The sequence below is a fragment of the Elgaria multicarinata genome, chromosome 1 (assembly GCF_023053635.1).
Source record: "Elgaria multicarinata webbii isolate HBS135686 ecotype San Diego chromosome 1, rElgMul1.1.pri, whole genome shotgun sequence".
Taxonomy (NCBI): Eukaryota; Metazoa; Chordata; class Lepidosauria; order Squamata; family Anguidae; genus Elgaria; species Elgaria multicarinata.
This window is the reverse complement of record NC_086171.1, coordinates 61,750,676-62,039,033: the sequence shown is the minus strand read 5'-3', so window position 1 is coordinate 62,039,033 and position 288,358 is coordinate 61,750,676. Positions and strand designations below refer to the sequence as shown.

General features: G+C 42.3%; 4 protein-coding genes and 3 non-coding genes across 10 annotated transcripts; 3 read left to right on the top strand and 4 right to left on the bottom strand.

Moving 5' to 3' along the window:
• The first annotated feature begins 19,812 nt into the window (after window positions 1-19,812).
• LOC134400660 (transmembrane channel-like protein 2) lies at window positions 19,813-61,846 on the top strand. The gene is made up of 16 exons (XM_063129126.1): window positions 19,813-19,874; window positions 22,373-22,463; window positions 24,338-24,419; window positions 27,885-27,991; window positions 30,596-30,694; window positions 33,920-34,065; window positions 37,842-37,989; window positions 39,762-39,950; window positions 43,375-43,554; window positions 45,459-45,611; window positions 51,967-52,095; window positions 53,315-53,382; window positions 56,074-56,313; window positions 59,243-59,368; window positions 59,972-60,050; window positions 61,391-61,846. The coding sequence occupies exons 1-16, from the start codon at window positions 19,828-19,830 to the stop codon at window positions 61,748-61,750; spliced, it is 2,244 nt and encodes a 747-aa protein (XP_062985196.1). The 5' UTR covers window positions 19,813-19,827; the 3' UTR covers window positions 61,751-61,846.
• Window positions 61,847-64,357: 2,511 nt separating this feature from the next.
• RPSA (ribosomal protein SA) lies at window positions 64,358-70,919 on the bottom strand. Of its 2 annotated transcripts, none has more exons than XM_063129162.1 (7): window positions 70,830-70,919; window positions 69,246-69,411; window positions 67,136-67,254; window positions 66,613-66,858; window positions 65,921-66,049; window positions 65,204-65,375; window positions 64,358-64,506 (listed from the first exon to the last, which is right to left on the bottom strand). In XM_063129162.1, exons 2-7 carry the CDS (start codon window positions 69,376-69,378, stop codon window positions 64,412-64,414), a joined length of 894 nt encoding a protein of 297 aa, XP_062985232.1. In that variant the 5' UTR covers window positions 69,379-69,411; window positions 70,830-70,919; the 3' UTR covers window positions 64,358-64,411. The 2 variants fall into 2 exon arrangements, with proteins under 2 accessions (XP_062985232.1, XP_062985241.1); XM_063129171.1 differs by having other exon boundaries at window positions 64,358-64,503.
• Window positions 66,302-66,461, bottom strand: LOC134413482 (small nucleolar RNA SNORA62/SNORA6 family). The gene has a single exon (XR_010026490.1). It is a non-coding gene; the product is annotated as a small nucleolar RNA SNORA62/SNORA6 family (small nucleolar RNA).
• On the bottom strand, window positions 67,747-67,902 carry LOC134413481 (small nucleolar RNA SNORA62/SNORA6 family). Its single transcript, XR_010026489.1, has one exon. It is a non-coding gene; the product is annotated as a small nucleolar RNA SNORA62/SNORA6 family (small nucleolar RNA).
• Window positions 70,920-75,195: 4,276 nt separating the features above from the next.
• Window positions 75,196-75,314, top strand: LOC134413527 (5S ribosomal RNA). The gene has a single exon (XR_010026532.1). It is a non-coding gene; the product is annotated as a 5S ribosomal RNA (ribosomal RNA).
• A 74,184-nt stretch (window positions 75,315-149,498) lies between these two features.
• Window positions 149,499-210,444, top strand: EZH2 (enhancer of zeste 2 polycomb repressive complex 2 subunit). Of its 3 annotated transcripts, none has more exons than XM_063129105.1 (20): window positions 149,499-149,723; window positions 177,095-177,219; window positions 180,451-180,552; window positions 181,596-181,712; window positions 183,683-183,803; window positions 185,775-185,933; window positions 188,432-188,528; window positions 189,818-189,981; window positions 194,107-194,198; window positions 196,512-196,752; window positions 197,718-197,887; window positions 199,059-199,153; window positions 201,962-202,002; window positions 204,324-204,449; window positions 205,844-206,022; window positions 208,325-208,420; window positions 208,586-208,667; window positions 209,588-209,668; window positions 209,776-209,860; window positions 210,131-210,444. In XM_063129105.1, exons 2-20 carry the CDS (start codon window positions 177,103-177,105, stop codon window positions 210,189-210,191), a joined length of 2,226 nt encoding a protein of 741 aa, XP_062985175.1. In that variant the 5' UTR covers window positions 149,499-149,723; window positions 177,095-177,102; the 3' UTR covers window positions 210,192-210,444. The 3 variants fall into 3 exon arrangements, with proteins under 3 accessions (XP_062985175.1, XP_062985166.1, XP_062985183.1); XM_063129096.1 differs by having other exon boundaries at window positions 180,451-180,579; XM_063129113.1 differs by lacking the exons at window positions 149,499-149,723; window positions 177,095-177,219 and adding an exon at window positions 179,598-179,929 and having other exon boundaries at window positions 180,451-180,579.
• A 728-nt stretch (window positions 210,445-211,172) lies between these two features.
• Window positions 211,173-268,289, bottom strand: CUL1 (cullin 1). The gene is made up of 22 exons (XM_063129056.1): window positions 268,191-268,289; window positions 250,926-251,219; window positions 244,929-245,103; window positions 242,650-242,817; window positions 240,424-240,474; window positions 237,206-237,296; window positions 235,542-235,705; window positions 233,492-233,654; window positions 231,096-231,226; window positions 228,833-228,940; window positions 228,638-228,744; window positions 226,814-226,862; window positions 226,500-226,635; window positions 224,898-225,011; window positions 224,308-224,384; window positions 218,967-219,098; window positions 218,243-218,335; window positions 217,754-217,801; window positions 217,587-217,669; window positions 215,595-215,700; window positions 212,486-212,599; window positions 211,173-211,699 (listed from the first exon to the last, which is right to left on the bottom strand). Exons 2-22 carry the CDS (start codon window positions 251,063-251,065, stop codon window positions 211,619-211,621), a joined length of 2,331 nt encoding a protein of 776 aa, XP_062985126.1. The 5' UTR covers window positions 251,066-251,219; window positions 268,191-268,289; the 3' UTR covers window positions 211,173-211,618.
• Window positions 268,290-288,358: the final 20,069 nt, after the last annotated feature.

The following is a 288,358-nucleotide window of genomic DNA, read 5'->3' as shown; positions in this document are numbered from 1 at the left end:
AACTGCTGGTAGATCCAGGCCCGTTTACTTAATCCCATTCCTGGCCACCCTAATGATTGAATCTTCATTGAAATTGGAATTGGTAATGTATTCATACAATACAGACAATGTAAGGCTCTGCCCAATATATTCTTGCAAGTATGTATTTTTGTCATGAAGGAACAACCGCCACACTTGTTGCAATGCCGTCAATGTAATTTTATTTTATTTTGAAATAAAGATTTTAAAAAGCATTCAGAATAGTGTAGTAATTGCTTTACCCATTCAGATTATGTAGCCTATTCTTCCCATTCACAATAGTGCAGTACCTTTTAATCTTTCAAAATATCCCAATGGTGGATGAGAGGGGAGAAGTGTGGGGTAAATTACTGGGGCTTAATTCAGTACTTTCAATAAACTTCCCTGAGCAGAGGAGTGTGGGCAAGGGTGAGGAACAAGCCTCTCTCATTCGCTAAGCAGCATCTATGGGGTTGATGACTTCAGTTCTCCTCCTCCCACCCAACCCTGAATTATGTGTGACCCATGAAAGTGGGTTTTTAGGTAGTATATACTCCACTTTTCTTGCTTCATGTGCTCCTGACAGACCAAAGCAATTTCATGAAAATCCAGATATAACCAGAAAGCACTTCTCATTCTATTTCCATGTAAATTAGACCTTAGTTGGAACTCAGGGATAAAAAGACTTTGATAGTGTCATCACAACATTTCATAATGTCAGAGTTATTTCGTTTACTGAGATCCAACATCATTCAGGGTTTAAATTCTATTTAATTCCTGATTCATATAGCCAAGAATTAACTTATGTCAGCCAAGAGGGAATGTTTCTTCTAGGGAAGGGATGACTCAATGGTAGAGCACATGCTATGATGACAGAAAGTCCTCCATTCAATCCCAAGTGCAGGGGTAGGCAACTTGGTACCCTCCAGATGTTTTGGATGACAACTCCCATCACCCTTAACCACTGCCCAGACTGGGGCTGGTGGGAATTGTAGTCCAAAATACCTGGAGGCCACCAGGTTGACCTTCACTGCCCTAGCATCTAGTTAGAAGGATCAGGTAACAGGTGATGCGAGAGCCCCCTGGCTGAGACACTGGGCTGAGAGCCATGGCCAGTTCAGAGCAGCCAAGACCAGGCAGGACTAACAAACAATTTGAACTGTAAGGCAGCAGACTATTAACTTCTCTATATATCTGCATGTTTCACTATAAACAGTGGCTAGAGAAAATTCTCTTAAGCAGCCTTCCCCAGTTTGGTGTCCTCTCGATATTTCAGACTACAACTCCAAAACATTCAGAGGGCACTGTTTCAAGGATGGGTTTGTAGTCAATGAAGAGTGCAGCGTTGTATAAAAAACTAAAATATGTATTGCTCCAACAAGCAGAAATTCTCCTGCCCTGACTGCTTTCTGAGAGTGCTGAGTCACTTCCTGAGAGTAAAAAGACCTTGATTGAGAGTATTCCCTCAGTCAAGGTCTTTTATGAGTCTCACTGACGTCCTCTTCCTATCTGATTTCCTGACTCACTCACTTAGTTCTACCTATTGATACAGGCACCAGGTTGGGGAAGACTGTACTTGAGAGATAAGCATCCTCTAAGGACAAACCACAACTTACCTCTTGTTCATGCATTCAGGTGGCGAACTATCTGGGAAAACTGTATGATCTTGGACGTCAGTCTGAATATGAATATATAGAATTATAGAATTCAGGATCTAGCTCAGCCTTTCCCAACCTGGTGCTCTCCATATGTATTGGACTAAAATAACTGGGGGTGATGTTAGTCGTAGTCCAACACATCTTTGTGGAGGGAGGGGGGCATCAGATTGGAGAAGGCTGATCTAGCTAGTCACTATGGGCCTGTTCAGAAGACATCTTAAACCCTGCTGGTTAAGTAAGAGGGATTAAGGTGTTTTGTGTGGTGCATTTTGCTAAACCTTGCTCACTCACTAAACACAGACGGACTGTCTGCAGCAGGGTTAGCGGCTCTAACCATAGCTTAAAGTGTTGTGTACGAAGCATGGCTTGTGGTTAGTGCTAACCACAGAGAACCACAGTTTCACTAACCACAGAGCCTGAAGTCTGAACAGGCCCATTATTATGGTCAGGAGTAACATATTTTGCACCCTCCTGCTATTTGCAGCAGTAACTGCAGCAAATAACATTTGTGAGACCCTGAGCATTAATTTATCACACTGCGGGAAATCCCGTTTGCTTACCATCATTTCTCTGTCCACGTGTTTGTTCCTCATTACTTCCTCTTTTGAAAGAGTAAGTAAACAATGTGCATGTGGCCCATTCAGCGGGCCGTTTTGATCACATTGCTTCTCCTGCACACAACAGGAGATCACGGCAACTTCTGTCTTTAAAAATAAGTTGGACTTACTGGGGTGTTTTTTGTGGCGCAAACAAGGCTAGAAGGGGCGGGAGGCATGTGGGAGGCAGATGACATCGTGAGAGGGAAACATGAAAATCCGTGAGTGCCCAGCAATGAGCGTGCAATAAAACACTCATCTGATGGAGCTCTCTGATTCATGAGGTGGTTGTTGTTGTTGTTGTTGTTTGATTAGAGTGGACATTATTATAGATCCCTCCACCTGCTCCAGGTGTTGGAGAAATGGAAGAACTCCAGAACCTCCATTTCCATTTAAGATGTTTTCTCTACTCCAGATAGAGAAAGAATGCTTGAAGATACATACTGAATATATGCACTGGGCTGTCAATGAAGTGACATCTGTCTGAGTCTGCGATAGCTCCAAGATTTCTTTCTCTGTGAAATCAAAGATTCCTTACTCTTGGATTTTCTATTTATATTGGGAGACAAGTAAGACAGCTGGGCGAACTCTGCCCCTCAAGCACATAATCTAGGATAGACGTGGGCAGAAGTTTGATCAGGATCTACTGGTAGATCTCTGGGTGATTTGAAGTGAACCAGGGTATTCAATTCCCAACTGGTTAACAATAGCAACAACAAAAGGGCTTTTTGGAGGACTGGAGGGTGTATACTAAATTAGGCTGCTTAAATATGTGTTTAAAACAAGCATTGCACTGCCAGCAATTAGCTGAATCAGACAATCCCTTATTAAGGGGACATTGAGGCATCCAACAGACACAAAACAAACGTTTTTTTCTGAATAAAATGCAGCCTAAGATCCATAGACATGACAGGTAGATGGCGAAGAGGTGACCCACTGATCAAGAACAGTTTTTCACACTGTCAAATGTGCCCACAAGCCCAAAAAGGTCGGGGGCCCTGTGCTATACTTTTAATGTAGCATGTAGTTTAGCCCTGAGAGTCTTCTGTACACAGGAAGCTCCATTAATCCTACACTTTATGACTCAAGATCTAGCAGGAGAGAAAAAAACTGCTCCACCTGCTGATTTTTCTATGGCAGCCAGACTTCCCAACTTCCCACCGCAGATTATCTTCATCAGCCTTCCCCAACCAGATGCTCTCAATGTGTACAACTCTTAGCATCCCCAGCCAATGCAGTCAATAGCTATACTGGCTGGGAATTATGGGAGTTGTAACCCAGCACATCTGGAGGGCACCAGGTTGGAGAAGGCTGCTCTACAAAGATAAAGCCATGGTTATATCATTATACCCTCTAGAGCAGGGTTGGAGAACCTCAGGCCAAAACCCAGTCCTCTTGGGGTTACAGTCTGGCCCACTGGGATTCCTCTGGCCTCGCCCCCTTTCCACCAAACATTTAGCTTAACATTTAGTGGTTTCCTGGGTTTTTTGCAGTTTTTCCCTAAGTGTTAAAGGTTGAAATGCCTGTCCTTAGGCTTCATGGGAGCCCATGTGGTGTTGGACTGGGAGTCAGGAGTTCCAGGTTCTAGTCTTGGCCATGGAAGGTCACAGGGGCCTAATCTACACCAAGCAAGATACACCAAGCATGGCTAGATGAGGGGGGTGGAGGGGGATGATCTTGCAATATGATGATCGCAAGATCCTCCTCCTCAGTCTACATGTGGTGTGTGACATCCCGGGAGGAAGAGGACATCGCGCCCGCCATTTTGTGGTTTTTTTTTAATTGAAAAAGAGCGCAGGAGTGCTCCATCGCAAAGGGAGGTGTTTTTTAAAAAACCAAAAACCTCCCGCTCCCCCCACCCCCACCCCCCGATGGACACGGAGCTCCTGAGGAGCTCTGTGCCCTGTGCCTGGCTCCTCGTGTTTACTCATGAGGAGTCAGGATGAAACCGGGACAGCGGGCCACACGTTCTGCAGTCTCGGGATCATCCCGAGACCACAGGAAAAGTCAGGATTAAAGGCTAGGGTGATATCCCAGGGGAAGGGAGGGATCATCTCTCCCTGCTTCCGGGATCTCCTGTGTGCCATGTGGATGCACAGGGATGATCCCTGGGATATCACCCCATCTAGACATGCCCTATGAAAGCAGTATGAAAGTAGTATATAAAAGGCAGGAGTGACACTACTGCTTTACAGCAGTATTGAACTGCACTGACAATTGACACATACCATGTACCGCTTTCATGCTGCTTCTGTAGTGCGATATCCTGGTTGGTGTGGCTCCTGCCTTTTATACTCTGCTTTCATCCTGCTTTCACAGTGCGATATTCTGCTTGGGGTAGATTAGGGGTGACTTTGGGCCAGTCACAGACTCTCAGCCCAGCCGACCTCACAGGGTTGTTGTTGCAAGGATAAAATGGAGAGGAGGAAGAATATTTATGCTACCTTGGATTCCTTGAGGAGGAAAGAAAGGATGGGACATAAATGTAATAAATAAAGAAAATCCTAAGAGTAAGAGCTTTAAGCTAACATATATGATGCTCCATTCACAGAAGCTGTCTTTGCCGGACTTTGCGGGGTGCCCCTTCCCCCTCCACCACCACTCATGCCACTCAGCAGCATCCCCTGATGCTCCATGTATTTGTGTTTTTAACCTATTGGTTGTTTTATTATGGTTTTAATTTTTGGGAACCGCCCAGAGAGCTTCAGCTATTGGGCGGTATAAAAATGTAATAAATAAATTAATAAATAATAAAATGTGGCCTCTTCATGTGGCTGGAGGGGGTGCCATGGAGAGGAGGGGAGGGCCAGTTGCACGCGTCTAAATCTGGAATCGACCCACATGGGAAAGAAACTCTTTGTTCTTCAGCAAGGAAGGACACGTTCTGAAGCAGTAGGCTCTATGCAAGCAGGACGCTGCATTTGCTATGTAAATTTGCTATCACAAGAGGGAGCTCTTAATTGCTTTATGACTGGGTTGATTCTACTTACTGCCCTTATCATTATATAATTCTTGCTATACGCCACACGGAGTTGCTGATTTAGATCATATAGAAATTCCCTTTTCTAAATTTCTGGATGAGGACATCAATTGCTGAGGGTGCTTCCAGATAGAAAGGGCCTAGCACTAACAATCAAAACGCATTGTGAAGCCATTCCAGCTTTTCTTTCTTATTGGACTTTTTTCTGGAGAAAGTGGAGGGAAACCAGAAGATGATAACATCTGGACCCATGAAAAATTTTGTGAAAGAGGCATTGCGATTGCACAACAAAAGCTGTCTCTGGAAGTACCCTGAGTCAGGAGATCGATTAATTTATTCCAGTACCTACTGGAAATGCCAGACTTTTAACTGGAAAGCAGAAACATTTTGATTGGAAATGCCAGCAGCTACATGATGCTCTCCTAGTGAACTATGACCTCTCAAGTAGGGATAGAAAGACCGAGGGGACAGGAGCAGGCCGAGGAAACATCGGGGCCTGCTCCTGTTGGACTCTTCCCCTACCCCCACAGGGCAAACTGCCATCTTGGCCCTGTGGGGAAGAAGAAAGACCGAGGGGACAGGAGCAGGCTGAGGAAACATCGGGGCCTGCTCCAGTTGGACTCCCCTCCTTCGGGAGCAGGACAATCCCATCAGCCCTTTTCCCAGTCCACTTAATTTCTCTCTCTCTTTACCTCTTCCCTCCTGAACTCCTTTTCCTTGTGTGTCAAGTCTTTATTAGACTGTAAGCCTGAGGGCAGGGACTGTCTTTTTTGCTAAGTGTAAGCCGCTCCGAGAGCCTTTTTTGGCTGAGGAGCGGGGTATAAATATATATAAATAAATAAATAAATAAATAAATAAAAGATGAATCAGTCTATTTTCAGTCCATTCCATCCAATTTCAACATAAGGTTAACTTAGGAATTATTTTCTGTGGTTGAGGCTTCTTGAAAGTGGCCGAAACAAGAGATGTAATAAAGAAGCTCTTTAAATACATGCAAACTGCCATTGCCACAACTAGACCTCCCCATGCACACACACCTGGGATCTAGGATCAAGGCTTGTGGAACAGAGAATTTGTCCATCAGGCAGGCTTTAACCATGGAACATGTTTGTTTTTGTTTGTTTGTTTAAATTACACAGAGAGAGACTTGTCTTGAAAACTCTGCAACAGACAGGTAGAGGTGCTCCTGAAAAGTCTCCACAGCTGAAAGTAGGGCTGGTTCCAAGCGGGTGTTCAATTGCATCTCTATACAGACCAGACAACATGCTAAGCCATCGTGGTTAAGCATTTTGAGGTAAACCTTATGGCTTATTTATTTATTTATTTATTTAATTAATTAATTACATTTATATACCGCCCCACAGCCGAAGCTCTCTGGGCGGTTTACAACAATTAAAAATAGTAAAAATTAAAAGTATACAAAAATTAAAAAAAACATAAAAACAGTATAAAAACAACAGTATCCATTTAAAAACAACAATTCTGGGGTCCATTAAAAACAAACTTAACGTTGTTAAATGCCGTTAAAATGCCTGAGAGAAGAGAAAAGTCTTGATCTGGCGCCGAAAAGATAACAACATTGGCGCCAGGCGAGCCTCATCGGGAAGATCATTCCACAGTCGGGGGGCAACCACTGAGAAGGCCCTCTCCCTTGTTAGTGTGTCATGTGAACCATTCCTAACCATGGTGGCTACATAACCATGGTTTAAACATGCTCACTAACCATTTTCTGCAAAAGGGTTAGTGGCCTAACCATGGCTTGGCATGTTGCCTGAAGAGGCCCACAGTAAAGTTCTTGCAGGACTGGGATCAAGGGTAGGCATGGTTGGGCACCTGCTGAGGTCCCATGCCCATAGCAGGGGCCCACTGACAAGAGCCCCCTGGTGTTGCTCTTCCTCCTTACCATTTCAACTTGCTGGTTCACCTGCATCTCACTCTGGCCCAGACAATGGAAGTGGTGAGAAGGAGGAGCAATAGACGCCGCTGCCCACTTACTCTCTGGCTGTCAAACAAATGATAGCAATGCTGACAGGGCTCCTGTATCTTTGACAGTTGTATGGAGAAGGAATTTCAGCAGGTGTCTTTTGTATGCATGCAGCACTTGGTGGAATTTCCTCTTCATCACAACAGTTGAAGCTGCAGTAGCCCTGCTCTCTTTTGTATCTGGTCACTCTAGTATAGCTCCTGCAGCTGTAACTGTTGTGATGAAGAGGGAATTTCACCAGGTGCTTCATGCATAAAAATGACACCTGCTGAAATCCCCTTTTCTATGCAATTGTTGAAGATAGTCCATTTCATATGGTCACTCTAGGTATGAGAAGAGGTGCTCTTTCAAGTCTTTGGGCCCCAAGCCATTCAGAGCTGTGCAAGCAAGTACCTACACCTTAAAATGGGCCCATATGTGAATATGCAATCAGTGCAGCTTTTTAAAGACTGGAGTGAAGTGGACCAACCTTGCAGTGCCAGTCAAAATTCTGGCAACCACATTCTGTTCTAATTGGAGTTTCCAAGGCGTCTGTAAGGGCAGCCCCACATATAAGGCATTATAGTAATCCAACCAGGAAGTTTCCTGCATTGAGCAGTGGGTTGGACTCGATGGCCTTACAGGCCCTTTTCAACACTCCTGTTCTATGATTCTATGACAAAGAGGATGAGGAGCAACAGCAGCTGGTGGCAAGAAGCTAGATTCACTGGCAGAGGTGTCCCATTGAGGGTATCTTGCTCAAGGAGCCTCAAAAACTGGAGCTGCCACTGAGTACTTCAACTATATAGCTCCCGTCAATAGCTGAAAGACTAATATGCTTAGAAAAAGGAATCAATAAGAATATGAATATGCAGGCATCAGGTATTGACATTAGGAAACCTTCTCAGCCAAAGGTTTACTTAGAGATGAGATGAATGTTGAATAAATGTAACCCAAGGATTAATTAGCTAACACCCTATGTTAACCAAAAACGAAGAAAGAAAGGCAACACTGTCTGGTTAAATATTAAGGAGTCTGCTGCGTGTGCTAGGAGGATTTGGTTACTATTTCTTTGATAACACAACTAGAAAAAGAAGAAGAAAATACAACATTTGTTAGGAAACCCTTAGGTCCCTAAAGCTGATTAAAAGTCACAAGATAAAATAGAAAGTGGTGACCACTAAAATCTCTCCTACCTGTCCACCGCCTGAACCAGCCCAGGCATACCAAATGCATCACTACAGCTCTATGAATTGTTCATGCTCTGTGCACTAGACTGACATTTACATAAGTAATTGTTTAGGTTCACAGTTGCACATTACTAATTTATATCTTGCGTGGAGCAAGCTCTGGAGGCAAAAAAAAAAAGCAATCTGTTAAGTTCTCAGCCCATAAGTCTGTAGAAGAAATAAAGTAGACAAGACATTTTATCCTCCTAGGAAAACTAACCCCATATGCTGAGTAGAAAAGAAAAGAAAAATAGATACATTAAATGCTTGCTACTTAACAAATGGGAGAGCCAATGGTTAGCCACATCAAGTACATAAATCTGTATTAAACATCTATAGAAGGTTTAGGGGCTGGGGCTCATTTGACCAGGGGAATAACCCTGGAATCAGTCTTCAAAACCAGGGCTCAGCTTTGGAATGGGTGAAATAATAACCAAGGTGAAAGCCCTGAGCATGTGCAGAGCGCTTTTGCTTTTTCATTAACTAATCACAGCCCATTAATGCATCCCTGTGGTTTAGGAGACAGATCTTCTAATTCAGACAGTCCCATTTCAAGACAAACCTGAGTTCAGGAGTTTGCTTCATGAAAAATGAACAACTATCACCCTTAAACTGCTGCATTTTATGTCTCTGCGCTGTACATGAAGGGGGATAATGAGAAAATACGTGAAAGAAATTTGCTTCCTTTCACCTGCTCAATGACTCTCATTGAGCAAACCCTGACCTGCATGTTCAATCTTGTTGAGGTGCTATTGTGTTTGCTGTTTGGTTCAGTGGTCCATGGTAGATCATGCCTAGAGGCATTCAAGAGGCAGTTGGACAACCATCTGTCAGGGATGCTTTAAGGCGGATTCCTGCACTGAGCAAGGGGTTGGACTCGATGGCCTTATAGGCCCCTTCCAATTCTGCTATTCTATGATTCTATTATTCTTCCTTCCCTTGTTTATGCTTCCTGCTTCCCATCTTTCCTACTGCCTGCTTGGACAGATTCTATGGAATATATAGCCTTTGCATCTATCTGCGTTTGAGGAAGGATTACCCTACAAAAGATGCATCCTTTAAGCCAGGCTTCCCCAGTCTGGATCCCTCCAGGTGTTTTGAAATACAACTCCTGTCATCCCTGACCATTAGCCATGCTGGCTGGGGCTGATGGAAGTTGTAGTCAAAGCATCTTAAAGGACTGGGAGAGGTTGGGAGAGGCTGATGTAAGCATAAAAGATGAAACCGGCCTGCTTAATCAGCTCAAATATCCATCTAGCCCAGCCTTCCTCAACCTGGGGCGCTCCAGATGTGTTGGACTACAACTCCCAGAATGCCCCGCTGGGGCATTCTGGGAGATGCAGTCCAACACATCTGGAGCGCCCCAGGTTGAGGAAGGCTGGGCTAGCCCAACAACTTGTTTCCAACAGTGGCCTACCAGATGCTTCTAGGAAGCCAATAAGCAGGGTGTGAAAGCAGTAGCATCCCCCTACCCCCACAATTTGTATTCAGACACAGATATCCGGTATCCGTGAGTAGAGAGAATGTTTGAAGGGGCTAGTGAGAAGACATGGAGAGTCTCCACCCCCTAGAAGCCTATGTGCCCCTTCCCTAACACATGTTGGCATCAGAGTAATGGCAGCCATATATTTGTATGTAGGGGTCCCTCCATGGTGAAGAGAATCCAAGTCAATCAGGTTTGCCATCCCCTAGGAAAGGGTCCTTCTGTGCATACGTACAGCCCATTTAAAGCGTCATCACACCTAGTCAAATGTGCGGCTCCCGTCGCTTCTTCTGTCGCCGCTCCCATGTCGCTTCCTGAAAACAGGAAGTAATTAACCCCACTCAGTCCAATAGGAGAGAGCTTCAACCAGACTTAATGAGGTGTTTTTTGTATCGCAATAACGGCCAGAAGGGACAGAAGATGGGTGAGAGGCAGACAACGTCATGTGAGTAGTTTGCGAGTGCCCAGTAACGAGCATGCAGTAAAACACGCGTTGGATGTAGCTTTCAGACTGATGACAAAAACTTGGTGGCTGGGGGGACGACGACATGGTTGACACAGTATTGAGGGTGTGTGGCTCACACTAGAGGCATTCAAGAGGCATCTGGACAACCATCTGTCAAGTATGCTGTAGGGTGGATTCCTGCATTGAGCAGGGGGTTGGACTCGATGGCCTTTTAGGCCCCTTCCAACTCTACTATTCTATGATTCTATGATCTAGGGACTAGGGCTAGGTCATGCATTTTCATTGACTGGCCCCTTCACACTTTTGGTACCCACCAGTACCGAATGCCTGAATAGGGCTACATGATAGCCCTATTATTATAAATCTGAGTAGGCTGAACAAGTGAGGACAAAGGCTGTACTAGTCCCACTACAAATCCCTCCTCAAGCATTTCTGTAACCCTCTGTTGCCTGCATTCATGGAGGGTGATGTTCTGAAACAGAGAACCTCCTAGATCTATCGCAGCTCTCCATGCTGATTTTCTAGTGTTCAAAATCAAGTCGAGAGCTTTATGGATGTAGGAGATTCTCCTCCTTACAATGTCACCCTCCACAAGTACGGGGTGACAGAAGTGCATGTGGAAAAGGTGGTGTACTCTCTCTCTCCTCATGTGTTTAGCCTACTCAGATTTATAACACCTGAATAGGGCTTGGCTCTGGACATGGAACTTCCATTTAGCTATTATAGACAATAGCCATTGGGATACCTATCCTACATGGACCGAGATTCCAAGGGAAGCAAGATCGCTGAACCTTTAAGAGTTGTACAGAAGAGTGAGAGCTTCCTTACATGAGCAATTTATTGCACACTAATGATTGGCCACTCACAGAAGTTCGTGGATCATTTACATGATGCCATCAACATCCAGGACATCTTCCACGCCTTCCCTCTCTAATCTTGCTTTAAAAAAACACAGAGATAATGGAGTATTTAAAATAATCATGGGATTAATTCCACCACTAGATGACACTCTTTCATTGAACTTTATGGAACATTTCACAGAGGTGGAAGTTTTCAATTACAAATCATGTGGTCACTGTTGCGTGTCATCTAAAGAAGACCGTAATGAACATGGAAAGACCCAAGGGGAAAAAACTTGGTAATGATGCGGGGGCGTTTTGCTAATATAAAAAGGCCCTATATTTCAGGAATGATCTCTATTCTCTCTTCTACATGGCAAACTGGCTATCAGTGGCTACTAATCAGATGGTTATACACTACTTTCAGTTTTGGAGGTGGTATGTTTCTGTGTGCGAGTTGCTGTGGGAAATAAATGCAGGCAGGGGGTGGAGGGGGTGCTGTGACAATCATGTTTTACTTGTAGACTCCACCTTCAGTGCAATCAGGAGCAGGTGACTAAAGGAGAAAGTGGGCTTAGCTAATTCCTTTCTGTAAGGCATCCCTAGGAGAAGGTTGATAATGTGACCCTACTCAATTTTAAAAGTTAATCTCTTGAAGATTTGAAATAGTACGAGAGTTTGTTCTGGGTATTTTCTCTGTGTGTGAGAGAGAGGGTTTTGGTGTGTTTTTTAAATTTCCCTTTCTGTGTAAGAAAGACTGGCAGCCAGTTTCTCAAGAACATTATTATTATTATTATTATTATTATTATTATTATTATTATTATTATTTCCTGCCTTTTGTCCAATGCTGGCCCTCAAGGCAGCATTACAAAATTTAAAACATATACATTTAAAACCTACAAATACAAATATGCAAGTCAAAAATATATGAAATATATTCCAATATTAACACATTTAAAATGACAGTTTTAAAAGCCCATGGCACAGACAGAGGTCCTGATTATCCGCCAAAGGCCTGCCGGAACAAAAAAAGTCTTTGCCTGCCTCTTAAAGCACATCAAGGAGGGAGCTTTGTTCTGGAAAAGCAGTGAGTGAAGCAAAAATCCAACCTGCTTTCATGAAACATCTGAGAAAGTTGCAAGGGAAACAGAGAGGTGCAAAGGAAAGCCTGACTTAGGTGGACAGTATTTAAAATTTGGTTTTGGCCTTTTTTGGACTTATCAACTACTATTTGTGATGGTACTTAAATTGGAGTGTGTGTGTGTGTGTGTGTGTGATTAAACAGGATTTTGTATTATGTAAGAAACTGGCAGAAATTATTTGCCTTTGCATAGATGCCTTTACTTGAGTCGCTCAAGAGATCCTGTTCTGAAGATCCTTTGTTCTGAATACATAATAAGCAGATTATGAAGAGATCATTTGTTACACAACTTCCCTAAAACACCCCCACATCAGAATGTTACGCGGAGGGTTTGGACAAATGTTTCCATCATGAATGAGAGAGCCAAGCAGCCACAGTGCCGTCCGCAAGAGAACATGCATCCGTCCTCCTCCTCCTCAGCACTTCAGCAAAGGGCTTTCCTTCATGTTTAAATAATGTGTTGCCATGTAATGCCAACAGGTGCTTTCTGTGTTGAAAAAAGATCAGAGCTGAAAGTGGCTGGATTGGATTGGTACCGTGAATCTCCCTGCAGCCCCACCGTCTGTAAGCTGAAGCGACTGTGTAACACAAGAACAATGTTGGGGAGAGCTAGTCCTTGCCACTTCATTGATGGCTTACTTTGGACATACCAGTCTGTAGTCAAAGTAAGAAGCGTGGGAAGAGGCATAACCATCTGCCTGTGACTGGTGCAAACAAAATCCTTGTTCAACCATTGTAAAAGAAAAGAAAAGAAAATTTTAAGGGCATATCCATCATGGCGAAGAAGAAATGTAAATTAGAGATCATGATGGAAGATGGTTCGTATAATTCACCAGTATTTAGCCACTATGCTTTGTATGTGATATTTGGGGGGAAATAAATCGGCATTGATTCATGTACAATGTTCAAAGAATGTGTGTTCGATATGACTTTGTATAGAAAAAAGACATCATTAATTTCCACACGCTGTTAGGAATGTCAAACAGGTAACTACAGAGCTGTATACATTTTTAAATCCACATTTCTTTAGCCAGAATTCATGAGAAGAGGAAGCTGTATTGCCACCCACCCCCTCCTTAAGAGTAATTTCCTCTATGTTCGAGTGTCAACAACAAATGTGATCTTTCTGTTTGGTTTGGTTTTGCAGTTGGAATGGAGATTGATGGACAAGTGGAGAGCGACTCAGACAGTGAAGGTAAATGAGAGATGAATGGCTGCTGTCTTCGGAAAGAGGGTGTTAAAGGATTTCTTTTCCAGAGAATTACATGCAGTGCATACAAATTGATACACACTGGCAGCAATCTAAGCACTTGCTCATTGACTGCCAGCTTTGGGGACTTGACTTAAAACAAAGGCTGACTTTCATACAGAGGTCGACTTTTTGCCTAGTCGATCAGCGGAAGACTCTGCTATGGGAGGAGGCAAAAGTTCTTAGTCTAACTTAACAGCACCATGTACATTGATGGTGCTATATAAATAAATAAATAAATAAATAATAATAATAATAATAATAATAATAATAATAATAATAATAGATGGCAGAGCTAGACCAACCGATGTCCCGGGGATTGCCGGGGATCCTGGGAGCAGGGAGGGATGATCTCTCCCTTGCCCTGGGATATCAGCCTATCCTTTTTCAGCAGTTTTTCCGCGGCCTTGGGTTGATCCCAAGGCCATGGAACGTGTGGGCAGGCATCATGGGTTGTCCCAGCCCCTCGCAAGTAATCATGAGGAGCTGGGCATGGGGGTGGGGGGAGCGAGGATTTTTTTAAAAAAAAGACGTACTGTTTTTCGCTCGAGCGTTTGTTCACTCTGTCTCCTTTTTTAAAAAAATGGCAGGTGTGACGTCCTCTTCCTCCTAGGACGTCATGCGCCGCGTGTAGACAAGGGGGAGATCTCGCGATATCGCAAGATCCTCCGTCACACTAGACCCGGTAGGTCTAGCCATGGCCAGAGTCACAGGTTTGGAGGGGCTGCAGTGGATCATCCAGTCCGGAGTTGGCAATTTTTGTAGGCACATTTGGAAACTGGAGAAACCCTCTTGGGCACCACCACAGAATGGCTGTCATGGGAGGTGTACTAGTCACCGTGTTGTCCAGAGGCATCAATAGGAAATGAAGATGGCAGCTCATGGTGGTCCTCGCTTTGCTTTGAAGGATCCCAGCTGCTGTTAATTTTATTTTTAAAAAAGATCTGAAGTGGAAGGGATAGGACAACTTGGCAGGTCCCAAGGTGTAGCCCTGTTTTCATGGCACCGCATTCCCCCTAAACCCAGCAGTTTTGCTTACTCAGGGTGGTAATCACCACACCAAGGAGGGAGTCCAGTGTTTCCAGTGGTCATCAGGTACTGGAGCCACCCCCTACATTATTCTTGGCTTCCGGTTACCAATCGCCAGTCACCTTCTACTAGAACCACCACACACCCCCAGATCAACCACAGTCCACAGAGCAAGGTCAGATGGCAGAAATGCTGGGATGAACTTGTTTCCACTGAAGAAGTCAGGATAAATCTCTGACAGTTTTACTGCACAGCTTAGCAGAAAAGCCCCGCGGTAGCTGCAAATCTGTGGATGCATCATATAACTAATGCATCGCAGATCTGCAGCCACTATGGGGCTTTGAGCACATATAAATTGCCCCTTAGACCTACTTCAAACAGACTTAAGTCCCATTGATTTCAATAGGTCTGCTCAAAGGAGTCTCGATCTACTGGCGTGCATTGCAATGACAGGCCTGATCCAGAGACTGTGTCTATTCTAGAATATTGATGTCATCCCTACTGGGCCACATGACGCACAGCTGATCCTGCTGTGATCTCGAGTCCAGCACTCAGTTATTCAGGAATATCACTGACTGCTTTTGTGACTTTTTTCCGGCTATCTCACTACTAGGGTGACCAACTGTCAGGATTTCCCCGGATTTGTCCTGGTTTTTGTTCTTTCCATGGTGTCAGGGGGGATTTTCTATAATTTTCAATAATGTCCTGGAATGACACACCTTCCCCTTTAAGGCTGCCATTAGCATGGCAGGAGGGAATGACATGCTTTCTTGAGGCACATCATTCCCCCACCCCGAGCTCCAATTGAGGTCTTAAAGGGGAAAGTGGGTCATTCGTGGACATTATAGAAAAGGCCCCAATTGGAGTGGATGGTGGTGGTGCAGAATGAAATCCTTTCCCCTCCTCCACTCCAATCGGGTTCTTTAAGGTGGCGGGGGAATAACGTACTTTCTGCAGGACTCAGAAAGCTGCTTCCCCACACACACACTAGGTGTCCTCTTTTTTGGTTTCCCAAATATGGTCACCCTACTCACTACAATCCCGAAGTCTGAAGCTGGTGTGACACCCCTCCCCCTTGGTGAAGCTGTTCCTGTTTGGCGCAAGCTCCTGGCTCAGGAAACAGCCAATCCGCTGTCAGGGGCGTGTGCATGGACATTGGCGTGTTTCATGACAGAGTGTTTTTTTAAAAAGCAAAACAAAAATATCTCTACGCAGCAGTGTATTTTTGACACTGTACTTATCCCCCCTTCTGTTGCTGCATATCTGCGTTGGTGCACATCTCTCAGGAGTTATTAAAAAAAAAATCATGCTCCATACCCATCTGCCTAGTCCCACCCACTTTTGCCGATACACATTCAGAACTGCCGTCACGGGGCACACGTCCTCCTGCAATGGCTTTCCTTTACTTGCAGGAAACATCATGGAAGCAGGGAACCATTGCAATCATCCCTCCTCAGTTGTGAAAGGGCTGTAGGTATAGATTAGGCCCACTGCAGTCATTGCAGGTATTCTCATACATTGTCAGGAACTGGGTTGGATTTCTTGTTTGTACTTTTCTATCAACTGAGTGGAGCTTCATTTAAAACAAACACTGTTTCCCTCGAATGCAGAGGAGGAAAAGGAAGAGGAGGAGAAGGAGGAGGAGAAGAAGGTAGCCAGAAGGCGGAATACAAAGGAAACTGCCAAGGCAAAGAAAAAACAAAATAATGAAAGGGATGCCGATGATGAAAGTGAAGAAGAGGAAGAGGACAATCTCAGGCGGAAGAAACCATATAAAAAGAAAAATCAGGAAGCAGATGATAGCAATCAAGAAAGTGACGCAGAGGAAACAGCGAAGGGGAAGAAAAGGGGAGGTAAAAAGGTGTCCAGCAAAGAGCAAAAGGATGCTGAAAACAAAGACAAGCAAGCAAACAAGAAAGCCAAAGGAAAGGATAAGAAAAAGAAGAAAAACGCAGGAGGGAGGTATGGTATTTTCAGCTTCCCCAAGATCAAAGTATGCTCTAAGGACTTTGATATTATGCACTCAGGTATAAAGAGCGATTTACAAAACACAAACGCTTTCTCTCTATTCTAACTGACACAAAGGCTTTTAAATCACTGCTCTGCTTAGCAAAATAAACACACTGGTGGTGGAGTCCAATCCTTTCCTGGTCACCACAACTGTGTATTTTGCTGAGAGAAATGGGGATTCAATGCATGTGTGCCATTCAGGGATGATGCAAAGTGTGCATTGTGTACTCAAGTATTAGTGACTCAATTCCATCCTCATTTCCAACCTTTATTAGTAAAGGATGATATTTACCAAGGCAGCCAGTTCCTGACATGCTCTGTAACATACCCATGCATTCAAGGCAGGCACTCAAAAACAAAATTGTTTTTATAATTTAGGGCAAACCCCTCTAATTTTTGGAGCTTTGGCTATGGGGCGGTATATAAACGTAAAATAATAATAATAATAATAATAATAATAATAATAATAATAATAATAATAGAAGATCTAGGGCTCAGGTCAAATAAATGATCTTATGTGAAGGGGTGAGGGAAACTACAGAATCTAAATCAGAAAACAGATGAATAATGAAAGGGGGAAACACCATAAAAATGGCAATACAATTTCACACCAAATTCCTTGTCCATCTCATTCAGAGCCTTTCTACACGGGGCTTTTATTGTGTGCCCATGATTGCTCACTCATGGTAGTTCGTGGGTCCTTTACACATTCCCCCTTCTTCTCCAAGGCCTGTCCTGCTCTTTGCAACCATTTCCTCAGCTTTTTATAGATCGAGAAAAGTGTGGTATCATTCAGAAATGGCAGTATTAGACTCTCATGTAATTCCGTATTTTGCCTAGTGGTTGTGTAAGAAAACACACAGAAAGGCAGAGAAAGAAAAATTCCAGGAAACAGCATGTGTAAAAAATCTGGAAGAAGTAGTCTTGGTAAAGGGGCTGGTTAAGAGCCTCATATAGAAAAACCTCAAATCCTTCTTTGCATGTTACCTGAGTAGGTAAACTAGCAGAGGTTTTCCTACTCTGATTTTCTCCCAAGCTTAGCCATCTCTGTCCCTGAATGGTCCAAATAGGGCCCTCCCAATACATTTTGCTGGCTGATTGCCTAAGGAACATCTTCGCTATATACAGAAGCTAACCAGACTGGCAATTTGTTTCTTTATTTGTTTTGTTATTTATAATGTCCACCCCCATATCCCTCCTTTCATTGTAAAATGATCCCAGGGCAGTCACAATATACTACATATCACTATAACATAGACAATAGAGAAAGAAATGCATTAATATAAAGTTTGGCATAACAAAGGTGACAGGACAGCAACCTCCATCACACCTGAGGGCAGCAGTTCAGCTCAGGGGGCAGAAAGAAGACTATGTGAACAAACAGCTCTGTCCTCCAACACTTTGTTGGCACTTTCTGCCTCCCATCACTCTATCTAATGGTAGGGCCGGCCCTGGGTCCAAACCGTCCCATCCCATTGTCACCTTCCTAATTTGGTGCTTTCGCCTCTGCAGGATCACTGAGGCACGATGTGGGCAACTTACCTCTTCACAAGTCATATTTATATGTGAAGGGATGCCGGTAAGCAATTACAGAATTGTTGCATTTTTTATTATTATTTTAGAAAAGATGGCATTTTAACCACTGCCTATGGTGACATTACTCACTGGATTTTTCCTGCATGTGTATATAGTGCTTTTCTACATGAGGCTGTTAATCCATTGTATCTACTTTAGTTTTTGTCACAGAATTGAGATCTGAGCACTATAAGAAGAGGGTTTTTTTTTCTGCTTTTCTGCTACATAACGTCTAGGTGGCACTGTGGTACAGCAAAATAGCCACATAAGTGAAAAGGGCATTTTCTTTCGCTTTCACAAAAATGCTGCATTTTTTCCTGTTCTAAAAAAATCTCCCTGAAATTGCTCTTTAGACACAGAAGGGAAACTGCAGGGTGATGACAACATCTAAAGAACCCATACAAAATGTGAGTAGGGAATGACGAGCGCATGATAAATGCCTTATGCAGACAATCCCATATTCTCTGTGGTTGCATATTTACCCAAAAAATGGATGTATATGCGAGAGGGGGGAAATGCACCAAATAGTGTAGATGCAAAAGAGACAAGCTCAGGTCTCAGGAAATTGGATAAAAATTTAAAAAAAACTTATACAATTTCCTGAGCACCTGAGCTGGTCTCTTTTGTGTCTGCGTATTTACCCAGACATGAGTGAAAATTAGGGCAGAACTGGCTAGCACAAAAAAAAAAAAAATATGCTGGATGGCACACACACACAAAATAACCTTGTGGGGTTTCCCATTCTCCACTTTGTAAAATTTAGCCCATCTTTCCTTATGTCATTACGCAGACATTTCCCAGTCTGTGTCCTACAACATTAGCTGCTCCTGGTACAGGCAGCAAAATAATTAGTTCAACATCACATTGCAGATCATGGGGGGGGGGGGGGAGTTTGTAACATAAAAAGACTGTTTTTTTGTGGCAACCCTGATTGTGTGTGTGGTCCAGTTAAACCCCCGGCCCGAACTCCCACATTCCTGTACATAGGAATGCAGCTTAAAGGTGCAATCCTATGTATGGTTTAACAGAAAAAAGTCTAAAACTTTAGTCTGGCCAGCTCTGTTTGGATAGATACTCATCATCTGAAGAGTTGGAAGCAGATTACGAAGAACTAGCTAACTAGCTGGCTGGGTCATGTTGGGAGTTGTAGGGCTTTTCTCTGACTAAACACAAATAGGCTTGTGTCCTTAATCTTGTTTATAGCCAAATCAGATGACTACTGGATGCATGAAAGCCATAGCTATGTACGTAATACTTTGGGCGTGTCGAGCTATCTATCCTTGGCCAACTGATGCATCTATATCTGCCACCAAATAAAGGGTTTTTTTAAAAAAAGGACATCAGTAAACACTTCTTTAAAAACTGTTTTTGCCTCTGTGTGGTGATGGCTACATATGATAAAATGAGCACTTATGGTAAGCTGATACATGCAGGCTTTTCAAGCATCGTCCCCCTCAATAATGGTGTGAACTGGCCTTTGGTCTGATCGTGTGTTTTTCTTTCTAGTTCTTCCTCATCTGTTTCCAAGTCTTCTGATGATGAGTCTCTGTCTGAAGAAGAGCTGGCCAAGCTAAAGGAGCAGGTAGAAGAAAAGAAAAAACTCATATCTGTTATGAGAAACAAACCCTGGCGCATGGCCAAGAAATTAGCTGTGCTGAGGTAATTGAAAACGCTTCCTTGGTTATTTAGTTTTCACAGCCGGTGTGTTTGTGTGTGTAGATCAACCTTTCCCAACCTGGTGCCCACCAGTTGATGTACAACTCCCACTATTTCTGACCATTGGCTATGCTAGCTGGGGCTGATGGAAGTTGAAGTTCAAAACATCTGAGGGCACTGGGAAAGGCTGGTTTAGAAGGCTGTTCTATTCCACAAGGATTAGGCTCTAGAGCTATGTCACCCTTTGAGTCTTGGGAAAGCAAAAAAATGTATTTTCCACATGGATTGGCTTAAAGTTTAAGAGCTGGATCCAAATTTATGCACTTTCAATGAGGCTGATGGAAGTGGACTTCCCTGCCCTCTCCTCCCCACAGTAGCCCTGCCAGCCCCCTCAAGATGCTACATGAGGGCCAAGGGACACTGCTCAATGGGGTGACAACATATTTTTTAAACCAAAGTTGCTGCGCTCTCCTTCTGTGTGTGGGAGAAGCAGCATGTTCACAACAAGGGATTGAATGGCCCTCGTACACCTTGTTTACTTTGTTTTCAAACAGGAAGTAAACAAGGAAGTAAGTGTTCACAGAGAAGCGATGGTAGCCAGCGTTTCTTCCAAGGTGTGATGGAGCTTTCAAACACTCTTTGGGGCCCTTCAGAGGGGGAAGGGAAGAAACTGCTATGAGTGCCCACACCGCCCATGGGCCTCGGGATCGTCCCAGGACCACGGGTAAAACAGAGATAACCAAAGAGGGAATGTCACTGCCTGCTCCTGGAATCCCGTGTGTGTCATTTGGATGCACAGGGGCGATCCAGGGACAATCCTGGGGGGAAAGGCAGGTGTAGAAAGGGCCTATCTATCAGAGCTTTCCTACTGAATGCAAGGAATTGTGGTTTTATGGAGATCCATAGCTCAACAAAACTATGCTTCCTGTGATAAAAAATATTCCACTGAGTACAGAAGCTCATTGAACATTCTAAATGTGAAGAAGCTGGAGCTAGTGGGAGTTTGCTAGTTAAAGTCACCAGGAAGAGAAAGAGAGGGTCATCTGGATATAGTGCAATTCATAACCAAAGTTATTCATGGACAATGATGCAACAGCTCCTAATGAACTAGGGACGGGAAGGAGAACCAATGACAATGAAACCAGTTTGTATTTAGTGAGTAGTATCCAATGGTAGTCCTACTTAGAGTATGCCCATTGAAATGAATAGGACTTAGGTTACTAGGAGTAATTCTGGATACTGCCCCTAGTGTTGACATCCTATTGATGGAGAAAGCCCAGATAATTGTACTACACTGTATAACTGTATTTTACAACAAGTGACTTCAGGTTTCCTCATGATGACACTGACCTTGTTCAGACAACATACTAAGCCACGGTGGTTAAGCATTTTGAGCTAAACATTATGGCTTAGTGGCCTGGTTCAGACAACACACTGAACCATGCTGCTTAACCACAACCATTCCTTACCATGGTGGCTACATAATCACACTTTAAACATGCTCACTAACCATTTGCTGCAAAAGGGTTAGCAGCTGAACCATGGATTAGCGTGTTGCCCAAACAGGCCCACTGAGTTAGTATTGCTCATAAGTTTGCAGCAGAACTCATAGGAGCTAGGGCTGTGCACACACACACACCCTCACAACTCACCTTGGAGGCCAATTCAGGAACTACGACTTGCCCCCGAATTGGTTCAGGGCACTTCAGGACTAGGACAATCCACTTCGGATTCAGTTCTGAAGCAAGGTTTTTTTGGGGGGTGGGTGGCAGGAGGGAACCAAGTGGATCAGCCATTGCAGGGAAAGCCGGGCGCGAGGCCAACTGGAAGTCCATTGGACTCTCCCTCCCTGCTCACCCCTAGAACTGCTGCCCCCACTGCCCACAGGAGTTACCTTAGCCATGCATCCTCAATTAGAGCTACCATTTGGCCCGGCGCTACCATTGGGCCAACTAGGCAGCCACCTAGGGCGCAGAGTTCAGAGGGGTGCAGTACTGCCCTTTAAGGATAACAGTTTTATACAGATTAGCTGTTTTAAGAAAAAACATAATAAAAGGAAAATATAATAGTTCAGAAACTCTTCTTGAACAGCTGAATTGAAGTTGGCAATTGGGGGTGGGTGCAAGTAGCTCACCTTGCCTAGGGCGCAAAATAGTCTGGCCCTGGCCCTGGGAACACAGGAAGTTGCCTTATACCGACTCAGACCATTGATTCATCTAGCCCAGTATTGTTGACACTGACTGCCGGCAGCTCTCCAGGGTTTTAGATAAGAGACTTTCCCAGGCCTAACCAGAGATCCTGGGACCAAAGCTGTGACCTTTGGTATGCAGAGCTCATGTTCCACCATTGAGCTGCCGCCATTCCCATAGCTTCATTTTTTCCACTTCATCTGTTATCCACAAAACGTAAAGGGCTAAAGCTTCTACCACCTCTCCCAGATGTTTGGTTTTTTCTAAAAGAAGTATTATAAATATAATCACCTTTTAATTTTTTTAAATTAGGGAGGCTCAAGCTTTTGTAGAAAAATTTGAAGGTGCCTTGGGAAAGGGCAAAGGAAAAAAGTTATATGCGTATAAAATGATGATGGCAAAGGTAAGCAATACAAGCATTTCTGATTTAAGTGAGGATTTTCCATACTTCTTGTACTTTTTGTAATGTATTTTTACCCCTGGAAGTTTCAAGTCTGCATGTCTGACATTAAAAACACAAATAGGAGGATTCAAAATGTCGACCTATGCGTCAAAAATCACGTTTGAACACAAGTTCAAAGGTGCAGTAACTGTTGAAATCTGAAAACAAACAAACACGGAGAGAGGCATCTCTCCACAAAATGGTAAAATTAATTCTGAAAATCTAAAAATCTTGAAAGCAAAATCAAGATGTGTGTAGCATACAAAGAATGCACAGTCTCTGAAAAACCAGAAATGGGCATTTTGCAGGAGTAGAGTTGGTCTCCTCCACCACCACCACCAGCTCTTCCTCCTCGTCCTTCTTTGAAGAAGTGTGTACTGTGAGATAACACTCAACCCCTAAACAATTTTTTAATATAACTTTTAAATATTTTTGAAAATCAAACTCAGGGGTGGAGCTGTATTGCTTATGTTAGTGATGTGACAGATGTTTTTTAAGAAACACCTGGGATACTCACATACTTCCATTGCAATGGATGGAGAGAAGAAGAACCTCATTTTCCTAGGCCTGGGAATAAAATCCCACAATTGAAGCACTGGGAAAATGCAATATTTAAACAAGAGAAGAGAAACCTTTAAAAAAAAACTGGATTCTTGCTGTTACAACTGTGTAATTGGTGTGTGTGTTTAAATAATGCAGAAAGGCTGCAAGACTTGCTTTATAAGCACAACTCCAGCATTTGAAAACTTTGCTATTAGCCCACTGATTGGATTGTGGATATAGTAGAATAGTTGCGAACGATGCATGTTTAAACAAACAAACAAACAAATATCCTACAACTCCTAGCATGCCCTAGCCAGCATTCTGAAAGTTGTGGGACATTTTTCTATCCAAACATAGGGTGACCATATGGAAAGGAGGACAGGGATCCTGTATCTTAACAGTTGTATTGAAAAAGGAATTTCAGCAGGTGTCATTTGTATGCATGCAGCACCTGATGAAATTTCCTCTTCATCTCAACAGTTAAAGCTGCAGGAGCTAGACTAGAGTGACCAGATACAAAAGAGGGCAGGGCTCAGATAGCGATAGCACTATTGTGCAATTGGTTGTGCAAGCAGTGCACAACAGGTTGCACAAGAGTTCTGCTCAACAGGTTGGAGGTTGCACAAAGGGTTCCACAAGTGTAATGCACAAGTGCTTGCACACCCATACTTGTGCAAATGCAACCTTAGTTGGATTTTTCTCTTGTGCAATAGTTCAGAACCTAGTTTCTTCTAGGGCAACATCATTTATGCTAACAGAATTACGTCGTTTGATATTGTCCAGTGTATCTAAGGCTGTTCAGGTTATTTTGCCACAAGAAGCAGAAGATCCCACAAGCACTTCTCCCCCCGGCAGTAAAAATACAATAACTATAAATTTAATAATTAACAATTTGTTGTTCATTTATGATTCCTAAAATCAGCTGCTTGAGGTCACCACCTCACTCTGCTTAATAATAGGAGAGCCCCAAGGATTGCATCCAATGTTAATCTAAATTAAGTCCCATTCATTTCAATGGGTCTATTCTAAGTAGGGCTAACATTTGATATAACACTAAGATCCCTACTTATCTTTTAAAGGGAAATGTTTGGAAGAACAGGCAGAGAAAATCCCATACCCTCCCTCTCATTAATCAAGAGTTCATTATGTCAATGTTGAAATCCAGCAGCTTTAGGAGAAGGGCTCATCTTTCGTTTTCAAGAGCCTAGTAAATCATTTTAAGAAGTCCATAAGTCTTTCTTTGCCTCCTGCAGCCCTAGAACAAAATCACCTCCTACTGTGTTTATTTCCAGAAATGGGTCAAGTTTAAGAGAGATTTTGACAATTTTAAGACACAATGTATACCTTGGGAAATGAAGATAAAAGAAGTGGAAAGTAAGTTAACCTTTCTTTCTACCTAATCTACTGTTCTAGATATGAATTTTACTAAAAGGACTATGCTAAAAGGAATTGTTAAATATGGTTATGTTGAACATCACAACGCAAACATAATGGCCATTCCCTCCATCAGACGAACATCCCACACTTGCTGTTCCATTGAACATCTTTTATTTACTAAATGAATTCACTCTGTTTTCAACTACAGTTCCCAAATGAATATGCAAATAAAACCATTTTATTGAAGTTAAAGTGCCAACGTTCAATCAAAAAACACCCAAGCATCACTGTATTCCTTATTTTGGATTTTTTTATCTGTCATCTTCAATCCCTTCATACTCACAGTGTGGAAGGGAATTACTGGGATTCACCACTTTAAAAACTTCTTAACTAGTTGGGTGTATCAGATTCAGCCGAATGCTGAACCACATCAGGCTGATTTGGACAGATTCAGGAGATGTCCGAATCGAAGCGGGACCTCCTGCAAAGTGGACCAAAACTGAATCTGAAGATTCGGGATTCCAAAGAATTGTTACGTTTCTCCGCAGGTTCTCCATATAAAGAAAACAGCAGGTTGGGGAAAGTGGAGGGGAAGAGGAGGGGCTGGAGTTTTGTGATTGGCAGCTTTGGCTTCTAATCACAGTGGATGGTTTTACTAGGGCTTGCCAGCTCAAGTGTTTTGTGTGTGGGGTGGTGGGGGATGTTGAACTAAAACATCACAGGTCTGGCCCATTGTTTAGTGCTCTTTGATAGTCCTCCCTCCCAGGAACAGGAATGTTAAAAAGAGCTTTGGTGGAGCCTGTGGGACATGCGAGGATGTAGCATTGGGTGCTTACATGGAAAATGCTGGATGTTCAAGTCCTTCTGCTTCTGAATGCCCCGCATCTATACACCACCCATGTTCGTTTTATTGCACTTTCTGTGACTTTGGTGCTAACTGAGCAGAACACAAACTGGTCTTAAACCATTTTTCATTCATCATAACTCCCTAACCCCTGCACCTATCCTTCTGAAATTTTGCGATTTCTTGTTTAGGGATATCGCTATAATATATGCCATTTTCATATGAATCCCCACACACACACACACACAAAATCCATGTAAGGAGATAAAGGGAAGTGAATCACTTACCCACACACCCCAAATTCGAACACTTCCCTTACACACACAAAATGTTGTACCTATCCTTCTGAACTTTTTGCAGGTTTCTTAACTAGGCCACCACTATGCTGTATGCATTTTTATAACAATTGTCCACAAAAAACATAGGATAAGTGCATCCATTTTTGGAAAGCCCCCAAATTGCAGATGCTATTCTTGCACATTGCTCTCTGCATCTATTCATCTGAAACTTGTTGGGCTTGGTCCCCTTAAATATCCCTGCAGATTTTAGCCAGCTCTGCCAAGAAATTTTAAATTTTTTATAAATAGTTCCCTTTTTAAAAAACAACAACTAAGTTTAAAGGGACATTCGCCTATTTAATGGGCATAGCCCATTCGTAAGGGACTGGGAGTCGGGAGATCTGAGTTCTAGTCTTTTCTCAGCAATGGAAACTCACTAGGTGAGTTGGGACCAGTCACAGGCCTTAGCTAGACCTTAGGTTTATCCTGGGATCATCCCGGGGTCATCCCTGTTCATGTAAATGACACACAGGGGATCCCGGGAGCAGGCAGGGATGACCCCGGGACGATCCCGGGATAAAAGTTATGTCTAGCTAAGGCCATAGACTCTCAGCCCAACCTACCTCATAGGGTTGTTGTGAGGATAAAATGGAGAGGAGAGGGAGTGGAGCCTAGCAGCCAAAAGATGCAGTAAAGTTCTTCTGAGCTCCGGATGTTGAAGCCTAGAAACGCATTTATCTCCGTATGATCAGCATGACAAAGTGAGTAAATTTTATCAGCAGTATTAAAAAATGGAGAGGAGGAGGAGGATTATGTGTGCCACCTTCGGTTCCTTAAGAAGGAAAAAAGGCAGGATATAAATGTAATAATAAATAAAGATATAAATAAACATATGCTGATCACCCTGTCCATATCATCAGGGCAGGACCCCTGGTAGGTGCATAGGAAGTAACATTTTCATTTTAATCTTACATAGTTTGATTTTTTTTAAAAAAAAAAAAAAGTTCTAGTTTAGCATTGTTCTGTGGGAAAACTACAACCCTTCTCAACTTGGCTCTCCAATACTTTCTCATTCCCCAAATGGTGGCTGCTAAGTCACTCTTCAGTGGTTTCCATTCATTGCATAGCAGCCAGCAGGAGTTAGAGGGCAGTTATCCCTTGTCAGAAAAAGTATTGGTGGACAGTGATGCCTGCCTGCCTGCCTGCCTGCCTGCCTGCCTGCCTGCCTGGCTGTCCATAGAGTGATGAAACTTGTGCTTGAGAAGATGAAGGCGTTAAAGGCAGAGGGGAACCCATCTGGTCTGCGGTGCAAAATGCACCTCTTTCGTGGAAGTTGTTGGCAACATGTAGGGTATGGAAACTATGGGCATGGCTAGACGAGGGGGGTTGAGGGGGATGATCTCACGATTTTATGATTGTGAGATTGTCCCCCTCATCTACACACAGCGTGCAATGTCGTGGCCACCATTTTGGATTTTATTTTAAAGGAAAAGGAGCGCTTGAAGGGAACCATGAGGTGTTTTTTTTTTTAAAAAAAACAACAACAGCTCACACTCCCCCCATCCACCCCCGAGCTCCAGTTCCCAGCTCCTCACTGTTACTCACGAGGAGCTGGGGGGAACCGTGGCGGCGGGCCACATGTCCCGCAGTCTCGGGATCATCCCGAGACAACGGGAAAAAGTGGGGTGGAAGGGTAGGACAATATCCTGGGGAAAGGGAGGAATCATCCCTCCCTGCTCCCGGGATGCCCTGTGCATCATGTGGACATACAGGGACGATCCCCGGGCGATCCCAAGGATATCGCCCCATCTAGCCATGCTCCATGTCTCTCCTTCAGGTAGACAGCACCTGGGAGGACATGTTGACTGGTTTCTCTCTCTTTCAAGGTGATAGCATCAGTGCAAGGTCACATTAGCCAGTCTCTCTTTTTCAGGCAGTCAGCATCAGCGGGGGGGGGGGGGGGCATTTTTAAAAAGTCAATTTGAAAATGCTTCTCTTTTCGAATTGTTGCTGCTAACAGCAGAGACAAAGTAGATGTGTGGGCTGGAGAGGAGAAGGCCAATATGGAAAGTGGCTTTGGGCACTGCTTTGGGCAGTGAGGTTGCTAAGGCAGGCCCTGAGGAAGTTGTGTACCTGGGCTGGAGTCAACTTGTGTTCACCATATTAATCTCAAATATTTAAGTATAAATGAACAGCAGGAGACAAAAATGAGGGGTTCAACTTAGAAATGGAGTTATATTGGTGCAGATATGTAACAAACTGAATCAGTGTTAGACTATAGGGAAATCAGTTTGAAGTTGTACTAAGCACCTTTCTAATAGCACCTCTTCCTTATTTAAGGTCATTTTGGTTCTTCAGTGGCCTCCTATTTCATATTTTTGCGATGGATGTATGGGGTAAACCTAGTCCTGTTTGGCTTAATATTTGGACTAGTTATAATTCCAGAGGTAAGTATGGAAATAATACTCAGTAAATATTGGTCTGAACACAGGAGACATTAAGTTGCATGTGGTCACATTGTATGGGCTATAACGCATCACATATAGAAGGCTATCCTGGTCCCCCTTTCTATCTGCATGGAGTTGTGCACCTAGCATGCGGCATAGGTGACCTTTAACCACCACCACCCTGCAGTCCTCATCCAGATTGGCAGGTAGCGTGTCTGCAATTTAGATTACCAAATACTGCTCCATTAGAGGAAACAGAACAATGTTTGGTGACAAATTGTATGAGTGAGGAAAAAAAGTCAAAAGGCAACTGGTGGCACCAGGAGTTGTGTGTCCGAGAGGATTTATTATTGCCGACAAGTTCCGGACTAAATCGAGTCCTTCATCAAGGCAATCTAAAGGAAATTTTTAAAAAGATATAGTTTTACAAAAGAACAAACTCCACCTTGTGCCTTCTTCTTACTGCTACCATATGTCTGCCCCATCCTCCTGAATCCTTATATTCACACACATACACAGAGAGAGGAGGAGGGCTTTCTCCGCTGTGGCACCCCGGTTGTGGAATGAGCTCCCCAGAGAGGTCCGCCTGGCGCCTACACTGTACTCCTTTCGTCGCCAGCTGAAGACCTTTTTATTCACTCAGTATTTTAACACTTAATTTTAACTTAAATTTAAATTATACTGTTTTAACTCTGTATTTTAACCTTATATCAATTTTGCTGCGTGGTTTTATCCTGGTTGTGCTTTTTATATTGTATTTTGTATTTGTATTTTTAACTTGTTGGTTGTTTTATGATGATTTTAATTTTTGTGAACCGCCCAGAGAGCTTCGGCTATTGGGCGGTATAAAAATGGAATAAATAAATAAATAAATAAATAAAAAATAGAGAGAGAGAGAGACAGAGAAAGAGAGAGAGAGAGAGAGAGAGAGAGAGAGAGCGCTAAGATTATTTCACAAACTTTGGGATGATATACCACAAAGCCTCTCTCCAGGCATGAACAAATGCCCCCAACTTGATCCTGATTTTTGTCGAGGGATGAGTGCTGCATAGAGAGATAAACATAATCCTTTTACTGTGTTCAAGGGGAAAATAACCCATGACGTTCATGGCAACAAGAGCTCTGCCATCTGCCCAAAATGAGTGGAATTCAAATTGCTGCTGTATGAAAGACGCTTTTTAAACATTGCTTGTGAAGAGGAGACTGCTTAAGTGTATGGGTGATTGGGGTTTTATAGAGATTTTTTTTTAGTACCAGTATTCTAGTTGATTTTCAGAAAGGAAAAACAGTACAGGCACTACAACAGATCAGTAGAACAGTATAAAATAAGAGCCCACTCTAAAGGGAGGAAAATGTAATACAAAATTTCTCCAACTCACTAAAACTCTATATTTTCTATTCTAATATGTAGCAAAGGATCCCATTCCCTTTAAAATTTAACATCTCATTGCTGATAGTGTTGCTAATTTTGGCATGCCAACTATATACCACAGCTAGAATAAGTATTCTTTTATAGACAGAATAACAGATTTCTTTCCAATGTTAGCACAAAAGTTTTTGCCAGTGTCAAGTTTAAAACCCATTCCACCTTAGAATGAAATGTATTAATGTATTTAAGTAAAATGCCATATTCATATGGCTTACTGTCTAAGGCCAGATCTACGCCAAGCAGGATAAGACACTTTGAAAATGGTTTGAAAACTGTAGATGGAGTGTGTCCTGGGCCCCAACAGTTGTCGCTACTGTTATACACCATTTTAAAGCAGTAGTGTAGATCCTGCTCCAATGTCATATTGAAGCTGTGAACAAAGGAAGCTGTACCATTTAATTTAGAAACTGAAATCTTCAAAAACTCTCAGAAGAGCTGTAAAAGTGACCAGCTTCTTCTCAACTGGTGTAAAGTCTAGTAACTAGGATCCCAAGAGATGCTTAGGCTTACTCAAGGGGTCTTTCATTTTGAACATTGGTCAGCAAAGTGTATATATGTTTGTCTATCCATAATTCACAACCAAGTTCAATACCCAGTGCTAGTTCCATTGGTTTAATTGAATGTCTATAAGAATATAAGAAGAGCCATGCTGGATCAGACCAAAGGCCTATGGAGGGAGATTCAGGAAAGGTGAAAGTCCTCTTCACACAGAGCATACTTAAAACTATGGAATTCACTACCACATGATTTAATGATGGCCACCACGCTACATCTTGTAGTAACTTTAAAGGAGGATTAGACAAATTCAGTTGTTTTGGAACATGAGGGAAAAGCTATTATTGCACTTATGTCCTGCTTGTGGATTTTTCATCGGTGTCTGGTTGGCCACTGTGCAAATAGAATGCTCGACTAGACGTGCTATAAGAGCCTTATAGCTGGATCTTAAGAAGCAGCCAAATAAGTCAATGGAACTAGTAGAACCAACTTAAATCCAAATACACAGTCTTAACTTTAGGTTAAAAATGGAGAAACTTTTGATATTTTGGTTTCACATAGATCAATGCACCTTACCAGCATGAAATGAAATTTGCTGTGTTCTGTTACTGATCAGTCAAGAAATTAAAGAAATGTTTGCAATGTTTCCGATACCATAAAAATTGATTAATTTGTTCCAGGTATTAATGGGAGCATCATATGGAAGTATTCCTAGAAAAATTGTACCCAGAGCTGAGCAACCAAAAGCTATGGATTTCTCTGTTCTTTGGGATTTTGAGGTAGGAGCTTTCACATTTATGTACAGTTTTGACATGTGGATAAATCCAAAACCCTCCAAATCCACATCTTTGGCCCTCAGATTTTTGTGATATGAAGTTGGAGGTGAACAGACCCAGCAAAATTCCAGAATGCATTTTGGAGTTAATTTCTAGTGACAATCATAACATTGAAATAAGTATATTTCAGAATAGTTCATGATAGAAGGCCCAAAAAATGCAATAGTATAAAATTAGGGAATCAAAGCTCCATAGAATTGTTTGGCGGCATACCAACTGACTCCTTTTTCACCCGTATTATTATGAGAAATGTTCTTGAGTGTTGTCACACATTATGCTCATTCTTCAGTTGATGTATGATATAGGTGTTGCTTCAGTGAAGTTAGCCTGTCCTGTGAAGGGAGCAGATGATTGGAGAGTAGATGACATAGATCCTTCCTTCATCATTGTCATTCCTGGGGGGCAGCCAACAAAGCTAGAACAAGAAATAGCCCCGTCGTTGGTCTGTCCCATATGATCTATACATTTCAAACAGAATCAACACAGCATAGAAAAATAAAGTGGCAACCATGACATTCAGGGTCAAACTTCATGTTACATTAATTGCATAGTGTGCCAGTAATGATACACACACACAATACACACATACCATATGTGTGTGAGAGCGAGCCTAGATTCAATGTGCATGGATTAAACCTGCCCCTTCAGCCATTTCCCCCTAAATCCTGCCCCCACAGGGGATTTTAAATAGAAAAAAAGAAAAAGCCTCCAATGAAGACTCCCCCACTTTTTAAAGCCCCATGTAGTAGTGAAGAATTTCAGGGGGAAATGGTGTACAGGGAGCTTTAATCCTTCCCTCCCAGTGCACAGTAGTCCTCATCTGAATTGGGGTTGTGCAGATTTACTCCAGAGTAAAAAAGTTATTACCCTCAGCTACACACTACAAAATTAATGTAGGGTGACCCTCCATGAATGTGCTTCTTTTGACTCAATAATCATGAATGCTTAAATCCATTTAAAAGCACTGTTTTTGTGGAAAACTAAAAATGCAGCTGGGCCTGCAATGGCTGTTAAGTTACTTTGGGTGTTTCCAGATGGATGGCTTGTAGTGCTATTGGTCGAAGGACATTGTGCAGCTTTCGCTCTTTACTGATTTTCTGTGGTTAAAAAAAAAGACAGAAGTAGAGATGGGGAAGCATTGGTGAGTTACAAATGGAAAACGACACCTGGACCATTGTCTGAAAGCAGCCTTTGGCACCAGAGGCAGAAAATCCCACGACCACCTCTCCCCTCCCTGACATTAAAAATTCAACAATAATAATGAATTAATAACACAATTTTCTGCTTCACTCTGCCTAATAGGAGGGATGGCCCAGTGTCATCCAGTTATGAAGCAGCATGACTTGGTTTGCCCTGAGACATCATGCTCTCAGTGTTATCAGCTCACACCTATCCCACTGTGAGTCACTCAGCACTGTGATGTACATCAAGTGCTGAGTCATGTATGTGAAGTACATGTCAGGTAACGTGTGAATCAGTCCTGAGAACCATCCCTATACAGGTACATCAGGGATGAGGAACCTCTGGCCTACAGAGCTAATCTGGCCCACAGGGCACAACATGTCCCCTTTTGATTTATAGTACACACCATGAGAATGGGTAGACTAAACATCAGCCTTTCACTTGGTCATGATCCATCTGCCATGCTGATGCCTTGGAAGTCTGCGGAGCCAGTCTGCCTGCGAATTCACCGAAGCTCAGCGTGACATGCCCCATAAGTATAATATTGAGAAAATGCTGAGGTTAGATTTAAGGATGGAAATAAATGAACAGTCAGCAACGCTGATCCCAGCAGACCCTGCTTTAGAAAGTGCATATGAGAGAGACTTTAAGACAAACACTACTTTTCCATCAAATGGGTTACGTAACAGAGGACAGGCAGAAGGAAAGAATGGGCTTCATTTGAGCTCAAGACAACCCTTCTGACAGAGCGTTCTGGAGGCTATAATTTTGTTTTTATGCTTGCAATAGGAAAAAAATCTGGGAAATGAAATGTAAGTGCATAGCAAGACCCCCAAGCCGAAAATAATCTTTCTAATGAATGCCAAAAGAAAACTCCTTTGTGCTTGACTTTCTATCATGCTTTTTGCCTTTAGCTCCTACAGCGACACACACAATAGATTTTGACCCTGTATAGTTATACAGGGCACCATCGCTGCCCTTATTTGCCACTGTTCTCACTGCTTCAGTCTCAGCAGCAATTCAGTCGTGGCAGAGAAGAGTGAAGAGCCTTTTGTAGTTGTGGCGTGACAGAGCGAGAGCAGTAGTACTGCCTGGTAGAAAGCTTGTTGCAATGGCTGCCTATTCTGATCAATGGCCTACTCAGGAAAAAAAGAAGCTTTCAATGAAAGTTGAGCAGTAAAAATTAGAGTCTCATCCTATATTATTTTAGAAGACAGAAATGGCACATTCGTAACACAGATATGAAGAAATAACTTTGGAAATGTAGTCTATATATCTGTCGGAGGGAAGATGGAGCAGATCTGGAGACCATACAAGAATTCTGTCCAACATAGCAGTGCTTATGAAATCGCAACCTGTGACTCCTCTCAGATTCAATTTTTGCCCATTTTCACACACATGTGCATAAAGATGTGCACAGAGAGAGGAGCGGAAGCAACACACTGATCATTTGTTAAGTGTAGAACAAAAATGGCTCTTAGCAGCCTTTACTTTATGCATCCAGCTTTGTTGAGGTTGTACATAGCAATAAAAAATATCTCTCTGTAACAGGGAGATGCAATGCAATGTACTCCCTGTGTTTATGATGAACAGATGCTCATCAGTCTATGGTTGTGGTCCCAAACACGCTTATTGGGAAGTAAGACTCATTGAACTCAGTGGGACCTTTGAATAAGGGTGCTTAGGGTTGTGCTGAAAAATGGCTTAGCTGGGCACACAAGGAACTCCTGTTTATACGATCTCTTGTGCCCAACAAGAAGTATCAGGCTGAATGGATACACTATTGATGTCATGATCAGGCATCTTAGCTATAGCATGTACTACCCAAGCTGCAGCAATGTGGAGTAAACTGTATCCAGGTGGTCCCCTTATTAGCTTTCTACTAGCCAATGTTTTTAGAATATGATTTTGATCTTACATGCGTAAGAGTGAACATCTAAAACACGTGAGCACAAATTGATTTAGGCTATTTCCCTTCCTTTTCAGGGCTATATTAAGTATTCTGCTGTTTTCTATGGCTACTACAACAACCAAAGGACAATTGGCTGGTTGAAGTATAGGCTACCAATGGCATATTTCATGGTTGGTGTCATTGGTGTATATGGATACAGCCTGATGGTTGTAATAAGATCGTAAGTTAATCCCTTTCTTTAACATAACTTTGCATTATGGATTCTTTCCTTATGTCTACTAAAGCAGACTTCCCCAACCTGTGTTCTTCCTGATGTTGTTGACTACAACTCCCATCATTTACAGTCAACATGGCCAATGATCAGGGATGCTGATAGCTGTAGGTAGGAGTGGGGAAGAAATAAGGTCGGTTTACGTTTTAATACAAACAGACCTAATAATTTCACATTTTCTAACCAATACGCGAAATGTAACTCAATTATCCTTCAAAATTCTCACTTCTTTCTGAATTTTGCAATGGAGTTCTCCAATCAAAAGCCAAACATGAAATGCATATATTAGGGGAAAGTGTACCCCAAAATGCATAAATTCGTGAAAATACCATTACAAATGCAATATATTAGGAAAATGGCTTGCAAAGAAATGTGTATATTAGGCAGGAAATTATGCAGAACTGCATGTATTAGAATCTAGATGGTTTGTTCCAGCATGGCTCTTGTTATGTTCTTATTCTCAATGTGCACAAGAAATGTGCATGAATTTTCATATGAACTATGAAAAAAATATCAATGTTTAGAACAAACTGAATTTAAGGTTGGGAAAATTCTCAAAGTTTGGAATGAACTGAACTTCAGGTATGAAAAATGAGAAACTAAGAGAATCAGCAGTGGACAGAAGTCCATCTTTAGTTGGACTTGTACTATAGCTAAAACGAACTGCAGACCTACAAATTATTATCAGTTACCCACCTCTCCATCATAGAATGGTTCTGTGCCCCTGGGTTAAGCACTCCTAGCCCCCTCACGCTCACTGATTCTACCCTGCAAATGTCCTCCAATTCATTACAACTCAAGTCTGTAAGAACCTGTATTTTCCAAGTTAATGTATAGCTCCACCCTGATGCTTTGAAACAGGATGCATGAGATGCAAATAATTGCTTCATTGGGCAATTTTTTGTTGGGACTACAGCAGCAGGGGGGAGGTTTAACCTCCCCACCCACCATGGTCCTGATACTGAAGAGTTGTCATTTGCAGTCTTAAAAAGCTTCATGTGACATTAAACCTGCCACATGTTTAACATCATATGTAGTTAGCCTTGTGCAATTTGCACCCCCGTGGTGGATTCTTTCCCCTCTCAGCCCAAAGAAGGAACTTGGGCACCACAAAATGCATTTCCAAATGCAAGTGGAATTCACGCCTCACATTGCACTAAAGATGCACACCTTTTGCCTTTGGCCTTCACACTGAAACTATCAACAGACAATACAGAGGATAACTTACCCTGAAGTACCAAAAAAGATGTGTAATTTTTAGTGCAATGTGAGGCGTGAATTCCACTTGCATTTGGAAATGCATTTTGTGGTGCCCAAGTTCTGAGAGGGGAAAGAATCCACCTAGATTTGAAGCTGCCCTCCATGCTGAACCAGCATGCTAGATTTTGTTCTGGCTTACAAGCACACTGTGCCTTGAATTATTTTATGAGAAGGCTAAAAAGGAACATCAAGTAGGGGTGTGCTCCACTCCGTTTCGGATCCCTGAATCCGAAGCGGAGCGGGCCGATCCGGACCTCCTAAACCCAGTTCCAGAGCTAATCGGGGGAGGTCCGGATCGACTCAAAACGCTTTGGAACGGTCCAAAATGATCTGAAGCTTCGGAGCCAGGTAAGTGCGGAGGGGGACTTACCTGTCTCTGTCGTCCACCGCCACCGCGGTCCGTGCGGCGGGCAGATGGTAGAGCCAGGTAAGGGGGAAAGGGGGCTTACCTGGCTCCGCCACCACGGTCTGTGCAGCAATGGCAGCAGAGCCAGGTAAGGGGGGAGGTGGGCTTATTCGGATGCCATTTTGTCCCCCCTTCCCCACTTACTTGCCTCTGCTGTCCGCCACGGAGGCAGGTAAGTGAGGAAGGGGGCAAAATGGTGTCCGAATATGGATCTGGTTCTGGAGCAGGTCGGAGGGGGGCGGATTGATCCGAAGCAGTTTGGGTGTGTGTGCACAGCCCTAACATCAAGTATTAGTGATCTTCCTGTGCTCATACATGACAGATGTACAAAACAAGGAATGGATCCTTTATCTTACAACTCTCATTTTCCCCCTTAATCACACAAAGCTATTATGTGTTCTTTTAGGAATGCCAAATGAACTTTTATGTTTGCTGGCAAAGGCTGCTGCACCGCACCCCTATTCAGTGTTCATAATAGCTCTTTCAGATTGGACAAAAGGAGATGGACAAACACAGAGATCTCCAGTACTTGGACATTGCTCTGAAACCTCAGCATCAGTAACCGTATCTCTCTCTTCCAGTGTACGCTATTAACGAGGAATTGCCCACATATTGTATTTCAGTATATCAAATCAAACAAAGCAATTGGAGACTGCCTGCTTAATTGAAAAGTTCAAGATATGTCCATGAGGCACTTATTCCAAACACTGCCAGTGCAACCATTGCTATGTATTTTTTATGTGACATGTAATTAACTTGTGGGTTAGCTAAGTTTGTGGAGCTTTTGTAGCAGCTAAAACAGCACTCTTCATATTCAGAGGCAAGAAACACACAACAGAGAGGGTGGGTTCACACAACACGCTAACCCACCCAGTGTATATTGTTGTGGAACTGTAGGTTATCATGGGTTGTCTGAATGCAGCACATTTTCCACGGGGTGGGTTATATTATCTAAATGCAGTGCTTTTTCCACAGGGTGAGTTATTGTGTTGTCTGAACGCAGAGTGCTTTCCACAGGGTTGCTTGTTAACCATGTAGCATAGCTTGTTAACCACCCTGAACAACTTAACAAGGTGGCTTGTTCAAGAAAAATAAACCAGCCTGCATGGTTAACAAACCACCCTGCAGAAAATGCACTGTGCTCAGAAAACACAATAACCCACCCTGCAGAAAATGCAATGTGTTCAGGCAATACGTTAACCTACACTGTGGAAAATGCACGGTGATGCACTGGGTTCAGACAACACAATAACCCTTGATGGGTTAGCGTGTTGTGCGAACCCAGCCAGAGTCTTGGTAGCATAACTCCTAAGAAATATATTACAGGTAAGTTTCATATTACAGGATAAGTTTGCCCGTTTCGGTAGATGTGCAAAGTGGTAACCATACCCTGAGTATAAAGTTTGTCCACAGCATTTGACAAGGTGGGCTCTGCTCCACAAAAGCTTATGTAACAGTATATTTTTTATTAAGAATGTTTTTTGGGGGGCAGTCTTTAAGAGTAGAACCCAATGATGATGATTAACATTGATATAGCTGATTTATCCTGGATTTTATCCAGGTTTTATTGCATTGATATTTACTTGTAAGTCACCATATATTACTTTGTTTAAAAGATGGGGAATAATAATAATAATAACAACAACAACAACAACAACAACAACAACAGGAGATAACTACAGGTATAATCCACTGGACTGTGACAAGTGTAAAAAATACACACCTGAGATGAAATCTTTGATTCCCTTTGGGCAACACTATAATTATGACCCCTGCAGGGAACACCAGGGTTATGCCGTTGCACTACTAAGAATCTCTAATCAGCTTTCCCACATGTCTGTACACAGGTATTTCAAGATGTGTGTACATATATATTTGATGCCGAAAATACCTATCTAACACCAGCGTTTCTTTTAGCTGTCTTAATGTGCAGCACTGCCCTATTTTAGAGAGAACATAGGATGGATCTCCAATCAGGACTCCATGCATACAGAACAGAGACATCTAGTGGCTAAATAATATATTGGAAGCAACCATATCTGAATTTGTTGATCTGCAGGATGGCCCGGAATGCCCATGAAGACACAGGAGATGGAGATGATGAGAACTTCATTTTTAGCTATAAAATGTTCACTAGTTGGGACTACCTCATAGGCAACCCTGAGACAGCAGACAACAAGTTTGCATCCATCACAACTAGCTTCAAGGTAACCTCCACACCGTCACACCCTAGTTTCCACCACATTAACTTTCCTCTCTGCAGCAAGATCCTTGCCTCTGGAGACACTGCTGCATTGCACCTTTGGCAGAATTTCAAGGGCGGGGGGCGATGTATGCACATTTTAGATCTCTAGGATATGCTGTTTAGACACTCTTGTGATTTTATCAGAAGGCTTGCAGCTTTTTCTTAACAATATCCCAGCTACATCAGTCTCTTCTTTCCGGCTTTCCAGTTATCCGAATTAAAGGGAAAACTTGACAATATTGTTGCACTGTACAGTGAAGGCTAAAAATCCATATGATGCATTAAACACATCTCAGATTCAGTGTGTGTGTGTGTGTGTGTGTGTGTGTGTACATATTAGACTTTAGGTTATGATTCTTGAACTGAACAACCCATATTAAAAAAAAAAGGATGGATCATGTTGATTTTCATTCACTCATACAAACAGGTGCCAATGCCAATATTAAGGGCTTAGAAAATGGCAAATCAACCCATGCACCTGGCCCCCAAATCTTCATTTTGTAGATCTATGTGTAGAGTTTTAATAGTATATCCTGTTCAATAAGGCTTGAGGTATCGCTCACCCACCCACTGCTCTCTGGGTTAGTTACACAAACCAAAGAGCAACCTGAAGGCTTATACATTTTGTTAAGGGGTAATGGTTGCATGTTTTATAGTTCCTGCAGAGCTCCCATTACATTACAGTGCTCAACGTGTTTGTAAGCCGAAAGATAAATGTACACATAATATGCTAGATTAGCACTGAAGGTGTATGTAGGTGTGTGTGTGAGAGAGAGACAGACAGACAGACAGACAGAGAAAGAGAGAACAGTAAAAGGACACCAAGAAACTATCAGGAATAAATCCAACCAAAAAGAAAACATGAAGAACTACAACAGAGGGACCTTTTTGCAGGGATATACTCTGACCATTTCAGTTTTAATACTTTGTCAGACTAATAACATATATAACCTGGAGACTATCAAATTTTTCAGTACAACTACAGCTGCAGTTAGATCCCTCTTTACATAAGATATAAGATATACATACATGTAGGTTCGGGTAACAGCTCCAAAAATACATGGGCTGGATCCAGTGTTAGGCATGTGCAGCTGAATTGGTAGAAGCTGACTTCCCCGCCCCTCCTTTCTGCAGCAGCCCCTCTCCAGACTCCTGAAAATGCGACATAGAGGGTTGAGGAATCCTACTGAATAAGGTGAGTTCTGGTACAGGGGAAAAGGGAGATCCCCAAAGAGACCAGGCCCTTCCATCGATGGAAGGCAGACTGGGGCCCTTTCTACACCTAGGAAAATGGGGGAATCGTCCCTGCCTGCTCCCGAGATACCCTGTGTGTCATTTGCATGCACAGGGATGATCCCTGGAAAAAAGGCAGGTGTAGAAATGGCCCCTGGATCAAAACACACATCTTTACGTGCCCAAGATTACTCAACTGCAACTCCTTCTAAGCAATCTTCAGTCTCTTTGATTTACGCATATGCCAATTACAATTAAATTGCATTTTTTTCCAATCCATACAGTATGACAATACTGGTCTGCATTGTAAATATGAAACAAGGGAGCAAAAACCACAGTTTAATTGAGTTTACAAGGGTTTGATATATCATTACAATCCTAAACACACTTACTACATAGTAGTAAGCCCCATTGAACATAATGGGACTTATTTCCAAATAAACATGCATAGGATTAAAATGTGAATAATCTATTCCCATTGTTTCTCTTCCATCTATTAAGGAATCAATTGTGGATGAGCAAGAAAGCAACAAGGATGAAAACATCCATCTAAGAAGATTTCTGAGGGTTCTAGCCAATGTACTCATTACATGTTGCTTATGTGGAAGTGGCTACCTCATTTATTTTGTTGTTAAACGGTCCCAGGCCTTTTCCAAAATGCAAAACATTGGCTGGTATGAAAGAAATGAGGTAAGAAGAACTTGGGTCTAATCTACACCAAGCAGGATATTGCACTATGAAAGCAGTGAAAGTGGTATATAAAAGGCAGGAGCCACACCAAGCAGGATATAGTGGTATGGAAGCGGTATATGGTATGTGTCAATGGGCCCCAATAGTGGTCAGTGCACTTCAATACCGCTATAAAGCAGTAGTGTGGCTCCTGCCTTTTATATACCACTTTCATAGTGCAATATCCTGCTTGGTGTAGATTAGGCCTTGGTGTTTTTTGTTTTTTTCTCTTTTGTAACCCTGCAATTTGAAAAAAACATTGCTTCAATTGCCTGGCTGGATCAAATCAACATCCATCTGCATTTAGTTTCTAGTATTTCTAAGCAGTCTTAAAACTGATGACCTTTCCCTCTTGTTTATTGCAATTTCTAATATTGAGACATAAACTGTTTCAGAACCAGGGAGTTTGGTTTAGCTGTCATGGCTCCCAGTAGTTGGTAATACCTGTCCTCTATGAATGTGTCAAGTCCATCTTTAAAGTCATCTATGAGAACAGGTGCAGAGAAAGATTAAAAAATGCCTTTTGTGAAGAAATTGTCACTGAGAGGAACACATGGACCAATTGCTCACTGTCTGGAATCTGTACATGTATCATCTTTCTCCTATGGTGAACCCCATGAAATTGTTCTTGGATCTTGTAAATCAGTAAGGGTGTTTCCAGGTGAGGGTTTTATCCTGCAATTGCCCTCTTGAGACATGGAATTTTATGGAGGATCAAAACTAGGGATGGAGGAGAAAGAAATTCCATTGGTTCACGTTTTAATGTGAGCTTACCTGATTTTGCCCTTCCAAACTGATATGTGAACTGAAACACAGTTATCCTTCAAAATCCACACTTCTCCAAACTTTGCAATGGGGTTTATCATGGAAAAAATGTGTACCAAAACTTGTATATTAGCAGAAAGTGCACATAAAAATGTGCACATGAGTGAAAATAACATTACAATTCATTATAATAGGAAGACTGCTTGCAAAAAATGTGTATACTAGACAAAATTATGTTCAAAATGCATGCATTAAGAAATGCACATAAAAATGCACAGGTATTTTCATGAACATTTTTATTTTTTAAAAAAAATCTCAATATTTGGGATGAACTGAGTTTAAGATTGGGAAAAAATCTCAAAGATTGGGATAAATTGAATTTAAGACTGTGGGAGGGGCTGTGGCTCAATGGTAGAGCATCTGCTTTGCATGCAAAAGGTCCCAGGTTCAATCCCTGCAATCTTTAGGTAGGGCTGGAAAATCTCCTGCCTGAAATCCTGGAGAAACAGTGCCAATCAGTATTGACAATACTGGACCAATGGTCTGATTCGATATAAAGCACCTTCCTATGCTCCTAAAAACAAAGGATGGAGAAACCACAATTGACAGATGCATCCATCCCGATTTCTCTTCCATTTGTAAGCCTGCCATGTCTTCCCACCACTTCTTCCATCTTTTTTTCTTATCAGAATGTATCAAGTTAATGAGGAAAAGGTGAGAAAGCAGCACGATGTCTTTTGACTTGGCACTAGGAGTCCTCCATCTGGAAACACCTTTAGTAAAACCTCTGCACAGACCACTTGCAATGATGAAAAGTAATTACGAAGGGTGAAGGGAAAGACTGTTAAAAAGTGGTAGATCCAAGAGGTTTCATTGTTTTATAAAATACCTTCCTGTACTAAAACTAAGAGCATCACTGTAAAGAAGGCAAAATTGACAAAACTTTTGGGCGTCCCAACACCAGAGTTGGCTTCACTTTTCGTATTGGTGTTTCCCACGCACCCCCTCTTTTTTTCTATTAGATAGAATCCTGCCGTTTTATATATGTCACAAACATGCTGGCTAAATCGAACTGCATAATGAATCCTTGACATCTTTCTAAAAGAGGCAGGGCCTGCCCCATATTTTCAGAAACTGGCATCTAGCAACAATTCTCCATTGCCATAGAGCGCAGCCTTTACCCACCTGATTCCCTCCATATGTCTGGACTGCAACTTCCATTATCCCCACCAGCTGACACATGTTGTCCACTACACTCCAGAGTTCCTGAGATTGCTCCATCTTGCTAATAAGCTGCTCTAGGCTCAGTTCAGACATTACACCAAATCAGAATTAAGGAATCCTGAGCTCATGACGGAGTAAGATTTATTTGTTTGTTTATTTATTACATTTATATACTACCCCATAGCCAAAGCTCTCTTTTAACAAAAGTTAAAAACAGTGAGCATTAAAAACAAATATATAAAAATTTTAAACCATCAAAAGCATAAAAACAGCAAGATGATGCCCATTTAAAGAGTAAGGACTCATGTTCATCATGCAGAGCTGACTGTTGAATGTTTTTTGCTGAAAATGGTCTCGTCTTATTAAAAATAAACACCAAAGCACCAAAAGCCAGCCCTAAGGTTTTAGAAGCCAAGTTTTCCTTTCCCCAGATGGATTTTGAACTCTGTTCTGTGGATAATTATCAACCTTCTTCTATAGCTTGACCTGGAAGAATCTAAACATCTTGCGGTTTGGGGTTGCTAGGCAACAACAAGAAGCATCTCCAACCACTTCCTACCTCATCAAACAATCTGAAGCGATTGTGAATTGTACCCTGTGTGCTCTGGCAAAACCCATAGGACTTACGCCTTTCTCCCTTTCCCACTGCCCCCCACCAAACTGACCAGGCCACATATCAGCAGTTGGGAGCAAAGTATCTGGGGTCAGGTAACAGACTTGTTAAACCACTCTCCATAGGAAAGGCCAAGTGTAATGCCCCATAGGTCTTCTCAGACTTTAGACTTTATTCAGACTTCATTTTCTGGGTTATTGGTTTCCTTTGAAAGATATGGATATTGGTATGGGAATGAGGCAACTCTCTCTCTCTCTCTCTCTCTCTCACACACACACACACACACTAAATCCTGTTGTTTTCATTCTTTGCCAAGTGAACATAATAAAGGGTGTAATCTATGCATATTTTGACAGAAAAAAGTCCTATAACTCTCAGCATTCCAGCTGGCTGGGGAATGCTGAAAGTCATAGGACTTTTTTCTGTCTAAACATGCATAGAATTGTGCCCTAAGCTGCTTATCCACCATACTCCAGAAGTGATTTATTTTTTATCCTACAGGAAGTGCCCAAGGACACCGATTTTAGGAAGCACAGCGCTGCTGTTTGGTAAAGAGAAGCCCAGAACTCCCATCATGTGAATGAAATGTGTGTTTCTATTAAAGTCATACTACTGTAACTGGTCTTATTAGGAAACAGCAGTGAACCTCAAACTGGCAAGATGCTATTTCGACAGCAGCATTGTTGCGATATGTCTGTCCCACGCTGTATTTGGAGAAAACTTCAAGCAAGTGCAGGGATATATGTGTTGTTGTGACAAATATTCCCTTTTCCTTTTTGGCAGGTTGAAATTGTTATGTCCTTGCTTGGAATGTTTTGCCCACCACTGTTTGAAACCATTGCGGCCTTGGAGAATTACCATCCTCGCATCGGATTGAAATGGCAGCTGGGACGCATATTTGCACTCTTCCTTGGGAACCTCTATACTTTCTTATTGGCCTTAATGGATGATGTCAAGGAGAAGGTGGGAAGTTAAAAACAATGCACGCTAGCATGTATGTCATTAGCAGACGTGCCACTTATATCATGATGTCCCATACTACAACAAGTCAGCCTGTCCGCTTTTTCCTCTTGAACTGCTTTGCCGACTTTGGTGGAATAGGTACCATGAGAGAAAGAGAGATGAGGGAGGGGAAGTACTACAGTGTGTTTGTAGAACCTGCTCTCTTTCTTCACCCCATGCCCCTTCCCCCGTAGGAACTGCACTGGGGCTTTCCCCTGCTTTAGGGAGCCAACAATGCCTTTATGGCATGAGCCATCATTGGCTCAAACCCTACTCTTCACCTTATTTCCATGCCTAGCAAAGACAGGAGTGCATAACAGTCCTGGAAGCAATAGATCCAATATGAATGTGAGCACCTAGAGATGAGCACTAACTAGCATAGCTATTTCACACGTACGTTCTCACCATTTTCTGGGCCATCTTCCTGCTGTGATATATAACTATTTGGATCCGGATTTAGACACGTACAACTGGGCAGGCAGAAGTGGTCTTCCCAGTCTCTTCTTCTCCACAGCAGCCCCTACACAGAGGGTCATGAGACCCCACTGAATGGGTGGGCTGTGGTGCAGAGGGAGGGGGATCCCTGAAAATTGGGCAGAGAGATGAGGAAATGAGCTTCTGCTAGCCCAGTTACATGCGCCTAAATCTTGATCCAACTCACTGACTAGGATTCTACAGTAAGTTAAAGGGCGTCTTTACATTAAGGGGAAATTGTGTTGCTTACCCAAGGGATTTGTGCTTCCTGCTTTTTGGCACAATTGCTATGGGCTGCATTACATGGATGGAAAGAGACAACCACATGGTTTGAACTGAATACTTCCCCTCTGATCACTTCCATTGAGACAGCGCCATCTAATGACAGAAGATCCCACCTTTTCCCAGCTATTACCACTGTAAAAGTGGTCCTTTTCATGGCAGAATTTCTAAAGGATGATGCAAAAGATGTTCTGGTCACTCACAATGTCATGTAAGTGATCCGCAAACTTCCATGAGTGGCCAATCATGAGAGTGCAATAAATCGTTCATGTAAAGAAGTTAACAGAAGGACAGTTCCCCATTCTATCTTCTCCCCAGCAGGCCCCGCTTCCCAAACTCACCTCTCTTTGGGGAGCATGGGGGCTTGCAGCGGTTAGGAGGAGATGGGAAATTTGACTTCTGTGGACTTTAGGATCTGAGCCAATATTCACATTTCTTTCTAAATGCTGTACTCCATATCTTCTCTTTAACAATCCCTGGAGCAGTTTTGCACTTCGTGCAGCTCCGTGCCCATTTTAAGAGCCCTGCTACTTACGGGGAGGAAGAGAGAAGCTGGGATGGGTGCCACACCTCCTGCAGTCCTCGGGATGGTCCCAGGACTGCACGGAAAATTGGGATAACTGGGCAACCAGTTATCCCACGAAAATGGAGGGGTTGTCCCTGGTTGCCCCCGGGATCCCCTGTGTGTCATTTTGAAGCCCAGGGACAATCTAGGGATGACCCCAAGGGAAAAGGCTGGTGTAGAGATGCCCAGTGTTACATGACATCCACCCTCGTTATCAGTTCTACCACTAACACCCAAATTTCCATTGTAGGAGAGCAGCTTTCTTTTCATTCTCATCTGTGGTTGGTCAATGCCTTTGGAATCCCTTGTCCACTGTAGCATATCTTCAGAACATAATACACAGCATATGCTTTCCTGGGAACTTATTCTGGATAATAAGGGATTATGAACTTTATATTTCTTAAAGCTTTTTTATTTATTTTAATTGAAATTTTAGATCATTTATGCTTGTGTCACCGTTATATGGATGTGCATTTAAGCTGTAGCAAGTATTTTAGAAAACTGAAATCATGTTATTAACATACAAATGTCTCTTCCATTGCAGCTGGCTGAAGAAGGCGTGATCAGGAATGCCACGCAGTGGACCATCCAAATATATCATAATTCATCTGCAGGGAACAACAGTGCTGTTGCTCCACCTCCTATGGATCCAGCAGATATGCCTCGAGGACCTTGCTGGGAAACCACTGTGGGGATAGTAAGTGCTTAGGCAGTGGTGGCCGGTGGCTCCCATGTCAGTGGGGTGGTGAATCTGTTCCGGGTTTCGGCCAGAACGCTAAAGGAGCTATCCAAAGTGTGAAGGCCACCAGCTTCCATTGCTTAGAGGGGGTTCCTTTTTACAATGCCTCAGATAGTGCTCTGACGGTGTGCCTCATTTAATCAAGTCAAAATGAACTAATATGAGCAGGACCCACACTCCTGTATCATTCTGTAGCCTAATCTCATGGAGAACTGAGTGCTATCTTCAGCTTCCTGGAAAAAGTGCAGAAAAGGGCAACTAAAATGATCAAGGGGCTGGAGCATCTCCCCTGTGAGGGAAGGTTTCAACACCCGGGATTGTATAGCTTGGGGGAAAAAGGAGGCTAAAGGAAGACATGGTAGAGGTGTACAAAATTATGCATGGTGTGGAGAATGTGGATAGGGAGACATTTTTCTCCCTCTCACATACTACTAGAATCCGGGGTCAACCCATGAAGCTGATGGATAAAAGGAAGTACTTCTTCACACAGCACATAAACTATGGAATTCATTGCAACAAGACGTGGTGATGGCCACCAATTCCTGGAGAAGAAGGGTATCAGTGACTATTAATCCTGCTGGTTATGTGCTACCTTCAGTATCGGAGGCAGTAAGCCTGCATGCACCAGTTGTTGGGGAACATGGGTGGGAGGGTGCTGTTGCACCATGTCCTGCTTGTTCATCCCTGGATGATGGCTGGTCGGCCACTGTGTGAACAGAGTGCTGGACTAGATGGACCCTTGGTCTTATTCAGCATGGCTCTCCTTATGCTCTTAAGATGAAGGACTACAAATATGTAATCAAATACTACTGGTAGTCATTTACACACACACAGAGTTACAGGGTTCGTAGCTGGACTCTGATCCAAGCTGAAAGTGTTCCTTTCCTGTGCAGGGCTATCACTGTAAAGGACCTGAGAGTCTCAGCAATTGCATGAAGGTTCTTTATTTACCAGGTCAAGTGTCTAGTGCACAAAGGTTACCGCAAGGTAAGCCTGTCACAGTAAATAATTCAAACAGTGTCAGAATCAAAATCAAACTCCTTGACTCACTTGGTACAATAGGTGAAATATAGATCAGCATCTCCTGCAGGCAGTGGTACAGCAATGTAATTTTAGACTCTAGACATCATAATGGTCGGGTGGGGGGGAGGGAGGGACAGTTTAGATGGCCATGTGCATTCCTTCATGCCACTAACATTTCTCTTCCGCCTTGCCATTGCAAAACAAACAAAAAACAAAGCACCCGTTTGCCAACCCCGATTAAAAAAGTGTTCTGAGAATGTAGAGTTTTGCATTTTAAACCCACTGAAATTGCACCACCATCCAGCATTTCTTTAACAGCAGTATTTGGAGCCTAGAATGATCTAGATCAGCCTTCCTCAACCTGGGGCGCTCCAGATGTGTTGGACTGCATCTCTCAGAATGCCCCAGCCAGCTGCTGGGGCATCCTGGGAGTTGTAGTCCAACACATCTGGAGCACCCCAGGTTGAGGAAGGCTGATCTAGATAGTAAAACTGCTGTAAAAGCAAGTACTGCTTCCCCACATAACTTCTAGCATAGCTTCTACAGAGCCAAAGCAATTGTCATTTGCCCTTACCACAGCTTTTATCATGTGCAGCTGAGCTCTCAGCACTAGGCAGTATGAAAATCTGGAGATTCTCTTCTTGACCAAATTGACCACTGAAGAGTTTTCTCTCAACAGCACATAAGCCTATCAAGAGTTCTATCAATAGAGGGTTCTAGATCACTTAAGGGTTCTAAATCACACTCCGGATGGTTGGGAATCGATGTTGCAGTACCTGTTCTCGTAAGCCATATCTACACCAAGCAGAATATGACACTTTGAGAATGGTTTGAAAACAGTATATGGCGTGTGTCCTAGGTGCCAACAGTTGTCACTATTATTATAAACCGTTTTAAAGCAGTAGTGTAGATCCTGCCTTACTGTGGCCCTCCTGATCACAACTCTGACAGGGTTATATTACTACCTGCCCCAATCTGGTATGGAGCTTTTTCTGACAAAGTGCCATGGAAGGGGAAATTCCCCAATCTCTCGCATATACACTCACAAATAATGACCCTGCCTGGACAGAAATAGCCTTGCTACAGTTATCCATGCACCTGGATTATTGCAATGCAGCCTGGAAATTTCAGTTGGTGCAGAATAGGGCAGCAAGTGTGCTTACTGGGTCTACCATTTTGAACATATTACTCCAGTGTTGCATCAACTGCATTAGTTGCCAGTCAGTTTCCAGCCCGATTCAAAGTGTTGGTGCTTATCTGTGAAGGCCTAAATGGAGCGCCTTCTCCCATATGTTCCTGCCCAATTGATGATCATTTTCAGAGGCTCTTCTCTGGGTGTCTACCAGCAAAAGAGACATTTAGATGCCATGTGAAGACCTTCCTCTTCCAGCAGGCATTTAATCTTTAATCTGTTGCGCTGGTTATTAATTTACTGCTGGCCCTTTAATGCTTTTAATATTTGGGGGGCACAATCCTATGGGTTGTGACCTCAATGATCATAAGCCCCCAAACCTAGGGGCTTACAGTAATCCAATGCAGGGTGGAAAAAGCAGCAGAGGCACTCTTCACTTCCCCATCCTCCTGCTCTGCATTTATGCTAAATGGGCTTTTTTGCCCATCTATCTGGGGCACTTCGGAGGGGGAGGGAAGGAGGCTGGAGAAGCCCCAGGATAGCTTGTATTCTGGCCTCTCCATTTTCCTCCCCTCCCTGCCCACTGAAATGCCCCCATTTCCCACTCTCAGTGGTTATGTTCCCAACCTCGGAGAGCAGCCACTGTGGTTCTTTCCATGCCAGATGTAAGAGGTAGGTAGGTCATAGAATCACAGAATGGTAGAGTTGGGAGGGGCCTATAAGGCCATCGAGTCCAACCCCCTGCTCAGTGCAGGACTCCACCTTAGATCTCCAATTCCCAGCTCCAAGGTCAGAGCACTGTCTCCAATCTCAGAGCTGGGAATCCAAACTATCCCATGGCCCCTCAGATGCTCCCTTAAAGTTTTAATATTTAATATTCCAAGGTGTAATCCTATGCATGTTTAAACAAAAATAAGTCCTACAACTCCCAGCATCTATTTTCCTGCCAGTTATACTGTTGTAGTTGTGGACACCGTTTCTACCACTACTGATTGTTGCCAGCCTTCTCCCCACTTCCTTCCTCAGGAATCCTGATTCAGATCATGGAGAAAGCATGATCTGCATCAGGACTGCTGGTGTGTGCATACATGTGCACCCCCCAACCCCTGATTACATGAGGCTCTCAGGGCTGAAAAGGTTGTGCACCCTTACTTTACATTTAAAGCTTGCTGTTCTAGGTTCAACCCATTTTATTGCTTCCTTGGTCAATGTGGCTTAGGGATTAATTCCCCTTATTGGGACAGTTTTTATCCCCTTTTTGGGAAGATGGAGGGTGATTATAAAAATTATTTTGTATTATTTAGATATTTCTGGCAATAAGAATGAAGGAATAGCAAAGGTTACAAAGGCCATGAAACTGAACCACTGGAGACATCTAGTGGTCATAGCACAACCTGCCAATGGAATCTTCTGACTAACAGGATAAGAAAGTGTGCTTGAAGCAGAAGAAGTTAAGAACTGTGTGGAATTTAAAAAGAGAAAAGTAGATGGAAGAACAGTTGGAGAGAGAAGAAAGAGCAGACACCGAGGGAAGAGAGGAACTACACATTGTGAAACACTCCCAATCTCCTGTTTGCTCAATTACACTAATATATCAGTGATGTGTGGACATTTTTAGGGAGGTGCAAAAGCCACTATCGCACCAGACATGTGTTTGGGGAACACATATTCCCTGGCATAACATATTCTACCATAAGGGTGAGGCCTGAAAGACAGGGAAAGAGAGAAGCAGCAGACTCAGGCCTAGTTATGAAGTAGTATGTCTATGTCTGGGCTGTACCAGTTCAGACTGTAAGATGGTTGCTCACATGACCACTCCTGTATAAACCCTCCCTTGACCCAGAGATTTATACTAACTATCGTCCGGTCGCAAATAGCCCAATCTTGAGCAAGGTGCTCGAGAGAGAGTGGTGGTGTCCCAATTGCAGGCGCTCTTGGATGAAACGGATTACTTGGATCCATTCCAATCTGGGTTCAGGCCTGGGTTCAGGACACAATTGGCCTTGGTCGCACTAATGGATGACTTTCCTCAGCAGAGAGACAGGGGGAGTGTGACCATGTTACTTCTTCTTGATCTCTTAGTGGCTTTTGATATTGTTGACCACGGTAACCTCCTGGACTGCCTTCGTGAGTTGGGCACTGTTTTACAGTGGTTCAACTTCTACTTGTGGGGTTGGTTCCAGAAAACAGCATTGGGTGACTGCACTTCAGCCTCATGGCAGCTGAACTGTGGCATGCCACAGGGCACCATCTTGTCCCCAATGTTATTCAATATCTATATGAAGCCATTGGGAGTGGTCATCAGGAGATTTGGGGCAAAGTGACACCAGTATGCTGATGACACCCAGCTATGTTTCTTTGTAACATCTGAATCGGGAGAGGCTGTGCACGTTCTGAACCAGTGCCTGGATACAGTTATGGCTTGGATGAGGGACAATAAACTGAAGCTGAATTCCAGTAAGACAGAGGCCTTGTGGGTTTGGTGGTTCCCAGGTCTGGGAATTGGGGTGTTTCCCTGTTCTGGATGGGGTTGCTGTCCCTCTGAAGGAGCAGGTCCATAGTTTGGGAGTGCTCCTGGATCCATCTCTGTCACTGGAGTCCCAGATGGCCTCGGTGGCTCAGAGTGCCCATTACCAACTTCAGCTGGTACACCAGCTACACCCATTCCTGGATAGGGATAGCCTTGCAATGGTCATTCATGCACTGGTAACCTCACAATTAGACTACTGTAACACATTCTAAGTGGGGCTACCCGTGTGTGTGGTTCAGAAGCTGCAGCTTGTGCAGAATGCAGCAGCTAGGGTGCTCACTAGGACACCTAGCTCTGCCCACATAAAACCTGTGCTAAAAGAAATGCACTGGCTGCCTGTTAACTACCGAGCCATCTACAAGGTTATGTCACTATGCTATAAAGCCCTAAACAATGTAGGACCAGGATACCTAGCAGAACGCCTTCCCTTATACATGCCCAGACAACATTTACGATCGTCAGATGAACTCCTGCTCACCATTCCAAGATGAACAGAATGTTGTCACGAAAACTTCGACGGTTGTCCTTCTCTGTAGCGGCACCCACCCTCTGGAAAACCCTGCCTTGTGCAGTTTGGGAGATGGAAAATATAACGTCTCTCAAATGCCTCCTGAAAACACATCTTTTTAGACAAGTTCTCTCTGGATTATAATCTTTCCTGGTTTTATATGATTTGTTTTAATATATATATATGTAAAGTTTTGAATTCTGACCTTTATATATTGTGGTTTTAATTGTGAATTGCCCAGAAAGCCTTGGTTGTTGGGCAGTATAAATATGTAATAAATAAATAAATAAATGCTCTGCATACAAAAAATCCCTGCTCATGAAGAAGAGGCATATTGCAAAGAAGACTACCCTGACATCTAATTTTTTACATACAGGAAATGTCTGTACCTGCACGACTCAGTTATATGAATCCCCACCACTTATGGGCAACTTGTGGCCCTCCAGATGTTTTGGCCTACAACTCCCATCAGCCCTAGCCAGCATAGCCAAAGGTGAGGGATGATGGGAGTTGTAAGCCAAAAGAAATCTGAGGGCCACAAGTTGTTCTCCCTTGACCGATAGAATGAAGTGCTGCAACATACAAAAATTTACTTCCTCGAACGGAGCAAGATTCAGTCAGGAAGAACCCATCAGTGGACCTGCACTTTTAACTAGGAAAACAGCAGCAACAGAAACACAACACAGCAATAGAATGGCCTGAGAAAAGAATGCTTCCAGGTACAGGTGTTGCTTCTACTCTGGAGCGCTTTAATGCTGCAGTCTTTTCAAATCTGCTCTAAAACTAGTTTTGCTAGGAAATTGAGGAGCCGTTTGGCTGTGCTGTGACTTGCACAAATGCAACGGTGCACAAAGGCTTCTGAGGCAAAAACTGAGTTTCATTTCAGTGACAAGGTACTAGACTTGTAGGACACCCAGCCTGGTCTCCAAAGCCCAGGGAAGATTTGAAGGAAATTTTACGGCCACTGCATTAGTGGTACAGCTAGATTTCCCATACATTCTTTCTCATTTCTAGATGTTTATTTCATCATAAAATAAGCAATACATAGGAGAGAGTATCAGAATACAGGCTGCAAATGATACCAACTAAAATGTCTCTCTTTTTTGTTGTTCTGTTGCAGGAATTTGTGAGGCTCACTGTATCTGATATACTTGTGACATTCGTAACGATACTAGTGGGAGATTTCCTCCGTGCTTGCTTTGTCAGATTTGTAAACTATTGCTGGTGCTGGGATCTAGAGGCTGGATTTGTAAGTAAACAATGTGCAGATGAATCATTGTGCAGCTTATATTAGTTTTTAACGAAGGCTTTGAGCCACATTTTAATACTATGTATATTTCCTTTAGGAAAGGGCTCACCTAACTGCTCACGGGAGGCAAATTATGGCTTATAAATGTGTTACACTCTTGAATATATCTACAGCAACCACTTACTACCACTTGTACAAACTCCATCAACTAAGGGCGTACTCCTGTGCATATTTAAACAGGGGGGAAAGTCCTACAGTTCCCCAATGGTGGCTGGGGAATGCTGGGAGTTATAGGACTTTGTCTGCCTTAACTTGCATACGATTGTACCCAAAAATTCTAATTGTAAATAAATGATGCGAACAAGGAAATGGGACAGAGGGAATTATCCTTAGAACTATCCCAAATTATCATAGTGACAGTAATTGCATGGATTGTAATTGTGTGGTGCGCACCATCTAATTGTGTCCATGTGGTAGATGAAAGGTACAAACCAGAGGCACTAACTTCAATGAGTTATTAAATTGGCCACAACTTTATTAATTTTAAATAGGATTGGCAAAAGCAGAAGACATGGATCTCACCATCGGGCAGCCTGACTGCTATCTGATTTTCCTTCCTGGCCTACCTGCCAGGAAGTGTTGATGGTGGGTGGGAAGATCAGAGACCCACCATGGTTCAATCTGCACGCGTGTCTGCGCCAGCAAAAATAAGCAACCTGGTGGCCGGCAGGCGAGTAGATCGGAGGAGGCAGCTTGATTTTTTTAGCCCACTTTTGAAGTGTATGCAGTGCTATTAAAAAGAGAGGCCTGCACAATGCCTTGGCATACACCTGATCATCTCAGTGAATGCTAATCGTGGTGAAATTAGATTAACATGGATGGATGAACAGCTGCAGCTTCCACAAACCCAGAATGTCATGAGATGATTAGTTTCAAAGCAGAAAGTATGTTACAGATTCAATTGCGCAAGTCCTAATGATAGTTGTATAACATTAATTCAGCCATTGTTGGGAATCTGCTTTTTTTGAGATGAGTGATCACCTATCAGTATACCTCCTTCATAGTCATTCAAATAACCAAAAAGTTAAAAGGAGGGAATAGAACAAACCCAATATTTGTTTGTTTGATGTTAATTATGGGTGAAGATTATTTATTTTTACCTTGAATGTGCTGTACTAGCAAAATTTAGCATTCAGTCATATTCCCTCTCTTCTTACAGCCTTCGTATGCAGAGTTTGACATTAGTGGTAATGTGCTGGGGTTGGTCTTCAACCAAGGAATGATCTGGTAAGAAATTTTTGTCTATATTAATTCCCTTAACTTGATAAAATGCCAAATGAAATTTAAGATCTGCATTGAGCTGCAGAGGGCTGTTGTGTGTTTTGTCATGGTGGCTCTTTTGATCACTATGGCAGATAGTGTTTGATAATTTTTAAGTAGAGCAATAGTTTCAAAGTGTTTCGTCTTCCACACGCACCAAATGTTTCAACCCCATAATATCCTAAAATCAACTAAATATCAACATGGTGGGCAGCTCTGTTCCTTCACAGCCAAAATTGATTTTTTTCCCCCAATGGAGAGCCTCTGCTAATGTTTCAAGGAATCTCAACACTCCCCAGAATTAGAGAGCTCAACATAAGAAAAAATAACTTCTCTACAGAAAAAGAAATAATTTCTCTAGCCTGGCCTTCATGAATTGAAGCAATGGATTAATCCTGCAAGCCTATGCATGTTTACTTAGAAGTTCATCCTACTGTGTTCAGGGGGACATACTTCCAGGCAAGGGTGCATAGAATTATGCTATAATTCTTTAAGGGTTAAATAAATAAATAAATAAATAAAATAAAATAAATCAAGATATTTAGACATGCTGGCTGGGGGATGCTGGGAGTTGCAGGACCTTTTTCTGTCTAAACATGCATAGGATTGTGCCTTTTAAAAAAGTAGAAAGAAATCCCTTGGGGTGTTTCCCTAAAGGTATGATCTTAAAAAGACCTGCTAGCGGGAATGTTACCTGTTTGGTAAAGAGGGCAGGAAGGGAAGGGGGCACAGCATGGGTGGGGAATGTGTGGCCCTCCAGATATTGTTGGTCTGCCAGGGCCATCAGCCCTAGCCAGCATGGCCAGTGGTGAGGGATGACAGGAGTTTCAGTCTAACAATCATAAGTTCAGGGGCATGCAGACAAATGAGTAAGGCTCAGCCTTCCTTCTTTGGCCAATCATCTCAAGAAAGGATGGCAGGGAACTTTGTAGAACTCAAAGCAGTAAGAGTGCAAATTAGGAGGGTTGTGGGAATTGTGTGTATTTGGGGCGGGGGGGGCGGAGACGAATGAGTACAGATTTCTCTTTGGCTGAAACTTTCTTTCAGTCTGGAAAATAAGGGTCTTGAGGGCCAGAAGAGGCTGGGAATATGGTGCAACCTTCCTATGGCATGCTACTTCAGGCATACAGTCATAGGGCTTAATTACACAAGGCTTTTATTGCACAGTTGTGATTGGTCACTCACGGAAGTTTGCAGGCCCTTAATATGACATCAACCTTCAAAGCATCTCCCGCACCTTTTGACCTTTATCCCGCTTTCAAAAACATGGGGGGAAAGCCGATAAGAAGATTTTAGAGCACAATACTTTCAGGTGAAATTCTGGAGATGCTATAACCGCAGCACCATCTAGTGGCTGTGAAATGAAACATATAGAAAGGTATTCAAAGCACATGACTGCCTGTGTGTAGGAGCTTATCTTATTCCCACAAAGAATCTGGAAGCAGAAGCCCCAGTAAGGATGCAGGATTTTGGCCTCGTGTAGTGAAGCCCATATTCTAAACAGTTTCCTGCATCACTTTCCAGGTTTATGAATTCTGGCTTTGACCTGGGTCATTTCCCTTAATGGAAGGAGAATCTCCTGCAATCTGTTGTGAATCCTAGCCAGTAAAGGGCCAAACTAGATGTAACCCTAAATGCATCATTTGCTGCTGGATATTTCCTTTTTAAAAACCCAACAACGATCAATAGCAGACATAGTGGAATAATAATCAGCAGGGCTGCAGCAGGGGATGCAAGGGTTAACCCCTCCTGCTTGGTGTAATCCTGGCAGAAACCTTCTGCGTCTCCATGCCTGGTATAGTCAGTTTCAGGTTCCTGGTAGTTGGGTGGGAGGGGGGCACTGCAGTTAGAGATACCACAGTTTTTAACATCATGTCTAGTTTGCTCCTGACTGAAATATGGTACCCAGTATTGTAGGATTCAGTTTCCCTATGAATGATGAGCAAATACTCTGCAATTCCATTGCTAATCTCAAAACACTTCTACCCCCAACACTGTCTACTTCAAAAAACACTGGCCTAAGCACCTCAAATTGAGCAAGCAATTGTTTTATTTATGTATTTATTTCAAGCATTTGTGTTGTTCTCTCCAACCAGAAAATCTCACAGAGCTACTTACAAGACAGTCCCTGGCCACAGGCTTTCCATCTGCAAAGACAAGGCACAAAACGAAAAAGGAACAGGGAGGGAAAAGGGAAACAAGACCACACAGGCACCAATTCTGAATGTTATACACTTCTTATAACAAACAGCTGTGATGCAGCCTGACGTTCTTGGGCTTCTTATAACAACCAGTTTAAAGAAAGGAGTCAGTGTGGTATAGTGGTTAGAGTACTGGACTGGGAGTTGGGAGATCGATTCTCGTCCCCACTCGGCCATGAAGCTCATGGGCAGGGGTGTCTTTACGGTGGCATTTGGCCACATGTGCCATAAAACCTCCATGGTATTGAGCTGGGGGGTGGGGGTCAGTGAATCCCCACGGTAGGAGGGAACGTGGGGATTTCCAGCAGTCATCTGTATACTCCAGCCCTTATTGAATCCATCCCTAATAGTTGGCTCCTGTGCTCCTCTATAGTTTGCCTTTCCAAAAGCATACAACTTAGGCCTTCATAAAAAGCAGTTTCTATATTTCTCCCTCTCTTTCTCTCTTTCCTTACAGGATGGGCTCCTTCTATGCACCAGGACTTGTAGGTATAAACGTGCTACGTTTATTAACCTCCATGTATTACCAGAGCTGGGCTGTTATGAGCAGCAACGTTCCCCATGAACGAGTGTTCAAGGCCTCCAAATCCAACAATTTTTACATGGGACTCCTGCTGTTGATCCTGTTCCTAAGTGTGTTGCCAGTCGCCTACACCATCATGTCCCTGCCTCCCTCCTTCGACTGTGGACCATTCAGGTACTGGAGGGTTCTGACAACAAATGCAAACCTACCTAGTTTGTGGCCAGACTCCTGTTCATTTGTACTGTCATGAGCACTACGATCTGCCTCTCTAAAAACCCAATCCTATGCATGCTTACTCTGAAGTAAGCTGTACTAAGCGCAATTGAGCCTTATTCCCAGGTACTTGTATGTACAATGTGATTTCTCCTAACTCTCAAATTTTACTGTCTCTCATAATTACATCCCCAATAGATAAAAGAACCAGAGTCATGCTGTTAGTTTTCTAGGAAAGTTTAACCAGTAACAGCAGAGAGATTGAAAACACCTTCCATTTGGTTGATACAACTTTGACATCTTCAATCCGCTCCACCAGCTACTGCCGACTGGTCTAGAGCAAGTTTCCCCAACCTGGTACCCTCAAGATGTTTTAGACTACAACTGCCATCCTATTTGGCCATGGGACATGGTGGCTCGATACAAGAGGGGACAGGGCTTCTGCACCTTTAATAGTAATATAGAAGAGGCAATGTCAGCAGGAGGCGCTTGTCATGCAAGCCCTGTGCTACAGAACGATGTTAAAGGTGTAGGAGTCCTGTTCTCTTTTGCACGCAGGCAACATGGACTAATATAGATAGATAACTGCCTAAGCTTTGTAGAGAAACGTAGGTGGGTTTTCAGTCTCTCTCTTTCTCCCCTGCCTTTCTGGATAGATCTGCTATCACCTATCAAACCCTGTAAGGCCATTGTGAGAAGGCCGCAATCTTTTAAGCAGGAGGAAGACAGAGTCTCTGTTCCTCCAACTTCTCTTATTGAGCTGGACTCCCCCAAACTCTCTCCTGCCTTTCTTGATCAATCTGCTGCCCCGTTGTAGGCCGCACAGAACACAGCAGGTCTATTATTATTATTATTTATTTATTTATTTAGCGCCATCAATGTACATGGTGCTGTACAGAGTAAAACAGTAAATAGCAAGACCCTGCCGCATAGGCTTACATTCTAATAAAATCATAATAAAACAATAAGAAGGGGAAGAGAATGCACCAAAAAGGCACAGGGTAGAGTAAAACTAACAGTATAAAAGTCAGAACAAAATCAAGTTTTAAAAGCTTTAGGAAAAAGAAAAGTTTTTAGCTGAGCTTTAAAAGCTGCGATTGAACTTGTAGTTCTCAAATGTTCTGGAAGAGCGTTGCAGGCGTAAGGGGCAGCCGAAGAAAATGGATGAAGCCGAGCAAGGGAAGTGGAGACCCTTGGGCAGGTGAGAAACATGGCATCAGAGGAGCGAAGAGCACGAGCGGGGCAATAGTGTGAGATGAGAGAGGAAAGATAGGAAGGAGCTAGACAGTGAAAAGCTTTGTAGGTCAACAGGAGAAGTTTATATTGGATTCTGAAGTGAATTGGAAGCCAATGAAGAGATTTCAGAAGTGGAGTAACAATCTTTTCATCTTTTGAAGACGAGAAGCCTGTAGACCTTCTTTGGGAGGTGGGACACTGAGGAACTTATCTCTATCTGTTGTGGGCTGGACTGGTGGAGACCAGAAGGCAGGGAACAGCATCCTAGTGGAGGGTCTTGTTGGATCTGAGTGAAGAGAGCGGCCATGGACAACCTTTAGTCTGATGTGGGTGTTTGGAGTCTCGATAGTGCAGAGGGATGGAGGGTGGGTGGCAAAGAAGATGGGAGGAAGGATGTCTATGAACTGTGGAGAGAAGTGGGGGTGATAGATGGACTCCTTTGATTTGCTGGCTTAATCATAGTGGGCTGGAGGAAGCAATACACACCTCAAGGCACTTAATGGTTTCGACCCAAAAGAGGCATGGGGCAGGGCTTGAATTCAGTTTCTTTTTCTCGCTCTGTCTCCACACAGGCACACACGCTCAAGGAAATCCTTAGAATCCTTGCTTCTTTAACCTCAGTTGTGATGGGAATGGCTACAGTTGTTAGTGATGAAAGAAAGGCACTCTGCAGATGCTTAGGCACTATTCTTAACACATGGAGGAGCACATGGCTGGCTGCTCCCTGAGTAGGAGCACTCCACAATGGCAACATTTCGTTACAAGTCCCACTTGTCGCGCTTAATGTGGAAGATGAAAATATCATGTATCAATGTACAGGCCCAAACTGAAGCAACCGGAGAATGTCAGACAAGATAGAGAAATAAAAACCCTGCTTTCCAAAGTCTCCTCCCTGTCCAGTAGCTACAACATACGATCACGACTATAGGTGGTAGAAGAACAGCAGCTCACTTGTTCAGAATTGTGTTCCACTATCACTGTATTAATAAGCATTTCTTACTGTCATTCTCAATCAACTCTACACAAATTGTTCTGTAGACTGGATTAACATGTCAATGATTTACTAATTTGATTTAGTAACTGTTCCTTACTGCACTGCTGACTCTGACTCAGCCTGGAGCCGGCTCAGAACAAATTGTTCCTGTTGCTCCATTATCTTGTCCCCTTCTTTTGTTAATAAGCAGTGTCAGTAGCAATCTCTCTGCAGAGTTTTGAGGAAAGGAGGAATATATCAGGTTTCATTGTTTTGGATGAGCCTGTTTGCATGTCGTTGCATCATAGCACATAGATTGAGTGACGGTGATCCATCACACTCTTAATAGCTATTAAATGTTTTGTGCTGATACACACATTCTTAATCCAGCTCCTACTAATGTACAAAAGTTCCAAAAACTAGGGATCACTTTCCACATCACCGTGAGGGAAAGAAAATGGTGTGCTGCTGTTTTCCCACAACCATGTCTATGTAGTTCTTTTACATTTTTTAAAGTCTCTTAAAACAAATGTCCATGTTTAAAAAGAGAAAATGGGTGCACCTGTTACTTTAAGAACTCAAGAATTACCCACAAAGGTGCATGAAGAGCTCTGAAATAGGCTCTAATTATTCAATGATGTTCCCAGTCACTTATAAGGACCTGTTCATTTGTCATTCCAGTGGAAAGAAGAAAATGTATGACGTCATCCAAGAGACCATCACCTCTGATTTCCCTCCCCTCGTAGCCAGGATCTTGGGTTATCTGGCAAATCCAGGACTGATTATGACTGCAATGCTACTTATGGTGTAAGATATGATGATAAAAGCTTGGGGTCCTGAGAGCCAAGGAGATCTTAGCAGGGGGTATTGCTAGGCTAAGGAGATCTTAGCATGAGGTTATCAATTAATATTTGCTGGAACATAAAAGTTACTGCTGTATGTAACTTTAAGTAAAGTGGATTCTTAATTAATGGATTATGTCACAGCCTTCCAAAGCACTTCCTCTTCTGAGTTGTCTTCTTCTTGTGTCCATAACAATTGGATTGGATCCAGGTATAGTTATGCTTGGTGTAGACCCATTGTAATCAATCTGACTTAAGTTAGTCATGCCTACCTCATCCTGTTGATTTTAATGGGTCTATTCTGCTCTACAAAGTCTGGGTCCAACCCATTGTTTTGTCAGTGTGGTTAATAAATTGATCACAGAATGAAAATACAGATTTTAACCAAAATCCAAACCAAATAAGTTTGTTTAGCACAGATTGCTTTTCTAGGTTTAAAAGAATGAATGATTCTTGAATTAGGAAATGTCTTTAAGATAGTCTCTCAAAAACTAAATTATTCCTGCAACTCACTGTCTACTTTAAATCATCATAAAGATTAAGAAATATTTATCATTTGACTTTGTAGTCTTGCCATATATTACCTGAATGCTGTGGCTGAAGCATATCAACATGCCAATGCAGAGCTGAAGAAGAAAATGCAAATGGTATGATGTCTTGTGTTTTATCATTAATGTACTAATAAAATTACCACATATTTGTATTTTGGGGCCACAGATTACTACTTATGATTGCTTTTCACTTGTTGAAGCATGATTGAAAGGTTAATGTGCTGATTTATACTCTGATTGCATATAAATTTCTTAAATTCATATGAAGTTCTTGCAGAAATCCATGTCATGTTTGTATAAGCACATATAATAAATTCACACATGCCTAACCTTTTAATCTGTCTTTAACACCAATATCAAGAATATTAAAATAACAAGTTTTATTTTCAGTATGCCATTGATTTCATGTATGAAAGCTAGCTGACCTTTTGCCAATATTGGTGTAGGTCTTACCTAGAGCTGAAGCATTTGAAATGAACATCATGTTTGACAGATTTGACCAGCCTGGATTCCACAATTTAGAGACGGGGAGAGCCCCCTGGAGGGCTTCGGGGGACATCGCGTTGTTCAGTTTCCTGTCTCCAATCTCAGAACCAGGAAACCCGCACTCTTCTCCGCTACCAGCTCAGGGTCATGCCAGTAGGCAGGGATGGGAAATGGGGGATGTGGGAATACGAGCAAACCCCTACCTCCCCCAGCTTCCTCCCCTCCCCTCTCTGAAGCCTCTGCTGGTATAGCATGACTCTGGCTCTGCATTGGATCCTCATAAGTACCCCGGGCAGATCCAATATACATACTCACCTGGGAGTCCCATTGCACTCAATGGGAATTATGCTCGAGTAGATGTCCATAGGATTGCTCTGTAAGAATCAAAGCTGTAGAACTCTAAAGACTTGTGAGCATATTGGGCCCAATGAGTGGATGAAAAAAATCTGGGTTTTCCTAAATTCTCTTGTCTGTCAAACTTTCACATTTCCAAAAACAAATAAAAAATGAGCACAGAGACCCAAATAAAACAAAGCTGTTTGAATTACAGCAAATCTTCTAGCATACGTTTTCTGTGATCACATTTTCTGGGAAGTGTCTGGAACTGAAAACTGACAAATGTTCAGAAGTCAAACGTGGCAAATCGCCAGGGCATTGCAAGATGCTTCTCTTAATATTCCTGTCTAATGTCTCCAAAATGACAGATGCATATCTGGCTGCTTTCCTCTGCATCTTTTCCAAGCTACAGTAGGGGAAACAGGCGGATACAAGGTGGAAATGAAGCTCTCAAATGGTCAAATATATATTCTATTTTTGCCACATTTCAGATAATTTTCCTATTATTTAAAATGAAACCCAGGTTATAGAGTACATTAAAGTCATTCTCAATCTTACGTTACAAATTCTTTCAAAAATTAGTATTTTTATACCTAATATTTTAACCTGCATAGCAACGTGAAGATGAGAAGAACAAGAAGAATAACAAAGCTTCCACCAATCCTGCAATGCAAGATCTGGAAGACTTGCTTGTTCCACGTGCAAAGACCATAGAGGAGTCCAAGCCAATAGAAGGTAAGAATAGTCCGTTTCAGTTGCTGCAGGTCAATATATTGCTTTTAATGAACCATGGCAAGGTAATTTGGAAGCTATGCTGCATTAATAGAAGTATCATTAGTATTCCAAATCACGCACAGTACTCTATTCAGCACTGGTTAGGCCTCATCTCGAATATTGCATCCAGTTCTGGGCTCCACACTTCAAGAAGGATGCAGACAAGCTGGAGCGTGTTCAGAGGAGGGCAACCAGGATGATCAGAGGTCTGGAAACAAAGCCCTATGAGGAGAAACTGAAAGAACTGAGCATGTTTAGTCTGGAGAAGAGAAGATTGAGGGGCAACATGATAGCACTCTTCAAATACTTGGAGGGTTGTCACACAGATGAGGGCCAGGATCTTCTCAATCATCCCAGAGTGCAGGACACGGAATAATGGGCTCAAGTTACAGGAAGCCAGATTCCGGCTGGACATCAGGAAAAACTTCCTGTTAAAGCAGTACAACAATGGAACCAATTATCTAGGGAGGTTGTGGACTCTTCTACACTAGAGGTGTTCCAAGAGGCAGCTGGACAGCCATCTGTCAGGTATACTTTAATGTAGATTCCTGCACTGAGCAGGGGGTTGGACTCGATGGCCTTGTAGGCCCCTTCCAACTCTACTATTCTTTGATTCTATAACTACTTTAATCTCTCACTGTTGGGTAAATTAAATTATTTTTCCCTTCCTCCAGCACTAAACACTCATACTGCCACTCCCAGCAGTAAAAGGGAGGTCCTGTTGTCCAACCCCTATGTCACAGAAACACCATCCAGGGCTGGGCTGGATTTGCTATGTGAGGCAAAGAATAAGATAGCACCTCTGCCCTCCCATCCCATGTTCAAAAGTCAACTGGGAGTGGCAGCCAAAACTTTCTTCAACACCAATGCTGGGCACCCTTCACTGTACCTGAGGGCTAGTTTAGGGCAGGCACACAGTTCTCATCTCCAGCACCTTGCTGTCACTTACCATTATCTGCCGCCTATGCCTCGCGGTATGGCTGGCCCTGCTACCATCTAGAGCAATCGCCCACAGAATGTTTGTTCTAAAATCTCTCAAATTGTTAATACTGTCACTCTTGATCAAGCTATGGCATCAACATTGTGACATGGTTTGCACGTAACAGCAGCTAATTGTGGGTTCATTAACCCATGATTTCCTGTGGTACATGCCACCATTTTGAATATGTGACCTCTGATCGGTCCAGAGGTTATTCTGCAACATGCAAACCCAGACTCTGTGGATTAATCTTAAGAACCCCATCAATCCTGGATTAACTGCCACTATATGCAAATCGGGTCAGTGTGGTGTTCCCTCTCCATGTATTGAAGGTCCTTACCAAACAAAGCTTTTGTTAGATTTCATCCTGGCGCAAAGCCTGTTAATGCTGCCATTTCTATTCTGGGTCTGCCAGTCTGGGAGTCGGGCTATAATACTGTCTAATCACCATCACTCAGGTTATATATGCCTATACCATGTTTAAGCCATATAGCATTATTTATCCCTATTTTTAGTATGTCCTAAAAGGAGCTATGCCCTCTTCCTCAAGTGTTGGACCAGGTCAACACTAGAAGTGTATTGCTTAAGCCACCCTAGCAAATAATCTTGCAAGTTGGATTGCCAAGATCTTATTGATCCACTACTGGATCTCATAATTGGGTCTCTTGGAAAAGGCACCTTCTAAAGTCTATTATTATTATTATTAATCTAATTCACTTTATACATTAAACATTCAAACTCATTCAGATGAAGACACAGGCTCGTTTTCTACTAAAGTGAGCTTGAAATATATCCGTAACAGTTTAGTAGAAAACTCTGGGGTGGGGGAGTCTGACGGAATTTAGCTTTGTTACCCATTGGGGAAACAACTTGCTGCCTCTCTAAGGAATTCCCTCCTTCAGATACAATGATGCTTGAGAGTCCAGGGCATTGGATTGGTTATTAAATGAAAAACTGTTGTTTCCTTTTAGAAGACAGCAAGGCCGAATCTCCTGGCGATAAAAAGAGTCCCGCAGTGAAGGAGGCAAGCCCAACTGGGAACAGCAATCCTGACAGCACTGCAGGAGGAGCCCTGACAGCAACCCCACCTCATGTGATAGTGACTCAGCCACCAACTCAAAAAACAGGGGTGCCTTACTCTAACCAATCAAAATCTGGGCCTTACTCAAGGGGAGCTCACCCTCACTCTGGAATGGGAAGGGGAAAACCTCAGTAGCAATAGATGCTAGTAGCAGCATCTTACCTACTAGAGCAGGGGTGCACAACGCACTACCCCTTGGTGTGGTCCTAAAATCATCATGCAGAACTGGCAAGGAGGCCTAAAGCAGCCAAATCTCGCTTGTTTTCAAATGAGGTTTTGCATTTTTAGACTTCCTTGCAGCAAACCAGTGTTTTTTGCCGGCACCTTGAGGAATGCAGCTCATGAAGGAAGCAAGAATGGCACTGAAAGAACCTCAAAAGTTGCCCAGGCCTCTATTAAGACTGTGAGCCTGCAGGCAGGGGCTGTTCTACCTTACAAAATCTGTACATTGCTTAGAAAATTAGGCCTTTGATAAGTGTTAAATAATTAAAATAGGCTTCATTTTCACATATTGGAAATATGAGTGTGCTAATTACATTGCTACCTACAAGTGGCAGCTTCGCAGATCCGTATTAGATGTGCAAGGTTAAACCTCTTCACATGATTAAAAATGGCCTTGTGAAAAGTCATGTCTCTAACGCACCTCCCCCCTTTTCTTGTTTTACTTCTCACTTGCATATATGCTCTGCTTACTTAAATAATCACACCAGTACCGTGCTGCATAGAGAAAAAGTGAACCAAGCCCAGTCATTAAGAAAGCTCTTTTATTTTTCACTGTGCTCCTGAATTCCTGTTGCTGTCTTAGGACCACTCTGTAGCAGTCCCTACCCACTCAGTGGCCTGAGCAGTGGGAGCCGCGGACCAGTCTTCAGTGGCAGGCTGAGCACTCCAATCTTCTGGGATAAAAAACATAAAACCACCATCAGGTTTATCAAGCAAGCCTGTGCACTAAACTAGATGGAAACACCAATTAAAAACAAACAGCCTAAATCGGGTACAGAACCTCCAGCCTATGGGGTTCCCACATCTGGTACGCAGCACCCTTACTCATCCAGGTGGCACCTCTTGTCAGTGCCTCTGGAGCCTTTTAAAAAACCTAACTGTGACATGGAGAGGCTGACAGGCTACTCCCTGGGCTGTGCAACCCTCACCTGAGCAGCAATTAGTTTCTTAAAGGCTTCCATTGGTGCCAGTGGAGATTTTTTTTAGCCTAATTGCCATGCTGTGATGTACTCGGAACCCCACTCTGGCAAAAAACACCTTTACAAAGCTTTCATTGGAGAAAATGGGAGATTGGCTTTTAAACAAAGCGATATTTGGGGGGGGGGAGCAGTGGCGGCAGGGCCGGGAGGGGAGGGAAGGCAGGCAGAGGGAGAACACTGAATGGATGAGAAATACGAATGGTTGTTTAAGTGGATGAAAGAGAGGGGGGGGGGGGGAGGATGAGGATGGCCCCAGCCCTGCCTACTTTTGGTACTGACTTTACCCACTTTGGGTTGTGGCCTGGCAGATTCCCATAAGAAAAGGCTTCCTACCTCTGGCCTAAATTACTTTATACAGTTTATTGTCAATTCCATTTCTCAAAATACTTACCAGCTGGGAACGGCTGTATTGGCACAGAGGGTACTTGGACCCCTTCAGACCAATCGGCCACTTCAGGCTGTGGAGCAGGAGCAGTGAATTCAGGCGCGGGCGCAGTCCATTCACCTTGGAATTCTTCCTTTGTCACGGCCTTCTCAGCCGCAGCCTGCTCCTCCTTTTCGATCTGTAGAAGAGACAATACTAGTTAAAATTACGAGTATGGGTAACTTCTGGGTGGTGACTACATTTCACTTAATTTACATCTTGGATATCAGTGGTGTGTTACTTTAAGTGTATCACCAAACAAGCCACTGTATGCGCTAGAAGGTAGAAACATAACTTTAAAACACTGATTTCAAGAATACAGGTACAAAGCAGCTCTTAAGATTCCAAGAGTATTGCTCGTGCTATTTTGTTAAGACACGTGTAATTCATAGAATCACAAAATAGCAGAGTTGGAAGGGGCCTATAAGGCCATCGAGTCCAACCCCCTGCTCAATGCAGGAATCCACCCTAAAGCATCCCTGACAGATGGGTGTCCAGCTGCCTCTTGAATGCCTCTAGTGTGGGAGAGCCCACAACCTCCCTAGGTAACTGATTCCATTGTCGTACTGCTCTAACACTCAGGAAGTTTTTCCTGATGTCCAGCTTTTCCTGATGTTCATTCTTTTTCTTCCTCATCTCAAAATCCCATCACACAATAAAGCTGTACCAGTCTTGGGTTTTTACCTCTTCAGGATCCCGGTAGAAGTAGAGATCAGGCATGACCTCCCATGGGTGCTCACGGGAAATAGTGCCACGCATACGCAGGACCTCACGAGCCAACATCCACCACATCAGACCAACGGAGTGGGCCCCCTGAAACACACATTAGATACGTCATCCATCAGGACCAAGGTTTTCAAAAGACTCGAAGGGGTAAGGAGGCCGAGTTTGTGAATAAGCCAAATATACCTTTCATTAAAAAGACACAAGCAATAAAATTTAACAAAGGACTGGTACCGTTCAGTAATTCTAAGAACAGGAAAACTATGAAGTACAATACAGTAAAATGAAGTAGCTCCCCACTTAACTTCCATTAAATAGCACTTTCTCTGCCATTTCTTATAAATATGTGACAAGAATCACTATCAAACCCCACTCATTGGACCATGAAGTTCCTTATGGCGTTAGCGAAAAATCTTGCCAAAATTGATGTAGCACACATCCTACACTCAGGAGTTCATCGGCCAGGAACTGACCTCAGCTCTGAGCTCTAACAGCGTGCGTATGACCTATTTCCCCCTCCAAACTAAGCTTTATCTGCTACTTAAACAAGGAAATTACCAGGCTTTCACTGCAGAATGACTCAAAAATAACTAACACCTACAAAATGCCTTTAAAAGAGAACCATGGGATCAATGGAGACGAGCGTACGTTACCTTGTTGTTGCAAGGAATAGCAATATCCACATAACGCAGAGGAGAATCTGTGTTGCACAAGGCAATGGTGGGGATGTTAACGTAAGATGCCTCAGTCAGTGGCTGATGATCAGCTCTTGGATCAGTGACCACCAAAAGGCGGGGCTCACGGAAGGCAGCCTGGATCTGATTGGTGAAGGTGCCAGGAGTGAAACGGCCAGCAATTGGTGTAGCACCAGTAGCAGCAGCAAATTTCAAAACGGCACGCTAAAGTGGGGAGATTAAAAAACAACAACTATGGCTTAACAGTTTCTAATGAGCTTTGAAAGAAAATTCTTCAAATGTATAGATGACATTTTTTATTGGGATCTGATCTGGAAATGCCATTTTGAAGCACCAGGCACTTAAACAGTTGGTGCCTCTTTTGTCTGCAAGTTTGAAGAAGCATTAAGAGCTAAACTTATCACAATGCTCAATAGCTAGTATTTCCTAGCAAGCCGTGCAATCAGGATATCATTTCACCTCTCTACAAGTATATCCATACCTGTCCAGTATTCCTGGAAGAGATGACGCTCACATCAGCTGGGTTCTCAATGGCAACAATGGCACGAGCTGCCAACAGCAGCTTTTCCCAGGTCCTCTTCAGATTTATGATGTAAATACCTTAATAAAATGCAGAAACATCCTAAATTACAGATGGGCAATGGGGTGTGCCGACAAGCTGCCTCACAGCTGCTGTTTCCCTGCCCCTTTCCCCTGGGCTTATTAAAACTGCATAGAGGAAGGTAAAGAACAGGGGGGCATGCAGAACATGAACAACTCTAAAAGAGAATTGGGAGAAGGGAATCTCCAAACTTTATCCTCTTGTGCTCCCCTCTTATTACTGCTTTCATTTGGAAAATGGGAAGCCAAAGGATTGTGCAAGCGGCATGAACGTCCCTGAACCCCTCTTGCTTATTCATCTGTTTGCTTCTGTAGTCATCCCATTAAGTGGTGATAACAGGGGCCGAGAGCATGGTGGCCATTACACTTCAAGATCACTTTCTGGGGGGTGGGGATTGCCCCTCTTCCAATTCAAAGTACTCATCTGTAAATACTGAGCTCCACATTCATCAAGAGTTGAATCATTTCTCACAACCATTTTATCAAAACTTGGCATATGGCAGTGACTACTATCAAACGCCAGTCACAGAGTAGAACTCTACTGGTGTTAGCGAAAATCCTGCCAGCATTTATTCTAGCACACTTCCGACACTCAAGAGTTCATCGGCCAGAAACTGGTCTCAGCTCTGAGCTTTAATAGTGTGCAGTTAAATAAGAATGTGTAGCGCACCAACCGGCCTCCCATATGTCAACTCTCATTCAAGCCATCAACGTGATTCCAGATTGTCTTATCTGCATAATGAACATTACAATAACGTTACAGAAAACTGACACTATAGAATAGGGGAGAGGAACTGATTTCAGGAAAACATCTGGATGACCCTCATCCAGCCCTCCACAGACCGAATGGCATCAGGGGTAGGATCATGCCCCTGACATTTTTTGGTACCCTGCCGATGCACCAGGTGGGTAAGCCACTGAGCATGACAGCCAGGACCAGGCTTTGCTGTGCATGAGCTTCCCTGTTGGGAAAATACTAACAAGTACAAAAAGCTATACTACAAATTGTAAAAGACAAACCCCTAAATCTCAGTCCAGTCCTGTAGATCTGCAAAATGGGTGTAAACATATAGAACAATCCAGCCAAAATAAAGTAGAATAAAGTGCCATTAATTTGAACACGAGAGTTAAGCACTCTTTTTTGCATTGTTAGGAAGGAATAGGACTAAAGAAAATGGAAAGCACTACACAGATCAAAATAGAGTTCATAGATTGAAACTGCAAGATTCACTATTACTGTGTGCTTATGGGCCACTGTTAACTCTAGCATCACTAATGAATGAAAGCAAAAAAGTTAAGGAAACAGGTTAAAAAATGCAATTTTATAAACTAAAATATGTTAAAAGTAACGTACACAGAGCATATCACATGTATAATAATACAACAAAATAATCAGACTGCTAGACAGAAAATGCTCAGTAGACTTAATCGATTTGGCCTTACGCATTTCGACTCTTGGTCCTCAATGGCCAGTGTGCCGGGCTGATTAATACCGTGGGCTAATTTTTCTAGGGACTGACTTAAAAGTTCCAAACAATATAGGTAATCAGATGTCACTTCCCAATACCTTCTATGGGCTTCCTTTGAATATTTGGAATTATACCACATATTGTAGGAAGTGACATCTGATTACCTATATTGTTTGGAACTTTTAAGTCAGTCCCGAGAAAAATTAGCCCACGGTACTAATCAGCCCAGCACACACTGGCCATTGAGGAAGACCAAGAGTCGAAATGCGTAAGGCCAAATTCTGTCTAGCAGTTTTGTTGTATTATTGTACATGTGAAATGCTCTGTGTATGTTACTTTTAACATTATATTTTAGTTCATAAAATTGCATTTTTAACCTGTTTCCTTAACTTTTTTGCTTTCATTTATGTTGTGTTAGATTAAGATTAGCACCTTTTTGTTGCATTTGTACAACTCTGGCATCACTACAGCGGATGACAATTAAGATTCCCCGCTAAGTGTCACATTCTACCAGATTCTTACCATCAGTTTTTCTTTTATAAATGTACTGTTCCATCTGAAAGTCCAGATTGGTGCCGCCCAAGTGGGTTGCTGCAGCAAGGAATTTGAGGACATCTTCCTCTTTCATCTGCAGGACATCAAGGCCTCCGGACATTGTGAGTTTCCTTTTAAAGCAACGACAGGAAACCTGGAACAGAATTAGCTAGGTTAGCAGCATTTTAACACTACCCATCATGGGGCTGTTGGCAGATCACTACTGTCAGACTCCATTGCCCATCTATAAAATGTGAATAATAATGATCCACCACTGTCACTGCAAAGGCAAATACAAGATTGCAAGGCAAGAATTACTAAACTGCAAATGCCATTTCAATGGTTTCCAAATTGATAATCATACCGATAAGCTTTGGCATTTGGGCATACCACACAGTTTTGCCGTATAGGACATGTCTCACTCTATACAGTGGCGATCAAAAGGGCAAATTATTTTTAAATATATATGGCCTCACGCTCCCTATCCCACTTTCATTGCTAAAACTATGCACGTTGTTTTTATTCTTTTTAATCTGAGCAAGTTCCAGTAAAGGGTTTGGTCCCTCTTTCCTCCCCATCCCTTTTTCTTTGTGTGTTGTGTCTTTTTACATTGTAAGGCTGCAGGCAGGGAGTTTTGTTTTGCTGATTTCACGTACGACGCTCTGGGAACTTTTCTGGCTGAGAAATAAAAACTAAAAAAGGAATAAAATGTATAAAACTGTTGGAGCAGAAAGAAGCCTTTAAAGAATTAATGAAGGCTATTTAAATTAGGCTAATGTTTTTAATATGCACTTCATTTGGATTTTTAACAATATTTGCCCATTAGATGCAAGATTACTTGGGTTAGGAACCTACGGGTTGTATCCTACATTAGCCCTATTTAGGGTAGACTGACTGAAATGGATGGCGCTTAAGTTAGATTAACACTGGATACAAGCCCATGGCCCCGTTCAGACAACACGGTAAACCATGCTGCTTAACCACAAAATGGTTAAGGGAATGCATTCCCTTAACCATTTTCATAGAATCATAGAATAGCAGAGTTGGAAGGGGCCTACAAGGCCATCGAGTCCAACCCCCTGCTCAATGCAGGAATCCACCATGGATTAATCCACCATGGTTAAGCAGCATAGTTTACGGTGATGTCTGAACCAGGCCTATGTGAACTGAAAACCTCGCAACCCCCAGCATGTGTTTTATTAACATAGGTATGGGCCCCAAGTGAAGCATGCTCCGAGGTCTCAGGTGCCCAGGCGGGTTTTAACTGGGCGGGTTCCACGAAATAACTGCGAAGCAAGACAAGAGGAAGATAAGCCCCTTCTGCAGCTTTTACATTCGGGCGTAGCTCAGGCGCATTCAGCTTCTCAGCCAGGTGGGGGAGGCGGGAGGCCCGGCCGGGCCCCGGTCTTGCCTCTGCAGCTCCAGCAGATCAGGGCTCGGAAGCAGCGGCGCTTACTTCCCTCGCGAAGCCCCCTTGCCCTACCCTTCCTCCCTCCATCCCACCCGGCCGCTCTGCGCGGCCTGCGCGCCACCAGCCTCCCTCCCTCCACCCCTACACATTAGACGACTCACGCGGTAACAAAGCCGTATGGAGGCCTCTCTGGGGTCGGAGAGAAAGAAGGCCGCGGCGCCCGATGACGTCTATATATACCTTCCCCGCCGACCAATAGAATGCAGCTTCCCCGGAAAGGCAGTGACGTCACGGCCGCTCTATAGAAGCTCTATCTGCATGAGCGTTACAGAAAGGGTCTCTCACTTCCGACTTCCTTTCGAACGCCGCCATATGCGAGGACAAGCCTCGTGAAAAAGTATGGAAGGACGGAGCCGCCCTATGACTTGGTAACCATGAAAAAGTCTGGCGGCACCTTGAAGAGGCGCAACAAAACTCTGTTGTTTTTCCTGCAATAGACTTCATCTTTTGGAATTCTACCACACTCCTGGTATTTCTTTGCACCGATTCCCCGCGTTCGATTGCGAACCGCAGGTGCCACTTTCATTTCTTGGAGTCCTCAACCGCCTTACCCCCGCCGAAGTAGAAAGAGGAGCATAAAGGGAATTAAAGTTCGAGAACTCGTTTATATAGGGGATTTGGTGTTATCCGCGCTGCCTGGCGTTTAATTTCCTATAAGTATTTGTTACTCGAATTAAGGCTTGACTTTAAAAGAGCATGAACTCTTCTTCGAACGCCGGTGGGAGGAGAGACACGCGGAAATTCTATTGTATTTTTCCATTAAAAAGCTACCACTTGCATTCAGCACGCAAATAAAAAAATACTGTCAAAAAGTATCCAAAACTTCGCTCCTATTTCTAATTATGGATTTGTCCAAAGATTATTTTTAGTCTACGTTGACAAATCAAAGAAAAAACGGTTAGAATTTAGCGTTTCCCAACGTGGCTTCCCCCAGATGTTTTGATCTACAACCTGACCATTGTCCATACCGGCTGAGGTTGGTGGGAGTTGAAATCCAGAACATCTGGAGGGCACCAGGTTAGGGAAGTTGTGTTAGATCCTCATAGGCTGCAGTTTTCTAAGGATGTCACATGGTGGTGCTCTGTCCTTTGGCACATCTGTTGTAAAACCCCTGCGTGCTTTGCTTTGGATGTTAAAAGTAGATCTGTCTTTTCTACATTGCTTCCACCCAAGGAGCACCTTCTTAACTGGTCTGTCCACTGGGAATCCCCTGAGCATCTTCTGGGGACTCTTGGTCTCTTTGCACTGGGCACCAGAGAAGGCAGCAACACTCTGAGAATGTGTGCCAAAACATGCCCAGCAGTCTCCTGTAATGTCACTTTACAGGTTGGTAAGTGTAGGCAAACGACCATTCAGAAAGCTTGTCCAGCCTGATTGACCTTTTCATTGGGGAACTACCAATAAACTGTCCTAGAGTCCCCAGCCGCCTAGATTAAAACAATCAGGGAGCTCCATCACACCTACGTTTTTTTATCCAGTTTTCATCTTTGGTTTCCCCCTCTGTTTCCTTGGCAAGTCAAGAGCTGGGCATTTTCACATCTGTGCATTGTTGCGCTCTTTCAGCTCATGTATCTTTTCACCTGAAGTGCTACTATGCTGGCAAAATCTCCCGCCCTGCCCCACCCCTACTTCTCCTTTCCCCTGCAGTTAATTGTTTATTTTTTAAAACAACAACAACACATTTCTTTATTTCTGCCAAATACAATAGTGCAGCAGCCTGAAACTGTGCAATTACAGTCCTATTCTCCAAGGTAACCAAAATGTTTACATTTGCATAATTTTTAAAGTTAAAGAGATCAAACTTGGCATGGTGATCGCTCTTAAGGAGGGCTTTAGCCATGCCAAGTTTGAACCACATCTGTTCATACCTTGATTTTTAATGGGTTTTTTAGTAAACAAAAGCCCTCAGATGTAAAAGCAGTTGAAATCAATGGGATTTACTCTTGAGTAAGGGAACAGCAGATCTCTATTTTATGAACTTGGAGATGCACAGCTTCACATGATCAAAGTAAAGGAAAATCAATCCTTCACAAATACAAACAGGTGGACTTTCGCACTGCTGGACTATCAGGAAAAGGGTTTAGGGGGGTATTAAAATATTCCTAAAAAATTAAGGGATGAGCCTTTCCCGTTTGGCTCTACTAAGGAAGGCTGCCTGAGCTGCCCTCAGGCACGCTGGTCCTCATGAGGCACATCCAGCATCCCCAAGGCAGAGTGAGGCCTGCCCGTTGAGTTGGATCCATCCTTGGAGTAGGCCTGTTGAAATCAATGGGACTCAGCCAGCTGGAGCCATGTTGACTTCACTGGGCTGCTCAAGTATGACAAAGCCTAGATCCATCATTATTATTATTATTATTATTATTATTATTATTATTATTATTATTATTATTATTATTTATATAGCACCATCAATGTACATGGTGCTGTACAGATTACACAGTAAATAGCAAGACCCTGCCGCATAGGCTTACAATCTAATAAAGTTGTAGTAAACAATAAGGAGGGAAAGAGAATGCAAACAGGCACAGGGAAGTGTAAACGGGCACTGGGTAGGGTGAAGCTAAACAGTATAGAGTCAGAACAAACTCAATATTTAAAAGCTATAGGGAACAGAAAAGTTTTTAGCTGAGTTTTAAAAGCTGTGATTGAGTTTGTAGTTCTCAAGTATTCTGGAAGAGCGTTCCAGGCGTAAGGGGCAGCAGAAGAAAAAGGACGAAGCCGAGTAAGGGAAGTAGAGGTCCTCGGGCAGGCGAGAAGCATGGCATCAGAGGAGCGGAGAGCACGAGCGGGGCAATAGTGTGAGATGAGAGAGGAGAGATAGGCAGGAGCTAGGCCGTGGAAAACTTTGAAGGTCAACATGAGAAGTTTATATTGGATTCTGGAGTGAATTGGAAGCCAATGAAGAGATTTTAAAAGTGGAGTGACATGGTCAGAGCGGCGGGCCAAAAAGATGATCTTAGCGGCAGAGTGGTGAACATGATGCTTGAGTATGACGAACCCTGATCTCCCCACACATGCTCATTTGTATAATGTTTGGAAGGGCTTTGCTTCTGTTACTGCATATATTGAACTAGCACTGTTCAGCTCTGCAAAGGACAGGTCTCCTGCAGCTTTAACTGTTGTGATGAAGAGAGAATTTCATCAGGTGCTGCATGCATACAAAGGACACCTGCTGAAACTCCCTTTTTTATGCAACTATTTAAGGTACAGGAGCCCTGTCCTCATTTTCGTATGGTCACCCTATTATATAATGCCTCTTATTTATTTAATAACCTGCACCAGGTTATTAATGGTCCCCCTAGTAGCAGCATAGTAGCTGGCAATTCTTACTTTTTTTGTTTTGCTTGTAAAAAATATTGCTAGCAATGGTATGGTTTGCTTGCTTAAAAACACACACCATAGATTTCAGGAATATTCTTTTTAGCCTTTTTTTAAAAAAAAAATCTGCTCCAGTCAATCTGCTCCATTGTGCTGGCAATGCTAAGGAGTTCCCTTTTCCAGTTGTAAAAATTCTGCTGGTGTTTGGATTCTATACCCTGGCTAGAGCAACAAGGGGCTTAGTAGTGACCTGTGTGTGGTTCTGGGTTTGTTTTCTCTGTTTATGTGTGTGTCACCACTGAGGTTAGCATTGGGGAAGTGGATTTCTGCCTGGAGTAGATCTGAGCTGTGTGGAGTGATGCTGTGTGGATTATTATCGTCATCATCACCACAACTGGGTGAATTTTGGATGCACTCAAAACTGGTGACTGGATTCCAAAGATTTCTTTTCTATCTGGGCAAATTAAACATTCTTGTAATCACACATAGCTGAGCTATGTATGATAGACTATTTCCTCCAGAGATTCCAGTGGAGGTTTTCTTATTTTTAACCCACACATCCCAAAGGGTGTGGGTGATGGAATTTCAGGACACCCTCCAAAAGTGTTGCAGTCCCAGTCTGAATTGGGGCTGTGTGCACTTACACTGGAGTAAATAAGCCTATCACGCATAGCTATGCATAACTAAAAGAACATTTAGTCGGGTCCTACACGAAACATCTGTAAGGGGCAGACATTTAAAGCTTTTTCAAAGTTTCATGAGTGGCTTCTTTATTCCCTCTACCAATTGCAGCTTTGCTCAGAGAAATGATATCATTCTAAAACAACCTTTAAACAAAATTAGCACACAAGGTAAATGAAACCTAACTTTTGAGGCAGTCCGCTGCCAAAATGCTTCCATTTTGCTGTGTAAAGAACTGAGATATTTAGTAACTCTTGTGTAGTGGCACTCTGGCTGCTTTCCTTCTCCAGCGTATAGCCGGCATTACTTCCCTTCTCTTTGCTTGTCTGTAGCTTTCCAGTAGGGAGCGTTTGAGGATGCTTTGCTGGCACTGGGGAGCTGGAAGGCAGGCATCAAGCAGACCAGGCTTATGTAGGGGGCTCCACGGGCTGCTTCGGCTTGAAGTGAGGCAAAACGGACAATGCTGCTGCCTACGGCCATACTACCTTGAACACGCCCGATCTCGTCTGATCTCGGAAGCTAAGCAGGGTCAGGCCTGGTTAGTACCTGGATGGGAGGCCGCCTGGGAATACCGGGTGCTGTAGGCTTTTTTTTTTTTTTGCCCTTGGCACCTGGGTCTGACCACCGACTTTTCACGGCCCAGCTTTAGCCCGACCCCTGTGGCTGCAGTGGGCCATTGTCCTTCTGAGACGTTGGAGTAAGCATTTGTGTTTGGAAGCGCATAGCCGGCGCCCCATGGGCAAGAGCCCTTGAAAAGCCTGGGAGCTGGACCGACCTTTATTCACCAAGCATCCCTGAAAAGTGTGTTAATTGTTATGAAGAGTAAATGGCGCTGTGGGTATGGAGAGGAAGGACAAGTCCCTCTTTGTGTCTGCTCCTTTGCTCTTGCCCCGTCCTGGGGCTGCCGGCTGCCCTCTCCCTTAACAGACTGTCGCGGCTGGCTGCGAATGTTCTCCTCCATGAGATGCACTGTAAGAGGCCGGCGCTTGGGACATCACGGGCAGCGTCTGTTGCGGGGGGGGGGGGGCAATTTTGCCAGGAGGTGCCCGTGCAGTTGTGTGTTTGCACCAGCACGCTCCATGACACAGGAGCAGGAAGGAGTGCTGAAAAGAAGGCAAACATCAGGCAGAGCTGGCTTGCATAGGGGCACTGGGGGCTGCATTGGCTTGAAGAGAGGCAATGTTGTTACCCATGGCAAAATTATCTTAAACACGCCCGATCTTGTCTGATCTCAGAAACTAAGCAGCGACAGGCCTGGTTAGTACCTGGATGGGAGACTGTCCGGTGCTGTAGGCTTTTTTTTGTTGGGGGGGGGGGCTTGGGGCCTGGATCTGGCCACCTACTTTTCACAGCCCAGCTTTATCCCGGCCAGGCAGTCATCCAAGTGGCTGCAGTGGGCCACAGTGCTTTTGCCCATGTGCCGAAGGCCTGTCCCCAGAGCTCCGAGAAGTTGGGGTAAGCGTTTGTGTTCGGAAGCACATAGCCAGTGTGTGATAAATCGCTGGTGTGATGGAGCTCATAATCAAGGTTACCAAAGCATGAATAAATGTTCAGGAGAATTCAGTCTTCACAGAAATTGCAACACGTGTGCCTCAAAAACGAAAGGCATTGTTATAAGGTCTCACAAGGCAGAAGAACAATGCAGAGCTAATAACGTGTCTCGGGAAGGCACCTCTCTTGGCCCAATGACATTCCTCCATTACCTCCAATCTTTAAAAACGAGGATTTCCCAGAAAAGCATGGCTCCTGTCCTCCCTTCCACTCTCTCAGTGCAGGGCGATGGCTCTGGAGGTGCATCCATTTCTCTGGCGTGGAGCCGGGATTGCTTCCACCTTGCCTACTTCATAGCCATTCGGTGGGCGGGTGGCGAAGCCTGAGGGTGTTTTGCCGACGCTCGGGAAATACTGGGCAGCGGCTATTGGTTAGGAGCTGTAGGAGTTGAGTTTCCCAGGGAGGGGCTGCTGTAGGACTGTGTTTGTGGGTGCTCCATGGACTGGGTTAGAGGAGGAGGAGGAGGAGGAGGAGGAGGAGGCGGTGGCAATAAACAACGAGCCCTGAGAAGATGGGAACAGTGCAGCTGTGTGTTTGTGCCTGTGTGCTCCATTGACTGCCGCGTAGGAGCAGGAAGAAGTCCTGAGAGGAAGGCAGTCATCTGGAAAAAGCAGGTAGAGTTGCTTTGTGTAGGGGTACTAGAGGCTGCTTCGGCTTGAAGTAAGGGAAAGGAGGCAGTGTTGCTGCCTACGGCCATACTACCTTGAACACGCCCGATCTCGTCTGATCTCAGAAGCTAAGCAGGGTTAGTACCTGGATGGGTTTCTGCCTGGGAATACTGGGTGCTGTGGGCTTTTTGCCCTTTTCTGTTAGCTCCAATAACCTTCTTTTCACTACCCAGCCAGGAAACCTTCTGAGCCACAACACAGAACAAGAGTATCTCTGCATATGTATTTTTCAAATGATTTACAAATACAGCAAAAACAAAAAAGGGGAAAGTGGGCGGAATACAAAAAACGAAGGAATATTTCTGTGATGATCACCATACTGAACGAACCACTTCCAGGAAGAAACCCATGTATTTTATATAATTTATAAGTTTCTTAACTATATATCTTATTCCTTCCTACAACAAAACAGGTATGACTTTTTTCAGTACTACTACTATGCACCTTGACTGGGAGAGCACCATTTGCTGGGACGGTGTAAAAGCCGGAACGGAACGGAACAGGCCGGAACAGCCCCTTTATATTAAAAAACCATACCAAAAACAGTGGCATGTGTTAGCAACACTTGAGAACAATATTTTAGGACTAAAACCATACCAATATTATATCACTATTAACCCCGAAACTCCCAAAACGACGTCCGGAACAGAATGGGATGGCCGGAACGGCCACTAGGGAACGAGCGATATCAACCAAACTCACCAGTCATGCATAACTAAATGGCAGGGATGCAATAAGCCCCAAAAGTTGCCCCGAAACCACGTTCAGATACCCGTTCCGGGCAAAAACGCGTATTGCGCAAAATGGGCCGTAACGGCAGCTTCCCAATGAGATAAGTGAACCAAACTCACCAGATGCACATGACAAGGTGGGACAAATATAGAAAGCTCCAAAAGTTGCCCCCAAACCACGTTCAGATACCCGTTCCGGACAAAAACGCGTATTGCGCAAAATGGGCCGTAACGGCACCTTCCCAATGAGGTAAGTCAACCAAACTCACCAGATGCACATGACAAGGTGGAACAAATATAGAAAGCTCCAAAAGTTGCCCCGAAACCACGTTCAGATACGCGTTCCGGGGGGAAACGCGTATTGCGCAAAATGGGCCGTAACGGCAGCTTCCCAATGAGGAAAGTCAACCAAACTTACCAGATGCACATGACAAGGTGGGACAAATATAGAAAGCTCCAAAAGTTGCCCCGAAACCACGTTCAGATACCCGTTCCGGGCAAAAACGTGTATTGCGCAAAATGGGCCGTAACGGCAGCTTCCCAATGAGGTAAGTGAACCAAACTCACCAGATGCACATGACAAGGTGGGACAAAAATAGAAAGCTCCAAAAGTTGCCCCAAAAACACGTTCAGATACCCGTTCCAGGCAAAAACGCGTATTGCGCAAAACCGGCCGTAAAAGCAGCTTCCCAATGAGGAAAGTCAACCAAACTCACGGGATGCACATAACTAGGGGGGGACAAATATAGAAAGCTCCAAAAGTTGCCCCGAAACCATGTTCAGATACCCGTTCCGGGGAAAAACATGTACTGCGCAAAACCGGCCGTAACGGCAGCTTCCCAATGAGATAAGTGAACCAAACTCACCAGATGCACATGACAAGGTGGGACAAATATAGAAAGCTCCAAAAGTTGCCCCGAAACCACGTTCAGATACCCGTTCCGGGCAAAAATGCGTATTGCGCAAAATGGGCCGTAACGGCAGCTTCCCAATGAGGAAAGTCAACCAAACTCACCAGATGCACATAACTAGGTGGGACAAATATAGAAAGCTCCAAAAGTTGCCCCGAAACCACGTTCAGATACCCGTTCCGGGCAAAAACGTGTATTGCGCAAAATGGGCCGTAACGGCAGCTTCCCAATGAGGTAAGTGAACCAAACTCACCAGATGCACATGACAAGGTGGGACAAAAATAGAAAGCTCCAAAAGTTGCCCCAAAACCACATTCAGATACCTGTTCCGGGCAAAAACGCGTATTGCGCAAAACGGGCCGTAACGGCAGCTTCCCAATGAGGAAAGTCAACCAAACTCACCAGATGCACATAACTAGGTGGGACAAATATAGAAAGCTCCAAAAGTTGCCCCGAAACCACGTTCAGATACCCGTTCCGGGCAAAAACGCGTATTGCGCAAAATGGGCCGTAACGGCAGCTTCCCAATGAGGAAAGTCAACCAAACTCACCAGATGCACATAACTAGGTGGGACAAATATAGAAAGCTCCAAAAGTTGCCCCGAAACCACGTTCAGATACCCGTTCCGGGGGGAAACGCGTATTGCGCAAAATGGGCCGTAACGGCAGCTTCCCAATGAGGAAAGTCAACCAAACTCACCAGATGCACATAACTAGGTGGGACAAATATAGAAAGCTCCAAAAGTTGCCCCGAAACCACGTTCAGATACCCGTTCCGGGCAAAAACGTGTATTGCGCAAAATGGGCCGTAACGGCAGCTTCCCAATGAGGTAAGTGAACCAAACTCACCAGATGCACATGACAAGGTGGGACAAAAATAGAAAGCTCCAAAAGTTGCCCCGAAACCATGTTCAGATACCCGTTCCGGGAAAAAACACGTACTGCGCAAAACCGGCCATAACGGCAGCTTCCCAATGGGATAAGTCAACCAAACTCACCAGATGCACATGACAAGGTGGGACAAATATAGAAAGCTCCAAATGTTGCCCCAAAACCATGTTCCGATACCCGTTCTGGGCAAAAGTTCATATTGCTCAAAACGGACCGTAACAACAGCTTCCCAATAAGTCAACCAAACTCACCAGACGCACATTACTAGATGGGACACATATAAAAAGCTCCAAATGTTGCCCCAAAGCCAGATTCCAATACCCATTACAGGCAAAAACCCATATTGCTCAAAACAGGCCGTAACGGCAGCTTTCCAATGAGGTAAGTCAACCAAACTCACCAGATGCGCATTACTAGATGGGACAGATATAATAACCTCTGAAATTTCCATGAAATCAGGTTCTGTTACCCATTCCGGGCCATAGTTCATATTCCCAAAATTAGCTGGCAAAGAAAATTATGGGTGAGGAAAATGAGGCACTATCTATTGTCGGGAAATTGCCTCGAAAGGCAACTTCTATGTGTGTGAATGCAATCAAATAAACTACTTTCATTGTACTAACAGGAACATTTAATAAACTTTCTCAGAATCCAGAGTGAAGTTCTGCAAAGATGGTTTCCTACAGAAGCCCATAGTTGTCATGTGGTTTGGTAGTGTGCTTAAAATATCAGTCTATGATGGCATTGTTGGGGTTGGGCTGTCTCATTCCATCATGAAGCTTACAATGAATAGCTGTGGCTATTCACATCTTTCAACCTAACTTATCCCACAGGGTTATTACAAAATTGGGAAAGGCCATTGTAGTTCACCATGCGTTTCTGGGTGGCGGGTGGGATATAAATGTTCTGTCAAAAAAGCCCAGGTCTTTTGAGGATTGCCATGGGAGTACTGGAGGCTGCATTCCAGGAAGTCCAAAAACGCGGCCCCCAACCCCTTCCAGGGCTGATGGAGGCCTTCCCCTTCAGCCCTTTCCCCCAGGAAATTGGGTGCCAGTCCCGGTTGCCCTGGAGATCTCCGTTTTTCCAGAGGTCTCCCAGGTTTTCCGGGTCATCTGGTCACCCTTATCACACCAGGAGACAAAGCGTTAATGCCCACATTCCACAATCTTGACAGGTACCCCTCCCCTCCCCAAACATGGAATTTATTTTTAAAAGCCAATCACACAATTTTTAATTGTATGTTAGGTGTCTTGAATAGGTTAGCCCCATGTGAATAAGAGGGAGCTAGGTTGACCATTTGTTTGATTCAGTATAACCTATTGTCATTGGCTGTGATGTTCTGAAGCTTTATTAACATATACGCTTCTTTAGTCATATTCTTTATGAAAACATGAATACAAGAAAAATAACCACAAACAGTAAGAACAAAAACAATGTACATAATATCTATATACTCTCTCTCTCTCTCTCTCTGTGTGTGTGTGTGTGTGTAAATGTAAATGCTAACATATAGCACCTGTTAACATAAATTTTTGCCTACAGTGTAGATTATTCATTTCTCACAACACTTTGGACATTTGAATATACCACGAGAAGCTTGATTTATCTCAAGGCAAGAGAGATGGTGCCAGTCCCGACAGGCTCCCTCGCACAGAACCATGGTGTCCTCCTTGGGTTTCTTGCACTGATCACCCATTAAGCACAAAGACCAAGATGAAGTGTTATACTGTTGTATTGCTGAAGACAAGAACTGGATTGTAGAAAATGTTCCTTTCGGTGGTTTTCTAGAAACAGGACTATTGAATTGCTTAATTTCTCTCTGATTTATTTGCTTCTTTATTCTCTGCTGCTGTCTCTGCATTAAACTTGGCCGTGGAAGAAGTGATTTGTGCATGAGAAGTTCATTTGCAATCCACTGCCGTACAGGCACCATGTCTGCTGGGAAAGGGACAGGTGAGCCACTGCATAGCACATGTGCAAAGAGACATACAAAAAGTTTGGTTGACTTACCTCATTGGGAAGCTGCCGTTACGGCCCGTTTTGCACAATACGCGTTTTCCCCCGGAACGGGTATCTGAACGTGGTTTTGGGGCAACTTTTGGAGCTTTCTATATTTGTCCCACCTTGTCATGTGCATCTGGTGAGTTTGGTTCACTTACCTCATTGGGAAGCTGCCGTTACGGCCCATTTTGCGCAATACGCATTTTTGCCCGGAACGGGTATCTGAACGTGGTTTTGGGGCAACTTTTGGAGCTTTCTATATTTGCCCCACCTAGTTATGTGCATCTGGTGAGTTTGGTTGACTATCCTCAATGGGAAGCTGCCGTTACGGCCCGTTTTGCGCAATACGCGTTTTTGCCCGGAACGGGTATCTGAACATGGTTTCGGGGCAACTTTTGGAGCTTTCTATATTTGTCCCACCTTGTCATGTGCATCTGGTGAGTTTGGTTCACTTATATCATTGGGAAGCTGTCGTTATGGCCAATTTCGCAAAATACGTGTTTTTGCCCGGAACGGGTATCTGAACGTGGTTTTGGGGCAACTTTTGGAGCTTTCTATATTTGCCCCACCTTGTCATGTGCATCTGGTGAGTTTGGTTGACTTTCCTCATTGGGAAGCTACCGTTACGGCCCGTTTTGCGCAATACGCGTTTTCCCCCGGAACGGGTATCTGAACGTGGTTTCGGGGCAACTTTTGGAGCTTTCTATATTTGTCCCACCTTGTCATGTGCATCTGGTAAGTTTGGTTCACTTATCTCATTGGGAAGCTGCCGTTACGGCCGGTTTTGCGCAGTACGCGTTTTTGCCCGGAACGGGTATCTGAACGTGGTTTCGGGGCAACTTTTGGAGCTTTCTATATTTGTCCCACCTAGTTATGTGCATCTGGTGAGTTTGGTTGACTTTCCTCAATGGGAAGCTGCCGTTACGGCCGGTTTTGCGCAATACGCGTTTTTGCCCGGAACGGGTATCTGAACATGGTTTCGGGGCAACTTTTGGAGCTTTCTATTTTTGTCCCACCTTGTCATGTGCATCTGGTGAGTTTGGTTCACTTATCTCATTGGGAAGCTGTCGTTATGGCCAATTTCGCAAAATACGTGTTTTTGCCCGGAACGGGTATCTGAACGTGGTTTTGGGGCAACTTTTGGAGCTTTCTATATTTGCCCCACCTTGTCATGTGCATCTGGTGAGTTTGGTTGACTTTCCTCATTGGGAAGCTACCGTTACGGCCCGTTTTGCGCAGTACGCGTTTTTGCCCGGAACGGGTATCTGAACGTGGTTTTGGGGAAACTTTTGGAGCTTTCTATTTTTGTCCCACCTTGTCATGTGCATCTGGTGAGTTTGGTTGACTTTCCTCTTTGGGAAGCTGCCGTTACGGCCCATTTTGCGCAATACGCGTTTTTGCCCGGAACGGGTATCTGAAAATGGTTTTGGGGCAACTTTTGGAGCTTTCTATATTTGTCCCACCTAGTTATGTGCATCTGGTGAGTTTGGTTTACTTTCCTCATTGGGAAGCTGCCGTTACGGCCGGTTTTGCGCAATAGGCGTTTTTGCCCGGAACGGGTATCTGAACGTGGTTTCGGGAAAACTTTTGGAGCTTTCTATATTTGCCCCACCTAGTTATGTGCATCTGGTGAGTTTCGTTGACTTTCCTCATTGGGAAGCTGCCGTTACGGCCCGTTTTGCGCAATACGCGCTTTTGCCCGGAACGGGTATCTGAACGTGGTTTTGGGGCAACTTTTGGAGCTTTCTATATTTGTCCCACCTTGTCATGTGCATCTGGTGAGTTTGGTTCACTTATCTCATTGGGAAGCTGCCATTACGGCCCATTTTGCGCAATACGCGTTTTCCCCCGGAACGGGTATCTGAACGTGGTTTCGGGGCAACTTTTGGAGCTTTCTATATTTGTCCCACCTAGTTATGTGCATCTGGTGAGTTTCGTTGACTTTCCTCATTGGGAAGCTGCCGTTACGGCCCGTTTTGCGCAATACGCGTTTTTGCCCGGAACGGGTATCTGAACATGGTTTCGGGGCAACTTTTGGAGCTTTCTATATTTGTCCCACCTTGTCATGTGCATCTGGTGAGTTCCTTTCGGTGGTTTTCTAGAAACAGGACTATTGAATTGCTTAATTTCTCTCTGATTTATTTGCTTCTTTATTCTCTGCTGCTGTCTCTGCATTAAACTTGGCCGTGGAAGAAGTGATTTGTGCATGAGAAGTTCATTTGCAATCCACTGCCGTACAGGCACCATGTCTGCTGGGAAAGGGACAGGTGAGCCACTGCATAGCACATGTGCAAAGAGACATACAAAAAGTTTGGTTGACTTACCTCATTGGGAAGCTGCCGTTACGGCCCGTTTTGCACAATACGCGTTTTCCCCCGGAACGGGTATCTGAACGTGGTTTTGGGGCAACTTTTGGAGCTTTCTATATTTGTCCCACCTTGTCATGTGCATCTGGTGAGTTTGGTTCACTTACCTCATTGGGAAGCTGCCGTTACGGCCCATTTTGCGCAATACGCATTTTTGCCCGGAACGGGTATCTGAACGTGGTTTTGGGGCAACTTTTGGAGCTTTCTATATTTGCCCCACCTAGTTATGTGCATCTGGTGAGTTTGGTTGACTATCCTCAATGGGAAGCTGCCGTTACGGCCCGTTTTGCGCAATACGCGTTTTTGCCCGGAACGGGTATCTGAACATGGTTTCGGGGCAACTTTTGGAGCTTTCTATATTTGTCCCACCTTGTCATGTGCATCTGGTGAGTTTGGTTCACTTACCTCATTGGGAAGCTGCCATTACGGCCCATTTCGCGCAATACGCGTTTTCCCCCGGAACAGGTATCTGAACGTGGTTTCGGGGCAACTTTTGGAGCTTTCTATTTTTGTCCCACCTTGTCATGTGCATCTGGTGAGTTTGGTTCACTTACCTCATTGGGAAGCTGCTTTTACGGCCCGTTTTGCGCAATACGCATTTTTGCCCGGAACGGGTATCTGAACGTGGTTTCGGGGCAACTTTTGGAGCTTTCTATTTTTGTCCCACCTTGTCATGTGCATCTGGTGAGTTTGGTTCACTTATATCATTGGGAAGCTGTCGTTATGGCCAATTTCGCAAAATACGTGTTTTTGCCCGGAACGGGTATCTGAACGTGGTTTTGGGGCAACTTTTGGAGCTTTCTATATTTGCCCCACCTTGTCATGTGCATCTGGTGAGTTTGGTTGACTTTCCTCATTGGGAAGCTACCGTTACGGCCCGTTTTGCGCAATACGCGTTTTCCCCCGGAACGGGTATCTGAACGTGGTTTCGGGGCAACTTTTGGAGCTTTCTATATTTGTCCCACCTTGTCATGTGCATCTGGTAAGTTTGGTTCACTTATCTCATTGGGAAGCTGCCGTTACGGCCGGTTTTGCGCAGTACGCGTTTTTGCCCGGAACGGGTATCTGAACGTGGTTTCGGGGCAACTTTTGGAGCTTTCTATATTTGTCCCACCTAGTTATGTGCATCTGGTGAGTTTGGTTGACTTTCCTCAATGGGAAGCTGCCGTTACGGCCGGTTTTGCGCAATACGCGTTTTTGCCCGGAACGGGTATCTGAACATGGTTTCGGGGCAACTTTTGGAGCTTTCTATTTTTGTCCCACCTTGTCATGTGCATCTGGTGAGTTTGGTTCACTTATCTCATTGGGAAGCTGTCGTTATGGCCAATTTCGCAAAATACGTGTTTTTGCCCGGAACGGGTATCTGAACGTGGTTTTGGGGCAACTTTTGGAGCTTTCTATATTTGCCCCACCTTGTCATGTGCATCTGGTGAGTTTGGTTGACTTTCCTCATTGGGAAGCTACCGTTACGGCCCGTTTTGCGCAGTACGCGTTTTTGCCCGGAACGGGTATCTGAACGTGGTTTTGGGGAAACTTTTGGAGCTTTCTATTTTTGTCCCACCTTGTCATGTGCATCTGGTGAGTTTGGTTGACTTTCCTCTTTGGGAAGCTGCCGTTACGGCCCATTTTGCGCAATACGCGTTTTTGCCCGGAACGGGTATCTGAAAATGGTTTTGGGGCAACTTTTGGAGCTTTCTATATTTGTCCCACCTAGTTATGTGCATCTGGTGAGTTTGGTTTACTTTCCTCATTGGGAAGCTGCCGTTACGGCCGGTTTTGCGCAATAGGCGTTTTTGCCCGGAACGGGTATCTGAACGTGGTTTCGGGAAAACTTTTGGAGCTTTCTATATTTGCCCCACCTAGTTATGTGCATCTGGTGAGTTTCGTTGACTTTCCTCATTGGGAAGCTGCCGTTACGGCCCGTTTTGCGCAATACGCGCTTTTGCCCGGAACGGGTATCTGAACGTGGTTTTGGGGCAACTTTTGGAGCTTTCTATATTTGTCCCACCTTGTCATGTGCATCTGGTGAGTTTGGTTCACTTATCTCATTGGGAAGCTGCCATTACGGCCCATTTTGCGCAATACGCGTTTTCCCCCGGAACGGGTATCTGAACGTGGTTTCGGGGCAACTTTTGGAGCTTTCTATATTTGTCCCACCTAGTTATGTGCATCTGGTGAGTTTCGTTGACTTTCCTCATTGGGAAGCTGCTTTTACGGCCGGTTTTGCGCAATACGCGTTTTTGCCCGGAACGGGTATCTGAACGTGGTTTCGGGGCAACTTTTGGGGCTTATTGCATCCCTGCCATTTAGTTATGCATGACTGGTGAGTTTGGTTGATATCGCTCGTTCCCTAGTGGCCGTTCCGGCCATCCCATTCTGTTCCGGGCGTCGTTTTGGGAGTTTTGGGGTTAATAGTGATATAATATTGGTATGGTTTTAGTCCTAAAATATTGTTCTCAAGTGTTGCTAACACATGCCACTGTTTTTGGTATGGTTTTTTAATATAAAGGGGCTGTTCCGGCCTGTTCCGTTCCGTTCCGGCTTTTACACCGTCCCCATCTGCTGCTCTGTGCCACTGCTGCCTGCTTGTCCTTCTGCAGGGGACGGTGTAAAAGCCGGAACGGAATGGAACAGGCCGGAACAGCCCCATTATATTAAAAAACCATACCAAAAACAGTGGCATGTGTTAGCAACACTTGAGAACAATATTTTAGGACTAAAACCATACCAATATTATATCACTATTAACCCCAAAACTCCCAAAACGACGCCCGGAACAGAATGGGATGGCCGGAACGGCCACTAGGGAACGAGCGATACCAACCAAACTCAACAGTCATGCATAACTAAATGGCAGGGATGCAATAAGCCACAAAAGTTGCCCCGAAACCACGTTCAGATACCCGTTCCGGGCAAAAACACGTATTGCGCAAAACGGGCCGTAACGGCAGCTTCCCAATGAGGAAAGTCAACCAAACTCACCAGATGCACATAACTAGGTGGGACAAAAATAGAAAGCTCCAAAAGTTGCCCCGAAACCACGTTCAGATACCCGTTCCGGGCAAAAACGTGTATTGCGCAAAATGGGCCGTAACGGCAGCTTCCCAATGAGGTAAGTGAACCAAACTCACCAGAGGCACATGACAAGGTGGGGCAAATAAAGAAAGCTCCAAAAGTTGCCCCAAAACCACGTTCAGATACCCGTTCCGGGCAAAAACGCGTATTGTGCAAAAACGGCCGTAACGGCAGCTTCCCAATGAGGTAAGTCAACCAAACTCACCAGATGCACATGACAAGGTGGGACAAACATAGAAAGCTCCAAAAGTTGCCCCAAAACCACGTTCAGATACCCGTTCCGGGCAAAAACGCGTATTGCGCAAAATGGGCCGTAACGGCAGTTTCCCAATGAGATAAGTGAACCAAACTCACCAGATACACATAACTAGGTGGGACAAATATAGAAAGCTCCAAAAGTTGCCCCGAAACCACGTTCAGATACCCGTTCCGGGCAAAAACGCATATTGCGCAAAACGAGCCGTAACGGCAGCTTCCCAATGAGGTAAGTCAACCAAACTCACCAGATGCACATGACAAGGTGAGACAAATATAGAAAGCTCCAAAAGTTGCCCCCAAACCACGTTCAGATACCCGTTCCGGGCAAAAACGCGTATTGCGCAAAATGGGCCGTAACGGCAGCTTCCCAATGAAGTAAGTGAACCAAACTCACCAGATTCACATAACTAGGTGGGGCAAATATAGAAAGCTCCAAAAGTTGCCCCCAAACCACGTTCAGATACCCGTTCCAGGCAAAAACCCATATTGCTCAAAACGGGCCGTAACGGCAGCTTTCCAATGAGGTAAGTCAACCAAACTCACCAGATGCGCATTACTAGGTGGGACAGATATAATAACCTCTGAAATTTCCATGAAAGTCAGGTTCTGTTACCCATTCCGGGCCATAGTTCATATTCCCAAAATTAGCTGGAAAAGAAAATTATGGGTGAGGAAAATGAGGCACTATCTATTGTCGGGAAATTGCCTCGAAAGGCAACTTCTATGTGTGTGAATGCAATCAAATAAACTACTTTCATTGTACTAACTGGAACATTTAATAAACTTTCTCAGAATCCGGAGTGAAGTTCTGCAAAGATGGTTTCCTACAGAAGCCCATAGTTGTCATGTGGTTTGATAGTGTGCTTAAAATATCAGTCTATGATGGCATTGTTGGAGTTGGCCTGTCTCATTCCATCATGAAGCTTACAATGACCTGTGGCTATTCACATCTTTCAACCTAACTTATCCCACAGGGTTATTACAAAATTGGGAAAGGCCATTGTAGTTCACCATGCGTTTCTGGGTGGCGGGTGGGATATAAATGTTCTGTCAAAAAAGCCCAGGTCTTTTGAGGATTGCCATGGGAGTACTGGAGGCTGCATTCCAGGAAGTCCAAAAACGTGGCCCCCAACCCCTTCCAGGGCTGATGGAGGCCTTCCCCCTCAGCCCTTTCCCCCAGGAAATTGGGTGCCAGTCCCGGTTGCCCTGGAGATCTCCATTTTTCCAGAGGTCCCCCGGGTTTTCCGAGTCATCTGGTCACCCTTATCACACCAGGAGACAAAGCGTTAATGCCCACATTCCACAATCTTGACAGGTACCCCTCCCCTCCCCAAACATGGAATTTATTTTTAAAAGCCAATCACACAATTTTTAATTGTATGTTAGGTGTTTTGAATAGGTTAGCCCCATGTGAATAAGAGGGAGCTAGGTTGACCATTTGTTTGATTCAGTATAACCCATTGTCATTGGCTGTGATGTTCTGAAGCTTTATTAACATATACGCTTCTTTAGTCATATTCTTTATGACAACATGAATACAAGAAAAATAACCACAAACAGTAAGAACAAAAACAATGTACATAATATCTATCTATATATACTCTTTCTCTCTCTCTCTCTCTCTCTCTCTCTCTCTCTCTCTCTCTCTCTCTCTCTCTCTCTGTTTGTGTGTGTGTGTATGTGTGTGTAAATGTAAATGCTAACATATAGCACCTGTTAACATAAATTTTTGCCTACAGTGTAGATTATTCATTTCTCACAACACTTTGGACATTTGAATATACCACGAGAAGCTTGATTTATCTCAAGGCAAGAGAGATGGTGCCAGTCCTGACAGGCTCCCTCGCACAGAACCATGGTGTCCCTCTTGGGTTTCTTGCACTGATCACCCATTAAGCACAAAGACCAAGATGAAGTGCAATACTGTTGTATTGCTGAAGACAAGAACTGGATTGTAGAGAATGCTCCTTTCGGTGATTTTCTAGAAACAGGACTATTGAATTGCTGTCCCACCTATTAATGTGCGTATGGTGAGTTTGGTTGACTTACCTCATTGGGAATCTGCCGTTACGGCCGTTTTTGCGCAATACGCGTTTTTGCCCGGAACGGGTATCTGAACGTGGTTTTGAGGCAACTTTTGGAGCTTTCTATATTTGTCCCACCTTGTCATGTGCATCTGGTGAGTTTGGTTGACTTACCTCATTGGGAAGCTGCCGTTACGGCCATTTTTGCGCAATATGCGTTTTTGCCCGGAACGGGTATCTGAATGTGGTTTCGGGGCAACTTTTGGAGCTTTCTATATTTGCCCCACCTTGTCATGTGCATCTGGTGAGTTTGGTTCACTTACCTCATTGGGAAGCTGCCGTTACGGCCCATTTTGCGCAATACGCGTTTTTGCCCGGAACGGGTATCTGAACGTGGTTTTGGGGCACCTTTTGGAGCTTTCTATATTTGTCTCACCTTGTCATGTGCATCTGTTGAGTTTGGTTCACTTACCTCATTGGGAAGCTGCCGTTACGGCCCGTTTTGCGCAATATGCGTTTTTGCCCGGAACGGGTATCTGAACGTGGTTTCAGGGCAACTTTTGGAGCTTTCTATATTTGCCCCACCTAGTTATGTGAATCTGGTGAGTTTGGTTCACTTACTTCAGTGGGAAGCTGCCGTTACGGCCCATTTTGCGCAATACGCGTTTTTGCCCGGAACGGGTATCTGAACGTGGTTTCGGGGCAACTTTTGGAGCTTTCTATATTTGCCCCACCTTGTCAAGTGCATCTGGTGAGTTTGGTTGACTTACCTCATTGGGAAGCTGCCGTTACGGCCCATTTTGCGCAATACACTTTTTTGCCCGGAACGGGTATCTGAACATGGTTTGGGGGCAACTTTTGGAGCTTTCTATATTTGTCCCACCTAGTTATGTGCATCTGGTGAGTTTGGTTGACTTTCCTCATTGGGAAGCTGCCGTTACGGCCCGTTTTGCGCAATATGCGTTTTTGCCCGGAACGGGTATCTGAACGTGGTTTCGGGGCAACTTTTGTGTCTTATTGCGTCCCTGCCATGGAGGTATGCATGACTGGTGAGTTTGGTTGATATCGCTTGTTCAGTAGTGGCCGTTCCGGCCATCCCATTCTGTTCCGGACGTCGTTTTGGGAGTTTTGGGGTTAATAGTGATATAATATTGGTATGGTTTTAGTCCTAAAATATTGTTCTCAAGTGTTGCTAACACATGCCACTGTTTTTGGTATGGTTTTTTAATATAATGGGGCTGTTCCGGCCTGTTCCGTTCCGTTCCGGCTTTTACACCGTCCCACAATTATCCCCTGACCCTAAAACACAACAGATCATTTCTGCATACATAAATCCATGTAATTCAAATGCAGCAAAACACTTCACAGTTAGAATGCATCTGCCAATAAATTCTTGAAAAATTACACACTTTATATACAGACAATTCTGGGTTGTCTTCAATAGCAATTTAGTAAGAAAATAAACGTGTTTGTTTGTTTTAAAAAAGAAAAGACTAGTCAAGTGCAGTAGTTGGGAGGGGGAGGGTAAAGAGAGAACAAGGATATCAATCTGTAACTGACTGTGAACAATCAATTGAAATTGAAATAACCCACTACCATCGGACCAGCCCGGAAGCTAGAAAGGCTGGCTTGCTATTTATATGATTCCTATTTTACATTTTTCCAAGATACAGTGAAAATAGTTATAACTGTTCGAGAAAAAGTACATGGAGAACTTTTCAATGCATATTATTAATCAACGAAAAAGGTAAATGTTCTTTGTGACAAAGATAAGCTTGCAAGGAGAAACCCGTGTGTGCCCTGCTGCATGATGGGAAGCCAATATGCAAAACGAAGCAGAGAAAGTAGGTGTGGTTTGGAGCAAGGATTGCGAGGCTGCGGTCCTGTGTCAGCCCGCCAGCGATGTATGGTAGTTGGTATAAATAAAGGAGTTGCCAGCCCATCAAGTAGGGTGACCATATGAAAAGGAGGACAGGGCTCCTGTTGCATAGAAAAGGGAATTTCACCAGGTGTCATTTGTATATATGGAGAACCTGGTGAAATTCCCTCTTCATCACAACAGTTAAAGCTGCAGGAGCTATACTAGAGCGACCAGATTTAAAAGAGGGCAGGGCACCTGCAGCTTTAACTGTGGTGATGAAGAGGGAATTTCACCAGGTTCCCCTTATATACAAATGACACCTGCTGAAATTCCCTTTTCTATGCAACTGTTAAAGATATAGGAGCCCTGTCCTCCTTTTCGTATGGTCACCCTACATCAAGGCAACAGGCATGTCCCTTTGTGTACACCAGCCTTTTCCTTATCTATGCATGACTGCAATTTCTATCGTCTACAGATTCCAGTTGTTCATCGGTGCTTTAAAATGCTAAATTTGTACCTCCTGTTGGTGGCTCACTAAGATTCCCAGCAAAAGACGCCTCACCTCCCCACCCACAAAAAACACCTCAATTTGGAACGAAGAGGAAATATTTCCATCTCCGTTGCTTTTTCTCGCCCCTTGTTGCTCCGGATTTGCTCCACTCACTTTCACTCAGGCATGCTGTGCTTGTGTGCTTCTCTAACAATGAAATCCCATGTCAATCCAACTTTGTAGGGCTTATTCACAGGGCAGTGGGCATGGAAGTCCCCCCCCCCCTGTCTAAACATGCATAGGATTACGCCTTTAAGGATCTAACTATCTGGGGCCCTTTCTACACCTAAGGATTATCCCAGGGAAATGGAGGGGATCGTCCCTGCTTGCTCCCGGGATCCCCTATGTGTCATTTGGATGCACAGGGATGATCCCGAGACGATCCCTGGAAAAAGGCAGGTGTAGAAAGAAACAGCCTATGATGTACTCGTAATCTCATCCCGTTCTCGTCGCCTTTCCCTTTATCTCCTGCTGTTGTCACTCTTCTCCCGGTTACATCCTTAGGGCAGTAAATGGATGCCGTTACATGCGATTAAGCTTTGCTTCGGTTAAGTCGGAAGACTGAGTCCTCCTTTCCTCTGTCCTTCCACCCTAATTTTTTTAGTATTGTTAGATTATAAACCTTTAAGTGGGTTGCACTACATCAGTGGTTCCCAAACTTTTTCAGGTAACCGCCCCTTTGGTTCCACAAACTCATGCCCAGTGCCCCCTACCCTACACTATAAAAATCATTATTCAGAATAGCGGTTTTCGACGACCCACTAAGGAAGATAATAACAATAAAATTCAAAACAGTAACAATTAATTGAATATTTACTCAAAATCCAATTACATTTTTTAGTTTATTCAATTAAACATACTTGTTGAACTTGATCCAATGGTATTATCTTTGATATCATCAAGTCTGATAGTCATTTAGCAAGTATATTAGATATCACATTTAGTAACTAGGGTATATTTGATTTGATTTATTGCATTTATATACTCTCTGGGCGGTAGAGTACCTCACTACTCCATAAATTCTTAATGTGATGGATGGGCTTGATGAAGTGATACCAGTTTCCCAATGTCTGGTTTAAAGTCACTTAACATGAGTCTTAAATCACCACATTTTGTTTTGCAGCCGGCGTGGCGGGGCACACCAAGCAGGATATGCCTCTTCATTAGCGTTTTGGTGCTTTTGAAGCATTTCAATTTACTGTTAAAAGGACTCTTCTTAAACAGTATTACTACATCTGTGGAAAAGACCACCTCGAGCGCCCCCCTGCCGCCCCTTTGCCTCTTAGGGCCCCCCTTCTGCCCCCTTTGCCTCTTAACACCCCCCTATGCAATCCCACCGCCCAGAAGGGGGCGATACCGCCCACTTTGGAAACCACTGCACTACATCATCACCCTGAATGTATGTAATTCCTGAATGCTTGTAAAATAATATTAGTATTATGTAGCCCTTTAAGACTTTTATTTCCATGGGAGACCTTTAAACACATGATTTAAACACATTGAAATCAATGGGACTTTAGGAGTGCTCATCTTTGGTTGTATTGTATGCTGTATATGATAAGGTGACCATATGAAAAGGAAGGCAGGGCTCCTGTATCTTTAACAGTTGCATAGAAAAGGGAATTTCAGCAGATGTCATTTGTATGTATGGAGAACCTGGTGAAATTCCCTCTTCATCACCACAGTTAAAGCTGCAGGAGCTATACTAGAGTGATCAGATTTAAAAGAGGGCAGGGCACCTGCAGCTTTAACTGTGGTGATGAAGAGGAAATTTCACCAGGTTCTCCATATATACAAATGACACCTGCTGAAATTCCCTTAACTGTTAAAGATACAGGAGCCCTGCCTTCATTTTCATGTGGTCACCCTAGTATATGATCTTTCATGCCTGCTTGGATTTTTTTGTTCTAGAACCTGAGGGAGGGGGTTTATCTTAGTGTGTGTGTAGCACTATTAATAAAATATCTTCAGGTTTAAAACAATCTGTGTGCGTGGATATGTTGTAAAGACATGAATACAGACGTGGATTTAAAATGATCAGGAACTGACATCTAACCTCGAAAGCAAAAGACTAGTCAAGTGAAGCAGTGGGAGTGGAGAAAGAACAAAGAAACCTGTAACTGACTGTGATCAATTAATTATAAGTACCACTGCAATCGGACCAGCCAATGTATTCCAGTGTCTCAGAATATATATATAGCCGATTTTATTTCGGACACCTAAGTCATGGTAAATATCTCTCAAGCCAAGTCGGAATGTTACCATACTTCCAATTATTTATTTCTGGTATTACGGCATTGTTTCTAGCCTTTAAATAAACCAAAATCTCTTGTTCTCCTGTTAACTATTTTGGCAGGGACAATGAGAATGCAGTGCTGCATTATGGGTACGCTCTATGCAAATGAAGGACGTCTCTCCGCAAATAAAAAAAAATGTAGGCAGACTCACGCTGCCTACTTGACCTATTAAAGGTACGTGGCTTCGGCTGTGCTCAGAAGAATTGCAAACGTTTGGGAAAGGATGCAGCCGAGCGCTCAAGGGGGAAAACGCGCACAGCCGAACGCAGGCAGTCCCTTGCAGCACACACAGCCAGAAGAGAAACATCTCCTAACGTTTATATTGGGAATGGGAAGAAGAAATCCACCGAGGAAACGTTGATTACTCTCTTATGAACCCAAACTTGCCCCAATACGTTTTTGTGTAAGATCTTATTTATTTGTTTATTTATTTATTACATCTTTATACCGCCCAATAGCTGAAGCTCTCTGGGCGGTTCACAAAAATTAAAACCATCATAAAACAACCAACAGGTTAAAAGCACAAATACAAAATACAGTATAAAAAGCACAACCAGGATAAAAACCACCAGCAAAATTGATATAAAATTAAAATACAGAGTTAAAACAGTAAAATTTAAATTTAAGTTAAAATTAAGTGTTAAAATACTGAGAATAAAAAGGTCTTCAGCTGACGATGAAAAGAGTACAATGTAGGCGCCAGGCGGACCTCTTATATCTGAATTGTATCCAGTTAGTCTAACTTAAATTCTGTTCATTTCAAGGGGTCTACTCTAAGTAGAATTTGTATTGGATTTTATCTAGTGTGTCTACTCTGCAATCGCTAACATTGGATTCAGCCCTATGTTAGCGATTGCAGCTGGCCTCTATTCTGAACTGAGAATGCAATTTATGTCTTGTCCAAAATATACTCACAGATTAAAAATATCTTCACAGAACTAATGGAGAGACTGACTTGAGTGATTCCCCCCCCCCATCGATTATGTTGAATTTTTTAAAAAATCCTATTTTAGGTTGCCATCAATGTTTCTTCTGACAAGGCTCCTGTGCCTTTAACAGCTGTGTGACAAGCTGAAATTCCTCAGGTGAAGCTTTCCACATAATATAGGCATGGTGTTTGGGGAAAGCAGCTGAATGTCTCCTCTAACTCCTGTTAAAAGTAGAGGAGCCCTATCTGGGATGGTAAAAAAGGTTGTGACCTGTCTGTGCTGATTAGCTTTTTGATACTTGAGTTGTAGGCCAGGTTATATGAAGGACTGTCTTCTCCCACATGTTAGGATTGTGAAGAAAGAAAGCAGAGACCTGCTTCCTCCCTGCAAGGTAGACCTGGTCTATCCCAAAGTACCAAGACTATTATTATAGATATCCAAATTTTCAATTATATCTGTATGGGTGTTGTTCTTTTTCTTTTCTTTTATATTAAATAATGGCTTTGGAATCTATTTGTTTTAGCTCCTGAGGAAGGATTCTTCTGAATCTGAAACGTCGAGCTTTTACACATTGTTACAAAAATAAAATGTTCATTGTTTATTTACACACAGCACCGGAGCTCGTCTCTCTTTCTTCCACGTCCTTATTGGTGTCAATTCCCTTTACCCATCATTGGTTGGGATAGGGCCTTTTTAGTAGCATTGCACAGGTTGTGGAATGAGGACCCTCAGGAATTTTAGTTGGTTCCGTCTCTTTTAGCCGTATGCTGCCAAATTTTTGGATTGTTTTACTTTGCAGGTTTTTAACTCAGTTTTTCCTGTATTTTATTGTGACATTATTGCAATTTAATTGTCTCTACTTGTATTTGATTCCTTGCTCCCACTTGTAACTGAAAGGTGGGATATATATAAATAAGGCAGCTGATGACTAATGTGGCTTGCTGGTTGTGAATGGAATAGAGCAGGATGTACTTCACTCATGAATATCAGGAAGTCTGGAAACTATAGGATGGACCTTTAACAAAGTTGATAAGGTGTTTGTCTTCTAGTACATGCAATGAGTTACTTAGCCTTGCATCATCACAAAAGCAAGTATTATGACGTCAGCTCTGAGGTCAGCACAATCTCTGTCAGATGAATTGTCCAGTAGATCAGTGCAGTAGGGGTTCCCTTCAGGCTAGCACATAGTTCGTGGCCAGAGAGGAACCATGGCCAGCACAAGGAGGAAATGACAAAGAGGGATAGTGGATATTGAGAAGAGCTTCAAGAGAGCAAAATAACATAGGTAGGAGATCAATGTCTATTTGGTAATTGTGACTAAGGGCCTGTTCAGATGTTATAGCTTCCACATAAGAGCTGCCACAAAATTATCCTGCCTTGAAGGTCACTGAAATGATTAACATTACTGGTCCACCACATGTTATGTTATTTGTAAACATTATGGCTTCCCAATGAAGTGCTTTGAGGCTTCCATGCGAGTGCTGCCCAAACTTGTGAAACAACAAGACAAGACATTTTGCTGCCCGAGGCAAGGGTCAAGATGGTGCCCCCTTCCCATTCCATGTGTAGAATCCAACTGCACCTGCACACCTGAGGGCAGGATCTGGCTCAGGGAGCACAAGATTGCCTCACCTTACCAAGCAGTTTTTCTTGCATACACATCTTGACTGGATGTGTGTGCCAGAAAAGCTGCTGGGTCAGTGTGGCTGAAAAGCTGAGGAGCATTTCTTATGTTCCAAGACACTGTTTTGGTTATTTCTCCTTTCTCGGTGGAAGGCAAGTTTATCTCTTCGCATAGAACTGTGATGTCGGAATTGCCCGTGGTGTGGTGGTATTGTTCCTTTCATCAGTAAAACGTAAGATCCCTTTAAAGATCAATACAAGAAGATAACACAGATTTCATCAATATATTTATTCTGGTACCATTGGCTTCCATTCTGTGTGGTGTTTGTTGTAGAAACCTATTTGAATTTTTAGAACCTCCCAACATTCCATGCATTGGTTTCAGTGCATTCTGTCAAATGGCAGTTTAGAAATATCGTTTTGAGTACTGGTTTATTTTGAAAGTCAAGGTAAGAAAGCAACTTTCATTTGATTGGGAAGGGTGATATGCAGACAATATTAAAAAGGAAATATTGGGGTTTTGGTTGGCAGGAATATTATTAAGGTGAGTTAACATATAATAGTATACATGTAAGAATTGCTACGTTATATTATCCAGTTTACACAACAAAGAGAAGTAGCTGGAAAATGTTGGTTATTACTTATTCCACAAGGGCTGTTTCAGACAATCATGAAAATAAGGAAACCACATGTGGTGGGACAGTAGACATATTGCATAACTTATGATGCAGGTGTATGTTTGTACTTCTGCAGGTACGGTACACTTAACTCCCACTGTCCTTCCAACCCTTTTTTGTGAGGCAGAAGGATCATGGGAATTAGTTGTATTCATGCAGGCATATATGCCTACAGCACACATTGTCACTTAGTTGGTCTGGGCATAATTTTTCCCCTATGCATATCTCAAAGACCTGAGTAGAGAACTAAGAAAAACTACCATAAACAAGTCTTCATTGTTTACATGGGTCTAGACACATGTACCCCGTCAACACCCTGTGTATTGTCAGCAAGATATCTGTATTGAGGAGGTCCTCTTCATTTAAATGGGTATTGTACTTTTCTTCAAATACATTACTTTTGTAAGAACTATTTATGAATTGGCTGTGGTCTAACTCTCAGACTGCCATATACAACCAGTGTCCTCTCATTATTGGCAACGCAAGGGACAGGACTCTATATGCTTACTATCTGCCATGGCTCACAATGGAATGTCTTCCTGCTTGGCTCACTTCTGGTATCAACGCTGAGCTGGGTAAAAGCTGCTTAAAAGCAGAAGAGTGTAGTGAGGCACTCCTTTTATTAATTTACTCAATTTAATTCATTTTCATTCAAATTAACTCAAATTCATTCATTCAATTAATTTATATCCCACTGTGATTGTAAGCCTTTGTGGCAGAGTCTTGCTATTTACTGTTTTACTCTGTACAGCACCATGTACATTGATGGTGCTATATAAATAAATAAATAAATAATAATAATAATAATAATTAATAATATAAAAGATGTTCTGTGGGTGGCTTACAAGATAAAGAAGAAAAATGAAAATCACAATAAGAATACAGAAAAGGGAGCAAATAAAAACACAACTATAAACTCAGGAGTAGATCGCTTCAAAACACAAGAACAAAAACTCTTCAGCACTAATTAAAGCAGAGAGCAGAGGATAAAAAATACCCAATACAGCTAAAATCACTATATAGTTTTAAAAGCCTAGGAAAATAAAAAGGTCCTCACCCACCCGTGCCAGAAAAATATTATAGTAGGTGCATTCCATAGCAGGGGGCCACAACTGAAAAAAGCACTTCAGGGGACAATCCTAGGTATGTTTAAACAGGAAAAAGTCCTACAACTCTCAGCTTCCTTTGAGCCATCCATGTTGGCTGGAGCATGTTGGAATTTGTAGGACTTTTTCCTGCACCCGTAATTCATTGCCAGCTGCTGTATCTCACTTGGTGGGGCAGTCAGAGCAGGGCCTCAGATGATGATCTCATTGTCTTGTGTAAACCGCCCATGGGGTGGTGTAGAAATGTAAATTACAATAATAATTTCAATAATAATTACATGTGAGGAGAGATGATCCTTCCGATACTGAGGTCCCAAGTCTTTGAAGGACTTTAAGAGCAAAACCAACACTTTGAATTTGGCCCAGGAATGGACTGGGACCAGAATTGGCATAATACGATCATAATGCCCAGTCCAAGTTAGCACCATGGCAGCCGTAGTCTATACCAATGGAAATTTACAAATGGTTTCAAATGCTATCCCACATTACAGTAAACTAAACAGGTGGTTACCAGCAAAGGTAGGGGTCATCGCTGGCATACCAGCCTAAGCTAATAGGAGGAACTTCAGACCACAGAGGCCATGTGTGCCTCTAGTGACACTGGTGGATAAGTAAACACCCACAAACTATGAGCCTCTTTCTTTACAGGGAGTGTAACCCCTTCCAGAACAGGTTGAATGCCAAACATCTGGGCAGACAAACCACTTACTAACACAGTGGTGGCGAATCTTCAGCCCACAGAGGCTCCTGATCTGGTTCATGGAAATGTGAGCTCCATCTGTGGGACCCTCCTCCTCACCAAACTTTGCCTCTGGCCTAGAAGCTTCCAGCGGCTTGGGGAAGAAGCAGAGAGAGAAATCCAATTGTTATCTCTGATCACAGATCAGGGAGAACAAGGGGAGTCCCCTTTCTTAATGTCTTTCTCCCCCTCTCATTTGAGAGGAAGTATGGTATACACAGGGGAATCCAGCTGTTACCTCCAATCATAGATTGGAGAAAACAAGGGGGTCCCCCTTACTTAGCCTGCTGCTCTGGAGCTAAGTGTTTCCCAGTGCTAAATGCTTCCCCAGTGGGGGAAGGTGGTTCCTGCCGAAGTGGCAGCTGGAGAAACTGATGAAATTCATGTTCAGTATAGCCTGTCCCAGTTGCCTACCTTTGAGAGCTGTTAGGTGGGCAAATGCACAAGAGAGGGACCCTTTCCTTAGTGGCCCCACATCTCTGGAATTACTTGCCATCTGAGGTTTGTCAGGGCCCATCATTACAGCCATTTAGAAAGGCCATGAAAACCTATGTGGTTACTCTGGCCTTCCCCTGACTATGTTTTACTGGACTGTTCTGCTCTGTAGCTGCAATTATGTAGATTTTAGTGGTGTTTTATTGCTGGTGTTTTCTGTTTTAGGAATGCTTGCTTCTTTATTATTGTATTATGTTGTAAGCAAACTTGGGAATGCTTCTGAAAGGCAGCCTAGGAATATTTTAAATAAAATGAATAATAAATGTCGGCCAAGTTCCTTTCTCCATGCTGACAGAGGCACAGAACTCAACACAGAATAAAGGCAAAATGGGTGGGGTGATGACATCAATGGGCATGGGCGTAGCCACTGTCATCAGTGGGGTGGGGCCATCCTGCATCCTGCAATTTGGGCCATCACCTGCAATTTGTTTCCCACCCTTGCACCAACCGTTCCTCTGTCTTCTCTGGTTTGATCTTTAGTTTATTGGCCCTCCATTACCACAGCCAGGGCCAGATCTACACCAAGCAGGATATAACACTTTGAAAACTGTTTGAAGGATGTATCTGGAGTGTGTCCTGGGCCTAAACAGTTGTCACTACTGTTATAAACCATTATAAAGCAATAGCGTAGATCCTGCCTAGGTACCGTACTCTTTTTGTTTAAAGAGTAGACTCTCTTTCATTTTATATGTGAATGGGTTAACATTTGTTATCTAGATTTCCCCCCACAGGTGATAGTTCAAACTAGAACTGCAGGATATGAATATGGGGAAAGTAGGGTTAAAAAAAAAAGACCAGTCAAGGTTAGCAGTGGGGTGTGACTTAGGTTAGTTAAACTAACTGTAATAATTTCTGATAACCCACTACTTTCGGACCAGCCAGAATATGAATTTGCTCAGTTCCTATATATAGTTCTTCAGATGTCGTTTTCTTCAGTTAGGATGATTAATTTTTAACAGGCAAGTCAGAAGAAGAATTGGTAAGTGTGTTTCATACTGTACATCAGAAACTAGGCTGAATGACTGGTTTAGCTTGCAATTTGTAGCAAAAATCAAAGACATAAAATATATATGTTTGTATTTCAGAAACTTGCATGATGGGAAATGTAAGCAAGTTACTGAACAGCAGTTTCTCTTCTCTTTCTGATGTTGAAATATTGCTGCAGCTGAAACAACACCCATTGCTGCTTGCCAAATTAAATAAGCAGAACGTTATGGCAATGTAAAAATGTGTTCTTGAGGAGGCTTTTTTATTTTCTAGCTATATATATGATGGAGGGGTTTGTATGTTCTCTGTTGCTACTGATCATAATAATGTCAAAAGGTTTGTATTGTCCAAATTCAGCAGATGGCAGTAATGTACAAAGAAAATTCAATCTGCAGCTATTCTGGCTTGTTATTCACACTGGGCTGCACAGCGATGTCCAGACGTTTTTGTTATGTTATCTGACCAGTTGATTTTGCCACAATATGTAGTATTCATCAAGTGTGAAAACAGATTTTAAAAGTACCACATGACTTCCACGCCATTTGGAATGTTATTTTAGATTCCTTACACATATTATCCTCTCCCTAAATACTGGTAGATAAGCTTCTTTGAAAAAAAACTTGGCTACCACTATTAATCCTCCTTTGCAATAAGTAGCCATAGGGGAGTTTTGGATGGGTTCTAAGATGTGCTCTTTGTTCACACGAGGCAAAAGTGAAGCCCACCAGGCCTGGCTAGCATCCTGAATTAATTCAGTGTACTGCAGAAAATGTCCACAAATACATGCAGGAATTCCACAGACAAGTCAACCTGGAATGCATTTCTTAAAGATAAAATGCTTGAAAACCAGTAGTTTAAATAATACAACAGTTTCAAAGGTCCTTGCACTGCCACAAAGAGCTTTATCCCACCAGCGTTATACTGTGCAATCACTGCGAATTGCATGCAAAGGACTCAGAAGTTTTCCACTTTATAATCTGCTTTGATTGTGAAGTACTCCCATGCATCCTGCCTTAATTGTGCAATAAAGCAAAAAGATTTGCCGTATTTAGCCCTTACTTTTTGAGCGTATTTTCCGAGCCGCCGCTGGGGCGCAGGAGCAGGATTTTAACGAAATGCTTACATCTGCGTAAGCTTTAAAGATAAAGACACCAAAATTGGCACAGTAATAGATATTAGGGAGAGCTTTAAGCATACCAAATTTGAATTGAATTGGGTCATCCGTTGATTTTTATGATTTTTTTTACATTTCCCCCCTTAAACTCACTTCCTGGTATGCAAATGATCTCTGTCGCCCGGTACAACAACAACCACGAAAGCTTAGTGCTACGGGGATAATCCAAGGAAATCAGGTATGTGGGATGAAGCTTAAAGTCTTCATATAGTGCAGGAATGGGCAACTTTGGTGGGATCCTGGGCCACTTCCCACCCCCAGACCCGCTGTCTCATCAATGAAATTTGGTGGCAGCAAAAAACAAAATTACCAGCAAACTGTGATGGAGGCTAAAAAGGGACAAATTTAGCCTGCTTTCAAACTAAACAAGGGGGGGGGGGAATTGTCAGCAGCAGGGCCCGCACTAAAGACTGGCGGCCAGAGGGAGGGGCATGTTACCCACCCCCTGTTGTAGTGGTTAAATGGCAATAACTTCTCATTCTCATCAAAATTCGATTGTAAGAAGAACTTCCGGGCAATTGCTCAAAGTTAAGTTTGCTGTAGGTTAGAGTGACCATATTTGGGAAACCAAAAAAGAGGACACCTAGTGTGTGTGTGTGAGGAAGCAGTTTTCTGAGTCCTACAGAAAGTACATTATTCCCCCGCCACCTTAAAGAACCCGATTGGAGTGGAGGAGGGGAAAGGATTTCATTCTGCACCACCACCATCCACTCCAATTGGGGCCTTTTCTATAATGTCCACGAATGACCCACTTCCCCCTTTAAAACCTCAATTGGAGCTCAGGGTGGGGGAATGATGTGCCTCAAGAAAGCATGTCATTCCCTCCTGCCATGCTAATGGCAGCCTTAAAGGGGAAGGTGTGTCATTCCAGGACATTATTGAAAATCCCCCCTGACACCATGGAAAGAACAAAAAACAGGACAAATCTGGGGAAATCCTGACAGTTGGTCACCCTACTGTAGGTCAAGCTTTGCAAAATTCTTGTGGTTTCTTTGAGTACATGCTAGATTTCTTGTGTTAATACAGGACAAAGGTAAAATATCTTTTCTGTTAACATAGAAAAATATAACTTACCTAGGTACTAATGTGACTTCCTTGTTTGCATAGAATTATGGCTCTCATTCTATCACCCATACCACCAAGGCGGTTCTGCATAGTTCCTTGCCCAGTATTGTTATTGTTCATTTTAAATTAACACTTTAGTTTGCTAGAAACAGGAACACAAATCTAATGAATATAACTTAGGTCTAGTTCTTGCTTAAGTGACAAAACTTTGCCTGCACTGTACAGATGGCAAGTGACTGACGCCCTCGTCCCCAAAATGAAATAAAACAATATATTCCTTCACATAGAAAACTAGATTTCAGGAGAGGTGTGCTAGGTTAGCTTTCTCCTTGACATGCTAGTTTTCTATGCTTGTACTTATTTTTTCTGGAGTATTTCAGCATGTGAGCCTCCACCTGTAGTCTGAAGTGATACAAGCTCAGACACAGATTTATCAGTTCAGGAAAAACTAGGCAATAGTGTAACCTAAATCATATTTGTTGCATTTAGAGTGGCAAAAAATAGGACAAACGAAATGACACTGATTTGCATATGCTAATTTATATTGTATAGATGCAAATTTAGAAATTATTACAATTTTTTTAAAAAATCCAGTACATCTCACCATAGTGTGGAAGTCTGTGACCAGGTGACCTGTGTGTCTGCTTGCTCAGTCTGCTGATGGGCAATGTCAAGGCCCAAATCTTCCTTCCAGTAGTTCTTTATCTTTAAACCAGACTTGGACTAGACAGCTGTTCAAATAGAGCACACCTTCAAAAAGGAGAAAAGTCTTCTGACAGCCCTTCAAATAGAGGACTGTCCCCTGTAAAAGAGGACACATGGCCACCAGCATTTAGTTTAATTTCTATTATTTTGCAGTGTACTTCACAAAAAGGTTTCTGCTGGGTTCTATGGTAGTCTGACAAGAAAAGTACCTAGACTCATAGAGTTGCAAAAGCCTTCAAAATTCATTTAGTCTACTCCAGCTGCTGACGCTGGAAATCCACTATTTCAGTGTAGTCTGAATCCTTATTTTTGTAATTTGAAGCCATTGGATCAGGCCCTACCCTTTGGAGCAACAGAAAACAAATTTGCGCCATCATCTATGTGTGGTGTAGTGGCTAAAGTGTTGGACTGGGAATCGGGAGATCTGGGTTCTACTCTCCACTTGGCCATGGAAACCCATGGGTGACTTTGGGCCAGTCATGGACTCTCATCCCAACCTACCTCACAAGGTGGTGGTTGTGAGGATAAAATGGAGAGGAGGATTATGTACACACTGCCTTGGGTTCCTTGGAGGAAAAAAGGTGGGATATAAATGCAACAACAACAACAACAACAACAATAATAATAATAATAATAATAATTCAATGAACAAAAAACCTACGGTTTATAAAACAATGTTAAGGCCCTACACTTTTCCACCAAGCACCAAAAAGCGGGGAAATTGGGAGTTAAGGCTCGCCAGCCTTAACGCCACATCCTCCCTAAGGAGGCAGAAAGTACCAGTGAAATTCTCATTCTGCCAAAGCAGATAAACCATGAGGACAGGATGGAGAATAGGATATGCAGAGGTGACTGTGGGGTTGTGGAAAACTGATGACGAACAACTTAGAGCCACCTACTTCTTTTTTTGTTTAGAGCAGCCCTTCCCCAACCTGGTGCCCTCCAAAGGTGTTGGACTGCAACGATTGATCATTGCAAGTCAGTATGTCCCATGGTCAGGAATGCTGGGACAGCAGGATGGGGAACGTAGGGCGGCGCCTCCAGGCAAGCCCCCCCCCCCCACCTCACCCTGCTTACCTGCTCTGTCGTCGTTGGGCCCGGCCTTGAACAGAGTGCCCTGGTGCACCCAGAAGCAAGGCCACACTTGCAGCCTTGCTTCTGGGTGGACCCAGGGGCTCAATTCAAGCCTGGGCCAGGTGACGACGGAGCAGGTAAGAACCCCACACACACACCTGGCCCCTTACCTGGACCTGCTGCCACCGCTGCACTAAGTGCAGCAGCTCCAGCCAACCCCCCTTCTGCCTGGCCCCTTACCTGGAGCTGCCACTGCACAAACTGTCGCACCCCACAACTTGCCTTCTCCGTCATGGCCTGACCCATGCTTGAATTGAGCCCCTGAGTCCACCCAGAAGCAAGGCTGCAGGTGCAGACTTGCTTCCGGGTGGACCAGGGCACTCGATTCAAGCCGGCGCCCAGCGACAACGGAGCAGGTAAGTGGGGTGGGCTGGGGTGGGGGCTTGCCTGGAGCCGTTGCTGCAGTTTGCACAGCAGTGGCAGTGGGTCTAGGTAAGGGGCAAGGCAGGAGGGGGTTGCTTACCTGCTCCATCGTCCCCAGGCCCAGGCTTGAATTGAGGTTCTGGATGGACCAGGGTGCTCAGTTCAAGTCCAGGCCCAGTGACGATGGAACACGTAAGTGGGTTGGGGCTTACCTGGCAGCAGAGCCAGGCAGGAGGGGGTGGGGTTTCTTACCTGCTCCGTCGTCGCAGTCCAACATCTTTGGAGGGCACCAGGTTGGGGAAGGGCTGCTCTAAACAAAAAAAGAAGTAGGTGGCTCTAAGTTGTTCGTCATCAGTTTTCCACAACCCCACAGTCACCTCTGCATATCCTATTCTCCATCCTGTCCTCATGGTTTATCTGCTTTGGCAGAATGAGAATTTCACTGGTACTTTCTGCCTCCTTAGGGAGGATGTGGCGTTAAGGCTGGCGAGCCTTAACTCCCAATTTCCCCGCTTTTTGGTGCTTGGTGGAAAAGTGTAGGGCCTTAACATTGTTTTATAAACCGTAGGTTTTTTGTTCATTGAATTTCATGGCTTTTTGTAAAGGATAATGAGCCCTTCCCTCTTTTAAATGCGGTTACTTTAGTATAGCTCCTGCAGCTTTCACTGTTGTGATGAAAAGGAGATTTCACCAGGTTCTCCATATATACAAATGACACCTGGTGAAATTCCCTTTTCATCAGAACAGTGCACGCTGCAAGAGCTATACTAGAGTAATCAGATACAAAAGAGGTCACGGCTTCTGCAGCTTGCACTGTTGTGATGAAGAGGGGATTTCACCAGGTTCTCCATATATACAAATGACAACTGCTGAAATTCTCTTTTCTATGCAACTGTTAAAGATACAGGAGCCCTGTGCTCCTTTTCATATGGTCACGGGCAGGGGGCTGGTGACTCCGATGTCAGTGAATCCATGGGTACATAAATCCTACAATCCTATGCAAGGTTAGACATAAAATCCTACAATTCTATGCATATACCTACGGATTCATAGAGCCACTGACATCGGAGTCACCAGCCCCACCTTGTGACCATATGCAAAGGAGTACAGGGCTCCTGTATCTTTTACAGTTGCATAGAAAAGGGAATTTCAGCAGGTGTCACTTGTATTCATGCAGCACCTGGTGAAATTCCCTCTTCATCACAGCAGTGAAATCTGCAGGAGCTGTACTAGAGTGACTCCATTTAAAAGAGGGCAAGGCTCCTGCAGCTTTCACTGTTGTGATGAAGAGGAAATTTCACCAGGTTCTCCATATATACAAATGATATCTGCTGAAATTTATATTTATAAATATAACTGTAAAAAATTTATATTTTTTACTTAATTAACATTAAAGAATGCACAACCATTGTGCATTCTTTAATGTTAATTAAGTAAAAAATATATTTTTCTCCTGCACCTTTAACTGGTGTGATGAAGAGGGAACTTCACCAGGTTCCCCTCTGCTGAAATTCCCTTTTCTATGCAACTGTTAAAGATACAGGAGCCCTGTGCTCCTTTTCATATGGTCACAGGGGCAGGGGGCTGGTGACTCCAATGTCGGTGGGGCTATGAATCTGTGGGTACATAAATCCTACAATCCTATGCAAGGTTAGACATAAAATCCTACAATCCTATGCATATACCACGGATTCATAGACCCACTGACATCGGAGTCACCAGCCCCACCTTGTGACCATATGCAAAGGAGTACAAGGCTCCTGCCTCTTTTACAGTTGCATAGAAAAGGGAATTTCAGCAGGTGTCATTTGTATGCATGCACCTCCTGGTGAAATTCTCTCTTCATCACAACATTTAAAGCTGCAGGAGCCCTGCCCTCTTGACCAGACACAAAAGAGGCAAGGCTCCTGTGACTTTAAATGTTGTGATGAATCCCAGGTGGATTCCTGCATTAAGAAGTGGGATGGACTAGATGCCCTCATAGGCCCCCTTTTCAACTCTGCTATTCTACGATTCTATGAACATGGGCAGAGTGCATTGCCTGTGGCTGATGTGAGCCAAACATGCAACGATAACTGGAGGGAGGAAGTTCTCCCTAACTGCCAGCTAAATTCCTGCATTAAGAAGGGGGTTGGACTAGATGCCCTCATAGGCCCCCTTTCCAACTCTGCTATTCTACGATTCTATGAACATGAGCAGAGTGCATTGCCTGTGGCTGATGTGAGCCAAACATGCAACGATAACTGGAGGGAGGAAGTTCTCCCTAACTGCCAGCTAAATTCCTGCATTAAGAAGTGGGATGGACTAGATGCCCTCATAGGCCCCCTTTTCAACTCTGCTATTCTACGATTCTATGAACATGGGCAGAGTGCATTGCCTGTGGCTGATGTGAGCCAAACATGCAACGATAACTGGAGGGAGGAAGTTCTCCCTAACTGCCAGCTAAATTCCTGCATTAAGAAGTGGGATGGACTAGATGCCCTCATAGGCCCCCTTTTCAACTCTGCTATTCTACGATTCTATGAACATGGGCAGAGTGCATTGCCTGTGGCTGATGTGAGCCAAACATGCAACGATAACTGGAGGGAGGAAGTTCTCCCTAACTGCCAGCTAAATTCCTGCATTAAGAAGTGGGATGGACTAGATGCCCTCATAGGCCCCCTTTTCAACTCTGCTATTCTACGATTCTATGAACATGGGCAGAGTGCATTGCCTGTGGCTGATGTGAGCCAAACATGCAACGATAACTGGAGGGAGGAAGTTCTACCAAACTGCCAGCTAAATTCCTGCATTAAGAAGTGGGATGGACTAGATGCCCTCATAGGCCCCCTTTTCAACTCTGCTATTCTACGATTCTATGAACATGGGCAGAGTGCATTGCCTGTGGCTGATGTGAGCCAAACATGCAACGATAACTGGAGGGAGGAAGTTCTCCCTAACTGCCAGCTAAATTCCTGCATTAAGAAGTGGGATGGACTAGATGCCCTCATAGGCCCCCTTTTCAACTCTGCTATTCTACGATTCTATGAACATGGGCAGAGTGCATTGCCTGTGGCTGATGTGAGCCAAACATGCAACGATAACTGGAGGGAGGAAGTTCTCCCTAACTGCCAGCTAAATTCCTGCATTAAGAAGGGGGTTGGACTAGATGCCCTCATAGGCCCCCTTTTCAACTCTGCTATTCTACGATTCTATGAACATGAGCAGAGTGCATTGCCTGTGGCTGATGTGAGCCAAACATGCAACGATAACTGGAGGGAGGAAGTTCTCCCTAACTGCCAGCTAAATTCCTGCATTAAGAAGTGGGATGGACTAGATGCCCTCATAGGCCCCCTTTTCAACTCTGCTATTCTACGATTCTATGAACATGGGCAGAGTGCATTGCCTGTGGCTGATGTGAGCCAAACATGCAACGATAACTGGAGGGAGGAAGTTCTCCCTAACTGCCAGCTAAATTCCTGCATTAAGAAGGGGGTTGGACTAGATGCCCTCATAGGCCCCCTTTTCAACTCTGCTATTCTACGATTCTATGAACATGAGCAGAGTGCATTGCCTGTGGCTGATGTGAGCCAAACATGCAACGATAACTGGAGGGAGGAAGTTCTCCCTAACTGCCAGCTAAATTCCTGCATTAAGAAGTGGGATGGACTAGATGCCCTCATAGGCCCCCTTTTCAACTCTGCTATTCTACGATTCTATGAACATGGGCAGAGTGCATTGCCTGTGGCTGATGTGAGCCAAACATGCAACGATAACTGGAGGGAGGAAGTTCTCCCTAACTGCCAGCTAAATTCCTGCATTAAGAAGTGGGATGGACTAGATGCCCTCATAGGCCCCCTTTTCAACTCTGCTATTCTACGATTCTATGAACATGGGCAGAGTGCATTGCCTGTGGCTGATGTGAGCCAAACATGCAACGATAACTGGAGGGAGGAAGTTCTCCCTAACTGCCAGCTAAATTCCTGCATTAAGAAGTGGGATGGACTAGATGCCCTCATAGGCCCCCTTTTCAACTCTGCTATTCTACGATTCTATGAACATGGGCAGAGTGCATTGCCTGTGGCTGATGTGAGCCAAACATGCAACGATAACTGGAGGGAGGAAGTTCTCCCTAACTGCCAGCTAAATTCCTGCATTAAGAAGTGGGATGGACTAGATGCCCTCATAGGCCCCCTTTTCAACTCTGCTATTCTACGATTCTATGAACATGGGCAGAGTGCATTGCCTGTGGCTGATGTGAGCCAAACATGCAACGATAACTGGAGGGAGGAAGTTCTCCCTAACTGCCAGCTAAATTCCTGCATTAAGAAGTGGGATGGACTAGATGCCCTCATAGGCCCCCTTTTCAACTCTGCTATTCTACGATTCTATGAACATGGGCAGAGTGCATTGCCTGTGGCTGATGTGAGCCAAACATGCAACGATAACTGGAGGGAGGAAGTTCTCCCTAACTGCCAGCTAAATTCCTGCATTAAGAAGTGGGATGGACTAGATGCCCTCATAGGCCCCCTTTTCAACTCTGCTATTCTACGATTCTATGAACATGGGCAGAGTGCATTGCCTGTGGCTGATGTGAGCCAAACATGCAACGATAACTGGAGGGAGGAAGTTCTCCCTAACTGCCAGCTAAATTCCTGCATTAAGAAGTGGGATGGACTAGATGCCCTCATAGGCCCCCTTTTCAACTCTGCTATTCTACGATTCTATGAACATGGGCAGAGTGCATTGCCTGTGGCTGATGTGAGCCAAACATGCAACGATAACTGGAGGGAGGAAGTTCTCCCTAACTGCCAGCTAAATTCCTGCATTAAGAAGTGGGATGGACTAGATGCCCTCATAGGCCCCCTTTTCAACTCTGCTATTCTACGATTCTATGAACATGGGCAGAGTGCATTGCCTGTGGCTGATGTGAGCCAAACATGCAACGATAACTGGAGGGAGGAAGTTCTCCCTAACTGCCAGCTAAATTCCTGCATTAAGAAGTGGGATGGACTAGATGCCCTCATAGGCCCCCTTTTCAACTCTGCTATTCTACGATTCTATGAACATGGGCAGAGTGCATTGCCTAGAAAAGGGAATTTCAGCAGGTGTCATTTGTATGCATGTAGCACCTGGTGAAATTCTCTCTTCATCACAATGTTTAAAGTCACAGGAGCCTTGCCTCTTTTGTATCTGGTCAAGATGGCAGGGTTCCTGCAGCTTTAACTGTTGTGACGAAGAGGGAATTTCACCAGGTTCTCCATATATACAAATGACACCTGCTGAAATCCCCTTTTCTAGGCAACTGTTAAAAATGCAGGAGCCCTTTCTTCCTTTTCATGTGGCTAGGGAGGCCATATGCAAAAGAGTACAGGGCTCCTGTTTGCTTAATAGTTGCATAGAAAAGGGAATTTCAGCAGGTGTCATTTGTATGCATGTAGCACCTGGTGAAATTCTCTCTTCAACACAACATTTAAAGTCGCAGGAGCCTTGCCTCTTTTGTATCTGGTCAAGATGGCAGGGTTCCTGCAGCTTTAACTGTTGTGACGAAGAGGGGATTTCACCAGGTTCTCCACACCCCCCACCCACACACACACTCCACACACACCCACACCCCACACACCCACACACACACCTCCACCCACACACACCACACACACACCCCCCACATCCCCCACCCACACCCACACATCCACCCCCCCACACCCCACCCCACCCCACACACACCCCCCACACACACACACACCCACATCCCACACACCCACACACACCCACACCCCACACACCCACACACCCCACACACCCCACACCCACACCCCACCCCCACCCCCACCCACACACACACACCCCACCCACACACACACCCCACACACACCACCCACCCACACCCCCCACCCACACACACACTCCACACACACACACACCTCACCCACCCACCCACACACCTCCACCCACACACACCACACACCCCACCCCCCCACATCCCCCACCCACACCCACACATCCACCCCCCCACACCCCACCCCACCCCACACACCCACCCACACCCCACACACCCACACCCACCCCACCCACCCCACCCACACACCCCACCCCCACACCCCCACACCACACCCACACACACCACCCCCACACACCCCACACCCACACACACACTCCACACACACACGCACCACCCACCCACACACACACCTCCACCCACACACACCACACACACCACCCCCCCCACATCCCCCACACACACCCACACATCCACCCCCCCACACCCCACCCCACCCCACACACACCTCCACCCACACACACACCCCCACACACCTCCCCACCCCCCCACACACCCCACACACACCCCACACACACACTCCACCCCCCACACACACCCCACACACCCACCCACACACACACAACACCCCCAACACTCCCCCACACACCCCCCCCCACACACACGCGCACGCGCGCGCGCGCGCCGTGGGAGAGGAAGGACTTCCCTTACCTTCCTCTTGCTGCTCTGGTGGGGAAATGGGCTTCCCTGCCGGAAACAGAAGTGCCGTCACTTCCGTTTCCGTCGGGGAAGCCCATTTCCCCACCAGAGCAGCAAGAGGAAGGTAAGGGAAGTCCTTCCTCTTCTTCCCCCTCTCCCCCGCCCAAGTCGGCTGCGTGTGTGTGTGAGTGAGTGATTGACTCCCTAGCCTCCGGCCGCTGCCGCGGTTGGCAGCAGCGGAGACCAGGGAATCAATCTCTCTCTCTCTCTCTCTCTCACACACACACACACACACACACCAGCGGCGCGGCTCTTCCCTGCCCTCGCCGCCGCAGTTCGAGCTGCGGCGAGGCTAGGGAAGGTCCCCCCGCACCCCCACCCCAGCGACGCGGGGGCCCCTCTCCTCCCCCCCCCCTCCGCCCAAGTCGACTGCAGCCCGGGGTTTCAAGTGAGCGCCCGGCTTGCTTTCGGGTGCAGCCGGGCGCTCAATTGAAACCCCGGGCTGCAGCCGACGGACAAGGTGAAACCGGGGGGTGGGGGGCGACTTCTCCCCCCCCGATTCCCCCCCCCCCCGCTACGCCTGGGCCCGCCGCTGCACGAATGCAGCAGCGGCTCCAGGCAAGCTCCCCTAACCCCACTTACCTGGCCCGTCGCGCTCTCCCTGCTCTCCGTTTCCCTCTGGGGATTCTGATGCTCACGCGCATGCGTGAGCTTATCAGATTCCCCATTGAGAAACATGGGGATTTTAAAAATTAATTAAAAATTGATGGAACGGTCTTTTGAAAAAAGAAAGGCCATTCCATCAATCGGATGGATAGGGGAATTTAATCCTGTTTTTGGATTCCACCGGGAGGCTTCCCCTTTTGCGCTACGAGTGCGCAAAAAAAAAGTCGCCACCCCCCGAGAAAAACAAAGCAGATTGTGACGGACAGAGTTTCTCTCCCTTTTTCTCCTTTAAACTCCCACCCAGACCTCAATATTTCAGGAATCTCCCTGAAACGCGCAGGGAATGTAAAGCCAGCATTTCTTTCTGGCAGTACCGCGTTTCAGAAAGATTCCTGAAATATTTTTCATTTTAGGGTCCTAGGTTCCCCTCCCCCCCCCCGCTAAATAAATATAATGGTGGAATGCTCAACTTACTCATCGGCCTTAACAACAGGAATCACTACAGTGATTCCTGTAATAATAATAATAATAATGTGGCAGCCCTTCAAATATTGGAAGACACCTCATCTCCATTCAAAACATACCCAATTCTTCAACCTTTCCTCATAGGACTTGGTCTCTAGACTCTTCACCATCTTTAAACAGAGGGACACATGCCAATTAGCCAATATCCTTATTAAACTCTGATGCTCACAACTGGACACAGTACTCCAGGTGAGGTACATGTCTGAGAGCTCCATCACACTAGTGTTTTATCACACTTTTGTCCTGCCTTGTTCTACTGTTTTGCCCCACAATCCTCACACAACTTTGTCCCTGTCCTGTCATCTTGCCTCTTCCCCTCCATTTTCCATGTTTTTCTGGGGTGGGGAAAGTGTGGTATTTTTTCTCCACCCAGCATATAAACGCCCTTCCATCCCCATGTATTGCTGTTCTCACGCTATGTTGCAGAACGTCCCTTTTGGGGTTTGTGTGTGTTGAAGGGCATTCTTGCTGACAAAAGAGGGTGGGTTCTTGTGGTTGATGGACATTGTGATGGACCCCATGCAGAAGGGAGCATCATCTTACCTCTAAAGGCAAAAACGGCACCCAGCCAATGAAATGCTAAATCACTAGACAACAAAACCAGAGGGGGGAAAGCGCCCACGCCCATCACAATGTCCATCAACCACCAAAACCAATGAACTGGAGGGGGAAGGAGAAGGGGACGAGGTGGGGCGGGTGAAATAGCGGAAGAACAAACAAGTGAAAAGAGATTTTGTTGATATTAACATATGTTAATTATTGCAACTCACAGTGCAATCTTGTACTCTCAGAAGTAAGCCCTGTTGAATTCCGTGTGACTTACTTCCAGTATAGAATTGCAGCCTCAGTTTCATGCCTTTTCATCTGAGTTTATATTCAAATAACTTTTTAAAAAACATTTTCTCCTTTTATTTTTAACTATAAAACAAAAGCTAATACAAATTGAATAACTGTGGAATCCTGTACATATCTGCTCAGAAATAAGCTCTATAATTAATGTGTTTTACTCCTGGGTAAGTGTGTATAGGATTGCAGCCTAAACCACTGTATAGTCAACAGATTTTGTAGATTGAGTTTATATTCAGGGTTGCTTCACCACTTTTTATTTGGGTTTATTTCAAACTAGATTGAATTTTCTTCCCATCCCCCGAACGATTTCAGTCAACATACAATAACCAGCCATGTGCATATGCTCACAGCATGCCCATGTGCCAGAAAGCCTGCGAATGTCGACATGAAATGAAGTGACAGAATCGCTCACTACTTTCCTGGATTATGGTGCATGAGGAGCATATGGGCCTGACTGTTGAATTGTGATTCAGACTGGTTGACAAAGTCACCCTGGTTTGAAATAAAGTAAAGAGAAGTAAAGGCAAGAAGTGAACTGTCCTGAGCTCAGCTCAGAAAGAAATGCAATGATCTTGATTAATTTTCTGCAGCAGGCAAGTCCCACTGCGCTTAGCTTTTGATCGCAGTGCCAGCTCCAGGTTCTTGAGGACTCTTGGGCAAGCCACCCTCACCGCCATTGTCACAGCTGCTATTGTTCCGTACCCTCTTTCTCAGCATGGCTTCCACTTGCTTGCTTGACAGGCACAGAGTAAGTGGGCAAGTCAGCAGCAGCACCTACTGCTCCTTCTCACTGCCACTGTTGTTTGGGTCAGAATGAAAGGTAGGTGAACAAGCAGGTTGCTGTGATGAAGAGGAGAAGCAAGTCCAAGGGGCTCTTGTCAGTGGGCCCCTGCCGGTGCCCAACCATGCCTACCCTTGACACTGGCCTTGTCTGATCAACGCAACGGCAAGATAGACCTGAGAGGCGTTGATCATGAGTTCGAATGCAGATATGCTGAAATCCAAAAGAAAGAAGGAAGCTGGGTCCATTTTAACAGAACAGAAGCAAGCAGGTAAGAATCCATAGTATGAAGACTGCGGTGAGATAAAAGTTCTGCATTCCTCACCCATGTGCATGTTTTTGACAATGAAAATGGAACCCTCACCCTCTACCTTCTATGACTGGGGCAGATCCATGTTTAACTTTATATGTGCATTTGCTGCTGTCACAGTTTGACCCTCAGCATTGCTCAATTTCCTCTGCTATCGCAACTCAACCATTAAGCAAGCTATATAAATATCTTTCAAAGTCTATTTGGCATTTCCCATTCCAATAATGCTTTATTCATCGTTTCCTTTGCTTGCTTACTCTGATTTCAGAACTGTCGATACTTTCCTGCGGTCTTTGTATGCAGTAAATGTGCTGAAGAAGCAAAAAAACAAAACTGAAACTAAACCAACATTTAAAAGCTTCCCATGGCTTTGCTCCACCCTCTCTTTCTGCTGTATTTCCTGTTATATCCGTGCCTGTGACTTCTCCTCCCATAATTGTATCAACCTCAGAGACTCAAAAATCTCCTGTTCCTTTAAACAGTTCTCCCTATTCTCCCATGCTGTCCATTATGCCTTGAATCTCCTCCCAGAACGACAACATGTATGCATTTGTGGGATTTATAGACCGCTGAATATAATAAAATCCAACAGTGGTTCACAATAAACATAGTTTGTTTGAAATTCCTCAGCGGTTCACATAGTATCACTTCTTTCCCCTCCTCATAAATACTCACTTGAGCCCTGTCTTCACGGTGCTGAGTTGGTGCCACCTTCCCCCACAAAGCACCATGCTTTTCCTTATCCAGGTTGGCATCGCCAAGGAGGGAGCATGGCATTTCTGATGGTCCTTCAGGTACCGGAGCCGCCCTCCTGCCCTCTTCCTGGTGGAAGGTAACCAATCGCAGGTCACCTTCCACCAGGACTTCCACCCTGGATCAGCTCCCAAAGGAGCTCAGATGGGGAAGAGCCATACTGACCTTGCTCCCACTGAAAAAGTCAGGGTAAGTCCCCAACGTTTTCAATGCGCAGCTTCGTAGGAAAGCCCTGCCGTGGCTGCAAATCTGCGTCTGTGTCATATAACTGACACAGCATAGATTCACAGACGGCACCAATCTGCATAAAGTTTACCCATGCTAATTTATATGTTTAGTTGCAAATACAGAAATCATGCTTTTCATTTAAATAGGAATACAGTGCATCTCTCCATAGCGTGGAAGACAGCGACCACGTGACCTGTGTGCTTTGCTCACTCTATTGGCCAGGTGGTGCTGACGGGCAACTTTGAGGCCCAGCTCTTCCTTCTGATGATTCTCTATTTTTAAGCCAGACTTGGATTGGACAGCCCTTCAAATAAAGAATGCCTTTAAAATAGAGGACGTTCTTTTGCAAAAGAGGACATATTCCCACCCTACAAATTCCCTCCAGACCTGTTCCCTGAACTGACAGGACAACATGGGAGTCTGGGTCACTGGAGTGAAGGACATTGAATTTCTCAGGGGGTGCAGACACTGAGGATACAGACTCTAGGAGCTTCATCACACGTACCTGTTTCCCTTGAATTATCCCCAGGGCCGGTGCCAGACTATTTTGCACCCAAGGCAAGGTGAGCTACTTTCACCCCACCCCCCACCCCCAAAAATGCCAACTTTGATTTTTAAGAACATATGTTTCCTGGAAAAAATAAGAAGTACAAAATTTGAAACTGCTAAATTTATTTTAAAGTGCAAGAAATACGTCATGCCAATTATAGCAAACAAATTGGAAAGGAATGTCTATGGGTCTAAAATGCATTATTTATTAGGAATATCACCTCCAAATCATCCCCCCAACTCACATGCGCGCACACACACTCAGCATCACTCACTCTGAACAAACACATGCATGAACACATGCATTCACTCAAAGACCCCATGCACCCCATTCACCCATACATTCTCTCTCTTTCTCTCTCTCTTTCTTCCAGGCCCGTTCCGGAAATCCGAACGTGGAGCTGCCCCACCCCAGCGTCCCTGGCTTTGCTTCAGCTGGGCGGGTGCGGGGAGCTATCTCGCCCACCCAGGCCCAGCTGAATCCTCGGGCCGGGCCAGCTCACAGCCAACGCACGTGAGTGCTGCGCTGCGCCCGGTGCCCCTCTTAGCTTGGCGCTCTAGGCGGCCGCCTGAGTGGCCTCTGTGGTAGCACTGGCCCTGATTATCCCCTACAGCGCTAAGCTATCGGCGTTGTTGTTGTTGCTACCCAGCGGCAGTGCTCCTAAGATCCTTTGCATACCAGGAAATGTGTTTAAGGGGGGAAATGTAAAAAAATCATAAAAAATCAACGGATGACCCAATCCAATTCAAATTTGGTATGCTTAAATCTCTCCTTAATACCTATTACTGTGCCAATTTTGATGTCTTTATCTTTAAAGCTTACGCAGATGTAAGCATTTGTTTAATTTTTCTTCAAATCCTGATCCTGCGCCCCAGTGGCCGCTCGGAAAACAACAAATGATATGCTCGAAAACTAGTAGCAAAATAGGGCAAGTCTTTTGCCTTTGTAGCACAATTAAAGCAGGATGCATGGGAGTACTTCACAGTCAAAGCAGATTATAAACTGGAAAACTTCAGAGTCCCTTGCACGCAATTCACAGTGATTGCACAGTATAACGCTGGTGTGATAACGCTCTAGATGTCACAATTCATGCATCCCTGGCTCATGATCTGATCGATTTGACCTCTGGCTCAGGCCCAGTCTTGATGCTGAGACCCCCCAGGCTGCTGCTCAGGAAGGGAGTCCTGACACAGCTGGGATTAAACCTCTTCTGCTCAAACAAAACAAAAGATGTCAAGAGATCGGATCATGGACCACCCACACCATATATTATCCCTTAGTCATAATTCATATGTGGTTTGAGCTATGACTCAGTAAATTTAGTTTTTTTTAAAAAAATCAACCTAAGGGTCTTGAAAATAAATATTGAGTGAAATTCACAAGCCATTTTGTCTAAAGTGGTTCTTGTGATGTCCCACTGACATCTCCTGGATTGTTTCCAACCATAAAATAGTTTATGGATTACTTGTTTTCTAGATTTTATGTGCCTTTTGGTTTGAACTTTATAATGAAGGATATTCCTTTTTTTAAAATTCAGTTACTAAAGTCTTAAGACAAAGAGAAAATTGTGGGCTATTACCACCTTCAGCTGCTGGTGACAAAATGGTTGCTGCTTTTAGATGTGCTGACTCATCTGTGAGTCATGAACTGATAATCACTTAGCAGTCAGGGTTTCATGTTACAGGGGGGAAAAATCCCTGTTCCACAGTAACATTACAGTGTTACTGGGAGACACAATAGTACTGATACCAAATAATAAATGGACACGAGAGATAGCATCTCTACACTGGAAATAGAAAGAACCTTGTTGATATACATGCTCTGCCGCTGTTGTTTTGGCATCAGGAATACTTGATGGTGAAATCTCCATCTTAAGGCAGGCTATTTTAAAAACTATTTAGGTCTATTTCATAAAAGAATGCCCCACGTGGCCTGTTCAAGGTGACTCATGACCCATTTCTTTTTCATTTTCAACATTTCTGCCAAGAACCCTTGGCATATCAGATCCCTGATCTATCTAGGACAGCATCCTGATTCCAATGATGTTCAGCCTGATTTGTTTGCAAACCTCTCAACGAAAGGATGAAGGCATCAGGCCTCCCCTGATATTTAGCACCATCATCTGGTCTTCAATGTTATAGAGGATGGAAGATCTGTTTAGCTGATAGGGCTACTCTCTGTTGATAGACTGTCCTCCATGAATTGTCTAATCTAGGGGTGTGGAACCTCAAGCCCAGAACCCACATCCAACCCACTTGGGTTCCCAATCTGGCCCTCTAGCCCATGCCCCTTCCCCGGTCCCTACACCCTTTCCCCCAACTACCAAACTTTGGGTGGCTTCCTGCTTTCTTGCAGTTTTTTCCCCATTCTAAAAGGTTGAAATGCCTCTCCTAAGGCTTAGACCCTGGCAGTAGGATTGTAATTTTGGTATTTTGGCCCCACCCCTTTTACCTTTGGCCCCACCCACCACTGAAATTTAGTCCCCCCCCCCCCCCCCGAGAGCTTCCCTGAAATAGAACTCGGCCCTCAAGCTGAAAGAGGTTCAACACCCCGGGTCTAATCTAAGGGCCAAACTGCTGTATTGATATAAGTTGCAGCTTGGCTATACTTTCATGTGGACAAGAGATGGGCAGACAGCAGTGAGAAAAGCTGTTTTTCTCCTGGAAAAGCTCCAAGACAATAAATAAACTCAGCAGCTCACGCAAGGCAGCTTTAGGAGAAGTTGATGCGGGGGCAAAGATTCAGTGCTGCCTTCCCATATGTCCCTTCTCTGCTTTAAATGACTCACTCCCCTGTTTTTAAATATGTTTGGTATGACCTACATTCTAAGATACAGCTTGTGCAACCATCCTATCTAGCTAGTGTCTTAAAGCTGTAACCCTATAGCTGCTTACTGATAGTAAATTCCATTGAACTCAGTAGAACGTACTTCTGAGCAGACGTGTACAGGATTGTGCTAGAAGCCACTGACCATCTCCCCATTGTGAGGCAGTAAATTGCATATGCTAATTATGTGTTGTGCTGTACTACACTTTGCACAAGTTTCTGTGGCTATATTCTGCCATTTTGTGTATGTCTATGTGTAATTGACAGTTTTACCTCTTCTTTGCCAATTACCATGTAATCATAAAAGAGTCAGTAGGTGGCCTGCTTTCTTAGTTATATAACACATGAGAGACATGTGATTAGAAATCATGGCGTGAAATGTGGTTGGTTGCATACAGATATTTATCACAGGGGTGGGCCACTTGTTGGCCTACAGATGTTGTTGGACTGCATCTCCTCTCAACCCTGGCCAGCATAGTAAAAGTTGCATTCCATCAACATCTGCTTTACCAAGTGGTTATTTACCATAGTATGTGTATGTGAGATAGGCACAAGGTAGCTCTCTGGATATTTTGATTTCAGCTCCCAGAAGCCCCTATCATAGTCGGGCTTCAGGCCTGGTTTTGGAATGGAAACTGCCTTGGTCGCCCTGTGGGATGACCTTTGCCGGGAGAGAGATGGGGGAGTGCAACCCTGTTGATTCTCTTGGACCTCTCAGCAGCTTTCGATATCATCGACCATGGTATCCTTCTGGATAGGTTGTCTGGGCTGGGAGTTGGAGGCACTGTGTTGCAGTGCTCCTGCTCCTACTTAGATGGCCGATTCCAGAAAGTGGTGCTGGGGGATTATTGCTCTGTGCCATGGCATTTAGGCCATGAGGTTCCACAGGGCTCTATTTTATCCCCCATGCTGTTTAACATTTACATGAAATGGCTGGGAGAGGTTATCCTGAGATGTAGGTTGAGGTGTAATCAATATGCAGAGGATACCCAGCTCTACCTCTCCTTTTCATCAAACCCAGCTGAGACAGTAGCGATACTGAACCAGTGCCTGAGCATGGTAATGGCCTGGATGAGGGCCAATGAACTGAGACTCATTCCAGACAAGACGGAGGTACTGTTAGCGGGTGGTTCGCCAGTTCGGCTAGGTGATGTTCACCCTGTTCTGGACGGGGTTGCACTGCCCCTAAAGAATTGGGTTTGTAGTTTGGGGTGTTCTTGGATCCAGAACTGTCACTTGAGGCACAGGTGACCTAAGTGGCAAAGAGCACCTTTTATCAGCTTAGGCTGATATACCAACTGCGCCCTTATCTGGACAGAGATAGCCTGCTACAGTTATCCATGCTCTCATAACCTTTCATTTGGATTACTGCAATGTGTTATACATAGGGCAGCCTTTGAAAACAGTCTGGAAACTTCAACTGGTACAAAACAGGGCAGCACATTTACTAATAGGGACTGGCCAATGAGATCACATCACACCAGTCCTCTTCCAGCTTCATTGGCTGCCAGTCCAGGCCCGGGCCGATTCAAAGTGCTGGCATTAACATTTAAAGCCCTAAATGGCTTGGGGCCAGGTTATTTGAAGGAACACCTCCTCCCATATATACCTGCCCAGATTCTAAGGTCATCCTCAGGGGTCCTTCTCCGCGAGCCCCTGCCAAAGGAAGTGAGGCAGGTGGCTACCAAGAGGAGGGCCTTCACTGCTCCCTAAAGAGGTTCGCCTGGCACCTACACTATATTCTTTCAGACACCATGTGAAGACCATTTTATTCTCTCAGTATTTTAACAGTTTATAAATTAACTTTGCTGTTTTAAATTTGTATTTCTGCACTGCTGCTGATTTTATCCTGGTTGTGTTTTTATATTGTATTTTATATCATGTTTTTATCCTGTTTTATATTTTGAATGGTTTTTAATTTGTGTGAACCACCCAGAGAGCTTCGGCTACTGGGTGGTATAAAAATGAAATAAATAAATGCTGGGAGTTGAAGTCCTAAACACCTGGAGATCTACTTTCTGCCCAATCGTCTCCTAGGTAAAGCAATCATCACTGACATCCTGCCAACTTGGGAGGTTGGGGAACTTCACAAGATCACATTTGTGCCTGATAAGTTATCTGTGCCTGATAAGTGGTTCTGCTCCTACTTGGCGGGTCAGCTCCAGAAGGTGGTGCTTGGAGGACATTGCTTGGCCCCGTGGATTCTCCAGTATGGGGTTCCGCAGGGGTCAGTCTTGTCCCCGATGCTGTTCAACATCTACATGAAACCATTGGGTGTGGTCGTTTGGAGTCCGTTGTCATCAGTACGCTGATGACAACCAGCTCCATTTCTCCTCATCTTCATCAGGTGAGGCTGTGGATGTGCTGCACCGGTGCCTGGTTGCAACAATGGACTGGATGAGGGCTAATAACCTGAAACTCAATCCAGACAAGACTTAGATGCTATTAGTGGGTGGTTCTGCTGACCGGATGGAGGTTGTTCAACCTGTTCTGGATGGGGTTACACTCCTGCTGAAGGAGCAAGTTTGTAGCTTGGGGGTTCTCCTAGAACCATCACTGTCACTTGAGGCTCAGGTGGCCTTGGTGGCACAGATTGCCTTCTACCAACTTTGGTTGGTGGCTCAGCTACGCCCTTATCTGGACAGAGATAACCTGGCTTCAGTTGTCTATGCTCTAGTGGGGCTCTCCTTTGAAGATGGTTCAGAAGCTACAGTTTGTGCAAAATGCGGCAGCCAGATTGATAACAGGGACTAGAAGGTTTGAACATATAAGACCAACTCTGGCCTGCATTGGCTGCCTGTATGGTTCCAAGCCCAATTCTAAGTGCTGGTTGTAACCTATAAAGCCTTACATGGCTCGGGATCACAATAACTGACGGAATGCCTTCCCCCAACATGAACCTACCCATGTGGTGTAGTGGTTAAAGTGTTGGACTGAGAGTCAGGAGATCTGGGTTCTAGTCCCCACTCAGCCATGGAAACCCACTAGGTGACATTGGGCCAGTCACACACTCTCAACCCAACCCACCACACAGGGTTGTTGTTGTGAGGACAAAATGGAGAGGAGGATGAGGATTATGTATGCCGCCTTGGGTTCCTTGGAGGAAAAAAGGTGGGATATAAATGCAAAAAAATAAATAAAAACATTAAAAACATTTAAGGCCCTACTCTTGGTGCCTACTCCGAGGGAAGCTCAGAGGATGGCAACAAGGGAGAGGGCCTTCTCAGTGGTGGCACCCCAATTATGGAATGATCTCCCTAGCGAGGCTCGCCTTGCACCAATGTTGCATAAATTATGCCAAATCCGAGTGTGCCAAAATCCAATAATGAAACACGAAAGATCTCCATCAAGGCATTGGGCTCCAAACATTGATTCTCGAGAATAGGTGATGACCTGGTGCTCTCGCGCTACAAAGGCAGGATCACACTGCGCCATATTCAAATCACAGTATATATAGTCCAGATGTTACACATCATTTGCCGCATCTAATTGGTCCACCTCATCTGTTACATCACTTGGGCATGCTCAGTTGCGCTCGAGCAGTGGCCACAGGAAGGAACTGCAAGGGGGAGATGCTTGGCCGCTGCCATCACCGTGTGCTTTCCCAGTAGTGCTTTGCGCCTGTAGCTTTTCTCTTATTGGTGATGTGGCTAGGGGGCAGTCCTGAGGAGTTGGCTGAGTTTGACTGGTCGGTGTTATTTCAAACCAACCTATGGTGTTATTCTGGCAGTTAACCAGCAACGTGGATTTAGCAGGATTAACTTGTCTGGCAAGAAAGGGGCTTGGAAGTCACCTACTGGCTACTTACATGGGGGTAAATGGAATTTTTACTGAGGGGCATCTGGCTACTTCTTTTCTCTTCTTTGTTGTGCTCATTTGCTTTTTCTACGTGCTCCCGGGTGGGCTTTTGGTCAGGTGTCCTAAAGGGGGTGCATGTGCGTCTGTGCTTGCGTGTGCGAATGCATGTCTGGACATGTGTTCGTGTGTCAGGGGAAATGGACACTCTAGTTTATACATCACCAACATTGCTATTTTTTCAGTGCCAGATTAAAACTTTTCTCTTTTCCCTGACGTTTAGCAATATGTGACGAGCTTCATTGATCCTGGATCTGTTTTTATAGTACTTTTATATTTTTAATTGTTTCTAGATATATGTTTGTATGTTGTATGTTTTTGTGGTTTAAAATTTTGTATATTATTTCTAATTGTTTTAATCTAATGGAAACCACCCAGAGAGCTCCTGCTATGGGGCGGTGTAAAAATGTAATCCCTTCTCTCTGCATATAACTACTTAGCATACGTTCAGTAGTTATATGCAGAGAGAAGGGATTGCATTTTAATATTGTTGTGTCAAATTAACATAAGGCCAACACTACACTTTTGTTCATCTGAAAGCTAAACAGTGATATTTGTATAATAATTATGATCAGTTGACATTTGTATACTTATCAATGTAGGGCATGTCTACCTGCAAGGCAAGGGGCCTGAGAATAGTGTGTGGCTAGAGAAACAGTTCTGAAACAGAATGGAACCTGCAAAGGGGACAAATGTTTGAATGTTTGCAGCTGGTTAGGATGTGGGGGTATGAAGGGTGTGTTGTTTGCTTTGGGGGACCTGATGCTGCTTTATAAACTAGCAATGTCTGTCTGAGTTGTCTCCTTGCATCTCCAAGCTCAGTATGTATATTTGTAAATAGATCTTACAAAAACACCACAAGGGTTCATTACTCTTCTCCACACAAGGAAAAGGACACTGCAAACTGCTGTCCTTAAAACTTCCTACCACTTGTGTGAGTGAGCCAGCCAGCCAGCCACACACACATCCTGCTATCTTGCTAGGTGAGAAGGAAGGCCCTTACAAACAGAATGAGGAGTTTGTTCAGGCATTGTTAGTGCAAGGATTATGCTTCACTTTATGTAAATATACTGAACAAGAGCATCTGAATTTTTAACCCTGCTCAAGAATCTATCTCTCACGTTTTAGTTCTGATTGTTTTAAAGGAGAGCAATTTTTGTTTTAATGTGTTATGGACAAAGAATCAAAAAGTCAGCATAAGCCAAGAGAGAAATACTCCATTTTTAGAGGAGTGAACATAACAGCATATCGTGTGAAAACAGCTGCTTCTTGTAAGTTTGTCCTTGAGTCCAACATGCAGCATAAATATTTTCCAGGCACAGCCTCTAGACTACAGGTGCTGCTAAACCTGAATTTAAACAGATCCAGGCAGTAGAAGGTTCACAGAGAAGAACCACAGAGGATTTCTTATAGGTAGAAGTGAAAATATAATGTTAAGTCAGTAGGATGTTTGCAATGTTGCATTTTCATGGGCTCCCATTAGAAATTGTTCATAGCATAGTAGTGGGTTTTCAGTAAGCATTCATATGGTCCATTTTTGTGGTCAAAAGGCTTCATCTACATTAACTTTGCAATCCTTACAATAGCCTTGGAATATGGGGGCATTTTTATGATCCCCTTATCGCAGATAGGAAATTGAGATAACAGTGGCTATTCTAAGGCCATCATATGAGTTAATCCAAATCAGGCACTTCTTGGCTCACAGCATTCACTTGGGCAGCCTGATCTAAAATATATTTATTCAGAAGTAAGTCTCACTGAGTTCAATGGTAGTTATTGGTATGACAGAGAAAAGGCCCTCTCCCAAAAAACGTATAAAACGGATTGGGGAGAAGCAGCTGCAAAGCATTGTCATATAGATACTCCCCTGGTCTCACACCACTTAGGGCTTTATATAGGGCAAACCATCTTCAAAGGCAAGCCCCACATAGAGTGCACTGCAATAATCCAAATGACATGTAACAAATGTGTCACCATGGTCAGGTCATTTGATACCTCTAGGAACAGGCTTTCATTTTGTTCACCCTTATTCAGTCTATCGATTCACAATATCAATAGCTTCCTTGGATTGTGATGTGATGGAAAGGAGAGGCAGAGTTGGGTGTCATCTGCATACTGATGACATTGAATTCAAGAGCCTTAACCAATCTCCCTCAGTGGTTTCATGTAGATATTAAATAGCATTTCATAACGATCTGGTACCATGCACCCAATTTTCAGCTTGGTGAAAATAAAAGATTATTTTCTTATTATAAAGGTAGCATTGGATTTGCCTCCATTTATCAGAGACAAAGACGATTGGGCCTTTCTTTCTTTTAATGTAGTAGCGTTGCTGCTGTACTTGAATCGATTGAATGTGCTAAATGGCAAGATGTTTCTGTAATTTTTTACTGTTTATTGCTATTTATCTAGGATGGAAGTGCGGTTTGGACTTTGGATGGTAAATCGTTAATTCTGTTGGGAGGTGGAGTGAGTGCATGGAATGTTGGAGTAGATGCTGATTGGTTGTGAGATTCAAGTGTGTGACAGCAGTTAGAGGCAGTTGAGTTGAGTGTTGTGTGTGTAAAGGGTTGACAGTGAGAAAGAGTCGGGTTGTCTGTTGAAGGGGTTTAGAACAGAGTAGGATCAACGTTTTATTGTTTTGGGAAAAGAGGGAATAGGAGAAGATAGATTGGTCTACTGCATAGAGTAGGCAAGGATACATGATATATACTGTATTGTAACAAGTATTGCAACAAGTGAAACCACAAGATTGAGAACATGCATGAACTTTTTGTTGTTGTTTATTCGTTCAGTCGCTTCCGACTCTTCGTGACTTCATGGACCAGCCCACGCCAGAGCTTTCTGTCGGCTGTCGCCACAGAATATCATCCATCCATCTTGCCCTTGGTCGGCCCCTCTTCCTTTTGCCTTCCACTTTCCCTAGCATCAGCCTCTTCTCCAGAGTATCCTGTCTTCTCATTATGTGGCCAAAGTACTTCAGTTTTGCCTTTAGTATCATTCCCTCAAGTAAGCAGTCTGGCTTTATTTCCTGGAGTATGGACTGGTTTGATCTTCTTGCAGTCCAAGGCACTCTCAGCATTTTCCTCCAACACCACAGTTTAAAAGCATCTATCTTCCTTCGCTCAGCTTTCCTTATGGTCCAGTTCTCGCAGCCATAGGTTACTACGGGGAATACCATTGCTTTAACTATGACTTTTGTTGTCAGTGTGGTGTCTCTGCTCTTAACTATTTTATCAAGATTTGTCATTGCTCTCCTCCCAAGAAGTAAACGTCTTCTGATTTCCTGGCTGCAGTCAGTGTCTGCAGTAATCTTTACGCCCAGAAATACAAAGTCTGTCACTGCCTCCACGTTTTCTCCCTCTATTTGGCAGTTATCAATCAAGCTGGTTGCCATAACCTTGGTTTTTTGAGGTTTAACTGCAACCCAGCTTTTGCACTTTCTTCTTTCACCTTCGTCATAAGGCTCCTCAGCTCCTCCTCGCTTTCAGCCATCAAAGTGGTGTCATCTGCATATCTGAGATTGTTAATGTTTCTTCCTGCGATTTTAACTCCAGCCTTGGATTCGTCAAGCCCAGCATGTCGCATGATGTGTTCTGCATACAAGTTGAATAGGTAAGGTGAGAGTATACAACCCTGCCGTACTCCTTTCCCAATCTTAAACCAGTCCGTTGTTCCATGGTCTGTTCTTACTGTTGCTACTTGTTCGTTATACAGATTCTTCAGGAGGCAGACAAGATGACTTGGTATCCCCATACCACCAAGAACTTGCCACAGTTTGTTATGATCCACACAGTCAAAGGCTTTAGAATAGTCAATAAAACAGAAATAGATGTTTTTCTGGAACTCCCTGGCTTTCTCCATTATCCAGCGGATATTGGCAATTTGGTCTCTAGTTCCTCTGCCTTTTCTAAACCCAGCTTGTACATCTGGCAATTCTCGCTCCATGAATTGCTGGAGTCTACCTTGCAGGATCTTGAGCATTACCTTGTTGGCATGTGAAATAAGTGCCACTGTCCAATAGTTTGAACATTCTTTAGTGTTTCCCTTTTTTGGTATGGGGATATAAGTTGATTTTTTCCAGTCTGATGGCCATTCTTGGGTTTTCCAAATTTGCTGGCATATGGCATGCATCACCTTGACAGCATCATCTTGCAATATTTTAAACAGTTCAGCTGGGATACCGTCGTCTCCTGCTGCCTTGTTATTAGCAATGCTTCTTAAGGCCCATTCAACCTCACTCTTCAGGATGTCTGGCTCTAACTCACTGACCACACCATCTGAGCTATCCCCGATATTATTATCCTTCCTATACAGATATTCCGTATATTCTTGCCACCTTTTCTTGATCTCTTCTGTTTCTGTTAGGTCCTTGCCATCTTTGTTTTTGATCATACCCATTTTTGCCTGGAATTTGCCTCCGATGTTTCTAATTTTCTGGAAGAGGTCTCTTGTCCTTCCTATTCTATTGTCTTCTTCCACTTCCGCGCATTGCTTGTTTAAAAATAATTCCTTCTCTCTTCTGGCTAACCTCTTGAATTTTGCATGTAATTGGGCATATCTCCCCCTATCACTGTTGCCTTTTGCTTTCCTTCTTTCTTGGGCTACTTCCAGTGTCTCAGCAGACAGCCATCTTGCCTTCTTGGTTTTCTTTTTCTTTGGGACATTTTTTGTTGCCACCTCTTGGACAATGTTGCGAACTTCTGTCCATAGTTCTTCCGGGACCCTATCTACTAACTCTAGTCCCTTAAATCTATTCTTCACTTCCACTGCATATTCATTAGGAATATTAGTGAGCTCATATCTAACTGGTCTGTGGGTCTTCCCTATTCTCTTTAGTTTGATTCTAAATTGTGCAATAAGAAGTTCGTGATCTGAACTACAGTCAGCTCCAGGTCTTGTTTTTACTGTCTGTATAGATGTCCGCCACCTTTGGCTGCAAAGGATGTAGTCAATCTGATTTCGGTGTCGGCCATCTGGCGAAGTCCATGTATAAAGCCGTCTTTTCGGTTGTTGGAAGAGAGTGTTTGTTATGCACAGTGAGTTGTCCTGGCAAAATTTTATCAGCCTATGTCCTGCTTCATTTTGTTCTCCTAGACATGCTTACCTGTAATTCCAGATGTCATTTGACTGCCCACCTTAGCGTTCCAGTCTCCTGTAACGAAAATAACATCTCTTTTTGGTGTATTATCCAGTAGGTGCTGCAGATCCTCATAGAACTTGCTTATTGTTAAATAAGCAATAAGCTTATTGCTTATTGTTAATTGTTGTTAATTGTTAAATAAGCAATAAGCAATAAATAAGCAAATAGAACTTACTTATTGTTAAATAAAAGTTATTTTCTTTCATAAACTGGATTGAATTCTTAAAGTACCTGAGGTGTTGTACTGGGATATATGGTGGCAGGGGTGAAGTAAAAGGGTGAATAGAATGGAGCACAGAGTGTTGGGCTGGTTGCTGTGCGGCCCAAGAAGTGTCAGTGAAACACAAAACCAGTGAGCAGCAGTATGCCTACTGGGTCCGTGGTTGGGATCGTTTTACAGAAAGAGGTAAAAAGGAGACCCAAGGGACCCAAAGGGAGCGGCCATGACAGTTTCAGAGTCAGCCTTTTTTATGGTCAGTTTCTTTATGAGTAGGGAGTAGGTGACAATAATTTTGTAATGTGTAGTTATTTACAATCAGACATGTTGAGCAGAGGTGAACAGGCAGACACCTGGACAGCAACTATAGTGCTAGTCTTGAAATCAGTATCAGTTCCCCTAAAGCAAACAGCATATTCTTGTAGCTGTCCAAGGCTCCTTTTTGTCAGCTAGCTGCAAAGCATATTTCTCTTATTGTTCAGTTTCAAACTGCACTTTCCTCTCAATGGCCATATTCAAGCTGCTGTACTATTTCCTTCAACTGAGGTTAGGTGTGTCATAAATTCCAGCAGCTTGCAGCCACCAGCCATCCACAGGCACTAAGAAAGCACTGTCAGTGAAATAATTAAAAATGCAGGAGAAGGTCATTTTGCATATTAAAAAGTATGTTTGCAACAATATGTTTGAAGGAAACAAGATAAAAAATTACAAAAAGTAGCAACAGATGTAGTTAACCTTTTTCTAGTGAGAATTTGACAACATGAAAAGTTAATTTTTTCCTATCATTAGGATTACATGATATATAAACATACTTATGAATAGAAGCATATTCTTAGCATTAATAAATTAAGAAAGTGATGGACATGTAAGTAATAAGTAAATTGTAAGTGCTTCCTTTGGTATCAGTTTTACAATTTTACAATTCACAATTTTCACCATAGGTAAGCTGAGCTAGTCTGTTCCATTTTTCTTGAAAAGAAGATGCAGTCCAAGTAGATGATACACTCCTACGAGGATGACTGTAACGTGAAAATGGTCAAGGTAAAGTGATTCATGTGCTTTTGTTAGATGACAAATACTTTATGAAACTGAAGTATTTGCCTTCTTCTCCTCCTCCCCCTCCTCAGCTGTGAGCAATGGAATTATTTCAAATGACTGCTACCCAGCTTTTATTAACCTACTTTCAATATGATTTAATCAGCTTAAGAAAATGAGGACTGTTTCTGACAATATTTTCTCCTATTTGTGCTTTTAAGGCTAGAACCACATGTTGCACATGCCAACAGGTGGAATAAAACCCCAGTAGCTAGCTGCTCCTTCTCTGCAAAGCTGCTTTGGGTGTGGGGGAGTGATTTACAATGAAGTAGCAAAATGGTAGCAGTATTTAACGCTCCCTCCACCCACCACTTTAGCCCTGCAATTCTCTCCCATAGGTGTCTAGACATTTTTGCAAAAGAACCTCTTAGTCCCAACCCTTTCTGCACTGCAGTTACACATTCCCAAAGTTGCTTTGCAGAGAAGCATCAACTGTTAGCTTTTACTTACATGTATTAGCATGTAATATGTAGTTTCAGCCTAAAACACAAATATGAACATATCATCATCTCAGGAGATCACAGAACACCTGATTGTGTCACAGACCTGTGCACATAGTAAGAACCCTAAGGTAAGGGAAATAATTTGGGGGTGGCAGCAGTTACCACAAAGACTTCTTGTACACTTTAATCTACATACTAAAAAGCTTTCACTTTCAGTTCTGCTATTCTGTATCGTTTCTCCTCAGCCACACCGTGGAACCATATTTGAATGTCAATTAAAGATAGTATAATTATGTGACTAGTTTCACATGATGGTATAACTGGAGTTTCCAGTTTTCATACACACCACTCATCTGAACCACAAAAGCAAGGAAAAGGATAAATCATCTCTATGGCCTGTAGGATGACCTGAAAACACTGTCATTACAAAACTATGAGCAAGATCAAATGTTATGAAGTCACTTCCATCCAATGGCTTCCACTAAGGAGCTTCTCACAGCATGCTACTATTGTACCTAATTAGTTGAATGGCTGTTAGGTAGTAGTTTCACTGTGCAGGATTGTTGTATTTCAAATTAATTTATACGTTTCAGATTTATGGCGAATGTTAAGGGATAACATTTCATTTCGGATATGTGGAATTTGTTGACCAGCTCTAGGAACTCACATTCCATGAGTCAGATTGTAGTCTAATCATTCTAAGCATTCAGATTCAGATTCCATGCTTGAAATAACTTGAACTTCGTATCAACATTTCTCTGTGATAATCCAGTGATATGTCAGTGCACCCTGGCACTTGTGTGCATGCCTAGATCTCTCCCTGCCCTCATTGGAATCAACAAGACAGTGTGCTAATTCATACTTAATGGGCAATTGTGGGTTAATTAACCATGAGTTAAATCTGGATTGTTCAACCCAGATGTCACACTAAAAACCTACGAACAGGACCATTGTAGGTTGTTAATTGAAAGCAGAAGTGATGAGCACATCAGAGTACTTGCCTGTTCCTGCTAAATTTTGGAAATTTGTGGGTTAATAAATCCGTGATTGCCAGTTGTGTGTGAACTGGGTCACAGTTCAACTCTTCCTTTACATCATGGGTGGGGAAATGCAGGTTGCTTACCTGTAACTGTAGTTCTTCGAGTGGTCATCTATGCATTCACACATATGGGCTCTGCGCCTGCGCAGAGACCTGAACCGGAACCTTCTATAGCTTAGGGAAACGTTTTTGGTGGCAACCCCTCCCCCACGCTACTGCGCATGTCCCTGGGGTTCCCGCCCTTACCTCAGTTTACAGGAGTCCGACATTGTGCCCCCATAAACATGAGTGTATACTAAATAAAGTAACGTTGTACATTTGACTATGTCATTTGTAAGTTTCACACCACCAAGTGGGGATGGTGGGTGGGTTGTGTGAATGCATAGATGACCACTCGAAGAACTACAGTTACAGGTAAGCAACCTGCATTTCTTCATCGTGGTCTCTATGCATCACACATATGGGCGAGTAGCAAGCTAACATACCTTGGAGGTGGGCTGGTGTATTACTTTAAAACTTCTGAAAGCACCATCCTTCCAAATGAACAGTCCTGTCTGGAGCGAGTGTCTAAGCTGTAATGCTTTACAAATGTGGAAGGGGTGGACCAGGTTGCGGCCCTGCAAATGTCCCGAAGTGGAACACCCCTGTTGAAAGCCACAGATGTTGCCATCGCCCTGGCAGAATGAGCTGTCACAGGAAGTTGTAGCTCTAGCTTGGATATGGAGTAGGCAAGTTCAATTGTCTCTACAATCCAGCGTGACAACCGCTGACATGACACTGGGAGTCCCTTATGAGGCTCTCCATAACATACGAACAATTGTTTGGCTTTCCTGAAATTATCAGTCCTCGCTTTATAAAAGGCGAGAGCCCTTCTAACGTCCAACATATGCAAAGATGTGTCTGCAGGCGTTGTAGGATTTGGGAAAAAGGCTGGTAACACTATCTCTTGAGATAGATGAAAGGGTGTTACCACCTTAGGTGGGAAAGCTGGGTCTGTACGCAGAATGACCTTGTCATTATGAAAAATTGTGTAAGGAGCATCAACCCTTAGAGCTCTGAGCTCACTTGCGCGCCTTGCCGAAGTTATGGCAACTAAGAAGGCAGTCTTGAGGGTCAAAAGTCTCAAGTCTGTTGTGGCCATGGGCTCAAACAGTTTTCTTATCAGCGCATGTAAAACCACTGATAGACTCCATGAAGGAATGATGTTCCTAGCTGTAGGTATAGTATTTTTAAGTCCTTTTAAAAATGCCTTAGAAGTAGGATGGGTGAAAGGGGAAAACCCGTCCACACCCTTGTGATTGGCTGTAATAGCAGCTAAATGCACTCTAATTGAAGAGAGTTTTAGTCCAGCTCGGTACAGTGAGAGTAGGTATTCAAGGATTGTTGAAACAGGACAAGTCTCTGCTGATTGATTACTTTCTGAAGCAAATTTAAGGAATCTTCGCCATTTCGCCGTGTAAGATTTCCTTGTTGAAGGCTTTCGTGATGCTGTTAAAATGCTTTCTACAGTCAGTTGTACGGTATGGGATGGTGTACTGTTATCCTCCGTGCCGTCATCCTGAGCGTCGACAGGTCCGTGTGTCGAACCTTGCCCTGGTGTTGAGACAAGAGTTTCGGTACCGATGGTAGTTTGATGTAGTCCCCTCTCGAAAGTCGAAGGGCGTGAGGGAACCAAGGCTGTCGAGGCCACCAAGGTGCGATTAGAATGTCCCATTAGAATGACCCATTTGTCAGACACCTTCTGTCTGCTTGTATCTTGGCTATGACTTTCGTCAGGAGTGGGAAGGGGGGGAAGATGTAGAGCAAGTCCCCTGTCCACGTTCTTGTGAAAGCATCTCCTAGCGAGTTCCTTCCTCTTCCTGCTCTGCTGCAGAATCTGGTACAGATTGCATTTTCTGCGGTGGCAAAGACATCGACAGCAGGGCGGCCCCAGTACCGAAAGAGATGTTCTCTTACTTCAGTATCGAGCTCCCATTCGTGGTCGACGTGGAAGGACCTGCTGAGGGAGTCCGCGACGATGTTTTCACAGTCAAGTAAGTTTTTCTTTTTATGCACCAGTTCCAGATTCTGAGTGCAGATCGGGTTAAGGGGTGTGACCTCGTTCCACCCTGTCTGTTTATGTAGCAGACTACTGTGGTGTTGTCTGTTGCGATCAGGACATTTTTGCCTTCGATGATCTGAGCAAAAGTTTTTAGTGCATTTTCCACTGCCAGGAGCTCCAGATGATTGATATGCCCCTCTTTCTGTTGTGGAGGCCATCGGCCCTGAGCGGTGAGGGAATTGAAGTGAGCTCCCCATCCGATCAGAGAGGCATCGGTTGTGATGGTCACCGAGGGCGCCTCTTGCGGGAAGGAAAACCCTCTAGGAGGTTTTCCATCGAGAGCCACCACTTCAAGGATGCTCGTACCTGCCTCGGTATCGAGAGGTGAGTTCTGTGGGCGTTTCGCCGAAGGTCGAACGTCCTCAACAACGTCCTTGGAGGACCCTCATTTGCAGTCCTGCGAATCTGATTACAGCGGTGGTCGCTGCCAATAGACCTAGCAGTCTTTGGACTATCCATGCAGAAGGTCTTGCTTGGCTTTCGATATCGAGAATCAGGTCTCGAAGGGTCCTTGCTCTCGGTAAAGGGAGGTATGCTCTTCCATCCAGGGACAAAAGAGTCACCCTTATAAAGTCTATTGTTCTCTGAGGAGTCAACGTTGATTTGTTCTTGTTGACCCAAAGTCCCAGAGAGTCTAGTAGTGTGAGAGTCATGACTATGTTGTCCTGGAGCGTACGGCTGTCTTCCGCAACCAGAAGCCAGTCGTCTATATATGGATAAATGTGCACCTCTTTTTGTCTTAGGTGTGCACACACTACAGCCATCACCTTCGTGAAGACCCTTGGCACGGTCGTGAGGCCGAAGGGAAGAATGGTGAACTGAAACTGTCGAGTGTCGATGGCGAAGCGCAGGTAAGTTTGATGCGATTTCCTGATGGAAATATGGAAGTACGCATCGTTCAGGTCTACTACCACAAACCAAACCCCCGTATGCAACAGCTGGAGAATAGACGTAATTGTTGTCATACAGTATTTTTTGGGGGTGATGTACTTGTTTAATTGTCTTAAGTCCATAATCGGTCGAAGACCCCCATCTTTCTTCGGGACCGTGAAGTAGCGTGAAAAGAACCCTTGGTTGATCTCCTCTGCGGGTACAGGCGAGATGGCTCCCTTTGCTAGTAGGGTCTGTACCTCGAGCAGCAGAGGAGGGGACGGCGCTGTTACTTTCATTCCCGAAGAAGGAGAGAGGGTATCGAACTCGATGGCATACCCCATCTTGATGATGGTGAGCACCCAAGAGTCGGATGTTATGTACTCCCATTGATGGTACATGGGTGCTAGACCATTGGTGAACGGTAGTAAACCTGGGGCAGGGAAGTCAAAGACTCTGCCTCTTGGTAAAATCCGGCTGACGTCTATTCTGCTGGTAACGGCCTTGGTAAGGCCTCTTTCTTTGTAGCTGCTGTTGCTTGGCAGGCTGCTTGTCATATTGAGGTCGCTGCTGCAACTGTGGGTAAGGCTGTCTTGTCCAGTGCCTTTGCTTGTATTGATGCATCGGTTGTGAAAACCCCATTTTCCTAGCTGTAGTGTGGGCTTTGTATATTGAGTCTAAAGACTCATCAGTCTTGGTATTAAATAGCCCCTCGCCATCGAAGGGCACGTTTTCTATTCTTGTTTTAGTTTCGTTAGTAAGGCTAGCAGACCTCAGCCAGGCATGGCGTCGAAGTGCTATTGAACTCATCATAGATTTTGAATGTGAGTCTGTCTGATGTCTTGCGGAATTCAGTTGTAGCCTTGCTATGGCTGTGGCTTCGGATTGAAAAATCCTCCCCAGATTGCTAGTCGGGAAGATGGTCACAAAGGGTGCCTATTTTTTCCCATAGGAAAATTTGATATCGCGCCATGGTAGCTTCATAAGCTGAGGTGCGTATTCCTAGTGAGGAGGCGTAGACTCTTCTGCCAAGGTAGTCTAACTTCCTACCTTCCCTGTCAACAGGGGCTGAATGTATCTTTTGAGACTTGCCCTGAGCAGATTCAACAATTATAGAGTTTGGCTTAGGATGCTGGAATAAGAACTCTGCGTTAGCCTCCTGTATCTTATACGTTGCTTCCAGCCTCTTGGAAGTTGGTTGAGCAGTGCATGGTGTTTTCCAAGATATTTGTGTCGTGCGTTTCAAGGTTGGAGGGAATGGAATTGCGACGGTAGAGCGTGCCTCTGTCTTCAATACGTCGTAAATTGGATCATCTTCCACTTGCGCAGGTTGGTCGACGTCCAGGCATAGCGACTGCGCCATCCTGAGGACGTGATCTGAAAAACTACCCATGTCCTCCGAAGGGGAAGCAGGATCATGGGTGTTTATTATATCCTCTGGTGACGGCATTGACGGTGCGATCGACACCAGCGAGTCTGAATCAGACCTGTACTCATCATCAGGTGAGTTCGATGCGGTAGGTTGCATTGCTACTTGGATTGGCTGCAATGCTTGTCCATGGTGCGGTACCGAAGATGCCGCCGTAACCCTCGGTATCGAAGTCTCTGATCTAGTACGGTGCCCTGATGGTGTCGGGGCCCGAGGTGAGGAGACTTGAATGACCCTGGTAGGTGGAGGAGGGTGAGCGTAATGTTCCTCCTGTCTACATTCATCTGGATAGTATTCCTGGGGTCGGTAATACTCCCAGTCATACAAGTCTTGTCTATGGTATCCCGAGTATTGGGAAATTCGATCATAGTCCGGTTGAGAGGGTGCAGGCCTCTGTCGATAAACAAGTGGTGCTGGTACCGTAGGTTGAACCCTTCGTTCTTGTGAAGCAGCACATGGTACCGAAATGGCTGACGTCGAGTCGCAGATCTCCCCTTCCAACATCGAACTTTTTGCCGTCGGTATGGGGGTCGGTACTAGTAGATTTTCTGGTACCGAGGCTTGCGTCGCTACCGTGGTCGGTCTCGACGTGGTAAGAGGCCTGGGCGATGCTGTTGTTACGGTCACAGCCTTAGAGGAGGAATCTTTTTTGGTGTCCTTCCTCTTCTTCTTCTTTTTGGTTTGTTCTGCCGATTTTGGGATCCGAGCCTTTTTGGCAATCTTTTTGGCTGCGGATACCGCAAGGGATTGGCCTGGCGTCAGGGGTATGGCCCTGTTTTCTGCCATCATCTCCTTGGTTATAACAAAGGACTGGATTTCAGGGCTGTGGTCCCTGCTCATTGTCCTCAAGGAGGATTTTTCCATGTGCTTTTGAGGCGCGGGTTCAGTAGCCTTCAGGGCTTTTTCCCAAAGCACAGAACGAAGTCTATCCGCTCTATTTTTGCGGGTTTGCTTCGTGAATGCCATGCAGTGATGGCACTGCTGGACTTTGTGGCCTTCTCCTAGACACACTACACAAAGAGAGCGTCCGTCTTTTGGTGGTAGTTTAGCGCCGCATTTGACGCATTTTCTGAAAGGGGCCTTCACGGCCATGCGCCTGAGGCGCCCGTGATCTGAGGATCGCTCAGAAGAATGGGAGAAGAGAGGGATATATATATAATAGAAAAGTATAATAACAATTTTTTTTTCTTTTTCCCCCTTTTTTTTAGAGGATAGAAAGAGGAGAGGAGAAAGGATATCTACAAAAAATTTAGAAGAGTAATAGAGAAGAGGATTATTATAGAGAAACACGCTAGAGGAACGGTTTTGAGGTCTTTGCACAATGGCGGACGACGAAGAACTGAGGTAAGGGCGGGAACCCCAGGGACATGCGCAGTAGCGTGGGGGAGGGGTTCCCGCCAAAAACGTTTCCCTAAGCTACAGAAGGTTCCGGTTCAGGTCTCCGCGCAGGCGCAGAGCCCATATGTGTGATGCATAGAGACCACGATGAAGAACTTGTGGCTTTCCAGATGTTGATAGAGTGCAACTCCCATCAGTCCTAGCCAGCATAGCCAATGGTGAGGGGGTTGATGGTAGTTGCAGTTCAGCAATATCTGGAGGGACACGTGTTCTCCACCCATGCTTGACATGCACCCACTTAGCATCCAAAGCTTTGTGAACGATTTTCAAAAGTGGGAGTCATCTGCAGATATGCCCTCTCCCCTACAATACGAGGATGCTACCTCAACTTACAGAGATGTGGTAAGGTTTTCTTAAATAATATATGTGAAGTGATTTGAACACTATAAAGATCTATATGAATTGTAAGTATAGTTATTAATGTAACATACAGCTTTGAAATAGATTGTGAGCAAAAAGCATTACCTGTTTTGCAGCTAGATTGCCGTTGTATATCTAGAAACTGGTTTTATATCATATAAGACAGCAAACAGCTGCCAGATGGCAACATTTCTTCCTTATCATCATTGACCTCATTTGTAGTTATATCACCGATTTGCCGATAAGTATTCTATTTAGAACCTAGTTCATGAAATAATATGGTAGGAAAAATTTTCCAATCCCCTGTACTGAGGCAAGATCTTTTATACCTACACTTTTTCATTCTCCAAGTCTTTCTAGTTTGAAGTTTGCTGCTACTCAAGATTGTTTTACTGCTGCTAAAGTTGTGTTTTCATTGCTTTTTTGTATTTTTACTCTTTTATGAGTTTTGTATTCTTAAAATAATGTATATTGTCTAGGGCTATCTTTAGGAAAGGAGGTTTAAATCAATTTATAAACAAATGAATAACTACAAATACCTAAGTGCTTCTCCCTACCGCCCCCCCCCACTGTAAAAAGATTAGTGGAAATAATCCAAATTATAAGAAGCAGAGAACAAGGTAGACCATGTAAGGAGAAGCTATAAGAGAAAAAATACAGTTAGAAGTTTGGCTATGTGATAAATAAAGGGTCTTCCAGATGAAGTTTTTGTGGCACCATCACCTTGCCTCAATCATGGTATCGTATGTGGCTCCAGATATTGTCATCTTCAACTTGTAACCCTTCCATGTTTTCTTACCACTTCTGACTTTTCTCATGCCACAGAGAGATGGGAGCAATTTTGAATTTGGTCAGAGCTATACAGAGTTGATTAGAGAGTGGAGAGGTTTTAGTTGGTTAGTAAAATTGGAAGCCACCTTGGGGATTATGGGGGATCCACGCTGTTGCTCTTTAGGGGATTTGATGAAGGATTGCTTCCTGCTTTAGGAGTTAGCTTGTTTCAAGTATGCTTTGCTTATGTACTTGCAAGCAAACTGATAGTAAAAACACACAAGTTTCCAATGCTCTCTCATTACAAGGAAACACATCCAGAAACACTCTACTTCCTATCACTTGGGAGTGAGGCTCTTTTGATAATATGTTGTATATAAACAACTGCAGATATTTGGTTAAGGTAGCTGTGCCACATGTTGGAGCAGAACTCCAAATTCCGCTAAAGCCACAACCTGTCAAAAAAATTTTTGGGGGTGGGGTGGGGGGTGGGGAAGGCAAGGCTCAGTGGCCATGAAGCAACTATCTGTATTACTTGGGCTGGCTTAGAAGAGACAGTCATGGCAGCTCCCACCAAACATCAAACTGGATCATATGGGACGTTTCATAAATTATTCTTACACAGACATTGTTTTTCAAGAGATAAATGTTTCTAGGAATCAGTTTAGTTTCATGTTATTCATGATATTTTTAGCATATGATAGGGGCTTACTATTTAAAAAGACCCCTAATGAAACTTACTAGGTAAAACTACCCACTTGGGCTTCTACTGACTTTTTCTTACCTAGCACCACATCTTAATTTATCTCCACCTTAGTTACTACAAAGATTATTGATTTCTACTTCTGTTTTCCACCAACCAAGGAACCTGTCTAGTTTGCCCAGGATGGAGACAAATATGAGTTAATAGCTGGATTTTTTTGTGTGTGTTTAAAAAAAAATGGAGTAACAATTGTCTGCTACTTTTTGGTTCCCATTTATTTTAGGGCACTTAAAACTGAAACCATCACACCACCTGGCACAGCCCAATTTGAATGTCTGCAAATCCTTTCCCCTAAGTAAGACTGTGCAGAAAGTTGACTGCAATATCCAGTCAGCCTCCACCCCATCTTCTTGTTTTTTGTAACATCTTGCCTGATGAAGAGATCTATAGATCTCGAAAGCTCACACATTTTGTGATCTTTGAGTTGGTCTAATAAAGGTATTATGTGAGATATACATATATATATATATATATATATATATATATATATATATATAGTTAGTATATATGGCCAACATGGCTACCTTTGTTTTTTGTAGTAATTATATGTAAGTTTGCATTTGCTTTCCATGTTGTGTAACTCACATGGCACAATGCCCTTTCTTATCTACATAAACTAATCCAGTCCTATGCCATTTCCCCCTGCAAATAGCAGGTTTTTCAGAACAAACATGGGTTTGTTTTAACTTCACCTCGATCCAGTATTTCGGTGCAGCCTTCTGGTTTTCAGATATTACTCATAACATTTTTGTGCCTTTTTAATCATAGAAGTAACTTTTTAGCAGTTGTCATAGGAAGCTTGTTCGCACATGTATGTGTGACACATGAATTATGATTGTAAAAATGCAGCATTTGCAAATATTTTACCCAACCTCATAAAGAGGTTTAATCAATTAATAATCCCACAGAGTACGATTAATTAAAGCTGACTCGAGGGACATTTTTACCTAAAACTGGTGCAGGGATACATATTTTTTGATACATGAGAGAATTCGGCGACCAGGGATAAGAGGACAACTGGACAATAGGCACAAATACAAATACGTGCTACGAAGTCTGAAGGCTGAATGGAAAACTATTCAACTCTTAATGGTTTATTAGTAGTGTTTTAAATTGTATAGTGTTTTTTACCTTTATTTGTGTATAATGGCAATTTGCTAAGACACAATAAATCTCTGTGTGTAAAATGTGAACACAGCCACCTGCATTAGGCCTGTCACCTACTTGCCACCTGTGTGTCGTGAGCACACACAACATGAAATCACTACTGAAATCCCTTGTATTGAGTCCATTTGAGTCCATACATCACACCCTGTTGTGATGTATGAAAATACCCTTATATCTTTTTCAAGAGAGCCGGGATGGTGTAGCTCAGAGGTGCAGAACCGCAGGCCGGGGGCTAACTCTGATCCATCTAGGGTTCCCCAGATGGCCCCCTTTCCCCCAACCATCGATTGTTTGGTGGTTTCATGGCTTTTGTCCATTCTCTTTGATGTGTGTGTGTTAAATTAAATTACCATGCAGCACCCTCTACAGCTGTTTCCAGTTTGGCCACCACAAGAATATTTCCAATCTGACAACATTCCAAGAAATTTCCACCAGTTAGGAAATATAGATTGTCTTGTGTGATGTTTGCCTGTGTATATTTTGCTGTGTACATGTGTGCTGGGAAGCCACAATTGTGCCTTTTAGGAATTTTACCATATGAAGTAGTTTATAGTCATTACACAGTGTAATCCGTTCCAGGAATTGTCATGTAATAGCAACAAGGGAAGCTCTAGCAAGGTCAGTATTTAAACAATAGTAATTATTTCTAAATGTGCATCTATACCTATAAATTAGCATATGCAAATGTTATGCAAATCACTGTCCCCTTTTTGTCCTACTACTGTAGTATAAGCCTTGATGCTTTAAGTGAGAATTTAATTTTTCACATGAATGATTAATTTTTTCATATCAAGTCACACCATGGATTGCTTATGCATCTGGCCCACAAAATATTATACCACAATATATTTCTTAGTCCCTAAAGTGCCACAGGACTTTTGGAAGCTTTTTGTTGTAAATACCTGAGAAGAATAAATGTAAAATTGATTAGAAATTGACAGTATCCTTCTAGTATCCAGAGCTTACTTTTTCAGTGCTGTTTATGTTGCTCTTAAGGTATTATTACCTAGGTAATAATCTTGAAGGTATCCCAAATCAGATTTTGAAAAAACATCACCACTTTGGTAAATCCTGTTTTGTTTGCCAACCTGTCCCTTTTTTGCTATATGCATCCTGGTTACATGGAGATTTTTTCTGCACTGGCTGAGTGCAAAATGCACAAGAAAATCAAACTCCACATATTTTGAGATGATACAAGGCAGATTAGAGAGCACTTTTTGTCTTTAATACTTGGGGCAAGGGGAAGATCATGGAGTTATCTGTGAAAATTTGTCTAGGTTTTCTACAGGGCAGACAGCAATAAGTGCCAGCTTTTATGACAGAGTATGGGCCAAATTAAACGTGATAGCTGTACAATCCAACACAATTCATGCTGAATTCCTATGAAGTGTGTGTATGAGTGAGACAATTAAAGCATAATATGGCCAGTTGGAACTGGTAAAGAACTCTCCCCCATCCTGCATTTCCTGTTCCAACTGCTATTTTCTCCCATTGTAGGATAATAATAATAACAACAATAATAATATTTCTTACCTGCCTCTCCCTCTGGATCGAAGCGGGGAACAACATTAAATACAATACATAAAACTAGTTAAAAGAGCATATAAAATCAATACAATATTAAAATAACAATCACAACGTATTAAAATTCTTATGTTTAAAATTCATCTGTGTAGGCCTGCCGGAAGAGACTAGTCTTTATGGCTGTCTTATACTCAGAAAGAGTATTAAGGTGACAAATTTCCTCTGGCAGGCCATTCCACAGCCTGGGGGCGGCAGAAGAAAAGGTACTTCTGGTTTCAAAGACACACCACTGAATTATGTACTATCAGTCTTAACTACTTTTCACACGTTGCCTTTTGAAACCGATGTAGTCTTAACTAAAGACCAAATATGACAGTTTTGTTTTAAGGTTGTCTGAAAGCCAAGGCAAGTCTAAAATATGTTGCTGTCTGAAATGGAGTCACCCCCACCCTCGCCCAAGTCAAGGTGGATAATATCCAAGGCTGGCCAAATTATTTTGGCACCTGAAACAGAAAATCTCACAAGTAGTTCCCCACTCCATGACAGTAAAAATCAAATAATAATAAATTAAAGAAATAATTATTTGCTGCCTTTTCATGATGCCCAAAGTCAGTTGCCCGAGGTCACTGCCTCACCCTGTCTAATGGTAATACTGGCCCTACATAAAGTAGCTCAGCAATCCTAAAGCATATTTAGTGAGAATTAGGTCATCTTGATTTGAATGGGACTTATGTCCAGATAAATATGCTTAGCATTGTTATTCAGGTCATAATTGTGTATGCTTCACTGGTGAAAATACTTTGTCACTTGTGTTGGTTTTAGACTGGCAAGATCTGAGTTAAAATTCCCATTTGGACATGAAGCTGTCTGTGTGTCTCTGTGCCAGTCACACTCTCAGCTTAATGTACCTTGCAGGGCTAGTGTGTACATAAAATGGGATAACTACATGTATACTGCTCTGAGTTCCATAGAAGGAGGGCTTGATACAAGTATGACAGATAATAATTTCCCCCTCAATCTATGGAAATGATGCAAGGACCACACAAGTGTATGGCTTCTTGAATAAGCTATACAGTCAGTCAGTCATGCATAAAAATGATCACAGAAACACATAATGGCACAGTAGCTTATTTACATAATTAGCCCCTGATTCATTCAGTCCATTGAATTAGTCATCTGTACTTGCTGGGCTTGATTCTGAGCTCTCAAGAGAAACTGGGAGTAATGCCAGACAAATCAATAGAGTTACAAATGTGCAAAGAGTCAGGAGTAAGCCCTTGTTTCCAAACACTGAGCTATGAAAAATAAATAACTAAAATATCATGGAGCTATTTTTTAAAATTAAGTGGGCTTTAAGTGGTGTGTGGGCACAGTCTGACACACACAGCACATGGTAAATTTTGCTTCCAGCATGAGACCTGTGATGAGAGATCAACAACCCCCTCTTCCAGTTTTCTGAATGCACACCACTGTGACTCAGAGTAGAATTTGGTTGTGTATGCACAATTAGTGGGATAGTTTTTAACTGTTCCTTCCCAATGTGGATTAGAATACATTTTCTGCAAAAACACATCTGCTGTGATTGCACTAAAGCTGTAACCATATGCATACTTACTTGTGAGTAAGCGCTACTGAACTTAGTGGGATTTACTTCTCAGTTAGGCAATATACAAATATTACTTGAGCGGTAGGGCCATTCTGTGGGTGTACCCACCCAATGTCTATGCAAATTATTTTTTTCAAGAGTGTTGAGCTCAGGGAAAGCTAGTTTTACTAGTTTGCAGCAGAAGCTGGCTGTACACAGCACTGATTGCCTGATGTCTGTGGCATCATGAACTCACTTCTCCCACTGCCCCCACTATTTCCACACAAGTTTTGCAATTTGAAACAAAAAAAGATTATAGATTTTTCAAGGTGATAAATGAATGTTTACATTAATAAATGTACATGCAACTCTTAAAAAAAATAAAAATAAAGACACACATCCACAACATGATGGCGAGAAGGAAGAAGACTGGTGAATAAATATTCAAATTGCTGTTAAGTATACAGCATCTGTCAATTGCTTTGCAAAGGCAGTGGGAGGCCAAACTTGCACCACGGGAGAAAAGCCTGCAGCAACTCCTGCTTTTAGTGTACATTTCTGCACAGCCTTATTTGCTCAATATGTAAACTAGTGGTGGCCGAAACTTCTGATAAGTGTCCATGCATGTGCACACAAAGGGGCAGGCACCTGCACAAATCTCCCTTCAAAAATACAAAGGATGGATGAGAAAGAATTGGATTGATACAACACTATCCTCCCCAGAATCACTTTTATTACAGCACAGTTTTAAGTAAACTCCCTCTAAAATATTTGCTCTTAGATTTTTTATTTTAGAAGCCCTTAATTTTATTTTATTTTATTATTGCATTTATATCCTGCCTTCTTTCCTTCAAGGAACCCAAGGCGGCGTACATAATCCTTCTCCTCTCCATTTTTATCCTCACAACAACAACCCTGTGAGATAGGTTGGGCTGAGAGTCTGTGACTGGCCCAAAGTCACCCAGTGGGATTCCATGGCCGAGTGGGGACTAGAACCCAGATCTCCCGACTCCCAGTCCAACACTCTAGCCACTTCACCACACTGAGGAGTTTTGTCATAGTATTTTCCAAATGGTCATCTGGGACCTCCTCACATTTCGTGTCATCAAGCTGTTGGCAGCTGAGATCAAGTTAATAGCAATGTGTTTTAGTCAGAGGTTGGTGGTTCAACAAATAAATATTCTTGGGATGCAATCCTGTGCATGTTTAGACAGAGAGAAAAAATTCCTCCAACATGGCTAGCAGGGAAGTGCTAGGAGCCGGATGAGGTTTTTTTCTGTCTAAATATGCAGAAGATTGCGCCCTTAAATGCAGAAGATTGCACCCTTAAAGAAATGAGCTAGCACAAATTACATTGCATTCAAACTGGTTTGTATAGGAAACACATAACATATTGCCATATCAGTAATTGTGTAGCACTGCCATTGAGACATTTCATGCAACCAGGGAAAGCTATATCCTAAGCAGTTTGCAAAAATCACAAGCTCCACAGGAACTTATGCTATGTAGATGCATTATTCAGAGAATGCCACATGATGACCATCTTTGAAATTGGCCCTATGAAATATGTAGACACTGTGGCTTGAACGGTCATGGTAGTTCTCTGATTCTGGGTTTTTTTATATATATTTCCCCTGCCCCAGTGTACAATGGGTGGGGCCACTGAATTGCACCCAGCGGAGCTGCAATTTTAAATGGAAGACCAGCAAAATGGGGAAGGGGGGGCTTCTTTACTCTTTCCTCTCATGCCATTTTTCCACTGCAAATGTCCTGCTTCAGCTATTTTTATTCAGCAAGGGATCAGGTATGAGTCTGATCCCCTGCAGATCAAGATGGCTTCTTAATTCTCTCCCTCCATCCCATGCCAGTTTTCTGGTCCAGATTGCAGCCTCAATGGTTATACTGTGTAAGAAAATGAAGTCTGCAGCTCCAGTCCTATGCTCACTTGTCTAGGAATAAAGCCTATTGATTGCAATAGGACTTACTTCTGAATAGGACTCTGTTATGGAAAAACGCACACCCTAGGACTACACATAATGTGTAGTTCTGCCCTAAGGCTGCAATCCTATGGACATTTAACTGGATAATAAATCTCACTGAGCTCAGTGGGACGTGTTCCTGAGTAAACATGCATGGGGTTCAATACCGAGTATTTCTGGTGAAAGGATCAGGTTGATAGAGATAATTTACTACTAAAAGTAAGCATGACCATTTAAATGTGAATGGATGGACTTGTATATTCATTGCACTTTGGGGGCTGCTTCATATGCACACTACTTGGAAGTATGCACCACAGATCTAAATAGAGCTTACTTCCAAGTTACTATGGTGGGATTGGCATTATTCAATACAGGAGTGGGAAACCTGTATCTCTCTAGATATTGTTAGACTTCAACTCCCATCATCCCCAGCTATGCATGTCCAATAGTCAGGGATGATTAGGGGAGGGGGCATAACTCAATGGTGGTGCACCTGCTTTCCATGTAGAAGGTCCCAGTTTTCATCCCCAGCAACTCCAGGTAGGGCAGGAAAAACTCCTGCCTGAAACCCTGGAGAGCCACTGTCAGTCAGTGTTGACAATACTTGGCTAGATGGACCAATGGTCTGACTCAGTAGAAAGCATCTTCTTTTGTTCTTATGACAGAAGTTGTAGTCAAACAACATCTGGAGGGCCACAGGTTGCCCATTTCTAAATTAGGATATCCCCCCTCCCCATTATACTGAGTTGGACCAATGATTCATTTCACCTAGTACTGTCTAAGCTTGTTGGCAGCAGCTCTGATACTTTTAGCCAGAAATATTAAGTTAGCCAGAAGTACTTTAGCCAGAATTATTATTATTATTATTATTATTATTATTATTATTATTATTATTATTTGTATCCCACCTTTTGCCCTCAAGGCGGCCTTACAAAATTTAAAACATACATTGGGGGGGAACCATAAATGTTTAAAATACACAACAAAATTATAAGACATTGACATAGATGGAGGGCCAGATTATTCTCCAAAGGCCTGCTGGAACAAAAAAAGTTTTAGCCTGCTTCTGAAAGCCCATGAAGGAGGGAGCCAGCCTAGCTTCCCCTGGAAGAGAGTTCCAAAGCACTGGAGCAGCCACCGAGAAGGCCATATGTAGAAGGCTAGATAAGTTAATCTGCATACAACACATATGTTCTTTTCATGTAACTTTCATGTCTCAGTGTGCCCCCACTTTGAAGACTCAAGATGCAGAGACAATGCAAGGCACTTGGGAACTTGAAACAGAAATTCCAAATGGAACTCTCCATGGTGATAAAAATAAATGAATGAATGAACAAAATAAGTGATCACTTGTTGACTTTAATACATGGAACTGGAGAGCGGAAGGGAAATATACTATGGGTTCTGCCGTTGGTCAGGAAATCTAGGGCCACTCTAAGGCTGCCCCCACTGCCCCCCCCCAGGAATAACACCAAAGGCCAGGAATCAACCATCGGCCAAGAAAGGATCAGCGGCAGGGAGCTCACTTTGTGCTCCTTATCTGAAACACTACTTAGCTCCAACTGACTGTTGCCCTAGGATTGAAGAAACAAGGGGAAAGAACACTGGCCCTATCCATTAGCCAAAGAGTCATCAATTCAAACAAGAACACAAGGGAAGATCAGCTGGCCTGAACTGGATATGAATGCCTGCTTATAACTCACCACTTTCTTTTCTCGCCTTGAACTGATTTCTGTCCTCCACCTTTTCCCTCCATTTCCTTTTGCTTGTGTGTCTAGTCTTTTTAGTTTGTAAGCCTAATGATAGGGCCTCTCTCTCTTGGCATAAGATGCTTTGGGAGACAACAATTGTCTGAACAGCAGGATAAAAATACAATAAGTAAATAAATAATAAATGCTCCCACATCAGCCGCCTGAACTGGGTTCTCACCCTGACTAGTGATAAGGTTGGCCCTAAGGCGGTTTAAATTTTAATGTGGGTTGAGGGTTTTTAATGGAAATTGTTTTGTGTGTCATATGTGTTATTGTAAAGCACCACAATGCCAGAAATGGCGAAGTGGCACTATAAAAATGTTTTAAACGAATAAATAAGGCAGATCACACAATTTTTTTTAGGTTGCTAATATACTCTATCCACATAAAAAAACTTGTTAAAAAATTTAAAACATTTTAATTAGAAGATAAAAATGAATTTAAAATAAAGCATGTCATTAAAATAGTCAACAGCTTGTCCTACCACTAAATGCTTGCTCAGACAAAAATATGTCTTGCATTTTTTCCAGAAAATATTTAGACTGCTACTTTTCTGTCTTTTCCAAGAGGTGTGGTTTTTTTACATTTGTGGTGACATGGTGGTAAGGTGAACATATTGCCAGTTGGCACAACTTCATAATTACCTTTCTAGTGAGCATCATTTTATCAACTTAAAAAAAAAATCCTGTAATTGGTGCTAAAATGCTTTTGACTATATTTTTAAAATATAATTATTTACAAAGTAGCAGTTAAGGATGCAATCCCATGCATGTTTTGACAGAAAAAAGTCCTACAACTCCCAGCATGGCTGCCTGGGGAACACTGGGTGTTGCAGACCTTTTTTCTGTTGAAGTGTGCGATTGCATCCTAAATGTCCTTATGTGGGGCTACCTTTGAAGATGACCTAGAAACTTCATGTGGTGCAAAATGCAATCACCTGGATTCCAGATTTTAATAGGGGCCATAAAGTCTGAAGTACCACCATTTTTGTGCCAGCTGCATTGGTTTCCAGGCTTAATTCAAAGTGCTAGTGTTTATCTATAAATTCAAAATGGTTTGGTTCAGGATTACCTTAACTACTGCCTTTACCTGTATGGCCCTGCTGATACACTTAAGATCTCTTTCTGAAGTCCTGCTTGTGTGCCTGCCAGGAGAATTGGTTAGGGTTGGGAAGCATAACATGGCCTTCTTGGTGGTGATCTCGTAGGCCTAGAACTCCCAAGAGGCTTGAAAACTTATTTCTTTACCGCAGACTTTTCTGCTTGTATGAATCACAGCAGCTTTTCTTTCTATAACTATAAACCTATCTGATGTGTCTATATCTTGTAACATTTCTCTTTGAATGTTACTTTGTGAGGATTTGGCCCTAAAATGTGGCTTATAGTTTTAATGAATGAAAAATAGTCAAAAGAGCATTATAGCATTAATTTAAACATTGATTTTAAAACAAAATATCCCACTGCATTTCCATCGCTGCCATCTCAGTACTGTTTTCCTTTTCTGCAGATTTGTCCTAAAACACATTCCACCGTTTTAAAGAGTTGAAAGTAGTCGCACAATTGTGCTAAACTATATAAACAATTTAGGCACATTAAATAATTGGGTTTAAAATTGCTCAGGTTAATTTAGCCTTCCCTGTGGCTATGTCATGGCTACTAGTGTGGAAAGAACATGGGGGGATTTACTGCAGAAACACAGAAAGTATTATATTCCTATCCCTGTGGGGAAAAATCAACGACAATTTTATTTGTAGTTTAAAGCGGCAGAGCAATAATTTTTTAGTCCTAGGAGCCACCTGTCTGGAAGCATCCCTCAACTGTAATGTCAGGGAGGCTTTGGGTGTACAGAGTACGTGTGATTTGCCTGATTTCAATAAACCTACCTCCAGTAGCTGGAAGGAAAGCAGAAATTGGGCAAATCCCACACTTACACTGAAAATAGGATCAGGTTGCACATCTCTCCCATCGAAATCAATGATCAGCATACTCATTGAAATTATATGAATGGAACTTAAGTTAGGCTAACATTGGCGACAAACCAACAGAACTACTTAAATTTGGCTGAAAAATACTGTAAGCAGGCAGGGACCAATTTTTCCCCCTATGAAGCACCACGTATCTATAAAACTCCTCTCCATGCCTAAGACGATGTACCATAAGGACAGTGTATGCAGTAGGGGCTTAATTCCAGGGTACATATGGTTGCAGCCTAAGTTTCTACGGCGGAGGCGGGGATATAATTGTAAACCCCTTAAGGCAGCAGGGGTGTCTTTCTTTGCGGATGCTACTACGTAATTAACGCCTTGTAGATTGATAGCGCTGAAATAACACTAAAAAAATTAGCAGAAGATTTAACGAATTCTTATGCCCGTTTCACTCATAAAATTTCTTTGTTTAGTTGCTGGACTCGAGATCCTGAGAGGACTGTCAGGGTGCCTTAACTCGTATTCGAAAAACAAAGATGGCAAAAGCCCGATCCTCAGCAGCGCAGGTGGGCGCGCCTAACCCGGGAAGCTCAGACAATGCAAAACTCTGCATAGGATCGGACCGTTAATTAGAGACAAGGCTTTGCCCTTTCTTATCGAAGGTGGGCGGCGACTGGCCGGGCTTCAGCAAGCAACAGGCGACGGTGGGAGCCGGGCGTGGAGCGCTGCTTGGGGGCGTCTCAGTATGAGCGAGCGTTCTATTCCACCCCCCCACCCGCCTCGCGCGCGCGCGCGCAAAGCCAAGCACAGCTGTTAGAACCGTTAACGGCTCCCGCCTTGAAACCGAGCGGGCGGGCGCTCGACCTGAGCCCACGCGCGCTACACCAAGCGGCTAACTTTAATTCTCCTTCTCGCGTCCCCTCATTTCAGGACCCGGGAGACTTTTCATGCTTCTTCCCCCCTCCCCCCCCGCACCGTGAAGACTCGAAGGGAACGAGGGGTTTAAAGGTGGGCAATAGAAAAAAGGCATTTAAAAAGGGGCTGAGGAGGAAACTCCCTCCCTCTTCTAACCAGCGCGAGAACAAAGAACTTCCCTCTCTCTCTCTCCTCTTTCCCGCCCCGCACGTGGGGGGCGAAGCAGACACTCCACCCCTCGCTTGTTCCTGGCACCACCTCCCGCCGCCGCCGATTGGTGGAAAGCGAGCCCCGCCGGGCGAAGAGGGGGGCAGGCCGTCCAATCCGGACGACGGCAGGTTCTCTCCAATGAGAGCGGTGGCCATTGGGCCGCCGCCGGTTTGGCGCTCTGTTGTCCGGAGCGGAGGACGAGGAGAGGAAGAAGAGGGAGACGGGTGAAGTGAACCTGGCGCGCGGCCGGAGAGTGGAAAGCAGCACGGTGGGCGGGAAGCGGCCGGAGAGAGGGACGCGGACGAGCGTCGACGCTGCCGCTAGGGAAGGGGTGAGCGGACGAGTGGGGAGACGAAGAGAAAGAGGGAGACACACCCGCTCAGGGCTCTTTGTCGTGCTTGGGGGCGGGGGGTGGGGTGCACGCAACTCAGGGTGGGGGGCTGCCTATAGGGTGAGAGAGGGCGTGGTTTGCTATGAAGGACAGGGTGGGGCGGAGTCTCCGGGTGCCCCTCCCCCAACGATTATATGGGGACATGCAATGGAAGGGGTTAATACTGTTGCGGGGGGGGGCGTAGCAGAGACGAGGTTGTGTGGAAAGGACAGGTGGGAGGAAGGTTTGGTAGAGAAAGGGGTGAATGAAGTGGCGGTGGCTAGATTGCAGAGAATGGGGAAACGGGAAAGTGAGGGTATGGGATGACAGGTCGAGGTTAGAGGCGGTGGGGAGAGAAAGCTTCCCTCTGGGAAGTGGGGTTGTTGGAGGGCTGGTGAGATTGTAAGCATAGGCATGCCATTTTCTTCTTTGTTCAGTACCCTTGTGCACCTTTAAGCTCTTCCTAAACAATATTTTGGATGTCGTGAGCTAATATGTCCCTAGAACGGCAGAGCGGTAACCGGCCATCAAGTTTGATGCTTGTTAACCGGGTTTGTGATGGAGGGTGAGCTTGAGTCTCTTTATGTAGGGTGAAGTACCATTTGAACACGGGGGCATGAGTGTTCGAAAGAGTGCTTTCAAAGGGACACCAAGGGATGCAGTGTCTTGGGATGTGGTGACAGTTGGAGGAAGACACTGACTGTGAACAGTCCTTTGTTTAAATTGGTGCTGTCCAGCCTTTCAAAGTAGGTTCCCCCTGGAAGGAGTGTATAGATCTCCTGCAGACACAATGGAGCAACTGAGCAGGCAGCTTGTGAGGAGTTGGAAACCTTTCTGCAGAAGGAAGGGAGAGAACAAGTTATATTTTTAGAGATGTGATACATTCCTGTCCTTTCCCTGCTCAGTTTCAGCAAAACCATCTTCACTGGATTCTATATTAAGATTCAAGGTTTCCTTGCAAATTACTGAAAATGAAAAATTACTTAATTGACACACAAAAGAAATCTTATTTGTAGGTAAGAAAGGAAAAAGCCCTCCCAAGGGAGGTTCATTAGTTGGGAGGGGCTTAAGCCTTCAGAATCCTATTTTCCAGAATCTGAGCATGTGATGGGAGAAGAGTTGCTAGTGAAGAAGTTTTGATACTCACATTTTGGATGACTTGTTGCTATTGTTATTTCTGAAATGTTTCTGAGAAGCACAACGCATCAAGCCTGCAATCCAATCCACACTTATTTGGAAGTAAGTCTAGTTGAACTGAACAGAGCTTACTTGTGGATTTGATCCTGTTCGTATCAGTGAGGCATCTAAATTGGCTTAAAATACTTTTAAACTTTTATGGCCAGATTAAAATCTGACAGACAGTAATAGATTATCCTAAATAATATGATCCTATATTGGGTTTCCACTAGGATAATACTCATACATATCATAGTAGGAAATGTAGGAAAAGGCATTCTCTGTTGTTTGTGATTTGAACACACTGAGCAGAAAGCCTAAAAGAAAATAGCATGCTTAACTTGCTTTTCCTTGTGATTTTCAAAAAAACCACGTTGTGTAGGTAGACATTGCTCTTTTCATACAGCAACACTAATACTGAGAAAAGCCTGTGTATTGCCTGCCACTGCTTTTTATCATAGTGGGGAAAGTCACAATAGAATGGTTAACTTTATGCACGTTGATAGGATATGCCTAATCAGTTATTGCATTATTTGATTTGATAAATACATTTAGCGCACAGTGTTCTGCCTGTGTGTTTTATGCAAAAACTATTTCTATATGCAAAAACTAGTATTTCACCAAAAGAGCTATCAACCTCTCTATTGTACTGTTTCTTAGCATTAGCAGTAGTCATGTAGAAAAGCACTTTGCAACTCCTTATGCCACACTGATTAGTCCACCCCTGTTTATTATTATTATTATTTATTTATATAGCACCAACAGTGTACATGGTGCTGTACAGAGTAAAACAATAAAATAGCAAAACCCTGCCGCATAGGCTTACATTCTAATAAAATCACAATAAAACAATAAGAAGGGGAAGAGAATGCACCAAACAGGTACAGGGTAGAGTACAACTAACAATATAAAAGTCAGATCAAAATCAAGTTTTAAAAGCTTTAGAAAAAAGAAAAGGTTTTAGCTGAGCTTTAAAAACTGCGATTGAACTTGTTTCCCTTGCTATTTATTGTTTTTTATTTTAAATGGGATGATGTGCAGTGCTGATTCATCAGCCTTTATTAACATGGTAAAATCAGAGTAAAATGGATGTCTCTTTAAGTGATATCTCCTTAAAGATTTTGCAAATCCTAGCAATTTAGCAGTGTATGAACAGGGTGTATATCTGACATCATGTAAGTATTTGTATTGGAAAAAAGAAAAGCAGATCAATCCCCCCTGAAAAGAAAAATCCAGTTACTATGAGAGGAAGTTGCTTGTGCAATATATATATTTTTAGAGAAAAAATCTTAGAAGTTGTGTTTGACCCTCAGTACAAGTATTTCTTGCATTGGGCATTGTAATATTCTAAGCCTGTCTATGCTGTAAAGAAATTACTGTTTTTCATACTGTTGTTCATGAACTAAGCGTTTGTTGATAACCTGCAAATAGTTTTTCAGATCCATTTTCCTGCTTTGCTTTCCCCTTCCACCCACCATTGTAATGCCCCTGCTTTCACAGCCTCCTCCCTATTGCTGGTATACTGTAGTGTACTTGCCCAATTGGAAGTGTGTTGTAGCTCTAAGTTGGCTACTGTCTTGACCCTGTTGATCAGGCCTGCACAACTTGTGTCCCACCAATCTGAATGCAGCCCACCAGCCATGTTTTGTGGCCGGCAGATACTTCATGTACATTCCCTACTTTGACAGTCCCAGGCAAACAGAAAACAAATGGTTTATTGAGCCTTCGGTGGGTTGCTTTCTGTGGCTAATGGACTGCCATTTGGGTTTGATGATCACAAGTTGTGCAGATCTGTTGTAAAGCTAAGAACAGGGCTGGTCCTACCATGAAGCGATAGGAAGCTGGCGCAGCAGGCATCCGAATATGGGAAGAGCGTCGCTCTCCCCTTCCAAAGGGTTTGCTGCTTCTTGGTCCTGCTGGTCACCTGCATGATGGGCTGGTCATGCAGGCAGCTGGCAAGACCAAGAAACAGCTCTCCACTCGCTCCCTTGTGCCTCCCCTCCTGATCCCCTCCACTTACTGGCTCCATTTGCTTGGCTGCTAGCTGGCTGGCTTACTATTCTTTACACACGTGCGCCTCCCCAGCGTGCTGCCTGAATGGTGTTTTCACCTTCAGGAGCTGCATGGCACCTGCACAAGGTCAGGCAAAGTTTTGTAAGAGGTTCCGGAAGTTCTGGAATCTCTTGCAATACTTTGCCCAATGCACAGGTGCCATGCAGCTCTTGAAGGCAGAAACATTTTACAAAGCACACTAGGGAGGTATGCGTGCAAAGAACAGTAAGCTGGGTGAGCAGGCAGGCTGTTGAGGCGTGTGCACATATACACACCAAGAAGAACGGGTGGGCAGGGAGAGCGGGAGGGAGGCAGCAGTAGCTGGTCCCTGCTTCAGGTGGCAACCTGCCTTCGGCTGGGCCTGGCTAAGAAGGGCAACTGCAATAGCCTTACATCACACTTTCTGGCTCAGGCAAACATTTCTGCAATATCCTTTTTATTTTGAGCTGGAAAGAACATTGCAAGTGACATCTTTTGATGTCTGCCCCATAATGCCTTAAGTGCTGTTGACTCAAGTCTGTTCTGGGATATACATAACTTTCAACTACGTATTGAAACCTTTTTTGATGTAGCAGTAGAATTTCCTTTTTCTAAATCATAAATAAGCCATTTTGTAGTTACTGAAAATGAATGTACATGTGGTATACACTTCATTATGCAAGGTAACTGAGAACTAAAGCATGTAGGAGTCATGCCTAGTTTTCTTTCTTTTTCCATAATATTCAAAGACTGAGTTTGGTCAAAAAAGGTCCTTTTCACAACCAAAAGATGAATAGCAATATATGGCTCTCTTGAAGAAGATAGTGGCAGTGTAGTTAGCTGATGTGACAAAGTGGCAAGGCTCAGAGTACAGCTCTATTGTGTTTGGATAAATTGGTTTTGGGGGTGGGGAGAGGGAAGCAGAAACTTAGTGTCAAAGAAAGACACAAGTACATGCCGTTAAGTATCAAGCAGTATTTGTTAAATCAGAATTATACTTTTCAAACCAGAAACATAACATATAAGTATGTAGGCAATGCTTTTTTCAAAAACAAGTAAGTCTTGTATCTTTAAGACTAACATTTTTGTTATGGCTGCAGTCCACTTCATGGTTAGGAGTGGTGGGAATGGGAGAGAACAGTAAACTGAAGTCACAGGGATATGAAATGAAATGCTGAAAGTATAGACAGTGATAATTACCTTAACAGTAGCTATTCACAAAAGAGTTGTTGGGTGATAGACTTGAATACATACCCCTCTGGAAATGATTTTTTTCAAAATAATTCTTAGTACAGTGTTAATAGTATTTTAATCCTACATTTTTTGGCCTTGTGTTAAACAAGTATTGTATTTCTTCAATTCTAAGACACACTTCCCCCCCCCCCATATAAATATCTCTAAAAATGGGGTGCGTCTTAGAATCGCGGGTGCGTCTTAGAATCTTAGAATCAAAGCTTTTTTTCTGTTGGTGATACTGAAATTAGTGTGCGTCTTACAATCGATGGCGTCTTACAATTGAAGAAATACGGTAGTACTTGTTTAATAAGCTCATCAAAATTTTGGTATCTCTTGGAGCAGGTCTACACAGAATGCAGTATCACTAAACCATTGAGTTTTCGTAACTTATTTGCTGCCCTTGATGAGATTTTTAAAATTATGCTTTGGTTGTACCTTTGCCTGGGCACTTTAGTGTGCTTCCTCTTTAAATTGGGAGCTAAGTGCACCTGTGTCAATTGTGCTCGCAAACTTAGCGCCATTTCGCTAAAGGGGCAGAGGAAAGAAAGCATGCTTGCCTGAGCATTATGGTTGGCTTTTTTATTTGTGTATTAAATGCTGCATCAGAGCATTTGTTAGCTCTGCAGGGAGGACTTGGAAGACTAATGCTTTTTGTTTTTCAATGTGGTAGATCACCATCTCCTTGATTTGAAGACCTAAGAAGGATATTTAATCATTCTCGCAGCAAGACATATTAAAGAAGGAACTGGATTCTCTCAGAAAAACTTGTTTATAGTTTTTCAGTTCAAGAATGTACTGTCAGTCTGAATTCTTGAAAATATGAGCTTTTTGTTAGAATAGGATTGTTAGAGCCTGACTTCTTATGTGGCTAACTAATTCAGGTGGAAATCCTAACCAATTTTCCTAAGAAATAAATATGGCTAGCTTTGGGTTATGAAGCTGCAACACTAAACACTTGCTATCTGTATTCAGTGCACATTTTACTTGGAAGTAAGCTCTGTTGAGCAAAATGTAACTGACCTTTGTGTAAACAGGCATAGGTTTATGCTGTAACCTTTCTAGGAAGTAAGCTCCCTTGAACTTGTTAGTAAACCTGGTTAGGATCAGGCTGTAGAAGGGATTGGATGGCAGCTAGCCTAAGTAAACTGCTAAGAGAAATGAAGTTCAGATACCAGACAACTCAAACATCTTATGAAATTATTTATATCCTCAGCATTTAATCATTATATGTGTTCGAGTTCTTAACATTTTTATAAAAAGGAGTTAACTGCTTTTTATATGATCAAACTGTTGGAATTTCATTTTGATAAAAGTGTATAAAATGGAAGTGGTTTGTAAAGAATAGCCTCTAAATAAATTAACTTTATTTCAGGGTATACGTACTATGTTTTGGAAAATGTAACTTTTGGCTGTGAATAACTTCATAACAGTTGTGTTCACCACTCAGAACTTAAATGTTATGAAGTTCTTCTTTCATCTGTAAAAATTATGTTTCTTACATGTTAGAAAACATTGCTATAACTTCCTCTACCTTACCACAGAGTGATTTTATGTTTGTTGCAGAATTTAATTTCATGATGATTTCATGAACACATTGTTAGCTAAAGATGTAATGCATTTTATCTTGTATCTGATATGCTGCATCCACCACCACCACCACTGGGTGTTATTTGGTTTCATTTGTTTACTCTGCCATTATATTTTTGTAATACAGCTAATAGCATGTATACAGTTATATTTGACAGTCCAATCCTAGGCAAATACTTGGAAATAGTGATGCTACTGAATCTTGAAAAGTGAGTGCTTACAACATTAATTTCCCCTTGAGACCATTTTGAATCGGCCCCAGGTCTGTCTTTCTTTTTTAAAGTTCAGCCCACCTTTTCAAGGCCTGCTTTGGTAAGTGCTGATGATGGTGAGGTAGGCTTTGTGGCAACCGTGGCCTCAAGAATGAGTTTTGGCTGTCGCTGCAAGCTTGTGTGGCATCATCCACCCACTGGCATGGCGAAGCATAGGAAATGTTATGGCTGGGAGCTCATAGCTATGCCCAGGCCTCACATCTACTGTTGCTGTGAAGCCCTCCCTGCTTCATAGTAGGTTGTCAGTCTGGAAGCCAGGTATCTTGCAGTGGGGAGGTTGGTTGGGATGCCATTGGGCATTGTTGTTCTCTCAGTGACATAATTGGAAGTCTAGGCAGGGCGCAATTTGAAATAGATCAGAGGTTAAAATGTTAATTTGAGTGTCTAGTAGGGAATCACCGAATTATTTTGTTTTAACAAGGCTTATTTGAATCACACCCTAAGGCATTCAACTATTACTGTTGAGAAGTCCTGCTATGTCCAATATAACTTACTTTCAAGGAAGCATGTATAAGATGGCAGACATAAGTGTAGTTGGGTTGCAAATATGACCCAAATGTTTTCTATACTTATTGTAGTAATATAAGCCTCTTGAGTTAATAAAGGTAATAAAAGTGGCTCTTAATGAAACAAGGTGGACCTGGCCTTAATTTCCTTTGTTCAACATAATTCCAAACACCGTTTGTAAACTAGATTTCCTTCGATTCCTATTTTCAGATAGATGGCTACGTCATAATCAAGGTTCCTAAATCCAAGCAACACAATCTGCCTGGTACACAAACCAGATATGCTGATTAGGCAAACAAGACTTGCCATGTGTGCGTATCTGATTTGGTTCATTTCCACTGATGCAAGCAAAGGCAATGAAAATCATCTTGCCTGACTATCATGCTCAGAGAAGGGTTTCCTACATCAGACCGTAATTTATCTTTAGTGAACACAGACATTTTTGCTGGGAATAAAAGTAGGCCACTGTCCTTCAGATATTTTGAATTTGGGGAAGGGCCTGCATATTCCTGTACGTACTTGTGTACAGCTTCTACTACATGAAAAGACCTGTGGGTTGTGATATTAATCCAATTTGGGATATTATTCCAACTGGCAATAGAAAAGAAATAAAACGCAATTGACTGATATTTAGACCCCCAGAAAACATCTTCCTCAAATTTCTGCAAGGGAAAATATGCTAAAATGATGTTTGATGGCAATCTTGCATTTTTTTGCCTAGTAGACTTTCCTTTGTCCAACACCCTTCTAAGATACCATCAAGGCTGTGAGACCTTTGTTCCTATAAAACTGTCATGGAATCCTGTTTTCCTTTACTAAGTACACATTTAGGCACTTACAGTCAAACTCCAAAAGTGTTTCTCAAAGCCACGAAGCATATGTTTGTGGGTAAATCTCTGCTAGTAATTAGAAATTGAACATGGTACCATAGAGATTACAATTTGGAATTCTAACCTGTTTGCCATAAACTGTGGCTATACTGCAAATGATGCTATCAGCACCTTGTAACAATTGGAATTTTTAAGTGATTGGATTTCTTAAAGCTAGTAAATTTCGACACCCAATGCAAAATGCATTGATCCCTATTGAAAGCTAAAGAGAAAAGCAGATTTCTGAAAATCTGTAGGAAAGGATCCTGTTTGATGAGTATTTCCCCCTATATCTTTCTAGAAATATCTTTGAACAAAGAACATGGCTAGCCTAGATTCACATTTACACTTCTACATGTTCCAGAATGACTCTCAATGATCACCTCCCCCATAACTTAGCTTATACAAAAGAAGTACTGTAGGATGCATGACTAGGTCCTACCAGACTATGGTCAGCTTGATTTTCCCTCCCTGGGATCTGCCCTGCCCCATAGAAAATCCTTTAGCTCTTTGAGATTTTCCTTGACCTTCATAAGGAAAGCAAAGAGGTAACATCAGTGTAACTGTGCTCGGAGGTCCCAGCTATGGGCCTCATCCCTCTCCCCAGCTAGTTTTATGTTTGTTTTGGTTTTAAAGTAATTGACTATTTCTCAACTTCTATTTTCTTAGTTTTATAATAAATATTTTTATTTTATTTATTTTTATTTATTTAAGGATTTTTATGCCGCCATTCAGCCAAAAAAGGCTCTCACGGCGGCTTACAAAAGTATTTCTTGACAGTCCCTGCAATCTAAAAGACATGACACAAAAGGAAAGGGGATTGGGAGGGAGGAGGAGGAGGGGGGGGGGAAAGGAAAGCAAATTCAGGCACTACAATCTTAGTTGTAAAGTTCAGCAGTTACAGTTGACAGCAGGAGGGAGGGGGCTCTCAGCTGGAGCTGGACCCAGGCACGGTGGAGAGGTGCCTGGCTGTTGCTTCCTCCCTCACTGGTGGCCTCTCCAGAGAAAACTGGCTTTGATTGTCTTGTCCAGCCTGGAAGTTGGCTTACCCATGCATTGGACTGCTTGGCAAACTCACTGGACAGGGTTCAGGAATGTAAAGGAAGCTCTGAAAGGATGACCTGAAAGCCTGTCTTCTTCTGTGGGTAGGATAAGAGATGTTAAAAGTCATGGATGTGGTGATGATCATGGATGTGGTGTCTTCCAGGCTGTCGAATCTCACAGGGGTGGAGGTGCAGACATACTGGTTTGTCGCACCAGAGGGTAGTTGGCTTCATGTCCGAAAAGGCCCTGCCTCCTGTCACTAGCCACTTCATCTTAGGTGGGGACACAGTGATCTGGTTCACATGGAATGACAATTTAGCAGGCATACTAAACAAACCAGCAGTTAACCTATGGTAAATACATAGCCTCCAAACAACACATCAGTCCAGGTTCACATGTCATGCTCCAGAACCTACAACGTTGCTGATCATGGGGCAAAAGAGGAAAAGACGGGTGCACTGCAGGCAGCATGATAGCCATTGTCATGTGCAAGCGGGTTCTCTGAAGAAGATCTCAGTAGTCAGGGAGATTCATATGGGAGCAGTCAGTCTTTCAACTACCTTGTCTCAAGTCATTTAGGCCTTTATAGGTCAAAAACTTCATTTCATATTATATCCGGAAATCAAGTGGAAGCTGGTGTAGTTCTTGAAGTACTGGTGAGATGTGTTCTCAGTTGCTGTGGTTTGCAGTTGTAGTTACTGAACAGTCTTCAGAGGCAGCTCTACATTGCCTGTATTGCAATAATCTAAGCTTGTTTTTCTAGGAAACACTGCAGCTAGAGCTGTGGCTGATAAAAGGTGCTACAAGGATACCTGAGTATTTTTTCATAAAGCTAGATCTAATAACACCCCAAGTTATGTATAACCTGATATCTGGTGGGAGTGCAACTCTGTCTTGGACTAGGCCAAATCCCAGCTCACTGATCAATTGTCTGACTCTATAAGGCAGCGTCCTATGCAGTTACGTGCGGCAGAACATTTTCCAAAAGTGGAAAATTGTCTTGTGCTTTATTTTTCCGCAGAAATTTTTCCCTTTCATAAATTCATTAATAAAAATGTATACCAATTACAAATCTAATATTTGACAAGATCGGCAGTTTCAAAGTTGTAGTTAATGTTTTTCAGGTGATTAGTTTTAGAAAGTATGTGAGAGACAACATACATGTCATTGAAATACATACATGTCTCGGGGTGAAACGGAACTAACTAATAATAGGGCACATTTTTCAGGCTGGAGGCTATGTTTCCTTGTAATTAACCTTCCAAGGGCTGCGTGCACGTAGTATGTGGTGCCAAAACAAATGTGGATGGACTTAACGACACTCTGCATTCTCTTTCATTCACACACGCATGTCCATAAATTCATTGATACACATGTACATGGGTGCACCTGCGAGCGCACATGCACACATTCATATTTCACCCACATAACAATTAGATTTGAAAAATCACCTGTCTGGAGCCAATGGAAGGCCTATTTTCAGGCCTAATTACATGCATAGTAATTAGGGGAGGGGCACAACATGAGGGCAGGCTTATTCCAAGCTGCTGTCATCCCTGACCCTGTGCAGCAGTTGGGCTCTTCAAAAAAAGTCTATTGGCACCAATGGAAGCTTTTCAAAAACAAGCCTGAATTGCTATGCAGGGCAAGGAGGGGATGTCCAGTGGGGCAGAAGTTTTGCAGCCCTGTTGTAGATGTTAAACAACATGTGGGACAAGGTAGAACTACAGAATGCAACATCAAGGAGCTAAACAGTTCTTCAGCATCAACTTACAGAACTTACTGGTCAAATAGGAACTGAGCCACAAGAGTCCAATACCCCAGGTTCCATCACAGGCTATTATTGTTAATGGTATTAAAAGTCATTGGGAGGTGCATGCTAACTAATGGGCACTTGCATATGTTCAATAAAAGCAAGATAGCCCCTACACTCAAACTTATAATCTAAAATACATGATACGAAAAGGAAAGGGGATGAGGTGGAAAGTGGGGAAGAAGGCTAACCCATGCACCAGTTCTTAAAGTTAAATATGTTTTATGGTGATAGGCTGGAATGGAAATAGTTTAGGGTGAGGAGGAACCAAATGGAGTGGCTCTATTTCCCATCTTTCCCTCTGCTGCAGCTTGATGGGTTGAAATGGGGTTCATCTAGGTATGTCTAAAGTTGGCTTGCCAACATCCACTTGAATGAAAGCGAAATGTTGACCCCCAAAGGGAATATTACTAGTTATACAATAGTTAAAGTTATCCAGGTCTCTTCCTTCAGGGGAGCATTAATTACCTAAGTTGACCATCTCACCTGGTGAGATATCATTCACTGTCATGGGTCAAAGTTGAGCAAATAGGTCATGGAACAACCTATTTCAAGCACTCTACCCTTGTCCTCAGGCCAAAAACAACTGAAAGTCATCAAGCAAGAGTGATGAGACTGAAAATTTTACAAAGGTGTATGAGAAGATGTAAGCAGCTTTATGTTTGCTGAAATGCTTTGCAGTGAAATCACAGCAAGCTTCCGATGGTACAATATTACTTTGAGAGGAAATCTGTAAAAGACCCCTCACTGTTTGGAAAAGTTCTGATGGATAGCTTTGCAGATGTGATAGTGAAGTTACCCTTTGCTGTTATTACCTTTGCTGATATGCCAGCTGCGCCCCTTCCTAGAGTTGGAAGACCTAAAGGTGGTAGTGCACGCGCTGGTAACTTCGAGGCTCAACTTCTGCAATCCGCTCTACATAGGACTACCTTTGTGCCTAGTCCAGAAACTTCGATTAATTCAAAATGTGGCAGCTAGGTCTCTTCACTGGCTGCCAATTAGTTTCCGGGTGAAGTATAAAGTGTTGGGTATTATTTTTAAAGCCCTACATGGTTTGGGCCCAGGCTACCTGCGGGATCGCCTTCTCCCGTACAATCTATCCTGCACACTCAGGTCCTCTGGGAAGAATCTACTTCAGTCTGCCAAAATTAGGCTGTCAAGTATTACCCAGAGGACCTTCTCTTCTGCCGCTCCCAGACTGTGTAATGGCCTGCAGGAGGAGACTAGTCAACTTAATAGTCTTTTAGCATTTAAGAAAGCTATAAAGACTGATCTATTCTGGCAGGCCTATCCAGTGGAATTTTAGGATGTTTTAATAATGTATACTATGTTTTAATTTATGTATTTTATACTTACTGTTGTTTCCCGCCTCGATCCAAATAGAGAGGCGGGTAAGAAATAAAATTATTACTACTACTACTACTACTACCACCACCACCACCACAAAATAGGCTCTAGCCCAGCCTTCCCTAATATGGTTCCCTCCAGGTGTTTTAGACTACAACTCCAGATCTCTCTGACCATTTATCATGCTGCCCGGGGTTGATGGCAGTTGTGATCCAAAACATCTGGAGAGTATCATGTTGGGGAAGGCTACTCCAGCTTCTGATCAGTCATGTTTGCTAAGACTTTGTCCTCTTATTGCTCTTTCTGTCTTTCCGCCTGAAATTTTGCATTTCAATTCTGCTCACTGGCAAAATAGATAGTATTTCTCTTATTTGGCTCAATATATACTAACCACTTATTTTAAAATATTGCAGGACATCTTTTATCAAAAGAATTAGCCTAATTGCATTCCTCAATCCTTGCATAGCTCCTATCAATCCTTTTGAGTTTTCTATCTCTCGTAACTGAAATAGTAAGGGTGCACAACCTATGGCCTGCATATGGCCTTCAGTTGCTCCTGGCATGGCTTGTGAAGCCAGCAGCGTCCTGCGTACTTTCCCTTAGCAGCCCAACTGATCTGTAACAGCTTCTTCCCTGGGTCCTGTTTCATCTCCCACGTGGGAAAACTCTTATCTCCAATGGGCAAATGAAAGCTTTCTCTTGCTGAGTACTGGAAAAGGCAGCTGAGAGATAAGAGTTTTCCTCTGCTGGGGAGAGAGGGAGGAGCCTGGGGAGGATGCTGTTGAGTGATTTTGTCTTCGTAGACATGCAGAGGCTTATTTTTTTGGTTGCTGTTTAAAAGTGCTGCTCACTGACTCAGTTCTTCATCGTGGTCTCTATGCATCACACATATGGGCTTTGCGCCTGCGCAGAGACCAGACCGGAATCTCCAATAGCTTAGGGAAACGCTTTTGGGCGGGAACCCCTCCCCCACGCTATCGCGCATGTCCACGGGGTTCCCGCCCTTCCCTCAGTTTTTCGTCGTCCGCCATCGTGCACAGACGTAGAAACCGTGTTCTCTCCAGCTTGTGTAGTACTTACCTTTTTTGCTTCGCTATCTGACTCTTTTTTCTGCGCTGTTCTTCTTTTTCTTGTCTATCTGAAAAAAAAAAAAAAAAAAAAGAAATATTATTGTTGTTTCCTACTCTTTTTCCAGCGATCTTTGATCGCTTTCGGCGCCTGAGGCGCATGGCCGTAAGGGCCCCCTTCAGGAAGTGCGTTAAATGTGGCGCTAAATTGCCACCTAAGGACGGCCATTCCCTGTGTGTGTTGTGTTTGGGTGAAGCGCACAAGGTTCAACAGTGCCACCATTGTATGGCGTTTACCAAACAAACACGGAAAAATAGATCAGATAGACTGCGGTCTATACTGTGGGAAAAAGCTCTGCGAGCAACTGAACCTTCGCCTCATAAGCGTAAGGAGCAACACTCCTCAAGGGCAATGGAAAAACCTCTTAGCCCAGAAGTCCAATCAGTCGTTATTGGTGAGGAGTTGATGGCGGATAACAGGGCCATACCCCTGACGCCAGGCCGATCCCTAGCGGTTTCCGCAGCCAAGAAGATTTCAAAAAAGGCTCGGACCCCTAAATCGGCGGAACAGCTAAAGAAAAAGAAGAAAAAGAGGAAGGACGCAGAAAAATGCTCCACCTCGAGGGTCGATACCCTATCTTCGATACCCACCGAGCCTGCCAGGTCGGCGCCGACCTCGGTATCGACGCAATTGCCGACGCAATTGCCGATACCAGCACCTTTACCGACTGCGAGGAGTTCGATGTCGGAGGGTGAAATTCGGGATTCCGTATCGGTTGCGTCCATACCATCGGCTCAGGTACCGTGCACGACTGAGTTGGAAGAGTCGACTAGGCTTGTTCCACATCGGCGGCACCGATCTCCTGGCCCGGACTTCGATCGAGTGTCTCAATACTCTGAATATCAACGGGACTACCCTTATGATTGGGAGTATTATCGGCCTCAGGACTATTATCCTTCTGAGCGCAGACGTATTGAGCATTTTGCACAGCCTCCTCCGAATTCAAGAGTCTTGCAAATTCCTCCAGATCCTCGATCCTATACACCTCGCAGCCGTGATAGCAGGACTGAGCGTATTGAACACCGATCGATACCGACTGCAACTGTCGTTGCGCCCTCACCTCAACATGAACGAGCTCTGCAGCCAGTGCATCAAACGGTGCGGGCGGCTCAAGAGTCTCCTGATGAGGACTATAGGTCTGATTCAGACTCTATTGTGTCCGTAACCCCATCTATGCCTTCACCTGACGATATTGTAAATAGTAATGAACCGGTCTCCGCCTCAGAAGATGTGGGGAAATTCTCTGACCAGGTACTCCGAATGGCAAAGTCCCTAGGTCTCGACATCGATCAACCAACAGAGATTGATGATGACCCAATCTACGATGTGACTCGAACGGAATCTAGCTCGACCATCGCGATTCCCTTCCCTCCTACACTACGGAGGACTGCACAGATCTCCTGGAAAAATCCGTGTGCAGCACAGTCGACATCTAAAAGATTGGAGTCAATGTATAAAGTCAAGGAGGCCAATGCCGAGTTTCTATTCCAGCACCCGAAACCTAATTCGATAATCGTGGAATCTGCCCAGGGAAGATCACAGAAAGTGCATTCAGCCCCTACCGATAGAGAAGGCAGAAAATTAGACTACCTCGGCAGAAAGGTGTATGCCTCGTCTTCTTTAGGAATAAGAACCTCTGCATACGAGGCAACTATGGCCAGGTACCAAATATTCATTCTAGAAAAATTAAACTCTCTCTCTGACCATCTGCCCGAAGATAAAAGGGAGTTGGCGAGGATTTTCCATACCGAGGCAACTGCAATAGCCCATCTGCAGCTCAATTCTGCAAAACATCAGACGGATTCCCACTCCAAGTCCATGATGGGTTCTATAGCCCTTCGACGTCATGCTTGGCTGAGGTCAGCCAACTTGACAAATGAGACGAAGACTAGAATAGAAAGTCTGCCGTTCGACGGAGAGGGGCTATTCAACAATAAGACCGACGAGTCCTTAGATTCGATATACAAGGCTCGCACGACTGCCAAAAAGATGGGTTTCTCACAACCCCAACCACAATTTAAGCAAAGGCGCTGGACTAGACAACCGTACCAGCAGATCCAACAGCGCCCTCAGTTTGACAAGCAACCTCCAAAACAACAACAACAGATGCAGAGAAAGAGACCTTATCAAGGTCGATACCAGCAAAGCAGACATCAGCCGGATTTCTCAAAGAGGCAGCGGCTTTGACTTCTCCGTACCAGGCCTACTACCCTTTACAGACCGTCTAGCACCCAAGTACCATCAATGGGAGTTCATAACATCCGACTCCTGGGTGCTCACTATCATCAAGACGGGTTACGCCATCGAATTCGATGCCCTTCCTTTCTCTTCGGGAGTGAAGATAACAGCACCATCCCCTCCTCTGCTGCTCGAGGTACAGACCTTACTATCGAAGGGAGCCATCTCTCCCGTACCTACAGAGGAGCTCAACCAGGGATTTTTCTCCCGTTACTTCACGGTCCCGAAGAGAGATGGAGGTCTTCGACCGATCTTGGACTTAAGACAACTGAACAAATACATCACCCCAAGGAAGTTTCGTATGACAACAGTCACTTCTATACTCCAACTGTTGCATACAGGGGTTTGGTTCGCGGTAGTAGACCTGAAGGATGCGTATTTCCACATCGCCATCAGGAAGTCGCATCGAACTTACCTACGTTTCTCCATCGGCGTCGAGCAGTTCCAATTCAACGTCCTCCCTTTCGGCCTCGCGACGGCACCGAGGGTCTTCACGAAGGTGATGGCTGTTGTGTGTGCCCACCTGCGAAAGAAGGAAATACATGTTTATCCATACATAGACGACTGGCTCCTGGTTGCGGAGGACAGTCACACGCTCCAGGAGAATATAACCACGACTCTAAAACTCTTAGAATCCCTTGGCCTGTGGGTCAATCAGGAAAAATCTATACTGACTCCTCAGCGAACGATAGACTTCATAGGAGTGACTCTGTCGTCTCGAGATGGAAGAGCTTACCTCCCGTTAGCGAGGGCAAAAACACTTCGAGACCTGATTCTCGATGTCGAAACCCAAGCAAGACCTTCGGCATGGACAATCCAACGATTGCTGGGTTTGATGGCGGCGACTACCGCTGTCATCAGATTCGCCCGATTGCGAATGAGGATTCTTCAAGGGTGGTTCTTGAAGACCTTCGATCTTCGACGCAACGCTCGCAGGACTTACCTTTCGATACCGAGTCAGGTTCGGGCGTCGTTGAAATGGTGGCTTTCGATGGGAAACCTCCTGGAAGGGATTCCTTTTCAGCAAGGAGCACCATCGCTTACCATCACGACAGATGCTTCTCTCGATGGATGGGGAGCTCACTGCAATTCACTCACCGTCCAAGGTCGATGGTCCCCTCGGCAGAAAGGGGATCATATCAATCATCTGGAACTCTTGGCTGTGGAAAATGCTTTGAAAGCGTTTGCCCAGATCATCGAGGGCAAGGACGTTCTGATTGCAACAGACAACACCACTGTTGTCTGCTACATAAACAGGCAAGGGGGAACGAGGTCATACCCCTTAACCCGTTCTGCACTCAGGATTTGGAACTGGTGCATAAAGAGACAGACTTACCTGACTGCGATCCACGTAGCGGGGAAGGAGAACATCGTAGCGGACTCCCTAAGCAGGTCCTTCCATGTCAACCACGAATGGGAGCTCGATACCGAAGTAAGAAACAACCTCTTTCGGTATTGGGGCGATCCGGCCGTCGATGTCTTTGCCACTGCAGAAAACGCAGTCTGTACCAACTTCTGCAGCAGAGCAGGAAGCGGAAGGAACTCGCTAGGAGACGCTTTCGCAAGAACTTGGACGGGGGGACTATTATACATCTTCCCACCTTTCCCACTCCTAACAAAAGTCGTGGCCAAGATAAGAACAGACGGCACAAACTGTATTCTGATCGCGCCGTGGTGGCCTCGACAACCATGGTTCCCTCATGCTCTTCGACTGTCGAGAAGGGACTACATCGAGCTACCATCGATACCGAACCTTCTGTCTCGACACCAAGGCAGAGTTCGACACCCAGACCTCTCGACACTCAAGATGACGGCATGGAGAATAGTACCATAACCTCCGGTATCGAACAATTGACGGTACACAGTATTTTGACTGCATCGAGGAAACCTTCGACAAGGAAATCGTATGCTGCTAAATGGCAGAGGTTTTCTAAGTTTGCACTGCAAATGAATCACATCGCTGAGACTTGTTCCGTCTCTGTGATTCTAGAATACCTACTCTCACTGTTCAAAGGAGGCTTAGGACTTTCGTCCATCAGGGTTCATTTAGCTGCCATCACTGCCTTTCATGAAGGTGTAGAAGGGTTCTCCCCCTTCTCCCATCCTACATCCAAGGAATTTTTAAGGGGTTTGAGAAACACCATACCAACCTCTAGAAATATCGTACCGTCGTGGAGCTTGTCGGTTGTGCTCCATGCATTGACAAGAAAACCCTTTGAGCCTATGGCTACAACGAACTTAAGACTTTTAACTCTCAAGACTGTGTTCTTGGTGGCCATTACTTCAGCAAGGCGTGCAGGTGAGCTCAAAGCTCTAAGGATAGATGCTCCTTATACAATTTTTCACAATGACAAGGTGGTGTTGCGTACAGACCCATCTTTTTTACCAAAGGTTGTGACGCCTTTTCACTTGGCTCAGGACATTATTTTGCCAGCCTTTTTTCCAAACCCCACAACGCCTGCAGACACTGCTCTCCACATGTTGGACGTTAGAAGAGCTCTCTCTTTTTATAGAGCTAGAACTGAAGGATTTAGAAAATCCAAACAATTGTTTGTATGTTATGGTGAGCCTTATAAGGGACTCCCGGTGTCATGCCAGCGATTGTCACGCTGGATAGTAGAGACAATTGAACTTGCCTACTCTATCTCTAAACTAGAGATACATCGACCTGTGACAGCTCATTCAACCAGAGCGATGTCGACGTCGGTGGCCTTCAGCAGGGGTGTTCCACTTCAGGACGTTTGTAAGGCTGCGACTTGGTCCACCCCTTCTACATTTGTCAAGCATTATAGCTTGGACACTCGATCCAGACATGACTGTTCATTTGGAAGGGCGGTGCTCTCGGAAGTGTTGAAATAGTACACCAACCCACCTCCAAAGGTATGTGAGCTTGTTACTCGCCCATATGTGTGATGCATAGAGACCACGATGAAGAAATGCAGGTTGCTTACCTGTAACTGTAGTTCTTCGAGTGGTCATCTATGCATTCACACAACCCACCCACCATCCCCTCTTGGTGGTGTGATATTTAATAATGACATGATTGACTATGGATTTATTTTTCCTCTTTAATGAATTACACTCATGTTTATGGGGGCACGATGTCGGACTCCTGTAAACTGAGGGAAGGGCGGGAACCCCGTGGACATGCGCGATAGCGTGGGGGAGGGGTTCCCGCCCAAAAGCGTTTCCCTAAGCTATTGGAGATTCCGGTCTGGTCTCTGCGCAGGCGCAAAGCCCATATGTGTGAATGCATAGATGACCACTCGAAGAACTACAGTTACAGGTAAGCAACCTGCATTTCTCCTTACTTATGAGTAGAAAAAGGTTGCCCACCCTAATAATGGTGGTGGCAAATCTACATGTCCTGCTAGTGTCAATGTGTGTGCATGCATGCATGCAATATAAACATATGCATCCCCTGGTCACTGGCAAACATTGGATGTGGCCCTTAGGGCAGAAAAAGGTGTGCATCCCGGTCTAAAGAATGTATAAAAGTCCTTGTGCAAGGAGAGGTGCTTCATTGCAGAAACAGGCCGTACCCTCTGGGATAAACCTTCGGTCTAGCTACGGCCAGAGTCATAAATTGATAGTGTAAGCAAGAGTTGTTGACTTGACACAGTTACTAATTGTTAAGTCCAGCATGAGATATTGCTGCTGCTAATCCATAAATGCTTGAGTTCATGATATTGGGTTGCTAACCTGCATCTGCAATCCAGAGGCACAATTTGCCAATTGACCCTGGGTGACCAGCCATGTAGCTGCAGTTAGGAAGGTTTTTTATTTGTTTGTTACATTAAAAAAGGAAAAAAAATGGCTACAGTATATATTTCATGCTAACAAGAACGGGCATCACAATTCTGATAACATGGGCATTGTCCTATTTGTGTGGTGTGCAGATTTCTATCCTACATTTATGCAAAGAAACATAGTGCCCCCTTCTCTTTACACTTTGGCCTTCAACATTATTCTTTCAATGCTCTGCCAGAACTTGCATTTGGCTAGTATGGTTAACAACTGAATTTGTGCCAGGAAATGAAAGAGAAATGATAAAGGAACGGACACGGGAATCTTGATCGTTTGAATCCTTTAGTTAACAAATACTTCTGGTTTTCATTGCCAAAAAGAGCTATGAAATTGTAATTTTAATGAAATAGTAGTTCATTTTGTCCTGGTATTTGATTACCCAGCTGTTTGGGGCATTCCTTAATCTGCTCAAATAAATGAGCCTGGGATTTACTGAAAATAATAGAATGAAAAGCCTGTGTTAGTTTTATCATAATGTGAGGGGGCTATTTTAGTGTGTGGCTGTGTTCAGACAATACGTTAGTCAACGGTGGGGAAATAACCCAATAATTGTTTACCTAGGGAGTATTCTGCAAACAGCATGATAATAATCAACTCAGTAGTTATTTACCTAGGGGGTACTTCGCAAACAACATGATAATAATCAACTGTGGTGTGGATTAGGATTAGGGTTGAGTTGACTGTTAGTCCATGCTGAGTTGACTCACCCATCTCCTGTCCTTCCCCCCCTCCCCCAGTCCTCCCATTAGTATCCCATCAGCCATTGGTGTCGAAAATCTAACCTGACTAAGGAAATAACCAATGGTGCCCTCCACACAACATGACAACCAATAGTTGTTCAGATAGACAACTGTTCACAACGTTGGTTATTTGAGTTGGTTATTTCGGTCAAATAACCAATCATTGGTTGAAAAACTCCCTCCACACAATAACTCATAGTGGATTAAATAACCAAATGTTGACTATTTAAACCACCATGTTGTTTGAACCCAGTCTGTATGTGTTTCCTTCCAGTGCTATTTTGCATCTTATGAACACTAAATTACTAGCTTCTTTTCTCACTATGTGCCAGTTGCAGGTAGTTATGATAATATGCTTACATTTTAGATGCAACTGTTAATTTCTGTGAACCACCCAGACAGCTTGGTTATGGGGTGGTATAGAGATATAATTAAATGAATGAATTGTTCCCTGTTACAGCCCACCTGGACATAGAAGTGATAAACCAGATCTACTAATTAAACAGTCATCCACTATATGTACTTGTGTTAACATAATTAAGCTCATTTACTTTAATGAGTAAATTTTCTTCAAATCAGCCCCTTGTTGATACCCTGGGAAGAGGCTATCTTCCCTATGTCATTTCAGAAGTATGAATAGGCCTTTTTTTACCACCATTTCTAAAAAAAACATGTTGCAGCTGACAGCAGAAATATCCTATATCTACAGTTATTTGCTATGGACAAGTTTATACCTAGATTTGTTAGGGTACTGAAGTTTTACATTTTTACTAAAACATTTTGTCTATTTAACAATAAAAAGTTGGAGTAGCATTTGCTAACACTACAAGACATGTATTTTAAGAAAGAATATTGAGCAAAGGCCTTTTTATTATTTTATTTTTAATTGTAATAACTATGCTAAATGAATTTTGAAAAACCCTCGTATAGAGGGTCTGAGCTCTTTGGAGGGAGAATGATATTTGTGTGTGAAATACTTAGATGGTATGTTTAAAATTACTAGATTATATGATTTAGTTTGTGAAAGATAGTATGTCCAATTCTGTTTATTCTTGCAGCTCAGTCCAGATATCTTTCTTTCTTGCTATGTAGGGTCAAATTATAAAAATGTTTAGGGTCATCTTCCCATTTAGAAATACCAAAACAATTTTATTTTGTTTGATGCATTGGTAAAGATTGAGATCTAAATAAATACTAGGACAATCCATCTTCTTCCAAGAGAGAGCCGTTTGCACTGAACATACATATTGTGAAGAAAGGCTGTTGTTGTTGTCCAGATCCCACAAGAAAAAAGTGTATATACATGGCTGTGTACTGGGTATATTCATGCCAACTAATTTTAATTTGATTAATTCTGGTGTGTATTTCTGGTATTTTCTTTCCATATTTTGCTTATGGAGTTTTATTGCTCAAGTTGGTGTGTCACTAAAAAGGCACCGAGCTGTTCATTGCAATTATCATTTGTATAAATCATTTGTGCCTCCTTTCGTCTTGCCACTAACATGCCTTCTTAATTTTTATCATGTTCCAACTTTTTTTTTATGAATGTTCACCAGTTTCCTATGGCATTTCTTAATTTGTATTTCTTTCTTTTTATTGTGCATGTACCTATATTGAAGTTACTGGCCTCATCTCCATCATTGTAAATGATAATATAAATTTAACAAAAAAATGTTGAGGTCTGAAAAATTAATAAGTTTACTATATTTTGCCTTAAGTGGAGAGAGCAGTCCTATGGCCCCCTAGACATTGTCTGAGGGGCCATTGGATTTTTCAGATTCTCAGCTCTGAAGTCGGAAACAGTGCCCCAACCTCAGAGTTGGGAGTCAGAGGTTTGACTCCCCTCCCCACAGCTGGTGTGGAAAGAACCATGCCATCTGCCTCTCAGTGGTTGTGAACACAACCTCAGAGGGAGGAAAAAGGGGTGTTTTGGTGGGTGGGAAGGGAGGAGATTGGAAAGGCTAGGATATGAGTTATCCTGGGGGCTCTCCAGCCTCCTTCTCTCCATCTCTGAAATGCTTTATCAAGACAGGCAAAAAAAGTCCATCTAGTGAAAATTCAGGTCAAGGGGATGTGGAGGCGAAGAATACCTCTGCCACTCCTCCCATCCTGCATAGGATGCTTCTAAATCTCTGTATTCAGGGGCTTACGAGCATCAAGGTCATTTTTATCGCACCTTTCCACACATTGCTGTCAAGGCTCCCTGTGTTTCGTATTAACATCTTTTAAAAAGTGCACAGGATCTTGTTCACAGATCTTCCACCTCACATCTAGTTTGAAATCCACTGAGTAGTAATCCCCAAGCACCACCTTCTGGAGCTGGCCATCCAAGTAGAAGTGGAACCACTGCAAAGCAGTACCCCTGACTCCCAGCTCAGACAGTTGTCCCAGAAAAATAACATGATTGATGGTATTGAGAGCCGCCGAGAGATAGAGGAGTATCAACAGAGTCATACTCCCCCTGTCTCTGGCCCAACATGGAAATACAGGCTGTTTCCATGCTAAAACCCAGCCTGGAACCCAACAGAAATGAATCCAGTTAATTGATTTCATCCAAGTGTGCTTGGACCTAGTTGGCCGCCACCACCTGCTCAGGGACATTTGCCACTGGCCTAAAGTTGTTTAGATCTTCTGGGTCCAGGGAGTTTTTTTTTCAGGAGTGGTTTCTCCACTGCCTCTTTCAGGAGGGCCAGGACCACTCCCTCTTGCAAGGAGGCAATAATTATCTCTCTGGCCTAGGCAATTGTTTCCTCCCTATTGTTTTTTATATGCCAGGAGAGGCAAGGATCCAATATGGAAGTGATTGCATGAAAAGTGACCAGTGTTAGCGTAAATGACCAATCCAAACTCTTCCCCCACACACACACCTGTGCCCATCTTATAACTTTTCAGTAGATATTTTCTGTAGTTATTGTGAGAACTAGCAAATGGGTGATTTGCTCTTGCTGCAGTATTGCAGTTTGTTTTGCAATGTTTATTAAAGCCCAATAATGGAATTTGCCCTTCTGTTCCTTGTCGTTCTGTTCATTTGTCCTTTGGTTCTTTTCTTCTACAGAAGCTATGCACACTAGCATTTCTGTATATTGAAAGTTCATTCAAGGTTTTTTCTTGAGCATGCAGTGGTGCTCACTATGGCATCAAAATCCTTTTAGTTAATGGAAAGGGTACAGGGCATGAAATTGACATGAATTTAATCAGTCAAAAGTGACTGACACAGATCTTCGGATAAGAGGATTAGAATCTGCATTGGTCACAGCTTGATCCTATACTCTCATACTTTTGATCAAGCTTGTACTGTGCCTGGGATCAGCATGAACTGTACAAGTTAACCCCATTAGAAAACTACTGAACATTGGTAACAGCCTGATCCTATACTCTCATACTTTTGATCAAGCTTGTACTGTGCCTGGGATCAGCATGAACTGTATAAGTTAACCCCATTAGAAAACTACTAAACGTCAGATCACTCATGTTTCCCTTGATCCAGCTAAAGCCTTTGCTATGATGGAGTAGTCTTTTTTTATTTCAACTATGCACAAAATTAAACTTCGGACAAACTTTTGTAGACACCCTTATTAGACTCCTCTCTGATAATCAGGCAATCATGTGAATTAATGAGTCTAGTTAATGACTGTAGTTTAAAAAATAAAAATTAAGGGAGGAACTAAACACGGCTGCCCTCTATCCCCTCTCTACATACATTATAGAGCAGCTGGTGACTATTATATAAAGCAATAGAAATATTGGAGGAGTTGAGATAAATGGAAATCACCATAGGACATAAAACTAACATTAATAAAGCCAGAACAATCTTTGAAGGAAACTGAATACTTTGAGCGATTCAGTGAAAGAACAGACCTGTGCACTGGACTTATGGGTTAAAAACTTAACTGGCAACATTAAGGCAGGAATATCACTACGTAACTCCAAATTAAAATATCTGGGAATTATTATTATTTTTTTTTTATAAAGCGCCCCATAGCCGAAGCTCTCTGGGCAGTTTACAAAGATTAATGAATGTAATGAATTTATTGAAACTAAATTTTACCCTTTAGGGTGCAACCCTATTGGATTGCCACCTGCTGGACGGAAGCCTTTGATCTCAGAATCTTCAGAGATTCCTATGCCCTGTTGAGTTCTTATTGGGCGGACAGGAGGAGCAATAGAGGCAATTTTCACCTATCCTTCCCCCCCCTCCCAAATTGTCAGGGCTGGGGCTGGAGTGGCCATAGGATTCTGCAGATCCCAGTCTCTCCTCTCTCCGCCCATCAGAATGCCCCACTTTTCATCTGAGGTTGCTTTTCTGACCTCGGAAAGCAGCTACCATGGTTCTTTCTGTAGCGGCTTCAAGGCAGCCTCAAAACTGATAGGGCCTGCCACTGTTGACACCAAAGAAATGGGAAAGTGTTGTCTCTGTTGTCAGTACAATTACAAAATCATAGCTAGATACAACAGTGTGACTTTGAGAAGCTGAACTCTGAACATGCTCAAAGGCACCCCGACCTGATATCACTAGTTTCTCAGAATCGGGGTGAAGCACATGTGTGGCCTTTGCCCTTAAGAGGAAGGGAAGGGAGGCACTCTGCGCATGCCCAGAAACAGGCCCAATGAAGGGGGGCAAGTGCCCGGCTTGGCCCTTCATTACAGACTCCTGATGGAGCACTTGATGGTCGAGAAGCGTGGGCCGAGGCAGTCCAGCACGACTTGGCTTGAGCTGGGCATGTCCACTGACAGCTGCTTACCTCGTCTTCTTGGTGATACTACTCCTCGGCGCTCTATTGAGGAGCAGCATCAGCAACAAAAGGAGGAAAGCGCCTCTCAGAGGACGTGGGCACCTGCAGGTCACCAAAGGTATGCTGGGAGGTGTAGTACTGGCCTGTAGAGTGGCTGATTTAAAATAAAGCATGGGTTAGCAAAGCAGGTCACTATGTGCAAACCAGGTCACTATCTCTCAATCCTAACTCAGCTCTCACTTTCCTAACCTCTCAGTAACGCTTTGTTCTTCTATCTGACTTTCTCTAACTGTCACTAGCCGCACCCACCATTCCATTCTAGCCTTAGCAATTGGTCATTGCTCTGTTCATTCTTCTGTTTCAGTGGTATAGGCAGGCTTTCACAATCAAATCATAAACCTTATTCAGTCATTCCTGCATCTGTCTTTGAATGTTGCAGTTTAGTTATAACAGAAGAAAATGCAGCGTAAAAAAACTCATCAAGTTAAAAGGCCTTGGGAAAAGATAAAATATTCACTTGGCACTGGAAAGCCATTAATGCAGTCACTAGGCAATCCTACCTGAGAAAAAGAAATCCATAAGCAGGGTGCCACAACTAAGAAGGCCCACTCTCCAGTTGTCTCCCACCACACCTCAGACGGTGTTCAAAGATTAACATGTTATTCAGGAACCTAGGCTTACGCCTACAACTCCCTACATGCCTTGGGCGGGAAGGAAGACTTACTGGGTTTTGACGGCCATCATCTGGAAGTGGCTCAGCACACTGAGCCTGATGGGAGAGCACCTGGGGCCAGCCGCCTTGGTCGCTAGGCACCATTGGGAGCGGGAGGGAAGGACGGCGCAGCTCCAAGCCCATCGCCAACGGCGACTGAGACAACCATCAGTCAGCCGGTTGGCGCTCTCACAGCCTACCTATGGGCACCGATTGCGCAGTGCAGCATGGACTGTGAGCCTCGGCAACAGGACTTGCATTGGGCAAGTCAGGCACTGTGGTGAAAGGTTGGTACTTGTAATTTTTGTTCTCTGCGAGGACAAGGATAATCATGGTGGCGGCTTCTTCATCAGGCCCGAGTAGGCACAACAAATGGGGGTAAGTGCCCAGGCCGGACCCGGCGTTTCAGTACAGCTTCCTGCTAGAGCACTTTGTGGGCAAGAAGCGCAGCTGAAGCAGGCGCAGGCCTTTGACCTGGCCGCCTTCAGAGGCTTCCCAACACCCGCCAAGAGCCCTGAGCAGAAGCTGGTTGAGCGGGCCATGGAGAGCTGCAGCTTCAAAATTGCCCTGGCCTGTGTTGGTGGTGGGAGAGAGAGAGAAAGAAAGAAACAAATTTAATTTGTTTTAAAGTTGCCTCACAGGCCTAGCACCGGCCTACTTTGAGGGGTTGTCAAGAGGGTGAGAGAGGAAAAAAAGAAACGAATTTAATTCATTTAAAAGTTAAATACAGGGTCTACTACTTTAGATTTAAAAATTCATTTAATTTAAATGAATTAAATGAATTAAATTCATTTAAAAGTTAAATACAGGGCCTACTACCTCACAGACATGTATCTTAAGGGGCCAGAGCAACAGTAGGTATATCAGCTAGTGCTTAATAACTTTCACCAAGTATTTTATTTGTATAGATTTCTTGGGACGCTGAGACTGGATAGGTACAGTCAGTATTGCTAGAGATTGAGAGTTAATATTTCTTAATAATTTAATTTTAATTTTAAACTTCATAGCAGTTAAAGCATAATTTTACAGGGATTCTCTATCATTGTTTATCTCCTTCCACTGTATTTTTCTAAAATAATAATAATAATAATAATAATAATAATAATAATAATAATAATAATAATAATAATGCCTTTCTGCCTCCAAGCCAGCTCACAAAATTTCTTCATCACAGTAAAAATAAACATAATAAGAATGTTCTTATAATAAGAACAGAATAAGAATAAAAACTTTAAATGACTTCCAAATGTGAGATCCAGGTTAAATTAGCGGATGGTCTCATTAGTGAGGCAATCACATGTTTGGGAACTGAAGTTCATGACAGCTCTGCTAATGACAGTTGCTTTTCCCCCCCAGTGCCTGTGACCATTCTACACTTGTGGCTAACGAGTTGCTTGAATTATTTTCTAGGAGCAGAAGCTGTAACTTTTTAACACCATTCTATCCACATTTGAAAGATTTCCAGTGGAGAGCCTTACTGGCAGCTTCTGCTCTTAGTGAACAATTTAGGTGATTCATTCACTGCAAGCACATGCCAGGGAGAATAGCAACTGCCACAATCTGAACATCAGCTTAGTGTCACGGGCCGTTTCTACACCTGCCTTTTTTCCAGGGATCGTCCCGGGATCATCCCTGTGCATGCAAATGACACACAGGGGATCCTGGGAGCAGGCAGGGGCGATCCCTCCATTTTCCTGGGATAATCTTTAGGTGTAGAAAGGGCCAAGGATTGTATCTCTTGGTACCTCTGTGGTTTCTTAAACACAGTAATAGAATGGCGTTGTAGCAAACATCTAGCAGCTTATCACAAACATATTCCTGTAACTATTACTTGAGGTGGGGGAGATATGAGCCGGAAGGGTGTCTTTCTGGAGCAGCCTGTCATTTGAAATTCCAAGTGGAAAAAGTGGCACTGTAATAGTAGAAATGAGTGCTGATCACTCCAAGCAGGCCTCATCCACATGTAGCCCAATTCACACACAGGTGTCTTACGTGGATTGCATGTATAAACAGTCACAGAATGGCATGCATAGATGCTAGACATCTAGGGCTGACTGTGTTTGATCTTATATCTAGTTTCTATTCCTTGCAGAGGCAATCATGGGTCAGACCGGAAAGAAATCTGAGAAGGGACCAATTTGCTGGAGGAAGCGTGTCAAATCAGAATATATGCGTCTTCGGCAGCTTAAGAGATTCAGACGGGCAGATGAAGTAAAGGTAACTAAGACACCTAATCCCAATCGTAAGGTATTAAGATGACTCCTTTTTAGTATTAATGTGTTTTAATTCAATGTAGTTAAAAGTTGTATCATGTGTTAGAGTATTCTCCCATATATTGGTTCTGAGGAGAAGCCACCATGATAGCATTTAGCAATAAGAGATAAGGCTGGCTCTAGCAGAGTTTCAGCAGTTGCTCATGTTATGATCTGTTTACAAAGTTACCTTCCCTTTTAGAAAGACTCTGATATCGGCATTGGAAAATATTTTGCACATAGATGCAAAGTGCAGAATTTCTACTACTCTTGGTTAGGATCCAAAGAGCCCAGTAGGGTTTTCAACATGCATGTTCTATTGCAATCCACTTTTGAAAGTCCCCTCAGTTTTCAAAAGTGCCTGCTATGTGGCGTGTAGGGCTGCTGTTAGAGAAACATAAGCTCAAAGGGCATCTTGGGTGCCCGGAATTAGTGTGATTCCTTGGATCCCAGCCAGTCTGGCGAGACTCAAATTATGCTTACCATGTAATGATGGAGTTAGCTGAAAATCATGTACTGCAATGCTGTTTTCAAAAGCTTATATGTAAAGGAGTATATTAAGCATAGATTTAAGTAAGTTCTAAAAGTATTGATACAGCTGCCTGAAGATAATTCCGTCATGGGTTGGCTCCAAGATTTGCCTTCCTTGAGAGGAAGAGCTTCCCTCATGGAAGGTCACTCAGCCTTTTTTTTTTTTTTTTGAGATTCCCCTCCTCTTTCCCTCATAGCTCAGCTCACCCCTTTGTGTAGCATTTTCAGTGAGCTGAATTAGCTCCTGTGGGAAGGAGGGTGTGGAAAAGTCTACTTTCACCAGGCCAGTTAATCCAGTATAAATCTGGAATCAACCTCAGAAAATGTGATGTAACACTTTCATCGTTTAAAAGTATTTATTCATTTTAATACAGTAAATAATGACTACTTTTTCTGAATTATGTTGTGGCCATATGAGCTGCTTTGGAATATTAGCATTATCCACAATGTAGATATTTTATTATTTATTTATTTAGCATATTTATACCCTGCTCCTCAGCCAAAAAAGGCTCTCCGAGCGGCTTACGATTAGCAAAAAAGACAGTCCCTGCCCTCAGGCTTACAGTCTAATAAAGACATGACACACAAGGAAAAGGAGTCCAGGAGGGAAGAGGGAGAGAGAGAGAGAGAGAGAGAGAAAGTAAGTGGACCAGGAACATGGCTGATGGGATTGTCCTGCCCCCGAAGGAGGGGAGTACAACTGGAGCAGGCCCCGATGTTTCCTCCGCCTGCTCCTGTCCCCTTACTTTAAATTTAGATTACTTAAATTTAACTCCATATAATAGTAATAATAATTCCTGCTAATATACATTTAGTGCTTCATATACCTTGTGGGATATACTGCCATATATACAGAAACTTTTCAAAACCTCTTTCCCATAGAAGCACTGTCCCCCGTCCCTCCCATTAGCTCCTTGAAGTTAGGGGACATAGAGTGGGATCTGGCACAGAGTGAAGGATAGCAGTCAGAAGTGAAAATCATGAATGTTCCAGTGCTCTGGGTGTGAATACGTGACTCTTAATATTTCCTAATAATTACTCCCATTTTGCAAATAAGGTGCTGAGGCTGAGAGGCATGGCTGCCCAAAGGTGCCTGCCTCATGAGGTTTCTGGCTCAGTATTGCCACACCGGTTTTGCTGCCTGCAGCATTTGCATAATGAAATATGATTTATTATTGCACAGGCATAATTCTTGGTACATAGCTCCCTAAGCGCTTACATGCTGGTTAGCAAGTCTTGTGATCAAGTGCTTCTTCTTTGTAGTCTCTGTGCATCACACATCCGAGTTCTGTGCCTGTGCTGAGCTCTGTTTGAGAGCATTCTAAAGCTGTCATTGGGACCCTGCCCCCTCCAGTGTGCATGCTCAAAGGGTGGGGTCCTGCTTTTCCTGCTCGGTTCTTCAACTGCAGCAGCGTCATAGGGAACATAGGAAAATTCAGCTGAGTTGCAGTCTTACTTTCTTTGAGCTTTATTCCTTTCTTCTTTTTTTGCCTTTCTGCCTTTTTGTTTTGGATTTTTAATTTACTTGCAATGCTTGGCAGTTCTTCCTTTGCCTTAGGGTTTATGGCCCTAAAAAACCCGATTTGAAAGAGGTCATTACTGGAGCAAGTTGCCACCTAGAGACAGGAACTCCTTTTGTTTTCTCTGGGGAAATGCCATAATGTTGCTCCTGCTTGACTCTTGTCAGGCGTTTACTAAACAGTCACACTGAGACTGTTCCTCCAGACTCTGAAGGTTAATCTGGGAGCAAGTTCTCAAAACCATGGAGACTGTGGGAAAATTGTAGGTATCAGCACCGACAACTGCCCCACATGCTCCTATATGCATGATGCACAGAAACCACAAAGAATCAGAACAAGTTACTTACTTATAACTGTCGTTCTTTGAGTGATCAACTGTGCATTCACACAAACTACTCCCCCATTCCCTGCCTCAGTGTATTCCCTGCCTTCTTTCCTGTATGGCTGCTGAGGTGGTCTCCAAGAATTGAACAGGAAGAGTGAGGACCACGCCTTTTGAGCTTGCATACTGTGTGGTGGTTCCTGCCAAAAGCTTCTCAGCTTTAGAACATTTCTGAATGGAGTTCGGCACAGGCCATGTATGTGTGAATGCACTGATGACCACTTGAAGAATCACAGTTACAGGTAATCAGCCTGTCCATTTTTGGTGGTAGAATTCCTAGATATGTTTCTCTCTTACTTTGTCAGATGTAATGAAAATATTCTGTATTGGGCCAATTTTTTTTGAGACAGGGTGTGTTTGAAAGTTGTTATACAGAAACAGTTCTTAAGCATGGGATCTGCAGGTAAAGTAAAGTGCAGTGTCTTGTATTTCCTTTTCTCTTTACCCAGTCTGTTCTGAACAGTTTCTTTTATCCTCCAATGAAGTTGGATTTAATTCCACATGTTGCCTGTTTGCTCTGAAAAAGACTGCTAGTGTGCTTTTGTCTTTTGTTTGTCATGGTGTCAGGGCATTCTAAAAGTATACTGTGGACCAAAAGTAGGATGATAAAATACCCTTGATTAGTGAAATCTATGAACGTATGCAAATGTATATGAAATCTATAGCAGGTATGCTTCCATCTTTATAGTATCGTCTTCCACAGTGACAATGGCCAAATAAATTCTTATCTGAACTCTATTTTTAAAACTTACTTTATTTCCAGAGTATGTTTAATTCTAACCGTCAGAAGATACAAGAAAGAACAGAGATCTTAAATCAAGAATGGAAACAACGCCGGATACAACCTGTACACATCATGACTTCTGTGAGCTCATTGCGTGGGACCAGGGAGGTTGGTTAACATGATGTGTTGTAGAAGTCCAGCTGCAAAGTTGTCAACACGTCTTTGTTTTACTGGAGGAAAGTTGGTCAGGATTTTTCTGCAGAATGAAATTTTTTATGGCAGGGGAATAGTCCATATTGGAGGTATCCTCCCCTGGATGTTGACAGGCTTGTTTGATGTTTCATGCAAGGGAGGAGCTGATTTGGTCAACAATAGTAGGTTCCTCTGTAGTATCCTCTGTGTGTGTATGTGTGTGTGTGTGTGTGTGTGTTGCCTGTTGTCTATTCTTTGGCCAGACAAAAATTCAAACCCCTTATGAAATGGATTTTAAAAAATGAGGCTTATATACATATTCTTTCATAGACAACGCAAGTGGGGCTCTCTAGCTTAGTCTTCCTTATCCTAAATCTAATATCCTTTATTATACATCTTGGCAGCTTTTTTTCACACAAGCTGAGAAGCAGGCAACAGACTTTTTATGAAATCATAAAGGCAGCCTCTAATTGATTCAGCTTGTTGCTACTCAAAAATTCTTTTGAACTGTGCGTTATGCCCCTGTTCCCTTTTGTCCTATCTAAAAGGGGCAGGAAGGCAACCTTCTGACTTCAGGGGTCAGTACTGCCATGTTTCTCCCAGTGAACTAAACAGCCTTTCAGTTTCTCTTACTCGCATTGTGACCTCTCTTTCGTCCTACATAAAATAACTTGCCACACAATCCAGCCAAGTTATTTTTATACCAAGTTTTTATCAGCCTAGTTTGTTTCGAAAATTATTAGAATTCACCATCTTATATAAGCAAGAAGTAGCTATATATATATAGTGCGTGTGTGAGAATGAGAGAGAGAAAGATGGAATGAAAGCAAACACCTGTTTAAGCATTCTAAAATCTGTTAACATTTGTTACTGAATTAAAACTGTGCACCATAGCCTTTTGAAAATCTGTTATTTGTTAAATCACTTTTGTGCTGCTCTCCCTGTTTGAATACAATTGACTACAAGTAGTATGATTTTCTCTCTTCTCTCAGTGTTCTGTCACCAGTGACTTGGATTTTCCAAAACAAGTCATCCCTCTTAAGACTCTGAATGCTGTTGCCTCAGTCCCCATTATGTATTCTTGGTCACCCCTTCAGCAAAATTTTATGGTAAGTGAAATGTGGACGCTAACGATGCAATCCTATATATGTCTACTCAGAAATAAGTACCATCGATTTCAATGGGCCTTACTCCCAAATATGTGGATATGGGATTGCAGCCTAAAGCAACAAATGGGAACCAGAAAATGAGTATGTTTTGTAGGACACAGTAGCTGAATAATACTTGATCCCATATTTCCAGCTTGCTGTAACTTTGACATTGCTGCCATGCCTCTAACGAATATAAGCAGTTCGACAATCTTCATTATGCATTGTAATTCATGCCTGTTGAGATTTTATTCTTGTGTGTACAAATACTCAATTTTGCAGAAAGCATCTGAATTAATTTATCCTTTGAATGGACAAGTTTTTGCAGGAGAATGCTGGCATAATGTCAAATTCCTATTCATGTATAAATCTCTGGAGATTTCTGGATGTGGAAAGGTTTATAGAACTTGAATCAAATTGTTAAGAAACAAGTATTTTAGGAAGTCTTAGCAGTTAATGTTGTGCTAGATCTAAAGCTCTTGTGTTCCCTCACTATTCATTTGAAACAGGAGAAAATGGCAACCCTGGAGCTGACATACTTATTCATTAAAACCAGTAGGAGAGAAAATGAAAAGAAATCCCTCCCCATCTCCAGCTTGCTGGCATTAGCTGGGCAGAGCTTTGGATTTGATGTTTCCTCCACCACAGATGGACCCTGCCCATCTGATTTTAGTGCAGGAGGGAAACATGTATTTAAGCTTGTGCCATTGAATTTGATGGAACTTAACTTTGGCTGAATAATGATTTCTTTGATTAACATTTTTTATGTTACTGTTTACATGCTACCTTTCTTATAAAAATATAGAGCTGTCTGATCCTCCAAGGTAATGATAATGGCTTACAGTATTGGCATAAAGGAATCCTCATCTTGTTGCATTTAAAATAGAGTCCCTAACACAGTCCAGATGTACTTCCCCTTTTCATACCCATCACAGATGTGACCACTATAACCCTGTTCAGATGACATACTAAGTCACAATGGTTAAGCATTTTGAGTTAAACATTATGACTTAGCGTATTGTGTGAATTTGACTTAGTGTGTCATGTGAATCATTCCTAACCATAGTGGCTACATAACCACAGTTCAAATACACTCACTAACCATTTGCTGCAGAAGGGTTAGTGGCCTAATTATGGCTTAGCATATCATCTGAACAGGCCCTTTGAGTTAAGGTGGGGCTGAGCATAGTTTGAAATTGAGAAAGGGACCCTCTTGCATAAATAGACCTTTTATCTGCTGTGCAGTTGGTAACAGCTCACTGTAAAATGGTTTTTAAAGTGAGTAAGAAGACATCTGTGTCCCACTGGGTTTGGGAACTGGTACCTCAAGGAACATGTGCTTCCGAACCAGCTCGCTCGCCAGGTTCCTCTACTACATGTATTATACGTTCTTTATTTGTATCTGTAATTTGCCCTTGATATTGAAGGGTGGTATAAAAATTCATAAATAAATAAATAACCAGTCAGAGTTGGCATGTGGTTTGAGCAGTTGCAGCGTAATCTGTTGTTTTTTGTGCAGTGACCTGGTTTGCACCTAACTCTTAACCCATGGTTTATTTAATCATGGTTTCTTGTCCAACTAGGATTTGTGTGGCAGATGATCAAACAGATGATTGTTTCTTTTCACAATCCCTCACCCAAAAGAAATTACTTAAAGTGGATGAGTACTTTGTGTGATGTTATTTTAAGTGTGGATAAGGTGCAGTTGTCAGGATACCTTGCTGTCAATAGTGAGGGTGGTGTGGAATCTCATTTTGGTTAAGGTATAGATGGAATAGTTGGTTCTGAGGTGCGAGTTATTGGTTGCTCTGCTATTTAGCTTTACAATACCATGCCAAGGATGGAAGAGTGTGTTCAAAATACCTACAGTTTTACTTTGTGTTTGTGGTAGAGAAACATTAGTTTTGTTACATCTTTTACCCTGTTTTTAGGTAGAGGATGAGACAGTTTTGCATAACATTCCTTATATGGGGGATGAAGTTCTTGACCAGGATGGAACATTTATTGAAGAACTAATAAAAAACTATGATGGAAAGGTGCATGGAGACAGAGGTGTGTATATTTGTAGGTTAATTGCCACCACTAGCCGATATGGCTTGCCTGTGTTGGTCAACTTATATAATACTATTAAATATAAAATACTTATTGAGTGTTAATTATGATAACTGATATTCTTTAGTAATTATTTTATGAAATCACATGCTTGCCATTCTGGGTGATACAGAATTATTGTGTTTTTTATCTTAACTATCTGTCCGGATAGTTCTATCTGGAGAATACAGGAAAATAATTTACTATGGTTTATTTTTCTGCTGCTATATTCTGTTGATACTGCCTGTATTATAGTGCAATCCTACACATGTTAGAAGTAAGTCAATGGGTGGGTACGCACGACATGCCAACCAGCAATGGTTTGTTTTTCAGAACAAACCATTGTTGGTTAGTGTGTCATCTGAATCTGGACCATTCTGATCAGGGGGATTGTTTTTTGTGTGAACCCAGACATGCCATCCCATAGTGGGTAAAGGGCAGCGGACAGCGAGCTGCTCAGCAAAAGCGGTCGAAACCCCTGCTACGCTTGCTGAATAGGGAAATGATCGCCATTCACAATTGCAGCCAAGCTGTTCTCCCTGCCGTTTCCGCCTTGCCGGTGACAGCTCCTCCACTGGTGCCCAAATGGCACCTTGGAGGGACTGTCAACCTCCCTTTTGCCCCTGCTGATCCCCTCTTCCTGGCTCCAATCGCAATCTTTATCATGGTCAGAGCACTCTTTAAAATAATTCCCAGCCCCATTTTTGTGCTGGGATTTCCCCCACACAAACACACACTTTCTCGCTTGCTCAAGGAATGTGCACAGATGTTTCTTTTATTAAAAAAAAATCTATTTGGTTTTCTGCAGATGCAACAGTGGGAATCTGAAGGACATCAGCTTGCCCACCTGAACCCCTGTATGTTACAGTTGGCAATCCTACAAGGGTGCAGGTGAAGCTAGCCTGTATTGCTGCTCCCCTTCCCCATAAAGATCCCTCAAGCTGCCTCAGTTTTGACAGCTTTAGGACACTTTAAAATTCCTAAAGGCTTGTATAGGGTTCGGATTAAGGTTAAAGGTGCCCTGTGCCCCAAAACGGCGAAGGGGTTGTCCCAAGGGTTCTTGCTGGGATGTTGGATTTGTAAACCCCCCCACCCCCAAAACCGATTTTCGGCATGGAGAGGTTTTCTATTCCATAGAGTTGCATTGGGATTTACAGGCGCTCTATGCTAAAACCTGGGGGCGGGGGCAAAATCAACCCTTCACCAAGGACTGTATTTTGTTGCCCCAACAGTCCTTGACGGGTAGGGTTTTGCCCCACCCACCCCAATTTTCTGTACAGAGCACCGGAAAATTTAAAAAAGACTCTGACTGCTATCACCGCATCGGAGTGAACCAGGTCCTCTAGCACCCCTAGGTATGGCCCCTTCCGTGGTGCACTTGTATAACCTCCTGAGGGAGAGGTCTTTCTATTCCATTCCCCTTGAGAGGAGGGGTGGCATTTCACAGTCTTGGAGCTGTGGTGCTCACATATGGATGGACAGATATGCATCCTCTTTTTTATTACAGATAGATAGATGGAGACATAGATATCTAGAATCTATCTAGCTCTTAACTGACCTGGCTATCCAGTGTCATTTACAAGAGACTTGTCCTAATGAATTTCTATGTTGTGGTAGGCAAGTTGGTTGCAGTGAATGAAAGGTATGCTCATAGCAGAGCCTTAAGGAAAGGGAGTCAAGGCTTTTAGATCATTATCCAATCCAGAATCTAGCAAGTACTTTGAAAGACTAAAAAAACACACACCCAGAAGTTTTAAAAATGAAATTGAAGAACAATAGCTACAAAAAGCTTTTAATTTGTCATGATCATTAGTCTGTGTTTCCTTTGTTAATTTACTGAACAGCTCAGTCTCTTTTTCTGGGTGTTGAACTATAGGTGAGGTATTCACAGCCTCTTAGCAATTGCATGCCCTTTCAATTTTTTCATTTCAGAATGTGGATTTATCAACGATGAAATATTTGTGGAGCTTGTGAATGCTCTTGGTCAGTATAGTGATGATGATGATGATGATGAAGATGATGATGAAGACGATGATGACAATCTTGATGGGAGAGATGAAAAGCAGAAAAATCGGGAGGCCAACAGAATTGGTATGTTAATACGGTTCAGAGATCTTTGTCGTGTGCTGATTTGAATATATACAGTCTGATGTTCATAATATATGTTTTCAGTAGAGTAATACTACCTTTCCCAGAGAGACTGTGGTCTGTGAATGAATTTTGACATGGTTGTTCACCATTTCATTACCACAGTATTGGGTGATTACTTATGTCTATGAAACTTTAATTGCAAGTTAGATGCTTACAGTTATTTTTAATTTAAAAGAACTTAAAAGTAGACATTGACTCTCAGTGCAAGTATATCATTTTAGGGATGTCCAACATTTTTGGGCATATTTGGCACTTTGAAAAAGTGTCCTGGGTGCCACCACAAATAGATTCCCCCCCCCAATCCCCCTACAGCAATCACATAAATGTTAGGTTTTCCCCTTATCTGTGTTTGTGTGTGCATACACCTGTGTGTATGCTACCCATTCTAGGGAGGCATCTAAATGGCAATGCTTTGTGAAGCGAATTGGGAAAAATCCGCATTTTCACAGAAATTAATTAGCTCCATCCACCACACGCAACCCATTAAGTGCTGTATTCTTCCGCTTGAAGCCTACCCTGAACACTAGTTCAGGGTGGGCTGGAAACTTACCGTATTTCTTCGATTGTAAGACGCCATCGATTGTAAGACGCACACTAATTTCAGTACCACCAACAGGAAAAAAAAACCTAAGACACACCCGCGATTCTAAGACGCACCCCATTTTTAGAGATGTTTATATGGGAAAAAAGTGTGTCTTAGAATTGAAGAAATAGGGTACATAGGTGCGGGGCAGCCAGTGAGGGCAGGCTTGCTCCTCCTCACACATATGTACAATGAAGTGCAATGGAGGATTTGCTGATGAATAGATTACAAACCCCCCATTCCCCACATGCACACATTTATGAGATGAGTAAACAGGCAGGCAGACTGAGCAAAATCATAGAATCATAGAATAGTAGAGTTGGAAGGGGCCCATAAGGCCGTCGAGTCCAACCCCCTGCTCAATGCAGGAATCCATCCCAAAGCATAACTGATAGATGGTTGTCCAGCTGCCTCTTGAATGCCTCCAGTGCTGGAGCGCAAGAGATGCTGAGAACAGAGAGCACAGAGCCGGCAATGAAGGGGAGCATGCTGTCTTTCTTAGCTACGCAACTTCGAATCAACATACACCCTCATTCTTTCAGCTGTGCTCCTTCGTAGTTGTGAAGCTTTGAATTGACAGGCTCCCCCCGCCCCCCCGCTTGCGTGCTCATGAAGTGAAATGGAGGAGTTACTTCTGAGCAGACATGCAAACATTTACCCTTGTGCCCCTTTCCCTCCCTGTGGTGGGAGGGGCGCCCCTAAGTCTGGGTGAAGCAATGCAAAGGTGCATAACAGTGCTGCTTTGGAAAGAGGGAGGGAGAGAGGTGTTTACAAAGCACCCATCTTTACTTCAGAGAAATGCATGATTACCCAGTGCTCGATGACTATTTAAAGAAAGAGGCAACAATTGAGTCCACATTCCCAATACAGCCATTTTTAACGAAAAAAGGACTGGCAAAGGAATTCTCCAGACTCCTCTGTTCCTGTACTCTCCAAAGTGCCAAATGAAGGCAAGGACTTCTACATAGACATGGTTAGACCTCTGCTCTCCCCACACTCCTGCCCCACGCAACTTTCCCTTCCGCCAATCAGTGGCCAAAGTATGCCCACCATCCTAAGCTGCATTCACCCCACGAATGACACACCCACAGATAATCATGGCGATGGCAGAGCAAAGTTAAAATATGCAGTAAAACAGCAATGTGAAAATGCGCAGCTTCAGGATAGAAATCACGATGTGGCTGTGAATTGGCGGTTGCATCATGTAACCAAAAGTGCACAAATTCACTTTTCTCTCTCTCTCTCAATTCCCACCCCCACCCCTCTTTCTCTGTCCATCTTCTCTTTCTCTGGTTTCTCTTTTTCTTCCTTCTGGCTCTCCTTTATCTTGCTGTTCTCTCCCTCTCTTTCTCCCCCTGGCTCACCCTCCCCTCTCTCTGGCTTTTCCCCCTTTCTTTCTCTCTGGTCTATCTTTCTTCCCCCACCTCTCCCCATCCCCATGAAACTGAATGGAACAATTTCTCCATTCATTTGCATAGAGTGAAAAAAGCTGAAAATCAGCTGAAGGGGGAGGGTGGGGGGAGTCAATAAGAAAAGCCAGATAAGAAAAGCCAGTTTATTTTGCTGTATGTATTCAGTCTTGTCTTTGTTCTGGGATGGTCTGGTTAAAAGAAAATGGAAAGAGATATACACTCTCAAGCATTGTTCTCTATTTTCTAAATATTAATATCCTATTGATCATAAACACTGTCATCAGACAAGTTGGTTGAACATTGTTGTTGAGCTAGAAACGAGAGGTATGTGTAGAACTCTGTTCCTAATACATCCTTCCAGTCTGCCTTTGAGAAACATCAAGTGTAAAGATTCTTAAGAGATTAGAAAACATGTCTTCATTGTCTGTGTTTCTATGTAAAAGAGAGTCATCCTCCTCGGAAATTCCCTTCTGACAAGATATTCGAAGCCATTTCCTCAATGTTTCCAGATAAGGGTACAGCAGAGGAACTGAAAGAAAAGTAAGATGTTATTTTTTTAAAAAAACCTGCATAATACAACACTTCCATTTTTTGAGAAATACTATAGCAGGCCTGCACAAATTGTGACCCAGCCAGTCAAACCGTTTACTGAGGGCGCAATAAAGTTCCTACTCAGATAGGGATTGTCAGGCTTCCGGACAGTCAAAACATGGCTGACGGGCTGCACTTGGGTTGCTTGACCACAGGTTGCGCAGGCTTATGCTTGTGGAAATTGGTTGTCTGGAGAGCATATAGCTGGAGATTGCAAAAATGGTTAAAACTTATATACCGTAAGTGTCACTTAACAAATTAAAAAGGTTGAAAGTTTACAGTGACAGTAGTACATTCTTGAATATAGGTTTAAGGGAGCAATCCTATGTCCCCTAGACAGTGTTTCGGAAACATAGGTTTTTTTGGTTTCTGGGATCCGAGGTCGGAACTAGGAGCCCAGAAACTGCTCCCTGTCTCCTCGGAGCTAGTGCGTTTCTTTCTGGGCGGCTGTGTCTCTGCACTCGGAAACAGAGCATGCAGTCCCAGGGGTGGGGAAGGGCAGAGTCTGGGGAAGCTGCAGTATGCATCTTCCTATGTGTGCCCTGGCCTCCGTTCCACTCCCTCTCCGAAGCCTCCGCTAGACAGGCGGAATCACTCGTCTAGCAAAAACGCAGGGCGGCCGGAGCACAGAAGTGAAGAACTTCTTTTTGTTACAGCTTCACATGAAAGTGTAATAATAAAAGCAGTTGCCGTTGTTTGGCAATAAACAATACCATAAATGGCAAATAATGGTTTTAGCCAGATTGGAAAGTTTAAGAATGAGAATTAAATTAGTCTCATTTATGCCAGTGTACATTCTTTAGTTTAGTTCAGGAGTGCAAAAATTGCACCCTTCAGCTGACGTGCATCCTGCCAAGCCATTTTTGGTGCTCTGCCAGATCTCCCTGCATCTGTCGCTGCAGTGGCACTGTCTGGGGCTTCTGTGTGCTAGCTGTAGCAAGAGAAGCCCTTCCCATATCTCTGATAAGGAAATAAAGAAGGGATTCCCTTGCTAGCCCTTACTTCCTGTCTCTGATGAGAAACCGGAACTAAGGAAGGGATTCCTCTGCTAGCACTAGGAAGGAAATCTCCAGGCTTGTGTATGAGTTTGTAGCCCTCTGGTGGTGCCTAATGTGGTCCTCAGGGCCAAAAAAGTTGTGCACCCCTGACTTAGATGGTGTAATCTAAACATTACCTGAAAGAATGGTAAAACTGGGATGTTACATGCAAAATAACAACAGTCTCTACTACTTCTGTAGATACAAAGAACTTACAGAACAGCAGCTTCCAGGAGCTCTGCCTCCCGAGTGTACACCAAACATAGATGGACCAAATGCCAAATCTGTTCAGAGGGAGCAGAGTCTGCACTCCTTTCATACTCTCTTCTGTAGACGATGTTTCAAATACGATTGCTTCTTACATCGTAAGTGTGAAAATACCTGTATTTAATATTCAAGCATGTTGGGATATTTTACTCTGGGCTAGTTTGCATGTAATGCTAAACAGTGGCACAGCGCTATGTACATATGTTGCGCTCCTCATTCCCCTTTCTTCCTCCCCTGGCCAGGAAAAGAACTTCCCCAGTATTTCGTTTCACTTCCCACTGAACTTAGATTACAAGGCAGAAAGCATTGTTAAATCAAACTGGTCAATTTCTGAACATGCCAGCATTAAACCATGGGTTGTAAAGCTCTCCCTACCTCACCAACAGAGAACCTCACTTCTCTCACTACAGCTCATTTAGTTCTTTCTTGGATGGGGTTATTTAACCCATGAACAGCCCCAAGTACCCCTGTTCAGACTTCACCAAAACAGTCTTCAAATGCAGCATTCGAGGATTGTTAATGCAGACAGAAAGCAGCTTGTGCACAGCACACGTTCCCCACGATACGTGGCTTAATCAACCCATGATTTGCTGCTGGATTCATTCTGTCTCAACCTTGGTAGAGGATGCATATATTCTTGTGGTCATAGGCTTGCTAGGCTGGACGTCACTCCCATATTTTATATATATAACAAATAGTTATAATAAACTAATAACCATTCTGTAATTCCAATCCAGCTATAAAAAACAAGCAAAATATAAATAGATAAATATCGATAATGTTAAGAATATACCTGTAATAGTAATATCATACAACTAATTCAAATCAATATAAACCTTATAAATACAATATGTAAGGAACAATGAATCATTCCGAGCAATACATATGGATCATTATTATCCTGGACTGTATTATGCTAAAAGGAGGTTAATAGACCCCACTTTACTATAAACCCATCTCCCTATTGTCTCCTTTCCCTAATTCCATGTTAATTTGATCATATATATTATGTCCCATAACTTATTAATCCACTTATCAAGTGATGAGATGTATGCTAGTTTTCTTCCAATTATAGCCAGTGGTCATATGAGCTGCGGTTAACACATGCACAGCCATTTCAACGGCCTCCTCATGCCCCCATTTCTGTGTCTTCCCAAGGGCCAAATTCAATTTCAGAGAAGCTCTCAGAACAGCATTCCCCTGGTGGGTGGGGCCAAAGGCAAAGTTGTTGCAGCCCAAAGCACAAAGAAATACCAGCGTATTTTATCTTAAAGCTCTTACTGCCATTAGCTAAGCTTTAGGGGATGCATTTCAATGTTTTAGAATGGGACATATAACTGCACAAAAGCCGGGAAATCACCAAATGATTTGTGGTTGGGGAAAAGGTAGTGGGGAGAGGGGCCTGGCCGTTCGCGAAAACCCAGAGGGCTGGATTGGGCCCCTAGACCTGAGGTTCCCCAGCCCTGCCTTAAGTTAACAGAATAGAACTGCCAGCAGATCTAATGGTATATTGTATCCTGTCATATGCTTTAATTTATTTCAGGTTTAATATCCCAAAACTTCTAATTCTTAGGAATGACCAAAAAATATGCGTTTGCAAAAGCACACCTTAAGCCATATCCATTTCCATTTTTCTGTTGATATTGTTGTGGAGAAATCTTTTTCACACTTTACTGGATATTGATTCCTACATGATCCTATTTTCACAATCATTTTATAAATTTCACTCAATATTCCTTGTGACCTATTGGAGTGAATCAATATTTCAAATTCAAAGCTCTCTCAAGGAGCCATATTTCTGGGGGGAAGGGCGGGAGTGGTTCACAATATCTCTCGCAGGTATTGAAGAAATGAGAGCTGAATTTGTTGTATTTCTGTTCATTTGAATGATAAGTTTTAATTAATCCATTAATCAGTAATTTCCTAGGTTCTGACAATCCAGCCTCCTCTCAAACACCATGTTTCCCAACAAACCCTTTATATCTATTTTTTCATTCTAATCAATGTCAGTGAAGGGTGATTGACTTAGCCTGCTCTTAAACATTTTGCTAATACATGGGTTTATTTTAATAACTGCTAAATATTTCTTACTGCAATACCGAAGAGGTTTCTGTGTATCTGTGTTGAGAGATTTTCTTGTTCTAAGATGCTTCTATTATCATTTTTAACCTAAGTCTTCAGATGTTGTAACACAGCTGCCTGATAAGTACCATTTTATTCAGCTTAATGCTAATCCCCCATCTGTTGATGATTGATAAATTGTTTTGGCCCTAATCCTTCAGTATTTTCTGCCCAGAAAAAAAATCAATATTTTTTTCCTTTTCATATTTATATTATTGCTCATATTCAAAGGAATATTTAAAATGAAGACAAAATGTCACTTCCATATTCTACGATACAAACTAAACAATTTGTGGGTCTTCTAAACATGTATCCCATCACAACACAAGAACCCAATTATATTCAAAGGTTTGGATCCAGTTTTACACTGGATCAGCTGTGCTGGCAGAAGTGGAGTTCTCCATCCCCTGCTTTCCAAGTCTCCTGAAAATGCTACACAGAGGGCATGTTCGCACAACACAACAGACTATGGGGTTTGTGTGGCCACCATTTTGAATATGCAGCATCTATTCAGAGTTTGTCGTGTTGTGAAAACCCGGCGAGCATGGATTATATGAGGGTTAAACAACCCTCACATAACTCATCATCTGTTTTAGGGTTATGCAAGGGTTGCATAACCCACACTCATCAGGTTTGCACAATATGACAACCACTGAGTGGGGCTTCTATGTGCAACCTGGTTCCTACAGGTGCCACAACTCATTGTGGATTAAATAACCCATGATGAGCTGCAGCATGTCCAAAAGTCAGTCAGAGAGTCAAGATATCCTGCTGAAGGGGGTAAACTGTAGTGTGGGAAGGGAAGGGTGATTCTCAAAATTGGCCAGAGGGATGTTCTTGTCATGGAGTCCTTCCACTTGGAAAGGCAGGACCTGGATCCAGCCGAAATGCTTTTATCTCAGTCATGTATGCAAAGCTTCACATAATACATAACTCATCGTATGTATAAAATACATGTGACAATATATTTACCAGAACCTACACTAAGTAATACCAGTACGCATGCATTTTGACAAATAGTCTATATCAAGTTCATATGACTCGTTCTAATTCCTTGGAGAAAACTTTTCAGTTGGAATCCAGTTGTGCTGTTATCAAAGTGAGATCCTCTCACTCTTAGCTCTTGGAGGTTTTGGCAGGCTATAAGTTTATTAGACACGTAGGTGGAGGTTTTATAGCTAAGGCCATAGCTAGACCTAAGGCTTATCCCTGGATCATCCAGGGGTCAAACCTGTTCATCTAGGTGACACACAGGGGATCCAGTGCTCAGGCAGGGGCGAACCCTGCATGATCCCAGGATAAACCTTAGGTCTAGCTGTGTCCTAGGAGAGTTCAAGTAACACTGGAAAAGTGTGAGGATCTCAGTTGGATAACAACACAATTGGATTCTAAAAGAAAAACTTTCCCCAAGCAATTAGAACTACTCAAATGAACTTGATAAAAACTATTTGTTGAAACAGATGTGTACTGGTATTTGTTCACTGCTTATCATTGTACATTGTTTGTATAATTTCCCCTTGGAAATATTAAGTTTCTTTTTCCTTGGAAAAAAGGGAAATGATACTGTATTTTCTTATAGGGCTTCTTCATTTAATCCAAGATGGGCTTCCAAAGACCCATTCTGTCAGACTTATTATGAAAGCTTAATGGACTGAACATTCTATTTTGTATCTTGTTGGCTAAGCATCTGTCAGCAAGAAGACAGCACTAGGGAATTAGTTCAACAAACATTATAGCTAACCATAGTTTAGCTGAGAGTTGTCAGTCAATAATGTTGGGTCATAGCTTCTCCTCGGAAGGATGCACATACAGCATTGCACCTTTATGAAGTAAGTGGGGAGGCTTGTGCAGACAGGCGGATCATATGTACACGAGAGTGCCTAGAGACTTCTGGATTAGGGCAGTTATATAATGGTCTGTCTTAAAATCATATTGCAGCTGTTGGTGACTGCAGTTTGCAATAATTCACACTACGTTGTTGCAGCAATGCTAAATAGCCAACTCATGGTTATCTATAATTTACTATATTGTCTAAGATTGTTTCATGCTTCACGGAAAGAGAACCTCTATCTTACTGAAGACTCTTTTTAAATTTTTCATAGCATTCCATGCAACTCCCAATACTTACAAACGGAAAAATACAGAAACTGCAATAGATAATAAACCTTGTGGGCCACATTGTTATCAACATCTGGTAAGACCATTTTTTCCCTTGGCTTAATTAAGTGTTTTGGCTTTTTTTAAAAAAAGCTCTTGGAATGGAGGGAAAGGTACATTTACAGATAAAATTGATTTTATTTAGTTGTCCGAGGACAACTAAATCAAATAAGGTGAAATACTAAAATGTTTTATGTAAGATACTGCGTATTTCACTATCTTGTCATTCACCAAACGTGCTTTTTCCTTCCACCTCTTATTCACAGTACAAAGAAGGGCCAAGATATATTTCTGCTTGTAATGCTGGGACAGATTGGATCAATCTGTGGGGTTGAGTCTTTGGGGGAGTTTCAGTACCGTCCCTGAACTTTGCCAAAATGCTACTGCTGGCTTTGGATGGCAATCTTGGCTTATTCTCATGTTGCTTTAGCTGTGTTGTCTGCTTCATTTGGCTGCAGATAGAGTTGATCAAACTGGCACTGTTGTTCCTGATCATCATATGCTGCTGCTGCTCTTGCCAAGCTAATTTGGAAATTCTTCAACAAAACTCAAAGTGTTGGATCAAATGCTGGTCATCTGCTAACGGGACAGAATTCCCCTGCCTCCTGCAGCCCGTTTTTGCACCAATCTTCTCCAGAAATTTGGAGGACCCACTGGAGCAGATTTGGGGCATGTGGGAGGGAGCTGCAGGGACGACCCTGTGCCAACGGAAATCTGCTCACACACCGTTGGATCCAACCCATCCACAACAATTTTCTAATTCTAAAGTCAGGATACATTAGCTAGCATCTGTTGATATAATTTGGCCCGGTAATATGTAGTGTTATGAAATTCTGGAAGTCCTTTTTGCAAAGAAAGGACTCCAGGTGGGCAATAGAGCATTGGAGAAGTTTCAGAAATTCACAAAACCCTTGGGAATATGCATATAGCTGTTCTTCTTATGTGAGGATGGATGGCTTTGCAGTATTCTCATTCATTTCAGCATTTCATTTGATCAGCAGTAATAATTCATTCTGCTTTGTTTAATCTCAAACGCCATGATATAGTAAACCTCCTCAGAGACAATAAAGATTCCAACAGCATGCAAATTGAACTCTCTGGGTTATCCTTCCTCATTATCACCTTTTTACAGGGTGCTCCCTATATACGTCATATACATTGCTTAAAGCTGTCTGCAGTTTTTGTGTGGACACAGTTCAGAGCTGCCAGTTAGGCCTTAACCTCTTTGGTCTTTATAGAAAGGAGAAGAAGGAACAGCTTCCTTTCGTTTGCCCTTGTACAGGCAGTATGTCAAGGGGTATACTCTAGCAAAGAAATAGCTACCAGTGATGAAGCAGTTTCCATGCCTTCCTGTCAAAGAAATCTAATGCAATGAGATGTGCATCTCCTCTTTCAGTTACTAAATGTTAGGTACTGATGCCAGATAATGTCATCACTTTGGGAGGTTGGTGCTGTAGTCAAGGTTTCAGTACTGTTACTCTTGTTTCTATATGAAGGACACTGCTTTTCACTCATCGTCATTGTAAAAAAGGTGAAAGATTGTACAATCTGAAGAGAAACCAAATTCCATCACTGTAACCAGTTAGTAGCTACTAGAAGAAAATAAATTACCTGGACATAAAACTTTGTGGAAAGCAAAAATATAGAAAGCATTATATGACTTAGGCCATGATGATCACTAAGGAGTGTAACTGTCAAAATGCTACTGTCAGGATCACTAATCTCCCAGGTGCCCTATGAACGAATCATGCAATGCTAATAGTTGCTTGTGACTTCTTCTGTGAATTAAATGCATACTGAACTTTTATTTTTTATTTTCAAAATAACTCTTAAACTCTGACTAAAGAGTGAATGGAGATAGATTACTATCATGAAAGTTAACTGAAGCAAACAGTTTTTAATAGCAGAAATGTCTTGTGTTAAGAGTATACTTTATGAGCATGAAAACCAACCTGCTGAAATTCAGCTAGTCAGTTACATAGTTAAATTATTTAATGGACAGTCATTGTCTAAATAATACCATAATGGTATCGAATAGAAGCTAAAGAACTGTTTCAATTGCATGTCCAAGGAAGATTTGAATTTTTCACAAAGCAGCCTTCTATGCCATAAGATAAATCTCTTCTATAAGCTACGGGGGGAAATGATTGTGATTTGCTATGGGGTGGATCTGTTTCTCAAATGAAAAAGAAAGAAAAAAATTCCACTGAGCATTTGCAAGCCCTTGGGGTAGACCTAACATAGGTCTATGGATCTGGCCAAGATTTTTCCAGTCTATTTTTATCTGGAATGTATCAACCATACTTTCCCTAAAAACCAATGTCCTACAAGTGTTTCTATTCATACTTAGGAAGGAGCCAAAGAGTTTGCAGCCGCTTTAACTGCTGAGCGGATAAAAACACCACCGAAGCGTCCAGGGGGGCGCCGAAGGGGAAGGCTCCCAAATAACACCAGCAGACCCAGCACTCCAACTATAAATGTGCTAGAATCTAAGGATACAGACAGTGACAGAGAAGCTGGAACTGAAACTGGAGGTGAAAATAATGACAAAGAAGAGGAAGAGAAGAAAGATGAGACTTCAAGCTCCTCTGGTGAGACAAATCTGGAATGTTGCTGGTTTTACTAAAAATAGTTTATACCAGCTGGATATATTTAAAATCCTTGTTTCCTCCAGTCATTCAGTCTATATGTAATGGCAGTTTGGTTATGAGTCCTAGGTTTGTCATTGAGTACCTACTCATGAAACTTCAAAGTTAATTTTCCATCACTCTAATATCTTTAATTATCTTGGAGAATGAGAGCAAGTTGTTGCTAGGGAAAATTCCAGAATGTGGAAGTTTTAATGAGTTTATGGTTGAATTTTCTGTATTTAAACAAAGATTGTTTCTGAGCTAGGCATACATATCTATATTCTCTCTGTGTGTGTGCATGCAAGTGCATGTGTGTTTGCCTTCCTGTGATGCTGATGTTTAAAAATAAAGACCACTGAGTTACACGAGGTCAATTGTGGCAATCAGTGCTATGTAGACTTTCTGTTGAAGCTACATCAGTCATTCTCTAACTTTGTGGTGGGGCACACTACTATGACTTAAGAGAACTACTAGTGTGCCATGAGAAATAAAGTGATTATATACTGAAACATTTTCATAAGAATCCCAAACATGTCCTCTTCCAATTAGCCTCCTCTGATGGCTTGTGCTCTTGCTTTCTCTCTGCATTAGGAGGGAACGAATGATCCAATCACACTTGATGCAGAAACACATAAGAATTCCCTGCCCTCCTAGGAAATCACTAGCTGCATCTTTGCATGTTTTCTGCTCTGGGTACGCCAGCAATTAACATTTTTTAAAAATATGTGTGGCTCATCTCATCTGCCAGATACTTTGGGACCACCCCATGGTGCCAAAGTCAAGTCAAAGCATGCAATGCTATAAATGGGGGAACATCTTATTGAAAAATATTTTGTATAAGGTCTCTGGGTCCCATCCCCCCCGTACACTGATGTTATTTTGAAGGTCTTGAAAAATTGCTTCAGTGTTTGTTCTTGGTATTTCAGAAGCAAATTCTAGGTGTCAAACACCAATCAAGATGAAGCCAAATATTGAACCTCCTGAGAATGTTGAGTGGAGTGGTGCAGAAGCATCGATGTTCAGAGTGCTTATTGGTACCTACTACGACAATTTCTGTGCAATTGCCAGATTAATTGGGACCAAAACATGTAGACAGGTAAGTGTAAAATAACAGCTAAAGAGAATGTGTTCAAAAGCAGTACTGGTGTAATGACAATAAAATTCCTTTTCTAAGAAATTTGAAATTCTTAATGTTCATAGAGAGTGCATGCACATTCAGCTCAGTTTAATAAAATCCTCTGGTTTGCACTAGTATTAATATCGCTGTGTGTGGTCAGTTGAAATGGCTGTGGTCAGCCATGGAAACCTGCTGGGTGAATTTGGGCCAGTCACAGACTCTTAGCCCAACCTATCTCACAGGGTGGTTGTTGTGAGAAAAAAATGGAGAGGAGGAGGATTATGTATGCCATCTTGGGTTCCTTGGAGGAAAAAAGGAGGGGTATAAATGCAATAAATAAATAAAATAAATAGATTAAGACTATGGATAAATAACTTGTATTAACAAGAGAAATGTTGCCTTATATTGAAGGTTCCGTACCCTTTTGACTCGTGGGCCCAAATTTGGGAATTTGAGACCACACTGTCAGTGAATCACTGCTTTGGCATCTGCCTGTCATGTCTATAGGCCTTAGGCTGCATCTTATTCAGCAAAAACATTTGTTTCGTGCCTATTGGATACCACAACCTCTCTTTAATAAAGCACTATCTAATTCAGCTAATTGCTGGTGGTGCTTCTTTTAAACACATGTCCAGCAGTTGCTTCTTGTTGGGAGGAGGTTATTGCACAGGTACATTTTGTACTGGAACAGTCTTTAATATTCACTGATGTACACACTCGTTTAAATGATTTACGTGCTTCATGGAAATGGTCAGCATAAATGGATTCTCTGCTCGCTTTTGACAGCAAGAAGACACATATTACAACATTAGAAGGATAAACACTTGCCTTCTATACGGTCGTATTGAGGACTTATATGCAATGGATTGAGGACCTTACAACGCTTTCAGTATTTGAACTACTGGCATTTAGATGCCACCTTCAAATGGATGCTTATTTGAATATTTAGTCCACTTTTAGACTAAAGATCTGTGTATGTATATTTTAAAAAATTGGGTGCCCATTGCGCCTGCAGACCTCGTGTTGGGGGCCCCTACCTTACATGTATATTCAGTCTTATCCATATTAGAAGAAATAGATATGCACTCATGGAAAATGTCTGACTTTTGCCATTGATGAATTAGTTACAGGGATATTACTCTCTTTATAGGTATATGAGTTTAGAGTAAAGGAATCTAGTATTATTGCTCCTGCACCTGCTGAAGATGTTGATACTCCTCCAAGAAAGAAGAAGAGGAAACACAGGTAAATCAGTTGAATGTCAATCAAAAACTAAAACTTCTTAAAAGAGAACTATAGAACTAGAAAAGAAATGTCACAAGCAAAGACCATGGGAAAGAATAAACTGTTATTAACTTTCAGTTTAAAAAAGACATTTTTGTAAGAACAAATTATTGTGTTTTTTATGGCCTGAGCATATGACTTCCTGTACCTCAATATGGGTACCATAAAGATAGCTTGGTCCCAAAACTGCCCATAAAATTACAAATGCAATGTTATTCAAGCATTGCAAGTAGTTCCTCGTGGAACTTTGTTATATGTGCAAAGATTTTATTGGGTAACAAGAAATTCTGCCCTGTACTAATCAACTTTTCTCTTTACCTCAAAGCAAATAAAACAATATTCGCCACCCATGTGCACCATGTTCCTCTATTTCCTTCAGCTGATTTACAGGTTTGTCAACAGAAATGAAGCTAGACTCTATACACTGCCATACGAATTAGTGGGGAAGTGAAAAAGAGGCCATCTGCTTACTCACTAGCTCTCTGACCCGTTCCAATTGCAATTGTTCACATTCCCTGTCATGCACTTTAAGGGCACAATGCTATGATCCCTGGAGAATGTACCAGGGACCATAGCATTTTTATAATCCTCCACCTTAAGCCAATTCCCCCCCCCCCCCCACAGGGCTCCCCCTTGCTGCCACCACAGAACGAACCATGGTGCCTTGGTGCCTGCTTTCCAAGGTCGCAAAAGCAGCCTTGGAGGATCTTACAGAGGACAAAAAGGGAGCCTTCTGGTGGGTAGGAAGGGGAGAGGAGATATGAAAATTCCTATGACCTCTCCAGTATCAGCCTCACCCCTGGCAGCAGCCTCCCCTAGATGGACTCAGAGGCCCATCTAGATGAAAAAAGGAGGATGGAGAGGCAAAAACCACCTTGGTCACTCCTTCCACCCTCCCAGCTGCAGCCCAGTAGTAGGACTTTGGATACTCTGAAGCCTCCAGGTTTGGAGGCTTCCTTCTAACAGGATGGATATGCCCTAAGTAGAGAAGTGTGTTCAGACTTTCTAAAGAGGCTCTTAGAACTTTCCATATTACGTCCACTTAATTCCGCATTACAAGTAGGACCTGCAACAAAATGTTGCAGTGTAACCTCTCCCTGAGGAGGAGTGCTCCCGTTCAGCATTCCAGCAAGCTAGTAGCATCTTCCTCTGGTGTATTATAACCTGTTAGGGGTGCAAACAGGGCAATTTTGCACACACACACCACATTCATTTTTCCTTTCTTTTCCAACAGACCCTAAACATTCTATGGCTCCTGGAGGCCACTGAGCATGCTTAGTCCTCGTTCTTCTGGGGTCTTTAATTTGCAAACTTACATACTTTTGCATACCTCAGGAGTCCCCTAGACACTACTAGTTTGTTGTGGCCTTTGTTTCCCTTCCAAACTCATAGGCAATGAGCCTCCTCAGTTTGCTGTTAGAAGTAATGATAGCCTGTCTGATCTAGAGAGTAAGCACAATCAGGGCAATGGAAGACTTGAGGGCTGGAGAGAAATTTAGAGCCACTGCGATCCTGTGGATAAAGTTTGAGAACAGACCAAGGATGTCTTCATACGAGATGCCCCTATTTTTATCACTGACTTTGGAAGGCTAATATCCTTGCTTTTACCTACCCATATCTGTGTTTAAGCCCATTGAAATTGATAGACAGACACATCTAACTTGGTATTGAATTGTACCTAAAATTACTATAATATGAACTATAAGAATATTACAGTTATTCACTCAGATATGTTTTGAAGTAAACACAGAATTCTGCACACACAGGATCTTTGGATAGAGAATACAACATGTTGTATCATGATTATAGGAATAAGTGATGACTACATTAACAATTATCCTTTTGACATGTTTATCTTTGTATTTATGAATGTGTATACTCAAAGAAGGGACTGCTTGCATAGGCCGAAAAGTACTGGGTGAACTTATCCTGCATTGAATAGAAATGAAATTTGCACAATTCTGTACCAGAAAAAAGGCCTCCCTGTTCATTTTAAACAGTTCTTGAAGGTTCTTTGACCGGTGCATTTGTGCATGGGTTTTTTTTTTATTCACTAGAACAAAATACATATGTACAGTCAGATTTTTTTTTAAAAAATTGGGATTTTATCCAGATTAAGGCACATGGAACTGAAGTAGAGGAAGCGAACTCTTCCACCCCTTTTCCCCCACAGTGGCGCCTTCAGCCCCCTGAAAATGCTACACAGAGGGCCCTGCTGAATGGGGTGAGCTGTGATGAAGGGGGGATCTCTGTATATTAGACAGAGGCACCTTCTGCGAGCAGAGCCCTTCCATCAATGGGGGAACGATTCTGGATCCAATCATTGAAATGTGTATGAAGATCTGTTATCTCAGCTTTATTTGGTGTAACGAAAACAAATTCCTTCAAAATACTGTACACATACAAGATAGGCAAATAAAAGTATAAAATATTTATCATAAATAAACCCTTACCAATTTGAACTTAGAAGGGTTAACCTCTAACATACTTGTAGTATGATTTAATGTATAGGATAGAATAGTTTGAAGTTCAAACCAACTTCAAAGCATAATGAACATTTCTGGTGTAATGATTAGTATTTTCTTTACAGGATATTTTATAATCCAATTGAAGGGAGCAATATTAAAAAAATGTTTTAAGTTTTTTAGTTTTTGAAAATGACATAAAATACTCTCATCCAAAGCTACTTTCTAAGATGCAGCTCGACTCAGCTGCATTTTCCAGCTAAATACAGCCTGTCAGCCTTACTGTGTGTTTGTGTTTTTACAGGTTGTGGGCTGCTCATTGCAGAAAGATACAGCTGAAGAAGGGTTAGCATCTTTACATTCAACTTTTATGTCATGAAATTTTGAATTCTATTTCTGGTTTTGTTTTTTAAAACAAGAAAAATACTGAACTACATGGGGAACCAGAGCTAACACATTCTCTGATCGAGTAAATCTTTGTAAGATGGGTTTCCCCCCCCCCCCCCCCAATGTACACAGGGTGATTCCTGGCCACAGCTTGTCCACTTACTTCCATTAAGGGAACCATATCACTTGTACAAAGTGATGTGTGCACAGAACTGCCCCTTGATATGAATGGGAGAGCTCTGGTGAACTTGGAGATACTTATGTTTATGATACAGGTGGACCTCTGGAAATACGGCAAATGAATGTAATTCACATTTTGCTTTGTTCAAGTAGCAGTGATTGCATCATCCTACATTGTTAATACAACTACATAATAAACACAAAACTAGTTGATAGAAGGAAGGAAAAGAAGGGAACCTCTCGTGCAAGCACTGAGTCATTACTGACTCTTGGAGGGACGCCAGCTTTCGCTGACGTTTTCTTGGCAGGCCTTATAGTGGGGTGGTTTGCCGTTGCCTTCCCTGGCCATGATTACTTTTCCCCCAGATAACTGGGTACTCATTTTACCGATCTCGGGAGGATGGAAGGCTGAGTCGACCCGAGCCGGCTGCCTGAAACCAGCTTCCGTTGAGATCGAACTCAGGCCGTGGGGAGAGTTTGAGCTGCAGAAACTGCTGCTTTACTGCTCTGCATTTTATCATGTTAATTTTTTAAAAAATCAAACTATCAAAGATAGATGCACATAAACCACATATAGAGGCCTAAGCTCATAATATAAACTGAGTTGAAAAGTCAGCAGTTTACACTATAAAATAATTCCAAAATCACTTTCATAGAATCTCAAATCTCTAAAACTCTTAACCTTGTATCCTAATGAAAATTTAAGAAGCCAAAACTAAATGGAACTCAGGTTCTTTCTCCCCTTCAGCATAGAGCTGATTCAAAGAAGTTTGTTTGTTGAAAAGACCTAACATAAATAGTTTGATTCTCAGGGGTGGGTACAAGTAATTAATCTATAATTGATATTTGAATAATAGGCTTTAACTGTTTTTAAATTGCTGTTTTAATTGTGTTTTAATGTATTTGCTTATTTTTATCAAGTTTTATTAGTGATTGTAAGCTGCCTTGAGTGCCATTTTTGGTAGAAAGGTGGGGTTCAAATCAAATTACATCAATAAAATACCTCAGGAGAAAGATCTGATAGTGGTTGAATTAGGAGGCTTTTATATCATTTTATCAGATTTTTCCATAAACTGTTGCTGCATTTTTTTAAAAGTCGTTATTCTGCAGTTTAGCCAATATTTCACATGCACATTTATTTAAACTAAGCTGTAGAGTTTTGACCCATTAAGATAATAACACATAGTAAAGACTCCTTCTTATATCATAGATTTCCTAAACATCAAAACCACAACTGTGAATTAGACATGATCAGTCATTACATGTGATGATGTGTATACAGTTTTCATGGGTTTTTTTCCTGCACAGAAGTGCTTTCTGTGTTACGACATTCATAACATTCAAAGTTTATATAAAAAAGAGGGGGGGAATAACATTCAAAGTAGCCTTAACTGCATTGTAAAATAATGAAGAAAAGGCTCGGTTAAAGTACCAAGTTGAGTTTGGGAGAGATTCAGTGGGAGAATTGTAAGCCTTTGCTACATTCTCATTGAAATCAGTGGGACAGATAAAGCAATCAGGGTATTTGGTTGAAACTCTGTAGCGGCCAAACTAATTTCTTATGAAAGTGCTTTTCCTGGGTAGCGGTGTGAGGGGTTCTTTTAGCCTTTAGAGCCCACAGTTGGTGGTGAAATTAACCCCCTCCCATTTCTCTCAAAGGAAGGGCAATAAAACTGCCAACTCCACAGCTCGTGTAGTCTCCCCACTCCCCAATTCTAGAGAGCATGCTGTGATAATGGAAGGGCTTTGCACCCCTTTGGCCCACTCTGATTGAGCACAGAAGAGGCTCCTGAAAGTGGACCTCCCTCTCCAGTGGTGAAGTATGAGATCTACGCTATCCTAGGATAACACTCCCTAGGATTGTGCCCTTATAGCGCTAAATGTTGCTGGGTGATACCCAATGCAGGAAAAGGCTGAGAACATAGGAAAACTATGCAATTAAGATGCTCTGTATTCTGGTCGTTGTCGTCGTCCATTTAATGCCCTGACAAAAATATGTAAGGGCTTTTGTGGGGGTTGGGGAGATGAGAGTTGTATTTTTAATTTCTTCGATCAAATTTGCTCTTTCTAAACCCTTCTAAACATTATTTTTTGTTCAGATGGGTCATCCAATCATGTTTACAACTACCAGCCATGTGATCACCCACGTCAGCCTTGTGACAGCTCCTGCCCCTGTGTCATTGCTCAGAACTTCTGTGAGAAGTTCTGTCAGTGCAGTTCAGAATGTAAGTGATTTGTGAAATGTATATCTGATCTGAAGAAGTCAAAATGCTTGGATGAGTTGGTGGGTTTTAAGAGTTGTGGGGAATTCCCTGTCTTGTTGGGGAAGCCTTTGGGCCAAGCGAGATGTGTCGTTTTTCATGTATAGTTTGTCTTTGCATGGGTGTGTTACCCCACCCAAAATACCTTGTGCGGGGGTCCAGTTCAGATTGGGACTGTAGCACGTGGGGGGGGGGAAGGGGTCCGTCACGCCTTTGTACCTGCCATGGTCCTGGCACCTGCCCCCCTCATTTCACATTGGGTGTTGTTTAGGGATAACTGGTCTGGCTGGTGCCCTGCAACAAGTTCCCCAATCACCTGTAACAAACGGGTTCCTCAACAAATGTGGAAAGTTTGTAGATGATGGGAAATTCAAAGGGCACTGTCCTAGGGGGGTTGGAAATTAGGACAGAAAATGTGCTCTTGCTATGGTTAGTTCCAGATTTGATTTTTGTCAACGTTCTTGCTATTGGCATGTTGGAAAAAATAGGCCCTATTGTTGTGCATTTGTCCTCTCAAGGAATTCACATTAAAATAAATATGTTGTACACTCCACTACATAATGTGTTCCTGATTCAGTGCCCACTAAAGTAACATAGGGATGTAGAGGAGGACCACATACACAGGAGGTAGTTTTTTTAAAAAAATAATAATTAAAAATTCTTGCAGCAAAGTTCTAACAGATCAACCCTGTTCAGACCATTGTGGTTAAGCATTTTGAGCCAAACATTATGGCTTAGTATGTCGTGTGAACATGCTCACTAACTATTTGCTGCAAAAGGATTAGCAACCTATTCATGGCTTAGTGTGCTGTCTGAATAGGTCTGTTATGTGGCAAAATGCTTTTTAAATACCAAACATTCTGGAGTGTTTGGAGCTGTTGCATTAAAAACCAAGACAGCTCCAACTGCATATGTAGTTGCCGTGCATGCCTAAACAGCATTAAATCATAGATTTGGTATTTTAAGGTAGTGGTTTGCTATAAAAAGGGGGGAAAGTCTGACACTTTAAAGGCTAACCATTTCTTTTTTTTTCATGCTGAAATAAGTAAAACTCTTTGGCCAGCTCACACTGATGTGTAAATGAAGTTTCAGTGTACTAAGCTTATCAATTGTGAGATTGAAGCTTAATTGACATTTTGTAACTCTCCCGGTGCATGCTTCATTTTGATGCTTGTGCATAATTTCAGTAGGGTGGCTCACATGATTTAAGCACTGGTCTCATTCAATCACCAGGAAATGGGCTTATAAAGTACTGTTTCGGGAATCCAACAATCAGAATCAGGAGTTAGGTACTAGGCAAGCCTGTTTCATGCAAAATATAAAGTTGATTCAGTTTTCTGCTTTGTTCTCTTTAAAAGGCCAAAACAGGTTTCCCGGATGCCGCTGCAAAGCACAATGTAACACTAAGCAGTGTCCTTGCTACTTGGCTGTACGTGAGTGTGATCCGGATCTCTGCTTGACATGTGGAGCAGCTGATCACTGGGACAGCAAAAATGTGTCTTGCAAGAACTGCAGCATTCAGAGAGGATCCAAAAAGGTAGTTCATCTTTTTTTTAATTCATAACCGACACATTTTATCCCTGTTAATACCGAACGAAACAGCAAAATGTCTGTCTTCTATAGAGCAGGGATCCCCCAAGAGCTTTCACTGCCCAGAAAGTGAAAATGATTTCTACTTAACATGCTACTTGGAGTTACATATGATTTAGTTTATTAGAGAACCTTTATAGTGGCTGTTCCTATCTTCCCCCCACCCCAAAACGGAGGGAGAATAACCCTATGATTGCAGTAGCAAAATGTGTGAAACTGCGTATTCAGAGCTTGTATAAACTACCTGTTGACAACTCCATTGATCAAAATATTGACCCTGCTAGAATCTGGTGACACACATTTCCTGCTTGCCAAGGTAATGTCTATATTGTCACTAGCACAAGTTCTTCAAAACAGCCTGGAATTAAATGTGGATTTTCCTGGGGGTAATTTAACACAAATCTAACATGATTATGTGCCAATCCTGCCATAGCGCAGGCGGTTTCTATATTACAGCAACATTACAAATTACCTTATCATGGAAACATGAATATAATCCCTTGATGGCTTCACTTGCACTAGTGTGTGTAAATGTATCTGTTTAGAAGTGTTGTGTTTTAGCTTATAGAGTGCTTATTTTAATTACAACTTCATGTCAAACAAATAGGATTAGAGCCACGGTGCAGAACTTCAAAAGGAGGTGCTAAATCTAGCTCTCCAGGGTTTCCCAGATGGCCACTCAGCCTTCTCTTGGCCCCACTCCCCTTCCCCAACCTCCAATCATTTGATGGTTTGCTGCTTTGCTTAGTTTCTCTCCCCCTCGCCATTTTAAAAGGTTGAAATGCCTTTCCTAAGGACTAGTTACTGATAAGCTTCAGTATGCTGTTATTTTTGCCCCCCTCCCCCCAATCAATGCAGCCTGTGAGAGCTGCTCTGAAATAGAATTTGGCCCTGCGACTCACAGTTTCAAGATCTCTGGATTAGAGATTATGGCAATACACAGTAGATTTCCATTGTATGGCATGTATAAATACTCATTTTGGTGGGAAAATGAAATAAAGGCCAGTGGAAGTTTGTATACCAAAGCCGTGGACTAGTTTTCATCAAGTAAATGCTAAAATTGAAATGTGGATGTCTATGCAGCATGTGTTATGGGGACAGTTCATGGATCATTTCTGTTCAAACTAGTAATGTGCTTGCACAGGTCCTATTTATGGCAACGTGGCTTGTAGAGAACTTCCTTCTACATTTTGCTTAATAGCAAAACAGATACCGTCTGAATGAAATACTGCTCTAGTGCTATTACTTATTGGGATATGATTTTAACAGTGTGGTGTAGTGGCTAAGGTGTTGGACTGGGAGTCAGGAGATCCGGGTTCTAGTCCCCACTCGGCCATGGAAACCCACTGGGTGACTTTGGGCCAGTCAAAGATTCTCAGCCCTGCCTACCTCACAGAGTTGTTGTTGTGAGGCTAAAGTAGAGAGGAGGAGGATTATGTACACTGCCTTGGGCTCCTTGGAGGAAAAAAGGTGCGATATAAATGCAATAATAAATAAAACAGTTGCAATCCCGTCTTGCTTTAGAGCAGGGTTGCTAAGACACCTGCAGTTCCGAAATCGATTGTATTGCATAACATCATCTCATCGTTTGTGGGGCCAACCGGGAGCGAGCAAGTGCACTGCTTCCAGCTTTGTATCTGAATTAGAAAATGATACAGGAACGCGCCATTCCTCTCTTATTTGGCATGATGTGTGTATACCTCTGGGGAAAATCCCAGAGTGTTGGGTTAAAACTCTTGGGTTGTTTCCCTTGCAACATCCCAGTGGTGATCCCAAACCACCAGACATGTTCCTTGGTTGTTATCTAAACTGAATGTAAAGTGGATGTGATTGAGCAGGAGGCAGTGCACTTGCTCACTCCTGTGTGTGTTGGTTACATGCAAACTCAGTCTGTGTGGTAACTTTGAAAACTGGTATACAAATAAAGTTCTGGAGGTATTAGAACTAGTGCAAACGTTTACAAAAGACTAAATGAAAAATGGAAGTCTAAAGTGCAGACTCAACAGAAGTTCACAATAGCAACTTCTGTGGTTTAAAATTGCATTTTCTTAGCATACCTGTGATCTTCTACAAGACCACACTGCAGTGTCATACTGTTCACATGAGTATGCCATTCATGGGAACATGTGTGAGTAAAGCAGCAGTTACTTTACTGCAGCTGCTGTACCTTTTTATAAGGTGTATTTGGTTAGGGTTAAGCATTTTCACAATAGACACGTTAACTAAGACACTTTTTCTATCCGTTCCAGCATTTGCTGCTAGCACCTTCTGACGTGGCAGGCTGGGGGATTTTCATTAAGGATCCAGTGCAGAAAAATGAATTCATCTCTGAATATTGTGGTGAGGTAAGAAACAAAATACTTAATAAAAAGCCTTCAGTAGGATCAATAGACAATTTTAGCACTCAGCTGTTTTGCAAACTTACAGCTGGTAGGTTGGGAGAAAAAGAAAATGCTATATCTGCTTGTGTCACTAGGTTATCAAAGCCATCTCTTAAATTTTACTTTCAGATTATTTCTCAGGATGAAGCAGACAGAAGAGGGAAAGTATATGACAAATACATGTGCAGTTTTCTGTTCAATTTGAATAATGGTATGTGAGTTGTCCTTAACGCTTCTGCATTGTATCAGCCTGTTCACAACTCAACTTATCCCAGGGTAGGAAGCATGGTGTTAAATGCGGTTTCCAGCCAAGTACACTCTAGGTCCTCACTTGAGACAATGACTGGGTTCAGACAACATGATAATCCATGGTAGTTAAATAGTTGGTGGTTGGTTATTTAACCCACCATGGGTTATCGTGTTATGTGGAGGACAGTGTTGGGTTATTTCCTCAGACACCGTTGGTTATTTTGTCAGCCAGAGTCACAAGGCAAGAACAGTTAAAGCTATGGCTGCCGCTTTAGTCCAGCCAACAGAATAGATTTTTTGCAGTAATAGCTGATGGATGCTAGCAGGAGAACTGAGAGGGGGAGACAGGGCGGGGGATGAATGTATCAACTCAGTGTGGACTAAGTCAACGCTGATCCTAATACACACCACGGTTATTATCATGTTGTGTGGGGAGTATGGGAACTGTTGAGCTGATTATTACCCCACTGTTGACTATCCATATAGTCTGAACGCAGCAACCATATCAGAACTGTATAGAATTTAATGACCTACACCATTTTAGATGGTGTGATGAAACAGCAAGGATGGCATATTAGGAAAATAGGACAAGTATTAATTAGTGACCGAAGAATATCCACGTTTGAAAGAAAACATTTTGTAAAATAAGCCTTGCTGTAGCATTAGGGATACTTAATGGAATACAAGCAAGCTAAACTTCTACTTGTTTCAAAACATCAAGACTTCCTACCTATTGTAGTAGTCCATAGCAAGCTACAAGTCAAAGTAATGGCTGTAGTATTTTAACTGTAGCAACTGCTAGACAAACCACTTCAGTAAATATTATCCATGTCACCACTTTTCAGTCTGTTGTGAACATTCTAACCACTTTTTTAAATTTAGATTTTGTGGTTGATGCAACACGGAAGGGTAACAAAATAAGATTTGCAAACCATTCAGTCAATCCCAATTGCTATGCAAAAGGTGAGTACTTAATTTTTTACAAGAGAACAGCTAAATGAGCAAGCCATTTAAGTAGTTCTCTGTTATATTTATAAAGCTTTGCCTCAACTCCACTTTTTGTTTTACAGTCATGATGGTTAATGGAGATCACAGAATAGGCATATTTGCTAAGAGAGCCATTCAGACTGGTGAAGAGCTGTTTTTTGATTATAGGTAGGTACAACATGTTTAGTGCTAAACATAATCAAAAATCAACTTCTCATTCACGAGTGTTTCAGTATTTAGGACATCAGAATATTTTTACTTGCTAATCCTATTGACAAAAAAATGGAATGCAGAGTGTGGAATCTGGATTTCAGAAACTTCCTAACTGGGTGCAGGAGTAACTCTTTATGTTTTCTGTACTGTCTTTTGAACCGGAAGGTTTCTCATGATGGTTACCAGTCAAAATAAATTAAATACAAATTATGTGTTTTGTTTCAGATACAGTCAAGCTGATGCCCTTAAATATGTAGGCATTGAAAGAGAAATGGAAATCCCTTGATACCAGCTACCTCCTATAAAACAGCTGCCTTATCTTCAGGAGTTTCTAGTACTGTGGGCAATCGTTTTGGAAGACTGAATTGATGCAATTTGGAATGCAGAATTTGCAAAGTACTGTACCCATAATTTATAGTGACAAATCCTAAAAATCAACTTTTTATTGCCTTCTCACCAGCTGCAACATGTTTTGTACCATTGAACTTTTGCAATAATGCAGTGTGGTACATTTTGAACCTTGAATAAAGGATACTTGAACTTTGAATTTAAATGGTCTACTTCCTTTAAATAAGGGATAGGTACAAGATTAGATTAAATGTCTGTTTAGGGTGAAAAAAGCAGTGTGCACAATGACAGAAAAACTCTGGTCTCTAATTCAAATTCACTGTTCTTTGATTATTATTTTTTTAAGCTATGCAAGTTTTGGCCTGTAACGATCCTTTGAAGCTACTAGTCTACTTTGGCTCACTTCTTAAAAGGGAAGCGTGTTTAAAAAAGCTTCAGTTACAGAGACATGGTTTGGAACTAAAAATGTCTTCCTTGCCATCGGTTTACAAGAGCCAGTAAAGTTCATTTGTCCTAGTCATTACCTCTCAGATAATATCACAGAGCTATTCCAAGGATAAAATAAGGAGAGGGGATTGAAAGTGCAATCAAGGTACAACCTAACAAGCAATACAATGATTCCTGATCAGGAATCTAGTAAAACACAACTGACTTCTCGGTCACTACCAATCAGAACCTCTCATGAAGAATACTCAATAAACCTTAGCTTAATAAATTGTTTTTTCTTCCCACTACACAAAATACCAAAGGATAACAGATACGATTGTAATTTTTGAGCTTAGCAATGTGTTTTGCTTGAAGTCACTAGGAACAATATTGAAAGCAAAACAGTACCCACTTAATCTGGCTTTCATAATCATTATACCTTTTATTTACATTTAAGAAAGATAACTCATGGAACTTAACAATAAAACCAAAGCAACTTGTACAGAAATTTTTTATTTTTTATTTCACACATTAAAAAATGAAACACACTATACAAATGATTTTTCATAGCAGATTACACATGGGCCCAAGTTAGACTCTCAAAGTGCTGCCAACATGTATAAGTGCTGCCTGGGGCAACAGCTTTTTGTTGTATAGCCAATGTATTGATTTAAATGCAGTAGCATGCAACCTCCAGTGGAGAAGGTTTCAGATTCCGTTCTGTTCTTAAATTAGGTTAAATGGCATTGGTGTCCATATTTACATACTTGAAATGTATCAATCCTGAGCAGGTCTGATGTAATTCCAAGACTAGCGGATGGAAGTCCTGGTCTCAGTTATAAAAATGGAGGTCCAGACGGCAGCAGGCCAACAAGTTCCATTCTCTTTCTTTCAATCGTGTAACTATTTGAGTGTCATAGAGACAACCGCTAAAAACTGTTAAGCCAAGTAACTGTAGGTGTCCTTCTCACCATCCACACGCTCCAAGTACTCCTTCTCTATTAGAATGTCAATGCATTTCTGAAAATGGAAAGAAAACCATGGAAGGTTTGTTACTGTTTACAGCTATTCTATAAGAAAAGTTAAGAGATCCTTCCTGTGTCCTACAAACTTAAAAACATGTTGCAACAGCATGTGAGAAATAGCACTTGGATCTGCCTTCTGCAGGAGGAGCTCCCCCTTCTGGGGATCCCCCTTCACTCCAACTCACCCCATTCAACAGAATCTCCTGATTATATATAGAATTTTCAGAGGGCTGAAGGGGTTGCCATGGATCCAACCCACAGAAATATAGCACTATACTGAAGCATACACCAAAGTAGCATAGGAAATGATAGGGGACAGGCTGGAAGAAATGGCAACTCTCGTTTTGTAATAATTCTGGACCATCACAAAACCCAAATTAAATTAAATGTAAAGGGAATGAGCACAGAGATGGAACATGTTCAGCAGGCGCTCTATCTAGCCAAAGTGAACTGCTGGTTTTATCTGACCAGTAAAGATGGTTTATTTCAAAAGGACTGAATCACAGAGGGTGGACAAAAATATTAGCAACTCCTCTAGACTTCTAAAACAGTTAAACACAACATTGATCTGGGAATTTTTAAGATACTGCTGAACATTTTACACCAAAATGTGTAATGGTTCAAATCGTTCCTGGCTTTCTCTGAAAGTATAAGCTTAGTTGCCACACTATTTTTAAAAAGTGAAGCGTTACTATTCAATAACCTTGCTGCAAATGTGCATGTCAAGATTTGCATAGCTAAAAGAAAAGGCTTCTTTTCCTGTACCACTCTTTAGACAAACCTTTATTACTGGAACTCGTGGCTTGAATCTTGATGACAGCTGTGTGAGCACTTCTCCAAGCAACTGCTGATGTTTAAGAACCTTTCTCATCTTCATAATCCTTACAATAGCAGCCTAACATGCAAAAAAATACATTTTTAGGAATAGTGTCATCCTAGTCAAGCTTACCAAAGATTTCTGACCAATCACGGAAAGTATACAGAAATATTTGTACTTAAATGAAGAATGAATGCTAATCTGGGTTACAAATTTTGAACAAAAAAATAACATGCAATCTTAAGGATCTCTAAATCAATTCAACTCAATCTGGCTCATTTGCAACACACAATCTTAAATTCCTTGGTAGCAAAATACATTTATGGTGAGAGCAGTATCATTTGGCTTGTGTAAATTTGCACACAAATTTGCAATGAGCAATTCCCTCAAAGCGACAGTCATGAGATTGAAAAAGCATCTCCCACAGCACAAACTAAGTTTATAATATGGAGACCTGGCTCAGCGGTTAATGCAGGAAAAAGTACAGTCCGTTTGGAGCAGCAAAGTCTTAGTATGCAATCTGCCCATGGACAGTTCTTCATGGTCTTTGTACATCACACATCTAGGGTCTGCACCTGTGCAAAGCCTTTATCAGGAGCCTTCTATAGCTGGGTGTTTTGGCTAAAACCCTCAATGTCTCAGTGCACATGCCTGCAGTAGTTCCCACCTATTCCCTCAGTTCTCTTGCAACCACCACTGTGGCAGCCTCAAAGCCTCTTTGTTTGCTAAGAGAAGCACTCATCTTTTGCTCTTTCTCCAAGCACAGAAACAAACGTCAAATTTATGGGTCCTCACTATTACCCAGAAGGGTTATAAAATTAAGTATGACAGTCTCCCTCCAAACAGCCCTCTCAAAATCACTGCTTCTTTGGAAGTGTTGTTAATAGAAGTAGATATCCTTCTAGAAAAGGGAGCAACTGAGAGGATCCCAAAGTACCAACTTCATGATGGGTTCCACTCCCACTATTTCACTGTTCTAAAGCTGGATAGCAGGAGCCCTTTGACCAATTTGTACATGACCTCAAGCACTTCCAGATGGTTATGTGTGCTTCCATTCTTCCTCTGCTTCACAAAGGGGATTGGATTGTGTGTATAGATCTAGTTCGACATCTCCATCAACGAGGGCCATTGGTATTTCCTTCAATTTGCAATCTACTGAGGCATTCCAGTTTTGGGCGTTGCCATTTGGTCTTGCTATGATGCCTACCTCTGCGAATGTACATGGGTTCAATACAGTTCATTGCCGTTGCACCGTGGTTTTGTTTGTTTTGTCTCTGCACAAGAGGCTGATCTTTGTCTTTTTAAAGATTTTATCTAGCAGCAATTTCTGTCTTTCATCAGTCAGTGGATGGAGTGTTGGTCTTCACACACCCTCTGGTCAAACAGTTTATCTGGCAAGTCTATAATCTCGTTCCACCAATCTGATGCCTGGCACAAACATGGAATCTGCAGTTTCTGACTTCGAGCTATTCAAACATTGGAAATCGTGGACCTTGGCCTGTTTTCCTGGAGAATGGCTTTCCTTGTGGTAATCACTTTGGCCCATAGGTCCAGTGAACTTTGGACTTTGAGAGTTGATCTCCCTTATCTGACATTCAATTGTGATAAGGTGGTTTTCCATCCCAACTATATGTTTCTCCCTATAGTTGTCTCTAATTCCTATCTAAATCAAGACATTGTTTTATCAGCCTTCCCCTCCCCTCTCTTTCAACTCGTGTTGAATCTACCCTGCACACCTTGGATGCAAGATGTGCACTGGTTTTCTACACATCTTAAACAAAGTTTTTTTTTGTAAATCACCTCATTTGATCCTCTGCTATAGAAACAAATGACAGGGATTGACAGTATTGTCTCAAAGATTCACCTCCTGAACAGTTTGTACCATCAAGCTGGCTCAAGAATTTGTGGGACTTCTGGTCTTGGATCTTGTTAGAACTCACTCTATCCAGGTGATGGCTATGTTGGTGGCATCTAGTAAAGATGTTCCACTTCCAGAACTATGCCTACCTGAACGAGACAATCAACTTTTATCAGTCACTTCAGGCTGGATGTCTGCAAGGAGCTGTCTGTTCCTTTGGACTTGCTGCATAATCGGCTGTTTTGCAATAAGACACCAACCCCACCTCTGGTAAGCCTGCTTGATAATTAGCCATATGTGTGATGCACAGAGACCATGAAGAAGAAAGTCAGATTGCTTAGATGTAACTGTAATTCTTCAAGTGGTCATCTGTACATTCATACAACCACCGACCATCCCCACTTCGGTATCTACATCTATGATACTGAAATTTCCTTTGGTTTTGATGTTGCTTTCAGTGGTCTCAAAGAACTGAGGGAATAGGTGACATGCATGCTGGGACAACAGGGGCATGCACACTGGGACAATAGGGCAGGGTTTCCGCTGAAGTTATCTTCAGCTATAAAAGGTTCCTGATCAAAGCTCTGTACAGGCACAGAGCCCTCTGTGTCACTGCATAGATGACCACTCGAAGAGCCACAATTACAGGTAAGTAACCTGTCTTTCTATTAGTGGAGAGTTCAGTAGTAGCAGTAGCACACATATTTTGCACATAGAAGAGCCCACGTTCAATTCCAGTTATTTCCAGTTAAAACAGACCTCGGGCAGCAGGGCTCAAAAAGACCAGAGGCCTTCAGAAACCAGTCTGAATAGACCATACTTGGCTATATGGACCAATGGTTTGACTGGTTATGTACATTTTAAGCTTATGTCCATGAAAATAGGTATGCCCACAATTGGCACAAACCTCTGTCCACAATTTCAGCCCTGGGGACAGAGCAACTTTAGTTGTCATGGGACTCCAATTAGAATTCTCTGCCATTTAGCAGAAGACATTTCAATTCATAAGGGGTCCTTGCCACATTCCTACCCAACTTCAGCCACAAAAGAGCTGCTAACCACTTATAACTACTGTACAGCAGTTCTAAGGCTCTCTATTAAAAGCAAAAATACATAATCCTGCCATACCCAGGGGAAAGCCACAAAAGAAAGATCAGCAATATTAAGAATTTTTGTTCATGGTACGAGTTCCTGGGCCACCTGCACCAAAGTTACCTGGATCAGTAGTTTCCTGTCTTCTTCTATGTTCTTGTGTGTAGTTTCCTGCTCCTGCTTTTGCTCAGTCTTCATTGGCACATTTATATTCACCCGCAGTTTTTTGCTGCCAAGAAAAGGTTAAGCAGATAAATGGCTTTACTCTACAGGACACAAATAAAAAGCTATTGAAATCCTTAGGAAGTCTTACATTCAGGTAAAACACTGTTTTCTTGGTAGTAGAGAAAAAAACTGATCTAAACCAGGGATGGGGCTTCCCCCCACCCCCCATATTATGTACTGCATTTCCTTGAGTAATCTGTCAGGGGCAGGACCAAAGCAGCCTCAAGCAGCTGGGTTGCTCCCTTTCCTCTCCTTCCTCTCTCTCTGACAATCCCTTCACTCTCTTTCCTTCTCCATCCAGTGGGCTGCCAGGGGAGGGACAGATCACTCTTGCCAGCGCTCTCAATCTCTCAACTGCAAACACTTTTTGAAATTAGGCTGTGGGCAGTTTGCCTGCCCTAAACGGCCCCATGCACAAGCCAGTATGGCCAACTATCAGGAATTCTCAAGAGTAGTAGTCCAAAACATCTGGACAGCACCACGTTGGTGCTGCTCAATCATGTAGCCCGCTACATTCTGATCTCAAATTTCGGTCAGTGACAAGGCCGCTTCACTCCCTCATTCTACACATTACTTTGAAACTGACACACAATGAAGAAACTGCTCATGGTACATCTTAGTTCTTATTAAAGAGTAAAATATGCAAAACCAGAATTGACTGTTTTTACCAAACAACCCCCAGAATCAGCTATGCATGCTTTAATATCCATATCATGCAGATTATTTTTTTTTGCTTTGATGTAATCCACTAGGCAAATAGCCTCTTTTAACTCAGATTTTAGCTCTAGCAGCACTTCTTCTATTAGGCTAGTCTTATGTGTTGAGCTACCTGAGGTGCCATATGATTATAGCATACTCTCAGCTCACTTATAAATGGATCCATCACGTTCACTATATGCTCTGTTTCCCCACTCTTTACACATGGCAATTTGTACTACACCATGTTTAGCTTTTATTACATTTTTTTTAGTTGTGGCAAAGTTGATTATTCCTTTCCTCCGAATAGATTTTAAAATCGCTTTTAAAGACCTTTGCTTTTAGATCTCAGCTCTTCAAGACCATGCATACCTTCCTTTTCCCACAAACAATGTAAGCAACCTTTCCTTTGGGGAACTATTGCCATGGCTGGGGGGTTACCAGCACTCACAGCACAGGAACTAGAACATGGGCTTTAAAAGATACGTTTCTAACCTTCATGGTTGTATGCACAAAAGCATTTGAAAACATGCAGTTACCCTGCTTGCGAATGCAACAAATCTGACACGGATACTGAGCTCTGCAAGTTGGGGCATTTCCAGTTACTTTCAAGGTTAGTGATCAGTCCGTTACAGAGCATGGCCAGCTGCCAAGCAAATGAAAGCCCCACACTCGTATAGGATTCTCACAAAGAATAGGGTAGATATCAGTCTATTGATAGCTGAGAAAGCATTTGGGCAAGAGGCATTTAGAGGTCCCTGTGACTCTCAGGCTTCACATCCTTTCTTCCTTTGACTCTTGCAAAACTAATTAAATGCAAAACAATATTCAACGTTAAAAAAGTACTGCAACTAGAACACATTTTACACAATTTATGCCTTGCTCACACTGTCAAACTGGGATGTACGACTTACATTCCCGCCTTGACTATAGTCAAACGGCAACGTAGCAATTCACTAACGTATCTAATGATAGCCAAATATATGTATTTGGTTCAATTCTAGGAAAGTGCTTGTTCATTTGCCATGTTAATAATGTAGCTGTGTGTCTGTGGCTGAATGGGGGACTCTGACAGGAAACCTCGTTATGGAGCTTTTCAGACAATTTCTACCCACAGTCCTAAAAAGAACAAAAGCTCTGGGAACCTGCTATGGTAATGCATATATGTGGTTTAAACTACTTGATCTTCCTTACTTTTTGTAACCAAGATACAGTTTTATTAAGGTGTCTGGTTTCAACTCCACTTCATCAACATTTGCATTTTCATCTTCCAAAACCTAAGAAGAAACAATAGAAATGATGTAAGAAAATATTAAAAAAATATGTCTCACCCTCTCCCATCTGCAACCAAGAGCACTTACCAGCAACTTTGATTTTAGCAAAATCTGTAGAACCTGTGCTAAAATATCCTATAATCAGAAGGGAAAAGAAGAATTAATCCTTCATACCATTTGTAGTAAGTAAAGTACATAATTAATCTCTTTGCTATATACGCTTTGCAGCTGATGGGGAAGAAAGCGGGAACCTTCTGTGCAAAGATTGTATCAGTACATAGAGTTTTACTCTTCTGGTAACCTAAAGGGCTGCATACTCAGTGCACGACTTTAGCCGTACTAATGACTTTGAAGCCCATCTTCAGTGATAAAAGCTAGAAACATATTTAGGTTTAAAACTGAGAACAAATCTTTAAGATACTGAATGTTTCACCTAATGAAACTCTAGAGGTAAAAGAAAATAGACTTCAGGAATATAAGAAAAGCAAGAACTACCACAAGGTGTCTACTGGCCCAGAGCAAAAATAAAATTAAAATTGGGTAACTTAAGCAACCATTAACATGATACAAGCTCACCATTTTTATCTGAGTACTGTCTGTCAGCTGCTGAACTGTATAAGCATCTTCTGTGTTATACTGCAGTAGAATTGCCATCTGGAATGTAGATGCCTTTGGGAGGGAAAAGTAGGACAAAAGTTTTATTTGAATGAAAATTCAAGTGACTTGGAAGGAATTTAACTGCTCCACAAACAAAGCAAGGAAACCAGAACAAAGCCTGATCTCCTGGACTGTTCTTCGTTTCATATTTGCTGTTTCATATAAATGCCTGTTGGGAAAGGTCTTCCTATTTCCTGATCTTTCACAAAAGTGCAGGTTCTGAATCCAATCCTGCTGTTTTGCAAAAGCCTCTTTTTGCCCACAGAGTGAGTGCTTAAAGAGCTTCAGGGAACGCAACCAACAAGTTAACAGAATCTTATCTAGTCTTCATTTTCAGCCCGTTTTATCGAGTGTCAGATGCTTTCAGCCAAATCTGATGCTTTAAATGTGTAATTAAAAAATCCCTTCTGCCAAGGGCTCAGGAAGACCTATAATAAGAGTGTGTGATTTCGTAGTGTATGTTCACGGTATCTCATTAGTATAGAACTTAATAATACAGGTCCAAGCATGGGCATTAAAGAAGTGAAAATAGTATTTGGGGAGGGAGGAGGAAGTGGAAGCTTCAAAACTTCTATATATAGCATAAAAATGAATGTAGGCGAGAGCTGCAGCTCCCTTTCTACCAACACAAGGTGCACCTTACCTGTAACGTGTATCTGTTTTTGAAGCAATTGGTAACTAGTTCCCCTTTGGATAGCTGATACAACCAGGTCAATTTTCTTCCACTATGGCGACTAGCATAAAAAGCAGTAAATCTCTGGTAACTGCGTTCCAGCTGTATATTTCAAAAACAAAACAAGATACAATCACAAGTGTTAATTTCATGTTTCTAATCCTAAATACACTCTGCCTAGTTTTAAAATTGAGCTAGATCATCTTTCATTGAGAAGCGTCTTCACAAAAAAGTACATAGGAAGGATGAAAGGCACAAACAACTGGAAAGTTCTCCTGCACAAGCTCTATTAAAATGAATGGGAGCTGTGTGAAGTACAGTCATTCTCTTGCACAGCTTTCATACAATGCAATAAACCTGATTATGAGAACTTCCCAGGGGTCTGAGGTTTAAGAACTTTCACTTGCAAAGCAGTCAGCAATAGTACCGGAGCGTAGCAACAGATAGGGCCAAAATGGTGCCACCAGTGATGGGTTCTGCTTAACCTCTGCAAATATTATTTTGGAAAGCAATGTCTGATGAATATCCAAAGTCACAAATAGTTCCACACTGACCACAGTGCACTTTTGCTGCATTATTTGGGCTGTGTGTTGCCTTGCTGATTTGTGAACTTCCATGTGGATACAACTTTCATTTGTTGTGGCTCCTGTGTCACAGCAGAAAGACTGTCTTCAGCTTGTATTAATGAATTCAGGCTAAAAACAAGTTTCCTTCTTTCTTTCTTTTATCTCTCTCCCCCCGCCCTTTCCCTTATTGTAGAGATTCAAAGCTTGCCTATTGAAAATACTTTAAAACCACCCTTCATCCTACCACGCCAATATACAAGCACCATAAAAACTAAAACATGTCATAAATGCAGTAAAATCAGAAAACTTAATAAAAACAAATCAGAGGCATAAAAAAAGCAGAAGAGACTTGAGCATAAAGCAGCTTAAAACTAAAATGCCCGAGCAAAAAAAAGAAGAAAAGAAGAAAAGATTTAATCTAGTGTCAAAATGATAGTATTAACTGCACCAGTCAAGCTTCAACAGGTAAGGCATTCCAAAGATGGGGAACCACCACTGAGAAGCCCCTCTCTCTTGTATACAACAAACTTCTCTTAGTAAAGAAATCTAGGGAAGGGACTCCTCTGAGGATCTTAAGACATGGGCAGGTTGGTATAGGAAGAAGAAATCCCTTGCGTATTCCAAGCCATTAAGAGCTTTAAAGGTAAACACCACCACCTTGAACTGAACTCAGAAGCAAATATGCAGCCAATTTTTCTCTTCAAGAATTGGTGTAACATGATCCTATCTGGTGGTACCAGTTAAAATCCCAACATCTTTATTTTGCACTAACTGAAGCTTCCAAGTAATCTTCAAGGGCCGCCCCATTACATTAACCCAGTCAGGAGGTTACCAGCACATGGCTCACTGGCCAGACTATCCCTGCTCCACACCAACAAGGTCACCTGAACCTCAAATGACAATGCTGGACCGAGAAGTAGCACTAAAGTATTCCTAAAGGGCCTAAGCTACATAGCTGCTTTTTCATGGGGAGTGCAACCCTATCTAGTACAAGTTGTACACCTAATTCCTGGACATAAGAAGCACCTTCCGACAGCACCTCTGTCTGGTCAGGATTCAGCTTCAGTTTTTTGGCCCTCATCCAGCCCACTACTATTTCATGCACCAGTCCAGCACCATAACAGCCTGATGTCAGGTTAAGTGTCATTGCCATACTGACGGCACTTCTCTCCAAACCCCTGATGACATCACCTATCAACTTCATTTAGATGTTAAAAAGCACAGGGGACAAGATGAAATCTTGAGGGAACCCACAGCATAGAAGTCATGAAGTTGAACAGAACCCCCACAATACTATTTTCTGAAACCAACCCTGAAGGTAAGAACGGTGCCACTGTATCACTGTGCCTTCTACTCCAATTCCACAGCACCCATTCTAGAAAACACCACAGACGTTCAATCATATCAAAGAGAATCACGAAAATTAATAGGGTTGCAGTCCCCTTGTCCTTCTCCCAATACCGGTCATCCATCAGGGTGACCAAGGCTGTTTCAGTGTCCAACTCAGGCCTGAACCTAGAATGAAATGGCTCCAGTTAATCTGCTTTGTCCAAAAGCGCTTGGAGTTGAACTGCCACCTTCCCTTCTCAAGCAGTAATAATATTCATCACTGGGCAGTAGTTATAATTAGTCTCCCAGGTCTAAACAGAGCTTCTTAAGGAGGGGCTACACAACTGTAGTCTGTAATGCTAATACACAAAGCATTAACCACCTTGCAAATAAGCATTAACTACCTCTTGGACCCACTCAGTCAGCCCCTTGTGACTAGATGTTAATAGCCAAGACATGCAGGAGTCAAAAATACAGGCGGTTGGCAGTATTTGGACATCCAAACACAATGTCCACATCCTCAGGCCACAACTGAAATGGATCTCATAACATCAGAGTACATGGTGCTTTGAACACCTCTGCAGGAATTGTATTAATAACAATGCCAAGCACAAGGTAAATTAGATCAATTTAACCCTCAAAACGCCTAGCAAAATTGTCACATCAGTCATCCGAAGGGATCTCCCACTTCCCCAAAAAGGTCTGATTATAATATCCCATTTACGACCCAAACAAGCTCTGCAGGACAGCTACTTGAGAATGTAATGGTGGCGGTGAACTAATAGTGATTTGCCGCTGTCACAAACTATTCATGATAATGTGTTTTTACCTGCATCCAGTGCAATCTGCTTTCCAGTTGTCCTGCCTGTTTCATATCTTTTGCCTCTTCAATAAACCAGAGAACAAATTGGGGTCTACATCACAGGAGAGGATGCTTGGGAGCGATTATGTCAAAACACTCTCCATAGTGACACCATGGCTTTAATAGGAGTACCAGCCAGTGGAGAGGATTAGCTACTGCTAATCTAAACTTCACCAGGAAGTGATCTAACCATGACAACACGCTCACAGAACACCACTCACAATTCCAGACTATTCACTTCCCACCTGGTTAAAAATCCCAGATCCAGAGAATGGCCTGCAGAGTGCATTTGAGCCTCATAATTGTCTTGAGGTCTTGAGCTAGATCCCCAATGTGGAGAGTGACATCCCTTGGGTTTTTAATATCATGCCCAAGGTATCACCTCAGCTAGCTAGGGCAGGGAGACTGACAAGTGCAGTGTGGTCAGCACCCCAACAGTATCCTCAACTCTGACCAAACACCAGGTGCAAACACTCAAACCCTGTATCAAGCAGTATCTCCCCTAGTGGGGGAGATAAGAGTCTTTTAGATGATAGCAACTCCCAGACCCTCAGGAATGTAGAAGCTGAAATGTGTACCCAGGCAGACAAAGCTGGGTAAAATCAACTGCTCCCAGCTCATCCAACCACGTCTTGATGATACACCCTAGGTCGGTCCCTTCATCTACGATTAAATTGTAGATGATTGCTAGCTTATTATAGGCCACCTTGGTATTAAAAAGCAGCACCAGAAAGCCAGAGGGCAAGTTGGCAGCACAACCGAAAACCCACCGGTTGAGCTGGGTGGGGTGGGGAGGAAAGAGACCAGAAGAGAGGATAGCTCTCAGATGTTTTCTTACTCTTGCCTCTTCAACCCCCAGCACTAGGGGTGTGCACGGACCCCCCCGCTCCACCCCGCGGGCCGATCTGAAAATTTCGGGTCGGCCCGCTCCACACCGCGCTGCTCCGCCCATACTCCGCTCCTCTTCGCCGCGGAGCTCCGGCTCTGAATCGGAGCTCCGCAGTGGAGGGGAGTGGCGCCAGGTAAGGCCGGGAGAGGAGGGCGGGAGGTTTACTGGGCCCTGCCGCCATCGCCGCCCGTGCGGCGACGGCGGCAGAGCCCGGTAAGGGACCAAGGGGGAGGGGGGGGCCTTACCTGCCTCCGTCCGCGGTCCGTCGGTGTCTTCAATTGAGCCTGCAGTTCAACCAGGAAGTCTGGGCCACAAGCCAGACTTCCTGGTTGAACCGCGGGCTCAATTGAAGACGCCGACGGACCGCGGATGGAGGCAGGTAAGGGAGAGGAGGGCAGGGGGGGGGGGGTTACCGGGTCCTGCCGCCGTCGCTGCCCATGCGGCGACGGCGGCACAGCCCGGTAAGGGACCAAGGGAGAGGGGGGCCTTACCTGCCTGTCCGCGGTCCGTCGGCAGGTAAGGGAGAGGAGGGCGGGGGTGGTGGTTACCGGGCCCTGCCGCTGTCGCAGCATGGGCGACAGTGACAGCGGCAGGGCCCGGTAAACCCCACTTACCTTTCCGGCGGAGCTCCGGATCGAGGCGAAGGATCCGCCTTCACCTCGGTCCTCTTCGCCACGCTCCGCCCCCCCAATCCTCTTCACTTCCGCCTTAAGGGCAGGCGAAGCCCCCCGCTCCGCTTCTAATTCGCAGGTCCGATTAGAAGCGGAGCACATCCCTACCCAGCATCATCTGCCCCTCTGCCCATGACTACTGGAATAGGAGCACCCCAAGACCTTCCCCTATCACCCTATTCCTCAGGTCCATTATAAAAACCAAGAGACAAGGTATATGGAAGTCAGAAAACTATCTTAATCACTCAACAGGTGGCTCTAAAAGTGTGGAGTTAATCACAAACAACAAAGTCCAATGGTATCAAAGGAATTACAGTACTGAATGCAGAATTCTAAAAAAAAATGCATAAGGGACTCTCAAAGACTACATTCAGTCCCGCAGAATTTTTAAAATGGCACGGCTTCACAACGAAAAATACTAAAACCGTATCAGTGGAGAGATGCAAAATAATTAGGATAGATGATAACATTCCCTATTTTGTATATGTATCTCATCATCCTCAGAAATCTATTTTAACAGGAAGTATTCTGTCTTGTGCAGATGGCTTATTGCAACTAGAAAGCTCATGAAATGAAAGCTTTGGTGAGGTTAGAAATTACAAATTACAATATTTGGACAAATGACACCACAGTTAAAACTACATGACTTCTCCTATGTGAGATGCAGTATTTCATTAGGTACATGTACCCCTGACATAACAGACAAAGAATTAATAAGGCCATTGTTTCAAGCAGTTAAGAAGAAATATACATACTACTTCCATTAGTATGGTCTGATCCAGTTGACTGGAACACTAGGTAGCAAGCGTTCACTGAACCGTACATGTAGATATAAAGAGATATGGCGCACAAAGCAGGCAAACATCTACATTTAAAAATACTTTGCCAGTTGTAATCTTGGCTTAACCATGCTTCCTTTTTGCCACTGGCCACAGAGAATATTACAATTTTCCTGTAAACTGAAACATAAGCTTAAAGACTAAGGTGGCCTCACCTCAGAGGGGAGAGCAAACGCACAAGACATTTGGAAGGGCCAGGATCCAGAGCTCAGAACCTGTATGCTAAAGTCCACTGGAAGAGAAAAGCAAAGAATTAATTAGCTAGGTAAATATATTCTTCTGGTATTATAGTCTCAGCATAAATATGCTTCAAAAACGATATAGAAAAACAAGGAGGCGACTGTGCTTTTAGAGCTGGGAGAATTTTTTATGGGGAGATCATAGGCATGTTTCTTGAGCTCAGGATCTAACAGATCACTTTTGGAACTATAGATCTTGCCCAATTCAACCAACCAGCAACAAATATTTCCATTTGCACAACTAGTGTGTCCAATACATTTCTTATTTGAGTCAACTAAATAAGTTCCCTGAGCTAGAAGGCAACACTTTTGGCATGCTGCACTTTGCTTGACCCTCCTCTCTGCTTGTAATACACAACCTGGACTCCTGCATATTTTGCCATAATATACAATAAGCAAGTATTTCAGATATTCAGCAACTGTTCACTTTCTTCACTGGATATAAGAAATCTGGACCATTCAATAATTCAGTGTTAACACAGATAATTTCATTGAACTTTACTTACAATCTAACGGCTCCGAATTGGACAGGTGCTTTTTGAACTGCTCATTCAAGTCTTTGCTTACACCAATATCTTGGAACATCCTCTGAAGTTTTGAGGTATACTCAAAGCCACAAGCTTGCTGCAATGAATCACAGAACAATATTGTAAGGTCGTGCATTTTGAGAGAGGAAGAAAAGCATCCTGCAATGCATTCATTCTATTGTAGGGTCCAGCTTCCAAATTCTGGAATAATAGAAACTAATTACAAGATTACATATTCAACAAACCAGCTCCATACCTGAGAGGTTAGAAAGATCAAATAAATAAATAAACCCAGCCATCTTAATTAGTTTGAGCATCTGAGACCAGTAGTCTTCTAGAAATTGCTGCTGGCACACTAAAGAATACATAAATAACATTTATCCTACTATGCTTTTAGGATGCCTTTTTACTTGACTAAAATTTTATGGTTTTGCTGCTGCAAGTATTCAATGATGTAATTTTTATTGTTAACGTTTTATATTGTTTTGTATGTTTTAATGTTGTGGGCTGCTTTTGAGAAATTTATTTTAGAATAGAAAAGTAGGATAATAATTGGAAATAAAACTAATAATAAAATTTAATATGACACATGCTTGAAAGTACATTTCCCTCTGTCAAGAACACTTCACTATACTTTACCATAAAAGGCAAATATTTGATTAAGTCTAAAGTACATCTGAGGTGCAGCTGGTAATATCAACAATATTCTCATCAATCGAAAAGGTTTTGCCTAACTGAACTAGCATAAGAGCAGCAACTTTAAAAGGGAAACATCTGAAAAACGGAAAACTTGGGTGGTTAGTTTTTTTGACCCTTACTTCCTTTCATGGGCAAGGAAGGTGGTTTTAAAAAAAGCCAGCTTGTAACTTCCACTGGGAGTTGAGAAGCCATAGCTTAGTGGTAGAACATTTCTTTTGCATGCAGAAGACCACAGGTTCAATTTCCCAACATGCCCCCTTAAAAAGATCTCAAGTGGCAAGGCTGGGGAAGATCTCTGCTTAAGATCTTGGAGGGCTGGTGCCAGTCAGAGTTGACACATGAACTAGACAGAACAATGTTCACACTCCATATATAGCCACTTGATATTTGCAAGACTGTTACTGGAACAAAACAAAGGGCTGATTTAAGATCTTGATAAGGCAGCCACCTTAAATTCCATTGTGCAGCTATTCCCAGCTATTGGCAGTGGCAGACTTTTGCAACAATATGCAGAAAGAATTCAGACCTTTGTATGACAACTACTGCACACTAACGGGTCACCAGAAGCTGCTGTTTGACAGAGTTTACAGGGGCTGCCATATACCAGGGTGGTCAAGTTCTTCGGTCAAGGGATGCTTTAATGTATCAGCTTCAGTGATTCACACAAATGTTCACTATGGAAGATTAGTGAACCACTGTAGCACCACTTGCTTAGGTCTGGAGGCTGATCACATAAGGAGAAATTCTGGCAACAGGAATCTGAAAGTGTAAGAATCCTAGTACATTCACACAAATATGTTAAACAGCGCAAACCATATTTATGTATTTTACCAGCTTTATTTCACAATGTCGTTCTGGTAAAGAAAGAAAGGAAAAGACAACTTGCCTTCAGTTTGGAGATCATGCTTGCTTCAGCATCATCACTCGCACTGTTCTGGTGTACAAGCCGCTTTGCCAACATTTTGGCATAGAATTTCTGAAACACGTCTTTGTCTTCAATATACTTGAAGACAACCATCTGGAAAGAGCATGTATTTTTAGAATTTACTTTCAAAACATAACTATATCCAAAATATAAGCATCTCAAATGATATGTTTTCCTACAGTATCCTGTCAGTCTTCAATATTCACTCTAAAACAGTCTGCAACCCAAATTGCTTGAAAGCCGAAAACATCTTAGTATGAAAAAAACTTACCACTTGATTGAGTGTGTCTTCAAGCTCAGCTTCCTCTGGATTCTTCGAGCTGCAGTCAAAAGTGCATTATTTGTTATAATTCAGTATGTTTAGCATTTGCAACCCATGAACCCTCCTTCACTTTTCAGTACAACAAATTTATAATATACAGAGTGTACAGCACCTTTAGTTCAATTTGCTAGCTGACCAAAAGTTATCCTAAATGTCAGGGTAGTTAAGCAACATCCAGCAAACTCCTAGAATTGTACAAATGGGAATATTCCTAGTTAGCCTGGAGAGAGATCAGATATAGACCACTGGGCCTGTGAGTTCCCTTATCCACTACCCACACTGCCATGCAACATGAATGACTGAACTGAGAGATCCTGCAGTTACCTAAATCCAGGACCTTCCTTGACCTTCAGAGACAACAACCTCATTAAAATAAAAAATCCACAGCTGGGCAATACTTTTATTAGTACCAACCAAAATTATATAAAAGTGATAGCTTTTGAATTCTCTGGGACGCTTCATCATGCTAGATGAAGGGGTTGGGGAAGAAACAGGAAAAGTCCAAAATTTTGGCCAGACATTGCAGGCATGAGGTCTGCGGTTTAGATAGCTCCAGTCTCAAAATGAAGGTTGTAGACTGAATGAATTAATCAGTGGTAGATAGTGCAGGCATCAGATTATATCTAGCAATGAATTTTGGGAAGGAGAAGTAGCAATGGTTCATCTCTATTTCTGAAAATATAAAGGCCAACTGTAATTCAGTTCTGCCTTTCCCCTACCTTTGCTTTTTTATAACCCAATTAAAGAGCATGTGACCCCAAAGTGCAGTCCTTGGGGAAAATATACAGTCCAAATAGACCCCTAGAAAAGCTATATAGATGAGCAATTTTGTCAGAACACTTCTATGGGCACGTGGCTAAAGGTGACCTACACACAAGAATAAACAAGGTGAATCTCACACAAAAAAGGTATTGTGGGAGAGGCTGGAGCCTAATTAGCCAATTTCAACAAGTGGAGGGGTGTGTGTATGTGTGTGTGTTTGCACCATGCATACTTTGAGTCCACAGAAGCTGTAAAGAAAAGGAAAACTCCCTATATTCCTCCCATTCTCATCTCAAAGCCAGGCTCACTTTATGTACTTCCCCAAAATGAACAGCTAGTTAATAGGATGAGTCCCCTGTTACCAGGCATTGTTTTACTTTCACACCTCTGTGCTCTCCGACGTCAGCCCCTGCTTCTTCCAGCACCCTGCCTGTATTCCTGCTCTTACAACCTATGTTGCAAGGTTGGATGCTTGGTACCTGTATAGAATAGTCCCCCCAGCCCCAATGTACTCTGAAGTTGACCTCTTAGTTGTTATAAATGGCTGCGGTCCTTCTGCTTTGCTATCTTTTGCAGCATCCATAATTAAAGACAAACTTCTACGTAAGTACTGCCCTATTACTCTAAAAGTGACCAAGTTGCAACATTCCTTTGATTATTAATAGACTGTAACCTAAGTAGTCAAGAGCAACATTTGCATTACATTTTCAAAATGGCACATCTCCAATCCGCAGCGATAATAAGGTGGGAAGATAGTATCTCTTAATTTTATAGTATCTGTTACATCTTAGATACGACTGTGAATAAGGAGGCCAAACAGAGTCACACAGGATGATCTAACATTCAACCATTTCAGATTCAAATATACCTACTAGACAGCAGGCAAAAATTGGAAGTGTAACTGTACACAAGACACCTTGATCAAGGATTAGAATGCTGTTTTATTCCATAACGGTGTGTGAAATGAATTCTAGGAAATGAGAGGCTACAAAGCTCCCACTGGGCACGTACCTTTTCTTTAGCAAAGAGTCACAATACCGTGCCAACAGCTCTGGGGATTTACTGGATGACTGGGCCATTTTTGTCACTGCATTGTTATTTATAAATCGACCACAAGCCTGTGAAATGCACAAGAAAGCGAAACTTTGAGATGTCTTCAAAATCAGTAATTCTAAATGTTGACTACAGAGTTAAACATTTTTTTACCTTGTCTAGAGCAGCCACAAAACCAGCATCGTTGTTGAAAGCAGACATGACCAGTGCATTGTATTTCTTATGGACATCCAATACTGTTTGTACATACATTTTGGGATCCTAGAAATAAAAAAACAAGATGATGACAAATTTGATCTATTTCTTAACCTGTTTCTCAAATACGTATTTCATAGCAATGTTTTCAGTTTAACTGAAACAAAATAAGACACTTTTTAAAAGTGGCCTTACTACATTTGAAGTTTTAGATAAAAATGCTAGCTTGAACGCCTCATTACTTCAACACAATGCCACTGTATTTAGTTCTAACAGAAAATTTTTTTTTGATTACTTCACCAGCAATGCAAACTGACTTACTAAGAGGAAAAACATCTTGAATATATTTTACTGTACCAAAACTTTTTTTAACAAGGAAGGAGTAAGAGTAGAAGAGGCCTCTAGGATCAAGTAATAGTAAAAAGGTAAAATTAGAGAAAACTGCAGAGGTAAGCAAGGAGAAAGCTCTGTCCTGGGCAAAGACAGGGATGAGAAAGTGGAGAGGACGCAGAGATCACTAGTACTAGGCCAAAAGATCTTGGTCACATGGTCCCTCCTTATCTTGGGCACTAGAAGGAATAACCCACTGTTAGATGTCTCTTCACACAAAACTGGGAATTTACATTACCACCTTACATTCTCTCCTATAACTCAATGACTTTTGTCCTAGATCTAAATATCAAAGTACAGTCTCATCTTTAATTTCTTCATTATAAAAGGCTACTATTAAGAGTGAGAATCCTGGTCTAAACTCTGACTTGAACTTGCCCCATACCAAACAGATTGCTGCCATAACATGGATTAGATTCATTTACCCCACGCTTACTTTTCACAATTATGAAATAATGTGCTGTAAGCTTGTAAACAGATTTTTCTCTTCTAAAATTAACATTGGTGCATAGTATACCATTTGACAAGAGATATTAATTCATTTATAACATGCCTTTCCAAGGAACTTAGAGTGATATATATGGTTTTTGCTCTCCACATTCACCTTTATTCTCACAATTACCCTGTGAAGTGAGTTAGGCTTAAAGATAGTAAATGACACATAGCCATGGCTGCTTTGAGCTTGTATTTTCCCAGAACTAGTTCTCATTGACACAGTAAACCATTATCTCGCTATACTGCCTCAGCTAATGGGCAAGGGCTCACAAGATTGAATAATCCCTCACATACAGAGAAAATGCCTACATACAGAATGCTAGCACATCAAGAAGGCTAAGTCAGAACCATTTAACTTGACATTGACTCAACTTCAAGTTTTCTATATGGAGGGTTATGTAAATACCATGCATTTCTAGCAGCTAGTCATGTACAGAGAGTTTCTGTGCACTTAGATTTTAAGTAACCACCTTCCAGGTCCACTAGTGCTTTTCTCTGCTTACCGTTATTCCATCCTGTAGAATATACTTTCCAAGGATGTCTCCCTAGCACCCTCTTAGATGGCATTTCACCTGCACAGGTGTTTTTCTTAAAAATCACTTTACTAGCTGACCAGACTTATTTTAAACTGAAACTATTAAGTTCACCATTCTGTTATCTGGCAGTTTTACTGGATGATTGTTGGGTTTTATATTATTTTAGGAGCTGCACAAGGTTTCTCATTTGCCCTTTTAGTTTTCTACACTAACAGAAGAGAAAGTACTTTTAAAATACTGAAATACAACTATTTGCCTTGAAGATCTCAGATTACATTTTTTTAAACGCCTACATGCAGTGATTTTGGGACAACCTTCCCCCCAAAATTTTTGCAAACCATCATCACTACATCATCTTACCTATGCTAACTGCAATCTCCCTTCTCAAAGTCCTCTGATCGTTTGAAGACTAACACAGTTGAAAGCACCTTTTGTGGCAGATCCCCTGAACGACCAACTGATGGGAGTGCTCTGAACATTGTTTTTCAAACTTTCTTTTGAATAGGATGTCAGAAGACAAAATGAAAGGAGATTGCAAACCAAGAGGCAGCATGGCATACACCCACACTTATCTCCATGCCTGGATACTGCCTATTATAGACACAGTCCTGAAATAAATCTCTGAAACGACTTTGGGTATTCCTGACCTTCTAAGAAAAGTCTATTTGCTATACGGCAGTTTCCCCCTATCTTTTTGCAAACACAACGGCAGCTTTTTCAACTCTATTAAATAAACTTATTATGAATTTGGGTTGATGTATAGAGGCATTTAATCTAAATTATTCTGAAGAAATACTTGCATTTAGTGCAGCTTCTCCACATTTTTCAATGGCAGCTAGACCCTGATTATGAATGTGCGTTTCCAGAAGTTTTTTCAGCTCTCCAAGACCGTCCTGGATTCGGGACACAAGGTTATACATGCGTCCCAAGTCTGAAATAAAAGGGAGCAAACAGATACTCTCATCTGTACTGCCATTCCTGCTCTCACTAAGAACTAGTAAGGAACAGAGTCATAGTAAGAAATACATTAAAATAACCCAAACAATTGTAAATCCTGAGCAATGCACCCAACCTGCTTTGTACCGGAGGACAAAAGGACAATTTAAATGTCTCTGCATAAATATCAAACTACATTTTAAAATCCACAATGATAAAAAAAATGATTAAAAAGTCATGGGTAGAGCCACTTCTGTGAAATGGCTTAAGTTGATGACACATCACTTAAGGAGAGGTATTCCATAGTTTTATTGACATTAAGATTGTTTTTGCAACTGCATGCCTTGGAAACCTGTTCAATTTAAGGGAGTGTAAACTGAACAGGCAGAGTTATAGCCATGTCGGCACACAGAATCCTTCAGTGAGTTTTGAGATGGGAAACCAAGAAAACAATTAAAGTTTACTCAACTACTGTGGTTATAAGGCTAATAAAATCCAATAATCACATTAGTTCACTCATCGTTTTAATTAGAGTTGTTTGATGCTCTATAAAAATAGGACAGTATTGTATTGTTATTGATTAAGGACTAGCAATGTTCAACACAAAGCCATCTAATTCTGCTTTTCATTGCTCATAACCAGTGATGTGGGTGTGGAGCAGTTTTTTGCAGTAGGATTTTCTATTTTTAGAAATGCATTTGTTCATAAAATTAATCAGTAGCATAATAAATGAATACAATAGAAGTTAAATTGGGAAACTGGAAAGCATACAATACCAGTCAAACCTAAAATCACAGTTATAATTCACTTTTTTTTTCTTAAAATCTAAATTATGTAAGGAAGGGTATGCTACTGAGTTGTCATGCCCAATAATTACCAAGTAAAGCTATAAAAATACCTTTAGATAAAGCTTCATATGATTTTTAAATAATCTGCAAACATCAGTATATCATGATGTTTGGCATACTCGAGGCTACAAGTGTTGAAAAAAATGCTCTGTGCCACTGGACAGAATATTTTCCCAAACAAGAGAACCAGGCTGTTGTTCCTAAGCTAAGGGTTCAAAATAAAACAGCGCTAAAAACCAACAAGGAATAACAACATATACAAGTCCATTGTACCTCTGAAGGACATGGAAGGGACTACTTAAAAGCTGTTCAGATATCTGAAGCCATAAATCAAACAAATTATGTGCAGATACAAGGTGCAAAATGCATTCATGACTATTTCCATTTGTGCAACTCAACTCACTTTCCCCCTTTTATGTAATACCTGCCAATATTTATAGCTATACCAATTTGCTGTTTTGACCAGTATTGCAAGTGATACTCAACTTGATATTTAAATTTTAGATCTTGATAATCACTGCAACTGAAAATGGATTTTTCAACTGCAAAGTTAAAATCTTATGCACTTAATTCTTATCCTCACGAACAGTTGAAAAACATATATAAAAATGTGGTTTGTGTGGGCATTTTACTACCCCAAGCCATTTCCCAATGTATTCTTGGGTTATAAAAATTTCTGAAGAATATACAATACTTAAACAGCCATAGCCAGAAAACACACTTTCTTAAGAGGTGAAATTTTCCTTTCATTACACATTTTTCCTTCCCCATTGCATATAGAATAAGCAACACAATCTGTTCTTTTAAAGAAGCTATAATTTTCATTTTCAATTTGAAACAACAAACAATTTGTTTTAAATTCAAAATATTGGAAAACTACTATAAACTGTCAAAGTAAAATTTTAGGTCAATGTTTATTACTATGAAGAACTAATGTTTCTGATGTCATGGGGTTTTGTTTTTTTAATGAATCTGTCTCAGGTGACCAGGCAGATTAGGGTGGGGGAACTAAGCTTGTTTCCTCTAGAAAACAGTTTTCTTGGGGGTGGGGGTGGGGGGTAGAAACAGCATGAGACATTTTTTTACCTCCATACTTTACATTTTTGGAGACATAAATTCACCCCATATGTGAAATGAAGGGATTCTTGGCATATTTTTGGCCTTAGAAGTTTTTGTTTCAGAAATAAAATGTTAATTGGTGTGTGGCTAAACTTTGGGGATGACATACAAGTGACAGTAGACAACAGTATCCTGGGAGGAATATGTTGTAGGTCTACTTTTGTGCAAATTCTGTAATTTACACAAGTGCACTTGGGGTACCCCTTTAGGGCAACCTCATTGTACCACCAGAGACAGCTACCCAGCACAAACTGGCTGACAAATATCTACAAGTTAAATTTTTGACAGCTTACCTTCATTTTTGTCAGCATCCAGTAGGTTTTGAAATTCTGTGTGAAAGATCTCCAAATGTTTTTCAATGAGTACTTGTTCACATTTTCGTGCTAGTTCATCTTGTGTGCTCTCATGTAGATATACCTGAACCCTACGCTGTTCCTCCAGAAGACGAGCTTCCGCCTGCAAATAATCAAAATCCCACTTAAAAGCAATGTTTGAATAGCTATAACTTGTAAGCTGCAACATCTCAAGAGTGGTTTTCCTATTACAGCAATGCTGATGAATTATTATGGATCAGTACTTGAAGAAATGTTCAGAGGAGAGTTAGTTTTCAAAAGCTATCCCACTTGGACTAAACAGAGCTGTCTGAGGTTCAGATCACTGGTCCATCTAGCTCAACTTTGCCTAAAGGGAAGAGGGTCTCAAGGAGATACTGGGTATGGAACTTGGGGCCTGATGAGTTCACAAAGCATACACTCTAGAATGAGCCACTGGCCTTTTCATATACTTCTTTATAGAATTATTGGCTTACCTTACTCGTCAGCCTCTATTTCTGCTCAACAGAAACACCTTCCTCCCTGGGGATTTTTCTCATTTGTATTGGGGTATATTGAAAGTAAGAAGCAGCAGCAGGGGAGACTCCTGCTATATCCTATCTTCCCCCAAACTAAAGGGTAAGAGAAGGCTCAAAAGAGGGGATGCAAGCTGCAGGGAAACATACTCATCAGACGATCTCTATAAATAGCAAAAGCTGACATTCTCTGGATGCCTTGGCTGGCTTCAGAAAAGCGGTATAGAAATACCATAAATAAGTACATACTGTACATACAAAGTAATACACATTCAACTGGCCAGTGGTGCAAACAGAAAGCTGGATGAGATAGGCCCTTAGTCTGATCCAGCAGGACGCCTAACGTTCTTATAATCTTTCAGGGACTTGGCAGTGGAACACACAGACATGGACCACTGAAACTTGGTTTCAAATCCCTGCTCACCACAGAGCTTCCTGAATGATCTTGTCTAGTCATCTTTTACATCAAACAAAACTCTTTTACTTCAACCTACCTCACCAGGCTTTTGGAAAGATTAAATGGTACAGACTCATCTACACCATTCTGAACTATGTGGAGTAAAGATGGGATACAAATAAGAAGAATTTTCCTTTTCAGATATGTCAAGATTTTGGCTTCCTTGGAACTAGGAAGCTTCTCATGAAAGTAATGAAAGTAAATACGGCAGTTAATCCAACTAATAGTGCCTTTTCTTTTTGACCAACTATACATGTGGAAAGTATAGACAACTTTCATCAGTGACCCAATTTGCAAGTCACAGGGCAACTGCAGGGATGAGTACAGCACACAAGCCACACACTTATCGTTTCTGCTTTTTATGTTTTGTGATGTGTGAACTTGAAACCTCTGGGTCATTTATGGGTTAAACAACCCAGAATTAACCCAACAATTGCTCATAGATTAATAATGGAAATGAAGATCATGCGGCTTGCATGCTCTGCTCATCCCCTCAATTCCTGGGTTAAACAACCCAGGAATTACCATCATGGCCTGCAAACCAGCTCAATATCTCCAGCATCAAATTTCTCTGAACTTGAAACAGGTGCAATGACCTTCACATGGCTTTCCTGTGTATCCTGAAGCCAGCAAGTTTGAATGAGTCAATATCTAGGAAAGGAATTACAACCACTCCTTCATTCTAATTAACTCTATGTGTGATTTTAAGGCAGCCTTAAAGACTAGCCTTTTCTGGCAGGCCTATCCAGATCAATGTTAAATTAAGAATTTTTAAGATGTATTGCTTCCTGTTCTAATGTTGTTCCCCGCCTCGATCCAAAGGGAGAGGGGGGTAATAAATAAATAAAATTATTATTATTATTCCTCAATAATAATGCTAAACCCAGAGTTGTTAGTCAAACGAGGCCAGAGGAAAAACAAATAGTAAAAATAAATAAATAGTAACTTCAGAAAGTATGAATGGAAGATGAAATGGAAATAGGTTCCCCTTCAGGTAACATAAACAGTTTCCAGAAGCAGGCAGGGTAACATCACATACCTTTTTCATGTATTCTGTAACTGGATTCTGTTGCAGAAATTCAGTGCTTTCTCTTGTATAGAATCTCTCTGTGTCAGCAAGAAACTGAGATTCAAAGGACTCTTTGTAGACTGTCAGTGTAGGCCCCTTAGCAAAAGTATCATCTTCGTTCAGCCCCAGCTCCACTGAAAGCACAGGGACAAAAACAAGTCAGTGGGTTGTATGCTTCAAGATAAAAATCTAATGAATATAGGTTTCATCTAATAGTCACACCTGTGTTAAACGAACTGCACTCTTAGCAATCCACTTAAAAAGGATTCAATCAATTTTAACCTAAGAAAGCTAACACAGGATGAGGAAGAAGAACCTACATGCAAGACTTAACTTTTGTAAACCGCCCAGAGAGCGTTGGCTATGGGGCGGCATATAAATGTAATAAATAAATAAATACTGTGTTAACAGCCATTATAGGGCTGGAACCATAAAAGCTATAAACTTGGCTATAACTGTAATTTATTTATTTTCAAATGTTCTCTTGAAATCTAAAATTGCTAGCATCTTTCTTCTTTGAAATAAGTTAATATCTAGCCACTGCTGAGAAGGGTATTAGAAACTAGTGCAGAGCCCAATAATGCCTCCCAACCAAGACTAAAATAGGTGTGACTATTCTTTCAGCTAAATGCAGCACAATTCTAAATCTGTTGACTCAGAACTAAGTCCCAAACATGATCAATGGGATTTGCTCACAGGTACAATTGCCTAGGATTGCAGCCTTAGTAGCTTCATTGAAGGAAACATTTGGCCTGGGTAGCTTTCATTTGTGGAAGCTGCTTCACTAGGAGTGTTTTCCTCAATTAAGGAACCTAGATTTTTTCCAGTCGAAGTTCGTCTTGCCTAATAAATACGTAATACATCTACACAGACATCCATTTAACATGAAAAAACCTTATGTATAAGGCAGACCTTTGAAAGTGTTACTAGCCAGCTCAAGTCTTTTAGAAACAAGATGTGGCTCTTGCTTCTAGATTATACTGGAAGTTTCCTACAAGGCTTAGAGCAGAGGTGCCCACCTCTCACCCACAATTCTCAGTTACCTCGCCTTTTTCTCTTCACTTTTTATTATTTTGATTTAGTTAGCTTTTTGTTCTAGTTCAGCTCCCCTGCCAAGTAGTGTCAGGAGCATACAAGGTTTTCATTCTTCCAGCAAATTCACACACTGATAGTAGAGTAGGCACCTACCCTCAGTGTGGTACTGTGGCCACACATTAGTCTTGTTGCAAATGCAGAACAGATTAAGGGACACTTAGCAGCAGCTGTAAAAACTGTTGTGGTGTTAACTCTACCACACACCTTTGACTCCAGGAAGGAGGAAGAACAAAGTATGTGTAGTGAAACAAACATTCCCTCACTTCCACTTTTGATGGGTTTGGAAAGGCATTGGAACAGGGGAAGGCAACTCAGTACCCTTCCAGATATTTTGGACTAGAATTCCCATGATCCCTGACAACTGATTGTTTGGAGGACACTAGAAGATCTTCCCAGAAAGGATGGAAGAAGACTACAAACAATGAATATTTCACATTCCTTCACAGGGCTGTGAAGAGTTGGGAAGGATTCATACTCAGACAAGTTTTTCTCTTATGCAGGACTGGAAAGAAGACATTGGCAATGAAAACTAATTTTACCGTAAGACTGAACAACTCCACTGATCAGTCTTGTGTTGATAGTTTCACCATTTCTTTCCTTTTCAATCAGCTTCAGCACAGCATTTGTTACCTTTAAAAATATGGATTAAAACATGAACTGGTTACTCAATCAAATAACATGCAGCACCCAACACATACTTGAGAGCCTAAGGTCTCACCAAAAAAATCTTATAAGGCAAACTGAAAGATAATTATAAACTATTCCCCTTCACCAGCATGGATAAAGACCAATTTAAAATATTATATTTGATTTGATTGTTTTTAATTAAAAAGTATGGCTAGCATCTTTTTAAAATAACATTGTTTAAAATTACATTGATGGATCTCCAATCACTTTATCTCTACAACAGGCCATTTTGGATATCATTCCCACCACAAGGTTTATTATGATGGGAATGAGCAGTTTGCATGCTCCCCCTTTGTGAGGGCATCAGCAGCTCTCACTTCCATTTTTGATTATCCAGTTTGGTGTTATATCCAAATCCTACACTGGGTTAATCTTAACTATAGTTTGTCAAAGCAAACTAACTTCATAACCCAGTGTTTGAAGTTGGCACATTTCAATACAAACCACAGTTAAGGTTAACTACAGTGTGCTCTGTCTGGATTAACTATAAAGCTGTGGTTAATAAAAAACAGAAGCAAAAGTTTCCAATCTCTTCCTTGCACCCATACTGCGGGGACATGAGCCTAAGGTTCACTGCAGCTCATTCCCACCACAATAAAAATGGCTTATTGTGACATTTGAACCAGCTCAATGTGTTCAGTTGTCAAATTATAAATACGTATGTCATGTCTCTACTAACCAAACAGAATGGACATTTACTTTCCATTTTTCTGAAAGTTACTCTTTTGCTCCATAAGTAACAAGGATAGATTGCTTATCTGTAACTGCGGTTCTTCAAGTGTTCATCTGTGAACTCACACGTAAGGATTATGTGCCTGTACAGAATAGCACTAGATTGATCCAAATGACTGTTCTGTTTTAGGTGGGAGTCCCATCCACCTTCTCTGCACACACACCAGGCATAGCTCCCATCTGCTTCTCAGTACTGATCCCGCCGCAGTGGAGGAATAAAGAAGGTGAGGCACCAAAGCAGGAAGGAGGATGGGTCCTGTGAGTTCACAGATGACTACTTGGAGAACCCCAGTTACAGGTAAACAAGCTGTCCTTCTTCGTGGTCTCTTTGACTCACAGATAAGCTTGGCCGTTAATTGAGCCAGTACCATTGACAGACTCCAGGTTAGGACCGGCAGAGAGGCTGCTGGATAGAGGTGGGCAAGTACTTTAAGGAACTGTTTCACATGAGGGTGCGAGGAAAGAAATCTTCAATATTCTCATGATTAGCCAATATGGGTGTATATTGACATGGAAATAAGCGTCATGAAGATTTATGGCAGTAAACCAGTCTCCCTAATGCAGAAGGGCAAGAATGGAGGGAAGTATAATCATCCTGAATTTCTTCAGGCGAATCTAGCAATTGACATCTCAAAGGCTGTGTATAGATTGAAGACCACCAGCCTTTTTGGGGACTGTAAAGTACCAGAAGAAACTTTTGAGCAGGAGAGTTTTTCTATCACACCCTTGCTTAAGAGAGTCACGATTTCTTCTCTTAGAACCCAAGCAGAGTGGAAGATCCCCATGGTGATACTGGGGGAGTTAACTTCAAATTCGATAGAATAGCCTGGGGTAGTGATAGGGTACCCACTTGGTGGTGGTGATGGACCTGGAGGTGGAAAGAAAAGGTTTGAGCCTGTTCTGGTGATGAGGAATCAGTGGTCGGGCTCCTCTGTAGGAATCAAAAGTGACATTTAGATTGGTTGAGGTTTTTACCATGAGTAGGCTGGTCTCCTGGAGTGGAAGGAGGAGTAAGTTGTACTGCTGGCAGGGACTGCATAGTAGGGATATCTGGACTTCGGAAATCCATCCCTTGTGTGAATTCACGAAGCTAAATGTGGCCCTTTGGGAACTCCATAGCAGCTCTGGATGGCATTTATTTTTTATTATTTTCCCTGCAGTTGTGGAGGGAGGTCCAGAGGGCAAAAATGGCCCCTGAATCTCCCAAAGTTGCCCAACTCTGCTTTAAACAGATATAATCCTGCACCATATGTGGGTTAATCATTAGATTTTAGATTATGTTTCCCATTTCTATAAATGCTGTATTAAATTGCACATGAACAGATTATATTATTATATCAATCATCTCAGGACATATCTAAACGTCAAAGTGAGAAATATAAGATGTATCAGATATTTGAAGCAGTATTTTTTTGGTACATAAATCATCTTGATTTAAAACCGATCCACCCTGCTTTTTCTGGCCAGAGTGGAAAAAACTCTCAAAGCAATTGTTTTGACACAACAGTGTCAAGAATAACTTAGATGAACTTATGAATGATGCTGCCACTTGCACTTCTGAATAAGCAAACAAAACAATTTTAAATCCAGCTTAACTCTTCACTATCAAGCAGCTCTTTGCGAGAACTTCAAAGAGACATCTGGTTCTGAATGCGATCCTCCACCAGATGCTCAGAGGCTTACTGATTCACAGACAATATCTTGCAATACTACTGACAGTGAAGTGGGGCAGAACATTTTCCATTTCAAAAGTTCATTAGTAAAAATGAATGAATGCAGAAACAGCATTAGGCAAGCATGGTAGTTTCAAAGTTGTAATTAATGTTTTTGAAGTGATTATCACTAGCAAGTATGTGAAAGAAAAAGGAATGGGGGATAGAGAGAGAGAGAGAGAGAGAGAGAGGAGGAGGAGAGAAAGAAAATAAGGAAGAGCAGCCAGAGGAACAGAAGGAAGGAAATAAGAGCCAGGAAGACAGAGAGGGAGAAGGAACAAAGAAAGAGAAAGCAGAGAAAGAGAGAAGCCAAAACGGGTAGCACCCACACAGGGTGCACATTCATGTACACTTACACACAAACATTGGTAAGGGGGCACTCCTAACTTTTTGGTATCCCTTCCCCCTGCCATTTGTGGTGGCACACAGGAGACTTTTTCGAAATGGGCCCATGGGCCCAAAAAGATTGGAGAGCCCTGTCCTCCACATATATTGACTCTTTGCTTGAAAAGTTAATACTTTTACTTAAGTTATATGGAAGGAAAAATATATTTACCATAAATCTTATAAATATTCATTTCTGATACTAATGCAAACATTAGATAGCAATCAGTGCAAATACATACCTGCTTATTTAATGGCCTGAACAAGCAGTCCCTCCAGGTCACAAGTGCAAGCTAGGATTTAACAGAAGAAATAATAATGAATACAAGAATAACTGTTTGTGATATCTACAGTATGGTATACATCGAAGTTTTCATTTTCTTTCTTTGGGAAACATTTTCTAAATTAGCTTGTTGTCTGAGGATTCCCTGTGTCTGGAATGGAACTCCTGAAAAGGACACTGTTCAGGGAGGCCGCTACCTAGATTTATTGGGCCTCACTAATTCCCCGTGCAAACTGAGAACATGCCCTAGACTAGTGCTTTCAGGCTTGCTGGAATCTACTTTGTTTCTTACTAGGGTGCATGGGTCCATCTGCTGAAGCCATATGCAAAATCGTGGCAGAGGGGAGGTAGACATACCCTGGCAGTGTAATCCTATGCATATTTATTTACTTAAAGTAATTGCCTAGTAAGTATGTTTAGGAAAGACAGGGTGCATGGTCAAACCAGGAACTATATTTTTAGTGCCAGAATTGAGCTCACAGCCCTTTTACACAAAAGCCCACTTCTGATTGCCCCAAAACTTCTTTGCATCAGCAGCCTTTGGGGGGCTTTTATTTGTTGCTATGTTAAACAAAGAAATCTTTGACAATCTACTGCAAATTACCCAGAGATTTAACAGCAAATGCACATGTACTGATGTTTCTGCCCTTGTCCTAGAGCACACCTAACACTCTACATTGTAGGGTAAGACAAATTGTAGACAGGCTCTCTTTCAGGTAAAATTGTCCACCATTACTATTCTTCTGTTAAGACTTTAACATAATCTGTTAATCTGTAAAGTACAACAAAACTCTTTTGCTACTCCTTTCGGAATTTGAAGACTGGCTTGGAACTATTCTTAATATTCTAAATTCATACTAATAATTTTCACTATATTGATAACAAGAGTATCCAGCACATTCCATATATTAAACTAAAAACTTTTGCAAGGTCTAAATGTCACACAAAAAGAAGTGACAAAGCTGCACTTTTAAAAGACTACTATTTCCTCAGCCCCTATTAACTACATGTAGAACATCTTCCTGTCTGTTTTCTGGGTCATTCCATAACTTAAGAGAGAACACAAGTAAGGCTCTCAATCCCACAGCACAATGCTGGCTTCTCTACACGCATTATGTCCCAACACAGCGAGATGTGTTTGGGGCCTTTTATTAGCCCAATCTTAATTCATAGCTTTGCTCTGCTTAAAAATATTTACTGCTACAATTATGGGAGCACAGGGGTTGAGCCTTAGAGGCGCACCTTATGGTCAGAGGACCAAGTCTCCACCTCTTGGAGAGGGGCAGGCCTAGCCACCTTAATTTTTTGTTTTCCTTCCAGGCCAGCCAAAATATGTGGCCCCCTGACAGTAAGAGTTAAGTAATTTAGGGCGCAAACCTATCTGGATTGCCAGCAGACGGTGAGCTCCAAACTATCCTATTCCCGTCCCCGTCCCCAGATGCTGTCTGGGGACATAGGACTGGCTCTCTTATTTTTGCAATTAGTGTAAGTATAAAATCTGTCGATGACTGAAGTATCTTTTTCACTATTCTAATAAAATTAAACACTTTAAAAATACTGAATGGTTATATGCCCACTCCTAGATGAAATGAAGGACTAAAGAAAAAATAGTGGGATCCATAGTTTGGCAGAAACAGTAGAAAGTTAGTGTGTCCACAAAATGGAGTGCCGGAATGTGCTTTATTTACATCCTGAAGCTTGTTTAAGAAAGTAAGAGAAGCCTCAGTTCATACATTTACCAGCAGCCAGTGCTGAAGTAGCAAGATAGAGGAGTGGCACGAGCCCCTCCACACCATCCAACTGATGGAATCCAGTGTGAACAGAACTCCATCTGGTTGTCCATTGCTGTGGAGGGAGCTCGGGTCTCCCATTCTATAATGCTATCTCAGGGCCAGGTCCTCTCGAATGTATGAACCTGAGCTTAATGATAGCCCGAAATGCAGGCACAGTGTATTTCACAACTGAAAACAAATTTCACTGATAAGCAAGTTATAAATTCTCCCACACTCTGAAGGGCCAAGAAGACAAAGAACACCAGTACCCCCTCAAGTCAATAGCACGTTATATTTTATAATGACAGAGCACAGTAATAATAAAAACCTCTGTGAATCATGCCTGATTTCCAGTATGAATTTAAACAAAATAACAGAAACAATCTCTCCACTAAAAATGAAAGTACACTTACTGAGTAGATTTCATATATTCCCTTGCGGCCTTCATCACACTCACGCCGAACCCAGTGTCGATTGAGGTAGGCACAAATCCCATTCAGCACTTTGCTTGAAAACCTATAATCTTCCCACTGTTGAGTGTAGAATTTCAAAACACTCTCATCCATCAAGTCTTCACCATCCTGAAGGAAGCAATTCACAAATATAGAAGAGATGTAATGCCAGATATAACCAGGACTTACTGTTGTCCCTGTGTATACATCCTAAGTTAGGAGCAGAGCTGGACCTTAAGAAACCTTTGCCTGCTACTTGCAGTGGTTTGGCTTGCTGAATGGAGTCCCGCCCCTTCATTGTCATTTTTATGCTCCCAAAGGGAGCAACTGAAGGGGCATCATCTTGCCATAGGCTGAGAACATGTTCATGTTTGCTTTCTGCAAAGTCATAGACTTCCTTCCTTCAACTTTCTGCTCTTCTGGTATCACAGGTTACAGCTCTGCTTCCTTCATAATCTCAGACAGCCAAAAAAGCAACTTGCACAACTATAACATTTATTTCAAGTGTTTATGAACCATGTTCCCATTAAACATTTCTCTGTTCCTAGCATTAACTTCAACGGGTTGATGGAAAATATAGCAGACACTGTTTTATGACAAATTTACCAGTTACCTAGCCCCAACTTAACACTGGTAAATGCAAAATAGTAGCAGAACCAGTTTTATGTGAGACAAGATTCCTTAAGCTGTAACCATACAGAGGGTTACAGCTAAAGAGTTCAATGTTTGTTGGATATTTATGAACCAAAGTTCTGTTCAAATGGGTAGCAACAGAGTTTGCTGTTCTAGAAGGAACAGACCAAGTTTTGAGAAAATGTTTGGTGTGGAAGTCCAGCTATTGCTGGTTTGGAGCAGTCTTTGGATTAAATCAGAATCAAGTCAAAAGCTGAGATTTCACAAGACTGACATCTAAACCAGTGACAAAGACACAGGTCTGGTTCAGACATATTGCTATACCACGGTGCTTATGTGCACAAGCAGTAGTGATTCTCTGGTTCACACGTTCCCCCTCCCCTTTCCCTCTATGGGTGCAGACATAAGGAGACTGGATGCTTCTGCTTTAAACTAATCAAAGTTTCTAACTGATTATTTTGCACATTGAAATGGTTGTTGTGAACAAGTGGAAGCAAGCTGGTTCTTGACTGACCAGTCTTGTTAATCAAGGGATGCTGTGATCTCTGAAAATGGAAGAACAACCCAAACTTGTAACTCAAGAACAAACCACGGATTACAAGTCTGGGGTGTTCCTCCACACTATCCGACACACATCATGACAAACCTATTGTCAAGTAATACGAAGGATTTTTTTAAAAAAAGAAATGCTACAGCAAACATAAAAATGAATATTCCAAGTATTATCCCAAAGACATTCTTCAAATTAAATTTATAATCTAGTGCTATTTATGTTCTCACAATTATCAATCTTCCTGAATCATCAGGGACATACAAAGACAGAAGTCAAACACTGACAATGACCTTGGTCTTGGGTTTCTTTTGCCAATTCTTCTATAGTTATATGCCCTTTAAATCTCTGGTATCAAAATGAAATCAACACTCCAAATAAACAATGCTGGCCACTCTATGAAGTGCTCCAAACACATCTTCACTGGTTTAGGTAGTTTCTGTGCCTTCTAGGAACACTCATATTCATTTTTGTTTATTGAGGAAAAGTCCTCAACTTGAAGCTAAGCTACACATAGGTTTGGTTCTATACCCTGAAGAGTCTTAGATGCTTGAAATAGATTGGGAGTATCTGTCTAGACAAAGCTCCTTGTAAAATGTTTGGTAACTACATACTTTGTTTAAAAAGTGAAGACATAAAACTCAGTATAACTGCAGACTTATTACCCGCTGACAGCATTCTTCTCCACTTACCTCAAGCAGTTTTCAATCATTTCCTATTCTTCAGTACTTGATTAGTTTAGTATTCTTTTAAAGTAATTTGTTCATAGCCAACATCAAGCTTAGACATTTTAATGACAATAGTGAGTTTAATCCACAACTACATTTTGTTTTGTTTTTAAATCAACTCAATGAAATATTGAATTAAAAAGCTCAGGCACTTCATCTGTAATTCTGTTTAAAAGGCAATTATGATGTTCTTTTAGCATTTTTATTGTATGCTGCCTTGAAAATTTTGCTGCCTAAAACGCCTAAAAAAGTAATTTCTCCTTTTTTAAAAGGCAACTTATACAGTAATACCTAAATTCTTAGCTTTTTACATGATACAATTGTCTTACCTTAAGAAGATTTGTCAAGTAATTCTTCAGAAATTCTTTAAGCCGCTTGTATAGTTCCAAACCAACAAACTGAGCTCCTCCAGGTGTTTGGCCTTTTTTAGACTTAGAAGTAGGTACACCAGCTCCTCGCGCTTGATTAGACTGATGTACACTAGTACAGTAGTTATAAACATGACTGGTAGAACAGTTAAGGAATATAGTGCATACAACATGTTAGAACAAAGTAACACACAACTGCGAAATTAATACATAACATTTATATAAGCACTTTCAAATGTTCAAAGGGCTTCATATTACATTGGGTTGTATACAGATTTAGCCATTAAGTAGACCCATCAAAATCAATGCTACTTAAGCTATCCATCATGAGTAATATAAGTCCAACTGATTTCAGCACGAATGCTCTAAGTATGACTAAATCTAAATCCAACCCAATCTAGTAATCTTTACAATATCCCTATAAAAAGTAAATCAGCATTATTGTCCCTATAATGCAGAGGAAGAAGCTGAAGAACACTGGCCACCAAGTGGGTTCATGGCAGACACACAATTTCAAGGCTGCTCAGCCTTCACACTACACCAACTCTCAAATATGCAAAAAAAGGCACCTATAAAGTTAATAACCTGGTTGAAAGTTACAACAACCCATACTATGTAGGTTCCTGAATTGTGGTCTGTTGTTACATGTGAACCCGGAACTATGCATTAATTATAGTTTGCTAACCATGAACAACCCACAAAAATTTAGGTTTGTTCTTTAGAAGGTACTTCCTATCAGTAAAAACTGTTGAACAGAAGATGCTGGGGGGCGGGGGGAATGTATCTTTTCTTGTCCATCTGTGTGCTACTAGAGGAGCCAATGCATCCTTGAGAAGTCTGCCCTAATGCGGAGCACAGAGATGCTACTAAACCCTATGTACATCACCACAGCATAGGGCTTAAATAAAAAGAGAAATACAGGGGGGTCAGAGAGCCTTTCCGATAACACTTAAAGCAAAACATTTATTTTTTCCTGTTGAAAGAGAAAGTAGGTATTTCTGCCAATGGGCTTGTTGTCACGTGATATGGAGGGCAGCCAATCATGAAAAATAAGTATAACTCCCTTTGAACTCAGTGAACCAGTTCCATTGGTCTTTGGATCTTCACCTTGCATGCCTTTAATATAGCTACTGACTTACACTTTTGTTTATCTGAAGTTTTTTCTTCTCTTTTTTAATTGTTGCTTTTTTGTAGTTTCACTGCTTTTCAAATGCCATCCTCAAGCAACTTGACAGATATTAGAAAATAATTTAGGTGGTGCTAATTAGTAGAGAAAACCCATATTTTCTCATAACTTTTAAGACTACTTAATTATTTGATGATTGTACACCATTAAATTTTAAATGAATTACGGATTTAACTGTAAGTGACTAACCAATGTATTTGTCATGCTAATCAACTAACAACTCTTATCATTAGAAAACTATCAAAATGAAACTATCAAAATGAAATATGTGCAAGAAGGAAAAAATAACATTTTAATTTTTAATTCCAATCATGATTGAAAATTATGAATTAAGAGACCAATCCTATGGCTCCTAGACTGCATCTGAGGGGCCATAGGATACTTCGGATGGCTAGATCCAAAGCTGGAGTCAGCACTCTAACCTCGGAGGATGAAATCTGTGCTCTGCCCCCCCCCCCCCTTAGCCAGTGCAGAAAGAACCATGTCAGTGGGGAGCCTGACCTCAGACAGGGGATAAAGGAGGTGTTTTGGTAGGTGGGGAGTGGTTTGGAGAGGCTGTTGATATGAGCTGGGACACCCCTTCAAGGTACCCCATCCAGACAGGCAAAAAGTCTGTTTAGCAAAACTGCACAGCAGGAGTGGGGCTGGGACGATTGCCTCCACTGCTCCTCTTGCTCAGCACTGGATGCTTGTAAGCCTGAGTTTGGAGGCTTATGAGCATCAAGGGAGAAAACAATCGGATTGCACCCTAACTCACTTTCCACAAGCAGTACCGATTTGTCTATCCTTTTCTACCAAAGTAGTTCACTGAAACGTCAGAGCAAAAGATGGCAGCACAAACCATAAACAAACGAAGATTCACAGAAATTCATACATGCCCTAACACTATATTTGCTTAAGTCCCTCTCCATATAACACCATCCCTAGTTTTTCACTTTCCCCATGCTGTGCTCCCCAACCCCACACCTCACACCCAGAACATGCCAAGGGAATTGGCAGCAGAGAACTAATGGTAATTTGCCTGTCTTTATTCAGTAGCACAGTGATGCTCACTACCTCATGCAGAGCTCTCAAAAGGCAGCCTTGATTGATAGATGGCTGTCTTTATTTCCATCTAATCTTAAAGAGCTTGTAGCGCTTTAAGGATAAAAGGAAGATTGGGGATTCACTTGGCCAAGTGAGTAGCTAGATATAAATTAGTACTATACAGAAATCACTTAACACTCATACCTACTGTACCATACATTTAATCTCACGTTTTGGTTAAAAGGAAGGATTAAAATGCAAATAACGTGATTGATATTCACTCTTTGACATTCACATCAGTGAATCACCCAGCAAGGAACACAAAAGATTACACATCTAGGGACTCAGCTTGAAGATGCATTAAAAAGTAAATAGCTAATCACCTAATCAATTTTAATTTTACATATACATGTTTAGTGAAGGCATATCTGAAGTCTTAACCAGGAACATGATGTCCAATTCATATATAAGCTCAGCAGGGACCTTCAAGTTAAATGCTAATATGTTTAAAATATGAACTGGAAAAGGCAATCTGGGAAGCTGCCCCAAAATGTGACAGAAGAAAATTGACCATCTTCCAATGTAATATGTTCAGAATTATATCATTTACTTGACTGTGATCCAAGATTGATAAAAAAATCCCCAAATTAAAAAACACATTTTTTTATTTAAGAGAATTTTAAAATTTTTAAATCAGATTTTATTTTATTTTTCAAAAAAAAAAAAAGTTAAAAAAAGCAGAGCCTAGATCAAAGATATCACCAGAATACTATTTATACAACTTCTAGTTATATTCTATGAATATGTTGACAGAGGTTTATGGAGGTGCGGGGTAACCCGATCAGTCCTATTTTGCACTGCAGGTATACACAAGTGGATGCTCTCTCGCTGTCTCAAGGCCTTGCCTCTCAAGAGCAAATATAGAGAAAGTCAATGAATAAAGAATTTGGGAATATGGAGAAGATGTGAATAAGGAGAAAGAGTCTGCAAGGGATAGGGGAGGGAAATAGAAAGTGAAATCAAAAGGGAACAGAATATTCATGCAGTCCTGACTCCTGAGGAAACTTCTGCTGCATGTATCCTTCACAGTAGAACATAAGTACCTAGCATGGCAGCAACCGGCTATAAAAGAGTTCCCATTTGGAAATATGTTGTTTCTATACCTGCTATTTTTGTTTGTTTTTAAAGAACTTTACATTTCTCTAAAAACTGAAATAGTTAACCATTCAAAAATCCATGTGTGTGTTTTATTAATGTTGCTGTTTTTGAAGAAGAAAATTAACCAAAAGAATATACAATCTTCTTAGAAAAAAGCCTATTTGGTAATAAGTGATTCTGTGACGTCATGACAAAAATAACATGATTAATTGAACAATTGGAGCTGGTTCATCTCCTGAATGGCTTCATTCAGAAGTTCATTCTGCTTTTAGTACTAAAATGAACAAATTATCATCCCGTTTTTGATAAAAATTAATCTAAAAACAATTCAGAATTGCTTAGTGTGTACCTACCTCCTAATGAAATCTACATCTCTGAATATGTACTAAGGTGATATTAAATAATGTATTTCTATTAAAAATTACAATTACATAGGAACTTCTTCACTACTGATTTAAACTGTGATTTCAATAATTAAAACTGAGTCCTTCAGAGAAGTGATTTAAATCATGATTTCAATCAGTTTGATTTCAATCAAATCAACCCTGGTGTGAACTATTAGAATACTGGTCCTATCAATGTTAAAATAAAAACATTCAAACCAATGCTGCTTGTGCAACGGATGTTTACAATCTTCTGCCATCTGTTCCACCGCATCTAGTGTTCCAAGGACTCAAAACAACATACAACTGCAGTGCATGTGATCTGTAGTGTTGCAACCAAGTACACTGCAGCTAAGCCAAAAATCACAAGGAGAGTTCTATGGAAGCTGCCACTTTACAGTAAGCAAACGTTTGTGCCAAAAAAGCAGCACACGCTGAACTCCACTTCTGAGGCAATATGCTGCTCATTCTAAATGTAGCACTGTCAAATTACAAACTAGTCAACACATTAATCATCTATATCTGATAGGCCTCTAAGGCTGTAATCCTATGCACGCTAACTTGGAGTAAGCCCCACTTACTCCAAGTGGGACTTACTTCTGAGTAAAAATGCATAGGACCAGGGTATAAAATACTGTAGATCGTACAAATTTTGCATATTGATAGTAAAAAACACACCACATAAATACTCAGGAAATTTCTCCCCCAAGAAACTGAAGTATGAATTAAGAAATTCAGGCCTCAAATATGAATATCCTTGACAACTAAATAACAATATACACCTTTCTTTATTCCTTTAATCCTCTTTTAGATTACTATTTAGTTATATTTTAGGATCCTACCAACAATATTGCAGTGTAAATTCATAAAGGAAATCTCAAATCAATAATAAAATTAAGAGATGTGATATTAACTATATTTGATCTATATCTATTCGATATAATCTAAGACCACAATCCTATGGACCCAACTCAGGGGCCATAGGATGCAGTAAATTTCACCATCTGAGGCTAGACACAGGGCTCCAACCTCAGAAGAAATCCAACTGCAGAACTCACCCACAAGCCGCTCCTAGCAATTGCGAAAAGCTCCCTCTCCTTACCTTAGGAAGGAAGGAAATGGTAATGTTAAGAGTGTGCCAGTGGTTAGGGATGGGAGAGGCTGTGAACCTACTGGATCTAATGGCCACTGAGCCCCCATTCGTGCCCCACAAAAAGAGAGTGAGTTAGATCTGCTTTGGAGGCCTGTCTAACAAAAATGCTTTTAAGAAAGATGAAGAGGCAAACCCCCCCCCCCAAAAATCCCCTGTTATTCCTCCCACACTCAACAGTGCATAGTACGATAAACTTGACAGTGCATAGGATGATCAAGTACCTCCAACATCCGAGCACTCCATCCTTTGGGCTTATAGCCCACAGGATTACTCTCTAAATGTATTTAACTTGAAAGCTCCACAGAGCAGGCATCCTGTGTGTGTTTTTTTAAATTATGTTACTCTGTAAAATGCCACATACATTGATAACGTCTTAGAACCTCAGTCTCACAAGATGATTGTTCATTTTATGTATGGCAGAAAACAGGGAAGAACAGTGACAGTCAGAAAGAGAGAGATAAAACAGACAAAACCAGGTACCTCTTTCTCTAGACCTCAAAGAAGTTGCTCTTTTCATTGTGAAGTACTATTCCTGCTTACCAAAATAAATAAATAAAAATGCAGAGGCTGAAATCTTGGCTAGCAATCAGAGGATTGGGCTTGCATTCAGAGGATTATTATCTTGTGATAACTACCTTCAACCTTCATCTACTTGTATTTCCAGGCTGGGATTTAATGTGTGATTTAAAATGGACATCTAAGTACTTCATTAAAAGATTCATACTAGAGAGGATACTCTTGATACTCTATCACTTAATACCAGAATATCAAAGAGGTGAGCCAGAGGCTCAGATTTTGCCCAAGAGGCATTTCACACTCTCATTTAAACTTCTAGCTCAAACCACTGAAGTAAACAAATCAGGAGTTTCAAGTGAATTCAATGCTCCTTACTCTATTGGACTCCATGCATTCAAGGCCTGACTGAAGATAATAACTTAAGTTATTGTAAATAAATAGCCTAATGCCAACCACTGCTCCATCTGTGAAAGAGAATAATTCTGTAGTGACATAAACATGAATAGTTGATTACTTAGCTGTGTGTGTTAGGATACGTGTAGAGTTCCATATATCTGGACTTTGCCATACTTTGCCTTGTATAAACTTGTTGAATTCCAGCTCTGAGGTCATCCCATATCTGGTCAAGACCAATTTGTTTAAGTCCATGTGGGTTCTGACTCCTATTTGATGACATTTTGTATTTTCCGTGAAGTCGTCCAGTGCAGCCTTGTGATATATGGTTACTCCTCCATCAGAGGCAGAAATAAAACAACATTCCAAATTCTGTCACAGTCATGCAGAACGGATGCTCCTTTCATATGAACGCTGATATTGTCTCACAAGAAACCCTGTAAGAGAGAAGGGAAATTGATTAATTCAATCGCCCACTTAATTTCACAAGTAACTAAAACGAACTGCTATAAAACACTGCAACAGATTTGCTTAAATATCAAACGAAAAATGTCATGGAACATTTGCAAATGTGTCTGTTAACTTTAGAAACATGTTTCCCCAGTGATGGTCAGGTCTTAATCACCACCTTATTAGCTTCCAAGGTGCAGCAAAAACAAAAACAAAAATTTTGTGGCACCTTAAAGATTAAAGAACAATTATGATGCAAATCTACTTCATTAGCAGTGAGTTTTGAGGAAAATAAAAAGTAAAAGTTGCAGCCGGTAGTCATGATGTTAAAAGCACCATCCTATCGGGATGGCTGTAAAACTCTGAACTCAGACACTTATGGGAGGAGGAGCTGCTCTGCATTTTATCTAGACAGGTGTTTTTACTTGTGGGGGGGGAGCTCTGTGGACAGGGAGAGAAGAAGGCTGGGTGGCCAGAGGATTCTTCATAAGCTGGCCACCCCAGTCTCCTCTCCTTCCAACCCACAGAACTTCCTCTTTTCCCTCCTCTCTCAGCTGCAGTTTGTGAGCTCATAGGGCCATGAGAGGGTGGGAAACTCAGACTCCTGGGACTGAGATAAAAGCACTGTCTCTGGCCTCAGATCCAGGAATAAATACAAAATATCCTGTCTCCACCCCATCCCAGACTTCGTCAAGGGGCCATAGGATTGCTCTCCCTAGCTCAAGATATATAAAGTAATTACACAGTGACCATTTACAAAGAAGTGTTGATTGTAATACAAACAGCTTGGCATTATCAGCTAAATTCTCAAACAAGTGAAACTAGCATAGCTGAATTTAAACCATTTTAGTCCACCTAACTTCAAAATTTGTGGATAATAGCTTATGCTTTCTCCAGTGATACACAAGTTATAGCATTTTATATACAACTCTGATTAATTACACAACTAACTTATTCTAGATGTAAGGTAAACATACACTTTAGTAACAAGAAATGTGACAAGAGTATGATTTTCACTAATATTGCAAGGATATTTAGAATTACACAAGTCTATGAGTTCATGGCTGCTTTGAAAAGGCAAAACAATGAAAGTGAGGGGCAGCACGTGACAAGAAGAGAGAAGATTCTTAAGCTGTTACCATATACAGCCTCCAAATTCATGCAACGTTGAGTACTCCAAATATCAGTTTAGAAGCAGTTTGAAAGAAGCCAGCTTTCTTGTTTGTTTGGTCACCAAATTTTCTTGCTTGGTCATCTGGTACTGATTTATTTTTGCTGCAGCCAACTAGATAAGTGACGATTTACAAGTCTAGTCAGATTTAATTTAGTCTTTCTTTTTCTCATTCTGGACGCATTACCTGAATGAGAACGACAGTCATTTGGTCCTGGGCTCTGTTACTTTATTAAAACTCTATTAAGGTGGCATTTAGCTACTTTCTATAAATCATTTAAGAAGGATCTAATCTATCTGCTTAAGCCTGGATCCAGTGGAGCTTCCATGAACAGAAGTGGGAGTGAAGGGGATGAGGAAAAGGCAATTTATGCCAATTTCCCCTGCACCATCTCCCCAGTATTCTGGAAGGTCCCCCAATCCTCCAGAGCAGATTTTCAGAGGATTGCATAGGGAAGAGATAAAAGAGACCCCATTCTATGAGCAGAACTCCACTCAAGGAAATCTGGATTCAACCCAGTCTGTAAATTCAGACAGTAACTCAGCAGCACAAAACTACCATTCCCCACCACCACCACTTTGCTGCCAAATACCACCTTGTTAATGTTACTGAAGAGAAGCAGGGCCCATTCAGAAGACACCTTAAACCATGGCTTTAACCACAGTGAATAAGGCTTTTTGCTTTATTCACTGTGGTTAAAGCTATGGTTTAAGGTGTCTTCTGAACACAGCCTGGCTTTCTGGCTTAACCACCATGGTTAAAGCCATAGTTTAAGGTTTCTTCTGAATGCGGCTGCAGTATCAACATTACACTAATAGCAAATTCATTCTGAGTGCCATACTAATATAGCGAAAGTAGCACAACCCATGCACAAAAACTTTAGGTTAAAGAAATCCCAAGGAGACAAAACAGCTCAACATACTCAGTGGCCATGGAATGTTGACTTACCGGCCATAGCCCTTTTCATACCCCAATCCATTCTCCCCCTCCCCTATTTCCCCTTCTTCCTCAATGTTAAGACTGGACAGGGGGGAGAATAGAATGGGGTATGGAAAGGGCTTTGGTCAATAAAGCAAAAACTTACGACGTGAACAAGATAACATATAACAGTATGAGAAAGCTTACACACACCAAAGCCAGCTTAATTTTTAAGCAAAATTATTATTATTATTATTATTATTATTATTATTATTATTATTATTATTCTAACAGAATAAGCAGCCAGTAGTAAGCACAGTATTGTTGTGTAAGGACTTAGAGTAATATTAAACATGTAATATTAAACCTACTGTAGCTGCTGCATGTACTTCTGTAATTCAAAACAGTGCATTATTTATATTAACATTTCAAAATCAAGTTATACCTGCATACAGTTCCTCTATTTTTAAATGTAAGTTACACAGAAATTACACCCACTGAGTTTCTTACTATACCAACAATGTTCTCCCAGGAAGTTTGAGGCCAGTATCAAAATGGCACAAGAGCCATTTTGAATTGAGAGATTAAATAGTGTTGCAAATCTAATCTATACATTATAGCTACAGATATCTGTGGCTGACAAAATAACCAATGGTGGCCGAGGAAATAACTAACAGTACCCTCCACACAACAAGATAACCAAAGGTAGTTCAAATAGCCAACTTTGCACAGAGTTGGTTATTTGGGCCAAATAACCAACTGTTGGTTAAAAAATTCCCTCCACATTACACGATAACTAATGGCGGGTTAAATAATCAACCGTCGACTATTTAAACCACCACTGGTTATTGTGTTGTCTGAACTCAGTAAATCAAAAAATAAAGAAAATTATTCAGCTAATCCAAGGCAAGCACTATCCAGTGAGCTAGTCTCCTGTGAGTTTGCACTGGTTCCTCTTTTTCACCCCTGCTCCCCCATGATGGATAGTCCATTATCTCAATTTCAGCTTTTTCTGTAAACATTCATGAGAGGGGTATAAAGAAAGGCTACATGAAGAGCATAGCATAGTAAAGTTCATGATACAGTATACTGTTGCTAAGGAATAAAGAAAGGTTCTAAATTAAAGTGATTTCCTAGATAAGAATGATGATGGAAAGTGCTTTGCTACGGAGTTAGAACCAGAACTGCTGTAGAGGATATACAACTGATGGATTGTCTCTACTGCTGATGTGAATCCTCCAAGCTCCAAAGTACTTCAGAAGATAGCAAGTGCTTTCCCAAAAGCTTGCTTGCATAAATTCAGCAGCAGTTGCCAAGACTGGGTAAGCAAGATCAGAGAATGGAAGCGCCTCCTTGCTTCCCAAGCTGTTTGTGCCTGCTTAGAAAGGAGTACAGTTCTATAATTACTTCTGCCAGAGTTTGCTAAAGAGTAATGTGTATCTATGTGAGTGCAAAAGAGGAAATGAACTTTTATTTAGTCACATTGCATAAGTGTGAACACCAACATTTGTCCTTTGGGTATAGGAGGAAGTGTGTGTGGTCCATGACTAATTTAAAATAAAATATGCTACCTGGTCTCTAGACCAAAAATATTTGATTCCTCATTTGTGTAATAGAACTTATATAATTCCAATTTTACTTGTCCTTGCTACAATTCTTTAGTTCAAGTTCCCAAAAACACAAATATTAGAGAGATTTATGAATCCATTGTATGGATTTCAATCACTGGTTGAATTGATGATAATTTTTTATGAGCATTATTGATCTGGCACCATCAGAGGGAGGTCAAACAGGATAGCCCATTCCTTCAGCTTGACTGGGATCAACTGTTACATGGCTCCTACTTGGCCAGAAATATCCCTCAGTGGCTATTCAACATTTGCGTCACATTATTAAAAATAGTGCCTGAACCTTCTGGGTTTTCATGTCTCCTCACTTCTCCTTTTATATTGTGTCTAATAGATTGTGTACTTGTAAGCAGGCACCTACAAAACTTTAGGTACTTTCTAAATAATCTGCTGAGTACTAAATCAGCATGTCTGTATTAAATATCAAACAACAAAAAAGAGGAAAAGGTGAGAATGTTAATAAATGATAATCAGAAAGGTCAGTAGGTATTACAAATCCATGGCAATTGGATTCAGGGTCTTGACCTGAACAACAGGACTAATGCAAAGGTGAGATGATCTTGGGTGAAGACTTGATGAACAGGGCATAGAAATGAAGAAGGCCAAGAACGACATGATTAAGGTACAGTTAACTCTGAGGACTATCATTTAGGAAGCACATCAACAGCATTTATATATCGTAAGATGCAATCCTATGCATGGCTGGCTGGGGAATGCTGGGAGCTATAGGTCTTTTTTCAGTCTAAACATGCACAAGATTGTGCTCATCATCTCTAAAACATGATTGCTCATTATTTCTCTAAGTAGTAGTCTTATGTCATGATTCCAATGCAATGACTCACAGGACTAAGTCGTAAGCAGTGTCCCCATCCAGAACCCATTAGTTATCTATATAACAAGCACAACAAATGCTCTCTGGACCAAGGCCAGTGTCTGTACAACCTCCACAACATTATAAAATTTAATACCACTGTAGTCCCTGAGGCTACAATCCTATACATCCCACTGAAAACAATGGGGCTTACTTCTGAGTAAACCTCTATAGGATTGCACGCTTACAGCATAAAAATATTAATCACATTTATGACCCCAAATCCTGCTGTCCTCCCTTCAAAGTCCGCTGATCCAGCATGTAGCTCCTACCACATTACCATGTAAACGGAGGCTTGCAAATTGTCAACAAATTGCAATCTGAAGACCTAAAATGTTCAAGTTGGGCAGGATTTAAATACTAAATTGCTTCCTTAAATAGTCTTAGACAGAACACTTTTTGCAGGATACAAAGTGCCACCTGATGAGCAATCCATCTTACAGAAAGTAGAAATTAGAAGTTATTCCTTCCTTCAAGGAGCTAAGAGCAGCATTTTAACTTCATAGCAATCCTATCAGATTGGCTGGCTTGAGAGACACTAACATGTACAAAGGCATCAAATGAGCTTTATAGCTATGTGGGGGATCTGAGTCTCCGTTTCCTGTGCCTAGTCACTACAACACAGTAGCACTAAGACATCCAAACAAGCTTCACACCTCAACATAGAAAATACTGAGTAACCTTGGTTAAAGTCTCTAACTCTCTTTCTTCAGAAATAAAACGTTCATTTCAGCAATCAACCCCAAAGTTGTTACAAGGAAGAACTACCAACTGAGAAGAATCAGGAAGTTTGTAGATGAGTCAGTTATAGTGAAAAATTCTTACCAAAACCATCATTAACAGTGTTAAATTTTTAACAAACTGATTAGCAGATCATAACTGTAGGAAAATGAACTACAGAATAAACTTGTATAGCCAAGAAACCACACAATATATATTCATTACATACTTGTAAAAACTTGTGGCACTTAAAATGATTCTGACTTTGAGAAAAACATTAAAGAATACCCCTAATGGTATTTTGATAGTAAAAACTCTTGAAACCAGCCAGGTATGTTTGTAGAGGTGGGCAAAAAAGGAAATTCTTACAAGCCTGCTGAAGAAAGTAAATAGAATCCCCTAAAAAGTACAGGATTATAAATATCCAGACACTACAAAAGAAGCTTGATAAGTCATATACTCACACTTGATTTGTAGGCTACCTCAGTGGCAAAACAATTTCTCCACAAAATGCCACTCACAAGTTTATTACTATCTTGGCTTACCTCATCTTCAGCTTGACACTGTCTGTTTTAACTGATAGCATTTTATTCTAATTCCCCTCCACATTTTCAAATATTAAGGCTCCTTCTTTTGCACTGATGCTCTTGGGTGTGTTCACTAGTGTGATCACAGTTACTAGCAGTGATATTGCTTAATTGTTAAAAAAAATGTTTTTATAGTACACACACATAGGAGTTATTAACTTTGACCGATCTCCCTTCCCCATCAGTACCCCCATATCACAGCCTATCCCATTCAACAGAATGTCACAACCCCCTGAGGAGCAATTTCAAGACACTAGAGGGCTTTGCCAGGGGCAAAGTCCACTTCTGCCAATCCAGTTGCATGAACCAAAAACTGGATCCAACCCATAGGGCTACTTCAAAAATTAGTGATGGTCCAAGATATTTTGGTACCCGAGGCAGAAAATGGAAATGGAACCCCACATCGTAAAAATTAATTGGCATTATCAGCCATCAAACAAGCCACCTCATCCTACCTAATGGCTAGAAACTCTTACACACAAACACATTTCAGTGCAGTCATGCAATTTATATATAAAGTTTGTGTGTGATTATCAGACACACACATTTATTTATTTAAACATTTATATCCCACCCTATATAACAAGGATCTCAGGGCGGTGTACAGATAAAATCATACGTATAAAATAGAACAACAAATATACAATTCTAAAACAAATTGAACCATTAATATGTTAAAACCCATATGAAATTTTAAAACAGTAAAATCCAATAAAAACAAGACAGTGTGCAGGTTGGTGGATTTAGCCATCAAAGGCTTTGTTAAAAAGCCATGTCTTAACCTGACACTGAAATAAAGCCAGTGCCAGTCGGGCCTCCAGGGGGAGGGCATTCCACAGCCAGGGTGCCACCACAACAGCCATGTCCCACCATATTTTGTTGGTGGGGCATAGAGAAGGGCTCCTCTGACAGGTCTCAGGCAGGCAGATATAGCGAGAGGAACCTCCTCAAGTACCAAGGTTGCAAGCTGTTTAGGGCTTTAAACGTCATTACCAACACCTTGAATTCCGATCAGAAACATATTGGCAGCCAGTGCAATTCCTTTAAGACCAGTGTTATATGGTATCTATGAGAAGTTTCAATCAGCAATCTAGCTGCTGCATTTTGCACTAGCTGCAACTTCCAAGTTGTCTTCAAGGGCAGCCCCATGTAGAGTGCATTACAGTAGTCTAATCGGGAAGTTACCGGTGCATGTATTACTGTGGCTAGATTATCCCTGTCCAGGAAAGGCTGCAGCTGGCAGATCAGCCGAAGCTGACCACAAGTACTCTGGGCCACAGAGTCCACTTGGGCCTCCAGTGACATGGATGGATTGTACGAAGTATAAACATGCTGGGAAAGCATAGCAATTCTATAGTCCCAAAATATGGCAAACAATCTATATATAAAACGGCACACTAATTTCTACAAAATATTTTCCATTAAGAAGTTTTGAGATATATGTGAAACCAGAGTGAATTTGATTTAAATCACGATTTAAATCACTACTCAAAAAGACTTGATTTAATCATGTGACTCCCTCCCCCCCCCCAAAAAAAGGGCACTCTTCCTCACTATATTTTACACAACCCAGAGTTACCAAAGACTCATTCTTGCTGGTATAATCTTAATATTTACAACCAGATGAAGGTTTCATTTTTAGAATAGCTACTTTTCAGATTAGTTTTACAGTTATATATAAAAAAATACTGATTTGGTTATACTATTAGAAACACATCATAGATAGATAATTATGAAATTATTGCGAGGTGAACTATCTGCAGTTTCACATTTGGACAACTTTTCTGCTGTACCTTATTGAAAGGAGAAAAATAATCTTACAGAAACCTCTGGAAGAGCATAACATTGTGAATGGATTAATGGAATTCATTTACCAAAATTTTTTAACAGCCTCATGCTACATAATTAAAAATTAATCCTTATTTCATGAACAACCTTTGGACTATAATGTATCTTAAATAGAAAACTATCTTTAGATAGATTTTTTCCTCAAAAAGCATTTTATTAAAATAATCCGATTTAAATTTTAAAAAATCTGATTTTTTGATATATATTTTTAAAAAATAATTGATTTTTATCCACTGTGTGAAACTATAGTTATTGAGAGGTGTTATACATTACTCCAATATGGATTCTAACAGTGAAACAGCACTATTTCTACAAAAAGATCTACATAAAGGGAATGCAAAACTTCCCCAAAAATCATTTAACTGAATATATGTTTACAACCTCTTTGCATTACATTATTATGCATGGTGTCACGTTTGCAGAGTTCTTGCAAAAACTGATACCCTAGCTTAACATACTACAACGTATTGCATGTAGATCTTTCAAAACAATTTAAGAGGTTTTGACCATTAAATCTCTTCACAGGGTGAGACCGGGGATAACTGAATAACCAGTTTTCTCTATATTTAACCACCCAGACCATCAGATCTTCTTTAGAGGCTCAACCCAGAGTTCACAACCCAACAACAAACCATGGGTTCCTTTCCTGGGTTGTTCATGGTTAACCCATATTTAAACCATAGTACAAGGTTTGCATAATAACCCACCATGATTCAACTGATACTCTGGGTTGTCGTTATGTGCGATCAATGGCATTACATGTGAATCATACTCTATGAGTTTATTTTGGGTTGTTAACCATGACAACCCAGGAAGAGAACAAAGTTTGTTTTTGGGTTGTTTGAGGTTAACAACCCATAGTTAAACCATGGCACAAGGTTCACATGTAATGACAACCCACGATTCAACCCATACTCATGGGTTGACCCATGAGTATGGGTCATGAGATGACCCATACTCATAGGCTGTTGTTTTCTGCAAACCAGGTCCGTTGAAAATGTCATCCTTTTTGGTTATGTTGTGGAGAGGGCTTCTCCTGAAATAACCTTCATGGTGGAATGGTGATATCTGAGAAGTTGGTTCCTTTAATGGATTTGTGGAGATGTCTTGCTTTTTGATGTAATATAGGGCCAATTGTTTGGGCCTAGTCACAAAAGTAAAGGAACACACTATGAAGATCTATAAGGAATAATCTTAACATTGTACTGTATTTCAGTCACAAACCTTTTGTGACTATTCTCAGCAATGTCTATGAAAAGGAAAATTTATGTGCAGTTCAACTTCCATATACTATGCATCTGTTGCTAAAATCAACTGCACTTTTATTCATTTTGTGTTCAATTTTCTCTTTTCCCCTATAATCAAATGAATGATAAAAGCTGTAGTAGAAGCAGTTGTGTGTGCATGTTTTAAGGAAACAATTTAGGCAAGTGATGCAAACTGGAGAGGCCCTTCTTTTGAGATCACCACCATCAAAGGAATATTTGGTGACAACGCAAAATGAGCCTTTTCATTGGCCACTCCCAGGTTATGGAATTTCCTCCCAAGAGAGGCTAGGTTCACCACCTCTCTGCTATCCTTCCGGTGACAGGCAGAGACCACTGTGGGATGGGTGCTGTAGGATGGGTGCTGTTTTTATACTGTAATTGTTACGTTCTATGGTATTTTAATGTGTTTTATTGTTTTAATCTATTTTAAATTGATTTGTAAGCTTCATTGAGTGCCATTTGTAAGCTTCATTGAGTGCCATTTTTTGGTAGAAAGGCAAGTTATAAAACAAATAATATACTATTATTATAATCTGACACTTCCAACATTAAGGTTCACCATGCTTTTAGAAACCTCATCCATGTATTTTATTCTAAAATGCATTTTAAGGCTGCACTAAAAAGTTCACAACACAAACATTTCAGCAAAAAAGTGGAGTCCTGGAAACTCCCAAAATATCCCCCTCAAATCCCTCAACATTCAGCTCTTTTGATGCTGATTGCAATCTCTTTGTATTGTTGTCCTGACACCATTGTTTCTACTGAACTGTGGGGTGTTCTTACTGGCTATATGATTGCCTTCGTGTGAGGCAATCTTACTAGCTATGTGATCAAGGGAACATATAGCCAGTGTGATGACGACACAATATGACCATCAGATTTGGCTATTTAGCAATGTCAAAGCCAAGTAAGACTCAGAATAACGGGCTGGATCCAGAGTAAATTAGCTGCACTTAAGACCCATTCATTTCAATAAGACACAAGTTAGTCATGAGTAAATGTTCACACTGAGTTCAATGTGATATAAGTTCCAAGTAACTTGCTCAGGATTGGGACAAAAACACACTGACATAAAATAATTCCAGAGAAGTCAGGATTATTATGAACAAACTACATGCTGGTGCATGCAGCCTGTCCCACTCCCACTTTGCTCCTTCCTGATAGCATGTCCACTAAACAAGACAGGAATGGTTTGTTTAGCATGCATTCTGAACTAAGGCTCCTAGATTTTTGCACCAGAACAAGCAAGGAATCATAGGGCCCATCTACACCAAGCAGGATATTCCACTATGAAAGTGGTATATAAAAGGCAGGAGCCACAATACTGCTTTATAGCGGTATTGAAGAGCACTGCAGGATCTACGCTACTGCTTTATAGTGGTACTGAAGTGCACTGACAACTATTGGGGTCCATGACACATCTACACTAAGCGGGATATAACACTATGAAAGTGGTATGAAAATGGTTTATGGTGTGTGTCATGGCCCCCAACAGTTGTAAAGGCACTTCAATACTATAAAGCAGTAGTGTGGCTCCTGCCTTTTATATACTGCTTTCATAGTGGAATATACTGCTTGGTGTAGATGAGCCCATGAACCCAGTAAAAATCCTGGTTTGTGGTGCCAGGGGCTCTGGTTTGGACAGCACACTAAACAAACCGCTCCTTGTTTATTTAGTTGCAATGCTAACAGGGAAAAACAAAACACAACCAAACATGCTGCAAATACTAGGCCACAACTCATTCATGATAATCCAGAATTCTAGCTTATTCTGTGTGAATTCGAACATTGCATGGACCTCGCTTTGAATGGGAGATGAAATGCTTTAAACTCCTGTACCCTGTTTACAAGCCCACCACCACAATATAACCCCAAAGGATGACACTTTTTGTAGGGGGTGGGGGGACTTCACCCAAACCACTCTGCCTCTTTGTTTGGACTCAACTGTAATATATTTCCTACTGTCATGACAGTCAGGAACAATACCTGGATTTATATCCAGAACTGTCAGACAGGAAATGGATGAGTTGAAGACATAACTAGAACAGTGACACTAAATTCCATTAATATTACTTAAGATGTCACACTAAAATTAAAAAAATCATATATAAGAGCCAATCCAAATATAAAATTTTCGGCTACAATCTTTAGCTTGATGTATTAAAAAGGTTTTTAATCCACAAAAATGCTTAATATTGGGCAATCCATTTTTTTAAAAACCTCATCATTCTCATTTTTAATATAATAACTTACAAAAATGCAGAAGCCATCGTAGGAGAAGGAATATGTCTTTTGCATCCTACAGGATGGAATACTCCTTCTAAGATGGTGCCTACTACCACAGTTCATTTTTCATCTAAAGTCAAAGTATACTTTTTTCTTAAACGCTATTACTTTACTAAAACACAAATTATGCAGATCTAATCAACTTATCAACCATTATACACAAATGATTTATCAACCAATATTTCTTTAACAGTCCTAATTACAACAGACTGGAGGTAGCAAACCAGTAATGTATATTTTTCTGTTAAAACAGATATAGCAAATATTCCTCCTTCAGGAACCAAAAGGGAAACAGAGACCTGTCAAAGTCAAAAGGAGTCATGGTAATACATTCACTAAGAGGAGCCATGCTGGATCAGACCAAGGGTCCCTCTAGTCCAGCACTCTGTTCCCACAGTAGCCAACCAGCTGTCGACCAACAAGCAGGACCACAGTACAACAACACCCTCCCGCCCATTTTTCCCAGCAACTGGTGCATACAGGCTTACTGCCTCTGATACTGGAGGTAGCACATGACCATCAATACTAGTAGCCTTCTCCTCCAGGAATGTATCCAACCTCCTTTTAAAGACATCCAAATTGGTGGCCATCACCACATCTTTTCATAGTGAATTCCATAGTTTAACTATATGAAGAAGTACTTCCTTTTATCTGTCCTGAATCTCCCATCAATCACATTCATGGGATGACCCTGGGTTCTAGTATTTTGAGAGAGGGAGAAAAATGTCTCCTTATCCACATTCTCCACACCATGCATAAGTTTGTACAGCTCTATCAGGTCTCCCCTTAGCCTCCTCTTTTCGAAGCTAAACAATCCCAGCTGTTTTAACCTCCCTAACAGGGGAGATGCTCCAGTCCCTTGATAATTTTAGTTGCCCTTTTCTGAACTCCAGTCCCTTGGTAATTTTAGTTGCCCTTTTCTGAACTTTTTCCAGCTATACCTTATCTTTTTTTAGGTGTTATGACCAAAACTGCACACAATATTCTAAGTGTGGTCACACCATAGATTTGTATAAAGGCAGGATGATACTGGCAGTTCTATCCTTAATTCCTTTTCTCATAATACCTTCTTTACAGTGTTCATACACTGGTTTGACATTTTCATTGAGCTGTCCACCACAACCACAAGATCTCTTTCATGCTCCATAACCACCAGCTCAGATCCCATTACGTTACAGTTGAAGTTGGGGTTTTTTGTCCCAATGTGCATCACTTTATATCAGCTTACAGTGAACCACATCTGTCATTTGGATGCCACTCTCCCAGCTTGGAGAGATCCTTTTGGAGCTCCTTGCAATCATTTTTTGTTTTAACCACCTTAAATAATGTGGTGTAATTGGCAAACTTGGCCACTTCACTGCTCACCCTAATTCCAGATCATTTATGGACATGATGAAAAGAATTGGTCCCAATACAGATCCTTGTGGGACCCTATTTACTTCCCTCCACTGGGAGAATTTAACATTTATTCCTACTCTCTGCTTTCTGTTCTTTAAACAGTAAGGACCTCTCCCCTTATTCAGTGGCTTGCATTGCATTCCCTTAACCATTTTGTGGTTAAGCAGCATGGTTTAGCATGCTGTCTGAACTAGGCCTATGACTGCTAAGTTTGCTCAGGAGTCTTTGGTGAGGGACTTTGTCAAAAGCCTTTTGGAAGTCCAAGCAAACAATGTCCACTGCATCTCTCCATTTACATGTATCCCAAAGAACTTTAAAAGATTAGTGACAGGACTTACCTTTGTGCAAAAGCTGTAGTCATTCTTTTTCTACTAATTTTGCCTTTAATCATGCTTTCAACCAATTTACCTGGAACAGATGTTAAACTAACCAGCCTGTAATTTCCTGGATCCCCTCTGGATCCTTTTTTAAAAATTGGTGTTACATTGGCCATCCTCCAGTCCTCTGGCACAGAGGCTGAGCTTAGGGACATGTTGCATATTTTGGTTACAACATCAGCTATTTCATATTTCAGTTCTTTGAGAACTCTAGGATGGATACCATCCAAGCCTGGTGATTTATTTGCTTTTATTTGCTACATATAAGAAAACAAGACTATTAGGGTTGGATTTAGATTTGGGTGTGTACAATTGGGCTGGCAGAACCAGATTTCATCTACACAGTTGCTTCTCCAGCTCCCTAAAAATGATACAGAGGTTTGGGGTTCCCTATTGAATGAGATTGGCTGTAATACAAGGGAACACCCAAAATCAGACAGAGGAACTTACCATGAGAAAAACCCTTCCATCCATAGAAGGCAGATCCTGGATCCAACCCTAAGTACTTTAATATCTGTAACATTTATTATTTATACATATTTTGTAAATAAGGAATCATCTGAATACCGAAAGACCACATGTAGCAGCACAGAAACTATCCGTCTCTTTCCTAAAATTAAATGTGTGATAATATATACTTAACTCTCCCTTTGAATGCATATACGAGTCAGACAAAAACCTTTACCTACTTGACAATACATTTAGGGAATATTATTAAGACTCACTAAGAGTGCAATTTGATGCATAATTAAACAAAAAAAGTCCTACTCCCAGCATTCCCCAGTATTGCTGGCTGGGGAATGGTGGGAGCTGTTAAGACTCTTTTCTGCCTAAACATGCATAGGATTGTGTCCTTAGGAGTAATTCTAATGTCCCTTAGCACCATAACTTCTGCTAACAGCTTTTCTTAAAATCTATAGAACCATTTGCAAAGTTATGCTTAAATTTATCCAAAATTTTTGGATAAACAAAAACAAAGAGGAGAAAAATTGAATTCATAAATCAAAATAGAAGTTTATAGCAAGTCAGAACACATTTGTGCAAGGCAGTATTAAAACAGTAGATTCTAGAGCACCTCAAGAATGAAAACCAGAGAAGAGGCATCTAAATAGAAAAGCAGGATCAATTTCATTGTAAATATGTTTTCTTTTTCTTGGTGGTCCAGCTCAGAAACTCTCTTATAGCTAACTCAAGATGCTGAGTTATAGATTATAAACAAAAACTTTCACATTTCCATCACAACACCGTTTTTACCAAGTAATTTCATTGGCAAGAGATTTTGTAGGTGGCAGCTAATATTCCTTTTCACTCTCTAGACTGAAGTATGCTGGTTCATGCTTTTGGCAATGAAACTGACGCTCAGTAACCAAACTTGCAGTTAGATTATTCTGCTCAATTCTGAGCAGCAAACAGTTCCACCTAAGCATTAACATACTGTAGTACCAAACCATACTAATTTTTAGAAGTTTGACTCTAAGGATGCCTATAGCAGAAAGTACTACCTGTAATGAGTTCCATTAATTCTCTTGTTTTATCCTTATAATAATCCTGTGAGACAGGTCAGGCTGAGTGATAGCATGATCATGGAGGGGAAAATAAGCCATGGTGGATTTTTGCCCTTGCCATGCATGCCAGTTGTGTGTTAGGGGGATTTGCATAATTACCCTTGCCAGCACAGGTTGAGGTATAATGCGAAACTAACGAGAGTGGCTTGTTGCCATGGTTAACAAGCCACCCCAGAATCCTAAAACTGGGTTCCAGCTGGCTTGTTAACCATGGCACCAAGCCATTCTTGTCAGGTCAGTACAACATGGCAAGCCTTGCTGGCAAGGGTAATTATTCAAACCCCCCTCCATAATTGTGCAAACCCAGTGACTGATCCAAGGTTAGGAAGTAAGCATCATAGCTGTGTGAAGATTTGAACCTCAATCTTCCGAGTCCAATATGCCAACCACTACACCACATCTGGCTCATTTCAGTATATTTCCATCCAAACATAAGCAGTCATAAAAATATCCCACAGTGCATAGAATCCTGTTTCTCAACAGCATACACAAAATTCCTTTTTAAAGGACATTAAATGTTCTAAAATTGCAGGAAAATAAATACTTTGGGCATTTAATACAATACAAGCCAAAGCACTGAAATCAATTTATAATTACTAATCTAATATAAAATTGTCCCATGCTCAGATAGGGGAATATATAACATACGTTCTGTTACTTTTGCTTCAGCATTTAAATATACTTTATGACTGTGAATAAAAAACTTTAAAAGACAATTCTGCCAGGAGCTAAGTAAGTGAACTATTTTAAAACAGCATACATACATCCTAAAATAGCACACAGTGCAACTTTCAATCAGCACTCTTGATTGAGGTATTTGGCAGAATAAGTCAAGATTACGATCAAGAAAGATTATCTCTCTCAAAATATAACCATTAGAGCAGGTATTAAATGAAATGGATTATTAGCAAACTTAAGGAAAAATAATGAATATACTTGCTTCCTCAGAGAGACAAACCTTATTAACAAGTATTTCCCTTCCCCTCCCCCCCTCACACCAGGATGCAATTATAAAGTGGTGAGAGATAATATGAAGACTCACAGCTGGAGTGCTGGAAGCTTGTGGGCAGGGCTAGTAAGTGGGGAGGAGAGAAGAGAAACTCTCATAGCAGCATGGTTAAGGAAAGCTTGTTCTGGGTAGACAAGATATCTAAATTAAAAGATAGCTTTGCATTGATGCTACAAGTGAAAAGTAATTATTTTGAAACTATATTCAGAAAGCAGAGCCAAGGGCTTGTAGAGCATGGCAACGAGATAATGAAGGGAATCACATGATGGGCAAAACTGAAACAAGAAACTTAAGGGAGAGTGCTGAAGGATCAAGTGACTGAGGGAGAGCAATAGGAACAACAGTGGGGAAGGGTGAGAAAGCAAGTTACAAGAGGCGGGACTATCAGAATGGGGATCTGGAATGGGGGAGGCAAAGGAGCTACAATGCATACAAGAGAACCCACATCCTTGTGCGCTGGGTTATTTAATCCTGAATAATAGAATAAGTACGTATTAAAAGCTGGCAGTAAACTCCACCTCCTTGCCACCGTGATTGAGGAAACGGTTCGAGAACTTTGAATGCGGATTAGTTACTCCTTTACAACAGCAATCCCTTTTCGGCCAGCCATTGAAATACGCGGAGTACTATCGGGGTGCGTGTGCACGTCCCACACAATGCGTGTCAGGTCAATAGCAACTGAAAGAGGGGTGGGTGGGAGTCAGCGTGTGTCACTGGAGGACCATTACTGAGCTGAGATGAAGCAAAAATAGGGCTGAGGAAGCAAAACAAAACCCAGGGAGTGGGAGTAGGGGCTGCTACGGGGCATGCGCGCGGAGGGGGCTTCCGAGGTTGTGGGGCGAGAGAGAAGGGGGCCAGGGCGGTGAACGGAAACAAGTTACGCTCGAGGCCGCTCCGGACGATGACAAGGGCAGGATGGGGGGGGGGGAAGAGAGAGAATTGCCGGTTCTCGGTTCGGACTTCGCCGCCGCCACCCTTTGCCGTTGGCCTACGCGAGGGGCCTACAATGGAAGCCCTCGTCAGAAGCAAGGAGAAGCGGCCGCGACAAACGGCCGCTTTTCCCCACCGCCCTCTCCCGCCCTCCCCATCATCCGCTTTACGTCTGACTGAAGCTCGCCCTGTCGCCGGCCGCGCTTACAGCCTCGTTTGCCCCCCCTCAGCCTCACTTGACCCGGCTCGGCCTCGCTGCGCCACAACCAGGGTCCGGGCCTGCCGCATCCTCCCTCCCTTTTCCCTCCGCGGCTCCTCGTGACCTTCCGGCTCGCCCCCCCCCCTTTCCCGGACGGGGTCCGAGAGTTGCGGCCTACTCACCGTCGGCATCGCGCGTCCCCACACACACAGTCAGTCAGTCGGTCGGTCGGTCACCCAAGCAGGCCCCGGTAGCCTCGTCCATCCAGACACTCTAGCGCCCGCCCCTTCCGGATCCGCCGCCGTGGAACCAGCGTCATCCACCCCCTCAGCGCCTTGGCTGGGCTTAAGCGGGAAGGGGGGCGGACAGAAAAGAACAAGGAGAAGGAGAAGGAGGAAAGGAATTTGGCTCCTCCTCAGAGTCTTTCTCTCCGCAACCGCCACCTGCGTAGATTACGCCCGTGGTGGCAACTGAAAAAGGAGGGCGGGGAAAAAAAAGGGGGGGTGCCTGTTTTCTACTCTCAGCGCTTCGCCTTCCCAAGGAAAGAGAGAAAGACGCGCACGCGCCCTCTCTGGACAGTATCCCGTGTTAGTCCTACTTAGAGTAGACCCATTGAAGTGAATGGTACTTAGGTTAGTCACGTTCGCTAATTCTCATTCATTTCACTGGGTCTATTTCTTAGTAGAACGAACGTTCGATACTCGCCCTCCGTTGTTGGCGCCGAAGCCGCTGTTATATATGTTATACCTGTCATTTGTAGGCCGCTTTAACAGCGCTCAAAGCATTAACTAACCAAACGGGACTTAAAAGTAGAAAACACACACACGAAAAGGTGTGTGTGTGGGGGGGGAAGTGATTATTTATTTATTACAATACTTTACATGGCACCCCTCAGGATGCAAATCCTACTAATGTAGCTTACCAAATCACACAATATTTAATCATCATCATCAGGACTCTTTCCTCAGGGCAGTTGGCGTATGATGAGCCGGGAAAGTACAGCTAGAACAGTTGCTGGTGTCGTCCTCATTTACCCCAGCCTCTCCTGGAATTCTTACCATATGACTATTTATGGTAGATGGCCCTAGGATGGGGTGGATGTCCAGCTGGAGCAGGCCCTGAGGTCTTTGCCTGCCTCTCCAGGAGTCCTTCCCACAGGGTGGTTGCAATCCTACATAGGATTTATAACCTTTGCAAAACATGGAGAGAGAGGAAACAGCATTCTCTCACCCCCAAAATATGGCTATTATGGTAGGTAGCCCTGGGGTGGGGTGGAAGTCCAGTTGGAGTAGGCCTTGAGGTCTTCGCCTGCCTCTCCTGGAATGTTTCCCATAGAGGTGTTGCAATCTTACATTACATAGGGCTTACAACTTTTTCAAAAAGCAGAGAGAGGAACACAGCATATTCTCTCTGACCTCAACTGCAACTTCATTCCATAACCCTTGTGCTAGCCTAAAGCCCATCTGTCCTAATCCCCACTTCGTGGTCACAGAAATCATTAGTGGGGCAAGTGGATTAGATAGTCACTAATCCAGTTCTAGGCATTTTTACCCAGAAGTAAGTCATGCTGTGATCAGTTAGACATACTCCCTAGTAAATGTACAGAATGTTGCAGCCTTTGTGTACACCTTTGAGCTTGGTTCATACATGGGCATGATTGTCAATTGAGGGCCACAATGTCAAGTGGTGACTGGACCATCACATATCTTACACCAGGCATGAGCAGAAGGTAGATTAGGATCTATTGGTAGATCTCTGATTTGAAGTAGATCCACAATGATTTCTGACTCCACCCCCTTTTTTAGCAGTGGCAACAACAAAATGACTCCCCGCCCCCTATATCAGCCTTCCGCAAGCCAATCCCCCTACAGATGTGTTGGACTAAAAGGCACATCATCCCCATTCAGCATGGACATTGAATTCTGGCACTCTAACAAATTTCTGGGTTTAAAATTCTGGTTGGATCTTCTAGTAAAAACAAAACAAAAAACAGACCCTGCAACCTTATATCCTGCCCACATGGTCTCCCATCACAGACAGAGCTTTCAAAACACCTTGTGTCACATTAAACACAATGATTGGATTCGCTTGATTGCAACAACAAGACGCTGCACCCATAGGTGCCATCCTGACAGTTCAATCCACAATTGCAACTTCTCATGTTGTCTGAACCTGTCGGAAGAGGGTTGTGTGAGGGTTAAACAGCCCTTGCATTATTTTAAAACAGGCCATGGGTGCTGCAAGGGTTCGGACAACGCAACAAGCCACGGTCACAACTTTATTAATTGAAATGGCCACCAGCACACAATGGTAGTCTTTTTGATAATGTAAACATGCCCAATGCTTTTTACTGGAGTTAGTTCACATGGGTGGGAGGGTGCTGTTGCACCGAGTCCTGCTTTGTTGGTCCCTGGCCGATGGCTGGTTGGCCACCGTGTGAACAGAGTGCTGGACTAGAGGGACCCTTGGTCTGATCCAGCATCAGGGCTCTTCTTATGCTCTTATATTCAGCTGTCAACCATCAAGTGTCCTGTAATCAAATGTAAAGAAATCAAAGTGTGTATGTGTATGCATGAAGCAGGCCCAAATTAATGGAAAGCAGTATTTAAGAAGCAATGCAATAAATGTGTTTACTAATATGTGTATCATACAAATATGCTTGTCAGGGAGTCAAAATTCCCCAAGAGTGAAGTCTAGTTCATTCAAGCATATGTGTAAACAACCTTTTCTGTCAAGATTGTACTGAGCATCAGGCCCAGATTTATTACAGTACAGTATATGAAGTTTCCAATTCTGACACCCTAATGTCTCCTGTTCTCCAACAAAACTGTAGTGATCCTCCCTTGCCACCCCTTGTACCCCTCTCTATTTTTGCAAAACCCAACTCAAAACCCTTCTCTAACAAAATATTTGACTTGACCATTTCCTCCTTGCCACTATTTTAAACAGAGAATTCCAAGACCATGAGATCTAGACACCTGAAAGTTGGCATGCATTCCAAGGGGTGTGGTTGCCAAGGTTATTTGGGTTTTAAAACACATTCAGTAATTTTAATGAATTAAAATGTGTCTGCGTGTTTGAAGTCTGTAGTCACGATGTGGCAGACTTGCTGAACCAGCTCGTAGTTTTGCAATCCATACAATTTGAACTGGGATAGGGTGGAGGGATTAGCCTGAGTGACAGAGTTACATGGCAGCCCCCTCCCCCTTAGGCAGCCCCCCTGATGAGAATGGAGCAGAAAGACCCCATCTCTCAGGGGACTACACTCAGATGGGGCAGGCAAAATGTGTCCAACTCTGACAGAAGTCTACTTGAAGGCATGCCGTTTCAAACTGAGGGCTAATCAACCCTAGTCAGGTCCGTTTGCTAGTAATAAATAAATAATCTTCAGAAATATTTGGGAGCTCACTGTTATGAAGGTCTCATGGAGTGACTTTGCCCAGCTGAGGCTGGTGCATCAACTACACCCATTCCTGGAAAATGCAGATCAGACCAACGTGAAAATGCCTTAGTTACATCTCATCTAGGTGATTCAATGTGTCTTTGTAGAGTATTCGGAAACTATAATTAATCCAAAATACAGCAGCCCAGTTGTTAACAGGCTGCATACAGGGAGCCTTGTGAGTCTTTGTTGAAACAGCTGTACTGGCTTCCAATTTGTTTCTGGGTACAATTCAAAGGGCTGGTAGTTCTGTGCTATTATTTACAAGATGAGGTAACTGGAATTGCACAAAGTATTCTCAACATGGCTGCATTATTACGTATATAGAGCCAGACAACACACTAAGCCACAGTAGTTAAGCATTTTGAGCCAAACTTTATGGCTTAGTATGTTGGGTGAACCATTCCTAACCATGGTGGCTACATAGCCATGGTTTAAACACACTCACTAACCATTTGTTGCAAGAGGGTTAGTGGCCTAACCATGGCTTAGAATGTTGTCTGAACAGGCCCAGTGTGGTGTAGTGGTTAGAGTGTTGGACTGGGAGTTGGGAGATCCAGGTTCTAGTCCCCATTCAGCCATGGAAGCTCACTGGATGACTTTGGGCCAGTTACAGAGTTTCAGCCCAACCTATCTCACAGGGTTGTTGTTGTGAGGATAAAGCGGTTTGGAGGAGGATTATGTACACCACCTTGGGTTCCTTGGAGGAAAAAAGGTGGGATATAAATGTAATAAATAAAATTAAATGTTATATCAAGGCATTATGCCATTTGCCCATTTATTTTTAACCCTTCTCTCCTCATTCCTTCCAGAAAGGTAGCCATATCAGAGTTTTGCAGCAAAACCAACAAAAAACTTTGTGGCACCTTAAACACCATTTTTCCCCCCTGACATAAGCTTCCATGCACTATAATTGATGAAATATAGTTCACAATAGTCCACAAAATCTTATTTCAGAATAAAGTTGTTAGGCTTTCAGGTGATGCAAGAACTCTTCATTATTTTTGCTAATAATTCCTAATACTGATTTGCTTTTTTCACTGCTGTAACACATTGAATGGATGTTTTCAGTGAATGGATGTTTTCACTATGGCCACAAAAACTCTTTCATATTCCATCAGCATGCATTACTATCCAACAGCAGCAGCTAGTAAATCAATACAGATATTTTATTGGATAACGATTGCAAATAACTAAAAATAAATAAATTGCACACAAACTCTGTACATCAACAACCCAACAATTAGTCTGTGTATTGCTTTATGTTAAATCTGCTTGGAGTGTGACCTGTCTGTTTCTATAGCAAAACCAGTGCTGCTTAACAGAGAAAAGACATTTGTTAATTGATAACAATAATTAGTTTTAATCCTTTCTAATTCTGCAGGGTTTACTTTCTGTAAAGAGGGGGAAATTGTCATGTGGAGTGCATTTAAGCATATATAATAAATCGTTGAAGGATGGCATTAAATTAGCAGCCACAGTCTTTTATAGAAAGCAGCAGTAATGATTGCAGAAAATCTAGCTATATCCTCATCTGAACTTTTAGGCAGCCTCCTGTTGGACAGAAACTGGAACAGATCATCAATTTGCCAACAATCCAACCACAATTATTAATGCCCAAATACAGAAAGTATTATTGTCTTTGGATCCAGCATAGTCCAATATGTAAATATTGGAAATTGGAATAGTAAAGACAGATGCACTTTGCTTCCTACTTTCCTGCTTCTGTCTTTGGGCATGTCTAGATGGGGCGATAGTCCGGGGATCGTCCCTGTGCGTCCACATGACGCACAGGGGATGCCGGGGGCAGGGAGAGATGCTTCCTCCCTTTCCCCAGGATAGCCGGGACAGCTTTAATCCTGACTTTTCCTGGGGTCTCAGGATTGTCCCAAGACCGTGGGATGTGTGGACAGCGATCCCGGGGAGTGGGGTATTTATTTATTTTTTAAAAAAACAACCTACCTTTAGCAACCGAGCGCTCGTGCGTTCATTTTCAATGAAAAAAAAAATCTGCATTGCTGCTTGATTTTATCCTGGCTGTGTTTTGATATTGTATTTTACATTATGCTTTTATACAGCTTGTTTTATATTTTGAATGGGTTTCATGGTTTTAATTTTTGTAAACCACCCCGAGAGCTTCAGCTATTGAACGGTATAAATGCAATAAATAAAGGCTGAATGCCATAATTCAGGAGTCCCCGCCCTTTTTGAACCTGTGAGCACATTTGGGAATTTGAGAAACTGCTATGGGCACCCCCACAAAATGCCAAATCAGTGGATCAGCACTTTGGCATCTACCTTTCGTGTCTCTGGATCTTAGGCTGTCTTATTCAGCAAAGATGCCTGCCATGTCTCTTTAATAAGGGATCGTGTAATTCAGCTAATTGTTGGCAGTGCAATACAGCTAATGCTTCTTTTAAACATATGTTTTGGCAGTGTCTGCTAGTTGCTTCTTTTTGCGGGAGGTTATTACACTGAAAAAAATTGTACTGGAACAGTCTACCATTGTCTGATATACTTGCTCTTTTAAATTATTTACTTGCTTTATGGAAATTAACAAATGCTCAGTGTGAATGGATTCTCTTCCCTCTTTTGACAGCTAAAAGACTGATATTATGACATCGGAAGGATAAACACTCAATGCAATGGATTGAGGACCTTATAATGTTTTCAATATTTGAGTGACATATAGATGCCACTTTCAAATGGATACTTATTTGGATGTTTGGTCAACTGTCGTTGAAGCCCATGTATAATTGCAAGAAAGCTGTATGGATTTCATACAAATACATGTATGCACATTAAAGAAAAATGGAAATAAATTCAGGTGTCCGTGGGCACCCCGTTTGGGACCTATTCACAGGCATCATTGGAAGTGCCTGTGAGTGCCATGTTGGGGACCCCTCCCTTAGGGGCTGTCTTCACAGCACAAGGTTGCTGCTCCCTTCATCTTCAACCCCACACTTTCCTTCTCTCAATGCCAAGGAGGGAGCACAGGGTTTCTGGCCAGCTATCTGTGTCCTGGAGCCAACCCTACCATCTTCCTTCCACCTGGCTCCACCCCTGGGATGGCCCTGGGATGATGTTACATGGCAGAAGCGCCGTGTTGACATCACTGTCTTTGAAATAGTCAGGGTAAATCCCCAACTTTTTCAAAATGGAGCATCGTGGGGAAGCCCCACGGTGGCTGTGAAACTGCGCCTGCATCCTCTAATCAACGGGGTGCAGATGCACAGCCACTGCGGGGCTTTCCCCATGTGCAGAAAGCTCTCTAATTACTTTACGTCAGGGTGCCTATGCTCTTATTCCCCTTGGGCCAAATAAAATAATCAGGAATTGCTGCCACATTTATACTCTTCCCCCACCTCCTGATAATTGTTTCTGTCTTGAATAATGAATGCATTCTAAAACACCAAAGTTCAACGAGGCTGACTATGTAGAAAGCTAAAATAATAGGAAAATAGACAAGTAAAAATGCTGACTCACTGCTACTTAACTTGTTTTTAAATTAAACAAACTGCAGCAAACTGTACCATACTCACACACTAAAAGGGAAACTAATAAAGTGTGTGAGTAAACAAGTAATGTGGGCAAGTGAATGAATAAAGTGAGTAAGTAAGCACTTAAGGCAGCAGCTGTCCTTTACCAACAAGTTAAGTAGAAGCTAATCATCTACCAGCGTTTTTGCACACAACAGAAGAGGGGCGTGTGGGAATGGTAAATATTAATATGTAATGAACGAAGTACAGACTTTAATGTCAATTGCAACTAGGAATTCTTTTCTTTTGGTATGATCACTTCTTTATTGCAAAAGAAACATACATTAATATATAGAAGAGGCCTATTATCTTAATTTAATTGTACATAGTCAATGTATTTTAATTCCCACAATGGGTTTTCTTACATATTTCTCCAGAACTACATACAACTCATGCATTATTGGATTTAAGTATATGCTGCTCGTTCTCTGAGAAGCTCCAAGCCACCGTGCATGTGGGGTTGGATGCACACCATGTTAGTTGTGCTTAGGTCCCATTGAAACAAATGTGAAAAGTTAAGTCCTTATTAACTTAAGTCCCAGGGATGATCCCTCCATTTTTCTGGGATAATCCTTAGGTGTAGAAAGGGCCTATGCTTCTGTTAATGTAGCCTAAGACTACATTAGCTTTTTAGCAGCTACATAGCACTGTTGGCTCATATTCAGCTTGTGATCCATTCATCCAGCGAGGTTCTTTTCACATGTACTGAAGCCAAGCCAAGTCTCCCTCATCCTATGATTTTTACTGTATCCACTTTGTTTTATCTTCTACGCCATCTTGCGAGGGTTCAACCCTTAAAAGTGGCCAAAATATTTTAAAATAAATAACTATGTATTTATTAATTGATTCAAAATAGTTCTGCAATTTGGCTCACCAGCTATTTTGCCATATACAATGTCAGACCATCCATACCCAAGAGGTGTAGCAGTGTACATTTTAAAATTATTTTGCGCTTAATTATCTCATTTGACAATTCCTGAAGTTGTAACATCTGAAGATGATCCATCACATCTTAGTCACTTAGAACCTTGTAGGAAACATTCTGTTCTGCACAATGTATTACTCTTGCCTTCATCCTTGTATGTTTCCTTTCTCTCCCTGAAGTTTAACCTGGATATGTGAAGGAAATAATAGGAAATGTTCTGCTGAAAATAATAGGCTATGCCCTGTTGTCATGGAGATGTAAATACATTGACTCCATTGCAATTAAGCAAGTCCTCCCTCCCACCCACCCCAAAATAAAGTATACTTGTGGCTTGATCATGCTGTGGTCAGTGCATTGGTTGAAGAACCAGTATCTACTTTCTATTATTAAAGTAGAAATAATATCCAATCATTGGATGTTTATAGCAACCAGAAAGGACATTGTAGTTGAGAAATCTGAGCATTTTTCTTTTCAGAATGATAAATGTTATTTTGATATGTATATATTGTGGTAAGAGCCCCCAAATTGGGCTCTCTCTCTAGGAACATGTCTAGCTGCCGGAACCAAATAACAAATAGACACGGGGTAAGATCAAAGCCTTGGCTTTATTTCCGCAGCGAAAAGACTGCCTGCTTCAAATTCAGGAGCAGCAGCAGCCCCGAGTGCTTCTCATCCAGGACTTTTATACTGTGTGGCAAACGAGTTACATATTTGGTTATACAGTGTGCATGCTTGGGAAAATTTCCACGAGAAGCCCATAGACTAACATTGCAGCCACTGCCCTTAGCAGAAACTCATTGTGTATTGTCTGTTGACTGAGCAAGCCGGGTCTTTCCAGATAACGTGCTTACCTCTTGACCCCAACTGTGTATGTGGTCTCTTCACCTAGGCTGCATGTTTGCCTTACTGCTTGTCTTCTGATAGAGAACAGTTAACTGTTAGTTAACTATTATTTATATCAATACATATATATAGAGAGGAGGGATTTCAAAGTTTTGACCTCTTTAAGCTTGGAGTAGGAAACATTGGATTGGATCCAGATTTAGGGATGTGCAACTGGGCTGCTGGCATTTTTTAAAAATATATTATTTTTTACAAGTAGAAACACAATCTGTGCTCCCTGTCATATAAATAAGGAAACTATTGTTAAAGGAACTTAGTACAAGATGTACTCCAATATCTATAGTACAACAGCTAAATTGGTCAAGGCCCAACTTCTCAGCATACATAACAACCATCTGTCAGGGATGCTTTAGGGTGGATTCCTGCATTGAGCAGGGGGTTGGACTTGATGGTCTTGTAGGCCCCTTCCAACTCTGCTATTCTATGATTCTATTATTAATCCAGCACTAGCAATAGACTGTGTTTAGTGATGCTGCAGCCTGTCAGTCACTAGAGATTTTTAAAAAGAAATTGGATAAACATTTGGCACAGATAGCTCACATTTAAGAAATGACATAGATAGCTTACATTGGTGGGCCTCAGCTTTGCTTACTTGGGAGCGTGCCATAAGTCAGAGACCAGGTTCGCAAGATCCCAGAGGAAAAATAAGCCATGGTGGCTTATTTTCTCTCCCCATGTGTGCTGGTTACGAACCACCTAATTACGATAATTACCCTTCCCGGGCATGGTTTGCCATGACGTCTGAACACGGCAAGGGTGGGTGACTTGAGTAGTTTAGAAACCACCCTGAAAGTCTGTAAACCAGCCCAGCTGTCCACCATTGCCAGATTCGGACCTCACAACCATCTGTGCTTGGTGAGGTTAATTACGCTAATTAGGTGGCATGTATGGAGAGGGAAAATAAGCCAAGCCACTGTGGCTTTCTCTCTCTCTAGGATTGTGCAAACCACCCACCATGACCTTTCTGAAGGAACAATGGTGTGTAAATTATTATTACAGATAGTAATAATGATGATGAAATACCTTCAAGAGCCCTCCCGTTCCTTCAACATGACCCTAGAACAAAAAGAAAACTCTCCCAGTGCTGGAGCTGGCATAGTTATTTCCCTGCTCAATGGAGCCAGGGTGGGTGGGGAGGCGTATTTTATGAGAGAACAAGGTAAAAAGCAACCACCTTCCACTCTGGCTGACCACAAGAGACGGACAGGATTTAGGAAGTGGTGGTTCCTCCGCCATGGATTCTCTCCCTGACTCCTGTCCCCCAGTCCAGATTGCTCAAACCACAAGCAGATGGCTTTTAACTGCTTGTGGTTTGAATGTCTTTATTACTTTGTTGCTTGTTTTAATTTTCATAAGCCGTCTTGAAATCCTTGATAAAAAGTGGTATCTAAATGTTATAAATAAGGGACAACATTTAGAATGAATCACGATGCATCATAGTCAAAAGATGTAGGAGAGTAAAACTGATGTAAAGAAGATGAGGCCAAAAAAGAAAGAAAACTTCAAGGAAAGTTAGAGAGAGATTGTGAACTGATAAAGCCCCGTTAGCTTTGCCTCATTGTAATCCTGAAGCTAGAGGCATTTTCTGCACGTATCACCTTGAATAAAGCAGTTTACAGTATAATCCTATGTATGTCTATTTGGATGTTCAGTAGGATATGCACCCAAGTAAGTATGTATAGGATTGCATCCTTAATGCAGTAATATGCAATTCAATGCCTACTTAGCTGGGAATAAATCTTATTGAATTCAACATGACTTCCTTTTTAGTAGAGATGCATTGCATTGTTAGAAATCTAACTGAAACCTAAGGAGCATGAGTTGAAGGAAACAGACTCCATCTAGTGGATGGTTCCTGAAGTTGAGCAAACTAAAACGGATGGAGTATCCATGTTCCACATGCTTAGGCCAGTTCAACATGTTATGACCACTACCAAAAGTAGTACTCCTGCATTCATGTGTCTCTCTTGTATATAACTCTGCAATTTTTAGCTAGACAAAATTAAACAAGTTTGCCCAGTGCCTGGAACACTATATGGATGTGGTCCATACTGCAACATGTTGTTGCAGATCCCACTTAATCCTATTATTGTTATTGTTATTTTGAATGTAGGTGGTTTTGGCAATACATCACAACCATTCATGGCCCATTTCAGTTTGTGTCCTACAGTTCATAAGCCTAGTTTTTATTATTATTGATTGAACAACAACTTTCTTTTTAGGGTCAAGGAAAAGAAATAACAACACACACACACACACCAAACAATCTGACAAGGCTCCTTTAATGTATGCTTACATATTTCAGATAAGGCCCTTATAGTTACACTCTTTATAAATTTAGAAACCGCTTATTCCCTTAAAGAGATAGTCTTTTATTTTAAACCATTCTTGCATACTTCCATGGGTATGTTTATTATAGTATAACATAGCAAACACAGCAGTTCATGTCTTGTAGACCAGAAGCCTAGAATGGAGAAATCCTGGATACACAATGTTCTTGAATTTTGTTTTATAGAGGGGCACCATAATGTTCCGAATATCTCTTCCCAGTAGAGAAATTCTGTGCTAGATAAAAGTGGGCATGGCTGCACGGCCCTCTCCACAACTTGAACTTGTAACCTCAAGGAAAGACTGAAGAGGCAAGTTAAACATCACCTATCAAATGGAGATGCTGTTCCACTTTCTCATCTATGTATACCAACCAAATGAATCAATTATATAAAGTGGCGCTTCTCTTCTTCATGAGCTTGAAGAGTTCTGAGTTTAAAGCCCCAGATGGATCCAAAATGATGACAAACTACATACAGCCAGAGATTACTTAAAGGAAATGGACGGTGTCCCCATCATTAACAATTTGCAGTTTCCTTTTGCTCAAATTAATGCAGTTCTGAACTTTATAGTACCTAGACATCCAACAAAGCAGCCTCCCCCAATTTGGTGCTCTCCAGATGTGTTGGACTTCAGCTCCCATCAGCCCTAGTCAGCACGGCCAATGGTCAGGAGTGCTGGGAGTTGTAGGCCAAAACATTTGCAGGTCACCAGGTTACAGAAGGTTGCAAAAGAGGAAGAGTTCTGACTGACTTTCCGCCCTGTGTCCACCCAGCCCTGCCTCATGCCTCTTCTGGCAGTGAAACCTAGCTTATTTCATAGCATAAGCCACCCCTTATAGAGTTCTGTGATGGCATGTCATTTCATAAGATAGGTGGTGATGGAACAATAATAGTGCAGAATATAATGCAGGATGTAGCCTCCATCCTTTTGTCAGACATATCTGGGGATTGGCAACTTGTGGCCCTCCAGATTTTTTTTTGCCTACATCTCCCTTCAGCCTTTACCATTGGCTATGTTGGCTAGGGCTGCTGGGAGCTGTAGGCCAAAACATTTGGAGTGTCGCAAGCTGCCCACCCCTACATTACATTCTAGATTTAAAATCTGCTCCAATGGATTCTGGGATTACACATTTAAAACATATTCAAAATCCAAGATTGAGGGCAGAACTAAAAGACTTTTAACCAGTCCTTAAACCTTAGCATAATCTGACATTTATTACATAAATCTCTCTTTCTTTTGGAAACTCAGTGTGTCTTATATAGAGATCCTCCAAGCACTCTCCAGGCCTGAGACCTGCTTCGCTTTAACATCACAGAACTACCATGTGCCCTTAGCCTGTCCTTTGCACTTCACTTTCTTTCGTGTGCGCGTGTGTCTGAGTATCCAAGTGATCCAACCAAAAGACTGTTTCTTTATGCCTATTTTGTTGAATATTGCTGAAAGGTGGAATTCAGACAATCTGAATTGTCAGAGCTTGAAGTTCATTTCCTTTCAATCCGTTCCCACTCCTTAATGGCCATGACTTGGGTGAGCAAGCCTGGCTCAAGTGGCACTCAAAGCGAAGAAACTGAGATTCCCAGATGCAGCCCATGTAGCAGCTGGCAGATGGGCAGGAGGGAACCCCCAAAATATCACCATTGCCCAGAAAATACTGGACAAAAGAAAGGGCAGAGATGCTAAGAGGCCACATTAAAGGAAAGCCTCCAGTAGCAAAAAAGAAAAAAAAGGAAGTGTGGCTCTTATTTAAATTCAGAAAACCAAACTTCCCCATTTGGCAAACACTGCCTTGAGACCACATGTGATTGAACGCCATACTTGTGACAAGTTGCCCCAGCACTGGTCTAATAGCGTATCAAATTTCTGGCTCCCTCTGAAATTCAATCAATTTGAGGAGCAGACAATAACAATTCAAAATGAAGAGGCCTTGGAGAAAACCAACCAGGACCATGGAAATTGCTTGTTTATTATAAACCCAGCAGCCCTGCTTTCCCAAAGGGAATGAGTCCACTCCCGGAACCCAAATAGCAACAGGCAAAAAAGGCTATAGTCTACAACTCTAGCGATTTTGTAGCTTCTAAACAACCTTTCCCAAACTGGTGCCCTCCAGATATGTTGGAATGCAAGTCCCACGATTCCCTCACTGACTGAGAAGACAGACTTCTAGTTCGACACACCAGGAGAGCGCCAGGTTGGGGAAGGGTGTTCTAAATAATTGTGGGATTAGTTACTGTGCAAAACGAGAAGCTAGAACAGGACAATGTAAAAGGCCACTTATAAACATCTCCATAAAAATATCTATGCATTGGCCAGAAAAACAGAAGTCAGCAAGTTGGAACATCTCCCCGTCTCCCCCAGAGTTTCCCCTTTCCAGGTTTTGGTTGAAAAAGCACTGAGGAAAACCATCTAGAATTTTAATGAAATGAAGTTTGTCTTGCTTGACCATCCGTCTCCAGGACAGCACATGAACTTCAGCAGGAATGGAATAATTTTCACAAAGATGAACCACAAAAGAGACTCACCAAACTGTGATCCTCTCCTTCCTCAATATCTGAAACAACTCCTGCTACACATTTGCATCATCTCCCTGCTTGGCTTGTTGCCTAATGTGGTAGATTATTATGTCAGTGTTCCCCAACTTGGCACCTCCTGATATATTGGACTATAAACCCCATCATCCCCAACAGACATTGTTTGGGATGATGGAAATTGTAGTCCAACACATCTGAAGAATGCCAGGTTGGCAAAGCCTGGATTATTGCATTTGTATTGCAGCTTTCCTCTGAGGAAGTCAGTATGGGGTCCATAAGGTTATCCCATTTTATTCTCAAGGTAGCCCTAAGAGAGGGCTGAGAGTGACTTGACCAAGGTCACCTCTTGGCCGACCAGGAATTTGTCCATGGTGCCACTCTGGCTCTCACAGCTTGAGATAAGAGGCAATGGTCCATGATAATAGATCACATGATTACCTATACTCCAGAGATAATTTTGATAATCATATGAATAATAATGCTGGGCCTGAACTCTCCACTGAACAGATGGGTGGTTGACACCACTGATCTCGTGTTTGTGGGGAGAGTGCTTCGATCCAGGACTAGGTTACACCATGTACACGTACGCAATACCTTTTTGCAGACACAAGACTGGACCTGGAAGCCACAGTGACAGAACCTGTTTCCAAGTGCATCTTAACCTTGCAGAATTAGAATAAGTGTACGAATTGGAGCAAACATATGAACTTACTGTACATTTTCTCTATTTAGTGCAATTAATTGGGTAGACCTGCAATTCACTGTAATTGATTAACTAAAATTTCCCCCCATTTACTGCAATTAGATGGGTGGACCTGCAATTTGTTGTACTTGATTCACTGTTGCTGGGATTCATGGTACATTTCCCCCATTTCCAGGTCTTTTCACAACCTTTATATTCAGTACATTATATATAAGCACCTAACTGAATATATTAAGTAATGAGGCCCTACCAAGGTTTATTTATTTATTTATTTATTTATTACACTTATATACCGCTCCCATAGCCAGGGCTCTCTGGGCGGTTTACAGAAATTCTAAAATTGAGGTAAAAACAAGTATACAAAATTTAAAACTCTAAAACACAGCTATTGGGCCAGCTATAGCATCCTGCCCATGTGATTACAACCCCCAAGGTTGTTAGTTGGTTTCTCTTGCTCTTTCTTCTCAAGGATCTGGCTGGCATCATTTAGGCTACATTAGAAACCTTCTTATTCCACAAATATACCTTCCTTCCAGAAGCTCAGGAAATAATAGTTTCGTTGTAGAATGATGGATCATCAAATGACAGGACAAAAGAAGACATGGATTACAGATGTTAATTTGCATCGAGAGATGCAAATTTAGAAATAATTGCTATAATTGAATGTTAGCACATTCAAATAGAAAGTCAATACGTCTCAGCATAGTGGACAGGTGACCTTTGTGCTCAGTCTGCTGTCCAGGTGCTAACTGTTCACAGACATTACAAGGCCAGCTCCCTTCCTTTGGTTCTTTATTTTTAAAGTGGACATGGACTAGAGAGCTGGTCAAATTATCCATTAGCAAGCCCTATCCTATAGTGAGAGAATGGTCATCCCTGTACTTCCAGCTTCCTAATGAACAGGGCCTTATGTGGAATAGGAGCATAAAATGGATAGGGAGAACTATTCTACTCCTGGCAGCTCTATGCTGCCTTGCTCCATTTCTTTTGCACTGGGTACTTTATTATTCAGTGGAATTTTAAGATGTTTATAGAATGTTTTTTAGGATGTTTTTAACAATGTATATTATGTTTTAATTCAGTTTTATGTATTTTATCGTTTATTGTTGTTCCCCACCTCAATCAAAATGGAGAGGCGGGTAAGAAATACATTTATTATTATTATTATTATTATTATTATTATTATTATTATTATTATTATTATTATTATTATTTCTATGTTCTGGAGCCTCCGTGTTTTGCTCCAGCCTTTCTAAGGGGAATTAGAAGTCGAAAACATCTGGAAAGCACCTGGTTGGGGAAGGCTGCCCTAAACCATACAGCATAAATTTCCCCACTTTGGATTTTCACTTGCCAAGCAATCTGATGTTGAGAATCCAGTCCCACATTACAGTCTATCCGTTATTCAGTGATACAATCTAGAAATCCTATTCTGAATTTCAATATGGACCAGAGGCCCATGAGTTTACTAGCCTATGATGCAACCCTTAATGACAAATGTTGTGCCATTTTAGGTTTCAGTAGAGGGAACAAAGAAATTTCTGGGTAGCTGCATAGGAGATTAAATGGCCACCTCTTGGATATTTTGGGTAGAATCCAACTAGTCCTACTTAGAGTAGACCCATTGAAACAAATGCTACTTAAGTTAGTCATGACTTGTCCCATTCATTTCAATGGTCTACACTATGTAGGACTTTAGTTGGATTCTACCTAGTGACGTTTTAATTGTAAAAAAGCAATGTATTTTAAGAGCACTTATTACTTCAATCATTCCAGAACTGACTGCCAAGAAGCACTGTGTACTATGAGACTCGCTAGGGTACCAGAATTCATTATCTGGCCTTACCTTTTTTTCAGTCTGCTTCCCTTGGGGGCCTGGTCTCTCCAGCGGTTGTGACTAGATCATACTCCATGCTGATAGATATGGATATGGCCACGCCTGGCCCCAACCCAGCTATGGAGAAATGTATTGTCTAGAACTCTTTGTTTTGAAAAAGATTTTTGTGACCTCTATTGAGTGTAACTGTCAGGATCTGAGGTCTTGTGTTGTTACTGTATCACAAGCCTGTTTAGTAGCAGCTGCTCAGCACCGGGTTGTGAAAGGGGTAAAGGGGGACAATTAAGCACTTTTAAAAATCTGAAGTAATTAGCAGGATTGCCTTAGGTACAAAATAACCCGTTATTAAACAATTATTGTTGAACAGATCATATGGCCTCTAGTGTTGGTGTCCATCTCACGCCTAAGCCTTTTTATACCAAGCTACTGGAAGGATTTAAAGTATTTCAAGAGAATTGGAGGTAGTGGGAAAAGGTTAATTGGTTGTGGAACTGAATTACCTGCCTTTAGGAAAAGGTGAGGTTGAGGGTATCACTTTCCTCCACACTGGCCCTGATAGACAATGTGCTAATGTCTCCCAGGCAAGTCTTGTGGGGCTGGATCCAGATTTCATCATACTTAGAATAGACCCATTAATATCAATGGAATGTTAGTCTTGATTAAGGCCTTAGCTAGGCAGCTGGACAACCATCTGTCAGGGAAGCTTTAGGGTGGATTACTGCATTGCGCAGGGGGTTGGACCTACCGGATAATCCTGGATGGAGGGGTGATCTCGCGTTGCGATTAACGCGAGATCTCGCTCTCGTTTACACTTAAGGCGCAATGACCTCAGGAAGAGAGGTGTTGCGCCCCCCCAATTTTTTTTAAAAGGGGACAGAGCACACGAATGCTCGTGTGCAAAGGTAAGTTTTTTTTTTAAAAAAATAAACTACTTTCCCTGCTCCCCCCACCCTACGCCCAATGGGTGCAGCGCTCCTGGCTCCACACGAGTAATTGCACAGAGCCGGCTCAAGCCACAGCAATAGGCCACACCTTCTGCTGAGCCTGGGACTGCGGAAAAACCGGGCCCAAAGAGTAGGGCTGTATCCTGGGGCCAGGGAGGGGTGATCCCTCCCTGATCCCGGGATCCCCTGTGTGTCATCTGGATGCACAGGGACGATCCCAAGATTCGCCCTGGGATAAAGGCTGGTCTAGCTAAGGCCTAACTCAAGTTTCATTGATTTTAAAGGGTCTACTCGAAGTATCTGGATCCAATCCAAGACATCTAGTGAAAATCTTGCTTTCTCTTCAATCTCTGTCCAGGTTAAAAACAACAACAAGACTGACAGCTTGATCCTAATGCATATTTTATTCAGAAGAAAGTCCCATCGACTTGAGCCTTTCATCCATATCAAATGTGCATATAATTGTGGTATATGTATCAAGTAATTTCCCATTCTTCTTGGCTGGAACTGGCCACTTAACATGCCTCAGGGTCAAGTTAATTAAATCTTGAGAGTCTATTAAAGGAGTCTTTTATTGAGATTAATAGTGACATGACCTCCACTATATTATATCCCCAATCAATGTTTTTGCTTGGTTTCAAGCAGCCTAAACTTGCGACAGCCCTGTCGCAGGCTTCACAGTACTGTTTAATGTCAGTATCAGTAACTTTATATTGGTTACACACTGAGAAATAATAGAAATGGTATAGAATTATGGGCAAACAAATATATATATAATTATAGACATAAATGTAGAACATGTTTTTCGCCTGTTTAAGATAACACATAAATAGAACCTGAAATTTAGCTTTTTAAGTTTCTGTCCCTCATTGTGGCAGAGAAAATAATGACTGTAAATAGGCAGTGGCATCTATTGCTTCTCCTTCTCAGCACCACCATTGTCTGGGCCAGAGCAAGAGGCAGGTGGACAAGCAGGTTGCAATGATGATGATGAGCAACTTGTCAGTGGGTTCTTACTGAAGTGTGGACCGTCGGCAGGGGCCCAACCATGTCTACCCTTGATACTGGCCCTGCTTTTAAGCATGGCAGTATTTGCCCCTTACCTTTAGTGAGAAGCATCCTGGTTGCTCGGCATGCAGATAGGTAAAGATCAAAAGAAGTTGGTCAGTGGAATGACTACTGCTATCACAAAGGCACTGGTGGCTTCCTAAAACTGGGGAACGCAGTGATATTCATCATTGTAATTTGTAAGGTGGATAGGAATTTCTGTCTCTCTCTCCTAGAGGAGATGTTCTAGGCTCCCCAAACACAAGTGTATTACGTTACTCTCCCTCTTAGCATTCCAAGGATTCATTTTCCTTCAACATCTGCAAAGCTGTTCAAGAGAAGGCAGGCGGTTAGACCCACAGACATGATGTCATAGAATCATAGAACAGCAGAGTTGGAAGGAGCCTATAAGGTCATCGAGTCCAACCCCTTGCTCAATGCAGGAATCCACCCTAAAGCATCCCTGACAGATGGTTGTCCAGCTGCCTCTTGAAGGTCTCTAGTGTGGGAGAGCCCACAACCTCCCTAGGTAACTGATTCCATTGTCGTACTGCTCTAACAGTCAGGAAGTTTCTCCTGATGTCCAGCTGGAATCTGACTTCCTGTAACTTGAGCCCGTTATTCCGTGTCCTGCACTTTGGGAGGATTGAGAAGAGATCCTGGCCGTCCTCTGTGTGACAACCTTTTAAGTATTTGCAGAGTGCTATCATGTCTCCCCTCAATCTTCTCTTCTCCAGGCTAAACATGCCCAGTTCTTTCAGTCTGTCTTCATAGGGCTTTGTTTCCAGACCCCTGATCATCCTGGTTGCCCTCCTCTGAACACGTTCCAGCTTGTCTGCGTCCTTCTTGAATTGTGGAGCCCAGAATTGGATACAATACTCTAGATGAGGCCTAACCAGGGCCGAATAGAGAGGAACCAGTACCTTACGTGATTTGGAAGCTATACTTCTATTAATTCAGCCCAAAATAGCATTTTCCTTTCTTGCAGCCATATCGCACTGTTGGCTCATATTCAGCTTGTGATCAGCTTGTATGATGTTACAGAGGATTTCTTAATGAAGCTCTCTCTCCAGTTTGCAAGGCTTCTGCAATATACAAATTTTGCTCCCCTCCACACCCCAGAAAGAAAGTGAGGACTCAGCTAAAAGAGAATAGTAGTCTTTAGTACGTTGAGCTACAGTTATTTTGGATTTTCAATCAATCTTTTTGAGAAGGAGTTGATATAGAAATGTTTCAAAGCTGTGCATACCAAAATTGTGAGCAGATGGATTACATGGATCCACAGCCATCATAGGCATAAAACTTTTTCACAAGAAATAATTCATTTTGTTTAAAATACATGATAAGCAAGAGGCCATACAATCATATATCTTCATTAGGTTGCACTATACAACTTTCCATAAGGCTTTGTCAGTGGAGAATCTTCTTAATCAGCAATGGTAATTCTTTTTTAATAATAATAATAATAATAATAATAATAATAATAATAATAATAATAATCAGCCATCAAAGAACATAACTGAAAGATCCTGTCCTTACTGCAAAGGAAGGGGCTCCTTCCCAAGGTCAATTGAAGGTGGCTGTTATGAAGAGAAATGGGGCTCGTGCACAATATACATTCAAACCAAATCCATACCAGTTTAATTGCCGTAGAACGCAACCAAGGAACCCAAGGAGCTGCAGTTGAGCGGAAGGGCTAGAGAGACAACTCACCCTCCTAGAACTACAATTCACAAGATTCTTTGGGAAAGTTCTGATGGCTAAACGCGTCTGAAACCAATTAAAATTTGTACTGCAGAGATGGCCTACAACTCCACTAGTGGGGACTGCATTCAGATTATAAGAAGGCTCAAGCCATGATATTTGATCTGAGGAAGTCCTTTCACGCAACCATGGCTTGCTAAGACATAGATAAATGTAAGGAGTGTGAACTGGTGCCAGATCTCTACTTTAGTGATGTGTACATTTCAACTGATCTATGCAACGCGAATCCCTGAAGCATTAGTTATTGCCTTATCTGCCCTCAAATATCCGTAACAGAGATAATTGTATAGGTTGGGCAAATCTGTGCTTTAAAGAAAAGCCATGCTCTGGGACAGTGGCATTCTGCAGCTCTCACTGCACACAGGGCCATCCAACTGCTTTGTTTCT

What these genes read in the sequence shown, in the direction of transcription:
- LOC134400660 (XM_063129126.1), top strand. Translation starts at nt 19,828, where the DNA reads ATGAGAAACAAACCCTGGCGCATGGCCAAGAAATTAGCTGTGCTGAG. An exon ending in GAAGATAAAAGAAGTGGAAA is followed by an intron (nt 24,420 to 27,884) that starts GTAAGTTAACCT and finishes TCCTTATTTAAG; the next exon opens with GTCATTTTGGTTCTTCAGTG. An exon ending in TTCGACTGTGGACCATTCAG is followed by an intron (nt 56,314 to 59,242) that starts GTACTGGAGGGT and finishes TTGTCATTCCAG; the next exon opens with TGGAAAGAAGAAAATGTATG.
- RPSA (XM_063129162.1), bottom strand. Translation starts at nt 69,378, where the DNA reads ATGTCCGGAGGCCTTGATGTCCTGCAGATGAAAGAGGAAGATGTCCTC. An exon ending in TTATAAAAGAAAAACTGATG is followed by an intron (nt 67,255 to 69,245) that starts GTAAGAATCTGG and finishes CATTTTATTAAG; the next exon opens with GTATTTACATCATAAATCTG. An exon ending in CTTCCAGGAATACTGGACAG is followed by an intron (nt 66,859 to 67,135) that starts GTATGGATATAC and finishes TCCCCACTTTAG; the next exon opens with CGTGCCGTTTTGAAATTTGC.
- EZH2 (XM_063129096.1), top strand. Translation starts at nt 177,103, where the DNA reads ATGGGTCAGACCGGAAAGAAATCTGAGAAGGGACCAATTTGCTGGAGG. An exon ending in TTCAGAGAGGATCCAAAAAG is followed by an intron (nt 206,023 to 208,324) that starts GTAGTTCATCTT and finishes TATCCGTTCCAG; the next exon opens with CATTTGCTGCTAGCACCTTC. An exon ending in TCTGTTCAATTTGAATAATG is followed by an intron (nt 208,668 to 209,587) that starts GTATGTGAGTTG and finishes TTTTAAATTTAG; the next exon opens with ATTTTGTGGTTGATGCAACA.
- CUL1 (XM_063129056.1), bottom strand. Translation starts at nt 251,065, where the DNA reads ATGTCATCAAATAGGAGTCAGAACCCACATGGACTTAAACAAATTGGT. An exon ending in TTGTGGCTGCTCTAGACAAG is followed by an intron (nt 228,745 to 228,832) that starts GTAAAAAAATGT and finishes TGCATTTCACAG; the next exon opens with GCTTGTGGTCGATTTATAAA. An exon ending in GATCTCCAAACTGAAGGCAA is followed by an intron (nt 225,012 to 226,499) that starts GTTGTCTTTTCC and finishes CATTGCAGCAAG; the next exon opens with CTTGTGGCTTTGAGTATACC.